The following is a 267949-nucleotide window of genomic DNA, read 5'->3' on the forward strand; positions in this document are numbered from 1 at the left end:
AGCATATCAAATCAAACAATGTATAAAAAGTTGGTTAAACATTCTAAAATCAACTAATATAATCCATCACATCAACAAGCTAAGGAAGAAAAAACATATGATCATATCAATACATGCAGAAAAAGCATTTGACAAAACCAACACCCATACATGATTTAAAAAATCTCAGGAAACTAGATATAGAGGGGAGCTTCCTCAACTTAATAAGGATTATCTGCCATAATGTAAATCAATGCTACCTCAATTTTAAAAATTCAATAAAAAAGAATATCTACCAAAAATCTACAGTTAACATCATACCTGATGGTGAGAAACTAGTTGCTGTCTCCCCATGACCAGGAACAAGGCAAGGATGTGCCCTCTCAACACTCCTTTCAACATTGTATTGGAAGTTCTAGCTAATGTAATAAAGCAAAAAAGAAAAGAAAAAGAAATAATAGGTATGCAAATTGGGAAGGAAGAAATCAAACCATCTTTGTTTGCAGATGACATGAACGTCTCTGTAGAAAATCCCGAAGAATCAACAACAACAAAAAACTCCTGAAGCTAATAAATGACTATAGCAAGCTTGCAGGATACAAAATTAACTGCTTTCTTATATACCAGCCAATGAATAACTTGGGTTTAAAACAGAAAACATAACACCATTTACATTAGCAGCTCCCAAAATAGAAATACTTAGTGATAAATCTAACAAAATTTTTATAAGTTCCATATGAGGAAAACTACAAAACACTGATGATCGAAGTCAAAGAAGAACTAAATAAACGAAGAGATATTCCATGTTTCTGAATAGAAAGACCCAAATATGGAGAAGTGTCAGTTCTTCCCAGCTTGACCTATAGGTTCGATGCAGTTGAAATCAAAATCCCAGCAAGTTACTTGTGGATATCAACAAACGATTCTAAAGTTACTACTAAAAAGACTGAGAATAACTGACAGAGTACTGAAGAAGAAAAAAGTTGGAGAACTGACACTACCTGATTTTAAGACTTATTATAGAGTTACAGTACTCAAGACAGTGTGGTATTGGTGAAAGAATAAACAAATAGAACAATGGAATGAAATAGAGAGTCCAGTTAGAGACCCACACAAATATAGTCAACTGATAATCGAAAAAAGAGCAAAAAAATTCAGTGGGGAAAGGATAATCTTTTGAACAAATGGTGCTGGACCAACTGGACATCCATATATGAAACAATGAATCTAGACATAGACTTTATGTCTTTCACAAAAGTTAACTCAAAATGGACCATAGACTTTACATTTGTAAAACACAAAACTATGAACCTTCTAGAAGATAACATAGAAGAAAATCTAAGTGATCTTGCATTTGACAATAGCTTTATATATACAACACCAAAGACACAATCCATGAAATGAAAAACTGATAAGTTGGACTTCATTAAAATTTTTAAAACTGCTCTGCAAAAGACACTATTAAGGGAATGAAAAGATGGGCACAGACTGGGAGAAAATCTCAGCAAAACACATATCTGATAAAGGACTGTTAACAAAATACACAAAGAGCTCTTAAAACTTAATAGACAACAACCTACTTTTAAAGTGGCCTAAAATTCTAAACAGACAGCTTGTCAGCGAAGACATACAGATGGCACATAAACATATGAAAAAATGTTCAACATTATATGTGGTTAGAGAATTGCAAATTAAAACAAGATACTACTACAGACCTATTAGAGTGGCTTAAATCCAAAGCAATGGCAACAGCAGATGCTTGCAAGAATATGGTACAACAGAAACTCTCATTCATTGCTGATGGGAATGCAAAATGGTACAGCCATTTTAGAAGACAATTTGGCAGTTTCTTTCAAAGCTAAACATAAGCTTGCCATATGATCCAGCAATCATCATGCTCCCAGATATTTATCCAAATGAGTTGAAAACTTATGTCCACACAAGACCTGCACAAGAATATTTGTAGCAGCTTTAAACTTGGAAGCAACCAAGATGTCCTTCAATAGGTAAACTAAGTGTGGCTTATCCATACAATGGAATATAGCTCAGCCATAAAAGAAATGCGTTATTGAGCCATGAAATTCTATGGAGGAAACATAAGTGCTAAGTGATAGAAACCAATCTGAAAAGGTCACATACTGAATGCTTCCAATTTTATGGCATTGTCACCACCATCATCATCATCATCATCATCATGTGTGCAGTTGCATGTCAAGTTCAGGAAGCACCTTCATACCAGTGATCTGATCTGGCCCTCACGCACAAGGATCCCACAGAGCAGGTGGGGCAGAGGTCTTGATCACAGTTTATAGATGGGGAAGATGTGCTTGGTAGATTGCCTTGCCTGAGGTCACACAGCCGGAAGCAATATCGCATCTCCCCATTCTAGATCTTACACCTCTGTGCCTCCAGTCCAGCCTCCTGGGCCTCAGATCACGGTGGTGGGGAGCATGAGGTACATAATCACAGGACGTGATGTGTTGTCATGGAAAGGAGTGAAGAAGAGGGCATCTAACAAGTGGATTCATTGGCTCCTGTTCTCTCTGAGCCCTGGACAAGCTCCATCCTCCCTCGATCCCTCCCCACATCTCTCCCCATTGCAGGCATTGACACTCACAGCATGCAGACTTGGCAGCAGGATGCTTATTATTTATTCATTGGGAGCACATCAGCCCGTTCCTCCTTCATTTGCCTGGAGGAGGCAGGTCAAGAGGGAACAATTTATGCCCTATCAGTCCTGGGGCCTGAATTCACTGGCCACAGAGATACACACTTGCAGAAAGCAGAAAGAGGATTTTCTTTAGAAGAGTGCCACTGAGATATCCATAAATGAATGCAATGGAGATTTGCTGAGGAAATGTACAGAGGGGTGGGAAATGGGAAAGAGGTGAGAGAATCTCTTTAGCCTCTGGTCACCATGGCAACGATGGCATCTTAAAAGAAGCATAGCTGATCATTGTAAGTCAGAAGATTTTCTGTTTATTTGGGTTTTTTTTTTTTTTTTTTTTTTTTGGTTTTTGGTTTGTTTTGTTTTCTTAACATCTTCCATAACTCTGGAATAAATTAATGGAAGGGTGAGTCTGCACCTCAGCTCAACATCTAGGCATAGAGCCTTTGGGACAAATGTGGATCTGAGCCTGGAAGCCCCTAATTTAGTCACCCTGACTCACAGCATGCCTTTGAAATTAGTTGAGCATGTTGGTGGGAACCGAAAGAGCCCATCCAGAGAGTGAGTATGGGGGGGTGGCCTTTCCAGAAGAACCAGGGGGGCTCACCCATCAGCAAGGATTGTGAGTGGTCCTCACACTAATGAACAAGGATACAGCAGCTGTGAGAGACCTGCAGTAGGCTGAATGATGGCCCCCTAAGCATGCCCATGTCCTAATCCCTGGAATTTCTGAATATGTTACCTCAGCAAAAGGCATTTTGCAAGTGTAAGTTAAGTATCTTAACATAGGAGAGATTATCATTGATCATCCTGGTGGCCCAGTATCATCAAAGGATCCTTTTAAGAGGAGTGTAGGAGGATCAGAGTTAGAGAAGATGATGTGACAATGGAAGTGGATGAGAATTATGACATTGGAAGCAGGGACCATGAGCCAAAGAATGCAGGTAACCTCTAGAAGCTGGAAAAGGCAAGAAAACATTCTCCCCTAGAGTCTCCAGGAGGAATGCAGCTCTGTCAACACCTTCATTTTAGGCTTCTAGCCTCTAGAACTATAAGAGGATAAACATGTGATGATTTAAGCCACTAAGTTTGTGGACATTTGTGACAGCAGCATTAGGAGACTTATGAAGGACTGATCAATAATGGCACCCATCATTATCGTAAAAGCAAAAGGGCCAGAAAACAAGGGCCCATCAGCGAATGATCAGATTCTCTAAACCTCTGTGTGCCTGGCATCTGAAAGCAGGACAGGTCACTTGGAACCGGTAAGGCTGCATTGGATCTATCTAGGGGTAAAAGGCAGTGTTCAGAAGCCCTGCAGCCCAGGGCCCACCCCTCTTTTCCACAGAATGGTGGCAGGGAGGGGAGATGAACTTCAGGTTTTTGATAACATCAGACATGTTATCAGCCTGTGGCTCTCAGGCTCTAGAGCGCAGGCTCAGAAGTTGTAGCACTTGGGCTTAGCTGCTCCTTGGCATGTGGGATCTTCCCAGACCAGAGATCGAACCCGTGTCCCCTGCATGGTCAGGAGTGTCAAGTAGATTTCCTAGCTCATGCAAACAGTTGGAGAAGGAACATAGAATAAGGTAGGGTGGTAACTGTGGTCAATATTCATCAACAAATCGGACCAATGTTCTAGTTTGGAAATTCAGTTATATTCTTATATTTTAAAGTAATTAGAACCCATTTATTATACACATGCACATATATGTATCTACCTCATATCTCTGGAATCTGTTTTTCCCCCAAACGCATGGGTCTCTCCTGGTTCAGGCCACCTTCATCTGCTACCTGGATTAAGGTAACAACTGCAACTGGTCCTCCTGCCTCCACGCTTGCTGCCCTCAACTCCATCCTCTATGTGCTTTCTAAAATGCTAATCTTACACTGTCATCTCCCGGATAAAGGCTTTATATGGCTTCCCATCCCCCTTAATATAGAAGCCCAAATCCTTCACTTCTCAAGATAGAAGCTCAAGGGCAGTGCTATTAGTGGGTTCAGGTAGGACTTGCCAGCACGGGAACAGGGCATGGCGCCTGGTAGACACATAATGTGTATCAATGGGGTGCCTTATAAGAACCTCTGTGACTCACATTTTGTGATTTCTGCTTTCAGACTGCTCCAGCCATACTAAGTATCTCTTGATTCCTTAAGAGAGATCTGTTTCTCCTCCAGGTCTTTGTACCCCCTCTCTCCCATTTCCTGGGTCTCCCATCCCCGCTCCCTTGCATTGCAAATTCTCACTCATCCTAGGGGATTTATTTTTTTATATTTTTATTATTTTTTTAAATAAATTTATTTGTTGGCTGCATTGGGTCTTCGTTGCTGCGCAGTCTTCTTCTAGCTGTGGAGAGCGGGGGCTACTCTTCGCTGTGGTGCACAGGCTTCCCATTGCAGTGGCTTCTATTGTTGCAGTGCACTGGGTCCAGGCGAGTGAGCTTCAGTAGTTGCAGCACGTGGGCTCAGTAGTTGTGGCTCACAGGCTCTAGAGCGCAGGCTCAGAAGTTGTAGTACATGGGCTTAGTTGCTCCTCGGCACGTGGGATCTTCCCAGACCAGGGATCCAACATGTGTCCCCTGCATTGGCTGGCAGATTCTTAACCACTGCGCCATCAGGGAAGTCCCCATCCTTGAGGACTTAGTTTAAACATACCCTGTTCTCAGAGATCTGCTCTACTCTCTAGATTATGTCCTCATAGTATAGGTTCGTACAGTATCTTGAACTTCCTCTACCATGACACTAATTATACTTTAAATACTTGTTTAATTATCATAGACTCTATGCTTAATGGCAGGTCTTCTCAGCCTCAGCACTGCTGACATTTTGGGCCAGATAATCCTTTGTTGTAGGGGCTCTCCTGTGCATTGTACGATGTTGACGGCATCCCTGTGGCAACCCCCTCACAAATCATGATAACCAAAAATGTCTGCAGACATCGCCAAATGTCCCATGGTGTGTATGTGTGTGTGGGGTGTGTGTGTGTGCAGAATTGCCCCATATTGAAAATCTCTTCTCCATGAAAGCAGAGTCTATGACTGTCTTATTTATCTTGGCATTTCTGATGTCTAGCAAAGCACTAATAATGAATTGAATTATTAAAACTTATGGTTTCCCAGGCCTTTGTAGCCACGAAACACTGCTCTACCTTGTCTTCCAGGCTGGCGCACTTATTCACAGCCCCTTCCCCTCCAGGTTTGTCCTTGGAAGTCTTGAAAAAGGCTTTCCCTGGGGTGCTAGGTAAACCTCTGAGCCCCGATGAGGATCCTAGGCATTCTGCAGCATTTAAATATCCACCTCCTCTCAGCATCACACTCTCGTGGACAGATGGCTGTTAAGGTAAACTCTGTGCCCTCTACATTAGAGATTCAACACGTTAAAAAGCTGTTTAGCATAATGGGAAAAGCAGTGGTCTGGGACTCAGTTCTACCATAAAAAGCTCTGTGACCCTGGGAAATTCACTCTACCTCTCTGGGCCTCAGTTACGTTAGCTGTAAAATAAGGAGTTTGGACCTAGAGATCAGTGCCTTTTTTTAAACATCTAGAATGCTATGCTTTAGAAAAATGACATCATAAAAACTGCAAGGGAATAACAGGACACTTAAAGAAAAAAATCTTAGAAAAAGAAACAGCCCATCAAGTCCAGTATCCCTCCTATGATGCTCTGTTGCCCCTCTCTCGGGACACGTGTTGCTCTGACCTTGTGTTTATACTGTTTACACAGTGTCAGCCCTGCAGCTGGACTGCCAGCCCATGAGGGCAGGGCCACGGCATTGTGCTTCTCTGTGTCATGAGCAATAGGCAGGCAGAGCTATGCGTACTGAAATACTAACTCATTAAGTCCTCATACCGGTTCACAAGGTACAATCTATTATTTATCTCCTTTTTACAGATGTGGAAACTGAGGCACAAAGAGTTTAAGGAACTTAACCAGATTTGCAAAGTTAGTAAGTCGACCAGCCAGGACTCCAGCCCAGACAGACGAGCTCCAGGGTCCACCTGCACACTTTGCTGGGCTGCACCCCACGTGCCTGCGAGACATGTAGTTGCTCAGCCTCAAGACTGAAGAAAGAGCTAGAGACAGCAACAGAGCCATCAATGGGTTATTGGGCCAGGGATCTTACACATCCAAAGCCAAAGGGTCCTGGGGGGACACACCACCGTGGGTGGCAAACAGCAGGCAGGACGTGACAGCAATCTTTGCACCTTGGGGGAGAAGGAGGCTCCCACGTACAGAGGGAATTGACGTCAGGTTGGCTTGGCAGCTGCCAGGGAAACCAGTGGCTGGGGCAGGGGGCAAGCATGGAGGCAGTTACTGATTACACCCTACCATTGAGAGGATTAGACAGTCATGTGAATGAAGCAGAGACTGGCCAAGCAGGGGGTGTACAGGGAGCAAGTGAACAGCCATCTTGAAAGGTCTGACTGTACATGCCTCAAGTAGGTATTCAGTCAGTATTAACTGAGCCAACGAATGGATCTGTTCAGAGAGGCCCATAGTCCTCAGGACAGGCCCCAAACTCTGCACAGAGCCAGGAACACACACTGCAGGGAAAGCGCCCTGGTAAAGGGCTAGCCACCCCCAAGATGTATATTTTTAGATAGTGAAAAACAAGACACCCATAATCCACAGTGTCCCGCACCCACACCTGGTACCAACACCCACCAAGATTACGTAACAGCCCAGCGCACACACACACACACACACACACACACACACACACACACCCCTAGGCCTCAGTGAAATTGGCTGTGCCCTGGCCCCCAAACCCATCTCTTTCATGGCTTCATTCATGCTCAGATTAAGGGAAAATGACCAGCTTTTCATCTCTGAGATTTAAAGGAAACAAATAATAAGAGAGCCCGCTTGGCTGGCTACATATTTGCACATCCAGGGACTTTCTCTCCAGATGGCACACATGTAGATGACAGGCACCTGTTATTCACCAAGTGCAGAGGGAGGAGCCCTAGAGGCAAGACAGGGGTTTGTGTCCCAGCTCCTCCATTTGCCTGCTGTGGAGTTTGTTTTCTGAGCCTCAGGGTATGCGGCTGTCATACCTCCTAAAGTCTTGGGAGGACCAGCTATATGTGAAAGTCATGAGACAGGACTTGTTCAGGATTGTCTGCCCCTATCCTGGCCCTGGAATGGTGACTCCAGCTGTTGGTTGGTGTCTCCAGCTATAGGTCCGTCCTTCCAGAAACGTTTCCTGAATCCTACCTGAAAGGGCTCTTTTAATTCAGGATATCATCAGAACTGTGAAAGGATGGATGGAGCAGAAACAAACACAGGTCAGGGAGTCAGAGTGGCCGGGTTTATTAAGTCTGGGCCGGTGGTTGCACGGGGGTGGGGGTGGGGATGCATCAGAGCACCATCTGAGAGTCAGGGAGTTCTGGGCTGACCATCCGCTCTATCGCATCTTCTTAGGTGACTTACTTACCTAGGCTGCAGTTTCCTGTCCTCTAAAATGGGAATAATAAGAGTAAGCACTGCATAGGGTAGCTTACTATGTGAAGATTGAGGGTGACAGTGTTTGTGCAGTTCTTAGTAGGGTCACCATTACCCATCATTGTTGGAATGTACACAGCACACCAGCAGCATGCCGAACACCATGCCTTAGGAACAAGGCTTCCCTGTGATTGGTGAGGCAAGTGCCTAGGATGTGTGTGTCCAGGTCTGTACTCTCCTCCTCCATGGCCCTATCTCTGGATCTCCCTCAGCATCCAGATTCCATTCTGGTTCATATCAGGACGCAGCAGGGATGATTTCCTTGAGACATGGTGGATCTACTGCTGTAGACAGTTTTAGCCTCGGAACACTCAAAGACTCGCTGTCTTAGCTATGCCAATGCTTTCAGCTGCGCAGAATTAATTGTTCTGGCTCTTTCTCTTCCTCTTTGAAACTGCACAGAGTCATGAATTAAAAGGGAATGTTGGAGGGGCACAGTGGTTAAGAATCCGTCTGCCAATGCAGGGGACGTGGGTTCAATCCCTGATCCGGGAAGATCCCACGTGCCTCGGAGCAACTAAGCCCATGCGCCACAACTACTGAGCCTGTGCTCTAGTGCCTTTGAGCCACAACTACTGTGCGCACATGCCGCAACTATTGAAGCCCACGCACCTAGAGCCTGTGCGCCCCAACAAGAGAAGTCACCACGATGAGAAGCCTGCGCACCACAATGGAGAGTAGCCCCCGCTCCTTGCATCTAGAGAAAAGCCCGCGTGCAGCAATGAAGACCCTAAATAAATAAATAAATAAATAAATAAATAAATTTATTTTTTTTTAAAAAAGGGGACTGTTGGGGATGCCTTAACCATCCTAGTGCCTTGCCCAATGCCTGTATCAAAATAGGTGCTCCATAAATATTTATGGAATGAGTGCTTCTAAAAACTGCCTCCTACAAAATGCTTACGAATATGCTCATCCAAAGCGAGCAGCTACAGTGGAAGAAGTTTCCACTGCCCCATTTCCCAGGAGTTTTTTTCTTTCCTGGGCATCAAATGTTCTTAATGCAGCAGCTGGAGCTAAAAAAAAAAAACTTGTTCCCTTTCAAGAAAGTGCAGCTTTGTCCCCACTTTTCAGTTTAACTCTTTCATCTTCACTGCATGGGGATTTCAAATATAATTTGAAAACTGGGAAGACCCATAAAAGCATAATTGCTACTGTTTCATGTGAGGTAACAAGTTACTTAAGGTTTAAAGCAAAAGGAGTCTGAGTGGCTCTCTAGTCCTAATTTTCCATAGTTATAACTATTTTTAAATGGGTGCAGTGTAGCAAAATTGCATTTAAGGAGGGGATGAATTGGGAGATTGGGATTGACATGTATACACTAATATGTATAGAATAGATAACTAATAAACTTAAAAAAATTGCATTTGAAAGAAACAAAGAAAGAGAAACATAAGATCAAGAATTCTTTCCAGTGACACACTAAACAGTCGTTTGATTTCTAGGAGTCTCTTATTCCTGTAGGCAGCAGACCTCAGTTATATCAGGGAAACAGTAAGGCAGAAAGAAGCGTTCATACTTTAGGCTACTTTTTTGCTGTGGCTGAATGTCATCAGTATTTAGAATTTTTAAAAAAGCACACCTGGCCCATCTCTCTGACTCTAATCATCCGTGATACAATGGCCACAGGGGTCCTTCTAAACCACAGTGGCTCCTGGGACACCACTCTCTTCTGGTTTTCCTTCTACCATTTTGGTTTCCCCTTCCCTGTCTCCACTGGAGGCTGACCTTTCTCATTCGATTCCTCCCATGAAGTTCCTCAAGGCTTCAGCCCAAGCCCTCTCAGTACCAACTCCATGTAATCTCCCCTAACAATCTCAAACATATTTATAGGTTTAATTCCCATCTACGGACAAATAACCAACATATTTACTTCTCTAGCCCAGATATCTCCTCTGACCTCTAGATACATTCACTCAACTGCTTCCTTGATGTCTCTACTTAAACATTTCAGTGGCATTTCAAACTCAGTTCAAAATGAACTCATGATCCTTTATTTTTTTGCAGTGTCACTTGTCTTAGTCAATGGCCCTGCCAAGTGTCCAGCTGCACAAGCCAGATTCAACTGTCATCTCCAACACAGTGCTCTTCCTCTAGCTCAATGTCTATCACCAAGTTTTCTCTCTATCTCCATCACTGCTACTCTGGAACAAGTGACCACAATATGCCACCTGGACTGTTACAACAGCCTTTCAGCAGATTTCCATGGGCCCTTTGGTTCTTCCAAGTAATTTTTGTCCCCTGAATTGCAGATCTGGTTAGGTCACCCCTCCCAACAACTTAAAAAGTCAATGCCTTTTCCTGGGATTCCCTAACTCTCTTGAAGATAAAAATCACCTTTTAAAATAGTTACCAGGGGCCCAATACGGATCTACTGAATTAGAATTTCCAGAAGAGATGTCTAGTCATCTGTTTACTAAATAACCACCCCAGTGATTCTTACTGTTGGGAAAGTTCTAAAATCATCCACATGACCTTCAGTGTGTCCCCTTTACAACTCTCTCCCTTCCCTTCTTTAATGCCACCTTCCACACCTACCTGCAGGCCTTCAGAGCTGGACATGTTTATTCCTGCTGGGGGTGGGGGTGGGAGGAGAAGCCAGCGCCCTGGGTTATAACTGAACCAGATTTCCCCAGGTTTCCAGAACTCTCCAGAGAACCTGTCCTCCTGCCCTGTACTCTCCTCTAATCAACCCTAGGCAGGAAAACCAGCTGAAATGCAAAGATTACCAAAGCAGAGATGACCTTCCCACCAACTAGGGCAGTATCTTCTCCCCCACTGCTACCCACCAGCCCCATCACCCTTTCTTATTGGCTCAGAGAGTTCAGTTCAGATGCCTCTCTCTTTATCTTCCTGGTCAGCTGCACCTCACAGGGGGCCAGAGTGACTGTTAAGAGAGCTCTGTAGAGCTTCCTTCCCTGCTGGGCACTGACTGGGTGAGGAAATACCTCAAGAGACCACCCGTTTGTTGGGATGGGGCTTCCCCCAGGTGAAGTAAAAATGACTAGACAGGACTAGTCCTGGGAGCGGAAGGATTTACGCAAGAAGAAGACAACCTGTACTGGATATAAGAGTTGGTGAGATTCTGGCATCTTTGTACCTTCCCTGTGTTCGCTCCTTCTAATGTCCAGCACAGTGTATAATGTGGGATGAAGCCTGGGATTCAGACCACCTGGGTTTGAATCCCAGCTCTGCCACGTACTAGCAGGGCGATGTTACACAAGTCCCTCAACTCTTCTATACCTCCATTTCCTTGTCTGTAAAATGGGGATCTGGTGCATACACCACACAGAGTTGTTTTAAGGATTAATTGTGTTACATCCAGAACACGTGAAAGAGGGACCAGCCCAGAGGAAGCGCTAAGTGCTCGTTGATTGTCATTGCACCCTGCTTTCCCATGATGAGTGATAATTATCAAGGGCATCAGGAGAGGAGACACGGGGGTCCACTGAGACGTCACCGTGTCCACCTTGTCTTGGAGCAAAGAGTGTGAGGAGCAGAGCAGGTGGCCAGAGGACTAAAGGAGGAAGGTGAGACCTTGGAATGCCCAAGAGGAAGAGGAGGGCCAGGCTCAGCAGACGTCCTGAATGTGGATGGAGGTCTATGAGATAAAGGGGTTCAGAGCATGGGCCTTAGAATCTGTCAGAGCTGGAGGTGGGCTAACGAAGCAGTGCCTCCCATGTGATTGGTTAGGGAGCACGTCTGCCTTTCTCTGGTTGGTCCAGAGTTGGAAGTACAGGCAAAAATTAGGGAAGCTGTCAGTTATTAAGTTCTAACTATTTGGGGCTACTCGCTACTGTGGTTGTGTTTTGGCCTCTGGGGCTGGTTGTTGCAGGTTGTGGGTCAGAGTTCTATTTTTATTGTGTATAGGGTCAAGCTAGTGTACATTTGTTTACAGGTCTCTTAGTATTATTAACTTATAATAGGAATTAAGATATGTTTATAATTATCAATGACAAGTTCAATTAATATGAGTAAAGCACTTAGCAGAATGTTTGGCACATTAATGTTTAATAAATCTTGGAAAGAGAAAAACATGGTGAAACGAGTGCTTGAGAACACAACTGTGAACTGCATAAATCAAACATTATGAAATCGAGCTGAGTATGTTTCATGTTGGAGCGTGGGATGGGCTGGGCAAGATGGTTTTCTAGCCTTAAGATTCAAGGATGCCAAAGGGAACATGTATGTGTCTCATTGCACGAGCATTTATTTGATCATTAGCATTTCTCAGTGGGGAGAAGCCCATTCACATCTGTACTCACCCCCTCCAATAGCACGCAGCTCCTAGCTCAGGGAGCATCACCTCCATGCTTGTGCCCTTGACCAGCATGGGCTATGCTCCGCCCCATGCTTTCACTTGAGGAAGGAAGCCTGGTCCTTCTAATTACAACTCAAGTGACACTGGACACATCATTGCTCCACTTGAGTTTCCTTCTATAACGTGGGGATAACGATTCCTGCTCACTTGACTTCACTGGGTTTGTAATGAAGATGAAGTACATGAAGTTACCTTGCATGAAAGCACTTTGTCAACGGCCAGCAGGGGCTGGATTATTAACGTGTATTGCTTACACTTTTCTGTGCTCTCTTAGACTAAATTCCCAGCAGGAGATGAGACTTCGGGCCAGAGAGGGCCAATGCTAAGAATGACATGAAAGATATAAATGAGGTTGAGGTCATGGTTATGATTGGCTCTGGTGTCAGTTAACTCCCCCAGGAACAGGACTTCAGCCATGGACCAACGTGGTAGAAATCCAGGAGACTTAGAGATGGGCAGGGCCTTACTTTCAAGTCCTCCAGGCCAGCCCCCACCCAGGGCAGAGTCACTTCTCCAGGCATTCCATAGACAGGTGGCCTCAGACTGACCTGAGAGCACCTTTCGTGATGGAGAGCCACTTCTCTTTTGGGGGTGCTCTGGTTTTCCAAAAACCTCCTCCTTAGGGTGTAGCCAAATATATTTCTCTGTTAGGCCATCCTTGGGCCCCCAGACTCCCCTCTGGAGTAGCCCACTGTAAGTAGACATTCTTCACTGCATGGCAGTCCTTCAAATGTTTCTGCATAACAGTTATCCCCAGGTAGTCACATCAGCTGGAGAGGAATGATTATATGGTACTAGCCTTGAGCTGCTGCAGACAGGAAGGATGCTTGACAAAGCTGCACCAGGGCCAAGGCATGGCCAGGTTCCCCACAGAGGGAATCCATTTTAAACTCAAAACTTACATCTGGTCTAGAGCCATTACACTTCCTGACCCAAAGCAAGGGAAACAGTCACAGGTTGAAGGGGAGCCATTATCTTGCAATGAGCAGAAATCAGGAGTTTTATGCAGAGGATGTAGAAAGAAGCAAATCTCCTTAGCAACACAGATCATATTTGCTATGAAAAATGAACCCTGATCAATAACAAATGCAAAACTTTTCAATACTTAGTATCAAGGACTCTGTTACAGGGAAACAGCTGCTCAGAGCACGCTAGTGGGGCAAGAATAAGGCAGAACAGGCACATGAAAAGGTGATTGACACTGCTAGTTATTAGAGAAATGCAAATCAGAACTACAATGAAGTATCACCTCACACTGGTCAGAATGGCCATCATCAAAAATCTACGTGGGACTTCCTGATGGTCCAGAGGTTAAGACTCCATGTTTCCATTGCAGGGGGCATGGGTTCGAGCCTTGGTCAGAGAACTAAGATCCCATGTGCTGCACAATACAGCAAAAAAAAAAAAAAAAAGTCTACAAAAGATACATGCTGGAGAAGGTGCAGAGAAAAGGGAACCGTTCTAAACTACTGGTGGGAATGTAAACGGGTACAGTCACTATAGAGAACAGTATGGAGGTTCCTTAAAAAACTGAAAATAGAGCTACCATACGATCCAGCAATCCCACTCCTGGGCATATATCCAGAGAAAACCATAATTTGAAAAGACACATGGACCCCAATGTTCATTATAGCACAATTTACAATAGCAACCTAAATGTCCATTGACAGAGGAATGCATAAAGAAGATGTGGTATGCATATATATATTATATATATATATATATATATATATACACACAATGAAATATTACTCAACCATAAAAAAGAATGAAATAATGCCATTTGCAGCAACATGGATGGACCTAGAGATTATCATACTAAGTGAAGTAAGTCAGACAAAGACAAATATCACATGATATCACTTATATGTGGAATCTAAAAAAAAAATGATGCAAACGAACTTATTTACAAAACAAAAAAAGACTCACAGACATAGAAAACAAACTTGTGGTTACCAAAGGGGAAAGGGGTGGAGAGGGACAAGTTAGGAGATTGGGGTTAACAAATACACACTACTATATATAAAACAGAGAAAAAACAGGGACCTACTGTATAGCACAGGGAACTATATTCAATATCTTGTAATAATTTCTAATGAAAAAGAATCTGAAAAAGAATTATATATATGTATACATATGTATACATGTATATAGGTGTGTGTATATACAGTATATGTGTGTTAAATGTATAACTCAATATATATATACACACATATCTAACTGAATCACTTTGCTGTATATCTGAAACATTGTAAATCAACTATACTTTAATTTAGAAAAAGAATAGGGCAGAACTTCAAGGAAAGAAAGCATCCACAGAAATGTCCAAGAAATCAACTGGAACTGAGTTGGAAATCAACATCAGAATGTTTGTGGTATTCATAGTTGTTTTGGGTCTTAGTTTGGTGATCAGTTGTTTGCCACACAAACATGTTGCTGCTTTAATTTTCTCTAATCTCTGCCTTTACCTGTGCCCTATGGAATCTCTTCCCCTTCTGTTACCAGCATGCTGGGCAGGTCACACGGTGTGCCTGTGAATTTGAGGAATTAAAATTCAGTCCAGCCTAGTCCTGTTCAAAGCTCCATGTTATTAGAGTCAAAACTTTCTTCATTCGTGATTTAGAGAAGATACAGAGGACCGTGTTGAATACACGCTATAGGGATACAATCAGCAAAATCCAGACTCTGAAGAAATGAAATCAAACAAATGACTCAGTTTCTTCAAAAAATAAATTGTGGGAGTGGGGGTGGTTTGTGGGTGGAGGGGAGGAGTGATGGGAGAGAAACATATAGGTTAAAAGGGACTTAAAAATATATCAACCAAATACAGCTAGTGGACTTTGCTTGGGTCCTGATTTAAACCAAGTATAAAAAATTAACATCTATTACATTTCAAGACAAGTAAAAGTTTGATATTCCATTTGATATCAAGAAACCATGAATTTCCTTAGATGGTATTAGTATTGTGTTTTTATTTTTTATTCTTTTTTATTTTTAATTTTATTAAAGTATAGTTGATTTACAATGTTACATTAATTTTTGCTGTGAGCAAGAAATACATATGTATCAGTTATACATATATAAATTCTTTTTCATTTTCTTTTCCACTATGATTTATCATAGGATATTGAATATAGTTTCCTGTGCCACACAGTAGGACCTTGTTGTCTATCCATCCTATATATACTAGTTTGCATCTGCTCATCCCAAACTCCCAATCCTTTCCTCCCCCACTCCCTCTTGGCAACCACAAGTCTGTTTCTCTATATCTGTGAGTCTGTTTATGTTTTGTAGATATGTTCACTTGTGTTGTATTTTAGATTCCACATATAAGTGACATCACATGATATTCATCTTTATCTGACTTCACTTTGTATGATCAACTCTAGGTCCATCCATGTTGCTGCAAATGGCATTATTTCATTCTTTTTCATGACTGAGTAGTATTCCATTGTATATATGTACCACATCTTTATCCATTCCTCTGTCAATGGACATTTAGTTTGTTTCCATGTCTTGGATATTGTTAAGTAGTGCTGCTATGAACATTGGGGTGCATGAATCTTCTCTACTTATAGATTTGTCTGGGTAAGTGCCCAGGAGTAGGATTGCTAGATCATATGGCAATTCTATTTTTAGTTTTTTAAGGAACTTCCATACTGTTTTCTATTTTTTAAAAAATATCCTTATCTTTTAGGGGTATATCTTGAAATATTTACAAATTAAATATTATCTGGTATTTGCTTCTAAATGATATGAGAAAGAAGAAATTGATGAGGATCTAGAGGAGTAAGATGGTCTGTGGGTGGAGGAATGTGGAGTTTGACCTCTCCCAAGAGTGCAATGGCGGAAGCTGCTAGGTCTTCCTAAGGCTCAAAAGGCCTCTGCCTCCTCCCTTAGAGGGAGCCATGGGCCAGTCCACACTTCCACATGGAGCTAAGCCTCCTTCTCAGGAGGCACCCTTCAATGGGAGCATTCCCCGGAGACCCACTCTCTATCACCGGGGATTCCTGCCTCCATCCCTCTGAGCCCCTGCACTCCACCCCCCATCCTCATCTCCCAACCTACCATCCAGAGTCGAGGCCACGGTGGACTCACCTGTAAGTGCATCTTCACAGCCCTTAGGGTGAAGTCCAGACCCCATGCATGTGGCCCACGAGGCCCCTTCCCAGTTTTCCAATCTCATGTCTGCACACTGCCCTCTCACACCTCACCCAAGCTCAGCCTGTTTCAGTCCCTCTGAACCTGTGTGGTTCCTCCAAGCTTCCACACAGGCTAGTCCCTCTACCTGTTCCCACTCCCCACCCAGCCCGCATTTGTAACTGGTGTTTGTCCTTCACATCTTGGTTTAAATGTCATCTATTTTAGGAATTCTCCCTCTGAGATAGACATGATGCTAGAAGACCCAGATCCCCCTCAGAGAAGCTCTTGCTGCCCTGTAGTGAGGAATGCATGAGGAGGCAGCATCGGCTGCTGGCCACACAGCCTCCACATCCAGCCGCTGCGCAAGGTGGAGGAGGGGCGGGCCCAGCACTGTCAGCCCCACTGGGGACCTTGTGACAGGCAATCTTCTCTCCAGAGCCCCACACCCGGTCAACCGAGGCTTGTTGCGACTGCGTTGCAGCTCAGTTGCTTCCTTGGCCCCATCCTGCCTCCTTCACCTTCCTTTTCCAGGAGTTGACCCCACGAAACATCTCATACCCCAAACTCCATCTCAGCATCTTCTTCTCAAGAACACGCCACGCCACCCTGCCCTATCCCACACGTCTTTCTGCCCCCACTCTGGGTTAGTGTCTCTTCTAGTTAATTAGACAACACCCACTCTCATCCCATTCTTTCATGTCACCCACCCCCACCCCCTGCATCATAATTGTCTATGTAAGGAGGCTGTAGCCCCCACTGGAGCAGAAACTCCAGCTGGCAGGCTCATCTTGGTGTGTTCAGGACCCAGCACAATTCCCAGTATGTAATTGACATTCAGTCCATTAACAGAAATCCCGGAGAGCAGGGAATTAGAAATCAGTATTAGAATCCCACTGTTTCTAGTATGCATAAATGAATCCCCTTTTTTGAGAGTTTCCAACATTTAGCCTAGGAAACCATCGTTAATGAAATGAAAGCATCAACATTTCAGAGCCATAAGAATCTGAGAGAAGAAGCACGATTTTTAAAAATAGGTGGATCATGAAGAGAACCATGCTAAGATGAGGTACGCAATGGATGTAACCATTCTTTGCATCTATTAATAAAGAACTTCGTCACCCGGACAAACATTTGAAGACACCATCCTGCAGATACGTTCAAAGGAACGTTTTAAAAATACTCATAAAAGCTGAACGTTGAATGGGAACTGGCATCCCCTGGGGTGTGGAGGGCCTCAGGAGGAGCATATATATAGCAAGCCTTCCAGCCTTTACTTCCTTTAACAGCCACGGGCCTCTCTAGGGCCATTTTAGGCCCATTTCCCATAAGGAATCTGCATCCAGAAAGAGGCTGCCTGGATTCTCTTCCTGAGTAGCTGCAGGACCACCAGAGCGCAGAGAGAAAAAAAAACCTCCTCTCTCTTTCCTACGCACTACAAGCAGATCTGCCAAGTCCCTATGAAGCAAAGTGAGTAATAAGAATACCTGGCATTTGCTGACTGCTCCCTGTGTGCCAGGCCTGGGCTGGGAACTCAACGTGGGTTATCTGCCTAAACAGGTGGCAGGTTGCCAGCAGCAACCCAGGGAGACAAATGTTATCTCCAAACAGGTGCAGAAGCTGAAACTCGAAGCTGCCCAAAGTTTGTAGGAACATCAAAATCGAGGTTTGAATCCAGGTCTCTTTGACCCCATAGGCCATCGTCTGAGCCACAAAATGACATCACCTCACAAAGACTATACCTGCCATAGGGACCGACTACGACTGCTCTCAGGGCAAGAGGAAGACACTGGGAGCAGTGAGGCAGGCTCTTCCCTGGGCTTCTGCTCTGCTGTGTCAGCAAAGACCCAGTTTATAAAGGTCCAGAGCCTGCATTCTATGACTTTCTGAAATATGCTAAATGCATTAAAAGTTCTGGGACCAATTCCAACATGGAGGGAGTGGAGGGATGGCAGTGGGGAGTGGTTCCTACACACCACCAAGCAATTCTCCAAACACCAGCTGGATGTCCTACAGTTTAACTCAATTCTGACACTTTCAGATTCCAGTCTGAAGGCTCAGTCCTACAAGATGCCCTCCACCACCCACCCACTTAAGACATCAGTGGCAAGCCCCGAGCAACTGGCTAGAGATTGGAAGTTTCAAGACTTCCTCCTAGGGTTTGTTTAATCTGCTAGAGTGGACTCCAAACACCAGCCACAAGTCCAGATTGTTACCTGTGATTCTGATCAGCTGGCCATAAATTCGAAGTTGCCACAACCCCTTCTTTGGGTTCAGTTAATTTGCTCAAAGCAGCTCATAGAACTCAAGAATCCCGTTTACTTACAAGATTACCAACTTATCTTAAAGGGTAGTAAAGGATACAAATCAACAGCCAGATGAAGAGATACATGGGGGGAGCTCCTGAACAAAGGAGCTTCTGTCCTCATGGAGTTGGGAGTCTGGCATGGTGGCACTGGGAATTGTTCTGGTTCCACAGCCTGGACCTCCTCCTTTGGGTTTTTATGGATGCTTCCTTACATAGGCATGATTGATTAAATCATTGACCATTGGTGATTGAGTTAACCTCTAGTCCCCCTCCCCTCCCTGGAGTATGAGGAGTGGGACTGAAAGTTCAAACTCTGTCTTCAGGGTTGGTTCCCATGGAAACTAGCCCTCATCCTTACCGGCTTTCCAAAAGTAATCTCATTAACCTAAACCCAGTTATGGTGGAAAATGGCTTGTTATAAATAACAAGACACCCATTTTGCCTTTATGGCTCTGATTTTAGGAACTGAGGACAAGAGACCATAAATGTAAGGGTTTATTACTAGGCTTTTAATTTCATTCCATTGATCCATACGTCTAAATTTATGTCAGTACCACACTGTCTTGATAATGTAGCTTTGTAGTAGGTTTTGAAATTGAGAAGTGTGAGTCCTCCAACTTTGTTCTTTTTTAAGACTTTTTGATATATTCTGGGTCTCTTGCATTTCTATATGGATTTTATGATTGACCTGTTGATTTCTGCAAAAAAGGCAGCTGGGATTTTGATAAGGATTATATTGGATCTGTAAATAATTTGGGGGACTATTGCCATCTTAATAATATTGTCTTCTGCTCCATGAACATGTATGTTTTTCCATAGGTTTACTTAATTTCTTTTGAGTGCTTTACAGTTTTCAGTGTACAAATTTTATAATAATCTTGTTATATTTATTCCTAAATATTTTAATCTTTTTGATGTTATTGTAAATGGAATTGTATTATTAATTTCATTTTCAGGTTATTCATTGTTAGTGTATAGAAATACAATTGATTTTTAAAAATAAATTTATTTATTTATTTATTGGCTGCATTGGGTGTTCATTGCTGCGAGTGGGTTTTCTCTAGTTGTGCACACAAAGCGGGGCTGCTCTTCATTGCCGTGTGTGGGCCTCTCATTGAGGTGGCTTCTTTTGTTGTGGCACACAGGCTCAACTGTTGTGGCTTGAGAGCTCTAGAGCGCAGGCTCAGTAGTTGTGGTGCATGGGCTTAGTTGCTCCACGTCATGTGGGATCTTCCTGGACCAGGGATCGAACCTGTGTCCCCTGCATTGACAGGCGGACTCTGAACCACTGCACCACCAGGGAAGTCCTTACAATTGATTTTTGTATATTTATCTTGTATCCTGTACCTTGGTAAATTTACTTATTAGTCCTAATTTTTTTTCTTATTCCTGCTGTTGCTGTGAATTCTTTAGGATGTTCGATATAACTGATCATGTCCTCTGTGAATAGAAATAGTTTTACTTTTTTCTTTCCAATCTAGATGCTTTTTATTTCTTTTTCTTGTCTGATTACCCTGGCTAGAATTTTCAATACATTATTGAATAGAAGTGATGTGGGCAGACATCCCTATTTTTTTCTTGAACTTGGGGGAAAAGCATTTAGTCTCTCACCATTAAGTGTGATGTTAGCTGTGGGCTTTTGCTAATTACCCTTATCAGACTGAGGGAAGTTGCCCTTCTCTTCCTATTTTATGGCATGTTTTTATCATGAAAGAATGTTGCGCTTTGTCAAATGCTTTTTTTGCATCTATTAAGATGATCATGCTATTTTTGTCTTTTAGTCTATTAATATGGTTTATTACAGTAATTGCTTTTGAAAATTGAACAAACCTTACATCCTGGGATAGATTAATTATGGTATATAATCCTTTTTATATGTTGCTGTGTTTAGTTTTGACTAATTTTGTTGAGGATTTTAGCTCTATATTCAAAAAGATATTAGTCTGTCATTTTCTTTTTTTGTAATATATCTTCTGGTTTTGGTATCAGTGTAATACTAACCTCGTGGAATGAGTTGGAAAGTGTTCCCTCCTGTTCTATTTTTTGGGGGTGGGGGGTGGGAAGAGTTTGTGAAGGACTGGTATTAATTGCTTTTTTAAGCTTTTGAGAAAATTCATCAGAGAAGCCAGGTTTTCAATATATTCACAGAGTTGTGCAACCATCCCTGCAGTCTAATTTTAGAGCATTTCTATCACCCCAAAGGGAAACCTTATGCCCATTAGCAGTAAACCTTCCTTTCTCTGAGCCTTAGGCAACCAGTGCCCTACTTTTTGTCTTTATAGATTTGCCTATTCTGGATATTTTACGTAAGTGAAATCATGTAATATGGGGTATTTTATGACTGATTTACTTCACTTAGCGGATTGCTTTCAAGGTTCACCATTGTTGTATTAATACTTCATTCCTTTTAGTTGCTGAATAACATTCTATCACATAGATATACCAAATTTTGTTCACCATCAAATGAGAGACATGTGGGTTGTTTCTGCTTTGGGCTATTATGAATAACGCTGCTATAAACATTTGTGTACAAGTTTTTGTGTGGATCAGTAATGTTTTTAAAAATACGATTTTAAAATTTTATCCAGCCTTTTAGCTGTTTTCATCAACCTAACTGCTAGAAACAAGTCAAATTGTGCCTTTCCCACTTGTGCCTCCCTTTTATTTTTTATTTTTATTTTTATTTTATTTATTTATTTTTATTGGCTGCATTGGGTCTTCATTGCTGTGTGCGGGCTTTCTCTAGTTGCAGTGAGCGGGGGCTGCTCTTCATTGCGGTGCACAGGCTTCTCATTGCAGTGGCTTCTCTTGTTGTGGAGCGCGGGCGCTGGGCACGTGGGCTTCAGTAGTTGCAGAGTTGTGGCTTCGTGGGCTCTAGAGCCGGCTCAGTAGTTGTGGGGCATGGGCTTAGTTGCTCCACGGCATGTGGGATCTTCCCCAACCAGGGATTGAACCCGTGTCCCCTGCATTGGCAGGTGGATTCTTAACCACTGCACCACCAGGGAAGCCCTGTGCCTCCCTTTTAGGGCAAGGGTTGTGGCCAAAAGATTTGGTGGCTCAGCATAAAGAGAATCTCTACTAGTTCCATAACTAATGGCTTTATGCAGGGGAATATAGGACCCCAGAATGAAGGAAAAAAGAAATCCACCCATCTATAAATATCACCTGTTAATTCATAGTTTTGGGGCATCTACTATGTATGGGCCAGGCCCTGTATGGGAGGCTGAAGATGCAAGAGTGTATAAGACAGACCTGGTCCCTGACTCAGAGATCTTACATTTTAACAGAGAACAATCAAACAGGCAAGCTGCAGTGCAATGTGATAAGTGCAATGAAAAAGGAAGAACAGGGGAATATGGGAGTGAGTAGGAGGGCTCACAGCCTAGTGTGGAGAGGGCAAGAAAGTCTTCCCGGAGGCAACAGGAGCCACTTCAATTGTGTGTTTGTGAGATAGGAGGGAGGAGGTTAGCATTCGAGTGAAATTTCTTTGCACGGCTCATACTCTATTATCCAGAGACCCTGATGCAGAAACACACTTCAACAACCCAGGCCCTCCTCCTGGTAAAACAGTGAGCTTAGCACAGTTGCTTGGTAGATGCATAGCAGATTCTTAATCTCTGTTCCCGCCCCCCCTGCCCCCTGGCGACCCCCCCCACCACGTGTGTGTGTGTGTGTGTGTGTGTGTGTGTGTGTGTGTGTGTATTTATATGGGACACACACACACACACAGACAATGAATGGATCCATGCCAAGTTGAGTTGTACCCCTCAGGTGATTGTGATCCAGGTGTCTTCCTAGACTTACAAACTGCTGCATGAGAGCTTTCTTCTTCAAGGGCAGAACAAAATTGGGGAATGTAAACTTGTTCTTTAATTCTCTAGGCTGCAGGGCTGTCCAACAGAAATTTCTGTGATAATAGAAATGTTCTAGATCTGTGCTCTGTAATATGGGAGCCACTAGCCACACGTGGCTACTGAGCACTTGAAACGTGGCCAGTGTGACTGAAGCATTGAAGTTTTATTTTTATTTAACTTTAATCGGTTTAAATTTAAATAGTCACATGTGGCTAGCAGCTCTTCTATTAGACAGCATACAAGAGCCATCATGACATTAATGGATGCAGTTTTCAAAGAGCTTTCACCTCCCTTGTTCCTTACTGCCTCTTTTGATCCTCACAACAGTTTAGTGAGAGACAGACACCAGGCATCATTCATCTCATTTTACAGATAAGGAAACTGAGGTTCAGAGGTGCCCCAGCTACAGACTAAGCTTGACCTAGGACCAGAGCTCCTGAACAATCAGAAGGAATGAGGTTCTACCCTCTAGACATCAGAAAATGACCAAGAAACCCAAATAATGTCTCACTTCATTGCTATGACTGTTTAAAGAGTTGGGAAGCGGCTGGGAGCCAGCATTGGACTAACAGAACTTCCAAGTCCAGATCCTAGAGTGAGCAGGGTAGCCATTCCCATGACAGACCACTAGAGGGGGCCACTATCAGAGCATCAAGCTCTGACACCAGGTCATCTCCTTCAGGCTTTTCAAAGGTGGAGCAGATGGTCATCTTCTTGGTGATATTTCCATGTCATATGCAGGAACTGGCTCCCAGATATCTTTCCCTGAGCTCCAAATGCACGGATTAGATTCAAGGGTTTTTTTGACCTAAAGTTATTTAGAGGCAACTTTCCAAAGAATCATTAAGACCAACCATTTTTTGAAAGTAAGCTTGAATAGGAGAAAGAAAGAACAGGAAAGTAATGGGAAGAGGAGCAGGGTGGGAAAGGGGTAGGATTTGTGGAAGGAATAGGTCATTTAAAAGGTAGGAGCAGAGGAAGCATAAGACAAACCCTCAATTACTAGCCCAGTTCCTCTCCCACTGTGGCAAGAAAACACATAAGGACTTAAAAGGATTCCCATTATCCCCGCTATGGCTGGATGGGGAGGCAGGGAGGGTTGCATGTGCTTCTGGGACAAGGCTTCAGTCTCTGATTTTTAATATTTCCATCTTATCCCGAGGAGAAAAGCTCTCTCCCAGGTCTTAAGCAACAGCTCTTTCCCATTTCTCCATTCAAACCTGTGAACAAGTTAGACAAGGGGGCAATACTGCCTCCATTCTATCAGAAACTGAGCTTCAGTGAGCCCAGTGACCTGCCCAAGATCACTCAGCTGGTACATGACAGAACCAGTGTAGAACTGGGTCTCTGTGACTCAGCCTGACCAGTATGGTTGCAGAGGTTGGGCACTAGCCAATCGCAGGAGGTGACATAAACTTAGGCATCTACCTGAATACATATGTTCATAATCATAGTTTTCCAGCAAGTAGTAATCAAGTGTCTTGAGGGAGAGTACCTTTTTCTACTTAGCTAAGGATGCCATTTGAGTTCTCAGTAGCCCTGGCGTGGCTGTAGACACTCTATCTATGAGGAAGTGGAGCCGTGATGGGTGGTTCCAGAGGCCCAGAGATCAGCCTTGAGGGCTGCTCCTGCTCAGTTGACCTCTTCACGTGTGATACACTTGCTTAGCCTAATTCCAAAGTCTATGAGAACCTGCTGAATCTCAGTGAGGCCTTTGGGTAGGGATAGAGACTGGGGGTCAGAGGAAGATGCCCTTCAGTAAAGAAGAATTTGCTAATAATAATAAAAACAATAAATAAGAAGAAGAAAGAAAGAAAGAAAGAAAGAAAGAAAGAAAGAAAGAAAGAAAGAAAGAAAAAGAAAGAAAGAAGAAAGAAAAAGGGAGAGAGAAAAGGAAGAAAGGAAGGAAGGAAGAAGGAAACAAGGAAAGAAAGAAGGAAGGAAGGAAAGAAAGGGAGGAAAGAAAGAAAGAAAAAGAATAAGCCCATTCCTTCTTGACCAGGAAAGCAGTATCTCCAGTGGGGAAATAACTAGCATGGATTGTGGGGGTAGCCAGACTGTGGGCCAAAACAGGCCTCTATCACTTACTAGCTGGCTGATAGGCAGTGAATTCCTTAGCTTCTCTGAGCCTTGGTTTCATCACCTGTCAATGGCGGGTAGGGAGGAGTCACATTTCTTCAAAGGTTGTTGTGAGTATTAAGCAAAATAACACACACAGAGGGCTTTGGCACAGTGCCAGGCACAGTCTGGGCTCCACAGTATTTGGTCGCCATCATTGCTACTGGGTATCTGGTCAGCAGTCAGAGCCGTGGACCCAAAGGGCTGGGCTGGGAATGTGGAAACCAAGGACCGAGAGCCAAGAAAGCCTCTGCCATCCTGGTTGCAGCCTGAGGAGGCTGGGCAGCTGGCGAAATCCCATCCCAAATTCGTAACAGGAAAGTTGTTGAGAGGAATGATCTATCCTGGGTCTGCCAAGAACATAAGGCCATGACTGTTCTTTTTTTTTTTTTTTAATTTAATTTAATTAATTTATTTATTTTTGGTTGCATTGGGTCTTCGTTGCTGTGCGTGGGCTTTTTCTAGCAGCAGCGAGCAGGGGCTACTATTTGTTGTGGTGCACGGGCTTCTCATTGCAGTGGCTTCTCTTGTCGTGGAGCATGGGCTCTAGGCACACAGGCTTCAGTAGTTGTAGCACATGGGCTCAGTAGTTGTGGCTCACAGGCTTAGTTGCTCTGCGGCATGCAGGATCTTCCTGGACCAGGGATCAAACCCATATCCCCTGCATTGACAGGTGGAGCCTTAACCACTGTGCCACAAGGGAAGCCCCAGGCCTGACTGTTCCTTACCCAGATGGTTCTCAGGGTTGTATTTGCAGCAAGCATTCCTTGAGGAATGGGGTAATGTCTCCCTCTGGACAAAGAGGAGGCCTGCTTACCGCGTTCTATAAAAGCGGTGGCTGCCTCAACCTCAGTGATCTCCAGCTTTGATGCAAACCCACTGCGTGGACAGCATCCACCTTGGCTCCTCTGCATGGCCCTGTGTGACGTGGGGGCATGGAAAACAGATGCCAACATGATGCTCATGCTGCTTTCTGTGCCGTGGATGACAGAGTCCTTTGTCTGACTCAGGAGTGTCATGTCTTCTGCCAGCCTCCATGGAACAGTAACAGGCTAGTTTATTACCTGAGAAGTGGGGCAAAATCCCAGACCCAGACAGGATGCTTTGGGAGCTTCCTGCTTGGGAGGAGGGACTATGGAGATTTGGCACCTAGAAATTCTTCTAGTTTTAATTTTTTTATTGAATTATAGTTGATTTACAATACTGTGTTAGTTTCAGGTGTATAGCAAAGTAATATATATACATGTACATATATACAAATATCCTTTTTTCATATAGTTTCCCATTATAGATTATTGATATTGTATATAGTTCCCTGTGCTATACAGTAAGTCCTTATTGTTTATCTATTTTGTATACAATGGTGTGTATCCATTAATCCCAAACCCCTAATTTATCCTGCACCCAAGCCTTTCCCCTTTAGTAACCATAAATTTGTTTTCTATGTCTGTGAGCCTGTTTCTGTTTTGTAAATAAATTCATTTGTATTATTTTTTAAATTCCACATATAAGTGATATATTATGATATTTTACTTCACTCAGTATGATAATCTCTAGGTCCATCCATGTTACTACAAATGGTATTATTTTATTTCTTTTGATGGCTGAGTAATATTCCATTTTGTGTGTGTGGGTGGTGTACCACATCTTCTTGATCCATTCATCTGTCAATGGAGCATATGGTAATTCTTTAGTTTTTTAAGAAACCTCTGTACTGTTTTCTTTTTTTTTTTAAGATCTTTATTGGAATATAATTCCTTTACACTGTTGTGCCAGTTTTTGCTGTACAACAAAGTGAATCAGCTGTATTTATACATATATCCCCGTATCCCCTCCCTCCTGTAATTGCCTCCCACCCTTCCTATCCCAGCCCTCTAAGTCATCACCCATTGAGTGATCTTCCTGTGCTATGCAGCAACTTCCCACTAGCTATCGGTTTTACAGTTGGTAGTGTATACATGTCAGTGCTACTCTCTCACTTGGTCCTAGCTTCCCCTTTGCCCCTCCCCCCCCATGTCCTCAATTCCGTTCTCTGCATCTGAATCTTTATTCTTGCCCTGTCACTGGGTTCATTAGTACCATTTTTTTAGATTCCATATACAGGAGTTAGCATACGGTATTTGTTTTTCTGGCTTACTTCGCTCTGTATGACAGACTCTAGGTCCATCCACCTCACTACAAATAACTCAGTTTCATTCCTTTTTATGGTTGAGTAATACTCCATTGTATATATGTGCCACATCTTCTTTATCCATTCATACTGTTTATCCATACTGTTTTCTACAATGGTTGCACCAATTTACATTCCCACCACACCCCCTCCAGCATTTACAGAAATTCTTGTAGCTGCATCTGACTATCAAACACAGTAGGGGCAGGAGAACGCATTGAAATGTATTGACACTCCTGCCCCTCCCCACAAACATCCCCTTTGGCAACAGCACAGCCTTGAATGTGGCCTCAGGAGGCAGGCAGGCAGGTGAGTTGCATCAGGAGGCCTGCCAGCCTGGCCTGCTGCTGGCTGTGTCCTAGGTGGCGCTGCTGGCCTTGGGGAGGGAGTGGGCTGAGCCTCCAGTGCTTTATTGACTCTGGAGTGTGCCGACTGTGCGGCCTCCTGGGAAAGGTCTGGGGGCCAAGTGGCTCGACTTTCAAGAGATTTCAAAATTCTCTTACGTCACCAGCATTATTAAAGAAGAGATGAAACTGGGAATTTGAAATCACAAACATCAAGGGTCTCCTGTTTTTGTTTTATTAACCATTCTGTGTGTGTGTGTACTTCGCTGTTAGCCGCCTGGAATCCTTGTGGGAAAGATGAAAGATAAAAACAAGCAAGCAAACAAATGTCAGAAAGGCAGAAAGTCCACACTCAGCTCTCCTGCGAGAGATGCTGGCCAAGTTCAAAGGAGGTGAGAAAAGGCAGGGATGGAGATTTTCAGAACACGAAATTGACACGCTCTTTGAAAGCTGTGTATAAACAGAAGTTTTGTAAAACTCCCACATGAAATGCAGGGCGGGGCAGACGGGATCATTCCTCGTCTCGCGACTCTCGGGAGGCCCATGGCTGCCGTCAAGAAGGTGGAAACTTAAGGCATGTCTATAGTCTTTAGTGTTGATTCTTGTTTTTCAAAAAGGAAAGGAAAGGAACAAGGGCGGATTTAGCTCACAAGGAAGACTGCAGAGTTGATACTACAGAAAGAAGGATGTTCTCACATTTGGAACCATCAGAGACCTGACGATGGGGGTCTACGTTGACGACACACCACGGTCTGGTTTTGAGGTTTTGGAAGGAGGCCATGCTATGGATTCTCTATCCTCACTGTGGGCGTGGAAGGCAAGCTACCTGGGCTGAACCAGGAGCCTGCCTGTGCTCACCTTACTTGGGACTCTGAGTGATGGCTGACCAGAGGGACCCAAGTTGCCAGCTTGGGCAAGAGGAGAGGTGTTTTGGCACCTAACCAAATCACCAGAAGGGCAAGAGTGCCCTGAGGCTGGGACGACAGGAATCAAGGGCAGGAACCCAGCCGGGAGACTCCCAGTCGCTCCTCTCCGCTCTGTTCTCTCTCAACCCTGCTTCCAAAATGCTGCACGCCTGTCCACCAGACCCCAGCTCTACCACCAGAGAAGGATTACAGCCTGGCTCAAGCTGGAAATGTCAGCATTCAGGGGGATGCAGAGTGCCAGGGAGGACTTGTACCGCCCTGTGTACAACCACAGAGCTCTCTTCTTTCTCCTTAAGAGCAAAAGTAGGTTTGCCTAAGAAAGGAACTCACAGGTGGTAAGATGCTGACAATTACAGGTGGCTCCTGCTTCCTTGCCCATAGCTCCTTTTTTAACCCAAAGCACAAGAGCCTAAATCCAGGGCCTCCTGCCCTCACGGGACACAGCTGTGTGGGCCTTGACTCAGTGCATCAGTTACACCCCTGGCTTTGGGATCAGCTCTCTGCATTTTCCAGCAGCCATGAAGCTGCATGGTGTCTGTGAGCTCCTCCCTCCCCACCCCTACCTCATCTCATGGATTGGCTTATCCCTTGTGTCTGCCTGGACATATTGACCCCCACCTCCACCGCAACAAGGCCAGTAAAACAAGTTGCTTCCTGGCCCTCTGCAGAAAACAATGCATGTCCCTGAACCAGAAGAACTCACTGTTTACAAGTCAATCCCAAGGAAACCTTGGCACCAGCCTCCACACTAAGAACAATAGCTGACATCCATCGAGTGCTTTGTCCAGGCCAAGTTCTGCAATGGGTACTGTCCAGGCATGTCTTATACACCTGACAGGAATCTCTATAAGAAAGAGACTGTATCCTCATGTTATAAATGAGACCGCTGAGGCACTGAGAGTGTAAGTGACTGGCCCAGGCTCACACAGCTAGTAAATAGTGGAGCTGGTTTCCAGTTGACCAGTCTGACTCCAGGGAGGAGACCTCTTAACCACACCATGGCTGGTGGGTCCCCTCAGAGGGGAGAACATTGGTTCATTTATTCATGTCATCTTGTTGCTGGATGGGGAAGGGAACCATGGCAGAGAGGTGGGAGGCCCTTGGGGGTGATGCCCTCTTTATGCAACATTAATTAATGCCTTTAAACCTCACAACAACCACAATAATAATACCTCTCCCATAAAGTTATTGTAAATATTAAATTAGTTAATGCACAGATAGTACTTAGCACAGAGCCTGGCACTGGGTAAGTGGCAACTGTCAGCTCTGCCTCCTTGGTAGTTGCACTGACGACCACAGGAAATGCTTGTCATCTGGCATCTATGATGCAGACACAACACGAATTCAATTGGTCTGCAGATCCATTGATTCAGTTTCCTATACAGCTCATAAGTCACCTGCCCTTCTTAGTGGTGACAACATTCCAGAGCAGAACAAGGACTTTGCATCCGTGCTTTCTCTCCCATGCCTGAAGCTGCAGCAGAGGGCGGGCAAGAGGCCTTGGGGTCATTAGACTTGCACACAGAATCCAGCTCCATCACTTCTTGGTGTGTGATTGCAGGCAGACCTCTTAACATCTTCAAGCCTCAATTTCTTGATATATAAAATGGGCAGGATAATACCTACCTCATAGGTAGAAGGGAGAGTAAAATGAGAAAAGGTATGTAAAACTTGGGATACTGGGTCTGGCATATAACCTAGTGTGACAGACTTTATTTTCCAAAATGGTCACAGCAGTAGGAAATATCTCTTGTCCCTTGTGCTCTTCTAGAGCCTCACCATTTCAAACACTTAAAGAGATAAAGTCTATCCTGCTTGCTTCCCCCCGCCCTTGAACCCTGGCAGGTCCTTGTGAATGCCTTGAATAGACGCGGCAGAGTGATGCTGTGTGACAGTATGTTTTCCGCCTGGCTCTCTCTCTCTCTCTCACTCGCTCTCTCTCTCCATATGCTTTTGATACCCTGAGCTACCACGTAAGAGGTCCAACCACCCAGAGGCTGCCACGCTGGAGAGCTCCTGCGAGACCACAGAGGGAGATGCCCCGGGACTCCCCACCCTTGTAGCTTCCATGCTTTTGAGCCACCCCAGCTGAGCCAAGCAGAGATGAATTATCACCACCCCCACCCCAAGCCCTGCCCAAATTGCAAAGTTTTGAGCAAATTAAGTGGTTGTTTCATAACGCTACGTTTGGGAATAATAGTGACATGGTCACAGAAACAGAAATAGCCAGTGTCATTGTTGTCCCTTCCTCACAGTGTGGACTCGGGGCAGCCTTTGGTTATCTTTCTATAAAATAGCATGGATCAGATCACAGTCCTGATTAAATATACTTTTGCCAGCTCCCAACATCTATGGCCACAGGAGAAGGGCCAGAATCTCTGGGACAGCAGCTGGTGGACCTAGAGGACCACCCAGCCTCATCCCCACCGGCCCCTGCAGACCAGAGCAGTGGTGTCCTGCACACCAGAGCCGTGGTGTCCTGCACATGCCCTGCATCTGTGCCTGCTGCCCCTCTGCCCTCCAACCTCAGCACTGTCTCCTTTTCTCACTCATCCACGCTCAACTCACACAACACCTGCCTTTCTATTTCCCCTGTACAGAACAAACTGTACAACCCATGAATTTGACATTTACTATACATGGTATTGTGGTCCCCTCTGGTCTTTTCATCCAGACTATAAGCTTGGGGGTGTGGGGCATGGAGGACAAGTACAGCCTCTTATTTATCTTTGCATCCTTCATCTAACACAATAAGGGTATGCTGAACTAATGTGTGTGCATTCCATTTAGTGTGTTTCTCAGTGTGAATCACGAGTTATTTGTGATGCTTCGTACATTCTCCACACAGTGAGAATCCCGAAGAATAAACTACTACGTGTTCTGCACCAGACTGTGATGAGAGGTATCTTTCCAACCCTGTATGTCAAATGCAAAGGGGCCCTGCGTCTGCCAGCAGCTGTTATCCCTGGGAGAGGCCCCCTTTGTCTGTTTCTATCTGCCCTCTCGCTGCCACGGCCATTCTCATCTCAGCCCTGCTGTAAGGTCGTAGGTGTAATTTTTGTTTGTTTAATTTTTTTATTTATTTAATTTTTTGGCTGCATTGGGTCTTTGTTGCTGCGCACAGGCTTTCTCTACTTGCAGTGAGTGGGGGCTACTCTTCGTTGCAGTGCCCGGGCTTCTCATTTCGGTGGCTTCTCTTGCTGCGGAGCACGGGCTCTAGGCATGAGGGCTTTCAGTAGTTGTGGCATGGGGGCTCAGTAGTTGTGGCTTGCGGGCTAGAGCGCAGGCTCAGTGGTGGTGGTGCCCGGGCTTAGCTGCTCCACATGGACTTAGCTCCTCCATGGCATGTGCAATCTTCCCAGACCAGGGATCAAACCCGTGTCCCTGTATTGGCAGGCGGATTCTTAACCACTGCGCCACCAGGGAAGCCCAAGGTTGTAGGTTTTGAGGCTGTCAAAGGAAAAGTCCTCAAGCATTGTCTGCTGTGATTTCACAATCCTTGTCCCCACCCTCCTGGCTCTGACACTGGGAGAAATCCCAACCTCTGCATCTGGAATGATGCCTTTATGAAACCTCTTGGCTCTTTAGACACACGAGTCAGACATGAAGCTCTTCTCAGCTTCAGCCTGATGATTCACATCACACCTACCACTTCTCTGTTTACTGATCCCCAGGCAGGAAAGGGTGTAGGGCTCTGAAAAGACCCGATGCCCACACAGCATCAGAATAGATGGCCCGCTCTGCCCAAAAAGCACTAAAAAGGCTGCAGGAGGGCCCAGCTCTAATCTGGCTCTGCTGGCATTTCACCATGACCTTGGGAAGTTGCCCCAGTCCTCTGTTCTTGTTCCCCCAGCTGTGTAACAAGGAATCACATAACCAACCCTAGGCAGCACTGATAGCATATAACTAGACAGCAGTAAAAGACATATTAGTTGGCCAGAAAGTTCGTTCGGGTTTGAACAAATTTTCTGGCCAACCAACACTTAGGTTCTTTAGAAGAAATGCATCTTGCACAGGGTGGGGACTTTACTAGTAGAGATTTCACATTTATCAGCCACTTGTTGGATGCCCGGTGTTACCCTAAAAAAAAAAAAAAAAAAAAACCAGCTGTGGGTGGAGTTTGTTTGTTACAAGAAGCCCTAATGTAATGGGCTCCCCTCCAGGTCACTGTGATGGTCTTGACTGAGAGGCACAGACGACTAGAGCAGTGGCTGGCTCTGTCTTTTCCACTGATTACATCTGCTTATGACTGATGTGTGACATCAGTTGCATGTGCCTGGACAGCTGTGCCATGTGCCTGAGCCTGAGTTTGTGAATTCAGTGGGAAAGGGGAGCAGTGATGTGACAGCAGGAAGAAGCGGGAACGAGATTTTTTATTTTCCAAGGTATAAACTATTGACATCTAATTTTAAATTATTATTATTATTATTATCATTTTTTTGGCTGTACTGCATCATTTGTGGGCTTTTAGTTCCCTGACCGAGGATTGAACCCAGACCCTTGGCAATGAAAGCGCAGAGTCGCAACCACTGGACCACCAGGGAATTCCCAAAAATTAAAAAATAAATAAATAAAGATACTACTTATGGTTATTGCCTCCAACTACCTCCCTTCCAGGTGAAACAGGATTGAGAAATTAATACACCAGCGAGAGAGGAGGACAGGGAATAGCACTGGCTCCTTTGAGGATCCCCTCTCCATGGCTCTTCTGGAAAGGCTGGGACAGGACAGCCAATGGGCCCTGCTGGTGGCGGTGTAGCTCTTAGAGATGGCAGAAGGGGGAAAAGAAAGAGGATCTGAAGAGGAATATATATATGTATATGTATAACTGAATTACTTAGCTGTACACCTGAAACTAACACAACACTGTAAATCAACTATACTCCAACACAAAATAAATATTAAGTTAAAAAAATTTAACCTGGACTTCCCTGGTGGCACAGCGGTTGAGAATCCGCCTGCCAATGCAGGGGACATGGGTTCAATACCTGGTCTGGGAAGATCTCACTTGCCTCGGAGCAGCTAAGCCCAAGAGCCACAACTACTGAGCCCACGTGCTGCAACTGCTGAAGCCCATATGCCTAGAGCCTGTGCTCCGCAGCAAGAGAAGCCACCACAATGGGAAGCCCACACATCACAATGAAGAGTAGCCCCTGCTTGCCGCAACTAGAGAAAGCCTGTGCGCAGCAACGAAGACCCAACACAGCTAAATAAATAAATAATAAATAAATAAATAAAATTTACGCCCCACACCCCCGCCCTAAGGAAAAGAAGAGGGAAAAGATTCCGTCCAGGTTCTCTTGCTGGGTCCTGACTGTGAGACTGCCACGTGCAAACGTTGGCAGAACCTCTGCTCCTCCCACCGGCCCCCCTCCCACCCCCCGACTGGGGATGTCAGCACTTGGCTAAGCACCATCAGCCAAACGCTTGCTTCCCAATTGCTGAGGGTGGTGGGGTCTTAACAGACCTGTCCAGGGACCTGGTGTACCCGCCCCAACAAAGATGAGCAAGGAGAATTTGTTCCCTGCACCCGGGACCTCAGTTAGACTTAAATGAAGAGGCTGCGTGATACCATGGGAAAATCTTGACCTTTAGGAACCCAAGCCTAGTCGCAAAGGCCGCCCCACCAGGGTACGAGTGGACCTTGGGTCATTTGCTGAACCTCTCCAAATCTCCCTGTACTTGCTGTCATGAGGACCCGATGCAGTGATTGATGTAAAATGCTTGGCCCAGAGTAGGTGGCCAGTTCACCTCAGTCACCCCTCCCCTTCCATCAGGGCAGGAATTGCCAGAGAAATCTGTACCCCCGGGCGTCCCCCCAGGATCTAACATGTGCTGGGCACATAATTTTCAGTAATAACCTGATACATGAATCATTAATTGGGCTTCTGCTTACAGGCGATTCCTGAAGCTAAATATTTGTAAAAATCTTATAGACACTCTGCAAAATGAAAGTGCTGGGGACAAGACAGGAATCGATGTCGTCAACATCACTGGACAAAGTCAGGCTGGGCTCGCATTGAGCTGGATTACGCCAGGAAAATGGGTTCTTCTCTGGGCCAAAGGCTAGGACATTGGATGGAAAATGAGCCTGTCAGAGCTGGCAGGTTTTCTGGATAGAAACAGGGCAGGCCAGGCCAGGCTGGGCCTGAGCCACCAGCTGGGGCCACGGCACTGTCAAGCCCTTCGGATCCCAAGGTCATCGTGACACGAATCACCAATTGGTGCTTGGACAGGCCAATGGAAATGTTACGATGCCCTGGAAGAACTCAGGGACAGCGTTTAGCCAAGCCCGACACTAATTGCAAGCTTTGGCCTCTTTCTTAGCTGTTGGCTCTCCCTTAACTGCTGGGGAAACGCTGTAGGGAAGCTCGGGGTAGGGGGAGGCAGCAACGGAGCATGGACTTCAATCAACTCCCCTCTTCCGTACAAGAGGAACACTATGCAGCCACCAAAGATAAGAAGATAGACCGATATATGCTGGTAGAGAAATCTGCCTGCGATACTATTATTGAGTGAAAAAACCACGTTGTGTGAAATAGCATGGTCTCATTTTTAAAATTAATATTCATTCACACATATCTGTATACCTACCTGTTTGGTTGCATACAACTGTTCGCAGTGGTGACTTACAGGGATTTAGAGGGGGGAGTGGCTTCTATTTTGTACACTTTCATCTCATGGGATCGTTTTTATAACAAACATGCATTACTTGCATCGTTTTTAAATTTGATTTTACTCTAGTTTCTTCTGCCGGTTTCCCTGAAAACAGTTGCTAAACACATGCAAGCGGCAGCTTTGGGGGACTTCACATTCAGCTCAAATTTTAATGAACATCTACTCTGGGTACAGGACAGGGTTCCTACCCCAGATAGAAGAGCTGATGACAGACACTCTGGTACAAGGCTCACTGTAATAGGAGACAGCCTGAGGCTGGGAGAGATGCCATGATGCTCAGAGCTGTCCTGTGGGGAGGGACTTCTGTGTGCAAGCACATTCCAACCCTTCTCCCATGAAATCCTCAGGGTTGACTCATTCCATCAATATGTGCTCAAGCCTCGATGGAGTGTCATGAAATACACTAGCGCCCGATTCACATTAGTGGAGAAACAGTCACAGTACAACCCCCATGTCATCTTACAGGTGAGACGTTCCGAGAAGTTCAGCAACTTTCTCGAGGTGGCTCAGCTAATAACGGAAGAGTGCTGATGTATTTTGACCCTTGTGGTCTGGAGCTCCTCCCTGAGGGAAGAGACATTGGAGCTCTACTTTAAAGTTCGAATAGGACTTGGACAGACACAGAGAGTGACTCCGAGCCAAAGGCTGGGATGGAAGTGCACAGGGCAGATTTCAGGCACAAGAGGGGGTTGCAGGGTGACTTGAGGGCAGGGGTGGGAGGGAAGTGGCGGGAAACCAGCCTAGGGCCTGGGCCGAGGTGGGGTTATGGAGCATAAATGCTTTATCAGCAATTTGAACATTATTCTGAAGGCTACTGGGAACTAATAATTTTGTGGTTGTTCCCCTAGAAGGGGTGATGTGATCAAACTTTAGACAGCTTGAAGGGAACAGTGTAGACTTCAGACTCCAGGCCTGGAGTCTCTAGAGCCAGTCTGCCAGGGTTTGGATCCCAGCCCTGCCACTCACAAGCTCTAGGATTTTGGGCAAGAGACAAGTTCTCTGACTCTTAGTTTCTCCTCCAGTAAAATGGGGATCTAATAACAGTGCCAGCCTCAGAGTGACCATAAGAATTCAATGTCCTAAGGTAGGAGTGGTTCACAGGAGCGTGGGTTACATCGTGATAATAAATAAATGTCAGTTACTACCCATTTCTCTGGTGTCCGTGTCAAGGATGGAGTAGGATGAAGTGGGATGCGGGAGGCTCCTGAAATTGTCCAAGTGAGAGATGAGGTCTTGAGCTTAGGCTGTGAGGATGGAGAGGATGAAAGGAGAGAAACAACATGGGAAGGTGGAGTGAGTAGCCAGGAACAGCAGGAGGGAGGAGCCCAGATGACTTGGGTTCCCAGCAGAGGTGATGGAGAGGATGGGACAGCCAGCAGAGCAAGGAAGGTGGAAGGGAAGGCACCAGGTCTGGACCAGGTCTGGGGACACCCACACAGAGATGTCCATCAGGGACAACCCAGGACTGCACTTGACCGAAAAACAAAGGCACTTCTGTTTTACACTCAGCATCTCTGGACCACAAATTCTGGGGGCACAGGATGTGCCTGAGGGAAAACAAGAATAGGACCCCAGCCCGAGAGCAGGCCCTGCGACCACGTCTACCTTGGGGCCCTTCTCCCTCGTGCTGCCCCCCAAGGTATATCTGCATCAATACACAGTCCAGCTGCTCTACATTAAGTCCTTATCTTACAAAGAGACCAGAGTCTTGGATTCAGCCTGTCTGTCCACACAGGCTTTCTGCTGGAAATACATTCCCGAAAAGAGCCTCAGAAATGGTTTTTTCAACTAGCCAGCTGCCTATCAATTGTCTCTAGAACTATCAAAAACACGCCAACAAATCATTAAAAATGAAATCCACTACAGTCAAAGGCCATGATGCAGTGCAGGAGAGAAGGACGGGCAGTTAAATGAGCAGCCTGGGCTGAACACGCAACCCGGCACGCAGTGCACTTCTCGTGAGCCTGTTTCCTCATCTGAAACTCAGGGGTGAAGATGCACTCGCCTACCTCGGAGACTGTTAGGGAGAAGCAATGTTCCAAAGCCAACTCAGTGAATGTCAGGTCCCCCCTCTCTCAAAGAGTCAGAGGGCTGAAACCAATCAGGATGTAAAGTTCTGCAGTATGTTTCCAAGACTAGCACTAAGATTCACATTATTTTACTCCAAATTACCCAGTTACAGAGTCTGGGAGCCTTGTACTCTGCTTTCACATCAGGAACTTGGTAGAAATCCACACCACACGGAAAGGATCTCCTTCTGGGCTCCATAAGGGGAGAGTTTTGAGGGAGACAGACTGACTAAGAGAAGATGTCTGCCTGCCAGGAACAGGGCAGGTAAAGGAAGCACATGGGCGACACGGCCGTGCCTGATAAAAGGGCGACAGAAACAAGAAAACGGCAACATTCTTTAAAGACAGAAAGCTCCTTTTATTTCATCACCGAACTTTGTATATTTTAAGAAAGTAATTTCAGAGCTCTTGATTTATGTCTCATTTGGGACCTGATTCCTGATTACGTTGAGTCCAAGCAATCTAAAAGGCATCGCTACTATTCCCTGCAGTGCAGAGGCCCCAGCCTGGGATCCAGGCCAGAGGCCAGAGCTCGGGGGCACCTCACACGAGCAGCAAGCACCGGGTCAGGGCAGGGAGATGGCAGAGGTAGATGCCAGCTCGGAAGGGTCCTCATCTGAGCCCTAAGGCATGCGGGTCCTCCAGCTGTCTTCCCGTAGTCCCGGGACCTGGAGGCTGGGGAGCTGCCGAGTGTGCCCTCACAAGTCACACCTGCACGCGTGCAGGGATCTGGGGGCCCTGCAGAGAAGAATTCCTTTGGGTAGAAGGCAGTACAGGTCAGAATTCAAGCTCCCAGCCCCTACCCACCTTTCACTGCAAGTGCACGGGCTCCTGGTCAGGTAGATCTGGGTTCAAATCCTGCCATCTTTTGCAAGTTATTCGCCCAAGGTTGTTCGAGCCTCAGTTTCCTTGTCTTTAAATTGGGGATGAGCAGGTTGCTATGAGGACTGAAGGTGGTGATGCACGCAGACCACACCGGCCATCACTGGGGGACGAGAGGGACATCCCGCACTCTTCCCATGCTCACCTTTGGGAAACTCTTCCCATGCTTGGGCCAGGGGTGGGCAAGAGAGGCTTCTGCTCAGAGGCACAACTAGAGAACAAACAGAGAGCACCTTGTCCTCCCCAGCGGTCTTCCCAGCTCACCATTCCCTTGGGAGGGCCCTTTACTCAAGGACTCTCATGGAATGTATCCCGTTGTCCTGCTTCAGCCACTGAGGCTCCCACCTGAATTTCACCACTTTACCGTGTGACTTCTTTCTACCGAAGCCCCCCATTTCCTGTGACCCCAAGACACTAACAAGGCAGTGACATCTGCCACGTCCACCATGGGGCGCAGAGACACGTCTGACTCCAGCCCAAACTCAGGGCCCAGGCTACTTGGGTTATTTCCTGAGTGACAGTGGTCACTGGCAGGCCCCGAACCCAGGAATGCCCAAAGAGGACACTCAGATGTGATCAAAGTGGCCACTCTTTCCCAGCCGCACGTCCCTGCGTTTCCTCTTTCCATATTTGTCTGGAGGGGCGGGTTGTGAGTGGCTGGCAAGCTCCAGTGGTCTGGATGACTCATTTCCTCCTCGGCACCAAAAGCAGGAGGCCCACAAGGGCCGGGGGCGGGGCGGGGGGGGGGGCGGGGAGAGACAGGATGGATGCCTCTGGAAGCAAAACAGCAAGTCAGGCTGCCTCCAGCAGTAAAATGAAATGAAATTCAATCAACTTTTATTGAGCACCTGGGTATATAAGTTCCTTGGGAAAGAAAAGAGCAAGCGTGAGGGAAAGAGCTGTTTTATCCATTTATTATATACAATATTAAGGCACAAGTTTAAGCAGCGAAGAATAGGAAAATCTTTGGCTCACCAACAGTATCAATATCTGCTGTGGGCGACACGCTGTCTTCTTGGATTTCCCCACTCTATACAGATCCCTTCGGCCGTGCAGCTCTGTACCCCTCACCCCCCCTTCAATACAGACCAGCAATACGAAGATGCCAGAATGTTACATCAGAGTCTGCTGGAGAGAACACAGCACACGCCGCCAGGCAGGGCGACGGCACACACAGCAGGCGGGGGGGTGTGGTGGCACCCGGGCCGTCGGAGCTTTGGCTAAGGTGGGTGCACGGCCTGCCCTGCCGCACAGAATGTCCCAGATTCCGCACGCGCCTCGAGGAGGAGGCTCCCCTCCCCCTCCACAAAAGGGGAAAACACCTTAATTCAAAGAAAACCACTGTGGATCAATTTGCTTACACTCCGTTTTGTAATAAATACTTACAAGTGTCTCTATGTGAACAGAATTCTAGGCAAACCACATGTAAACACACCACTGGGCACCAAAATGTCGGGAGCTGATACAAGAAAATGCTGTATATGTACTTCATTATATTGAAAACAATATTTTAATTCTGTGAAGAAGCAAAGTTTCATGACAAAGAGACACCTCAGTTTTGGCCTAACATGACAATAACATGCACTTAAGTCTAACAAGGTTTTACAGAATTCCTACTGGAGGTTGATACCAATGAGGGTGAGCTCCCACCCGTGTACGCAGAGACGTGAACACACACACGGCACAGCAAGAGTGCAGGTTTTTAAAAATGAACCCACTGGAAGTTACACGTACTACGATTACAGTCCTCCTTTGAAGTGGTTGCTCTGAAAGGATCTGAGGGTCCAAAGACTCATCCCCAGGAACATCTTAGGGATTTAAAAAAAAAAAAAAAGAAACTAAAAGGATGTGACTTACCTTAATCACCCATCTTTATTTATCCAACTGAGTAAATGACTTGGGATTATTTCCAACTTAAACCCGTCCTCAAAGGATGATGATTTTGCATCTCTCAGGATCACCAGAGGAACGTGCCAGGCCCCCAAATCCATTCTAACAGAAGCGTTTACACAATGTTTCTACTTGGACAGCATGGCACCAATCTGCACAGAGTCTCGCAAAGGGTCACCTTTCCAGCATCGTGGGGTGAGACGAAACACTTGGATCTTCTGGATGTTAAGAAAAGAAACTCGACACACAACCTTCCAGTCACACCTCATACGTATGCACTGACATACACACGTCTTTATACAGCATTAAATGACCAACGAGAGAAGGGGACACTACTTAAATGGGAGAGAAAAACATTGATTATTATTGATAGTTCAGGAAGAAATCCATGTACGGGAATGCTGACCTTTCCATGCTCCCAGCTGATCAGCTGCTGGTAAGTTCTTAGTTACCCTGCCCGTCTCCCACGGAGCCACACATCAGCGGCAAACCCATTAAATAATCCTCATGCTGAATGAAGACACTGTAAACCCACTGATTAATTAGCAAGAAAAAAGAAGAGAAAACCAACATAAAGCGTACGCCGTGGCTGTCAGGCTTGGGGATGAGAAGTAGGCAACTGTGGGCTGGACATGCTCTGTCCAGCTGCCTCATACGACAGCCAAGGTCCTCCCGGGCTTAGGAGGAGTGTGAGGTTACTGGGGGCACAGAGGCGCATGCCCTACTGCAACCAGTGCACACACGCAGTGGGACTTTGTTCTGGAAAAGACACCTCTTTTTGCTCAGCAGCCAGCAGCCTAAGCGTAAGCTCCCTGCCTCAAAACCTTGCAACCCCCCATGTATTCTCCACTACCTCCTGGAACCCTGCCTCACCTGACATCTGTGTTTACATCACTCTCTGGGACTCAGGCTGCTAGAGGGAGGATTTCTCTTGCCATTAGCTAAGGACAAGGAAGCAGGAGCCACCTGTAATGGTAAGCACTCAGCATCACGAGGACACAGGTGGCTGAGGACAAACCTGGGAGAGAGGAGCAGCGATGGCTGGCTTCTCCGCAAGGGGCATCCCAACGGCTCCCCTCCGAGCAACAGAACCAATGAACTCTCTCTTCCAAGTTCACAACCCACTGGGAGCAACAGTCTCGATATTCAACCCAAGTCCTATGTAGTCAAATGCACATGTAGGTTCCAAAGAGCAAGGTCTGCAAAATGAAGACGAGAGAAGTGCCCCCATTCTCTGCCCTCCAACCCAAGCCGGGAGGGATGCAGCAGCCCTGTCCTGCACGCCTGCTCCAGTGGACTGAGTGCGACACTGTGGCTGGCTTCCAACCTCTGGGAAGCAGAAGAAAAGCTAAGAAGAAAATGCGAAGGAAAGGTTCTGCACACACTCTGAAATTAGTGCCAGAAGGCAGCAACACCTCTTGCTCCATACAATACCCCGGACAGCACGCAGAAACTGCCAGATGACACACCAAAGCAGAGTCACACAAGGCCAAGGCCTTCTCCCTTCCCCCTGAGACAGGGCCTGTGAGTTCAGAGTCAGACAGCACTGGGAAGCTCCGGAGAAGGCCCAGCCTCTGGACCAGACGTCGTGGCCCTGCTTATAACAGAACACACAGCCTCCCCCATACCTGTGTTTATGGGCACTTGCAGCAGTTCTGGTCTTTACTCCAATTTCTTAGCTCCTGGGGCAGTGGGGAGCTCTCTCACTCTGTGTGTGTGTGCACGCGTGTGCCTACGAGTGCACACATCACCTGCAGGGGACAGGGAGGGTCAAGATGTGGCACTGAAAGATGCTTATTATCATCCCCAAGTTAGAGGCAGTCCAGCCTGTCGAAGGCACGGCTCCTCAGAGCCTCGGTTCAGACCCCAGCCTCTCCTGGGAAGGGACTTGACCTCCCTGAGCCCCAGTTTCCTCCTCTGTGAAATAAGGATGATAAACTCACCCTTGCTCCCACTGGGTCTGAGGACTCATTAAAAGGGACTTACCCCAGTGCCTGCATACAGTTCTCACTAAAAAAATGGAGCTGGGATTATTTTCTGAAAATCCAATGAGATCACATATTGTCAACTGCCAGAACTCACAATGGGAGGTCAGTATCTGCATTTCTCCTAAATGCAAGCAAGGGTTTGAGAAAGCTATGAAGATGAAGAGTGTCGGGGCCCATAAAAGAAGGTATTTCAAGACTGTAGGTCTCTTTTCTTATGGAGGAGCCTTAGCAGGTTAGAAGAAAAAAAAGATTCAGAGACTACAGCACAACTGAAAAATGGTGACGTCTGTGCTTGCATTCTCACAATTAACACGCCTGGCAACTCGGGGGACCAAGGAAAGCGAATGAGCCTCGTGCCTGAGCTGCCAACAAGATGTGTCGGGGCACAGAGATGAAACTTTGCAGGCAACTGGGCTGTGGCTGTCACTCTCACCCATTTCTCGGGGACACAGCCCACATTTGGGGTAGCCCAGACACGGATGGTGGGGGCTGGCAGAGGTAATGGGCCCTCTTATTTCTAGATGTTTTCTTTCCATCCCCCACATTAATCAGGGGTCAAAAGGTCCTTACGAGAGTCAGCTGCCATCAACTGAGCCTCATCACCTGTAAAAAGTGATGGGGAATTGAGATGGGGATTCCTCTGCCCCATCCCCGCCCCATGTCCTACTCGCCCTGCCCCCACACCAGCCACGAGGCCTCGCTGCTCCCTCCTCACACCCAGGGCTGCTCGGCCCCTCAGAGCTGCTCTGGTTTCCCAGGCTGCACCGTCCTCACTGATGCTTAATGTGGACTGCAGGAGGCAACAGGCGTGCCGCACAGTGCCCCCCACAGAGCAGGGCTTGAGTAGCATCGGTTCTGCTTACTCTGACCACTAGGTAGCTCCGAAGCCCCCCTCCTTCCCCACCTCTTCCTCTCCAGCCCACACCTCTGTCATCCTTCCACACCTCGATCTGGGGAGGCTTCCCCCAGATTACAGTCCAAAGACCAACCCTAAAATGAGCTACCTAAGCAAAATTTCCTAAGTGATGCTGTCTTCAGGGCTTCATTTGGGTGGGACGTGAAAAAGCCTCAGAGTTTGGGCTTTTTTCTTTTCTTCCCTTAAGTAAAGGGAAGAAAAGAGGAAAGGGACCTGGGAGAACACAGTTCCAGCTGCCCTGGAGGGAGAAAACTATCAACACCCTGCAAGAGCATCTGATGGCCTGACTACCTTCTCTCTTCTGATTCAGCACTTTCTAGATTTGTAAAGAAAGCCGACATCTGAGGAGTCAGGTGGGAAAACTTAAGGCACAGGGATGAGGCCCATGACTTCATTCACTCCTGGCTCTTTGACCTGGTGTTTCCATCTTACTTCGGACGAGTTGCTCCCAGCTGAAACCTTGAAAAACCTGGCTACACTGTATTGATACTGGCCTGTTAGGTTACAAAGCAAATTCCCTGTGGGGCAGAACGGACATGCTGACACACACACGCTGACAGTCACGGAGTCGGCTTGCTCACCAACAACGCCCAGAGGGATGCGAGGGGAGGGCAGAGCAGTGGCCACAGACAGTAGAGAGCGGAACAAGGTGCCTGGGGAGATTCTGGATGCCACCAAGTCAAGTGTCACTCGTTTCCTGGAGTGCTGTCCTGAAAGTCCTACCTCAACAGAGCAATGAGGTGGAGATATGAAACTCCACGCAAGAGCTGACATGAGAGAGAGAAAAACCGGGGCTGTGAGCTTACTGCAGGACGTCACAGTGCTCATGGATCTTCCACCTCGTCACAGCTTACCTAGTTCACGGTCAGAATGAGGTCAACCGCTGCAGCCCAACTCCTCAAAGGTGGAGGAAACAGCCAAGAAGCCACCATACGGCTTTGTCCCACTGGTCACTATGAATGATGACCGCTCCGTTACTGCTCTGATAAACCCCAGACCGAAGGCGTTCTGCCATGGCTTGTTACAAAAGGAAAAAAATGAAGGAAAAAAGGGCAAAATGAAAGAGTATGAAGCAGACATAAAGATGAACTCAGAGAATTGAGGGAGGGTGAGCACCAGGACCAGAAATCTCCCATCCTATTTAGAAAATACTGCTCAATCCAGGGAAGCTAAGAAGTCCTGCAACCTCCTGAAAATACAAACTCAGCAGATAATGTGGTGAAGATGGCCTTTTAAATTCCCCATCACCCTGGACATTTCTGCTCCCTGCCACACCCACATGCATTCACAGGACACCCCACGGAGGGCACAGGTGATGTCACATTCTGTCAAGACAAAACTCTCCGAGGTTTCTAGGAGGTTCTTCTTAAACAAAACAAGCTAAGAGGCAAGGAGAATGGGCATATTCCAAGGAAGATCCATGCTCAGGTTTATCTGTTTATAACCAGAGAATAGGTGTACACAGACTCCCCAAGAGATACATTTTCTGTACAATGAAAAAATTCCATCTCCTATTTCTTCTTTGTTTCCAAACCTACATGCATCTTCTCTTTCCCACCATATGCAGTAAAAATCCACGGCATCCTCTTCCTCTTCAGTCATGTAGGTCTCCCGTTTTTTGTTTTCTGTTTTTGTTTTTTTAACATTTACAAAAAGCATTCTCATTAGTCTGAAATCTTTGTCAGCTCAAATCATTCCTGATTTCCCATCCACAACCTTTCTTTCTCTTTGCCACGTTCCTTGTTTGTCAGTGTTCTGTTGTGAAATTCAACAGGGATGCCGGTGTTAGATGAGAACTTCCATCATCTCCCCGTCAGGGAACTCGGGCTTGTGGAGCAAGCCGCTGACGCGACCTTTGTGGTCAGGTGACTTCCCGTGGCCAGGAGAATTCTCTGCCAAACAGAAGGGACACATCAGCAGCCCGTTCCACAGGAGGAGCATGGGCCTTCCCAGCTCTCTCTAAAATGGGACCATCTCAAGTACCACCCCTCACCACTGGTGCATGCAGGTAAGGCCACAGAGCCCAGGCCACGGTGGACCAAAGCTAAATGACTGGCCCTGGGACACAAAGAACAGAACCAGGACGTGACAGGAGAGGTCTGAGTGGATGCAGGGGGCATCAGGACTTTCTGCGGAGCCCTCACCCCCACTCTCCTCCTCTCCTCTAAACTATCAAGTGCACACCACGAGCCAGTTCCTTCTCACATGTTCCCTGCCCTCCCTGCAAAAGGGCATCCCAAGAATTAAATCTCCAAAAATTGATAACATTGTGTTTACTAGTCTATTCTGGAGGATGAACACGGGGAACCCCCTTGGAGGAGACAATTCATTTATGCTGCAGTAGCCCCCACCTCCTCCAACGAATTCCTGAGAGAGACCCTCACCCCACAACTATCAACAGTCCAAAGCCAAGTCTATTCTTTCCGTGGACACTTCTGGACTCATCGCAAAACTCCTCCCAAGTTGTCTTCTCTTAAATATTTGAAAGCAACGCCTTAGAACTGGCCTGAGTACTGGGCCAGTTCACTTCCTTTCAATCTACCTTCTGCTTCAATCAGGACATGCTTCTGACCCCGAATCCTTGACGAGTAAACACCGTGAAGGCAAAGTCTTTGTACCTGATGCTCTTGATGGACCTGGTGCCTGGAACCAGCTCCCAAACGTACGGGGGGGGGGGGCGGGGGGAACTAATTCCCTAACACCCCCTGGAGGGTCTGTTTTGCACACCTTCTGGGGAAGGGCTGGGTACAAAGCATACACCAAAAGGACAACCGATGCAAGTTGCGGACTCCTTTAAATGGTAGTACGTCAGGAGTCTCTACACACATTTTAATTCCAGAATAATAAAGGGCATGCAGAGCCTCAGTGCATTCGTGTAACCGTAACCATAAAGTATGAATATAACCTATAAAGTGAGAGCTGACTGGCAGCCCTGCTCCCTCCCCAGCTCAACGAAAGCCTTCCCCGCTCAGGCCAGGGAGCCCTGAGGATCCCCAGCGTCAGAGGAGGAGGGACCCTCGTACCCAGTTTCTCTGCCGTCCCCTTGGCCGCTGGGTGCTTCAGGACGGGGCTGTTGGACGGGGTCCCGCTCAGCCGGCCGCGCGTGGGCAGGGAGGCCACGCTGGGCCAGAAGAGCTCGGCGCTCTTGTCCGTCTGCGTGCTGCTGTCCTTGCTGCCCGTCTTCGCGTGGGCGCTGCTGGCCGGGGTGGCAGGGCCCGCGGGGGACAGCGCCGCGGCAAGGGGCGTAGGCAGCACGGGGGTGGACGCGTGCTCGTGATGCTCCTTCCCCAGGAGCAACCCTGAGGGCAGAAGAACAGCTTTCCTCAAGGCCATTCTTTAAGAACAAAACCAAAAAACCAAGTCTGGGGTCGGGGAGGCGTTGTCAAGTCAACTGGTTATATCGATAATATAACATGACAGATGACAGGATACTATTATTCTCAGGGTGCCATGGAAGAATGGAGAAGAGGTACCTTCCGTGCAGAGTGTCGAGGGGTGGGGGCATTCCTGCAAGGTCTTCCAGAGATGATGCTTGCTTTACCTAATTCAGCCCAGGAGGGCTAGTCCTGAGCAGTGGCTGTGCGCTTAAGAAAACCTGAAGGCTTCCCTGCTCCTAGACACAGTCCCATCGGCTGCTGCTCTGTCTAACAGCCCCCAGCTCCATCCCAATCTTGGTAACAGATGGTCTCCCACAGGCCTCAGGTCAAAACAAACATGCTTCCTGGTCTGGGCAACACGGAGTTGTGTTCAATATTCCCCAAAGAGATCCTTGCAGTGGAGAGCCATGCCCTCCAAGAAGCAGGAAGCCAGCTGGGCTCCTGGGGAGGACCACTCAGCCCTCTTCTCCCTCCCCGCCTGCCCCAAGAGCAGAGAGGCTGGGGCAGGAAGAGGGCGGGCTGGCTGGGGAAAAGGAAGGCATGATGTGCTGTGGTGTCCCTTTTCCTCAGTGTCTTCCTGCAAAGCTGGACAGGATAACCACTGTTCTAATAGTGAAATACGGCCCACGTTCAGAAAAGTGCCAGGACTGCAGAACACTAGCCTGTAGAAAATGCAGTAAGCACACTCAAGTGTCTGTTCACTTATTTAATGAGCCAACAATTCATAAAGTCTCCTTGCCAAGGCTGTTCAAGGTGCCCATTCATAACAGAATGCAACTCAATCCAGTTTGTCTACAGCAATGCTTCTCAAAATGTAATGTGCATATCAATTACTTGGATACATTGCTAAAATGAAGATTCAAGTTAGTGGGTGTGGCCTGAGAGTCTGCTTCTCTAACAAGCTCCCAGGTGATGCTGCTGGTCCACGGACCACACCTTGAGTAGCAAGGGGCTCTGGCCAGGTGCTTCACACACATCATCTCACTTCATATGAGGCAGGGCCTGTTGTTATCCTTTGTCTTACAGAAAAGGACCTGGAAGCTTTGAGAAATTAGTATCTCACAGCTAAGAAGTATCAATGGCAGAAATGGGATTCAAACCCAGCTGTGCCCGCCTTTAAGTCCACCCTGTGTCCTTCCCACCTCATCGCCCTGCTGAAAAGCCACCGTCTGGCAAGGATGTTCTGTGGAACTAAGTCACCGGCCCGTCATCTCACCTGGGAGCCCCGAGCCATCAGAAAGGTGTATGTCGTCACCTCTACCTCCTTCCAGAGCCCCACAGGTGAAAGACTGTGGAAACACTTCAGGGACTGTGTGGTGTACCTTTGGGAATTGACTGTGTGCCTCTGCCTGGAACCTCAGAGGGCCCCGTTCTGTTTATGTGATGCGTGGACACCAACCACAAATAACGAGGAGGAACTCCAGTGCAGAGACCGTAGCAACTCTTCCTGCAGCCGGGGCCTCTGGCCCCCAAGCCTGGCTGAGGCACATCAAATGCTAGGGGTACAGGCACAGACCCCAGGGAAATGCCTGCCTGGCCGGATGTCACAGACTGGCCTCTGTCAGGGAGGTTTCTAGGGAGCTGAGCACACTCAGACCTCCCCACCAGGCCCATCAGAGCACCACTTCTGAGGCTCTCTAACTGGGGTGGGGAGCTAAGGGTCCTTGGGAGAGTCTTTGAAGATCCCAGCTGCTATCCACACACAGCCTCTCTGAAGTGCATTTCCTTGGAGGGCAGGGGCTGCAGAAGTAACCCGCGGGGGTACTTCAAACAGAGATTCTGGCTGGGCGCCTTTGATCCCCCCAGGTCTGCCAGGTTCATACTGGAACGAAGCAGCCAGGCTCCTCTGGGGTTCTGTGCGGAGGAAAACAGGCTCTCTGCTCCTCAGATAAACAAAACACACTCTGACCCAGGGAAATGCATCAAAGGAGGGCCAGGCCCCTGGGGGGGCAGAGTGCTGGGGACAAGAGCGGAGGACGTGTGTCTGGGAGCACTGCCTGCATGCTGGGCGGCCCTGCCTCTTCCTCTGCAGACTCAGCCAGCCCCACCCACCAGTCCCTCACCCCAGGAAACCCACTGGTGGCTAAGACCATGTTCGCAGAACTCTCCTCAACATTCTGCTCGTGCAACAACAATCCAACAAAACCACCACCAGCAGCCCCTTGCGCTCGAGAGCACTGCTTCCAAAGTGCTCTCTCTCCATTATCTCATTTTGCCCTTGCCACGACCCTGTGGGTCACAGCAGGGCAGACACCTCTGGATACCACCCTGCTTTTCTAGACACAGAAGCAGAGGTGGAGCAGTCGTACCACTGGTCTGGGGCAAAGCCAAATTCAGAGGCCTGAGGTCTCTGGGTTTTCCCATTAGAACATTTTATATTAAGGGTCACCACCACTTTCAACAATAATAATTTTGATGTGAATCAACAGGGACTCTGGTGGGGTGGCCTCTGCTTCCACCACCAAAGTGTGGTTGATCATCCTTCCCCCCGTCACATAAAATGAGACTTGGAAATCCTCAATATTTCTACTTCCACAAGGGTGTCTGAACTCCTTTGGCCAGATGAGGTGCCTCTCAATGTCTGTATGGCTCCTGCTCTTCAGAACCTCACCTGAGGAAGGTGGGGGGGAACTCCTGGGGAGGAAAGAGGCTCACCTGAGGGGGTGTGGCTTGCCTGGGGAGGGGAGAGACTTGCCTGAGGGGGCAGGGCTCTCCTGAGGAGGGGAGGGGCTCACCTGTGGGGGCAGGGCTTGCCTGGGGAGGGGAGGGACTTGCCTGAGGGGGCAGGGCTCTCCTGAGGAGGGCAGGGGCTCACCTGAGGGGCGGGGCTTGTCTGGGGAGGGGAGGGACTTGCCTGAGGGGGCGGGGCTTGCCTGGGGAGGGCTGGGGCTTGTCTGAGGGGATGGGGCTCACCTATGCTCCCCTTCCAGGTCTTCTCCTCCTTCCTCTCCTCCGCCAACTGGCTGCTGGTGAGCGAGGTCTGGCGGGAGTGCGTCCCCGTGGCTGCGGCAATGGACGGCACGGAGCGGGCAGGCCGCAGGCTGGAGGAGTCCGTCTTCCCGGCGTCTTTACGGGATCGCTGCTGGAGGACCTTGATCATGGCATCCTTCTCTATGATTTTGGCATGGAGATTTTTAATACTGTGTAAGAAAACAAAACAGTCATGATCAAAAGCCATTTGGCTAGAATAACAGACACATTTCTCTCAGGATGCCCAGGGACTTTAATTATGATAAAAGGTCAGACAGTTAAGTGCAATTTAAGTCTTCAGTTACAATCTCCAAATTGTAGAAGATGGATCTTTTGAGGTAGCTGAAAAGGGTGCACCTTCTCTGGCCCTCAGGAGACTCTGGGATGTCCTGGGACCCGGAGGACACACAGTGTGAGTGACCGTGGCCACCCAGCGGGGACCTCCTGGACCGAAGTGTGTCTAGGCCCTGGCAGTGGGCTGGGGTGGGGAGGAGGAGTAGGGAAGCCCACACACTCAAGCCTCACACAGGGAGGGCTGCTGACAAGTGTCAATTTCCCTATTTTCTGAGGAAAAAAAAAAATAGATGGACAGGTTTTCTGTGAGAAGATGATGTTTTCCTCCCTGAAGGTCAAAGATGAGAATGAGAAAACACGTGTGTTCTTTTCACAACCCAAATAGTGACTTGCTGAGCTTACCAACGACTGAGCCACTCAGTCCTATCTTCACACCTGCAGAATGAGAAGCTCAGCTTCCCAGGGCTCCGCGGGGAGGGCAGGGGGTGGCTGGCAGGCTAGCTCTATTATGTCTCAGAGCCTGCTGGACGTCTTGTTTAGTCCATGAGAAGAATGCATTAGCTACATAAGTTCTTTATGTCTGGCTGGAATATAAAAATCCTAGCTCAAAAACTCTGAGACTCTGTACTATGACGTTTCCCTGTCCAGCTGGTAAAGTCTAAAATGTTGTAGAAACAGACACCCAGAAAACACGGGGGCACCTAAATTCTTGTTATCAGCCCCCACCTTAAAACCTGCATCTCACATGAAATGAGCCCCTAGAGACCGCAGGCTCCAGGCCCGCTGTTGCGTGGACTCTTTCCCTTCTCTCTGGGGCAGGGAGTGGGGCTGCGGAGCTGCTGGAGAACTCAAGCTTGAAGGGGTTTAGAGCAGGAAAGGGCTGGCGTGTGAGCACAAACATCAGGCTGGCGGCCCCACCGGGATCTTGAGGTGAGCGGCCGGAGGGGAGCCTATGGCCGCGCACAGCGGTCCCTTACGTGTACTCCATGTCCTGACATCTCCTGGTGGCCTGCACCACCTCCTCCTCCTCCTGCCAGATGTGGGCCTCCAGCGAGCTCTCGCCGTAGCTGCCGTTCCTTGAGTGGTTGACGATCGTGGTGTCCCTGGCAACACAGGACGCGCACAGAAAATGATGCCCGTCCTCACGGGGAGGGGTCCGAGGGTGCCACGCTGAAAACATCTCTCCACAAACCCCTTCACCCCTTTCCCGCTCCTACATTCTGGCCAATCCTCTCCCTACATTGACAGAACTAAGACAATATCTAAGGAAAACAAAATAAAACCCCCCAATCCAAATTCCCTGTCGCTTCTACTAATGACATTGAATTCTAAGCTACGTGGTGTGCTCTGAATATGGACACTGCACATCTACAGGTTTAATCTACTGACTTGTGGATACTGATATTATCATATTGGTCAGTATTTCTATGCTTGTACTCTTTCATACTCACTTCTTTCTCATTTTCTCAATCAGAGTTAAAGTTTTATTTCTTTTTTTTTTAAAGCTCTTTATTGGAATATAATTGCTTTACAGTGTTGTGCCAGTTTTTGTGGCACAACAAAGTGAATCAGCTGTAGTTATACATATATCCCCATATCCCCTCCCTCCCGTGACTCCTTCCCACACTCCCTATCCCAGCCCTCTAAGTCATCACCCATCATCGAGTTGATCTCCCTGTGTTATGCGGCAGCTTCCCACTAGCTATCTATTTTACATTTGGTAGTGTATATATGTCAATGCTACTCTCACTTCGTCCCAGCTTCCCCTTCACCACCCCCCACCCTGTGTCCTCAAGTGCATTCTCTACATCTGCATCTTTATTCTTGCCCTGTCACTGGGTTCACCAGTACCATTTTTTTAGATTCCATATATAGCAGTTAGCTTACGGTATTTGTTTTCCTCTTTCTGGCTTACTTCGCTCTGCATGACAGTCTCCAGGTCCACCCACCTCACTACAAATATAAAGTTTTATTTCTATTTTTCACCCATATAGCAGCTATCTCAGTATTTTACAGTAAATGGGGACTCAGTAAATCCTTGAAATGGAGACTGGCCCTCCTGGGCAGCGAGGCTCAGGCTGAAGTCCCCTTGGTGTCTGCGTTCAAGCTCACCTCTTTTATGAGCGCCTGCCTAGGATTCAGGTCCCTTCAGTGTGACAGCCATGCTGGGCAGCAGGGCAGACGGTGAAGACACACACCCTGTCCTTGGCAAGTCCAGCCGAGGGGGTGGAGTGAGGGGAGGGACAGACAGAGGGAGGCTGCCAAGCAGTGTAGCCGGCAGCAGATGCCTGACTGAAAACCACTGCTCACAGGTACCTGGTCCTCCTGCCACTGGTTCTGTCAATTTAATTTCTTCTAATTAATGACGGCTGGTAACAATAAGACACTTGTGCCATCTAAGTGATCTAAGTATGTCTTAGGCTGAAAGGCCCACTAACATCTCTGATCAGTGAATCTTAAACGAGTAAGAAATGATTCAGCCAAATGTTTCACATCCCTTTAACTTCATGTTCCAATGTTACAATCATATTTAAAATCTTACAGCTCTTTTCTAGAACATCCAAAAACAGCAAGAAAAAAAAAAAAAGGGAGGGGTGACCCTTCTTTTATGTCTTTTAACGACAGCTGTCCATGAAGAAGTGTTTCCTTCACGCCTGGGCCTGGGTGAAGCACGTTACCTGTGATATCTCATTTAGTTCTCTCAGGAGCTTGTGCAGTAGACGTCACTATCCTCATCTTACAGGTGAACAAATGGGTGACTTTGCAAGAACACCCAGTCAGTGAAGGTGCAAAGGGATTCAAATCCAGATATCTCTGACTCCAAAGTCCAGGCCCTTAACCATCACTAAGTTCCTGAAGTTTCCTGTGTCCTCATGGAGAAGGCCTCAGCAAAGGCACATGAATGATAAAAGAAACCAGTGAGGAGGGCACGTGTGAGAATGCGGCTAAGTGCAAACTGACCGGCAACAGATCAGAAAGCCCCATAACGCAGAAAACCAGCAGAGTGTTTTAAATATACTGACAAAATTATAAATTCACTGCATGGTGCACAGAAATCATCAGTATAGGAATTTGTGGCCAGAAACATTTTCAACTGATTTACTTTTGGAGAATTTATGTAGAAATTCATGTTTATACTGCCAAGGACAGCAGGTACAATTAGATGAAAACAACTTCGCAGGTAAATACACGCCAACTTTCGACAAAATATTACATTGCTTGGAAGTGTTTAAAAAGTTTCTAAAGCTTCCCAACCCACCCAAAATAGGCCCAGCCGCTCAAACTTCTGATCAGTGGTGCCAAAATGCACCAAGATGGCAAAATCAGTTGGTATGCAAATATCACACTGCCTGTAAACATGAAGCATGTAGCAGTGGCTGAAAAGTCACAAAACTAATGGCTGGAAATAGTTATTGTTACCAATTCTTATGTAGCCATTTAGCATCTAAGCAATAAGAGCTCAGAATTTTGACTTTTCTCAAAAATTGTTTAATTTTCTTTTCTCCCTTTTTGTCAACAGAAGAGCACTGCTAAATTACACAGGTTTTCTTTGACAAGAACATTAAGACTGGCGCTGAAAACATGATCTCCTCTGAACTGATTTTTCCTGAGTCTGTGGGAAGCAGTGGTCAGCACAGGGGAGGGTAGTGTCCCATGGAATTGTTAGATGCTCAGTAAATACATGTGGAAGCAAAGAAGGGGGGAAGGGAGGGATGGTGGAAAGGGTCCCCGCCCATCCGTCCGTCTGTCCGTCCATCCATCCATCCATCCGTCCATCAAACAGGGCAGAGGAAGAGAGCAACAGGGCTGGGTAAATCCCACAGGATTATTCTCTGAGGGCAAGAGGTGTTTCCCCTGCCCTCAGGATGACGGCCAAGGCTGGGCCTAGCCTACCATGAGTGGGGCTGACTGTGTGTAGGCTCTGGCTGGTTCTACTCACAACATCCCCCCGCCCCCATCCTGTGCCCACCCAGGGGTCTTATGCCTCAGACCTGTTCGTTCCCCCACTTCTGATCTTACATTCCAGTCCCATTCATCCTCCTCGGGACCCCAAACATGCATCTAATCCGATAAATCAATGAGCTGAGACCATGATGACCCATAAGGCCCTGGGCCATGCGTCCAAGGTAACGCATTTACACGGCTACTGGGGCTTCAGTGTCCTCAGCCAGGGGAATTCGGTCTGCTTCCCTGTATAACCAGTCAACAATTACAATTTCCGTTTCAGAAATTAGGTAATTTCTGAATAAAGTAAGTGCCACTCAGAAAAGCTTGTGCAGAGTCACACACCTACAGTCTGAGACAGACTGAGAAGCCCTGAATGTGGACGTCCCGCCTCCCTATGTTCTTTCCATCAAAAATCACACATAAAGACAATTTCCAGGGCAACCACTGACAACCAGGCATTAGACTAAGCTGGCAAGCAAGGCCACATCCCTCCATGTAACTTTCTGATGCCTCAGGGTAGAGAAGTGATTTAGTTATCACCTTAGAAAACAAGAAGCTGAAGAAAAAACATTTCAATTATGTAAAAATCAAGAAATGTTTCCAAGGGCTTCGGCACTCTCATCCACACATTTCAAGGACTGACCTGGAGGCTGCAACTTCCTCCCCCATTGGAGCCACGACGCCCCAGGTGATACGTAGGCATCCCAAATGCCTATTTCCATGCCCGAAGGCTCACTCAGAGGGGACGCTGTGGGTCATTTTCCCTCACAGCACAGATAAACATAAACAACACGTGAGCACTAGAAAAGGATCCCCAGACGGTCACTTTCCACTTGGGTCTGCAGGTCAGCGGAGGCATCCGTGTCCACAGGGGTCGTGCTGGTCTCTCTCTGAGCTCCTGGAAAGGACATCTGGGCATTTGGCTAACGATTCTTCTCTACTTGGGTAACGAACGTGAGAGCCCACGCACCGTATCTCCCCTGCACCCCATCAGGCCTTCCCTTCGTCATGAAAGAATAAATCACGCAGCCCGAGCAAGTGGGGGGCTGACTAAAGGACAAGGCTGTGTCCACAGTGTTCTCTCCTCCTGCCTGGTTCATCCCCAAAACAGTACAACAGCCCTTATTACGTCCAGTTTTATGGGTGCTCCTTTGAAATGTGACAATCTCCTCCAAATATACTGACTTGAAATTTTGGTAAATTCCAAACAACTTTGAATTCAATGCTCAATATAGTGAATAACTTATGGGTGAAAAGCAGGGCGGTGAGAGCCCTGACGGGTAGAACGCAGAGCCACGCAAGTCAGGCGAGGTCCAGCAGTCAAGGAAAACTACCTGCTCATTCACACCGGGTAGAGCTTAACAGAATTATTCTGTGAATTATTGAGCATTTCGAGCTAACTTTGAAAGAAAGAATAAGGCTGTGCACTGGCAACAAAGGAAATAAAGCAACAAAGGCAATAACTGACAGCAGCAGAAAACCATTTCAAACCAAGCGAAATCAGGCTCTGAGTCAGACAAATTTCAATTTGACGGGTGGCCCCACACCTTACTACCAGTGTGATCTGGAATAAACTGCTGCATCTTTCTAAGCCTCATTTCTCCATCTGCAAAATGAGGATAATAATAGTTTGCACTCTCGGGGCTGTTATGAGCACTGCATATTCTTGTCTGGTCCATGAAACATACCCACTGTTTAAAAGAGCATAAAGTACACTTTCCCAGCATCATTCGTAAAGACCACACAGTACTCTGCTGTGTGGATGGACTTTAAATTATTAAATGAATCCCTCTTATTGGGCTCTAGGCTACTTTAAATGTATCGATGTTTTCAACCACACCGGAATGAATGTCCTTGGACATAAGTGTCCAGGCACTTATATAATGATTTCCTTGAGATAAGTGTCAAGAACCAGAATTCTGGAATCAAAGGAGAGGTACATCCTGCCAAAATCATGCTCAGAAATGTTACACCACTTTGCTCTCCAACTAGCACCACAGCCACTGGAAAGTTATTTTTGACGGCACTCACTCCCTGGGATGCATCCCTGAACCCCTCTGGACACTCTCTGTTTTTTTCCGAGCAGCACAGCTCGGCGGGCCTCACCTCTCGGCTGCGGCCGTGGCTGCGGCGTTCATGGCAAAGTGCCGGATGGCGCTCTCCTCCACGTACTTCTGCTCCCACTTGGTCATGTCGGCCTCCAGAGCCAGGATCCGCTCCTCCTTCTCCCTCACGAGCTCCATGAGGGCTGGGGCATTGTATTCCGGCAGGCTGGCTGGCGGGCCGTTTCCATGTTTCTGGAGAAGAGAAAGAAAGAACATCTTAACGCTGAATCAGGGCTACAAAGTAGACCCTGGGTTGGCAGAGTTACCCACGTGGAGCACGCACGGTTCACCCAGACCCTCAGCACATTCATACCCTTGCTTCCTTCTCCAGCGCTGATGACCGGAACAGGGAGAATCCCCACACCATCAACCTCTACCCCCAGTTCCTCTATCTCAGTTAATTCTCCTGTAACTCTACAATAAACAGAGAGTATTATCCTAATTTTACAGATGGGCAAACTAGGCTGCTGAGAGACTGAATGAACTATTCCAGGTCTCTAAGCCGATGAGCAGCAGGGTCAGGATTCAAACCCATGTCTGTCTGACTCTACCCAGCTCTGCGTGACAGGAAGTGGCCTGTCCAATGTCTTGCAGTGAATTTATACCCAGCACCAGCAGTAGAACGAAGTTTGGCCTCCTGGTCTAGGGCACTTTCTCCAGAGTTCAAGGATGGGATTCAGCTGCTTGCTTTCCCTGAGGCTGGGAGACAGACTGTGAAGGCACAGGAAGTGGGGGTGCGATGCCTTAAGGGCATGCTTGCCCAGCCTCTCTCATCTGGGAAACAGAACTTAACAACTGCCCCACATGGAAGCCCAGCAATCATATAGGATGACAAATATGAAAGCACGTGATACACTTTAAAGGGCTAACCAAAGTACAGCGCTACCAGAAAAACCTCTGATGCAAATCAAGCTCATTTTCCAGCCCTTTCTCTCCATCTATGTCCGTAAAAGAGGAAGTAAAGCAGTTGTGTTACCTGAATAGCTCATGAGCTGAGGATATTCACTTTTCAGATTTTCTCCCTTCTAACTCAGGGATACTATTTCCTCTAAACAGATGAATTAGAGGATGAGTGGGTTTTGAGGAGGTTTAACTTCCAGCCAGTGGTGGAGATGGGTCACCTTGGGGACTCAGGGTTCAGAGACCAGTTGGGCCTGAGCTACTCAAAGGGAGCAGGATTTCATCCCAGCTCTTCTATATCCTGGGACACACAATGCCCTCCTGTTTCCCAGTGATCACAAACTTCAAATGCAGAGTTGTTTGCAAGGTGAGAGGTAGCTTTCACCCTGAAGCACATAAATTACCCAGAGCAACAGCTAGGCACTTGAGCTGCACTGCTGGAACCTAATCCCACCAGACAGAAGAGAACGAACAGGCCTACGGGCTTTTTGTAAGCCATATGCTTCTATTTGATTCTAGAAAGCTACAAATACAAATTATTCTAGGATCCAGTGGTAGCTTGCCAACGGCTGGCACTTAAGTCAGAATGGAGTGGAAGGCACCTACCTGTCCTCACCAGCCTGCACAGGAAGTCACTGACCCCATCAAGCCAGGCACCTGGCCTCAGGGCAAGAGGACAAACAAACCAGTCTATCGAGATGAGAAACTACCCTGTTTTTAGAAACTTTCCAAGAAAAAAATCCCACAGCCTCACTTAGTTGCCATCTATGTCAGTTTCTATCCAAATCCTTTGTGTTGCCATCTCAGCTGGTGACCTGCTTAGGTCCTTAAGGGCTATTTAAATAAAAGCAAGAATTTCAGCACTCAAGTGTTCAAAGATAGCACAGTTTAATGGGTGTACGTACACTGGCTAGAAAAACAGATTAAGGGTCAGGCAGGGCAGCTTCTGCTGCCTGTTCAGCTAGTCACCAAATATTTACTAAGCCTGCACCCTGTGCAGAGGATACTGTAGTGAACAGTACAGATGAAATCTTTGCCCTCAATGCCCTAATTTGCTATATGACCTTGGGCTGGTCTTTTAGCTGCCCTGGGCCTCATTTTGCTCTTCAAGAACATCCCCTGCTTCTTTCTTCTACCTCCTAAGACCACTGTGGGAGTAAGATGCGAAAATTACTTTCAGCTCTTTTCAAGAAAAGATTGTGAGTTCTTAAAACTGTTCATTTCCTTCTTCCTCTTTTACCATTATTTCTATTTCACTTCCCCCCCAACTTCTAATGATGCTGAAGCACTCCACTTTGCCTCCCAAAGTAGAGGGAGATTACTTCTAACAACAGAACCTGCATGCTGAGAGCTGCTCTTTCCTGCTGGTCCTGTTGTCCTGACCTATTTTCCCTCTCCCCGCTTCTCAGTCCAGCCACACGTGTCACTTTTGTTTTCAGTGGGATTGGTAAAGTTGGAGTAATCTGGGCACCAAAGATGACCTAAGCCATCAAGTGACTCTGAAGGTAACGATGAGAAGAACAGCGATGACAGTTATTCTTCCTTCATCAATCGCTAAGTGTCAGGCACTGTGGTAAGGACTTTGCGTGGATTTTCTTATTTGTAGTTACAAGCATATGGTAAGTATAATTTACGTGCTCCATTTTAGAAACAAGGAAGTGAAGGCTCAGAAAGATCTCTTTTTTAGTAGGAAGAGAAGGCAGGATTCAACCCTGGTCAGCCTAACCCCAGAGCCCATGCTCTGAATCGATTCATGATTCCATGCGACTCTGCTCACCTCCCGTCTACCCACCCTTCTGGAAGGTTCCGGAAGGAATAACGTGCAGGCATGACTGGAGCTCACTTGGGGGCTCTGCGTTGTTAGGGGGCTGGGTGGAGCGGCTCAGCTGTGTCCCAGTGTGGGTCTAGGGCAGAGCCCTTGTGTAGGGTATTGACTCAAAAGTGCTCTAAGCTGTTCTCGCGACAGTCCCTTCACAGTGATTCTCTACGGGGAGAGGTGGGCAGTGCGGTCTCACTGCTTTGTTCAGGGCAGACATGACCAGGGGCTTTATTTACTTTGTGTGACCTCAGGATGCCTTCTAACGGGGTCAGACCCCGGGGTGAAGGAGCACGGGGCGGCGCGGGCTGCCCACATCTGGGGTGGGCACACGCGGGCGCTCCTCAGAGCGAATGAGGAGCAAGCAGGTTAGAGCGGCCGAGCTTCTCAGGTGACCCCACACGCCAGCGCGGATGCTGGGCATCCCTGCTGGGGGCCAGCAGGACTGTGATGGCCACACTTGTCCACACATTCCACGCAGGAGGCGGACCACACTACAGCATCTGCCACGTGGAACTGTTAAAACCTCAAGGTGTTTTGGTGGACTTCTTGGTAATTACATTTTTGCCTTTTCTGGTTATAGGATCATGTAAGCTCACTGGTAAAATGAGAAAATGAAGTATTAAAGGAAAAAATAGAAAATAACACTCATCTTTTTAATGAGTAGGCAAAAGCAGGGAAAAGTAGGGAAATCCCGAAGTGCCCTTCATAACAGAGGAGACAGATTAACACTCTCATTAAAAAAAACTGTAATAATATTTTAAAGAGTTGCTGGGCAGCAAAGTTCTGTTTAAAGATTGTCTCTGCTCTCTCTGGTCTCATGTCAGCCATACACAGCTGGGGATCTGCTATCAGCTCCCGAAGTCCAAAATGCAAGCCATGTAATTTCCCAGGAGAGCCCCAATTCTGAAACTTCTGTCCTCCACAGGTGGCCTAAATATGACAGCATCCTTTACACACAGCAGGAAAGTTGTGCTTTCTACTCTGAGGAAAAAATGGCCATGAGTGTGTGGGGGTCTGATTGTGCTTACAGGAATGGTCCTCTGTGGCAAGAGAGAAATTTTTCAAATAATGCTACCTTTACATTTTTTCTTGATACACAACAAGGATAATAGAGCTGTCTTTTTTTTTTTTTTTTTTAAAGAAAAAGACATCTTGCAAAAGTAAATGTTGTTGATAATGTACAGGAAGACATTCTTATATATTTTGGATAAATTGGTACATTTACTTTGCAGAGTGATTTAGCATATGTTTAGCATATGTATTCGTTATCCAGAAATCCCATTTTTAGGTATATCCTCTTGGGAAACTCTCACACTCTTTTGCAAGGAGACATGTAAAAAGGCAGCTCATTAGAGTACTGTCTATAACAGCAATACCACTGGCACAAATCCCAGGAGCAAGCAGTGGGGCAGATGTATTTAGAATACATATAGTAGCTGAAATGAATGAAGAGTCTGGTTTCATCGCACTAAAATAGAAGATCCAGGGACAAGTAATTTAACTGTAGGGTGTGGATGGCACGTTAACTGGAAAAGAACATTCTTTTTTGCTCTAAGTACTGAGATGTGCCCATTCTGTCAGCCAAAGCCTCATAAATACCCGCCGGGTGCCAGCACAGTACCAGGCACCAGAGAGCCTGCCCTCCAGTTGGGAAGCTTAAGATCTCGATAACTGAGCAACAGAGAACAGCTGAAGGGTGGCCCTGAAACGCCAGGGAAGGTGGCACAGGTTAGAAGGATAAGAAGTCCAAAGACAGAGTCACTTTTCCCCGTGAGCTATCAACCAAGCCAAGCTGGTGGGGGCCTGGGTGGGCCCCTTAATTTTCTGGGCAATCTCGCTACCACCTCCATCTCCAGCCAAGTACACACGCCCAGAGGTAATTGTGTGCGCTGCCATGAGAAAGGGCTGAGCTGGCCTGAGCGTATGCTTTCAAGTGTTTTCAAGTGTTTCAACCATAACCACTATGCCCTATCCACTAGACAGGAGTCCTGTCTCGCGTTTCCCTGGTTCCAAACTTAGAGCACACCCTTCACCAGCTGCATAGAGGGCTTTGCCCACCACACTGGCTGACGACACGCCAGGAGCCCTTGACCAGCCTTTAACGGAGCCTGGCCCAGCTCTAGGACTCCTCCCCTTGCCAAGGCCCACATGGACCCTGGACTGGGGTGTTTCACTGTGAGCTTCTTTGTAGCTGAACTGCATGAACAGCTGTTACCAGGAGAAACAGGGAGAGGCAGAAGGACAGGAGCTCATGGCCAATATTATTTTCTAGGGATCGTCCTTCCTGTCCTTTACCTCTGAAAACTCACTGATGATCATGTCCTCCTAATTTCACCCTGTGCGTTCCCACTGTCACTGCACCCTAGAGGACACTAACAGCCTTTAGGCTGGCCTCCCTGACTTCAACATCTGTCCCTCCAGCCCCTCCTCTGACACCACCAGAGGGCTCCTCCCCTGATCCCACAGGAAAAAAAATCCAGTCGCTCAACCTGAGCAAACACCCTCCGCAAACTGGCCATTGCCTCCTTGGGCATGCTCCCCCAGCTGGCTGCCCCCAGCTGTCCTGGACTCGCCATGTGTCTCACGCTGTCCCCAGAATGGCCAACAAACCCATCTTTCCAAGTCCGACTCAAACATCCTCCTCTATGAAGCCGTCTACACCCGCATTCCCTCATGCCCAGCCGCCAAGGGTCACCACTTTCTCCCTGTAAAGACGTTTGTCCCTCTAGTAAGCGGACTGCCTGGCTCCTCCACTGACCAATGTGCTGGACCACTGAGGACAGAAAGCTCTCATCTGCCCTGAATCCTCACGGGAGCGCGCAAAGCCTGCGCCGCAGCAGGTGCTCTGCACCACAGTGTTAGGTGAACGCATGCGCCAGATTCCGCTGGCCCCGCCCCGCCCCGCCCCTCACCTGCTGGGTCCTCAGGGCGTCCAGCTCCCTCTCCAGCCAGGTGCGCAGTCTCCGCTCCATTTGCTCGCGCTTCTCACACGCTGACTGCAGCTGCGTCAGGGCCTGCTGCAGCTTCTCAACCTTCTCCACGTATGCCTGCTTCTCTCGGAGCTGAACGGAGGAGGAGAGTAAAAAGGAGCACGAAATTTAGAGAGCCATCCTCAAAGCTGGGATGGAGGTGGGGGGGGTGCAATCAGAGTACGTGGAGATGCTATGTAAACTACACGTGCATGTACCTTTCCCCCTCCTGTCCCTCAAGTGTGCTGGGACAGAAAAGATTTATACGGAGACCACCAGTTACACCTAAGATGGCTGGGATGCTAGGAATTGCAGACCCTACCAAGGACATCCGCTTTCAGTCATCTATACAGCTCTCTGCTCAATCCTTGGTTAGTGCTTAGTGTTATAGCACCTGCAGGCATAGGAAATGAGATTAATAAAGAATTTTTAAATGTTACAAGGAAATACCTATTCTATAATGTTAATTGAAAAATCCAGAATCAAAAATTATATACAACCTTAGCACAACTATGTCTGTCTGTCTATCTATCTATTTATATATCTATGTATCTAATATCTATTTAATATCTATCTATTTATATATCTATGTATCTATTTAATATCTATCTATCTAATATCTATCTATGTATCTATGTATCTATCTATCTATGTATCTATCTATCTATCTAATCTATGTATGAAAAAAGACTGACAGGAAATAAAAGCATTAACTGTATCTCCATGGCGGAATAATAATCGCTCATATTCTTTACTCTCTTCTGTATTTTTCAGATTTTCTATAACTACCAATTACTATTAGAAACCTTGGGTCTGTATGTATATATGCATGTGTATCCATTTGTGTATGTGTGAATAAGTACGACAATTTCTCATCATAGATATTTGTGGGGGAATTTTCTCCTAAAGACTTCAGAGCCCTTTATGGATGAGTAGTTGACAGCCCTGGTGAGACAGGGGGGGCCTAATGAACATGCAAAGAACACAGTAACTGAGGAGAGGCAATTTACGGTAAAAATTGATTTATGTAAATGTCACGTCAGGTATGGATTTAGAATCATTGATCCACAACTTCAAATTCTTACCCTGAGAACTTGTTTTCTTCCAGTTAGGAGTTTGGCCCATGTTCATAAATCCCAGGCACATTTCTAACCTTCTGGGGAGTGGCTGGTGCCAAAAATCAGACTGAGGCATTACTTGTTCTGGTCCTGGGTGAGAAGACACCAGATGTGACTTCCTGTCACTCGCACCTGGGCGTGCATATGCCTTGCAGGTGATTCAGATCCTGAGTTCGACCCATGACTGCACTGGCAAGCTGGTACATGCTGGTGATTTAAGTGCTCGCTGCAAAGGTGGTTTCTGACTTAGCGGGCAGCCCTGCCATGAGCAGTGCCTGTGTCCTAGCCAAAGCCACTGCGATAAAAAAGGAGGTGCTTCTGACCTTCTGCGGGGGGTAAGGACAGCAACTTACAGCCTTTTCTACACCTGCTCTTGGGATTAGTTTTTATCTGGCCCTTTCATTCACTGTGTCTTTGATTGCTTCAGGACCTACTAACTGCAGTTTCCTGTGCTAGAAAAGCCTCATCTGATAAAATATTTTGTGAGTATTGTGTATACACCACTTATCCCATCCTACACCATATACCATTCTCTGAGTGTGTAGCCCCTACAGTATAAGTGCCAAGTGTCTGCTTGGGGCACAGTGTACAGTATGTCCCCAAGGTCTGGAACAGTACCTGGCATCTAGTTGGTACTCAATAAGTATTTGCAAATGAATTAATATTATCCCTAACCAACTGCAAGATTCTTGAAGGCATAGGTCTCTCTCATTCAGCCTTGGATCAGCCTTAAGTCTAGCAAGGCGTATACAGTGATGAGGATGATTAGTAATAACAGTAATTAATCAGCCCACACTTTGGAAGCGCTACCATGCCAAGCTTTGTACTTTATATGCAGTATCTCGTTTAATCCTGCCAATAATAGTAGAAGGTAAACTCTTTTATTATCTCCATGTAACAGATGAGAAAACCGAGGATCGAATAGGGTAGTGACTGACTCAGGGTCAAAAAGCTGATACACCACCCATCCTGGGGTCAAGATTCTAACTCACATGGTCTGTCTCTAGGGACCAAGCCCTTAACCATCGTGGGAAGTTATGGCAAGCACTCAATGTGAACCATCTGAACTGAGTTAAGACACTTTAAAAGACCCTTCAAAAAGACAAGGAGGGAGACTGGAAGTCAGACACGAGACATTTTGGAGAAGTTACGTATAATCCATCAAACACAGATCCTATATACATATAACAACAAGAAAAGATCCATAATGCTGATTATTAAGAACCTGTCTTCAAGGAGTTCACAACAGTTGCTTTAATAGAGATATTAAAATAAAGATATTTCAAAATTATCACTTCCTTTCACTCCATGCATGGAAACAGAGCCTTGATAAGTGCCCTCAGTTATACCGATAATGAGTCCCAAGCCTCCCTTCCTCAAAGCAGACCTCCTGTCCTTCAGGGGTTAAGGTCACTTTCTGTAGCAAATGTTTTCCTATTTAATGAGCTGCTTGCTGGTGACAAGGAAGAGACTTTGGGGCTGTTCCCTGGGATCCTCATGCTAGCATTCAAACTGTTCATAGGACTTGTGGGGTTTAATAGGACAGGTCGAATGCACAAGACCCTATTGACTCAAAGATCTTGCCCTTTAGCTGCTTTAGCCTTGAAGTTGAAATTTGCTGAGACACCCGAGTCCTGGTGCCGGGAGATGTTTCCTGAAGGAAAAGCTTTTTATTTTCAACAACAATAACAACAGTTGGCTTAATAACAATACTGTTTCCTGCGTGCCAAGCACCAACTCAGTCCTGGCGGAGAATACGTCGGTCACGCCCCTCCGTGACTTTGAGTTTCTACTCTCCACGGTGGGTCTGCTGGGCTCGGCCCCACCACACACAGGGGGTGCAGGAGGCTCCCCTGTGCTGCTGTTCTATAGCCCGGATCCCCAGCTGGGCTCTCAGGAGTGGTCATTCCACGTCCCTAGTCAGGCTTAAAGGAAAAATCTACTTCTCCAAACTTCATCGGAAGTCTTGATTTCATCCAAAACCACTAAACCCATAATGCTTGAGCGGTATCAATGTTTCCTGGATTGGGGGGTCATTACTTGGCCAAGCCAACTTCTGAAAATTGGAGACAGGTTTGCTGAACCCCACCCCAACCCCACCCTGTCAGAAGACTTGGCCTTTTTTATGCAATCAAGAGCCCAAAGACACAGCACCTGAACTGCTTTCTCAATTGAGTCTCTTTTCTCCACAGGCACCAGTGGTTCCCAGTCTTTCCATTTATTTCCAGCCCTGGACACCTGCCAGCCGGTGGGTGGCAGGCTGGGTTTATGGCTGAGACTGAACTCTTTGCGGATGGTATTCACGTCTGCCTTTCATCCTCTGCCTGGCTCTGGGGTGGATAAAATGTTTTAATTCATTTTTATTTGGGAGGTCACCTATATTGCTCCCCTGACTCAACTCCCTTGGAGTTGGCTCTGGTTAAAGTTGCTGGATTAGGAAACGGAAAAGGAGGCCCTTGGGGCTCTATGCACTCCCCCCCCACCCCCACCCCCACAGGCTCACCTCTTCTTCCAGCTTGATGACCCTGGCCTGGGCGTTGCTCAGAGCCTGGTCCAGGATCTCAATGTGTCTCCGGTGGTCCTCGCTCGCGGTCCGCACTGCTGCTAACTCCATTTCTAACTTCTCCTTTTCCTTCAAGAATTCCTTGTCTAGAAGGCAGACGGGAACAAAACGACCTCTATCAGAAAGCACTCACCCTCTGGGCTCACTGCCAGTCTACATCTGGCAAGGATTAAAAGTAAAAAAAGCATGCAAAAAGTAGAGGGTTGAATGACTGCTTTTGCTCCCTCTTCTTGACGGTGTGTGTAAAGGAAGGATTTTCTCAAAAGCCACTGTTAACTCTAGATATGGTCGAGGTCACATAGTCTTTGTGTGCCAGAGATGAAAGGCACACAAACAACTAGTGACCCCATGTTCTCAGGGTCTCACTTCTGTACAACATTTACTTTAAGGCTTCAAATTAACCTTGGACCTATGATTTCCTTTTAGGCTCACAAGCTCTCCTGCTTCTATGTTCCAAACCAGTGACAGAAAGGCAGACAATACTAACGATAATACTAACACCCTCATTCACAGAAAAATAAACCAGGGTCCAGAAGGTTAAGCTTTTGCTCTGAGGCCAGGCAGCAGAGGTGAGCTTTAACCCAGGCCTCCAATCTCTGGCTGGGTCCTCTTCCATATAAGCTGGCCTCACCTTTTCTCTTAGGTTCTGTTGGAGAGAGGAAAGGCAAAGTGCTCTGGATGTGGGAAAATAGCTTTCCTCTTATTTGGTGACACTGTAACTGACGGAGATCACTGTCTCTCTGCACACAGAGAGGAAAGTCTGTCTTGCACTCAGTCGCTTCCACACGTCTCTCCTATAGACTCATCCCCCATTATTCTTAAGCAGGCAGGACCCATGGTGTCCTGAGATCAGTACTATTTACTGAAAACATTCTCCTATTACAAAAGCAATGCAGACATACCTCAGAGATACTGAGGCTCTGTTTTGGACCACTGTAGTAAAGCAAGTCACATACATTTTTTTGGTTTCCCAGTGCATGTAAAAGCTATGTTTACACTATACTATTAAGTGTGTAATAATAGCACTGTGTCTAAAATACAATGTATATACCTCAATTTAAAAATACTTTACTGCTAAAAAATGCCAAAACAATTAAAACAGTAACATCAAAGATCATTGATCACATATCACCATGACAATTATAATAAAACGAAAAAGTCTGCGATATTGTGAGAATTACCAAGACATAACATAGACACATGGAGTAGATGCTGCTGGAAAAACGGTGCCAACAGACTTGCTCAATGTAGGGTAACTACAAACCTTTAATTTGTAAAAAATGCAACCAAAGCACAATAAAATAAGGTATGCCTATATTTTTATATTTAAAGTAACTTAGAATATTTAGATATGTTGATTATAATATGGAAAAACTTGAATGGACTTAATGTGTATGATTAAGGGATTGGTGAAATAAACTGCAGTAAACCCTACAACAGAATAGGATGCAGCCATTAAAACTAAATAAGAGAATATTAGTGAGGAGGAAAAAAAATCTTCACTGTTGAAAAAACGTGGTTACAAAACCCTATGCACATTCTTTCATATTTGTTGAAAACAGGGCATATAACTATAACAGCAACAGCAACAACAATTAGAAATTGATTTCTCTGTGCCCACACCACTCAAATGCCTCATACTGGTTATCTAGTCCTCCTAGCAAACCAAATTGAAACATCAAGAACCAAAGTCTGGAAGCTATGCAAGCATGTGGTTTCATTCATTCATGATTTCCTTGTACAGCCATTCATTCACTTAGCAAAGAGTTATTAAACATTAAGGATCAGCCCTATGGGCATTGAAACAATAGAAAGAACACTGTCCGTAAGGAGCAGGAAAAATGTGGTTTTGAATACCAGGCAAAGACACTTTAAGGCTGCCAATACTCAATAAACAATTCGCAATTTTAAAGCCGGAAGGGATCATAGGAAACACTGCTATCCAGTTACGCCCCTTTGTTTTAAGGGTAAGGAAAGGAAGGCCCGGGAGCAAAGGCACTCGTCCAAGGTGCCCTGCCAGCTGGGGCAGAGCCAGGGTCCGAGTCCGGGTCTCCTGATGGCCACTACAATGTCCTTCCCGCGTGACTGCACTGCCCTTGCGTTGTCAGAGGGAACAGGGTGCAATGGAACAGCTCTGGAACAAACAGAATGAATGAGCAGACTTGCAAAGCAAGCGTTGGCTGTGATGCCTAGAAACAATGGTGACTCTCAGAAACGAAATGAGGCCACCAAGATCCTCACCCAGAAGAGAGCATTACTTTTGGGCTCTTATACCCCACTGCAACTGACCGACTATCCTCTCCCCTCCTCCCTTTCAGTGGCACGAAATGCTGCCTCTGAAACGTCCTTCCCAATGCATGGAGAATGGGCACGCAAAAAGGCGTAAATAAATGGGCCCTGAGCAGCCCTACCATACACAGCTGCGGGCAGACCAGAGCATTTCACGCATTCTGTGCAAAATTACTGATATTTGAGCGCTAGCTCCCTGGGTTTGGACAACATCTGAACAGGCATGGTGCCCACTGTACTTTTCTCGGCTCTGGAGGGCACCCAGGAATTAGTTACTAAGAGGGCAGGCCTGGGAACGAACCACCGATGTCAGAACTTCTACCTGGTTATCAACCTAAGCTGAACAGTTCTTGTCTTTGTTGAGGGCAGTCAAGGACGCATCAGTTTTGACCAGTGGCAAAGTCTAGAGGCCGCAACCAGAGCTTCTTGCCGTTTGCAAATCGATGATCATAATTATTGCTTTGTCACAATGACAAACATGTGGATTTCTGAATTAATGAATACCCCTACCCTCCAACACACACACACACCCCCAACATTTGCTAGTCCCTTGATAGGCAGTATCATACTGTGGATGGAGAATGGACTTCAGCATCAGAAAGAGCTGGGTTCAGATCCTAGGTTCACCACTTTCCAGCTCAGAGGCCTTGGATGCAGTATAACCTCTTTGAGTTTCAGCTCCCTTATCTATCAAATGGGGGAGATAACATTTACATCATGGTGTTATTGTGATGACTCTGTTGACAGAGATGATGCATATAAAGTATAAAAGGACCTAAATATCTAGGACTTAACTTATTTAGGTCATTATTGATTCCTTGAGCCTAGAACATTATCTGACTCAATAAATATTGCTGAATGAATGAATGACTCTCTACTGTGTGCCAAGTTCATTGCCAATGGTATAAAAAATGGCAGCTCTTATTAGCAGTTTAGCATTTGGTATCCTCGGGATCTCCTGACAACCTTTGTTGTACAGTGGTCCACTCCACCCCTGAAGCCACCACTCGTCACATGGCTGGTAATGACCTTGGGTTCTCTGGTTCCCTTCTCTGCCCAGGCTCCCTGAACCTCACAGAGTGCACATCAGGGCAAAGCTGTGGGTACTGGACGGAGATTCCCTTAGCTCTGGAATGCTTTCCAGGCCTCTGGAATTCATGGGTCCAAACATCGTTGTCCTACGTTTGGTGACCTTAGACTTCAGGCTGAAGCAATATCATTATCACTCGCACTGGCTCAGAACTCCTCGTCCATCGACAGAAAGCAGCGTTCTTGACGATCAAGTTTTAAAAACCGACATTCATGACAAATGTGATAATAACGACAAAACCTGCTCATGTTTGTTGAACGGGTACTGCGTTCCAGGAATATATATAATTACTCCATTTATATTATTTCCTTTAAGTTTACTCTATGAGGTAGGCACTATTATCACTTCCGTTTTCCAGGGAAGGAAACTGACATGAAGAAAGGATAAGTAACGTGTCCACAGAAGTGATGCGCGACAGCGGGAGAGCCAGAACCGGCGGCACGGGCATCTCTCCAGCGCGTGTTCAGAGGCGCGGCGCTATCCTGCCGCCCCTGTGCGGGCCTGTGGGGATGGAGACCCGCAGAGTGACAGACGCAGGAGGCGGGGGAGAGCACCACCGTAACACTGCTCATTGAGGCACAAATTTAAGTATGTCACAGGTCATATCACATATCTCAAATGCAGCAATTAATCCACAGGCGTATCCCTTTGCAAATATTAATGAATTAAGAATCTGCTGTGTGGAGGCATCACGGAGTACTAGATAAAAGCATGGATCTAGATCAAGCCTCCTAGGTCCATATCCAGTTCTACCACCTACGGTTTTGTGACTTGAAGTAAATGAACATCTTTGTGCTTCAGTTTTCTTAAGTGAGGATCACAACAGTATCTACTTCAAAATGTATACGGGAAGTACCCAGTAAATGTCAACTATAATGCTATAGCTATTGTTGTTGTTGAAAAGTGCGATACATTCTTGGGCTACATGGTGAGTAGGACGGAGCATTCTTCTCTCAGTCGGGTGGGAAGAGAGGCAGGGACACAGCAAAGGCAATGTGACCAGTTGCTCCAACAGGCACTGTGTTAACAGGTAGCCAGTTGTGCGGGTACTATGACAACACAGGGAGGACCCCTAGCTCAGGCCAGGGTGCAAGAAGGAGGGGGCGTCAAGGCAGTGAGCCTATGTGGTGGGGTAACTGTGCCCCTTAACCCCCTGGAGACATGGGGAACCAGGTGTGTCGGAACCACTGGAAAAACTTCTCTCTCGGGAGATGCCAAGGGCGAGTCCCCTAAGTGAAACCACCTCACAGGAAGGTCCCTTCCGTTTGTTTACGAGCTAAGACCCTTGGGATGGATCTCAAGAAAGCCCAGCCTCACACTGGACTTTTGGTTGTGCTCCAGTGTATATACTGAGAATTCCTAGAACAGGCAAGTTGACATAAGGGAACTCTTGCCCAGAATGGTCTGTTTACTCAGTGGATATGAATTACCCTCAACTGTGTGGAGCAGGGCGTTGTTTAGCCTGATGGCTCCAGGCCCATTTACACAGAGGATGTCTGCTCGCACACTGTTTACTCTGGGAACCACAGCGATGGCACAGGCGTTGCAGCCAGGCTGACCTGGTGCGATTCTGGCACCTTCACATAGTGGTTCAGCCTGGACACGTGACCTCCCCTCTCCAGACTCCATCTCCTCCAGTGGAACAAACAAGACTGATTTTGCAGCACTGCTGTGAGGATCAAAATGATGCCCTATAAAACACCTACTGTCAGGCTTGGCACATAACAGATCCTCAATAAACAACAAGAGCTGACACACGCAACACTGGGGGCTTCCCCTGTGCCAGGCACTGTGCCTTCAGCTTTACAACAGACCCTCATTTCGTGAATACGCGCCATCAGCTCCATCTGACAACTGAAAAACCTGAAGCAGGATGAGCTATGATACTTGCAACAGGTCCAACGGTCGCTGCTTTTGTGCCTCTACCCATAGCTTCGTCTCTTTGCTTGAAAAAGAGCAGAAGCGGATGGAAACGAGAACTGGGCCCAAAATTCAAAGATGCCCCCCTTCCGTCTTACCCTTCTCCTTTGCCAGCTCTGGGTAAGGTTTGATGTGGACAGCCTGGTGCAAGTGTTTCTGCAATTACTATCTGAGCGCTCAGCTTAAGTGCTGGCTGAGCCATGGGGTGGTGGAGCCCAGCAACCTCGGTTGAGAAGCAGCGAGCGGGGAGCACGGGCACGGGGCCTGGCAGTGGGGGCGTCAGAGCGCTGTGTGCTGCACGGCCGGTTTTTAATGCAGTGCTCCAACTTATAGCTGGAGTTCATGAGGCGAGCAGAGCTGTAACCTGGCCCTTCTCAAGCAGGAATTCATTTTCTAGGCCTTTCCTGATATAATGGGTTTTTGATGAGTTTTTCCCTAAGCCCAATATAGCTGGAGGGATAAAAGGAGTCTGGCTGCCACCAGCTTGACCAACGGGTGACTAATTCACTAGGATGCTTGGAAGGTAAAAGAGAGGTCTTCCTCCAAATATCATATGATATTACTTACATGTAGAATCTAAAAAAAATGATACAAATGGACTTATTTACAAAACAAATAGACTCACGGAAACAAACTTGTGGTTTCCAACGGGGATGGGAGTGGGAGATAAATTAGGAGTTTGGGATGAACAGATACACACTAACATATATAAAATAGATAAACAACGAGGATCTACTGTATAGCACAGGGAACTCTACTCAATATTTTGTAATAACCTATAATGGAAAAGAATCTGAAAAGGAATATATATATATATAATATACATGCTATATATATAAAACTGAACCACTTTGCTGTACAATGGAAACTAACACAAAAGTGTAAATTAGCTATCCTTGAATTTAAAAACAAAGCGGCAAGCGTGTCCTCAACTACAGTAGACAGCTTTCACAGTGGCGGCTCAGACAGCACTCCACTCGGAAGAATATCTGCTACGGTCCTCCCTTCACAGGGCTGCGTTCTCAGCCGCCCTGTCTGCATTATAGAGCCCTCTCATCCTCCCCTAGCCAGCACTCCCTACTTGACAGGATGGAACCTAAAGGGCCCCGTGACCTGAGCCAGGTCAAGCTGAGTCTCTGGTCTGGGACCGCGTGAGGGGGAGCCTGGGCGAGAGGGGGACGCTGACACGGACAGGCAGCCTAGCTCTGAGGCTAGCGACCACGTCCCGCGTGTGCGCTAGAGAAGCAGAGCGAGCACACGGTAGACAGTGACGCATCGAGCAGACGGACGTGCAGAGATACATGAGAGTGCACGGTGAGAAGGAGAGAGGGAAACAGGGCCACACGGAGAAACGCAGAGCCCCTGAAACCATCTGCGCCTTGATTCTCACGGACAGGCCAGCCCTGGCCCCTGGCCCCTGAGAGGCTTGCCCACACGTCCTGTCTGGGGCCTCCTTCACACACAAAGACATTTAAAACAAACAAACAAACAAACCAGTTCTCTTATCTGGGCCTAAGCTAAACCGATTGGGTTTTTCTTTTTGTAACCAAAAGACCACTAAGACACTCTGTTCTTTCTTTACACTCCTTTTCCCTTCTCCACCAAGAAAGGACTTGGCAGTAATGCCTTAGGACAAGGCTGACCAACACTAATGGCGCTGATTCTGGTAACCAGACACTCCGCCATGCTGAAAAAATGGACTCCCTCTTCTGAAAAGATGTCTGGATAACCATTTGCCCTATTATCTCTCCCCAGAACGTCTCCTCCTGCTTCCTCTTCCTCGGGAGCCTCCGGCCCTGAGCTCCCCATCCTGGCACCACATCTTGTGATTCTGAGCAGCTGCTGGGGAGGTGCCTATTCCAAGGCTCAGCTACGATTTATGGGGTAACTGAAGTCAGATCCTCTTGGAAGTCCTTCCTTCAGAGGTTGTGGGAGTGCAACGACAACAGGAAGGTATTCCAACTACGTCACAATCCGCAAAGCTATTTAGGTTCATTCTGCCTCAAAGGCATTCTACCCTCGGAAGCTCATTCTAATATCTGCGCTTGCCCTCACCCCAGTTTGAGAGTCAAACTGACAAACCCAGAAAGAGATCCCCAACATATAATCCAAACAGAGCACTGTTCACATCATGTATGAGAGATCTGTTCACATGAGGTTTATTTGATGCAAAACAACACGGCTTTAAAAGCCGGATTCATTCATTCAGAAACGAAAAACTGATAGAAGACAAAGCTGATGCCATAGGCTCCTGGTTTGGCTTTTTGTTGTCTTTTTAAAATTTGCTGATAACGTTTCTCAGGTAAGGAAGCTCGTTATTTCAGAAAAGGGTGTCGGGATCTCTGCCACCCCTGTACGCATGTGCAGACTGCCTTGGCTCCTGGCTGCGGGAGACGTGGGTTGTGAGTGGGCGGCTACGTAGGTCTGTTAACAAACACAGGAACGCTCCAGCCAGGGCTTGTTTTAAATGGCTGAGGATGAACCGTTTTAAAGTGAATTCTGTAATAAAGAAAATTAAGATAGGAGTTCAACCAAACTCTGTTCTGCAAGAGCCTCAGGAGAGGGAAGGATGGGTGGGGGAGAGAAGGGATGCCAGGGCCAAGCAGCAAGGAGGGAGCTTCTGACAAAATGTACCCCTGTCTCAACCAGAAATCTTTTCAGGTTTCCTGCGTTTTACATACTGGGCTTCCAGATAAGCTTTCTTTTCAAACAAGGGCTCTGAGTTTTAAAGCCAGTGGTTCAGACATTACAAGAGAAACACAGATGCGCAGAAATGGCTGCTGTTAAAATGTAGGGAAGACATGTTTTAGAGAAATGAATCAATATAAGAAAGTGAGGCAAAGCACGAAGTGTGAAGGGTTTATTCAATCTTCGTTGCCCAAAGTTAAAAGGAAAATAGAAGTTTTCCCTTTTACACAGTATTATGGCAGCTAAATTACTCTAACATACAAATTAGTTTCCTAGACCCACCCCTAAAGGCTCCACACTACATGAAGCTTTTCTGATTCCTTCCATAAAACAGACCTCTCCTGTACAGGGGAACCTGCACACATACACTTTGCTGGGGGAAGTAGTTCTCTCACGATATTACCATATTCTGCGTGTACTCCAGGTACAGTGGCTGATGTCTGTCTGATTTATCCTTCCTACTGGGCTTACTTCATAATGTGTCTAAACCCCTCTATCTTTGTAGGACTTTAGGAATCTAAGATAGCGGGAGTGTTTCCTATGTGAAGAAATATGACACGTTTAGGCAACAGTCACTGAATAAGAGGATCCTACTGAGACACGATCAAATTCTAACTCAGTCTTTAAAATAAAATTCAAAAATGATGCTTTTCAGGCGCTTATCACTGGAAAGTAACAAAGCCTAACCACAAAATCTTCTGCTGATCTAATGAAGGAAAACAACACGTTTGGTCTTAACGTAATTTATCTATTGCTTTTTAATATCCAGGAAGTGAATTTAATACCCCCAAAGTGCTACTTTTTTGTAGCATCAAACATAAAATATCCCAGATGTGATTTGGCATTTATTTGAATACCCGTAAAAGCTCTCTTAATATAACTTTCTCTAATCTGCTCATTCTTCATATTGCATGTTTATTTTAGAAGCTATACTTATACATCCAGGTGTGAGTCATAGGTATTTTTTTACCTGCCTACATTTATACATATGTAGGCTGCAAGCTCGCTTGACTGAATAAACACCCATTCATCCAGCTCAGCTTCCACACATACTGTTCAATCTTCCACTTTCTCTTTTTTTAACCTGAAGTAAAAATGTACTGCTGCTTCTACGTCACTGAGGATAGCATAATAACAAATTAAGCAATGAATTTAAAATGCCACATAAATACAGGATGCATAGGGCATGATTTTGACTATACACTGATGCATGAACTGATTATCAGCTAAACCTGATGACTTACACTTTCTAGAACCTCCACAAAAGTCCTTTTTTGCCTTCTCTTTCCTTAATACAAAGATAAATCACAGACATGTCTATTTCCAGGTGTCACAAAGTAAGACCCTACCAGACAATCTGACTCCCCCTGCAGAAAACCACCATGAAGCCTGGACATAATGCAGACAGCAATGACTTGAAGGCGGTGAAAAGTGTGGCAGGCACACAGATGGCGTGGGAAGCCGCTCACTGCAGAGGACAGAGCTGCACACACTTGACACGTGCTGGGGCTGGACTTTAGCGGCTGTCACATTTCATGGCACTATACACTTAAAATGTATATACTTTATTGTATGTACATATAGGTATATATTCTATACCTATATTTGGTTTAGTTAAGGCATTATTACAACATGTATAACAAAACCATGTTTTCTAAATGGGCCCTTTGAATGTCAGATAAGGCTTAATGCCAAAACTTGGCTGAAAGAAGTTGATGCTGGGGAAATTGTTATATCTGGGACAGAAGTGACTCAATCTAGGACTGATCAGGGAGAAAGAAATGCATCATCTGCAATGCGTCCCTTCCTTTAACTTCTGCGACCCCTCCCATTGTCATTTTTATAACTTTGAGCAGATCCTTTTATTCTTCTTCTTTTCACCAAACCACAGTCATTGTCAGCAAGAAGAAAATTAGTAGCAGATGCAAACTTATTTTTAATGGTCCAAGACCAAATTTTCTGGACTTAAAACAAACACTTCGTCCCCTCAAAGTTCTTGGATTCCATTAAGATACAACTCTATGTTCTCCCTCCAATTCATGAAACAAAAATAATTTCAAAAACTAATTGTAAGAAACTACACCATGGGGTTACTCGTATTCTGCTTATTTTTTATTCTTATCATCCAGACAACAAAGAGTTTGATTTCATAGACATTTTGAGAAAACTTCTAAGACTCTAAACTCTATGCTGGTCTCAACAATTTTTTTGTTTTTGTATCTGAAGAGATATAGTGGATTATCCAGCAAGGTCTTTTATTATAATTGGCTTTGGTTCAAAGATAGATGTAGAAGTCAGAAACACAGACTGTTCATTCTAGTAGTTAGAGCTCACTTGAGATGACTTGAATAGATTACTATTAAGTCACTGTACTGGGCTAAATAATTTGTAGTAAGACTTCGAGCACAAGAATTATTTATGTTCGCTTACGAGGCTGGATCCTTCTCCGGGTAAAAACGTGAAATCTTTCATCACCCCCAGAGGCAACACAGGTGCCCTTTGGAGAAGGGGAAGGAAAAAAATAAGAAAAAGGAGGCCCCTGTTCTAGTCATGATCTTGCATTCAGCACCGAAGGGGCCTTGGACAAACCTTCTGATCATCCTTGGTCACAGTTTCTTCTTCAATGAAGCACAGAGGCCACACTAAATGAGCTCTAAAATCATGGTGAGTCCAGCCCTACCACCTCTTTCCACCTCCCCAGTACACAAGAAGTGGCTCTCCAGAGTTCAGTGCCCTGGGTTCAAAACCTATCTGCTCTACTTACTTGCCTGTGTGACCATGAACCAGTTACTTACCCTTTCTGTGCCCTAGTTTCCTCATCCATTAAATACCTGTAATACCTACCTCACAGGGCTGCCTGGAGGATGAACAGAGACAATGTCCCTACAGACGTTAGCACAGTGCCTGGCTCACAGTAAGTGCTCGGTTGGCAGTGGCAGCTGTTACTGCTGTTGGATGACCTGAACCAGGACCTGAAGGCTAGATTACAAGGGAGTACACCTGCAACTCCACCTGAAGATAAACTAAACCATCAGATCAACGGCCTTTGGTAACACTGTCACTCACAATGGCCATCAGATGGCCTTCTAACGAGCTCTGGTTCAGAGGACACACGCACTGGTAACCAGACTTGTGACCTTAAAGGTCCTCTCCCACCCTGATATACAAGATGTGCAGACCTCATCTCACAGCAGGATGCTTACGGGAGGATTCATGGCCCTGCTGAGAGAGGCACCCCTGAGACCTCACAACCCAGGCAGTTACCAGCCATGGCTAATCACAGGGCTTTCCTGCCCAGCCCTGTCTCCACCAGTTAGCTAACTGTGGATCCCCACTGGGCTAATAGCTAAGGTTTGTGACTGCATTTGTATGTTTCAGTTTATCTAATGTGAAATAATCATGCTTACCCAATTAGGAATTAAGTAAAAGATGACTGTGAAACTCTTCCAGGAAAGAAAATAACAATTATATCCTGATTTATAAATTAGGACAACTAACAAAATAAGCCCTAAGAGATACTTCTGAAGTTCTTTATTTTCTATCCTCCTTTCGCTAAGGTTTCTTCTTTCCCTTCCTCTTCCATGACCACTACCTGCAGCAGAGGTCCACAGACTACAGCCTGCAGGCCAAATCCAGCCCACAACCAGGCCACTTGTCCACGGCTCGTCTGTGGAGGCTTTGGGGCCACAGGGACAGAGTTTAGTTATGGCCCCCAAGCCTAGAGTTATTTATGTTCTGGCCCTTTACAGAAAGAGTTTGCTGACCCATGGCCTAGAACACAGCTCATTCACAGCAGGTAGCCAATAACTGCTTTTGAATAAACGAGAACGATCGTCATTTCTTTCGACATCCAACAAATATTTATTAAATGCTTCTAAGCACCAGGCACTGTGCCAGCTTCTGGAAACACAATGACCTGGGACTATGATGGTGAGGGTGACAGTCAGGGTCCATGCCCTCACGATGCAGACAGTTCAGCAAGGGAAGAGAGAAAACGGTCACCCAAACATTTCCTTCTTTACAACTCTGCTTAAGTGTTTACAAAGGGAACAGGGTACTGGGGGACTACATAAAAGGAAGATCGGATCCTATCTCAGGAAGCCTTCTCTGAGTAACTACCATTTAATTTGAGCTGAGACCTGAACGTGGATTTCTTGGCTCTGAACTGTCAGCAAAAACGAGGGGTCTTTGATGCCACATGCAATGCAAATGGGTTTCAGTCTGTTTTTCAGTCAGTGCTTCCTCCACCCATCCATCTAGCTATGAGTGCAAGGAACACAGATTGTAATGAAGTGTAAGGCACTTGATTTTTCAATCCCCAAACAGGAATGCTAAGCAAATGAATAATTTAAAAACCAACAACGTGAAAATCATAAGCCATGCTCACTTGTTAGAGACTGGACATCAACATGTGACCAAGAGAGAGTTCTGCCATCAGCTCTGGTTCTTCAAGCACAGAAAATCAGCCTAAATTGAGTAACATTAATTTTTACACTTGGGGAAAAGGTTTGATGGAACATAAACAGATGCCCTGCAGCCTGGGTGCACTGCTGGTTGTCACGGAGGTTTGAAGTTTCTCAGAGCTGCCTGTCAAGGTTGATCAAGTGGCCTAAGCACTCACACACTCTGCTTTCCAAACCCGGGAAGGCTCGGCAGCCACAAAGGCATTCTTTGGGAACACGGCCCATTCCCCCACCCTGAACCCTGGCAGGTTCTTCCAGAGAAGGTAAGTGCTCAAAGAGGTGAAGGAAGGATGCAAAGGAGCAGGAAGAAATGTTGCAGAGTAAATGCATGGTATCGAGTCTTCTTTGCATTTCCTATCAGCGACTAGCCCGCAGAGCTTTGTTGGCTGAATTGGGAGATTTAGTCTTCTATTTCTTTAGAGGAAATGTAGGTACAGGGAGACTAAGCCTCTAACTTCAGGTCACTGCGTATGTTAGTGAGAGCCCAGGAACTGGAAGTTGCGGTAACTGATGCAAGATTAGTCACTTGAGCCTGTGCCTATAAAACCTTTGCTTTTTAGAATCACACAGTCCTACTAAATGAAGATGTCATCTAAAGGTCATCTCCTTAAAAGGAGAATCAGTTAATTTAGGGCAAGAAAATTTTCTTGGTTTAAGAGATGCATCTTGGCAGACTTCGTGGACGATTCCTTCCCCTTTACCCAGGAGCTGATCTGCGGCGCCTGGCACGGTCTCTGGACTGGTCAGTGTGAGAACATGGCTGGCTGCTACAAAAACTTTTACATACCATAGTTAGCACTCATCTCCAACATAAGCACAGCAGGGTAAAAGCGAAGGAGTCAGGGAACCAGAAGTCAACTATATTTTAGTATATAGTAGTCATTTTCATGAAAAATACTACTGTTCCTCAGCAGATTTCCCTTACCTGGATTTCTTCCTACTTGAAAAAAACAAGGAAGGAGGGAAGGGGGGAAGGTGGAAAGGAAAAAAAAAAATCAAGCATTTTTAAGTTGCTTCTATTCTGAAGGCAGTTCGTTAATGATTTCGCCTAATATCTTGAAATAACTGAGCATAGCCAGAGGCAGCTCCTGACATGACTGAGAGACGCTGAGCTAAAAAGAACGTTCTGACACTAATGCGCCAGGATGAGAATTTCAAGCCTGTTGTTACAGGGTTTTCCCACTTTCCCTCAATAAACATTTATTGAGTGCCAGGTACATAAAGGTCCAAAGGGTTTTAACGAGGGCTGGGGATGGATGTTGGTAAAGAATGCCTATAGTTCTCTCATCTAGTGGAGCAGACCCATGCAAAGAAATGGCGCCCACGGAGAATGTAGGCAGAGCATGCGCTGTAGTAGGGGCTGCGCACTGCGTCAGGAGCTACAAGTACCACCAGGCCCGCAGCAGAGGAGGGAACACAGTGTGCCCACATGTGACAACATCTAACCTCTCCTTCCTAATGAAGACTGATAGAAACCCACAATGTGATGTAATGAAACCCAATGAGGATTCAGAATAAGCTCCTTATACTCTATGTGGGTCAAAAGAATTAAAGTTTATGTCATTGTAGTTTCTGCTTTGTGTTTCACACAAGCCCTTAGAGGAAATACAAAAACCAGAGGGATTTTCTTTTAGCAAATTATTTTTGTCTTTTACGTTCTATAAGAGAAAGAAAATCAAAGTACCTAAGATAAAATTCAAGGGTAAAATGATGATTATAAGACACATAGAAAATGGCAAATAACTATTGTTTTTACAAGAGTGGTCCCACACATTTTTTTTGTTCATTTTTAAACCATGGGGATTATAAGGAAAATCAAATCCTATGAATTAGTCTTAACTTATTTATACCCATTACTTATTAAGTTAAACAAATAAATGAATGTCCAAAAAATCTTTTTTTTTTTTTTTTTTAGACAGGAACATTTAATGACCAGAATCTAACCTACAGAGACTTCAGTTTAACCAAATGTGCTGAATCAATGGGGCCTAAAGAATCCCACGGCGGGTGGGGAGATAAATGTGCAGCCATCCTGTAACATGACTGGGTTTTATCCTGGAATAGGACAAGCGTGCCAGAGCCAATCAGCTCCCCAAAAATATAATACGAGCATCTTTGCCAGTCTAGTTTCCCCACATCTAATATTTTATTCTTGGCTTTCTGACCTACTAGTCATGGAAATTCTGCAGACTTACCAATTTTCAGAAAGAAATGGTTAAAACGTTTCACTTACTGAGAAGACAGAGCTAAGAATGATGACAGACATTCCTACGCCTGCTGCGTGTGTGTGTGCGCACACGTGTACACACGCACGAATACATGTGACAAATAAGTGAATGGGAAAACTAGGAATCTCAGTAAGTTAAAAAAGCTAAAGGACCAAGAAGCCCCAGTTTTACTCAGCCAGATCAAAAAAGAAGTTGGCTAGATGCCCTGTTTTTAAGGAGCACTTTGGCTGCAAACATATTTGGAAAAACAAATAAGTAAAACCAGAAAACAAACACACGAATTTTTGAATTCCTCCAAAGAACATAATGCAACCCCATGAGGTGACAGGGAAAAACACTCCTCAGGGTCATCAAACTCCTAAGCACTTCAATCAGAGAGATTTTTAATGCAGACAAATCTCACGTCCGAGAAGAGCACAATTACCGCCCTGTTGAATGCTGAGCGTTCATTTCAGCTTGCAGAGCTAAGTGGTAACGACCAAGGCAGTCCTTCCAGGCCTTCATCAGGCTCCAGCTAAAGAGCAGAGTCCTGTCTTTAAAGAAAAACTACGCTGGACAGCAGGGAAATTTAGAAATCAGGCCAGGAAGGACGTTCTCCTTCCGTCAGCTGAGCCTTTACAGGAGTCCTCCCGACCGCTCATGCTGCAAGAGTACCTTGGATGTTCTTGGACCTGGACTCCAAGCTACAACTTGAACACCAAGCAAAAAAGTCCAACATGTTATTCCCTCTCTCTCTAACGTCTCCACTGGCCAAGGTGGTTGTCAGGGGCTTCCCACCTCAGCCTTAGCCGCTGGTAGGCATGACCCAGAGAAGTCACTACTATTTGTGATGCAGTCAGACTTGCCTTTCTCTCAGCCAAGCGTTAGAATCTCAAAAGACTCATTTGAAAAGGATGGCTCCTCTTGACTGCACAGTGTTTATAATTATGATTACTAGGCATTGAAAAGTACCCTTACAAGAGAGCTTTTTTTTTAAATTTTTTTTTTATAATTTTATTTATTTATTTTATTTATTTATTGGCTGCTTGGGTCTTCGTTGCTGCACGTGGGCTTTCTCTAGTTGCTGCGAGCGGGGGCTACTTTCATTGCGGTGCGCAGGCTCCTCATTGTAGTGGCTTCTCTTGTTGTGGAGCACGGGCCCTAGGCGCGTGGCCTTCAATAGTTGCGGCACCATGGGCTCAGTAGTTGTGGCTCACGGGCTCTAGAGCACAGGCTCAATAGTTGTGGCGCACGGGCTTCGTTGCTCCGTGGCATGTGGAATCTTCCCAGGGCAGGGCTCGAACCCGTGTCCCCTGCATTGGCAGGCGGATTCTTTACCACTGCGCCACCTAGGAAGTCCTATAAGAGAGCTTCTAAGAGACTATACAGATAACAGAACACATTCATAACTGAAGAGAGATAGTAATTTGTGCCTGCCATCCTGTGCCCACGTGCTCAAAGGAAAGCCTGACAGAGAGCACCGCCCATCCCCAGCCTCCGGGGTACGTCTGCACCTTTGCTATTATACCTGCTCACTCAGCCACGGGCTGCAGCATGAGATGACTCAACATGCTCAAACCTTCACGCGTTACCTAATCCCAACTCCTCATGCTTTTTATTGTTAAAGGATGACCATACATCTAGTGGCGCTAGTTACACTCCTTTCTCTCTCTCTCTCACTGTCATTATTCAACTGCAAGTCCTAATAATTTGTCACCTGCTTATCTGCCTCCTACCCTCCACTACTAGTTCTTAGTTCAGGACCTCTACCTCTCTTGCCCAGATACTAAAATATCTGTTAACTAGTTTCCTTGCCTCCAGGTTAGTTCTTCATGAATTTCTCTTCTTCTGTGCCTTCCTAATTAGCTTCTAAAATATAGGCCTTGCAAACAATGAAATCATAAACACACCTGAAGAAAACACAGGTGAATATGTTAATTTTGGAGTGGAAAAAACATTTCTAAGTATGACATAAAGCCTAGAAGGCATAAAATAGTCACTTGAAAAATCTTCTGTAAGATAAAGGACATTATATTCAAAGATAAAAAAAAAACAATTGGGGAAAATATCTGCACTATATTTGGCAGGGGACAGGCTTATTTCCTTCATGTACAAAGAGTTCTCCAACGCAGTACGAAAAAAAACCTATCTGTAAATTTGAAATAACATCTCAAGTCCGTCTCTTGGCCACACCAGTCGAGCAGAAGCTAATGCAAATAATTATAAAGCTGTGGGGAAGGCACAAAGTGTCCTGAAAAGACCACGTACTGAAAACTTGGTTAGATATCACTGTTAGCAAACCTGCTTCAAAAGCCCTGCCGAGACGCAATTAATTACATCACATGTCAACACTGAGGCACATTTCAGCAGTTGAAAAATGCCCCTGGACTCTCCTGTTTATGCCTTTGGAACACAGTGGAACATGTCTGCACAGAACAAATCATTCCCTGTAAGGCTGGAAGGGCCTCTTTGCCTACATTATTGATGTCTTAGCTTTGAGCCAGAAGGCTAAGGTCTTCGGGAACATTTCTGAACTCACGTGGCACCAAAACCTATTAGTCCATCAGCACAGCCTAGGCTGGGAGGTTAGAGCAAATGGCTATCAGATGAAACTCACTGACTTTTCCATTTTGACCTGAACTAAGTGACAAAATAATATCCCCTGACAAGAAGGCAGAGTATCAGCAGAATGACATCGCTGACATAACTGCCACAAAGATACTTACTCGACCTAGGCATACGATCACCCAAAATTAAGGTGTCAAAATCCTAAGTGCAAATAGTACGGATGACTCATTTTTTAAATGAAACCTCCGATGAAATGGGAAATCAACTGCACCCATGAGAGGAAATAACTTTTGTTAGGAAAGTGAATAATGCAAGATGCTTATATATACAGCTTTGATTGTGAGTCTGCAGCACGGGCCAATATACCACTGCAAGACTGCAAAGGCATTTGATGCAAAAGCCCAAGACCATATTAGTGTCTATCTGCCAAAGTAGAATTTAAAAAATGAAGCTGAGACTCAAATTGGAGTGCAACCATGAGTAAATCTGGGAAAAACAAAGAAGCTTAACCCCAATGAACAGTATTAGAAATTAGAAAGTTTAACCAATTATTTCCCAGCCTTGAAAACGCAGAGCTGTGTTGAGGGACCCAAGCATGAGAATGCCACCCTCATACAACGGATGGCCAGCATCTGAACATGTGACTTCTCGTCATTCGAACTGTCTTTAGTTTGTGACCACTCAGCTCACAATGTTGTTGAGAATTAAGACAGAGAAATGAATTTAATTTTCTAAACAGTTTCCCCAAAAAGACAGTTGGATTTTTACATTTCTGACTTGGACAAAGAATGTGCCGAAACCTGAACCTTAAACGAGGTTTCTCAAAACCCATTTGCTTCTATCATTTGCCTCTTGAGAAATTAATAGAATATTCTCCAACAAATCTAGAGGCAGAGGAAGCCATTTTATTCCTGGCTGAAATGGGCTCAATGGTTTTGCAAGCGAGCATCACCTGTGAAGACAGGTGCTGGGATCGTTTAGGTGGCTTCGTGCTGCCGGGGGCAGCCAGTACAGAACTGCTCAACCTAGGCCGGCACAAAACATGACAAAAGTGCAAATCCCACCACAGGCCTCCTTCCCTTTCCATGGAGAAACAGAACAGTGCCTTACTCCAAGTGGTCAGTGCCAGGAAATACGGCAACACTGCTATTCCTTGGAGGGTATTATAGAGAAACAGAAAGTATAGGTCAGGAGGTCAGAATAAACATTACTGAAATAATACACATCCACCTTGACTTTGTCTCTGGCAGACCTAGGAGGGCCTCATCTTTGGCCCAACAGCGTATACGCTAAATTAACAAACAAAAAGCAAGCAGCACAAAATTTACTTAAATCTAACAGGGTTCTTTCTTCAGGTCCCCAGTTTTTAAAAGTACCCAATTGGGATAGGTAAGTGTGGAGACTCACTCTGGGAAGCGTAAAGCCCCTCGGCCGCTCTCTCTTCGTGCCCGTCATACTCCCTGCTGGACAGTTGCCTGTTGGCAGTCTCCAGTCGATCTGTGTACAGAGAGGAAATGATTACAAAGAAATGCACGTGGATCCAAGTCATCCTCCAACCGAGAAGTGACCTGGGTGCTGAGAGCTGGGTAGGGAGAGATGCCCAGGCAGGAGCCCCAAACTGAACAACTCTCGGGGAGGAACAAGACATTCCAAAACATCAAAAGAAAAGTCTTCAGACGTCACGCTGTGCCTTTATGCAATCTAATGCCAAGATGTGCACAGCGGCAGGCAGCCAAGAACAGGTTCCTGTAAGGCCAGCAAAGTCCCTGGAAAGGGGTTGAGTCCCCTTGGCCTTAAACCCAGCCCTTGTCTAACCTTGACCATCAGCCCTCTGTAGCTGGGGAGCAAAAGATTAAAAATAACAATTAAATAAATACCAGGAAAAAGTCAAGATGACCTAATGGATGAAGATTCTACTCAGTGAGTTCTAGGTTTGCTCATGCCATTTGGTCAATCTTCATTTATTCAATTAAATAATTCAGCCTAACAAGTCTTTATTGAGCGTACATGATACCTAAGACTAAAGGGTTTGCAGTAATAGGAAAGGTAGGTTCCAGCTACAGACTCCCAGTACACTGAGTCTTATGATATGAGGGAACTGAAAAATGGCTTGGCTGACTGAAAGTGAAGTACAATTTCATGGGTCAAATCATTCCACACATTGGAGGTTGTCAAGACCCTGCAATAGGGGGCCCCCAAGCTTTCAGGAAGTTAATATATATCTACTCCTTCCACAACTGGAGGCTTTTTTTTCTCTCAAAGAGGGACATGTGTCTAGCTCTGTCTTCTACACTATATACCAAGCAAGTGTTAAGTGCTGGCTTTCAAAGGATGCACCCAAATGCCTCAGCTTGATGTGGCAAGGGTTGTGCACGCAACACTGGTCTTTTCAGACATTCCCATTCACAACACGAGTCATGTTAAGTACTTTTAAAGCACGAACGAGCTGCACACACACTCCCTCCCTGTCAAGGACTCGTGCACAGAGGCTGTCACTTCTCAGGCTCAATGCTGCAACCTACAACCCACATGGTGAAAAGAACACTGCTGCTCTTTGGAGCCCCTTTCCCAGGGGGTTGGGATTTACAAGGTTATGTAACACAACTTGGACCTGAAGTCAGGCTGTCAGCAACACGGGGCATTTAGGGTAGAGAAAACATGAGTGAACTTGACGTGCCTCGGAGGTCTCTGTTGAAATCATGGAGCCTTCGAATCTCGCCTTCCAGTTTGTTTCTCATCGCCTTGTCCAGCGACTCTCGCTTGGTGGTAGACTTGACCAGGCTCTCATAGGCTTCCGAGATTCTCTGAAGTTCTTTTTCAAACTGAAAGAAAGAAGCGACACAGAGTGAGACTTCTGACATTCTCACCCATGCTTTAGCTGTACTGATTCTTGGACGTTCCAAGTGTGAAAGCCGTATCGTCAATGCAGGCTCTCTGCATCTGAAGTTTGTCTACCAAATCCTGCAACCGACTTCACTCCCCCGTCTGTCCCCCAAGGCCACATTACGATCCTGTGAATTACAGGCTCACAAGTCTGGTGGGACCATCTGAGGTCACCGGGTAATAGTATCTCGGTACAAATATCAGGAAGGGGTGAGTTTAAACATAACTCAAACCGCTTATATTTTGTATGGCAACTTATAACTATTATTATTTTTCCTAGTTAACATAAGGAAAATATGAAAGTACAGGAAAACTAAAGGATTACAACTAGAACCCAATTTTCCTGACTTCAAGTACAGTGCTCTTCCTAAGACCCTCTTACCCATCCCCAAAGGAACATAAAATCCACATGAAGAGAGGCTTCCTCGCTTTAGTCTTATTACCCTTTGTCTATGAAATTATCTATATAAAGGACTAGTGGGTTTGTAACCAATTGTAAACCGATACACCACAGAAAACCTCTTTATATGTGGGAGTTGAAAGACATGGGATAAAAGCCAATTTTTTTTGGTATTTCACTAAATCGAGAGCTACAACTGGGAGAGCCTTTCATCTACCGCATATGTAAACCTATAACACGTAGCTGTAACTGTTATAACAGGAGTCTAACATAACAGTATGTTTTAAAGTAGATATTAATAAGCCCCATTTTATTGCTGTATAACATAAATGCAGGAGAAGGGGTAAAGAGTACCTGCAAACCTGGCTACCAAAAGCTGGAGTCAAGGGCAACGCAGCAGGGTTGAGAATCCCAGCGCCCGTCCCTGGGCACCAAGAGACCTGCTCTGTGTTTTGGTACCTCCCACAGGAGAGCTATGTCACCATAAGCTAGGCACCTCAACAACCTGAATTCCAACTGCTCAGATCAGACAGTCCCTGCTGAGACTCTCAGAAATAATACGTATCCTACCAGACACCTATTGCACACTCACTGTGTGTCTGGGTGCCGAGGAAACAGAAATAAGACAATTTCTGACCTGTAGGACCTCACGGCCTAAAGCTGGCCTGTATGCAAACACACATGCTTCTACAGCGCAATGCGACAAGAGGTGTGGTGATTTAAGGCTATGGTAGCCTGGACACAAAGTCATTAATTTTGTAGGGATGAGAAGGGGTTTCTTTAAGAACGATTTCAGAGAACACGCCACTTACAATGAGTCCTGAGGGATGAACAGGAATTTGCCAAGCAGAAAAGAAAAGGCCAAAGGGCTTTGGCATTCTAGGCAAGAGACAGGGCAGGAGCCAAGACAGAGCCACGAAGGAAAGTGCGTGTCTCTGACACGACAGGTCATCTGGGGATGAGAACGAGGGGCAAGTGGCAGGAGCGAGAGCCCAAAGGAAGGACACTATGGGCAAAGGGAGTCACGGGGCTGGGAGAGCTCGGGGAGCGGAGAGCCGCATAAAGCACACCTGCGCTTTCACGAGCAGCAAACTAAAGGATGGGGGCGGGCAGGGTGCGCGTAGGGAGAGAAGGCAGGAGAAAGGGGTCCAGCTAAGAAGCTAATGTAAATAGTTTAATGCCATGACAGGGGCGTGAACCCAGACAACTAAAAGGACACATTCCAAAGACACTGAAGAGTGGAATCAACAGGTCTCCGTGACTGGTCTGCACGGTAAGGGAGAAAGAAATCAGACGTTCATAGCTCAGAACACAGAGTAACAAGACTTAGCCAAAATAAATGGTGATGAGAGAAACAGGTTTACCAAAGAAAGAAAACCAGTCTGGTCCTGGAGATACCATGTCCAAAGTGCCTGCAGAACCGTTAGCAGGAAAGAATCAGGTCTGAAAGTCGGGAGAACAGTTATGCTGCTGTGTACAGATGACAGATGACGTCACAGAGTGGAGACCACTTAGGGAGATGAACAGAAGCTCAGAGGGCCAAGGATGGCAGCGCTGACACTGCAAGAGAAGACAGGACAGGAGAACCCGGGAGAGAGACCGACGCCAGGGATGCCATAAGCAGCTGGGAAGCCAAAAACTTAAAGAAGGAGACAGAATGTGCTCAATGCCCCGTAGTTACAACAGAGCCAAGACACATCTGAGAAGAGGTGGGTGAAGAGGCTGGAGGGGCATCAGGCCTTCTCGGTGGCCTCCAGCCAGGACAGGGCCCAATACCAAGGCTCCCTTCAGCACCATGGGATGTTCCCAAAGGCCTCCTAATACCAGAGTTGGTTCCTTCACACTCCCCTCATTTCAACAAGGCCTTTCTATCTCTTCCAAAGATATCATGAATTATTGGTCATGTGGCAACAGAAAGAACAGCGTGTCCTAAAACCTGTTCACAGTCTTACCGCAAATTATGTTCCTTCCTTTTAATTTTGTTTTCAAAAGAGATGGCTCCAAAACATACCACCGTTTCTATGCTAATGTCATCCGTAAAAGGCGGCCTTTGTTTTCGCACAGATGGGCAATGCTGCAGGGACAGTCCCCATCAAGACCCAAGGCATCACCTGGTCTCAAGGAAGCTGAGGGCACCATAAACCCTGAGGTGTCCGCCGTGAGATGGTGCCCATGCCTCAAGCCCACGGCAACTAGGACGCCTTCCTCGGCTAGGCCACCCAGAGGAACTTCCCTCCCCGTGATGTCACGGTACTTTTCATCTGTTGTATTCGTCTGACCGGAATTCTGAGGCATTCTCTGTCTCTGATTTGACTGCCAACTCCTTGAGGGCAGAAATAGCCCCTACAGCCCTAGACCTATGCTCTGCTCATGACAAAAATATGGACTGATTAATCCATCTAAATTTACCACCTGTAAAGACAGACTTGGGTACTGATAAACTACCCGGTCGTGGATTCTTTCCTTTCACTAAAAGAAGGTCCAACTGCACACTGTAAAGGGAAACTGCAGCGTCCCCGTGACAGCATCTCAGATACTCAGACAGACGAGGACTGGGAAAGGCTCGTGTGCGTGTAGCTACCAGGAGGGAAAGGGCAAATGTCACCGTTCAGGCAAGGGATCTGCTGTGAGAAGGAGCACCTGTCACGGTGGAGACAGGTGAGTCTCCTTCAGTGTGCCCCCAGAGGACAGAGCTACGAGTAAACACAGGAAGTTAACAAGATGAGTCTATGATTCAACATAAGGAAGAACTTCCTAACTACCTTTTCCAGAAGTCTACCCAGAGCAAGCTTCTCTTCCCTGGAAGCATTCAAGTAAAAAATGAATGACTTCTTTTCAGAGACATTAAGCAAGGGTTTCTAAGGGGTGGGAAGTTGGACTAGAATCACTTTAAGAATTTTAAGTCTAAAGCTCTAAGGTTTGTGACTGCACACTGCTTCAGAACGTGAACCACACCATCTTCTTCACGTCCCCAGGTCCAGAACATCTTAAGTCCGCCTTGATGTGTGTCAGAGGTGAAGGGAGCTGGACAGGCTGGCTTGGATATACAAACATCTAGGCCAGTTCAGAGTCTGAGGATGATCGTATGAAGAGGACACGGGGTTTGCCTCCACAGCTCCCATCCTCCCTTCCAGCCTAGATGACAGGAAGCTCTTAGGCCAGGCTGCAGGAGCCCTTGACGTCACACAGAGACGCACTCCCTGGCCCAGAAACAGAACTACGAGCAGAGTGGAAAGCCTCGCACAGCCTCTGCTGTCACTGTCACCACAAAGCAAAAGTGGGGTGAGGGGGGCCCTGAGAAAATTCCAGCCCTTCCCAGCTCTAGAAACTGGCTTGTTCCCTGAGCACTTTCACACGCACAGCTCGGGGACCCACAGGATTGAAGACAGGCCTGCCACCCACGCCACGGACTGCCCAATCACAGCCACTGCTGTTTCACTGACCAAAGAAGAGAGTCTTCCCTAAAGCAAGCCCAGGGGAGCCGTGCACGTGTGGCCCTTTCCCTTCCAACGTCCATCTACGCCCTGGTGGCTTCTAAGGGCAACCCGCTCAACAGCCCCCAGTCGGGTCCTGCTGGAAATTCCATCCATGAGGGAAAAGAAGCAACATGAGTAGCCAAAAGGAAATAATGAAGAACCACTGCTCTTTCTGGGGGCCCCCAGCCATCACTCCAGCACTAACAGGGGTAATCACCCCCTGGCACCTCTCTGGAAACAGCGTCTCCGTTTCTAGGTGGAGCTCTGGCAGCCTCTGAGTTCAGGCGTTGTGTGCTGCTGTGTTCCTGGCTCAGTGCACGCAGGCTAAGCCCTGCAATTAAAAATTCATCTATTTTCGGTTCTGCTCTGACGATGAATCTCTGTGAGTCCTCCCGCAGCTGTGAGGAAGGATTCTAGAATAGACGTTCCGGCCGGCATGGGGTGGCCACATCCTACGACGCAGCACTGCGGTTCCACCCAAAGTGGGGGTCGTCATCCCCCAGGAGGAAAGTCACCTCATTGGACAGGCCTCTCTCCAGACCTGAGGCTTAGATAAGCAGCTGCTGAGACACAACGGAGCAGTGAGGCCTAGACCAGGACGGCCTCGGGAACACAAGCCTTGAACTGTCAAGTCACGGATTTCATACCCTCTTCTGTCTCTTGGCCCTCGTTGCTAAGAAGAGCTAGGGAACGAGTGACGAATGTGGCAAGAATCCATCAAAATCTGAGTTTTCAAGTTGACAATTCCAGTTCGACATGGGACAGATTAATGAAATATAATATTTATAGAACCATTCATAACATTCAAGGGACTAAAGGAGTTTGGGATTCCAGAAGGGGCACAGCTTTTGATTTTTCTTTTTCAGAAATCATCAAAATTCTCTTGACCACAAAGTTTAGGAATCATCCCCTGTGCAAGGAAAATGAGTCACTGGGAGGCTGATTTTGGTTTTCAAAATAGAAATGGCATCAACATCAAGAAATAGATGTATGGGGGACTTCCCTGGTAGTCCAGTGGTTAGGATGCCACACTTTCAACACAGGGGGCACAGGTTCGAACCCTGGTCAGGGAACGAAGATCCCACATGCCGAGCAGCCAAAAAAAAAAAACCCCAAAACAGATGTATGTTATAGGCCAATAAAAAGCATATCTTAATAAAGACGTCAATGAAGAATAACAAGACCTCCCAATTCATGCATCCTTCCTGCAACTGTTCAAAAATATCCACGGAAAAGACAGAGAACCACACTCTGCCCTCAGGTGAGCCTTTGTGGCTCCTGGATGCATCTGCCATAGGGCTTCAACAGGGAGAACAAAAAACAACTGATTTCCGAGGAAATGCTGAGTTGGCCCTTTCCAATTTTCAGGCTGTACCGGGAAAGAAGCCGCCCTGGGAGGCATCAGAGGCAAGCCTGGGCCTGAGCAGTGACTTCCAGTCAAGGCCAGGAGCCAGCACGTGTTTCCCAACTTCCAAGGGTACGACTGGGGCCGGGAGTGAGGGTGCCATCCTGAGACAGCCCGCTGGTTCCCAGCCCTCATTTGTTCCCCTCCAATAAGGCAGTCAGACCTCTCCGGGCCAAGCCTGGTCTTGACTCCAGGGAGCTCCAGACCCTCTTGGTGGACACTCCACACAAATGTGCCGGGACAAGTCCTGTCTGTGAACGTTTGCATCATGCCACCCACCGCTCCCAGCCACCTGCTGTCAGCCCTCAGGGAATCACGGCCTGACGGTTCTGACACCCGGACTAAAAGAAAGGCCAGCCTTTACTGAGAGGTGAGTGCTGAACAGTGAACACCATGGGCCAGCCAGGAGCATGTCCTATTATACAGAACCAAATGGCAATGGTTCTGTAGTCAGGTGGGTTTACATTCTCACTCTTTCTCTTTACAAAAGTCCGTGACTGCTCAGGACAGAGCAGGCACCCGGACTTTTATGAGATGCCTCCTACCACACACACGCCTCCTTGCCTCCAGAGAGGAAACTCGAGTGCCCTGTGGCTCTGCTGCCTGAAAAGATGCCATGACTTTTGCCCCCTCACCTCTTCCTTTCTACCTGCAGCATTTCAGCTGCTGGCATGTGGGGCATCATGGCATCACTGCCCATGACTTCACTCTTGCTGGATGTCTTCCTGTTGCCTCTGGCTTTCAGCATAAAGCCCTAAGAATGAAGGCTGCCGTACGTCCTAATATTCCCATGACAGGGACCCAGGCTGGAATTACGCAGCATCTCCCCACCTGCTAAGTCACAAGCACGAGGAGAGCATGCAGTAACTCGCACTCTGCCCTCAGTGCCGAGACATCACTGCTTTGTGCAGGGACCAGCTAATGAAATCAACATGACAATCACAAGGGTCCTGTCTGAGATCCCAGATTTAAAGGAAAAACCTGTCTCTCTCAACTCACTGCTCTGTATTCCTCTTGGTGTCCCCTCTTTCACACTGTCCATCTGGGCAAGTGCTACTTACTTAGCCTCTGAGTCTACATCCGGGGGCACCTTTGCTGCGCCTCCTGTAGCCCTTTGACATTCTACTGCAGGTTTAGCTTAGCTAATTCTCCCCCTTTTGGACTCAGCTTCCCCAAGGCAGACACTGTGACATATTTATTTTTGTCTCCCTAACGCCTTGCACGGTGCCTGGCATAAAAAGGGGTCTATTAAATGTTGGCCAGTGAGTCAGTGAATTAACCCCCCACGAGCAGGTAAGGAACTGTGTCCCTTCCAGAGAACGTTCTCCCTCCCCTCCCCTGGGGACATCCCGTACCTTGTGGAGCTTTTCGGCATTGTCGTAGTAACCCTGAAGTTCCTGGTGCAGCACCCGGTTCTCCTCCGTTAGGATCTCCACCATCTGCTGGGCCCGCTCCACGATCGCAAACGCATCTGGACCGAGGTGCTGGCTGGGGGAGGCAGCGGGCGGGGGCTGCGGGGCTGCCAGGGTCATCGGAGGCGGAAGTGGCAGGGACACTGAGTGCAGAGGTCCACTGACAGAGGAGTTCTGGGAGGACATCGGGCTGTGCTGCTGCGCCGCTGATGGGAAAGGAAGCTGGCATGGGCGGCTGCAACGGAACAGAAGACCAGCAGTCAGACCCCAGGGCCACAGGGGTGGGGAGGAAGGAAGCCCAGCAACACGGGCACTGGGGGTGGTTTCCACTGCCAGGGGTCATCGCTGATGCACAGTGCAAGCTGGGCTGAGTGATGCAGCTTCAACCTTCCATCCCACAGGTATTTAACGTGCTCTCCCTCTGCATCAGCTCTGCTCTGGTCGCCGGGGAACAGTGGACAAGACAGACAAGGTCCCTGCTCTCACGGAGCTTACGGTCTCGGGGAGAGAGAGACGGGCACACCATCAAACGGGAAACACACAAAGTCCGGTATTGAAAAGTAATGAGTCCTCTCCAAAGAATTACAGGGACAGGGAATGACTGAGTGGCTAGTTCATACTAAGTTCATAATAAGAGGTCAGGGAAAGGGTCTCTGAGAAGCAGATGCTTCAGTTGAAGTCTGTTGACAGACAAGGAGGAAAAAGTGGTTGGGGGCATGGGGTAGAAAAGTGGGAGAAGTATTCCAGGCAGAGAATTGGTGGCAAGTGAGGCCTGAGGCAAAACTTACAGGAAAAGTTCAAAACCACAGCAAAAGCAGCACAAGATAAGGCCAACAGGGCCTGGTCAAGTGTCTTTGTGAGCCAAGGCCAGATCTTGCCTTAGAGTGTGAAGGGAGGCCAGGAGGGGAGCTGCCTCAACGCTGAGTGACGTGTAGATGGGATGTATATTGGCAAGGATGGACCAAACGTGCCCAGTGAGGAGACCCGGGTGTGGTCTAGGTGCGACCGGACGAAGGCTCAGAGGGTAGCAGCAGAAGAGAAATAGTACGTGGGTCTGGGGTATCTTTTATTTATATCATGGATGGGGAGAGAGAAAATGAGAAAAAATTTAAAATTGCTCCTAGATTTCAGGCTCTACACAAATGGACAGGGGTACCATTTCATGAAATGGGAAAGTCTTAGGGAAGTAACAAACTTTGTGTGTTCTGATTTGCTGGGGTGGGGAGGTCTGGGGATCAAAAGTCTTTTAGCCACGTTAAAAAGAACACATAGAGGTGTCCCCTGATGGTTCAAATTCTGGGTACTCGCTCCTTTATTTGAACCCACGAATTTCCACCTCCTGTCGCCCCTCTCTAATCATCCCCTCTTCAGGATTCTGTTAACCTATTTCATAAGAATCACTGATTTTCTTTCCGCCTAAGCCAAGGGCTCCTGGCAACAACTTCTATAGGTGCAAACAGCAAAGACAGTCTTGGCCTCTAGTTCTCCAACCACAGCTGTCGCTCTTCTGCAGAGGCTGGGGAAAACGGCTTTCTTGTTGACCCCGTCAACCTTTAGGTCTCAGTCTGGGAACTGGGGTGCTAAGAATTACCAGCAATCACCAAATCATCGACTTTCTACATCAAAGAGTTGAGATCGTTCTACTCGGTAACAGTTTCCTGTGTCACCTCCTGCAGCTGCTACTTGTGGCCATCCGTGGCCACAGCCTCAGAGCTACCCCCCTTTTCTCGGGAGCTCATCTGAGCTTATATCTCCTTTTAAGTATATTTGCTGGAATGTTTGTGGACCCTGTCATCCTCCATATCTCTCATTTTGTAAGTATATCTTAGAGCATTTTAAGCATCCTCCAAATTTTGACTCCTGGCGCCTAAATGTCAAAGTCTAGAAGAAAATTTGACAAGGGTCACCTTAGCCCTCCCTACATGGAGATGCAGTTACTCCTAAAGATGACCTCGTAAGAAACCCAGCAGATCACACCATATGACTCACCACAGGCCCTGCTCTGGTAACCAACGTCAGAGGACTCCATGGGCTCAGGGGATATTTCCCAATGAGATTTCCTCACACCTTCGATCTAGGCACCCATCCGCTTCATGTTAAAATAGCCAAGATCTAAGCTCCCCGAGTCCAGGCAGAGAACCATGGAACTCAATGTGGTTCTTTATTTCTTAAGTGCCTCAGATTTCAGAAAGAAGTGCTGTGGATGAGGAGGTGTAAACCCTCCCCCCTCCCTCCCTCTCCACACCTACTACGTAACTATCTGGCCATTATGAAATAAAACACTTCTGCATTTTGATGAATGTTTGCCCCTTTCACACTGAAGTGCATATGAATATGTCACCCCGTGTGTATGAGGTCTGTGTGCACAAGGCCCAACACCACAGCGACAGTGAGATGCCCTTGCCTGCCATTCACAGTGCCCAACTTTCACCCCAGATCACAGGAACTCCTATCAGTCCTGGACCCAAAAAAACACAGATCCTTAGTGAGTACATGCATTCCTGCAGGCTGGCTAAATCCTACGGTGCATTTTTCATGGAAAGAGGTCACACTGGCAAAAGACAAAATACCACAAATTACCTTGCCTCGATTCAAAGGCAGACACCCATCCCTACCTCCTCAGTTCTCCCCCTCACTTCATCCAACGCAAATGAAAAGCACGGTGTGTCTCCTTGGACCTGAGGTCACAGATGAGGCATCCAGGCTAGCCTCTGACCCAAGCAGCTTTGGGCTGGAGCTTCTACCTTTTAACATTTATTGGGCTCTGGGATTTGGAACTCACACTCAATGATGGGCGTATTTTCTCAGTCATCTTTTTCCATCACATAACAAAAAGGAAGATTTTTCATAATGCCAGCCTAAGTCATCCACGACAACGATGAGTTACCTGCGTGGCAATGCAGGAAAAGGGTGTTTGCCAAGCTTGGGGATAGAAAGAATTGGTTTTTCAAAATGGGAAGTCTTCTATTAAACAGAGAACACTGGCCTCACAAAATAACTCGGTTACATGTTCAAGAAGCACTGCATTACAATGGACGGTGTGCAGCCAGGAGAGCAAACCTCTGTTCCTTGGCTTTGCTGGGGCTGGTAGGCTCAAAGGTCTCTTCAAGGCAGATCTGGCTGAGGGCAAATGAGGGGGAAAGAACGGTGGGGGAGGACAGGAAAATGTCACCCAACATCACACCAGTGCTATGAAACAAGCTATCCCCAGCTTCCAAAGATAACACTAATTGGCCACCCTTCCTCATAACGGGGACACAGAGAAAAGGGGAAAAAAAGGGGATGGGAACCAACATTTATTGAGAAACTACCTTGAATAGAATTCTATGCTACAATCGTCTATTGGTGAGCCTACTTCCCCTGTTAGAAAGTGAAGGCAGAGGGCTTCCTAGGTGCCACAGTGGTTAAGAATCCGCCTGTCAATGCAGGAGACACAGGTTCGATCCCTGCTCCAGGAAGATCCCGCATGTCCCACAGCAACTAAGCCCATGCGCCACAACTATTGAGCCTGTGCTTTAGAGCCCATGAGCCACAACTATTGAGCCCATGTGCTGCAACTACTGAAGCCCACGTGCCTAGAGCCCGTGCTCTGCAACAAGAGAAGCCACGGCAATGAGGAGCCCATGCACCACAACGAAGAGTAGCCCCCGCTCGCCACAACTAGAGAAAGTCTGCATACAGCAAAAAAAAAAAAAAAAAAGAAAGTGAAGGCAGAGAGCTAGGTCACTTGACATCATGTGTCTTGGTTTCCTGGGACCATACACCACTTGGCTTATTGTTAAAGGACCTAAGGAGTTAATGTGTATAAAGCCAGGCACAAATTAAGCACTGGACAAATGTTAGCCATTATCACCATTATTATAATTACTATCAGCTGTATCCCAGAGCCTAGCCCTGAGTGTGGGTTTCATGAGCAGTCCAATAATTTTTTTTCTGTTAGGGCTCACATTTATTGGGCACTCTTTACATTCCAGCCACTGTGGTATGCACTGCTACATGCATCATCTCATTCGGACCTTTATAATTGCCTTGTAAAACAGGCATCATTGTCACATCTCTGCCTTTAGATGAGAACAAGGCACAGGATGGTAAGTAACCTGCAAAATGGAACAGCGATAATAGAAACATACAGGAAATCCAAGCTCAGGCTTTTCAGAGAATTCCAGAGCCCCTGCAGTTCACTCTTTCCCTGAACAGTCCGGGTGAAAGCAGGGAGGGAAGGCTGCCACCCTTTGTCCTCTGCTCCTGGGTTCCTGTGGCTCGGTCTGAGCCCCCACCATGTCTATGATTTACAGGCTAACAAAAGCATCAGCGCTTGAGCCACCTCGGGGGAAGAATGAAGGCTAGGAATCTGCCCCGGAGTTGTTTCCCTTGACTGTTACTGAGTGTCAACATTACTATCTTTCACAGGTTAATGTCTCTTCTACAGAGAGCATTCAACTAACATTTATTGAGGGTCTATGCCATCCACCAGGCAGCACATTTCATCACCTCGCTTAATCCTCACACAAACCAAGGCAGGACCACCAACAGGTCCTGCTCCTTTCTCAAGGAACCGAATGAGCCTCGGGACACTGCAGAAAGTGATCTTTTCCCACCTGCCACCGTCCTGACCAGTTATTTAAATACATCTGAGCAGGGCTGAATAAGCCTCTTCACCCCAAGTCCACAGTGATGTATTAGAAACAAAAGCCAAGAAGCATGTAAAGAGCCACATCTAAGAGACAAAATAGGGCTCATACAGGGAAGCCATGCAGGCTGGTCCTCCACCGTCAGTGACTCAGACCATGCCGCACATAACCCGACCCCAGAATCTGCACCCACTTCTTGCTTCCAAACTTACAATCCCACCTGAATCACACTCCTGACAACCTACCACCACTGGCCTATGTCATGTATTTTCTTCTCTTTAATTTGTATTTAAATATAATATTATTTAATTTCTCATGCTTGTATTATTCTCCCTAATTATTAGCATGCATTTTTTTAAACATTTATTTGTTTATTTATTTATTTAATTTTGGTTGCGTTGGGTCTTTGTTGCTGCGTGCAGGCTTTCTCTAGTTGTGGCGAGCAAGGGCTACTCTTTGTTGCAGTGTGTGAGCTTCTCATTGCGTTGGCTTCTCTTATTGCACAGCATGGGCTCTACGTGCATGGGCTACAGTAGCTGTGGCGCACGGGCTTACCTGCTCTGCGGCATGTGGGATCTTCCCAGACCAAGGATTGAACCCATGTCCCCTGCATTGGCAGGCAGATTCTTCACCACTGCTCCACCAGGGAAGTCCCAGCATGCATGTTTTTCGAGGTTAGAAATTTATGACATACTAAGTTGATACCCTCAAAATTTAATTCACTCAATTGTCAATTGATTTGGTCCCTGAATCCAAGACTGAGTTAGGATATACGTCTGATGCATTTTCAAAGACTGACTCAACCTTCAACATTGTTTTATTAAGGAAGAGACATCTGGTATTTAGATTTGTTCTGGATAACATAGGCAGAATCTTCAATCATGACGTTGCCCATATAACAACACAGCTCCACGTCACTGCCCTTCTCATGTACTGAGGGATCACAAAATGCAGCTCAAAACTGGAGTGACAATGTTATTGGATTGGGGAAACAAGGTCATTAGTGACAGCTAATCAACAGTCCATTTGCTTCTCTTTGCATACAAGCTTTCATAAATAAGCTTGTTTAAACATATGTATTTATATTATAGCTGTACTAAATGTTCCATGAATAGCACTTTATATCCACTGTCATTTCATTCTCACAAGCTTGGGCATTCCCTGCTCTCACACCATATATTATTATTCTGTTTTTAAAGTATGCAAACTCAGGCTCAGAGGATTCACAAACCAGAGATCTCAGTCCTTACAAAGCAAAACAATGGGCTATGAACTGGGGGTTGGAAATCACATACTTCCACCACCTCAGGGCTTTCACTTCATGTTAGTACAGGAGAGCACCGCTCCTTAATATAGGGTCTCTCTTCTCTGCTTCTGCTTCTTTATAGCCATGTAACCGTGGGCAAGTTTTTAACTTCCTCTTCCCCTTTCAATGGTGATAATGATAGCTACCTCATGAGTGGTTATGAGAATTAAATGAGATAATGCATATAAAGCACTGCACAGAGTGTCTGTTGTTAGGAAAGTACTCAATGACTTAGCCTCTGTTAGTATCACACACTGCTAACAGGTGTTAGGAGACAGGTAAGGGACAATGCACCCTTGGGTGTCCCTTCTTCTTCAAACACTATGTGTTGAGAATCCCAGTGCCTGATACTGAAGCTTCAATGAGGAATCAAAGCAAACGCTAGCACCATAGAATCTTCCATTTCTGAAGAGTTTTCTTGCAATGCAATGCAGAACAAGAGTATAGTGTCAAGGTGATGCCTGTACACGTCAGGACATTCTCTCTTGGACGCAAATCCTCACTTTCTTCTACACCTGTGCTGTCCAAAACAGTAGCCACAAACCACACGTGGTTACGGAACACCTGAAATCTGGCTCATCTGAACTGAGATGGGCAAGAAGTATAAAAGGCACATCAAAATCTGAAGACAGTACAAAAAAATGTAAAATATCTCATTAATAGTTTCTTATGTTGATTACCTGTTGAAATGATAATATTTTAGATATAATGGGTTAACTAAAACATATATCTAAAAATATGTTTTTAAATGGATTAACTAGCAGTATGAAGGTTCCTTAAAATACTGAAAATAGAGTTTCTATACGATCCAGCAATCCTACTCCTGGGCACATATCTGGAAAAGATGAAAACTCTAATTTGAAAAGACACATGCACCCCAATGTTCACAGCAGCACTATTTACAATAGCCAAGAAAGGGAAGCAACCTAAGTGCCCACTGACAGACGAATGGATAAAGAAGATGTGGTATATATACACAATGGAATATTACTCAGCCATAAAAAAGAAATAATGCCATTTGCAGCAACATGGATAGACCTAGAGATTACCATACTAAGTGAAGGAAGTCAGACAAAGACAAATATCATATGATATCACTTATACCTGGAATCTTAAAAAAATGAGACAAATGAACTTATTAATACAACAGAAACAGACTCAGACACAGAAAACAAACTTATAGCTACCAAAGGAGAAAGGGGGGAGGGATAAATTAGGAGTTTGGAATCAGCAGATACAAACTACTATATACAAAATAGATGAACAATAAGGTCCTACTGTATAGCACAGGGAATTACATTCAATATCCTGTGATAAATTATAATGGAAAAAATTTTAAAAAACAATGTATATATATATGCCTAACTGAATCACTTTGCTGTACAATAGAAACTAACACAACATTGTAAATGGACTATACTTCAACTTTAAAAAATGGGTTAACTAAAACATGTTTTTAAATTAATTTCACCTGTTTCTTTTAACTTTTTAAAAATGTGGCTGAGAGAAAAATTTTAATTAGATATGTGACCCATATTTCTTTTTTTTTAAAGGATGTCAATGTCTTTATTTTTTTTAATTTAGCCATTTAAATCTTTTTTAATTTTTATTGGAATATAGTTGATTTACAATGTCATGTCACTTTCTGCTGTACAGCAAAATGAATCAGTTATACATATATACACATATCCACTCTTTTTTAGATTCTTTTTCCTTATAGGTCATTACAGAGTATTGAGTAGAGTTCCCTGTGCTACACAGTAGGTCCTTATTAGTTATCTATTTTATATATAGTAATGTGTGTACGTCAACCCAGATCTCCCAGTCATCCCTCCCTCCCTCCCCCCATCCCCACATTATATTTCTATTGTTTAGCACTGCATGTACACCAAAAGGCCTCATTTTGGAGGCAATTCCAGAATTCAGTAAGCAACAGAGAAATTCATGCAAACAGACCAGCAGTCCCCACTCTACTGTCCCAGATCCCCAAGCATCAATGGTGATCAGCAAGCTATGAGTATATTCAATACATTAAACTATGTTTCCCTACAATTAGGTCATCATGCTAATGTTTAATAAATATGGCTTGTGTGACTGATAAAAACTGTCCAAAACACAACAGGAAAAGAAACATCAATGGATAAACAGATGAAGGATGTGATCAAGTAATTCAAAAGAGAAAATGCAAACAGCTAAATACAATTCCCAAAGCAAACTTATTAATAGAGAAGTAAAATCAGAACAACTTTTTTCAATTTATCAACATTAACAATTCAGTTCAATGAGTGTTTACTGAGCCTCTAGGCAAAGATTCTTTAAAATCCTCAAGATATGACACATGTTAGGATTTCACCTAAGTAAAAAATAATATATAGAAAAATGACTAGAAGAAACTATGACAAAAGGTCAGAATGATTATCTCTAGGTAATGAAATCACGGATTTCTTTTCACTCTTCATATTTTTCTGAACATGGATGGCTATTCAAAAAAGCTCAAAAAAATTTCACTAAGTAATATATGTTATAAAAAAATTAGAAAATATAGAAAAATTAGAAAATAAAGTTAAGCCAAAAAATTAGAAAAATTAGAATATAAAGATAGGCCAAAAAATCAGCACTGTTATTTTAATAATCAGAGAAGATAAAGTAAAATAAAAGTTTTACATGAGCTGAAAATAAATTTTGGCTGTGAAGAGATTCAAATTTTAAGACTTCTTACTCAGTAAAAATACCTCTTATTCCTTAGAGATTTCCAACTTAGAGTATTTTCTTATAATTTTCTAACCCTCAAAGCAACAATGAATAGAGTATTTAACAAATGGTTATGGCTGGATAATGGGAAATTACAAGTAATTTCTATTTTCCTTATTTTTCCTTTTTTAGGGAATGAAGTGGGAGTTACCTATATGTCTAGATTTTCTACAATGAACATGATTCATTTACCTAAGGAAGAAAATCAGTTAGTTTTAGGAAAAATCAGCTGTTAACAAGTTGCAGAGAAGGAAACTGAGGCTCTGAGAACCTATGCAATTTGCTACAAAGTGGGACAGCCAGGACTCAAAACTCCTCATATCTTCTTTTCCCAAACCCACAGTCTTCCCACCTGGACCCCTTTGCTGGTGAAGACACAAGAGTCGTAAATGTTCACATTGAGACTAGACTCTTGGGTAAACCAAGATCAAAATTATTGCTATGCAGGATGCATATGGATAATCCTCTTGTTTGGAGAAACCACTCATTTAATGCATTGCAGCTGGAATTGTGTTAGATTTCCTGAGAAAGTAACCTGAACTTGACCCCAGCCTTTTGAAATTCCCACACTGCAGAGTCGCTTCTCACAATAAACAGGGCATTTTATTTGGCTCTTCCATCCATAATTCAGCTTAAAAATTGTACAAACTCGTGAGTTTTAATGCTGGTATTCAAAACACATGTTTAGCTGGCGTAATTTAAACAACACTCCCTGGCCTCTTTTTTGATGAGAACAACGCAGAGTTGTTCATCCAATAGCCTTAGACCTGGCTCACCTTTTGATGCCACAGAGCAATTCATTTTCATAACTGTCTAAACTGCGAATCGGTGCTTTGGAAACACACTTACTCAGAAAATCCTCCTTCCCCCTAGAGCCATTTCCAACTCAAAGTAAGATGGGACCACCAAACATTGTTTCTTGCACTACAGCGCATTCCAGACCTCACGCCCACCCAGAGCGTAAGACCTGCTCTTTAGCCGTATATTTACGCCCGTTCATGGTGTAAACTGCACTCTGGCTGCACTGTTGGACCGATGTGGGTTCTTGGGGAGAGGCGTTCTCTCTCTAATTTGCCACATGTGCTCCAGGGCTGTGTTCTCTTTGCTCCCGCCCTCCTCTGTGCACTGTCTTTTGGCATGCTTCCAGACAGTGGATGACTCTATGCTAAATAAAACCAAACCAGGAGGTTTTTCTAGGGGAAAATGCACAGTGCATTGTTTTAAGGAAAACATGAGCAATTTGGGAGACTGGTCACACCACAGGGTCCCTCCATTAATGCAGGAAAAGTTGAGCCCCGCTCGCCCCCCCACACACACACACAATGATAGGAAGGACGGTGGAGGTGATGGCTGGCCCGTGAAGAGAAGGAGCAAGCGTGCCCTGTGGAAGGGGATCCACGGCACCTCTGGCTCTGACGTCATCTTGTAAGAAGATGCTTGTATCAGCCCAGGACAGAAAGGTTGAGTCAAATGCCACCACTCCATTATAAAGTATCTATCTTTTATAAAGTATCTATCTTTTATAAAGTATCTATCTACAACAGGAATACATTCATAGATGAATAAACTATCAATAAACAGTCACCACTCTTCCCTCCGCTTCTGGGAAGCTAGTAAATCAAACCTCTATGCTGAAAAGCAAGATTCAGCCTCGATAAAGGGCAAAAAAGGCAATAGACAGACAGAAAGGGAGTGCTCCTTTCACTGACAGGAGTCATTTTTAGTCTTTTTCCCAAGCTGATACTGCCTGAAACATAAAAACGCATAAAAATCCCTAGAAGAGTACTTATCATCTTCCATAACTGAAACATTCTGCTAAACACAGGCCAAAGCAGGCCAGCAACTCCGCCCCAGTCCCCAACCTCCAAATGAAAGCAAACCAAAGGCAGACCAAAGCTCACAACCTACAGCTGTCAGTAAGGTTCAGTGTGCTCCTAAGTCTTCCAAGGTATCTGGAGAGAAAGGGCAACCGGGTCCTCCTGAAAAAAAACAGGGGGGCAGAACACTGGCTGGACATCAGGTGTGACATATAAATCTGAATAGAAATTCACTGGCTAAGGGACACCAACTAAACCCAGAAAACTTTCGCAGTGGTTGAGTGTTTACACTCATGGGAGAGGCACGTGTGGCAGAGAGGTCCAGGCTTGCACCCCGGCTCCTGCACTTCCAAGTCGCGTGCCCGTGACTAAGTTACTTTAACCTCTCTCTCTGCGCCTAAGTTTTTATCATATCATAAAGCCTCATTTCATAAAAGGGGAATAGTCATAGTATCCATCCCTGAGAACTGTTGTGAAGATGAAAGAGGATGAGCCCCACAATGCTGGACACACAGCAGGCACTCGAAGGCTTAGTTCTATGCTACCACCACCACCTCTGCTCCATCATTACCTGCAAAGGGTGGAGATGCAGTTCTAGAAACTGGAAAATCAGAGCAAGTGTTTGTCAGGGAAGGCGGGTTTTAGATTATTCTGAAGCCATGATCATATGAACAAAAAACACCAAGCCAATTTTCAAAATCAAATCAATCTAACTAGTCAAATACACCCCCCCAAAATTAACTGCATTAATAACTGCAAATGAAAATCAAAAATTAACACAATTTGCCTGTTACATTAGCAAAGCTTTTGTAATTATAATGGCTAATGTTAGTTAAAGGGCAGTGAAACAGGCACTATAATGTTTTTATAAAGTTATCTGGTCTCAGAAGTCATTAAATGTTCACTAAAATTTACCTGCTAATTTCATTTCTAAATAATCATGCCTAAAGAAGTAAACCAAAATATGGAAAATGCGATATGCATGATGATGGCCTCTACACTATTTATAGAGGAAACAATGTAAATGATATACTTTGTGAAATATTACGCAGCAACAGAAAGGATGGTTGTGAAAACAAACTGTAGGAAAAAGCTTGTAATACAGTACTATTTAAAAAAAGCTGAGATACTAAATTGAATATAATCTATGATTATAATGTGTAAAAAAATTAATGTGTACAGGAAAAATGTTAACAGTGGTTGTATTACGAAAGTAGGATACTTTAAGTAATTTTTTAACACCTTAACACTTTTGGAAATATGGACAGATTTCTTTGGAAAACAAACATGCATCTGACAAATGTGCTCCAAACTACTTTGATAAAAATCAGATCATCCACCAGTACTCATTCGTGCATTCACTTCCATTAACGGTGCAGACTGCATAAGCCAAGTCACGATTTCTGGAAGTGCTCTGTTTCCACGAAATGTGTCGGAGTTAATATCCAAATTCTTCCTTTTATTTTTTTTTTTAAAGTCTAATTCTCTGTAGAACAACCCGTCCAGTTCTCACCTTGTCCTCATTTATATCCATTTCCACTTTCAGGATGAAGGAAAAGGAAGATGGGGCAGGAACAAAACCAGAGCCTCTAGCCATGGCTGCTCACGGTCCCTGGAGGTCCCCACCAGCCACCTCAGTAGGGCCAGGTGGCCCTAATCCCTCCATCTCCCCCGCCTCAGTAGTGCCCTCATGAAAAAGGCCAAGATGTGCAAGTCAAGCAGGCCGTGACTGGTGGCCTCTCCACGGGGTTTCCCACAAATGGAAACCAGAACCCGCCACTTATGGCCCATCGTTAGCAGATCAGAGCAGGTGAGAGAATTTGTGAGCTACGGTGAGTCAGTATTGAAGGCAAGAACTGCAAGTTCTTACTCCTCTTAAGCTCTATGCTCTTTAGACCTTTCCATCTCTAAGCAAAGAGTAGTGAAGTCTTGATAGCGTGACGGGTGGGATCAGAGCACTGAATATTCACACCATACTGAGCCCATTTTTGCAGCACAAAGCCAGGACATGGACCCAGTGATCTCAGTCAGAGGCCTCTCTGAATCAGAGGAGTCTATGATGTATTGACTTAACAACCTGCAACTTCCCAAACCATCACTATTAATGACATTTAATAGTTTGTCTTTAATAGTGCTTAACTGATAACCCATTAAGCACAAGCGAAAGTGTCAGTGAAATTAAAAGGAGCCCTGCTCTTCTCGTGGGTCAAAGACAACTTGAACATCACATACTGCTGAACTTCAGATTCAACCCGTGGAGCTCAGGCCACACTGAAGGTGTCTGAAGCAAGGCCGGTGTGGATGCAACTTTGTTTACCCTGCCGGCCAAAGGCTGCACTGCTGGAGCCATGCTGGCTAGCCACGGCCGGGCTCACAAAGGCACCTTGTAGCTCTGTGGCCCGGCCTCAATGGCCTGTCTGTTACGTCTTCTGGATATTTTGATGTGTCATGTGGACCCAGCTGCCAAGCCTGGCAATCAGCTCAAATCCTTCATACATTTCTTCTTTTTGATGTCATAACTTTGAGACAAATGACGCCACCCACCAATAACTAGGTAGCCCTCCAGGAAGAGCTTCCTTCCTCCCCTTACCGTGTCTCCCACTCATAGCACACCTACTGCCAAATGATCCACTTTACGCACTGCGGTTTAACAAAGAATAAAGCCAAGCAGGAGGAAGGAGACTTCATCTGGGGATACTTTCACTTTCTCCCAGGCTCTAGAGGCTGAGTTAAATGATTAGGAAAAAACGGGAACTATGACAAACCAAACTCTGATATGATTCTGGGGTAAACATCATGGATTATTTAATTGTGGCAAATCAATGCGCTAGACTTGAAGCCTGATTTTTCCTCTTCAAACCTGATAGTTTTCAAGTTTAAATTTCTCCTCGGCTTAAGGAACCATAAAAGGGTAAGAATAAGAGCCTTCCCAGGCCCCATCTTGATTCTGTAGTGGGGTCAGACTGTGCCCACAGAGTTCTGCTGGCTGTCAGGGACCTAAAGGTTGGTACACTGCATCAGAGCTGCCATCCTCCACCTAATGCAGGGAAATGTGTCAGCAGCTGGGAAGGAAGTGGCGGGCCGATCGGCCAGCTCCCTCTCTCTGCCAAGGCCCAGTCACTCCCTTTTCGGAAGATGTACAGCCAAATTATGCCCTGCACACAGCCACTAGGGTTGCACGGGGAAATCTCAGCTCATTTGATTTTGAAACAGATAAATAAAGCCTTTGGTGAGAATGAAGACACATCCATCATAGGCAGTGACCACTTGTCTCCTCTTCCCATGCTCCACACTCTCCCTGTGTTTCTCCCTCAGAAACATCTAAATGCTGGAGATTCCCAAATGTGGATCTCCAGACTGATTTCTCTCCTGAGGGCTTGTTTTCCAACTGCCTTATTTCCAACTGCCCTATTATTCCTTAATGTCCACATCTAATCAGTCGTTAAATGATGTCAATTCTATTTCTCTTAGCACATAAGGCTCCCCTATACCAACAGCCTCAAACCTAGGCGACCCTCACCAAGTCTTATCTGGACCATTGACCCAGTCCCTGAGGCCCTCTTGGCCTCCAGTCTCCCCTTCCTCTAACTCATCCTTCACTGCCATTAAAGTCAGCCTAGTAAACATCAACATAGTCTACTTAAAAACACTGGTTCTCCTAACTGTTTATGGATAAATTCTAAACTCTTTAGTATGACTCAAAGATCTTCACCAACTGGTCTCAACTTCTCTGTCCAAACACATCTTCTGCAACTTCTTACCCCACCAGCACTCTGCGCTGTTGCAGCTCATGCCAGACAAAACCTCCAAAGCTGGACTTCCCTGGTGGCACAGTGGTTAATAAGCCACCTGCCAAAGCACGGGACAGGGGTTCAATGCCTGGTCCGGGAAGACCTCACATGCCGTAGAGCAACTAAGCCCATGCGCCACAACTACTGAAGCCCATGCACCTAGAGCCCATGCTCTGCAACAAGAAGAAGCCACTGCAATGAGAAGCCCGTGCACCGCAACGAGTAGCCCCCGCTTGCCGCAACTAGAGAAAGCCTGCACGCAGCAACGAAGACCCAACACAGCCAAAAAATAAATTAAAAACAAACATACAAACAAACAAAACCCTCCAAAGCTTTTCATCTGAAGAAGTGGCATCTCCCCTGCATAGTACCTCCTACTACTTCACCTCTACCCCACAACTCTTATTTATTCTTCAAGACCCAACTCAAATGTCACCTCCTCTGTGAAGCTCTCTCCCCAGCCCTACAGCTGTGAGTCATACTACCCTCCGTGGTCCCCTAATGCTCTCCGCATATTTCTATCCTAAAACAGCACACTGCACCGCGAGGATCTGTGAAGATGCTGGTTTCCTCCAAGACGATGCTGGAAGGACCTTGAGGGTAGGAAGCATATCTTTATCTCTGAAGCAAGTACAGGGCTGCACAGAGTACACATTTGGTAAGGGCTGTTGAATCCATCAGTCAGCTGCAGGAGGAATTAGGGCAATGGAGGGAAAAGGTTTTGAAAGTCAGGATACTTGAGTCTCGCTCCAGTCGCCTCAGAGTCATGGACCGTGGGAATTTAGTTTCTCACCAGTTGACTGAGGGGGTGGGACTATATGATTTCTATGGTCCCTGTAATTTCCCTGTTCTAGAATTCAGACTGCATTTTCCTTTAAAATCTGCAATGAAAAAAACTCTGTAAAACCCCCTGGTAATAATACGCTCCAGGAGTCTGGACACTCTCCACAAAGCCAGCCGGGAAAAGTGCGGCTCCGCCAAGGCCACTGGGCTGAGCCCCCCAGGACGGCAAGCAGCGGGGGCTCCTCCCCCACGCTCATAAAGCCCCAACGGCCTTCTCTCACCTTTGGACAAAATACCCAATTGCCTTCTTTTCCGTTTCACTCTACATATTTTGGCCAAAATGCTGCTTATTAGACATTATGCACAAGAAAATAACAATGACAAAAACCTAACACACCTTGAATATAACGAGCACTAAAAACATGAGTGAAACCACGAGGCTCACTGTGGAAAACAGTACGGAGGTTTCTCAAAAACGTAAAAACAGAACTACCATATGACCCAGCAATTCCACTCCTTGGTCTCTATCTGAAAAACACAAAAACACTAATTTGAAAAGATACACGCACCCCAATGTTCATAGCAGCATCATTCACAATTGCCAAGATCTGGAAGCAACAAAAGTGTCCATCAACTGATCAATGGATAGAGGTGGGGTATGTATATACAATGGAATATTACTCAGCCATAAAAAAAGGATGAAATCATGCCATGTGCAGCAACACGGATGGATCTGGAGATGATCATACTACGTGAAGTAAGTCAGACAGAGAAAGACAAATACTGCACATTATCACATGTAGAATCTGATAAATACAACAAACTAGTGAATACAACAAAAAAGAAGCAGACTCACAGATACAGAGAACAAACTAGTGGTTACCAGCAGGGAGAGGGAAGGAGGGAGGGGCCATGTAGGGGCAGGGGATTAAGAGGTACCAACTGTTAGGTATAAAATAAGCTACAAAAGGTACAACATGGGGAATATAGCCAACATTTTATAACAACTATAAATGAAGTATAACCTTTAAAAATGGTGAATCACTATATTATATCCCTGCAACATTTACTATACATCAACTACACTTCAATAAAAAAATAAATTTAAAAAGTTTAAAGAAAAAACTTCTAGGCTTGATAATCACCTCGTTACCCCATACTCTGGGGGCGGCTGGTACCTCAGGACGGCCACTTCTGTCCTCGCAGGCTGGGGAGCAGGGTAAGGCTTGACCATCTCGTGGAGCATCCCCGGGTGCTGGTCGCTGTAGAAAAGTCCATGCTCCTGGGTCTTGCCAACCGGGGACATCATCTGCTTGGTCTTGAAGGGGTACTCGGGTGGAGGACCTCGAGGGTCCAGCACTTTAGATGCAGGCTGGGCTGGGGAGGGTCCCCCTCCCGCCTTGAAGCCCTTGCCACTCCCTGGGCCGGGGAGGTGCTGCTTGGCACCGTTCCTCTCCAACGACAGCTGCATGATCCTCTCGCTGAGAGAGCGGACGTGGCCCTGCTTGAGTTCCTTCAGCGCCTCGTCCTTGTGCGCCTGTCCGCTGTTGGCGCGGTTCACTGTGGGCCTGCCCTCAGTCCGCGCCTTCTGACTGGCGCCCCCGGCCATGTAGTAGCCGTGACCCACAGCCCCCTGCTGCGGCGGCGGTGGCGGCGGCTGCTGCCCCCGGAAGAACTGGGACTGCGCTTTGGCCTCCTCGTATGTGGGCAGTTCCTCGTTGTTCTGCTGAGGCTGTGTGGACCGCACCTGTTTCTCCATCACCGTGTTGTCCACCTGGTGTTCCTGACCCTGCGGCTCCTGGCGTGCCGACTGGTAGACCATTTGTGGGTCTTCTTGAGTGAGGTTTTCCGTGGAAGAAAAGCTGTTTGTGGGGTGGGCTGGTCCTGCACTCCCTGTGGCCTGGTGCTGAATGGCCAGCAAGTTCATGTTCTCAGTCGGGGTGCCATAGCGCAACTGCTCCTGGATCAGCCGCTGTAACACTGTTCCAGCTGCCGCATCCTCGGAACCTCTCATTTCCACCTCTGAGATCCTCGGGAAGTTCGGGGGGTGGAAGTTACAAAGAGGATCCTCAACTAGAAGGTAAACGTGGAAAAAAGATGTCAGACTGTTCCATGCACATATAGGTCTGGACGTACATGGTGAATAATGAACTTTCCGATGACAGAGGCATTTAAAGATTTCCAATACATCATCGCCCACATTTACCCTACAGTTTCTCAGGGAAGCGTCTCTCCAATTCAAAGTGTGTCTACTACTCTCCCCTCCCTTGCCTACTGCTTTCTGCTAGATCTGGCTCAGGCCTTCAAGCCCTCCCTTTCCTTTAAGCTCCCCACCGACCCCTTCTCCTCATCATATAAACAGGTCAAGCCTTTCCCATCATTAAAAAAAAAAAAAAAAGGAAAAACCAGAACCAAACAAAAAGAAACCAGCTTTTCACGGCTCTACATAATCCTCTAAGTGCCACCCCGCATCTCTCCTCCCCTTCTCTTCTAGCTGTCCTCAGAAAGTCATCGATACTTGCCATCTCCACTTCCCGAATGTTCCATCCACTGCCCTCCCTACCGCTCTGATCCGTAATCCCTCCCAGTGAGACCTTTCTGGCCTAAGCTTTCTGAAGCATCTGGCATGTTGGTCACCCACTTCTTGAAGTGCTCTCCTCACTGGGCACCCAGGTTGCCCCCCTCATAGTTCTGAATCTTGCTTCCTCTCCATACACTTCATCTTTGGCTCCCCTTTCTCCACCTGTCCGTTAAATACTGGTGTTTCCCACAGCTCTGCCCTGAGCACTCAGACCTCACTCGACAGACCCTCATCTCATCCACCACTCATCTGCACCTACTGACCCATGGCCTACCCACCTACAAACACCAGCCAATGGCCCACAGGTCCTCCAAACTCAACATGTCTTCCTCACCCCCCAACACCCACCCATCCAACCAACCCCTGTATCCCTGCCTCGTCTACTCTTTGCCAAGACAGAAAACTGACAGTTTTCCAAAATTCCTTCCTTACCCCCAACATCCAGTCAGAGCCTGCCTGTCAATTCCACCTCCGAAATGAAACATCTCTCCCAACTCTCCCCTCTAGTCCCCTGCCAGTCTCCAAGTTCAGCAACCACAATACAACCACAGGAGCCATTTTTAAGGAGCATATGATACACCAGGCATTGTACTAAACTCTCTAGTTTAGTCCACATGTAATCGCATGAGGAGGGCATTAAATCCCCCATCTTACAGATGAGGAGAGAGGTTTAGAGAAGGTAAATCACCGAGGTCGCAGAGGTAGGAAGAGGCAGATCCAGGATCAGACTCATCCCACAACGAAATCTCTGTTCGTTTCACATGATAAGCCCTTGGAGCCTTATACCCAAACCATCTCAACGGTCGCGTCGTCTATTTCTCTGACATTGGACTCTTTCCCACGTTCAAACCCACCCCCTCAGACTCCAACCTATCTTCCCCACTGCCCTAAAAGACTGTTCAAACAGGAAAATGTAATCATATCACTCCTCTGCACAAAATTCCTCAACAATTAATTACAGGATGAAACTGACATTCCATCATAGGGTGTAGCAGGCACTGCTTTATCCATCCAGCAACATTTCATGCCATCGCTGGCCCCCTCACGGGCAACCCCTTGGAGTTCAAGTTCCAGCAATACCCTAAGAACGTATAGTTCCCAGACATGCTGGCTCTCTCTGGCTTCCAGGACTTTGATCCCATTCGTCCCTCTCCCTAGAAAGATGCATCTTACCACATCTTTCTCGGGAAAGTCCTAGATGTGCTTTGAGTGATGGCTCTAAAGCTACCTTCTAATTAAAATCCTTCTTGCTGACCAGGGATCAACCCCAGGCCCCCAGCATTGAATGCTCAAAGTCTTAGCTGCTGGACCACCAGGCAAGTCCCTCACACTTTCTTTAATTTAGCAGAAATGCATGTCTCCTTTTATCTCCTACTCATGTGTTCTGTTTATCCTATTCAAATGTATGAATAAAAATAAATTTTTTCTCTCATAAAAAAAAAAAAAAAATCCTTCTTGCTGCAACCCAGCAGGCTTGAGCCCTCCTTCTCCAATGTCCAGGCTCCACTGCTATACCTCCTTTAGAGCAAGCATCACAGTAGATGGCAATTATTTATGTACGCAAGACTCTAAACTCCTTAAAAGCAAAGATCATGCCTCCTCATCTAGGTCTCCCTAGCACACAACCCAGTGCCTGCATGTAACGGGGGTCAAACATTTAACCAGTATAAGAATATCTGAGTACCATGAAATACATGATTTACTCCACTTCACAACAGTTCTCAGAGGATATTTATAGTGTTAGGATAGTAAAAATCCTACTACTTACTACTGGCAAGACTTCGAGCAAATCACTCACTCTCTTTGAGCTCAACATCCTCACCTGTAAATGGAGGGAGCTGAGCCAGCCCATCTCTAAACAGCCTTCGGTCCTACAATTCCATAAAAAGACACTTCGGTGTTTTTACATATACAGAAAACACATCATTTCCCCCCAAACCGTCTTTCTTCCACAAGGTTACCATTTTTCCCCCTATAAATGGCATCCTCATCATAAGAGTCATCCAGATAGAAATTTCAGATTCAATTTTGGCCCTTTTGTCTCCTTTGCTCCCTACATTTAATCAAGTGCCAAGCTAATTTTTCAGTTCACGATGAAATTAGGAAAAAAATGAAGGTGGTGTTATATGCTTACAAGATATATAAACACACACATACATGTGTATATACCTAGACACATGTCATTGGGTTTACTGTCTTCTTTTGGCAAGGGCTGCTGTCAAGGATTACATCCCTTTTACACTTTTTGGTATTAAAACATGAGAAAAGGTGACAGCCGCTGACATTTTGAGTATCTTTGTAACAGCAAAGACTACAGCCCCAGCTTCCATGCCCTCAGCCACTCCCTGGGTTCCAGTCCCCTAACCAGCTGCCCAAATGTCCTGAGCAGCATATCTCTTGCCTCTGGCCTCTTCTCCTTTCATTCAATACTGTACGTATCCTCTGTTTTACTCTACTAGAATTCAAGCACCAGAGAACAGAGAGTTTTATCTGCTTTATGTACATGTTGTATCCCCAGTGCCTAGAACACTACTACGCTGATACACAGAAAGCATTCAGGAAAGAATTGTGGGGTGGGGGGGATAAATTAGGAGTCTGGGATTAACATATATACACTACGGTACATGAAACAGATAAACAGCTAGGAGCTGCTGTATAGCACAGGGAACAATATTCAATATCTGGTAATAACCTATAATGGAAAAGAACCTGAAAAAGAAGAGATATACATAGATATATAGACATACATATAATTAAATCACTTTTCTGTACACCTGAAACTAACACAGCATTGTAAATTAACTATACTTCAATTTTTAAAAAATGGTTTAAAAAAAAGAGAATGAAGTAATTGCTGAGTAAAGAACTTTACAGACTGGTTCCTGAAGTTCAACTCTGATCAACCCCAAAATCACACCTCTGTGACCTCAGTCAAACTACTTGGCTTCTCTGAACCTCTCTCCTCTGTACAATGGTCAGGCTTCATATCTGCCTCACAAGACAGCATGTGGAGTAAATTCAAACCTATGCCTCACTTTCAGAGAATGTGTATAGTAACAGAGATATAAACCAGAAGTTCAACAACAAAAATTTTTAAACAACAAAAACAGATCACTGAAAATCCACATAAGAGAATTGCCAGATAATTGTAATAAGTGATGAACAAGCCTAGGAAAGCGATTAACAGTGTGGGTTGAGTTGGGCCATCACTCACTCTACAAATACCAGCTGCCAAACTGTTATATTCAGGCATTCTGACAAGTGCTGGGGTTAGGAGAGGAAAAAGGACAGAGCTTACCCTCAGGGCTTAATGAACAAGCAAATTCAAATAAAAATCAACATTTTAAAATAAAACAAATAAAAATTCAAATAAAATATATTTCCAAAGGAAAGTGATTTTTTTCGGATGAATAATAAAAGGAATGGAGTCTCATTAAGCATGAAAACTACTAAATTTCCTTTTCATAAGCACATTTGGCAAGAACCCTGAGATCCTCCTTTAAAGTGGTTTTTAAGATTCCTTCATGGTTTAACCAATCTCATAAACCCTCAAAAACAGGCAGGAAGTTTTTACAAAGGAAGAGGTTCCTTCCCGACTATAGTTTTGAATTTCTCTGAATTTCTGAATCATTTGCAAGAGGTAAAAATGAAAGCAGAGAAGAAAAAAAGAAATGAAAGATTCTGGGAAAGAGTACAAAAGAATATTTAGGAATTAGAGGAAAATTAGGGAATAAATTATATAATTATATAAGTTCCTGCATATTTAGGAACTCTCTCTGTTGAGAGAGTCACATATTACAGTAAAATAGTCTATTAACACCTTGTTAATGTTTAACAAACATTAAAAATAAGGGACCTACCAATAAAGAGACAATCAATAACCCAATATGCTGATTTTTAAAACAAGGATAGAAAAACTCATGCTAAAGAGCGAAAAATGAGAAACAAGTTCGTTCTGCTGTTCCAACACAAATGCCAGTAAAAGAACTTACCAACTTTTTCCCTGATGCTACTGTTTGCCTCCACCGTCAAAGATGCTTCATGCCTCCCAGAATAGAGCTGAAAGTCTGGGAAAAAGTAGTTGGGGTCTTCCAGAATCTGGACGGCACTACTGGGGCTGTAACAGGCAGGAGGGGGACCTGGGGGCAGAAAGCAAAGTGCACGTTAGTGCCCACGAAGTCCTCTTCTCCCTCCTCGCCGTGTGACTCACGCTAGCTGTTCTCCCACACACACTTCCACCGGCAGTGGCAACTCTGTCTTTTTGATTCATAAAATTCCAGAGTTACTATTCAGAATTATCACAAGTCTAGCCACCCACCAAAATGACCCATGAGGTCAAAATAACAATTTTCAAGACATGCTAAGCAAAGGCAGGGACCCTTTCACACAACCCACTTCCAAGGGCAGCAGCAGGAACACCGACAGAGATCAAGTCCCCTGCGGAACTGGACAAGTCACCAAGTTCAGAAAGGTCAAGGCAGGGGACAGAAAGGAGGGAGGCGGGGAGGCCAGAAAAGGAAAACTAAAAGGGGAAGGGCAGCTGTCTCTCGGAATACGTGAAAGACACAGGGAGGGGTGGTCATTGTGCCAGACCGCGTGTTAGCAAGGGCCCGTCCCAGCCCGGGACAGGGCGCTCAGCCCCACTCTGAGGGTTCTGGAGCCTCGTGTGGCAGTGTGAGCCCGGGTCAGGCGTTCTGGCCCTCTGCCAGGTACTGGCCTTTCAGCTCCCGTGTATCTGCTTCACACGAAAAGCAGGATGTGCGTCCTGTTTCAAGTACACGTGACGCTGTGTTCAATCCTACGGTCACCGAACAGGAGCTACCACGACGGCGACACTGACTGGGCATCTGCAACATCGTGGGAGCACTCAGCAGGATGGGTCTGGGCGGTCCTTCCTCTCTGTACTCATGTCTCTGCGTGGGCACCAACTGAAGGCTCTTTTTGGCAAACGCAACTTAGGTTACTCTGGGGAAAGAGTCATGCTATATTTTTTTTTTAATTAAAATCCCTGCCCCAAAGATAATTCCATTAGAAGAAAAATCAGGTTTTTAAGCCATCACTTCAAACAGGTCATTTGAAATTTCTTGCTAGGACTGTTACCTACCCATTTCCCATAAGGCCAAAGCTAGTAACAGGCAACTAATTATTCTGAGGGGCCGTAAGATGCAAGTTTCCTCATCGTCTTCCTGAGTTTCTCTACCTCAACCCATGACATAACATTTGCACGTGTGCTCACATGTATCATAAGCATGTTTAGACTGGAGAGAAAAAGAGAAAAAAGACTGACAACTAGAATGTTCATCTTACACTGTTACAATAAATAATGTAGTCGTGACTTAGATCTTAAGGACGAAGATAAACCGAGTATGGATGACATACTACATAAAGGTCAGCTTCAAATGACAGTTGGAGCGCCCGCGACAGTATCTGTCAGCGTTCTCTGTTCGGCCAACCTGCAAGGACTACCTTGGAGAGAAACTCAGCCCTTTCTGGGCCTCATCTTCTACATCTATAAATCTAAAAGTCAAGGCTAAAATTAGGAATCATCGATGGCCTGGATCCAAAGGCAAATCCTGGCCTGGCTTCTACTTCAGGCAGGTGGAAAACATCGGTGGAAAGTTGGAGAGACGCTCGGAGCAACCGCGGCTGCCTGTTAGGATCACCTGGGAACTCTGCCAAGGCCAGAGCCTCCGTCTCACCCAGACCTAGTCAATCAGCATCCCTGGGACAGGACGCGGGCACCTGCATTTTGGAAAGCACTTCCTATGATTCCCATGTGCAGTCACCGCTGAGGGGCCCTAAGCTAGAGAGAGACCAGTGCACACAGGCAAAGAAACAAAAAAACACAAACACACCTTCTGCACCCTCGGCCCCTCCCCCAGCAAATCAGAGTCAGGGAGGAGCTGAGGACCCACACACTTGAAGACTGTAGATAAACACAGATAAACAACAAGGACCTACTGTATAGCACAGGGAACTCTATTCAATATCTTACAATATATTACAACAGAAAAGAATCTGAAAAAAGAATATATACACACATATATACGTATATATATATATTACTGAACCACTTTACTGTACACCTGAAACTATACAACATTGTAAATCAACTCTACTTCAATTTTTTAAAAAATGTGTGGTGCTCTCTCACCCTGATCTGGGTCAGAAAGGCACATGCCAGCAGATTACACCTCTTTGGGCCCTACCATCTAGTTGTGTGACTAAAAATTTTAAATGATAACAGAAAGTAAACTGCCAATAAAACTGAGGCCTGCCTAAGAACATATATGTGTATACGTATGGGCGTATAAAGGAGTGTGTAGGGAATGTGTGTATGTATAGACACATGCTCTCAACATGGAGCCCAGGTAAGAACTCTGCACTAAGCCAATCCTCTTACCATGACACTGGTATAAATTGCTTTTCCACACCTTATCCAACAGCCTGCCAAGAGAGAGTAGGCTCCAGGACTCCAGGCCACAGGGTGCTATAGAGAGAGCAGGGCTTGAATGGGGGCCTGAGCACAGAGGGCACCAAAGAAGTGCTGCCTGTCGCCACTGCTTCTGCAGGCCTCAGTGCTAAGAAAGAGCTAATGCTCTTTGCGCATGCGCCCACGCACACAAGCGCACACACGTGCCCCTATGCAGACTGAAGGACAAGATGCCCAACTCCACACCGACAGTCACCTAAGACTCAGTGGCCCACACACTGACAGAGGGCTCCGTTCCCACTCTGCCTCCTCTCCTCGGAGGTGCAAAGAGAAGGTCCGCTGAGCAGATGATCCGGACAGACCCCATGGACAGACAGGTCCAGGAATCATCACTCCATTGGGCCAAGAGACAACCAAGTAAGCAATCCCAGCACTGCCACGCCCGAAAGGACTCATTTCACTTCCAGCTCCCTCACTTGTAAGACAAAGTAAAATGACAATAACGTGTATCACAGGGCCTGTGTGAGATTCCTGGGCTAAACAGCAAAAATGTAAGAGAGACACCATCCCCACTCCCACGGGCACATAGTCTTTCCCTTCCTATTCTAGTTCAGGATCTTCACTAGGAATTCCAGTAGCATAATTTGCATCTGTTTTCTTATGTAAAAGCACAGGGTACATATCTAACCAACAGGGTCAAGAGTCTCTGAAATCAGAAGCTGGACGTCAATCCCTGTCATGAGCAGAAACGCGGTTTTCGTTGTTAGCGGGTCTCCATCCCCAGGAATTAAGAGCTGTGAGAAACCACAGGAGACACCCGGATACCACCCCTACCCGGTGAGCACTGCAAGGCCTGGCTGGGGCCCAGGGCCTAAGTGACAGTGCAAGTTTTAGGGGAGTCCATAGCTGACCAAGGATTATGTTTCTGTGTAATCTGCAACATGAAGTTGCTTCTCGGGGCTTCAAAAAGATGATTTCCACACAAGGTTCTCTTGACTTAGTAACTTGCAATCACCTACTTTCAAACCAGACCTTCCTCTAAGGACCACGGCTCACACAGCTTTAGTCTGCATGGGGAAAGTGGCAGAAGTGAAAGAAAATCAGCCCAGGGTCCCCCTCTGGGCAGGGGGCCTGCAGTCCCTTGGGCTCCTACCTGAAGGATAACATTTGTTTGTGAAATTCTGCAATTCCAGTTTTAGGGTTCAATGTTTCTGCTTTATATTAATGATGACCCATTTCACCAAGAACAGTTCCTTTTTCTTTGCAAAAATGGCATGTCATATGTCAACAAAAAGAATCCTTTGCTTCTCTCTCTACGAGCATGACTGCTTTTGAATGGCTTCTAAAGCACTGAAAACTTCCTTCCCATTATGGTTTTATGCTCTTACTTTCTTTGTAACTGTCCAGAGGCCTTTAGGTAATGTGACCCTGAACAAGACTTTTTTTCCCTCACTCCATAGTAGCAATAACAAAGGCCTCATTGTTGAAGGAAAAATGAATCAAGGTAAAAGTGAAGTGAGTTTCCGGGGAGAGGTGAGAGGCACAAGAACCCTGGTCCCCTGCTCATCTGTTTCACCACCACAACAGGTTTGTTCTCTAAGATCGCATCCAGAATCCATAAACAGACCAACATAAGAGGCTGGGGAGTCTCCTTCAGGTATAAACACTGGAGGACATTCAAACTGTCACCCCACTATCGTCCCACACTCACACAGCTGGGAATCACCTGTCCTTGATTAGACTGCACTGCCAGCATGCCACTCCCTTGCACATAGCTATTTTGGCTATAGCTTCAAGTTCAAATTCTGTTTGGTTTTCAAGGCCATCTGTCTACACTCGGACCCCTCCTTTAGCTGTCAACAGCCCCACTGGTCCCCTCGGCATCCCAGCATCCCGTGAACATGTCACCCTCATACTCCAAGGTCCTGCTGGGAATGCCATCCTCTAGCTTCACACTCCATTCCCCAAGTCCTGCAGAGTTCACCCCAATACATTTACCTCTTCAGGCTACCTCTTCCTACACTGGCCCGCCTTCCACAACCACAGTGATTGTGATCGGAAGTGCACAACTGAGCACTTCAACATCAACTGTCTAGTAGCTTGCAGTAGTCATTTAATATAAGCTAGTGCATCCAGCAATCCCACTCCTGGGCATATACCCAGATAAAACTATAATTCAAAAAGATACATGTACCCCAATGCCCACAGCAGCACTATTCACAATAGCCAAGACATGGAAACAAACTAAATTTCCAGCAACAGGTGAACGGATAAAGAAGATGGGGTACATATATACAGTAGACTATTACTCAACCATTAAGCAGATGAACATATCTACAAAACAAAAACAGACTCACAGAGAGAACAGACTTGTAGTTGCCAAGGGGGAGGGGTGATGGGAGACGGAAGGACTGGAAATTTGGGATTAGCAGATGCAAATTATTATATATAGGATGAATAAACAAGGTCCTGTTGTATAGCATAGGGAACTATATTTAATATCCTATGATAAATCATAATGGAAAAGACATGAAAAAGAATACATATATGTATAACTGAGTCACTTTGCTATACAGCAGAAATTAAACACAACATTGTAAATCAACTATACTTCAATAAAATTTAAAAAAAAATATATATATATATATATATGCTGGTGTCACTGCCCTGGTGAAGCCTTAAGACGAGGCACTATACGTGTACTTGCTACTTTCTGTATAAGGTACATACATGTTCTCTTACTACTTGCTGACTGATGGAGAACTCGGCATATCCTCTGAGATCGTGTCACTGTGAAGTTGAAAGAGGTCCCTGCAAAGCCAGTTTCTGAGAGTTCCTGATGATTCCCTGGCCCTCTCAGTCCCCTAAGATGAGGAAGCACTTGCTCTTGCCTCTGCAGCTGGCAATGATGCTCTGGAACCGGGAGGCCAGACGCCTGTCCCCCAAAGCCTCCACTCGCTGCAAAAAAACTCCCAGGTGTCACTGCGCCAAAGTGCAAGACTTCCTGCCAGCTCCACGTAAGCCAAAACCACCTAATGCCTTGAAAAACAACTTCACTGTCAAGATTAGAATAACCTCCTCTAACTTTATGACAGAGACTTCAACCACAAGCAACAAAACAATTCTGTGGCTTCTACCTTCCTTTTCAAAGAGCTAAGAAATTTGCTGAGTGAGCCAGTGGCCTCAAAGTTACATGTAAGCAACCAAGCCTTCTGATTCTGCAGGAATGGAGGTTTCTCTGGGGAGTAGAATACCCTGCTAAGGGAGACGGATGCCCTAGAAACAATGTTTAGAGGGAACGTGGAGACCCCACGACCAGTACCTGAAAAATAAGGGCAGGTCTGTTCACAAACCCTCATGTGAAGCCAAGCTCCCTCCCTGGGGTAGCCAAGTCAACACTCTTGAACCTGAGGCCTGAAGGAAGCAGACAGGTCCCAGCACCCCCCTCTATGAACACCTGCACGCAGCACACAGTTTAAAAGGAAACAGGAATCTCCAACACCAAACTGAAGGCACACACCTGAATACGCCTTCTCACTCACTTTCCCCCAGGGAACCATTACCTGAAACCCAAGAAGTGGGTGGGAGGGGAAAGGAGTGGGGAAGGTTTCTAGAATTCCCAGGCTCTACAGGGTACTGGTCTTCCTGGGCATCGAACTTGAATTCGAATTCCTGGACCAATCCATCCATTGCAGAAAACAAGTAAAATATACCTATTTAATTTAGACTCTTTCAAAGTGGAATTTGTGATGAAAAACTTTATCTAAAGTTGTGTGAAGTTTAACTTTGTAATGCTTATTTAAAAATATCTCTGAGGTATTATCAGTGTGAACCAAAATGCAGAATGTATGCTTAACCTTTAAAGTAACAATTGAGTTCAACAGGGCAGCTGTGCTGGGAGCTATAAATAACAAAGAAAGGAGTAGGATGGTCCTTGGCTTTAGGATATTATGATTCCGTACTGGAGACCATGTGCACACAACTACCCAAATTTCACTGCAGAGTAAGTGCTCTATTAAAGGGACACAAAGCTTTGGAGGCTCAGGAGTAATTCCTTACTACCTGTTGACTGAATGAGGTGATTCGGAGCTGAAATGACAAAGAGAAAGAGACTCCTGAGCTGAACTGCAAAAAAGGAGGAGGATGTTAATCCACTTCAGGGTGAGGAGAGGATGCTAGTGAGAAAAGATGAGCCCGACAAGGGAAAGGCAATGCACAGGGACTGAGTCATCAAAGTGTTTGGTCTCTAAGTGATGGAGAATTCATTGGCGCTTAGCTATCGGTAAGGAGCAGGATAAAGCTGTATCTACAAACCCAGAATCCAATATTCAAAGGAGCTTTTTAAAAGCCTATAGAGTTATCATATGATTCAGCAATCCCATTCCTGGGCATATAGCTGGAGAAAACTCTGATTTGAAAAGAGAAAACCCCAGTCCAGAGAAAACCCCAATTTTCACAGCAGCATGACTTACGATAGCCAAAACACGGAAGCAACCTAAATATCCATCAACAGACAAATGGATAAAGAAGATGTGGTACATATATACAATGGAATATTACTCACCATAAAAAAGAATGAAATAATGCCATTGCAGTAATATGGATGGACCTAGAGATCAGCATACTAAATAAGTCAGAAAGAGAAAGACAAATACCATATGACACCACTTATATGTGGAATCTAAAAAATGAAACAAATGAACAGAAACAGACTCACAGACATAGAAAACAAACTTATGGTTATCAAAGGTGAAGAGGGTGGGGAAGTGATAAATTAAGAGTTTGGGATTAGCAGATACACACTACTATATATAAAGTGGATAAATAACAAGGTCCTACTGTACAGTACAGGGAGCTATATTCAATATCCTGTAATAGACCATAACGGAAAAGGATATATGTGTGTGTGTGTATGTGTGTGTGTGTGTGTGTGTGTGTATATATATATATATATGAATCACTTTGCTGTACACCAGAAACTAACACAACATTGTAAATCAACTATACTTAAATAAAAATAAATAAAAGCACTAGTACATTATTTTCATAACAGCACAGAAATGGAAAATAATTTAGAATTAGGTGGTTCAACTTTCAACTACTACCTATCATATTCCTGATAGGCAATTACCTCTCACTAAATACTAATAGTGTTGTAGAACCCTGAACTCACTGTGTAAGCCTTGGGGGCTGGGTCTACCTCCCATTACAGAAGCCAAAAGGTCCCCTCCCTGTTCTGGCAATTAGGAGGACCTCGGCCCAGTCAGCTGATGTTCCAGCCAAAGACTTTGAATCTTGAGGAAATGACACAAAAACAAAAAGGTGCTGATAAAGTATCTATGGTGACAGTATCCCCAGGAGTCCAGGAGCAGCGGCGGTGTCCATGGTGGCCGCCATCATAACAAGACAAGTAGCCTAGCCCTGCCTGGGTTCCCAGCATATCTTCACCTAGGTTCCTGCTCATTGTCTGAGGCTTCCCATTAATATGTGAGCTGCCGAATGTACTTCCAATGAACTCTCCTTTTGCTTAAGTTAGCCAAAGTTACTTTGCGCTGCATACAGTCAAGAACTTCTGATAGACGTATATACCATATACCGCTTACATGTGGAATCTAAAAAAATTATACAAATGAACTTATTTACAAAACAGAAATAGACTCACAGACATGGAAAACAAACTTACAGTTACCAGAGGGGAGCGGGGAGAGGGATAAATTAGGAGTTTGGGATTAAAATATACACACTACTATATATAAAACAGATAAACAACAAGGACCTACTGTATAGCACAGGGAACTATACTCAGTATCTTGCAATAATCTATAATGGAAAAGAATGTAAAAAAATAATATATATATTTATACATATATGTATACCAATCACTTTGCTGTATACCTGCAACTAACACAACACTGTAAATCAACTATATTTCTTCTTTTTTTTTTTATGAGCTGGGCCTTGCTACTTTGTTATTAGGCAACACTCACTGTTATTTTTTGAATGTTTATTTATTTATTTATTTGGCTGTGCTGTGTCCTAGCTGCGGCACGTGGGATCTTCCTTGCGGCATGCGAACTCTTTTAGTTGCGGTATGCGGGCTCTTAGTTGCAGCATGCATGTGGGATCTAGTTCCCTGACCAGGGATGGAATCCAGGCCTCCTGCATTGGGAGCACAGAGTCTTAGCCACTGGACCACCAGGGAAGTCCCTAAATCAACTTTATTTCAATAAAATTGTTTTTAAAAAGAACTTCTGATAGGTACAGAGACTTGCTTTACAAAAGAAATTGCTCTGACCTCTGTTCTAAGAACACAACGCTGTTTGTATCTTAAGTACTACATGACTTAGCACAATCTGCCTTGAACTACAGCAACTCATGTCTACTGTCCCAAATATCCTTTGCACAAAACCTAGAGAGATACTTGTAGTTCCCCCAAGTACTTCTCTAGGTTTTGTGCAAAGGATATTGGAGGGCCTTTCTCCCTATATGAGTCAAGGAAACTCTTACTGTGGTGCACACTAAATGCTAAAATATATACCCTGACTATCCAGATGTCTTTGGAAGCCCTCCTCTAGTGCCACTTCCTCTAAGAAATCATCTGTGTCTCCTCCCCCAATTATTTATATGCCATTCACCTGTATTCCCATCACATTTCATGCATATTTATGCCACAATATATTAAATTGCCTGTGTATTTAATTTTTTTTAGTTTTTTCTCCCACCATTAACTTATAAGTTGATTAACAGCAGGGACCGTGTCTCATTCACCTCTGTATCTCCAGTTTCTAGCAGGAATAAGATCAAAGTAGGTGCTCAATACATACTTACTGAACCCATGACTCATGCATACGTTCACGGTACCTAGCAATTTCTAGCACATAATGGGTTCTCAGTAAATATATATTAATGGAATTAAGATACATCTTTAAATAACCAATTACAAACATATTCCTAATTCTACAGAGCTTAACTCAAAGGCGAGCTGTCTCTTTCAAACTACTCAGGAGACCAAGGCTTGGTAAAAGCTAGTGGGGAAAAAAAGAAAGAAAGAAAAAAAAAAAAAAAGCCATCTAGTGCTAAAACAGGTTAATTACAAGCATGCTATGATCCAAATCCTGCAGGGGATTTGCACACGTTAGAGGTAACAACATCATAGGGATTTTGTAGCTTGAACACAAATTCACATTTAGAGAAAGGGGCTCTTTCGTCCCATTCAACCCCCGCAGCAGGCCCAGAGCCCTGGGACTGTGCCCTAAATGCAGCCCTTGGCTTCTGCTTCCTCACAGGTCTGCAAGCTGGTGCAGAGTCAGGAGACCTCTAAGGGTATCCACTGATGCACCATTAAAAAAAAAAAACAAAAAAAGGAATCATCCCAGTCCTACCACCCAGAGTCACAGGCAGTATACAATAGAGTGTCCACAATAAAAGGAAAATCATCTTTTAAATTTGCATTTTAATATCAAATCCAAAGGCTACATAAAGTATCTTGACTCACATTGCACATAATATCATAATTCAGATTCCATGCTGATGTATTTGTTTAACTTATCTAAAACTAGAAGTACCTGGACTTCTAGTTTTAGATAAGTTTTTTTAAACCACTTTATTAAGGTATGATTAACACATAAGAAGCTGTACATATTTAATGTATACAACTCGATGAGTTTGGGAATAAGATACACCGTAAAACCATCGCCACCATCAAGGTCAGAGACATATCCATCACCTCCCAAAGTTTTCTCCAAACCCCTCTATTATCTGCGTGTGTGTGTGTGTGTGTGTGTGTGTGTGTGAGGATGTATATATATATATACACTACATCTTCTTTATCCACTCATCTGTTGATGGACACTGAGGTTGCTTCCATATCTTGGCAATTGTAAATAATGCTGCTATGAACACTGGTGTGCATATATCTTTTTGAATTAGTATTTTTTTTTTCAGATATATACCCAGGAGTGGGATTGCAATGCATAGTAAATTCTAAGTCCTCTTTTCCTAATTTCTTATATTAATATTAGAGGAGTTTTAATGAAATGCCCTTGCTTGTGGATAATGGGGAAAGGCTCTGGGAAAGTTTCCTTCCCTCCATATATGCCTGCATAAATGCCAATATATATGAGGCAGATTTGTGTTATTTCTTATAAAAGCTTAGAGTAATAAGAGCACACTGCCTGCCAATCACCAGAACAGCAAGGCAGTTGATGAAGCCACCTTTCCCATCCTTCCATTTGGCCACATGTTATTTTCATGTTGGTGTCTCCAGTTTCACAATGAATTAAACCTGTGGTGTGTCAGTTACCCAACGAACATCTTAAAAATGTCACCTCCGAGCCCCCATGTCAGACCTATAACATCGAGATCGCCACAAGTGTGGACCAGAAATGAATTTTTTGGCCACACTTCACAGCTGATTTGAATGCAGAGTCAGGTTTGGGACACTTGTACTTCTCTGCCATCTAAGATCTTATACAACACATGAACTGAAAAGTTGTGGTAAACTGCAACTTTGTAAATCGATCACATTTTAAGCCAAAACATGTTAGGTTTGATGAATCCAAACAACGATGAACAATGAAAGGAGACAACGTTTCCTAAAACCAGCCAACCAATCTGCACGGACTCCTCTAAAGAATCCTTTGCATAAATTTGCTACTTCTTAATAAATTCAGATTTGAAGTCAATAGTTTTATTGCCCTGTATTTCATAACTGCTAACCTGAATGACTGGTAAGAGAATATGACTATTTCAGCTACATCTAAAATAATGATACAATAAGAGAGTGATTTACAAAAAAAAAAAAAAAATACATCTAATTCAACATGATGAGGAAAAGCCTGGGAAACTACCTTGCATATTATATGATAAAAACTTCTAAATCTGAAACTCAGACATCACATGGCCAACTATGCCACTAAGTCATGCAGAACAAGCAGCTATCTAATTATAGGGAAGGAAGGCATAGAAAGTAACATTATTGAGCACAACATGATACAAATATTATCGCAGATAATCCTCACATCTCTGAGAATTAGGTTTCATTATCTCCTTTTTACCTAAACAAAAACAAATGGCATGCCCTGGGTCACACAACTCAAAGCCTTACGGCTGAGATGCAAACTCAATTTGAACTGTTCCAGAGCACGCCACAGAATTTAAATGATATTTTAAAACACTTAGATATCTGTGATAGTATCTGGGTTCTTTACAACCCCTGTGAGTTACAAAGGGTCACGGGTCTGTGAATTCGATTCGCGGCAGAATGCACTATCACCCATTAACTCACATATCTACTCATTTATTCATGCCACAAAGATCTGTGACACTGAGCATCTGTCGGGGCAAGACAGCGCCTGGTATGAGGATGAAATCTGACAGGCTTGTGAGGGAGAGAGACGAATAAAGCAGAGGAATGTCCAATGGTGCAGACATGCAGTGACACAGGCAGGTAGATGGCGGCATGCAGCAATAAGCAGAGATGTAGAGTCCACGCCCATCTCAGAGCACACACGCTGGATCTACTAAGCTACACCTGCCTCCGTCCTCTCTTTCACCTGCTTGTGTGCGATCATGCACACCCCTTCAAAAGAATCTGTCGCGAGCTAGAGAGCTAGGTCTAGAAGAACGCACACACACTAAATTCATGAAGTTCACTATAACCCCCCCACCTCGCCCGAAGGAACTCCCAGTTTACAATAAAATAGAGGGAAATATGCTGCAAAATACCATTTCTTGGAGGCAAATCAACTAAGTACCTTGGAAAGAGGGCAGTGGAAGTAACCAAACACTGCTGAGAATTTCCTATGGGAAGAGCACTGTAACTCACGTTAACTCATTTCATCCTCCTAGCAGCTCTATGAGGATTACCTTCATTTCTCAAATGAGGAAACCAAGGCACTGAGAATAACTTGCCTGACAGTCACACAATTAGCAAATGGCACAACCAGGACTCAAGCCCAGCTGGTCTGGCTCCAGAGTCTATTGTCTCCGCCACTAAAAAAAAAAAAAAAGTGCTCCAACTTTTTGGTTTCAGGGCCCCTTTACACTTTCAAAAATGACTGAGGACCTAATAAGCTTTTGCTTCTGTGGATCATATCTATCCATATGTACTGTACCAGAAATTAAAGCTGAGAAACATTAAAATATATGTTAATCATTTAAAAACAATAAACCCATTATAAGTTACATAAAATATTTTTAGGAACACTCATTTCTAAAACAAAAAAACAGTGAGAAGAATGGTACTGTTTTATAATTTTGCCAATTTCTTTCATGTTTGTCTTAATAGAGGACAGCTGGATTCTCACATCTGCTTCTGCTGTCCATCTATCGGTACACGATTTTTAGTTGAAGTAAAAGACGAAAATCTGGCCTCGTTCAAATATGCAGTTGGAAGAAGGAGGAGTATTTTAACACCCTTTTCATACATTTGTGACTATTCTTTGAAACTATACCAAAACTCAACAAGTGATAATGCCTTAAAAGTAGCTGCAATGTGAACTATAAAACCATATCATAGACATCTCTCCAAAAGGCACATGAAAAGATGCTCAACATCGCTAATTATCAGAGAAATGCAAATCAAAACTACAATGAAGTATCACCTCACACCAGTCAGAATGGCCATCATCAAAAAGTCTACAAATAAAAAATGCTACAGAGGGTGTGGAGAAAAGGGAACCTTCCTGCACTGTTGGTAGGAATGTAAATTGGTACAGCCACTATGGAGAACAGTATGGAGGTTCCTTAAAAAACTAAAAATAGAGCTACCATATGATCTAGCAATCCCACTCCTGGGCATACATATGGAGAAAACCATAATTCGAAAAGATACGTGCACCCAGTGTTCATTGCAGCACTATTTACAACAGCCAACACATGGAAGCAACCTAAATGTTCATCAACAGATGAATGGATAAATAAGACATGGTGTGTGTATATATAGATATATATGATGGAATACTACTCAGCCATAAAAAAGAATGAAATAATGCCATTTGCAGCAACACGGATGGACTTAGAGATTATTATACTAAGTGAAGTAAGTCAGACAGAGAAAGACAATATCATATGCTATCATTTATATGCGGAATGTAAAAAAAGATGATACAAATGAATTTATTTACAAAACAGAAACAGACTCACAGATGTAGAAAACAAACTTATGGCTGCCAAAGGGGAAAGGTGGAGGGGAGAGATAAATTAGGAGACTGGGAGTAACATAAACACACTACTATATATAAAATAGGTAAACAACAAGGATCTAGTGTATAGCACAGGGAACTATATTCAATTTTTGTGATAACCTATACGGGGAAAGAATCTGAAAAAGAATATATATATATATATATATATATATATATATATATATATATATATAAAATATATAACTGAATCACTTTGCTATACACCTGAAACTAACACATTATAAATCAACTATACTTCAATAAAAATAAATTAATTAAAAAAACATATCAGATGACCTTTTCTTGGATATTCCTCTATATTCTATTATGTTAAAATCTTTTGGTCCCTCTTTTACTTTGAAGGGACTTTTCTTACCAGTGCGGGATCTCCTAACATCATATGCTGGTCACTGAGAAAATAATGATTCACTGAACTATGCAGAATCTTACACACATGGAAATACTTCAAGTAAGCAATAACAACAAAACTACATTTGTTAATACAACACAGATCACAATCACCAGAAAAGTCTTTCATGTATCAGGAAGCTGTCAAGCTCACGGTGATAAATGCAAGTTTTCCAAGATTCTAATTTTCACTTGAAGGCTTGAGTTTTATCATCGGCAACAAATACTGTCCACTGATTTTCCTGACGTGACAGTGAACCTTTATTCACTTTTGAGAAAACAGCTACCAAACACCTAACTCAGAATAAGCATAGTTTGTCATTTGTTCTTTCTACTGAAACTGAGAAAAGCTGCCAGTTAAGCTCACAATACAAGTGCTTGTCACACAAGGGCTCCTGCTCAGTTTGCAGCAGAAGCACGTTATGTGTACTTCCCACTTCGTCACACAAGACACTAAATAGATGTACTTGAGACTGACGATTTAATAGAACTGATCATTTGTACCACTTCAACAAGAACATTCTTAAGTGAAACAGACTTCTTATATTGTGTGAGAAGAAGCCTGACTTCTAGTATAGTCAGGGGCCACTGCCTTGATTCACGTGGACCCACCTGCAGTCTTCTTACCCACCATCAGGATAAACATCAATACAGTGAAAAAGGTACATGTCTTAGTATTATTACAAAGATAGTTTTTAGGTCTCGGAAACCCCCCAGGGTTCCACAAGCCATACCTTGAGAAACACTGCTCTATGTTCCTCTTCCAGCAAAAGATGTGAAAGTTAAGGAGAATTTTAGGATGAAAATGGTTGCAAACCAGTCATAACTGAAAATGAGTTACCTCCCTGCCCAGCCAAAGGAAGATGCTCACAGCCCCCAGAAGCTGGTGAAACATACAGAGAAGACGTACAGAGGCCCTTTGATGCAAAGCGCTGCTTGAACTCTGTCAGATGAGCAAGTCCTGTTGATTAAAGAAAATGCATCTGAAGAGAGAGAGCAGCCCCTCTAGAAAACACCTGCACAAGAATGCATCTCTTGCCCTGGAGGAATTCTTATAAAAGGAAATAAAAATCAACAATGATATTTGATTGGCCAAAAGGCTCCATGAGATTACTATTAGGAGGTGGGGAGAAAAGAAACTGTAATAACTTCCCCAGCAGGAAGTCAGGCAATCTTTGGACAAAGGGAAGGATGTTAAGACATGATGACTGAAGAGAAAAGAGATTGCTGCTGTCAAGCCAAAAGACCAGAGTATTAGAAAGATTTAAAGAATAAAAGCGACATAGGAGAAAACAGCCACTAAATGGAAAGGAAGGATATGCCATGCTTTTTGTTCTGTTTTGGCAAATCTGCTTCTTAAACAATGTAAGAATCCAGGCTCTACCACTGATTAGCTATGTGAACTGGAGCAAATAAGTTAACTTCTTGGTGCCCATTACCTTATCAGGAAATGGGGATAATAGGATCTACTACATAGGACTGTTACAAAGCTTAACTGAGACAAGGGCAAGGGCTCTGAGCAGTGTTTCAGCACACAGTAAGTGCTCAATACATTTTAGCTTCTTTTTATGAGAACGGGGAAGTGGAACAAGAATCATGGCTGTTGGATGGACCTAGAGATTATCATACTAAGTGAAGTAAATCAGAAAGAGAAAAACAAACACCACCTGATATCACTTATATGTGGAATTAAAATATGACACAAATGAACTTATTTACGAAACAGAAACAGACTCACGGACATAGAGAACAGACTTGTGGTTGCCACGGAGAGAGGGGATGGGGGAGGGACGGGTTCAGGGGAGAGGCAGATTTGTCCTTTGCACTGAGAATTACAAATTAAAAAAAAAAAAAAACACTCTCCTTTCCTTGGCACCTGTGTTCAATAACTTCTCTTTCAATCCACTGGTGGTATACCAGGATGGAGGTCAAGGTGTGAACTCCAAATCTCTTCTCTGCACCTTCTCTCTACCTGATGCAGTGAGTCCATCCCTTTCACTGTCAATAGAGGAAAAAACTGGCCTTTTACTACCTATCATCCTGAAAGCCTAGTCCTTCAGGATCATAATGTAGGTGGCAACTAAAAGCCTGTTTTCATCCCCAACAGTGAGTCTTATAACTGGCCAATAAGATGAAAAATCAAAGAATAAAAGTGGCTGACCTCACTTCAAGATGTACAATGTATCAGCTGACTAAAAAGACCCACTAGAACATTTTCTCTAATATCCAGTGCAACAGATAACTAATTCCTCCAAGTCAAGGGTTTCAAAACTGATTTATGATAATTTCTCTGAAAAAAAAAAAATGCCTGAATCAATGTGACCAGAACATAATGTAACATTTCTGGAGATCTGAATCTCAGTTCTGAATCAACACAACGGTCATCAATGTGAGTAGACTTCAGGCTTTATTGATGAGAATGGAAGTCAATGGAGATTTCTAGGTGACAAACAGAATTAAGAGTCTGAGGCGTTTTTTTTTTTAACTTCTTAAATGGATGAGCAAACAACAGATCATAGATCCCTAAGTCCTTCTTCTACATGATGAAATAAGGCAGGTTTTGCAAACAATGATGCCTGACTAGCACTAATTTTCCACTGGTCTTCCCAGATTAAACAATTCACCCAAATCTTTCAGATGAATGTAGACATAACCCGTGCTGTCACCACAGAACATGTCTCATATGACTCCCTGACACACGCTTCACCTGGTGGTTTTCCAAGGGCTCCTCTCCCTCATCTAGGAGAAACTACTGAATCTGATCTGGTCCTTGTCAGTCACGATTCCAGCCACCTGAGCTTCCTGACTGTCCTCCAGGGCTCCATGTTCCTTTTCAACAAATGGCATTCTTCAGATCTAAGACCTGCGCTGTTCCCATCCACTTCTAGTTCTCAGACTGGCTGTCACTTTCTCCAGGGAGACCAAAAATGACAGCGCATCACAAACCAAGGATTATGATTTTTAAATTATGACATAAAATATGATTATGATTTTTTAAAGGGGGAGGGCAGGAAAAAGGAAAAGAAAATTTTGAAAAGCAAAAAAAAAAAAAGAGCAGGACAATACTGATTTAGCCAACCCTATCAGACTCACAAAACTCAGCTGACTTATGTGACAGCTCTGAGCTGTCTTTGGATGATTCCTCTAACAGCAGTTCCTAGTGGAAAAGAGCCATGGAGGTCTTTAAGGCTGCAAGTTAAAGGACATTAGAAGGCTAGATACAGCCAATAAAAAGAAGTCTTCCGATTCCAACACTCTTTTAAACAAGAGGACTTTTTCAGAACTCAATCCAGAGCATATTCTATCACTGAACTGCTCAGATGACTCTGGTCTGTTCTGTGGATGCTGATCAACTTCCATCTGGCAAATGTCCAGGGCTCTCATAGTCCAAATCTTTAAGAAATGGGAAACGTCATCAGCGTAGGGCTTTCAAGTGTATCACCCAGTACCTCTTGCACACAGAACACAGAAGTGAATTTTTACGCTAACGCTATCATCATTTTGTACCTTCCGTTACTACCTATTTTGTTACTATCTTATTTCAACTATGGATAGAAAAGCATCCTCTTAGAAGATAACTGTGGTGCTTATATTTAAAAAATGACAGTCACTGTCAGGAAATATTTGTATTATCTATATACCCCTCTCCCCCCCACCCTCAATTCAAACAACACATCACATTAATTGATGTTTATAATGATGATCCCGAACCATCAAGAAAAAGGTACACAAGAGGTGAGGGAGTGGAGGGGCGGAGTCAGGGTGGGGATCAATCTTGCAGAAAAACTGCCATCAAAAATATTTACCTTTAATTACACAGAAAATTCACATCTTCAGAACAATGCATTCTGTAGGTAGTCCAAATGCTGAGGATTTACTGTATGCTCAACTCTTAATACTTTATCTTAATATTGATGGCATGATTATCATGATGACTTAAGCAGTTTAATCCACGTCTGCAAATTCCTTGACACTCCTGTAGAAAGGTGAGCTCCCCCTCCCTTGGATTTAGGCAAGCCTTTAAGTCCAATGACCAATAAAGAATGACAGAAGTGAGTCTAGGTGACTTCCAAGATCAGATCATAAAAGGCAGAGCAGTTTCTATCTTGTTTTCTGGGATACTCACATCTGGAGCCCTGAGCCACTACATAAGAATTCTCAGTAGCCTGATGCCATGAGGAAAGGCCCCTTGCAGGAGCTCCAGTCTGCAGACCTAGCCTTCAAGAGCATCCCAGCCCTAGCGCCAGACATGTGAATGAAGGAGCCTCCAGATGATCCAATCCCAAACCATCCAGTCACCCCCAGCCTCTTCCCAGCACAGTGGAGCAGAAACAAACCGTCTCCACTAGGCCCTGCCTGAAGTCCAGACCCACAGAATCTGGAAGCAGAATAAATGAGTGTTTGAAGCCAGTAGGATTTGAGGCAATTTGTTACACAGCAATGGAACATGGGTGATAACTAACACAAAGCTCGTTTCATGTGTCGGATATTGTTCCTAGCACTTTACATATTTTAACTCACATAATATATGTAAATTCTTACAATGATCTTTTGAGGTAGGTGTTACTATTATCCCTATTTAACATAAGAGGAAACTGCTTCACAGAGAGGTTAAGTAATTTGCCCAAGATGACAAAGCCAGTGAGTGGCACCGGTGGGAACTGACTCCAGGTTTCCAGCTCTGGAGTCTTAACCATTTAAGCTCCATAGATGAACACATCACAACTGGCCCATCAGACTCAGCTCCCGTCATCAGGACCACACTAAGTCACACTTACACATCTAATAATTCCCTGGTTGCAGCTACGTCCTCCACATCCTCCCAAGCTCCCTGACAACTCCCAAGGCTTCCATGAGTCTAGAAGTCATGATATCTGTCATTTCAACCCATTACTTCTTACACAGTGCACAGGGAAGACAGAATACTTGAAAGGCAGTTATCACTCATTCCGTGGCCTTCTCTTCTCAGAGTGGAATAAACCAGTTCCTTTGCCTTCTGTTTTCTAACATTACATTCCTTTTAGAAGATAAATTCCATGGGCACAAAGGACATACACCCCACACCGAGTTCAGTTCCAAGCACATGACAGACCCTCAAGTGTCAAATGGAGGAACTATATCCTCTTACTCTATCCTCACCAAATTCTCCACCTCAGTATTGACTTGCACAGTCCAGAGTTAGTAAATCAACAGATTTGTATTGAGCAGTGATAGCTTCAGTATCCAAACTTTTGCCTAATTTATATTCTGTCCCTAAATAAGAAAGGTTATGCTCCCAAATGTACCTTCCTTAAGAGAAGTTGGAACTAATTCGGAGTAAATTCAACTAGAATATTTGTGATTGCTGCCTAACTACTAAATTTAATCCTACAAAATCTGTTCCCTTCATGAGCAAGCTGAAATACACATAGCCCATTTTATGTTCCTAAACTAACAGTGTGATCTTGGTCACTTAACAAATGCCATTAAAATATAAATATTCGTATTTCTTTCCATTTTTTCCACTCCATATTCCTGGAATTTATTCTGGAGAAAGTTGAAGGTAAGTAAGTTCAGAATTTTTGTAAATTTTAGCTCTAAAATTAGGACTAAGATAATCCCTATCTCGGAGTAGAACCTTTTAGACACACTCTTCCTTTTTTTGCGTGGATATTTTACAGGAGCAAATCTAAAAGTTAGCTAAAGTGAATTTATTCACTTTTCATGCTGCCACTCATCTTGGACCTACCAGGCCAGTCACTACCACGGGAAGGGTGAGTCTCACAAGATTCTGTTCTTTAACAAATCTCCAGCTTCTTACATCACAACCCCCTTATCGTCAACATTTGTGTAAATGGTTTTGTGCTGCTGGTTACGGTACTTTCCCAGGTGCCTTCATTTAAGCCTACTGTGATTTCAGAAGACATTTTCTTTTACTCTTCTAGATTAAGGAACATTAGACCATTTCTCTTTTCAGAAACTAGAGTGGAGTCACGTGTGTTCTGCAGTGAGCTTAACGCTGTGCAGAATGTCCACTGCATCCACGAGATTCCACAAATCTGAAAAAGCACATTTCCTAGTCTTTCTATTCTTCCTCCTCTTTGCCCCATTCCTCAAAAAAGATCCCAGACACGCCCTCTTGTCCGCCTTCACATCTTTTGTTTTTTTGACAATTAATGTATAAGGACATCTTATAAATCAATAAGCAAAAGTTTAACATATATAGAAAGTTCTCAGGAAAACAGATACACATAGTTTATAAACGTGTAAAACGATGCTAAGTATCACTCATGATAAATAAATAAAAATTAAAAATACAAGTCCTTTGTCTATCAGATGGTAAAATTTTAACAAAATTGAATTGGGGAGAATTTATGGGAAAAAATAGACTCTCTGGAAGGCAAATTGGCAATATTTATTAAAATTCAAAATGTACTTATACTATGGTTATCATTCTATGAATTTATAGTAGATATATATTAGTACATTTGCAAAGAAGTATGTACAAGGCTATTTATTAAAGTACTGCCTGTAATATTAAATACTGAAAACAAACCTAACATCCCTAAAATGCGGATTGATTATAAATGACAGAGTTCTTATGAATGAACAAATTGTGCTCACATCTTTCAACCTTTTCCCACATCACCAGGATGAGCAACCTAGTTGCAGTGATTTTAGGGACCTGCCCCTCAGGAAACAGGGCCTTACTAGAGAATTCTACATTCTCTCCTTTCCCCAGACTTGCCAGATAGAAAGCCTCACTCACAAGAAAGCTGGTTCTCAGAGCCCTGCAGAGCACAGCTCACGTCAGGAAGGGAAAGGCCTGCCTCACACCTGCTCCAGGAATGGGGGGTTCCATTCCTGGGCCATACCACCCCGAACAGCCCTTCCAGTTGAGAAGCAGCGGCTGGAAGGGAGATGCCTCCTTCCTCCCCAGCCCAGGGCCACGGGGTGTGTGCGGGGCCCCACCTCACACTGAGGAAGCAGGGTGAACCTGGAAGACAGAACATCTGTCATCCTTGTCTTGCTGGGCCTGTCCTGAGAGGGGTGGAGGGAGGGAGGGAGGGAGGACAGAGTTCATCAGAAGAGGTGTAAGACAGCAAAGTGGGGACACCTGTCACGTGGCTCCCACAAGGCGAGGTAACCAGGAGACCAGCCGGTTGGGTTGTGGAGACGCGTGAAGGAAGGGGCCGTATGCAAGAAGCGGCCTGAGGGTCAACCGGGAGGAGCTGGTGACCGACTGGACGGATGCGGGTGAGTAAGGAAAGGAACCGACACTTTACAGAACACCTTCAAAGGAGGCCAGCAGTGAGGATGACGCAGTGCAGGATGGCATCCGAGCAAGTCCAAACTGGCGCCACAAACCAGATGAGCGAGCCCCCTGCCTCCCCCTGACGAAGGCTGGCTCAACAGTGCAGCCAACCCCGGGTGGAGGAGTCCAGTCCGGCTCTAGATCCTCCCCAGGAGAAGGGCGTCTCAGCGCTAAATCCAGCCTAACATTTCCATTTGTTTCTCTCAAGGACCAGATTCCTGGGAGAATCCCACGAACTGAAACAAAGCCTCGAATATCCCTAGGAAAGTAGACCCCGCCCCCCAACTCGGTAAGCTCCAGGATGGTAAGCCCAGATGCCTTGCTGACCCACCTTCCAAATGAAATAAGCCTCCAAAACGCCAGGTGGCAACGTGAGGTTCAAGCTGACAGGGAAGCATCTCTGTCATATTTTCTTCCCATCAGTTCACACCAGACTTCCAAGGGATGAGTGGTACATCTCACACAAAAATGTGCCCCAGTACCACGATATGAAGCCCCATGATGCTACCTTCAGACAAACAGGGCTCGTATCCCTCTAGACTAGCAGTGGCCAGTGGAACTTGCTGTGATGATGAAAATGACTGTTAGGTACTTGAATCGTGGCCAGTATGACTGAGGACCTGAATGTTTAGTTTCATTTAGTTTTCAATAATTTACATGGCCACAGGTGGCTAGTGGTTACCACGGATGGCGTAGATTTAGAACTTAAAAAAAAAATAGAAAAAAAAAAAATCTGGGGGCCATATTAAGCTGCAAAGAAAAAAAATCACGGAATTCTAATTCTCCACTGAGAAGAAGTGGACTCTTTTAACAGTGTGACATCTGCTCAAGCTTTTTTCCAGCCTTGAGCTCTTCTCTGGTCATTACAACTATATATCAATGTGCCTCCAAAACATGGCACCTTGGAAGGCCCTCAGAGACCCTAGCCCAATTGCCGGTCCACTGCAGGAAACATCTCCAAAACGTCCCTGCAGATTTCTTTTCTTTTCTTTTTTTAATTATTTATTTATTTATTTGGTTGCGCCTGGTCTTAGTTGCAGCCGGCAGGCTCCTTAGTTGCGTCTCACCAGCTCCTTATTGTGGCTCACCTGATCCTTAGGTGTAGCATGCAAACTCTTAGTTGCGGCATGCATGTGGGATCTAGTTCCCTGACCAGGGATTGAACCCCGGACCCCTGCATTGGGAGCGGGGAGTCTTAATTGCTGTGCCACCTGGGCAGTCCCTGCAGATTTCTAAGCAATCTTTACCAAGTAACCCCAGCAGCAGTGGAACTCGGCATCAGGAGAGGCAGTCCACCCCAAATCCAAGGATACTCTTCCAAAGGGAAATCAAGGACGCTCAAAATAATAAAAAACGAGTTTTGCACCATGCTTTACCTCTTTTGCAACCCTTTCACATGCATCATCTCATGTAAGCTTCACCATAACCTTAGGCTATAAACATCAGTAAGCAGATTTTATAGAAGTTAAGTGAATTAGCCAAGGCAATATGGCTGGTATATGGTCACCATGTACCCTAACCTGGCATGTCTTCCAAGGAGTGAGAGGTCAAAACACATCCGAGAAAAGGAAAAATCAGAATGGGGAAGGGGGAAGGCATGGAATAGGGATTAGAGGAAAGGATACAGTCATGTACATCAACTAGGAACCTCAGAAATCAAATCTATATCAATAGCAACCATTAAACACCAACAGACTCAGTTCCAAAGAGTAAAGTACCTCAGTCAGGTCTAATTTACAGGGGCCTATGCTCTAAAATAGTAATTCTCAAAGTGTGGTCCCCGAACCAGCAGCTACTGTATCACCTGGAAACTCATGAGAAATGCAAATTCTGGGACTTTCCTGGGAGCGCAGTGGTTAAGAATCCATCCAGGAAGATCCCATATGCCGTGGAGCAACTAAGCCAGTGCACCACAACGACTGAGCCTGCGCTCTAGGGCCCGTGTGCCGCAACTACTGAGCCAGAGTCCTGCAACTACTGAAGCTGGAGGGCCTAGAGCCCATGCTCCACAACAAGAGAAGCCACCGCACTGGGAAGCTTGCGCACCACAATGAAGAGCAGCCCCTGCTCGCTGCAACTAGAGAAAGCCTGCACACAGCAACGAAGACCCAACGCAGACAAAAATAATAATAATTTTTAAAAAAAAGGAATGCAAATTCTTAGGCCCCATCCAAGACCTGCTGAAACAGAAAGTCTGGGGGTGGGACCCGGCAGTCTGGCTTTAAAGCCCTCTTGATTCTGGTGGCCACCCACGTTTGAGAACCACTCTCTACAACTGTACATCTAAGGGCCAGTCCATTTCCTCTGAAAAATAAACAACGTGGTCATCAAGGGAGAGGAAGGAGAGCTGCTGGTAGTGAAGTTTGGGACATGTCCTGGTGACATCAGCCCTGGCTTACCGTACCTCGGGTAATAAGGACCATAAACTCTGAACTAGCTCAGGACAGCATACACCTCCTACCACCTCCTGTGGTCAGGGCAGAGAGGAAATTGTTCTTTACTCAGAAAATCTTGTCTAATAGGGAAAAGGCATACTCTATAGGGAGCACCAGATTGTGAATAGAGTAGCCTAGCTTCTAACCTTCCAATCAATAAATAATATTTGTAAACAACAAGGTCCTACTATGTAGCACAGGGAACTATAGTCAATATCCTGTAAAAAACCATAGTGGAAAAGGATATGAAAAAGAATATATATATATGTATAACTGAATCACTCTGCTGTACAGTAGAAATTAACACAGCATTGTAAATCAACTACAAGGAAATAAAATTTTAAATAAATTAATAGTATTTGGTATACAACATAGTTTTCCCAAGTGTGAAAAAGTAAGCTTCTATAAGTAAGAACTGGGATTCCAGTTTCCCAGAGAAAAAGATATATGGGAATACACATAACATTATAAAACCATTATCTCTCTGCTACTTTAATAATAATAATAATAATAATAATAATAGGCATTTACTGAATGCTTTGAATGTGCCCAGCACTGAGCTAAGTATTATATATGCATCATTTCATCTCACCTGCACGCAGCTCCACCAGGTAAGATCTATTACTGTCTCCACCGTCTCCATGAGGTTGCACAGGTCATGCTCCCTGAGATCACACAGCAAGGAGGTGCCAGGGCCAGGAAGCAAACTAGGTCTAGCTGACCCTAAACAATCCAAAATACCACTGCCTTTTTCATTCTGACACATATTCTAACCTTAAATCTATTCATGCTTACTCATACTCTATCTTATTCAGTTTTAAGTACTGCATTTTCTTTTTTTTTTAATCTATTATGCCACGTGCTATTCAAAAAAGTCCTCAAGCACTCAGTTTACCCAAAGTCCTTCAGCCTGTGCTCAAGAAACAGGGTAACCCACACTGAAGAATTCACACCAGTAAAATATCCAAAAACTAGATCAAAGGCAAGAACCCATTTTCTTCCCACCATGCTTGGGCAACATGCCCAGGGAAGCCTTCCCTGACCACCTGATCAGAGCAAAAACTCCCTGTTGCTGTTTCTTCTCTGTGCTCCCACATACATCACGCTCTGCCCTATTATAATATTAACACCTGAGAATGTCTACACACCATCCCACCAATAGGGAGCTCTGGAGAGTGGGAACTATCCCTGATTCACCCATGTGCTTCCAGAGCACTAAATACATAATCAACACCCAAGAGATGGTTTATAAGATGGAGAGCAAGACATACACATTCTTTTTTTGTTTGTTTTTGCTTTTTATATTTATTTATTTATTATTTATTTGGCTGTGGCGGGTCTTAGTTGCGGAACATGGGATCTTTCGTTGAGGTGCTGGGCTTCTCTCCAGCTGTGGTGTGTGGGCGTAGTTGCTCTGATCTTAGTTCCCTGACCCGGGATCAAACCCACATTCCCTGCATTGGAAGGCAGATTCTATTCTTAACCACTGGACCACCAGGGAAGTCCCCATACACATTCTCAAGAGGATAAAAGTGACCTACAGTTTGAATATAAAATGTAAATCTATGAAACTTTAAAAAAAATAGAAAATCTTTGGGAGAATTACGAGGCAAAATGTTCTTAGATGTGACACCAAAAGCACAATCCATAAACGGAAAAAAATATCAATAAATTGGACATTTGCAAAATTAAAATTTTTTTCCTGCAAATGAAAAGACAGGTTACATACTGGAAAAAAATATGCAGGTCAAATAACTGACAAAGGACTCATATCTGGAATACACAAAGAATTCTCAAAGCTCAAAGACAAAAAAAAAAAATAATAATCCAGTTAGAGCATGGCAAGACAGGAGCAGACATTTCACCACAGAGGATATACAGATGGCAAATAAGCACATGAAAAGATGTCCAACATCATTAGCCACTAGGAAATGCAAATTAAAACCATGATGAGACTAGAACATTTATTGGGACAGCTAAAATAATAAACAAACGCTGGTGAAGATGCAGAGAAACTGCATCTCTCACCCATTGCCGGTGGGAATGTAAAATGGTACAACCGCTCTGGAAAAGTTTGACAATTTCTTAAAAAACTAAACATACACTTACCATACAAAACCCAGCAATCATAACCCTAGGCATTTGTTCCAGAGTAACACTGTCCTCACCAAAACCTGTACATGAATGTTCATAGCAACTTTAAGAGCCAAAAACTGAAAACAACCCAGGTGTCTTTCAGTGGATAAATGCTTAAACAAATTGTGGTATATCCACACCAGGGAAGACTATTCAGCAATGAAAAGCAACAAACTAGTGATAATGCAACAGTTTGGGTGGATCTCAAGGGTATTATGCTGAGTGGGAAAACCTGATCTCAGAAGATCACATACTACCTAATGGTATGTATGTAACATTCTCAAAGTTAGAGATGGAGAACTGATGAGCGGTTACCAGGGTTAAGAGATAGGGTGTGGCTAAGTGAGGTGTGACTACGAAGGGGTGACACAAAGGAGAGCTCTGAGGTGACAGAATAGCTCTGTATCTTGACTGTGGTGGTAGCTACAGGAATCCACACGTGAAAAAAACAGCACAGGAGGATACACATGCAAACCCAAGTGTCTGCACGTAAAACTGGTGAAATCTGAATACGGTCTGAATTCTACGAACGTCCATTTCCTGTTTCTGCTGTTGTACTCTGGTTATGAGAGATGTTACCAATGGGGGAAACTGGGGAAAGAGTACTTGGGACCTCTCTACTATTTTTGCAACTTCCCATAAAGCTATAATCATTTCAAAACTCAAAGTTAAACAAACAAGTGAACTACAGGCATTTTACTTAAAAACAAAACAATCAAAAAAAGAGGTACACACAGCTGCACTACTGGCCAGTGAAGTCCCAGACACAGATTTAAATATACACAGTAGGACCATGTGACTTTATTTCTTTTTAAGGTTAAACTCAATTCTCCAGAGGCTTAACAGGGATACATTTCCTAACACATTAGAGCCACGCCCTGATCTCCTCAATAAAGGGATGAAAAATGCCTGATGCGTGAGCCACTTTGGCAGTCCCAGAGTCTGGTCCTAAGAGCCTGGAATGAATAAACCCTAAGATTTCACAAGGATGGAGGCCAAGGGCCTCACAAGTTAGAGAAGAACTCAGAGTGGTGCCAACACACAAGCCCAGGCGTGGCTCCCTTCCAGAAAATGTAGTGTACAGATCTACCCACAATGGCCAAGATGTAAAATTTGCCTTCCCTGCAAGACAAAACAAACCAACAAAATAAAAAAATTTTTTTTAAAATTGCTAAGCAAACAAATAAAAACCTCAACAACCTCAGACTATTTCCAAAAAACCTTATAATTAAATGTCCTCTTACTTGACCTCCAAGTTACCCCTTGCTTTTCAAGTATTCTATTGCCTAGTGAATTCTGGGACATAAGAATATACCAAAATTAATGAAAGAATAGGAGAAGAAAAATTATTCAAAACACTAGAGAATTTCCTGATCTAAGCTTCCATATGCATTTAAAATGCAGACAGCTACTTGGAAGAGGAAAGGATGCTATTCTGGGGGAATTCTGCTTATCAGGACTACTAATGGGTCTTACAAAGTTACTGCCTTTTTAATTTATTGGCCTGGAAAATCAGATTTTTTACAATTTTCACTAGCAATTCCCTTGTTTCCTAAGTCATTCGTTACTTTTTTTTTTCTTTAAAAAGCTTTATGTTATACAGTTCTTTATCATTTTCAAAGCACTTTCACAAACTACTATGAAGAAATACAGCACTGGTACCTAGGGGCTGTGCTTTTCAACAGAACTCTCACCAGCAAGACTGCCATCTAATTTCAGTTAGTTCAGCTATCGTTCCCCCAGGCCCTGGGTCTACACTTCTCCACGGGGTAGACATCAAAAAAAAAAAAAAAAAAAAAGCAGAGCTCTATCCACAGAAGCCTCCAGATGAACTGGCCAACTGGCCAAGGGCAGACACTCTCAAGTCTAATCAGCAGAGTGCCTTCCCATAAAATCACTCACATTTCTGCATTTCTGTGTTTTTCTTAAGGACAGCACTTTAAAATCTCATTTAAACTGAAAGTCCTCCATTTGCTTCCATGAAAAGATGTATTTTTAAATGCTTTGATCTCCACATGCCCTTCCATACATTAGTATTCTTCACCCTCCACCATCTGCGCAGAACCAAAAGACCAAGAAGTGAGTGCATTTTAAAAACAAGAGAGGGGATTTCCCTCATGGTCCAGTGGTTAAGACACTGGGTCCCCCAAACACCAGGCCCAGGTTCAATCCCTGGTCAGGGCACTAGATCCCTTAGGGAGCAACTAAAAGATTTCCCCCATGCAGCAACTAAAAAATCCTGCAGGCTGCAGCTAAATAAATTTTAAAAAAATTTTCTTAATTTAAAAAATAAAAATAAAAAGAAGGTAGACGGTAGTGGATTTAAGAGCACCTTCTCTCCTCCTGTCCACTTGCACAGTTCAAAAGGGTTTCCTCATTTATCTTGAAAAATGTATCTCACAAAAGCAAAGTATACCCATCCAGAAACTAAACATCCCCACACACCCCACCAGGGAGAGTAGAGGTAGGCAGCTGTAAAGCCTGCTACTCTATGCCCTACTGCTTTTTATTCTGGTCAAATCAGTGGTTTCCAACCCTTTGCTCCTCTGCAGAACGGTTCAAAGTGTATTACGTATTGTGCCCACACTGCTTCCATAAAAAGCATTACTGTAGATGCACTACGATGATCAGAGCACCGTCCTGGGAGACAAATGTCACACTGGTCTAGATGCTTCAAGAACTTGCAATCTAGAAAGACCCCAATCCTTAACCTCGGTGGGACGTCCACGGAGAACTGCCGGGACCAGGAGTGGTGGGCCGCCAGGGGAAATCTTAGTCAGTTTGGCAGGGACACACTGGCCAATTTTGGAAGCAGAGAGAGAAATGACTGTTCAACATTTCAAGCCCAGGCTTTTCACTTCCCGAAAAGGAAGGAAATTTTTTGGAATAGTAGCTATTAATAATCCCTCTATTCTGGTTGTATTTGCTTATAGCAAGTAACATTATTGTTTGGGGTAGTCCAAAGCATCTTCCGAAATCATAAATGGCTCTCATAACCCACTACTTCCTGCACCACCAAGGACTTTATAAACCGTGCAAAAACTCGATTCTCCTAACTAACATGCTTCAGAAGAGGAAAACCGGCAACCAAGTCCACACTGTATCAGGACAGGGCAAAGGAACTGAGGGACTGAGGGCGAAAATGTTCGGTCCCAGCTGCAAAGGCTTCAAGACCCATTATCAGGGCCACGTTTACTGAAGCCCCAGTTCAGGTGATCCACACACTAGCCGGCCACTTTCCAAAGCATGTGCCACTCGGGGACAGTAAGCCAACGCCGAAGCCAAAGAAGCAAAAACCCTTCGAACAAAAATGGAAAGGGAGGGTCTCTCGAGCCAGCAATCAAGACACTAGAGAGTAGGGCGTGGTGAGGCGCGGGAGCTGCGGGCGGGCAGCCGGATTCTCAGCCTGGGCTCTAGCTCAGGGGAAAATTTGGAAAGGTCGCCGCGGCGGAGGCCCTGGAGGTGGGTGCGCGCCAGCGCTTGTCGGTTCCGGCGCCCGGTCCTCCAGCCCGGCTGCCCATGGGGCACGTCCGGCCCCTGCCCCAACGCGGGGTCCCGCTTTGCCCAGCTGTCATCGACCGAGGTGCCCACCTCCCTCCTGCCACTAAAGTCCCATTCCAAGAAAAGCCAGTTCCACTTGGAAAGTTTAATGTTTTTTCCCCTGAAACCAGTTTCTTTGGAAGCAACGCTAACAGCAAGGGAGAGCTGGATCTAACTCCCCAGTTTCTGTCAAAGAATTCCGTCCGGGGAGAACAAAGAAGGAACCATCAGAGGACGCGATCCGAGGCTGGGAGTCCACAAGCGCGACCCCTTCGCCGCCCCCCACCGCCAGGGCCGAGACTCCGGGGCGGCAGGAAGGGTCCGGCCCGTCGGCGCACCAGCGTGCGAGCCTTTGTCTCGCGCGCAGGGAAGCGGCCACCCGCCACCCCTTCCGCCGCCTCCCCCGGCCGCCGGGGACCCGCGCGCGGGCGCGTCGCAGGAGTGTGGCCATATGGCAGCGCCCCCGCCCCCCGGAAAGGCCAGCGCCGCGGCGGGGCCGCGCCTGCACCCCCGGTCCCGGGCCGCGACGGCCAAACGACTCCCGGTATTCGAGGGGGCGCGGGGCGGCGCGGCGCCACGACCCGGCCCGCCGGCTCCGGGGCCTGCAGAGTGGCGCGGGAACGGAGTTCTGATTTTTTTTTTTTTTTTTAACAATCTGTGTAAGGGCGATCAAGATTCCGGTGGCGGGCACTCCTGGCCCCGGGCGCCGAAAAGGCTGCCCAAGTAGCTCCGGAGCCGGGCCGATCTCAGCCCCGGGCCCCCAGAGACGAGCCCCCGGCCCGGAGCGCCAGGGGGCAGGGAGCGTCGATCGGCCGGGTCCTCGGCGCCGGGAGACTCGGAGGCGCCCTCCCTGCACCCCAGGCGGGGACTGGTTACCTTTCACAGCAGACTCACAAGTTCCCCGGCGCAACTTTGCCCTCCACATGAGGCGATCATGGCTCGTTCAGTGCCGCGGCTGGGGAAGGCGGCCGCCGGGCAGCGCGCTGGGCATGGCGTGCGGCAGCCTGGGCAAGCGGCGCCCGACAGTCAGCCCCATTCACACGGGAAGCGGAGACACGCCGGGGCTTCCCCTCCAGCGCCAAACCCGCCCGCGGCCTCTGGGTCCTAGAGCGTCCCGCGCGCTCCCGCCGCCGCCCGCGCTCCCCGCGCTCCCTGCGCCCCGCGCGCGGCCCGGGGAGGGTGGTCCGGGCTCGTCGCTGTAACCCTACACTCCACCCCCGCCCGGCGCCCGGCCGCTGGGCCCTAGAGCCCGTCTCCAGCCTCCCGCCGCCCCTCCCGGGGCCCGGGAGATCGGCGGCTGAAACTGCCCCGAGCTCCAGCCGACGTGTCTCCCCGAGAGTTAGGAGGGCGACAGCCTCCCTTGTTTTGGTCCCTGCCACGGTTTAATTCACGTCAGACTCACCATTTCTCCTTCCCTGGACTTTCTCTTCCTTCCCACTAGGCCAACTCCGGCCGAAATCGGTGTCCCGACCCGCCCTCAAAGTCCAGATGAGGTCTGTGTAGGACTTTCGTTCTTCTCAGGCGGAATTTCCAGATGACAAGTGGCCAGACTTTTCCCTTTGCGTTCTCTTGGCCCCAGTGCCTCTACCACGCACTGGGATTGGGCGGCAAGCTGCTGCTATGGGCTCGTGGGCAAGCAGAAGGGCCAGAACAGATTGTACAGCCTCAGATGTGACAGCCAGTGGTCACAAACTGCTAGGTTGTTACCTGCCCGAGTGGAGGTGAAGAAAGTAATTCTGGAAAAATGTTGCCGATTCTGCCCCACCTCTTCAGTCAAGCTGCGCTGAGTAACAGTCCTCACTCACCCCAGTATACTCAATTACAGACCTCTGGAGCCTTGCTCTGGAGACCCCAAACCCACCCACACCACCCACCACTCCCTAGCTTCCAGGAGCTGGCTCTGCTGCTTAGAGGAGGAGAGGCCAGGTAATAATATTGCAGTTGCTGAGGAAGATGTTAATAGGAGAGTCAGGACATACCACACCTCTTACCTTGTGCTCCCCTCCTCTCTGCCTTCTCTCTAGACCAGGATTCCTTCAGGCATTCCTGCCTGGATTGTGGCAATTAGCTAACTAGTCTGCCAGCAGTGTTACCCCTCCACTCAGTCCTGGTGGGTTGTGTGCCCTTCTGATTCCAGTCTATTCTTCTGATACATCCCTGATGGTTCAGTAACCTCTGCTCTCAAGATAAAACCCAAATGCAATAATTTAACAATTATTTACCAAATACCTACCCCATTTAAAGTCCAGTACCCTAGTACTTGATAACACGTAAAAGAAACAAAAGAAACATCAGCTAACCAGCCCTTCAAGAATTTATTTATTTAAGATAACAAAATATGCAACCACAGAGCGGGAAAGCACTGGAGAGGCTTGGAAAAAGTGGAGAGGACTGACTGCATGAAGGAGAAAGAGCCTTGAAGGGTGGCAGAGCTCAGAGCCATTGGCATTGTATGAATTTAGCATAAGCTGGGGGAGAGGTGATGGATAGAAAAAGGAGGGGAAGGAATCTAACATTTATTCATTGCTCCCTATTAGATCCCACACTATATCCTGAGAAGCAGCAGATTTTAACAGTTATGAGCATCCACTGGAACAAAACAGAAATAGATTGTTGAGTCACAGCTCATCCACTCTACCTGTGGGTACTTGGGCAAGTCACCTAATTTCTCGGAACCTCAGTTTCTTCATTTGTAAGATGAGGGAAAGAGCACCAAACCTCCCAGGGTGGTTGTAGAGACTGAATAAAGCAACAAATATAAAATAGTTAGCATGATGCTTATTAAGAGCTCAACACATTTGCTATTATTGTGAGCAGCCCTCCGATAGCCCGGGAGATAGGGAGCCCATGTGGGAAATAGCTGCAGGAAGCAATGACACATGAGGTTGGACAAAGGAGATAGAAAGGAAGAGAGAGATACCATGTAGATACCAAATCTTTGAAGATGCCAAATACAGGGAAGATATCAAATCTCTGAAGCAAGATTTTACTCTTTTCATTGACTAGACAACTATCCTGGGAGAAAGAACAAAAAAAGTAATCAAATTAACTCAGATTTTGCGCCTGGGTCTCTGGAAGAATGGGTCCTTCTTGGAAGATTTATAAACCAGTTGGTCCAACGGACGGACCAAAGATGGAAGAAGCAGAGTTGGGGGAGTAGGGGGACTGGTTTGAGAAAGATGTTGACAGGCTTCCTGTCCTCTGAGCAAGAGGAAATAAGGACCAAGAGCCTGGGTGAGAAGTCAAGAACAGAATTATAGAGAAAAAAAGAGATGAAGCTGTGAAGATCAGTTTACGAGAATGCCCATGACAGAAAATTCAGGGAAGGAGACAGAAGAGGCAGAGGCTGGGGAAGTAGAAGAGCTAGGAAGGTTTAAAGGCATGGAAGCCATAGGAAGTTTTAAGAAGATGACCGCCCTGTCAAATGCTACAGACTCCTAGACTTCTGAGGAAGTGACAGGCACAGCTTGTGGGCTCAAGAATCTGCTGATTCAGTCAGGTGGACCTAGCCTAGACTTTTCAAATTGATACCGAGTGATAATTTGGTAGGCCAGTTTTCCTCCTGCACACACTTTAATGTCCTCAACCATTAATAATCACTACATCAAATACAGAAAATGAATAATCTTCTACATCAAATATGTCTGACTCTATTGTTCAGGAAGTAAGGCCTGAGAAGAAGATTTTGGATTTGACCAGCAAGAGGTCATCGATAACATTTTATAGTATATTTGGTTGCAGATTCTGACTAAGGTTGCGGCCAAATAGAAACAAGGTATGTTTATGATAAAAACTGAATGCAGCTTTGCTAGCAGTAAGGTAGTAAATGAGTCAGCATCTGTGGTTTTGGATCTACATATTCACTCTACAGGTCAGCATCCTTTCTAAAGTGACCCAAGTTGTCTTTTACTCATCCCTAGGAAAGTTAAGAAGGTGACAGAGCAATTTTGGTACTTTTAGGGACAGCTCAAGGAACAGTCTTTAACTCAAAATAGAGCAGGTACCAGGATGTTCCAGACAAGCACAGAGGCTGGAAGAAGGGTGACGTAACAGAGGCATCCAGGTAGAGGAGGATGAACATGGTCTTTAGAGTCAGTCTTGAGTTCTAATCCTGGTCCACCTATTTCTAGCTATGAAGAGTAACATATCATAAGCCTCAGCTGTCTCATTGGCTTATTGTGAGGATTAAATTAGACCATATATGTCAAGTGCTGGGCATATATTAGGAATTCAGTAAAAGAAACCCTTCCCTTCTTCAGTGATTTGAAATACCAGGGAATTTAATTCTCTATTAAAATGTGAATCCTCTTCCCCCCTCACTCTTCTTCTCTGTACCCACCAAACACACACTTAAAAGTCTTTGTCAGCTAGTCTTTGACCAGGATGGACCCTAAGAATGGGCCTGAGCTTGCCAGGAGGCAAATGGCAAACAGCAAAAGGAGAGTGGACAGGCATGTCCACAAAAGGGACAGCTACTGCCCAGCATCCCCTAGGACAGATCACACTACAATTAGTGATTCTCAACAAATGCCTGTGAAGAGAACAAACCAATGAGTGAATGCAGCCAGGCTGTATTGTTTCTGGAACACATAAGCCCAAGTTCCGTAGTGCTTCCCAAAGTGTGATTTATAAACCAAAGCACGTAAAATTTTAAATTCCTGATGTCCCATCGCCAAATTCTAGAGATTCAGAACCTCTAAGAGTGGAGTTGTGGTTGTACTAAGTGATTCCTAGGACGTGAAAGTCTGAGGGCCACAGTCTAAGGTCTCCCACTGGTTTACTGGGGTCAACGTGCTCTTGTATTTCTCTTTTAGCAACATTTACTATATCAGAGATTGACATGATAAAGGTAAAGGATGGTGGATGACACATCAGAATGTTAAAAAACAAAGCATTGTGGGAGCAAGGAGGAGGGATTGGCTTTCTACAGGAAGGGAAAAGAGCAGGTTCCAAGAAATCCAAGTGCTGAGGGAAGGAGGTCATTACCAGCAAAGGCAGGGACATAGGAAAAGAGAGCGCATACTGCCCCACTTCACAACGCTTTTTCTTTGAACCTCTTCTTTTCCAAAACATAAAATGGTCACACCAACCCCAGATTTGCTAAATCCCTGTATGATTGCCAGGCAAGACGATTTCTTCCAAGCTTTTCTTTAAGTTCCTCATTTTACAAAGACAATAGTTGTATTTTTTCCCACTTGTTTCCAAATATAAAACTACATTCTCAAATAAGCTTTTTCTTATGGCATACCTCCCCTGGAGATTCTGACACATGTCCTGCCCCCGTCTTGCAACCTGTTGACAGGAGCAAAATGCAGGGAGCCCTGGGAGTGCTCAAAGCAGAGAATGCCTGGAGAGCACTGCTGTGAGGGAGCAGGAGCTAGGGATGAGCCTTTGCCAGGCCAGATGGACTGAGCACGGACAGTGAAAAACAAAGAGAAAGATGTCCAAGGCAAGGGGAAGATGCACAGGTGAGACCGCTCTGCTGTTCCGGAAATACCGGGTGCCTTAGAGGTGGGGAAACGGCTCCTAGCAGGAGTTAAATGGTGTATAATAGAATGGGTCATTTGGAAACTCTGCTCCATTTGAAGCTTACCCAAGGACTCTGCTGATTATGAAAAAATTACCCAACAAATATGTATGAAGTGCCTACTAAGGGCCAGGTTCTGTGCTGTCATCCTCCATAGGCGTTTGGCTCATTTAGTGAGTTATGGATCTAAGGCCTGTTTGTCTGGATGTTTTCAGCTTCACACCCATGGTGACACACCAGTCTCTTCTTGCCCCATGGCTTTCTCCTCTGAGCGTATTACCTAATATGCTTTACACACATAATCTGATCTATATAAAACACAGGAAGCAGAGGGTGGATACCACTATGTCCAGGGAAAACGCACCTACACCAAAAAGCCAAGGAGGAAGAGTGGCGACACTTGCCCCAGACAAACCTGAGGTCGGATCCTGACTGAGACACTCAGTAGCTATGACTATAAAGAGCCTGGTATGTCACAGGTATTTAATAATGACAATCATTCTAATTTTATTTGCTACTCTCACTACAGAAACCTTGGGCATATTGAAAGCACATACATTTCGGCCGATTGGTTATTTCAGGGTTTCTCAACCTTGGCACTCTTGACATTCGGGGCTGAGAATCCTTTGTGGTGAGGACTGCCCTCTGCATTGTTGGATGTTCAGCAGCATTCTTGGCCTCTACCCACTCGATGCCAGTAGCAAACCCCCAACCACTCCAAGTTGTGTCAACTAATAATGTCTCCAAACATTGCCAAATGTCTCCTGTGGGCAAAACTGCCCCCAGTTGAGAACCACTGGATAGCTGAGTAGTTAATGTTGCCCAGTTTACAGGCTCCCAAGCTTCTAACCATATCGATCATTCTGTGGAGTTGTTGGGTGAATCCAACTGCATACGAATAGCAGACAGCCTCAGTTTTGTTCATCCTACTGTGTGTATCATGCTATGTCAATTTCTTCCTATTTTTCTCTTCATGAACAAAAAACCAATTAGGTTTTATTCTATTTCCAACGATGGTATAGATACGTGAGTTTTTTTTTTTTTTTCTAAAAACTGGAATCATACTGAGTTTCTACAACAGCAATATACAATCACTTAAAAACAAGGACTGTCACAATAACTGGAGATAACTTTGATCGTAATGTTCATACTTAATCAAGATCCCTTGTAGTCGCCATTCTGAAAAGGAGGCTGGTATGTTTTATTTTAAAAACATGTCCTCTCTGTTCATAGCTAGAGAGAACAGTGAGAAGAATGGCCCCTCCACAGCCTATACAGCAGTTCCACTTCTTCATTCTTCTAGAATATGCACTAAAGACCAGCATGTCTTCCAGCATGTCTTGTACTTTACATGCAAAAGACATAGAAGTGGGGACGTTCTCGCCATCCCCAAGGGCTCTGGCCACTCTGGATGGTTCGATTCAAGAGAAAAATTTGTTTTACAGTTCACAGCTTATATGATAAGTGATCCATCTAGAAATCAGGAATTATTTATTGTGTGTCAGCGATAGAGTCAGTATCATGCTAAGTAGAAGAGAGTCTTCAGAAAAGTCCAAGGTCGGGAGGGGAATAACTAGAAATAACTAGAAAAAATTCAGTCCTAAACAGAAGGACTAACTGAAAGGATTAACTGAAAGCACAACAGAGTTTGAAAGAAGGCAGAACCACGTGAGAGTTGCAGTGGTTCATTCATTCATTCAAAAAATATTATCAGTTACATTGAATAAGCCACAGACTCCACTAGGTGTGCAAATACCCTACCAAGGGCTCCGCTTACTAAAATGTATATAAATAAATCCATAATTACAATCTGGTCTATGTGTGATGAAGAAAAGGAGCAGGGTGCAATAGCAAAGACTAACAGTGAAGAAGGTGGGTACTTAGAGGGGGTGGAAAGGGAAGGCTTCTCCAAGGTGATGAAGAAGAGGGAGAAGAGCGGTCCAGCTGAGCTAACAGCCTGTGCCGAGATCTTGAAGTCAGGAGGAACTTAAAGGGAGGAGGGCCTGCAGCATCCAGGGATGAGTTCCTTCGGAATGTTACCAGCCTCCTTTACCCAGCATCTGGGATCAATCCCTTTCTAGTCATCCTTTAGGACCTAAGGTATACACAATATGACTTTCAAATTATGTGGAAGAGAGAAAAGGAACATCAGAAAATGACCAAGTTGAGATGAATCATAATAGAAGGATTAAGTGGAAACAATCTGAAAGTGAACTCCACATTGGTCACCATATCCACATGAAAGATGCAGTCTCTCTAGAGCCTTCCACTGAGTCCTGTTGAAAACAGGGGAAGACCCAGGAAGTCAGTGCCAGTAAGGCAGTGGTTCTTAAACTTCAGCTGCATCAAAGTCACCAGAAAAGCTGGCTAAAACAGACTCCTGGGTCACACCCCCAGAGTTTCTGATTCAGCAGGTCAGGGCAGGGCTCAAGGATTGCATTTCTAACAAGTTCCAAGATGATGCTATTGTTGCTGGTACACGGACCATGCTTTAAGAACCACTGGTTTAGGATATTTGAGGACCTACGTTTCTATGCACTCAGAATCCCAACCTAAATGAGGGAGCAGACAAAAGATATTGTAGGAGGAAAATGATCAAAACCCAGTTTTCTGTCTCAAGCGAGCAAGTACAAAATAGTGTTTCCTCTGTACCAGGTGATTTCATACGTTACATCATTTCATCAGTATATAACACCCTGCATTATTATCCATATTTTACACATGAGGAGAGGAAGCTGGCTTCAGGTTATGGGACTCTCCCGAGATCACATGGCTCAAAAGTGACAGGGCCAGGATTCAAACCTATTCTTCAGAGCAGAGCCCTTGATTCTTGAGGCTACACGACTTTGCCCGCCAAGCACACAGCTCCCCCTCCGCGCTCACCTGGACAGGAGAGGTGCTCCCCTGGCCCCAGACCCACCGGGTCACTGCAGCGCAACCTGAGGCCTGACCCTGTGCAGTCAGTGATGGGTGCTGACAGTTTGCCCAGGCTCCTGGGGGCTGCTTGGGACCTGAACTTGTCACTAAGTTCTTCCGTTTCTTTAGGGAAGAGAGCAAGCACTATGAAGCCCCCACAAAAGCACTGCCCTGAGTATGTTACATGCATTAGCTCTTTCAAAACTGCCAGCGGTGGGTATCAGTCTATGGGATGCAGTTAAGTATTTCAAAACACAGGCTGAGGAGTAAGATGGGCCTGGGCTCAACTTCCCCTCTGTCATTTATTTGTGATATGACTGGAGAAATTACTTGAATTGACTACAGCTCAGTTTTTCTTCTTTTGAGAAGTAGTAGTTACTACAGTATCTGCCTCAAAGGGTTGTGAGAAACTCATGAATCACTCACATGTAAAGCTCTCAGCTCTTAACATGGAGCACATACTCCATAATTATTAGCTACGGTCACTAACCTGTTATCCATTTTCTTTCAAAATATGGCCATTTTAGAGGAGCTTTAATTATTGCTGTGCTAGACGGTGCCAGACACACAGCTTCTTCTGTTGACATTTCTTGAGTTTGGGAATATTTAATTGGTAGATCTAGGAACTATGAATGACGGGCATCTTGATTTGAGCCCCTCCCACACCCCAATTAGGAAAAATATCTCCAGAGACTGTTATAGACAAAGGGGGCGGGGAATGGATGATTTTTTTATTAGGTTTTTTAGGTAAATTAAAAATAAATAACCACACCCGATGGGTATTGATTAATGGAGTGATATTAACTTGGGTGGAAGTTTAAGGTCAAGGGGTCTGATGATCCCACCCTGCCAAGTATTGGTCAAGTTATATGTGAGGTCAGGCTCAGTTCTCAGCACCAGGTTAAAACAAAACTTTCCTCTTAGAAAACACTCAGTAGGGACTTCCCTGGCAGTCCAGTGGTTAAGACTTCACCTTCCAATGCAGGGGGTGCAAGTTTGATCTCTAGTCAGGGCGCTAAGATCCCACATGCCTCCTGGCCAAAAAACCAAAACATAAAACAGAAGCAATGTTGTAACAAATTTAATAAACACTTTAAAAATGGTCCACATTAAAACAAACAAACAAATGAACAAAATCCTTAAAAAATGAAAGCACTCAGCAGAAGATGAGCAGGATGGGACTGGATGGAGAAATCAGAGCATATTAAGAAAGAGACCTACAGCCACTGTGGAGGACAGTATGAAGGTTCCTTAAAAAACTAAAAACAGAGCTACCATATGATCCAGCAATCCCACTCCTGGGCACCTATCCGGAGAAAACTGTAATTCAAAAGTTACATGCACCCCAATGGTAATAGCAGCACTGTTTACAACAGCCAAGACATGGAAGCAACCTAAGTGTCCATAAACAGATGAACAGATAAAGAAGATGTGGTATACATATACAATGGAATATTACTCAACCATAAAAAAAAATGAAATAATGCCATTTGCAGCCACATGGATGGACCGAGAAATTATCATACCAAGTGGAGTAAGTCAGATAAAGACAAATATTATATAAATCATTTAAATGTGGAATCTACAAAATAATACAAATGAATCTATATACAGAACAGAAAAGACTCATAGGCATAGAAACAAACCATGGTTACCAGAGGGGAAGGTGGAAAGGATCAACTGGGAGTACAAGATTAACAGATGCACATTACCATATATAAAATAACAACAAGGATTCATTGCATAGCACAAGGAACTATATTCAATATCTTGTAATAAACTATAATGGAAAAGAATAGAAAAAAGAATATATATATATACATATATATGTATAACTGAATCACTTTGCTGTACCTGAACTAATACTATATTGTAAATCAATTATACTTCACTTTAAGAAAGAGAGAGACATAGCAGGGAGAAGAAAAGATAAAGATACAATTTGACAGCCATCTGCAAGTATTTCAGAAAGAAATAAGAGAGCTTTCAGAAAGAAAAGAGGAACAGATTTACTCTATGTTTGCTATAAACACTCTAGAGCACTGTTTTTCAAACAGTAGTAGGCAACCCATTAGTGGAAATCAACTGGACAGGTTAATCAGCATTTTAAATAAAATAGAACAAAACGGAAAATATCAGATGAGGCAATTTAATAAGGGGTAATTGCTATTCCATGAAACTTCTGTTTTATTTACATTTATATGCAAATTTGTGTCTGTCTAAATGTAAAATGTATCCTTATGTTGGGTCACAGTAAAAAAAAATGGTTGAAAGCTCTAGAAAGTAAAAGATGAACAACTGGGTGCAAGAAACAGGAAATCAGGTTTCAGCTCCTTCAAAAAAACTGTTAAAATAAGGATCACTGCATAACAATAGACCAGGTTTTCTTAGGAGTCAGGATTCCCCTCCCCCATATATATAACAGTCCCCCCTCCCACCCCGCATCCTGGCCCATGATGATCTAGCCAGGCTGAGGTACCTGTGCATTAAGAAAGCAGGGCACTGGGTGTTCCCTCCAATGAGGACACTAAGATGTTCTGACTCTCCAAAACAGAGTAGATCAGACCTGAGCTTCTGTTACAAGAGAAAATGGAGAAAACCAAAACCTCAGTATCCAGACTCTATAAGTCACACAGCCCATGCAGAAGCAGGCATTGTCCTATGTTTATATATTATGCATCAAATCCCTGAAGTTGTTCAGGATTTCTGCTGTAGGAAGGGTTAATTTCCAAAAACCATTTTCTAATTGATATAATAACACTCCTATCAGCAATCAGTTCTCAATAACATAAACACCTAAGTGGAGGCCAGTGGGGACTAAATAAATACCCAATGATAGGAACTGAGCCATATATTACCACACTTTCTAACAGAGCAAGCTAAAATCTGATGCAAAAAGCAGAGCACTCCCAGATACTTCTCCCACACCAAGAGCGGCCAGATAAAACACATGACACCAGCTGGATAAGAATATCAGATAAGTAACAAAATTTTTTAGTATATTATGTCCCAAATATTGCAAGGGATATTGCAATATTGCATTATTGCAACCCTACCTATGTATACCACTAAAAAAAATCATTTGCTGTTTATCTGAAAGTTAACTTGGGTGTCCTCTATTTTTGGATACCCAGTTTGGATTTTGCTAATTCTGACAATTACCTGCCTACATGGGTGATCTCTCTGTACTTGCTTTAGAGGATTCCTCAGTCTCTCATCTGGCAAACAGTGTGGAATGTCAAGCTGACAGGAGTAAAAAGCAATAATGAGGATAATAATGGAAATGGGAGTGAAATTCAGATGAACACAGTGTAACAGCTTTGTCCTGCAGAGCCCCACCTACCATGCCAAATTTAAAGACCATTTAAGAGTGAGACAAACAGACCCCATGAGGCATCAGGATGTGCACAGCATTTGAGGAAGGAGTTAATGAGGTTACAGTCCCACTTTGTAAAGTTTCCATGCTCAGTGTGGGCTTGTAGGAGGGAGAAGATTCCGCTTCATTCACCTTCACTCCAGTATTCAGAACTCAGTTTCGGGGACCCCAGAGGAGGAGCTGACTTGGCTGCCACCAGCTGTCCTAACACAGACATAACCTGTTCATGCCCTGTACCTTTCCTCTTGCAGCACATGCTGCGAAGCCTGCCTGGCTTCCCCCTGACCTCCATGACCAAGTCAGGTTCCTCTTCTCACAGGTCCCACACCCCCTTGAATACTTCCCTGAGAGTACTCACCATAATAGAAATAACTGCAACCACTCATGGAGTGCGAACTATGTGCTAAGCACTTTGCAGATATTATCTCATTTGGTCCCTCCCAATTACCTTATGAAGTAGCTATTTGCATTCCCATATCACAGAAAGGTAAACTGAGGCCTGGAAAGCTTAGATAACCTGCACAAGGTCACACAGTCAGTAAGGGCCGACTGGCCTGGAGGAGCCAGAGCTCCACATTGTAAATTTTTCTGTTAATTGGTCTTTCTCTCTCAGTTAGGTTATCAGTTCTTTGAGGGAAGGAGTGTGTCTCATCCATCCTTGTGATGGGTAACATTTAGTAAATGCTGGTCACTTGTCAGGTACTGTTCTAAGTGCTTTAGATGTGCTAACTCACTGGATCCTTCTTCCACTCCTACACGACAAGGGGAAGCACCGGAGGTGGAGGCAGCAGGTGAGCATGTGAGGTTAACCCACACAAGGGTCCGACAGGGATGGAAACTGCCTGCCACGCTCCTCCGTCTACAGCAAATGTTCAGAATCTGCAATCTCTTTTTAGAGTCTGTGGTGGAAATGGCTTTTAGAGCCAAAAGGGAAATATTTTTTTAAAGGAGATAGCCTGAGTTCTCTGGCTGGCCAACCGCAAGGACTTTCATTTTTGGTCAACAGCCAGTAAACAGCAAGTCTTTGGGAGACAGAAGCAAAGGACCCCTGGAAAGTTACAAGTCCCAGCAGGAGAACTTCAACCATGAACTTTCCATAGGGTTCATTTCAGACCTGGTTCTGCACCCACAAGTTCCTTCTCTATTTTCTTAAGAATCTGAAGTTTCCATAATATATTTACTGTTAAACAGTGACCTGAAAACAGCTCCAGTGTCCACTCTTCCTGGTAGTCTTAAAACAAAAAACCCTCTGAGGGTGTGAAGAAAAGGGAACCCTCTTACACTGTTGGTGGGAATGTAAATTGGTGCAAACAGTATGGAGGTACCTTAAAAAAACAAAAATAAAGTTACCATATGATCCAGCAATCCCACTCCTGGGCCTATATCAAGAGAAAACTATAATTAGAAAAGACCCACACACCCCAATGTTCACTGAAGCATAATTTACAATAATCAAGACATGGAAGCAACATGTGCCCATCAACTGATCAACGGATAAAGATGTGGTATGTACACACAATGGAATATTAGTCAGCCATAAAAAAGGATGAAATAATGCCATTTGCAGCAACATGGATGGATCTAGAGATTATCATACTAAGTGAAGTAAATCAGACAAAGACAAATATCATATGATATTGCTTATATGTATAATCTAAAAATGATACAAATGAACTTATTTACAAAAGAGAAATAGACTCACAGACATGTAAAACAAACTTGGGGTTACCAAAGAGGAAAGTGGAAGGAGGGGTAAATTAGAGGAGTTTGGGATTAACATATACACATTACTATATATAAAACATGAGGCTGAGTCAAAAATTATCCACACTCTGGCTGTAGAATTTACAGAAGTTTTAATATAACCATAGTGCGGATAATTTTTGAGTCACCTTCATAGATAACCAATGAGGACTTACTGTATAGCACAGAGAATTCAATATCTTATAATGAACTATATGGGAAAAGAATCTGAAAAAGAATGAATATATGTATATGTATAACTCAATCACTTTGCTGTACACCTGAAACTAACACAACATTGTAAATCAACTATATTTCAATAACTTCAAAAAAATAAAATAAAATAAAATTTTCTAGCAAAAAAAAAAAAAAACAGCCTCTGAGAAGAGGCTGAAAATAAATCTTGCTACCAGGTGGTCAGTAACCTTGCCAACTCTGGGTTTGGGGCTACAGAGGTCACCAGCAGAGAATTCAGCAGAGACAGACTTATAGCTACAGATCTGGTGTTAAAGCAGCCACGTGTGCCATGAGGCCGAATGTGCACGTCTAGCTACCCTGTAAGGTGCGCGGTTCAGCAGGCAGCAGACAGCCCGAGACAGCAAAGCCACCCCTGAACATCTGTTTCCCCATTTTGCCAGAGTATTCTTTTTTAATCCTTTTTTATAATTTGACCTGTTCCATTTTTCTGGCAGAGGGCCCCAGCAAGGCAAGCACTGCCTCTTCTGTCAGTATTCCAACTTACGATGGGAACTGGAAGGAGGCAGCGGGAGGGGAAAGGGGGAGGAGACAGACTGAGGGGAACTGAGGCGGAGATGGGGCAGGGGGAGATAGGGAGCCAGAAGAGGGGAGAGAGGAGAAAAGGGGAAGGGGTAACTCAGGAGAGAGAGAGAGAGCTGACAAGTGCCAGCAAGACTTCTTAATGCGCCCACCCTGGGCACAACTGATTTGAGAGGAACCAAAACCAACAGGACATATTCCAGACAGATCATTCAGCAAGAATGTGACCCAGAAACCATAATCATAGCATCCTTGAACAGATCAAGCTGGTTATCCTACACTCTTTAGACTCCAGAAGTCCTTAACAATTGATGAAATAGCATCGTTTCTGGGTGGTTTGTATTTAAATTCAGGAATGACTGGACATAGCCCTACATTTTTCTAGTAAAACATCTCTGTGGCAAGAAAAATGCCCTTTCCATTTTCCTGTGTGTGTGTGTGTGCGTGTGTGTGTGTTTATCCCACTATTCCACACCTACTTCCTTGCTCTTTTAACCAAGGTAGATAACCATTTATCCCCCAGAACTGATTCTCATTTTCCCCTTCCTACTCCATTCTCTTCTCCAAGGAGAACACCTTGAAATAAAATCTCACCTCCTGGGCAATGAGTAGTATCACTTTGCAAACAAACATTGGGGGTTTGGGACAAGTTTTACACCCAGACCCCACCTGCCCTCAGGAATGTTTTCAGATTCCCCTCCAGGCTGCCACTGCCCTGCCCCAAACTGTGCTGCTGTCAAGGTCTAGTTTCCTTTAGAAACGGCATCTGCACCATCAGGAAACCATGAGAGGTTTCCTGTCCCAGGGACTCTGCACCGTGATACAAGCAGGAAGAGCGGAAACTGAATGAAGGAAGCTAGGAAGAGTTTTTCTGGTTGTTGCTTCAGATCCTGTTATGGAAAATTCCTTTGGAGCATATTAATCATTATTTGGTGGTCTAAAGAAAAAAATGTATATATATGGCTTTGAGCACCTACTATTCATTCATTTATCCAACAAGACATACTGAACAGCCAGATACTGTGCTACCAGGCCCTATACTAGCCCCTTTTACATCATTTACAGCATTTAGCCCACAACCAAATCGGCCTGGGAGGAGGGCAACTTGTATATTTCTCTCTCCACGAAACTGAGATTGGCTCTGGAGCCAGAGATTATATATTGAATGGAAGTTTTGCCTCTAACTAGCTGTGTGACATTGGGCAGATAATTTAACCCCTCTGAGCCTCTGTTTCCTCCTCCATGAGGTTAAAATAATAATAAAATAAATTCCTTCTGCTTCACCGAGTTGTTCTGAGGATGATATGAGCTGATAAACTCACAAGATCAATCGTGGAAGAGACTGAGCACCCAGGTTTAGGGAACTATAACAATGTGAGCCATTCTGTGATTGTTTTGTTGGAGTGGGGAGGCCAGACCACACCCCTGCGGTAGGGTGAGGTTTCCTGTGAAGGGAATTGAATTTTCCACTGTCAATTATCCTGAGAAAAGTTACACTGGAGAGAAAACTCCCTCCCTTTCAGAAGCTATGCTGGGGCTGGGGGAGGAGGAAGGCAGGACAGATAGGCTTCTAAGGGTAGAGAGATCTGGGGTGGATCCAGGTGTGGGATGAATGGCCCTGGCCCTTTAGAGACCGGCTCAGAGCTGGGAAGGTAGCCAACCTGACCCCAGACCTTCAGTGCATGTGGGCTTGTGTAGTGATTGGGCGCACTCTGTAGCCAGCACAGGGCAGGCCATTGGGAAACCATTCAGGCTCCCAGCAGGCGAACGCCAAGCCTCCAGGTTCTGGTGTGAGCAGGGCCGCAGCAGCGATGGCCATGTCATGTGGTCACCGGTTTCTGAAGAAAGAGGACTTGCAGCAGTTACCAAGGTGTCCACTGGCTTCAATAAGGTGTATCTGGATACCAGCTCCTTTAGCAAAAGGCGAGAGCAGGGCTTCCTAGGTGGCGCAGTGGTTAAGAATCCGCCTGCCAATGCAGGGGACACAGGTTCGATCCCTGCTCCAGGAAGATCCCACATGCCATGGAGCAACTAAGCCCGTGTACCAAAAAAAAAAAAAAAAAAGGCGAGAGCAGCCTGAAATGAATCTGTAGATGCAAACAAGCACCCCTGAGAATTCATGCGCCTAAAGTTAGAGGGTAGCCTTCGAGAAAGACTTGATTTGCTAGTAATATGGGCAGGGAAATCCTTGGAAATCGTTATTTTGGGGGTTATCAATGTGAGTGACATGATTTAAGCCCCAAGCTGGGAAGTGGGTAGACTGTTTACACCTGTCAAGTGCCCAGCATAGAATAGGTGAATAATAAGAAAGGCCTGGGATCTTCCTCCTTATTCATCCCCACATGATGGGAGGGAAGAAATTTTAGATGCAGGAGGAGACTTGTTCACTACTCTTGAGTCTTGGTGCATCCTCCCAAAACAGGGTGGGCAAGAGGAGATGAGTGGCCATATTATTTAATTTATATGTCAAAAATCAGGTCTTTCAGAAGGTTTGACCGTGCCTGAAGGGATCGGCGCATTCGCCTAGGGACATGAAACATAGTAAACATTTAACGATGGTTAGGACACTCATGGGTTCCTTCTAAAAGCCATTTGCCCTCACCACCATGGTCTGAGGCTGGTGCTGTTATTATCCCCATTATATCAGCTCCAGTCCTAACAGGAAATGGATGGTATGCTCCAAAAAAGTGACTGAAGAAAGTCTGATGAAGGGACTGCTGATCCAAGTGTGATGGGCAGGGTTAAGGGAAAACAGGTGACGGAGGAGCAGCTGGGGTGAGCCACGTGGGGAGCTGCTACCACCCCTCAGTCAGGAGGGGAGATTCCAGAACCCAGCATGATCTGATGCTGTAGGAGAGGAAGCAGCGGCCTAGACTAATCCAGCCGTATTGTCCCACAGCCTGAGGGATGGGACTAAGTACCTTGACATCTCTCGGTTTCCACCCTCCCATATCCTGCCAGTACCTCTCACTGGCCAAACTGGAAGCTACAGGCCACATTCCAAAAAGTAAATTTTCCAGAGCACAGAGCAGGGCGGTAAAGGATGGTGAGTGGGTCTGGAAGAGCATCAGAAAAGAGCCGCCACGTGATTTTACAGATTAGGAAACAGAAATATAGATGAGGTAACTCGCCCAAGGTCATAGAGCAAATAGAGGTGGGACAAAATTCAAACCCACACACTATGACTCCAAGTCCATGCACTTAACCACTAACGCTTGCTTCCTAGAACTGGTTGAAAAGATTACTTGTTATCCAGCACCTCTTTCTCCCTGCATCCTACTCAACCATCCTTCTGGGAACAGACTCCACCTTATTCCCACCCAGATTTCCCAGCCTTCTTGGAGCTAGGTATGGCCATCGGACTAAAGTTCAGGACAAAGCAATGTAAGTGAAATAATGCATGCAGTTTTTAGGTTATGTCCTCCACTTTCCTTCTCTCTTTCCTATAGACTGGAATGTGGATGTAACGGTGGGATCTGAAGCAGCCACCTTAGCCCACTGCATGGAATCTCCATTTGAGGCAGGATATCAGAGAAAGACGAAGCCACCATATCAGCAGTGGACTGCTTATGCTCCAAGTGAAAGAGAATTTAACTTGTTTTCTTGTTTCAGTCACTGTCATTTTAGCCTTGGTTGTAACAGCCAAACCAGTATTCTAAACCATACAAAGACCGGGATGTAGTTCAGTCATTGTGGTTAGAGCAACAAGAGACATGTGACTAGTAGAGACAGCTAGTGATCACCAACGTAAGTGCACTCCTCTTCTTCCTGGCACATTACTAGACTGTGTTTCCCAGTCTCCTTCCCTCTGGGTGAGGTTATGGGACTAGCTTCCACCTCTGGAATATGAGGGAAGATCAGTGTGTTACCTCCACGCTGAGATAACCATCAGTGAGCACACCTCTCTCTTGCTCACCTTATACACTTGTCTGCCAAATGGATGCAAAGGAACCAGTGAAGGAATTTGATGCTGTAGGGTAGGATGGAGCCAAGGCAGGGAAAGAGCCTGGGGCTCTCCATGACCATGTGGAGCAGAGCCCTCTGACAGCTCAACACTAGACTACAACAAAAGCAAGAGACACCACCTTTATGGTGTTAAGCCACTGACATTTGGGCTTGTTTGTTACAGCAGTTAGCCTGTTTATCCTGACTAATTTTACACTTACCAGCTGCTGTGCTCTGACAGACATAAGCACTGTTATCCAGCAACGCAACCTCACCTCCTATTTTAGGAGGGCTAGGGTGTGGGATGACAAACATTTAAGTCATTATTTTAAAGAAGTTACACAACTGTTATCATTTATTCTAATAAAGCCCCTACATCCTGCGTGAACAAGGAAGGCAAGAATAGCACAAGAAAATCCTTTCTCACAGTGGCCTTGGTAGCATTGGCCCTGGTCTCTCCCAAGAATGCTATACTCATGAGCACTCCTTTCGGGACTCAGCAAAGTTCACAGGGTCTGAACAAAAGAGAGCATCAACTGAGCTCACTGAGGTGTGCCAGTGAGCCAAGCAACGCCAAAGGGCAGCAAATTAGGAAAAGTTAAGGAAACAAGGACCCATCTGTGTGCTTTTGGATGGTGAGGGAGTGAAATTTTCCCCTATTCTTTCTAATGTTCAAATTTTCTAAAGTAAGCATATGCTACTTTTATACTAAAAAGTGGCTTTAGGATTTCAATTTTTTTTTTTTTAGGATTTCAATTTTTAAGAAAGAAAATAAACTGGTTAAACCTAAGGAATGAATAAAGGAGAGAGACATAGGTCAAAGATCAAAGGATTCAAGTACCCCAAGGCACTGTTATGACAAGCAGAGAGGCCACGTAAAGCATCTCAGCGGTGACCCTTGCTCACACATTCAACAAACATTTACTGAAGACTCACATGTGCCTGGCACTGGGCTGGCTGCTAGATTTGCAAACAACAGTGTGGTGACCACAACCTAGTATGGTAGCTAACAACCTTGGCTACACACTGGAATCACTGAGATCCAATTTTTAAAGCACACACTGATGAAACACTGAGGCTTGGGTCCACACTCCAGGGATTCTGATGTAATTGGTCAGGGTTAGAACTTGGTCTTGGGACTTTTAATAGCTCCCCTGATTCCAACGTGCAAGGTTGAGAACCACTAGAAGCACACGACACATGGACTTAGTGTTGAAGGAGGGGTAGGAGCCAGCCAGGAGAGGAAGAGAGAAGGGGGGAGGAAGGGCAGGCGGGCAAGGACAGTCCCATAGTTCAATGTAATTAGAAAGTCATGGTGGGTGGGGGTGATGCAAATCCTGGGGGTCCTCCCATGGCTAACCAAATGTCTATCCTCCAGGTAGTGGGAAGTTGCTAGAAGTTACCAGGCAGGGGCAGACATGATCACATGTGTGTTCATCCCAACTCTCCATGCCTTCTTTCTTACCTCCTCAGATGCCCATCACTTCTACCTGTGGGTGGAACTATGGAAAGACTATGGAGAGGTGTAGCCTTTGCCTCTAGAAAATGGTACCATCGCAGGAGAGAAGGCATATTTCTGGACTCTTCATCAGAGGACAGCTTCAGTACAGCATTCATCTAGAGATAGGCTCCTTTTCAAAAACCCATTTTTGGTTACTTAATTTCATTACATGATCTTGCTGCAACACTGAGAATAAATCCCCTAAAGAGCTAGTCATAGTTCATTTGGAGGCTTATATGAAAATTTGAAGGTGAAACAGACTACCTATGATGCCACAAGAAGGCAGTAGGATTGTCACCGAAGACCCCAGATGGACACCATTCCACATGCTGCTCCAAGAACAAATCACTAAATAATTCAGTCGATCTGATCACCATTCCTAAGCATCTGTGTTTGGAGACTAGGTAAGTTGCAGAGAAATTTCTAGAAATAAAAATGGTTTTAGTTAATAGGTTGGGACAATTGATGAGAGATATTCCATCATGTACGGGAAATAAGTATCTTTCAAATGAATAATAATAATAATAAAATAACAGCAATAAGCACTTCCTGAATACCTGCACATACTACACATGGGGCTAGGACTTTACATACACCACTGACCACAGCCACACAAGGTCCCCAATTAGGCTGAGAGATAACTGAGACTCAGAGCAGTTTAGTCACCTGCCCAAGGTCGCAGGTAAGTGCAGTGACAGAATTCAAACTAAGTGTTTTTGACCTCCCTCCACCTCTTCTCCAGGTCCCTTAGATCCTGACCAGGGGCAAATCTGTGCTCTTCTATGCTCCAGAAAGAATGTCTGCTTGACAAGCTCATCAACTGCTGTAGGAGGCATCTTTCCCGCTGAGTGTCTAAGGAAAGCACCAAAAAGTATCACAACTCTTTCCAAGGGAGAAATGCCAGCTTCCTCTTTGACCTGAATAACATGGAAACAATGCTGTGTCTCATCCAATGAGCTGCTCTGTCGGGAAGAGAATAACCCTTTGGAGACACCATGTACCCAAACAGCATGGCACCTCAACATCAATAATAAATACCCAATAGCTATGGGCCTCCTTTGACTTAAGGTGTCAGGAGGCTGGAACTGGATAATGCCTTAGAAGTCAGTTGGCACAACGGCAGCTTTTCAAAGATGAGAAAACAGACTGGTTAACACATCTACTAAGGAAGGCAAAGCAGCCAGAACCCTGGTCTCAGACTCTGACTAGTGATTTTTATTCTCAATCATCCTGCCATTCCAGGGCCCAGGAAGGAACCCCAGGAATCCTATAACACTCTCACCTCTTCTTGAGTAACAGGGCTTTTACCGCAGAGGAGCTGAAGAGAAAAAAGGTTGTTTTCTGAGTTTCTACTGCTAATCTGAAGGGCTCCCCCTACTGATCAGCGGCTTAGCTGGGCAGTCCAGTTTGTTAGTCCCAAGGGTAGAGAGGGAAACAAAAGACGGTCAATCACCTGGGCCTTTCTGGTATATAAATCATTCTGTGAATGCAAACAATTAGGTGGTTATACAGGTGGTTTCTCAGACCAAGGAATGCTCATTCTGCCATGGCTTACGCTCATCTACGATTTAAGAGGACCAAACAGCTTCTGTCACACTGGGGAGTGCCATTGCTGGTGTCATTAATACCCAACTAAACACGTGTGGAGCAGATCACCAAGAATCTGCCCTCTTAATAAATCGCTTCATGCAAAGCTACAGTTTAGACGTCATTTTCATTTCATACAAAGACTCACCATAGTGTACCTTTAAAAGCTGGTTTCGCTCATGCATTTATGATTCCATTTCCAGAGATGCAATTGCCTCACAACTTGTCAGAAACACATCTTCTGAATAAAACAAGGTCCTCTTCCCTGCCTCAGAAAGCCTTCCTTGATCCAGACCTATTTTGGGTACCTGGCTCCTAGAAACGGATGAAAGTCCTTGCTGCGGTGGAATTTTACTTTGGGTGGTATGGGACTTGCTGAGGACATACAGCCCAGAAGGAGAAGCTGACCAGACACACAGTACCCAAGGCTGAGAGCCTTAGTGTGGATAAATATTTTTAAACAGCTGTCATTTCATGGAAGGAAGGCAAGATGTTCAAGCTGGTGATAAAAGAACAGCAAGGACAGACTTGACAGCCCAGATCATTAGGGGCTTAACTAACCTCGAGAATGAGGGGGAAAAAAAATGAAAATCATCAACCACTAAGCCACCAAGTGAGACTGGGTGACAGGAATACTTAGAGGGATCCCAACAATGCAAATTTCCTTGTCTTCACAGGAGGAAGCCTGTCTCTGACAAGTGTCGCCATTCACCCACCACAAATCTACACTCTGAACGACAGGCATAGGAAGATGAAATGCCCTATTCCCAGACACTTGAAGGAGAAACAGAAATCAGCGAGGAACGCAGCTCCCAGGTCTTGAAATTTAATTACCACAACGTTTTTGGCCCTGGACTTCACTAAATTCAGGTTAGGGACTAACCACACCATGTCCTTCTTGTGACAGGTACTGGCTAGACTGAGTCAGCCCCCACCGCATCCTTGCAGGCAGGATGAGTCCGGCTGCTTGCAGAGGCCCACAGATCAGGAAGTTTGCTGTGCGGCGCTCCTGGGAGCAGCACCACGGACCTGGAGACACACACGCACGCGCGCGCACACACACACACACACACACACACACACACACGGCACAGCTGACACTTTCCCCGCCACCCCCAAAGCACACACGCCAGGAAAAGGCCAGTTCTCATTGCGAAGGGAACACGCAGCCGGGCAAGTGTCCCCCGGCCCTTTCCCTCCGCCCCTCGGGCTGATTGGACCCGGGCGGCCCCCAAATTCGCGATTCTCATGCTGGATTCCGAGAAGAAAAGGCAAAAGGGGCAGACTTACCTAACTCCTCCGGGCTGTAGAGCGTGGGTGAGGCTTCCACAAACTCACTGTCTGGAGGAAGAAGAAAAGCAGAAAACAGAAATAGAATCGCAACCATTCAGGGCGAATCGATTAACCCTCAGTTATAGCGTAGGTCCCTTAGAAAAGCGCGCGTTTCTCTCTCCCAGCGACCAGAATCCGTGAACCCGGGGCCACGCGGGGTTCCAGATGCCCGATCCACTGCGGGTAAGAAATTTTCAAAGAAACTTGGCAGGGAAGCAATTCGGCCCAGGGACCAAGCGTCTTCCAGGCGCGGGGCAGGTGCGCGCCAACTTTCCGCGGGTGCGACCCTGCGGATCCCCCGGCCCGGCGCGCCAGGCCGCGACCTCATCCTCTGCCCTCAGCCCGCGGGGCGCATCGCGGCGTCCGCTGGGTCTAGCGTCGACTCCCCGGCGCCCAGGAGCCCCAAAGTTTCCTGGCGGGTCCCAGACGCCCGAGAGCGCGCAGCAGCGGCGGCGGCGGCGAGCTCCCCGCGCCCACCGGATGGAGCGCCCCGCGCGCATCCCCGCCGCCCGTTGCTAGGCGACCGCGGCCGTCACGCTCCGCAGCGGCGCGCTCGCTGCCTCCCAACTCCCGGTTGGAGGGTGTCTTCCCCACCCCCACCCCTTTGATCATTTATTACAAATTAGAGCATAAACAGTTATAAAACGATCCCTGCTTTTCTGTATTATGTCTGTCCTACTCTGATGCTTGGGAAGTCGTTTTTCTGTGCTTCTCATGGGGAGAGGAAGGATTTTCAGAGCTTGAATATTTCTTGCAGCAAGGAAGGAAGAGCTTCCAATACCCCCTTCCAATACCCTCTCCTTCTTTATGAACCTGAATTCTAACTCCACTCCAAACAATAATTCCTGCTGTTAAGAGACCACATGGTTCGAGCAGGGAAAGCAATATGTCTCCATATCACAGGTAGGGAAACTGGGGCTTGGAAGTTAAGTAACTTATGGATGACAGCACAGCACTGTGATGGGTGTGTGTGTGTTGGTGTGTAGTGTGTGTGGTGTGTGTGTGTGGTGGTGGTGTGTCTGGGGAGAGCAGAGCGGTGCTTCTTCTGTTATAAAGAGTTGAGCAATTTCAAATACAGAATGTAGAAACAGAAGTTAGGGTCTGAAAGTCCGAGTTGTAGCTCCTAAAGAAATCATGCCAGATTGCAGGAATCTCCCTCTCTGGGTCAGTGGCCTGAATAACTTATGCAGATGCATTATGTATTTTCCACCAGGACTGACAGACTGCTTGCCTGGGAGGGCCCTGGGCTATGGGGATGTGCTCTAGAGAGATGCTGGGAGGAGGCCAGAGGAAAGAAGGAGCAAACATGGAAAATGGTTGTCTCTTCTCCATCCCTGTCCATGGACACTGATATTTGGGGAGTCAACAGTCTGGGCAATGTCCTGGGGGCCTTGTATAGTCTCAGACTGATCAGATCACCAGCACCAAGGTGCTGTCATTCTGTAAACGCGCAGTCATCTCTGGGTTTTCCACTGTCAGTTTACTAATTACCATGGAGGACAGAAGGAAGTCACGTTGGCGGAATGCTCACAGAGGAATGGCGGGGCACCAGGTTGAGACTCTCCTTCCCCTCCTCCTCCTCCTCCCTCTCCTCTCCCTCCTCCCCCTCCTCCCCCTCCTCCCCCTCCTCCTCCTTCTTGTGTTTTTTGGTTTTTTTTTTGGCTGCACCACATGTGGCTTGTGGGATATCTCAGTTCCCCAACTCCAGGGATTGAACCAGGGCCACAGCAGTGAAAGCCTGGAATCCTAACCACTAGGCACCAGGGAACTCCGCAAAGTAACCATTCTTGAGCTGTACATGCTTCCAGGATGGTGCTAGGCAATGCAGGTACACAAGTAATCCGAACAGATTCCTGCCCTCACATGGCTCACCTTCCGCTAGATTCAGAGGACCTTACTAAACCTCAGGCAATGTCCAAAGTGCCTACCCACACTTGACTTTTATAGGCCTCTTATAAGGAAATGATTCTGCTGGAGGGTCACTGAGTTATAAAGGACGGTGCACAATCTTATAGGTTGGAATCTCAGTGCTGTCAAATTATTAGGGGAGAAATCACAGGGATGTTACTAGATCTCTCAGAGCCTCAGTTTCCCGACAATAACACTTATCTCACAGTATTGTCGGGAGAAGCCAAACAGGTAAAGTGTAAGACAGACGAAGCATAGTGCCTGGCACACAGTGGATGCTTCCGGAGAAATGTTCCTTTCTCTCCCACACAGAAGGCTGGGGCATACTGGAGTCCCCTCTTTTGACTGTCCTAGGAAGAGAGTGGGCTTCCTGCTGCCATGGCCACTGAGGACAGGGAAGGAGTCTCTGATCCTATTTCCAGGGCAGCATTTATTAGAAAATGGGACAGGTAGGGAGAAAGCAGCAAGAAGGAAATATTTCTGAGACTCAGGATGAACTATTTCTGGGACTCAGGTTTTCCATAGACGCAGAATACACAAGGGGCTGATATCTAATATCCACTCTTACTGTTACCCACTACATCATGAGTTGCACAGACTTTTGGGAGCTAGCCTGGGAACCCAACCCCTAGCTTTAATATTTCTTCATATATATAAAGTTAGTAATATATTATTCATCAATATTAATAATCATATATAATATATTTGATATTATATATAATTCTAAATGTTTTCAATTAATTTTATTATGTAAGCAAATAATATATATTCAAGGTGAAGGAAGAAACATGTAGTACCCATGGTATAAACTGAAAAGTAAAAGTCCTCTTTCCTGTCTTATCACAATCTCCATCCCCACACTGAAACACCACCCACAGTTCTTGTGTGCGCTGGTAGAGATGGTTTCTTAGGCATATTCAAACATGTTTATGAATTGTTGAAACAAGTTGGATACCATATTATGGCTTCTAAATGAAAGACAATGCATTTCTAAATGAGATTTTGGTGCAATCCCAATCATAAACTGAGGTGTGACTATTTCTGTTTAGTTTAGGGCAAGAAAGTATATAAAAAAATCATAGGAAAAAAGTTTTATCAACTATTATAAAGCAGTAAAATCCTGAACAGAATTTAGGCATTTAAAAGGTTATACTTCAGTTATGTGGAAAACTCACTTAATCAGAACCCTGGTTCCTCTGTCAATGCAGTATGTTCACATAGCAACATTGAGCGTTAGCATCAAAGGAATTCTTGGATTCATTTCTAGGGCTAAAAGCACACTCCAAATGCTTTTCAGGTGGCTAGAAAAGGCGTTTCTAGCAAAACGGCCATCGCTAATATCCTGCGTAGTGTGCAGGACTGCAGCTGTGGACCAGGACCATGCCCCTCAGGAGTCCAGGCACGCTTCAACTGCAGGTTCTGCTTGGAGGACAGGCCACAGAGAGGGCCGGCCTATATGGGCTGCTTTGACTCTGGAGGCCAGCAGGGACTACATAGCCCCTTGGTCAGTAGAGAAAAGGAGGAGATGGGGTTTCATACAGATGTGGCTTCTTCCCCCAAGAGATGAGTGAGGACGAAATGCCACATGGGGAGAAGTTTTTTCAGCCAAGGGATGTTATCAATTCCATTTGTAAGAAAAAGCTGCACAGATGCCATAACAACAAGTTAGAATGGTAGCCAGAGGCCACTCAGGCCACTCTGTGCATAGCCTTCTCAACCCCTACCCCGGGAGGTCGCCAATCGCAGGCCTGAAAGGTTGGAAGAAACAAGCTAAACCTTCACTCTGCCTCCCTCTCCTCCCTGGCATCGCCCTTTGCTCACCTTCTCTGCAGGTAGCCTTCTGCCTCCCGGAGGCTCTCTGCTAGTTAACAGCAGAACGGAGTGGAGAAGCAAAGCTCATCCCTCCTCCCCTCCTCACCCTGGGGAGTGTGGGCAGGACTGATTTAGGGGGGAAGTGTGTCTGCCTAAGCTAAACATGACTCTCTCCTGTTATCCTGTCTCTTATCTGCATCCTCTTAGGACAAGCGAGCAGAGGACAGCGGGAAGATATATGCACCCACCCATACGGTTTCATCAAAGAGAATTTTTTTTAAGCTCTTTATTGGAATATAATTGCTTTACACTCTTGTACCAGCTTTGGAGGTAAACCAAAGTGAATCAGCTGTATTTATACATATATCCCCATATCCTATCTCTCCCACGACTCCCTCCCACTCTCCCTGTCCTGGCCCTCTAAGGCATCACCCATCATCAGGTTGATCTCCCTTTGTTATACAGCAACTTCCCACTAGCTATCTGTTTTACACTTGGTAGTGTATATATGTCTATGCTACTCTCTCACTTCATCCCAGCTTCCCCTTCGCCCCCCCACCCCCCCAACCCCGTGTCCTCCAGTCCATTCTCTGCATCTGCATCCTTATTCTTGCCCTGTCACTGGTTTCATCAGTACCATTTTTTTTTTTTTTTTTTTTTTTTTTAGATTCTGTATATATGAGTTAGCACGCAGTATTTGTTTTTCTCTTTCTGGCTTACTTCACTCTGTATGACAGACTCTAGGTCTCTCCACCTCATTACATATAGCTCCATTTCATTCCTTTTAATGGCTGAGTAATATTCCATTGTATATATGTGCCACATCTTCTTTATCCATTCATCTGTTGATGAGCATTTAGGTTGCTTCCATGTCCTGCCTATTGTAAATAGTGCTGCAATGAACATTATGGTACATGTTTCTTTTTGGATTATGGTTTTCTCTGGGTATATGCCCAGTAGTGGGATTACTGGATCATATGGTAGTTCTATTTTTAGTTTTTTAAGGAACCTCCAAACTGTTTTCCACAGTGGCTGTACCAACTTACATTCCTACCAACAGTGCAGGAGAGTTCCCCATCAAAGAGAATTTTGCATTTAATTGGCCTCAGTATTAGCTCCAGGGCTGAATTGGCCCATAGGACATCTCTCCTTCTCCTAGGGTTTAATATTCTTTTCTTTTAGCACAACTCCACTTTTTTTTCATAATTCTTTATGAAAGGGAGAAAGAAAACATAGTTGCTTTGTTTCCCTTAAATGAAAATAAAGTCTCAGATAATTGCTTTAAGTGTTTGATAATGTCCAGAAGAAAGAAATGGGCTCTATAGGAAAAATAGTTTGCTATATCTCACCTGAAAAAAAAAAAATCATTACTCTTAGCAGAAACAATACAAGCCAAGAGGTGATATGGTATTAAGTGTGACAGGAAGCCAAGGATTCATTTTGGTAAAAATGCTAAATATGTTCTCTGAAAACTTTAAATACCAATGAAGTAGATGCTATTAACAAAATCAAGGTGTTTTATGAAATGTATAAACAACTCGGTTCCATCTACCACCACCCACCCCGGATTCCTGTTACCAACTATGGAATAGAGGTGAAGATTTAACGGATGACTCTTCACTCAACATCATATCAAAGGAAATAAACTCTGCCCGAGCCAAGAGCGACTAGAAGGTAATATGTGGCCATGAATTAGAATAAATCATTCCAAAAATACAAAAAGAGAAAGGTCCCTGCAGAGGAAAATCATACACTCCCAGCTCACACTCAGTTGGATCTATTGAGTGAAATCAGACAAAATACCCTGCGTTAAGATTAAGGGTAAAAGCATTTGCTGCCGTTGAAATCTATGACTAAACCATTACCAGAGAAATCCATAGGATGGATTTGAGTTTCTGCTGAGATGCAGAGACCATCCTGATCTCCCATTTTCCAGCCCAGTATCCTGGACAGAGGCCTCAGAGGGAATCGCTTCTTTCAGACCCTGCAAATAGAGTCTACCTGGTGAGCAAGAGTCTCTCTTTTTTTCACATTAAAACGGTTTTTCCAAGAAGCAATGGCTTTAGCAGTCAGCATAGCATAGGTGCTAGAAGGAGAAGCAGAGGCCTGAGTTCTAGCCTTAGTTTCGCCACTAATCTTTGACAAGTCTCCAAACCTGTCTAGCCTGTATCTCCTCTGTAAAAAGAAATGACCTTATGAAGCTTGTTAAAACAAATGCCAATAGGAGACCGTGGATAACAAGATTCCATTTTTACCATCCTGTATGCAAGAGAAATAGACACAAAGCTCAACTATACCCCAATATAAAATAAAAAAAATTTGAAAAAGAAATAGATACAAAGGATCAAGCTTCACAGAAAGGTAGATCTGCCCTTTGAAACTAACAGAGAAGTCAAATGATCAGAGCAGAGCTGTGGAGAATGAAGACCCAGGTGTGAATGTGAGCTCTGCTGGTGTTTGCTATATGAGCTTGGCTTAGATATCGTGCCTCCCCAAGCCTCAGTTTCCTCGTCTGCAAAATGGGGATAATAATAACTCCTTGAAGAGATTTCAATGAGGGTTTGAATAAAATGAAATAATGCCCACAGCAGTGCTCGGCACCTAGACCACACTCAGAAAGATTTCCTTCCTTCCTTCCCGACATGTTAAAACTCTCCCTGAGCTTGAGAGGGACCAAGAGGGAAATCGGCTCCTTCCTGTTTTTATAACCAGAATGGGAACAGCAGCACGGAATTTCTAGACACACCTGGCCCCTGCTGCCAGGTTATGTCTCCCACACTTCCTGCCTCTTCCCTAATGAGGAGCTTAAGCAGGTTGGGTCCCCTGGGAAGAGTGAATGGCAGCAGGATTCCCAAACTGCTGAGTGAGCGCCTCTGTAACAGGAAGAAGTGTTTTGTAGATTCGCCGAGAAGGACAGCGGAGGCCTCCCCTCCTGTGCCAAATCCCCACACGTCTGAGGCGGCAGCTGGCAAATCAGAGGAGCGGTCAGAGGAGCTTTCACGGCGCCAGTCAGAAACGGGGCTCTGGCCCCCTTCTGTTTTGTGTCAGGCACTGCATATGATTTCATTTGGAAAATGTGTTCCAGGCCTATAAAGTAAGTTCGCATAACCACTGGCCCACATCCTTGAGGGTATTTTAAGAGTGTAGGAAGCGGGAGTGGCCGAGGGACTTTCCTACAGAAATTCTGTATCACCCTCAGACATCCTGGGTTCTCCCCAGCCAGCTTGCTGGAGGCCGACCCACCCTCACTGCAGCCCGAGATGCTCTGAGGATAACACAAAGGCAGATGTTGCGTCGATCTGGCCCTGCCTCAAGGCCCATGACTGACTCATCAGGATGACTGAGCCTCTCTGGCAGCTAACGCGGTTCTCGGAGGACTCCATGAAGCCAAGAATAAAACCTCAAGGCCTGCACACTTGCAGGACTTTCCCTGTACCTCACTAGAAATGTAAACCCCATTAGCCCACAGTAGGCCTCAGAGATGGAGCAGCTGGGACTGGACAGTGTTGGCAGAGGGGGGACGTGGGGAAGGAGGTGGAGGGAAGATGCTCTGAAGCAGGCTGCTCAAGGCCTCGGCAATGCATTAGCTGAGGCGGCTGTCGAGGGTCTTGGGTGATACCCCACTCTCCGTGGCAGCACTCTTGATTTTCTGGCCCAGTTCAGAGCGAGTGCTCTTCCCTACCATGGCAATGAAATAAGCAGCAATAAAAACCTGTCACTGGGCCACCAGAGCTTTTAACTGAGCAGGCAGAGTAGGGAGTGTTGGAGGATGACTTGTGGGGCAATAACTTGGCATGGTTTGGTGCTAGGCAGACCTTGGTTCAAATTCCCGCTCTGCCGGTGACCTTGAGCAGGGTTCCCAGCCTCTTCAGGCTCAGTTGTTTCATTCATAAAAGGAGAGTAAGGCTGTTCTGAGACCATGTCGGCAGTCTATATCTATACAACTAAGGCATTTGGGGATTGACATATACACACTACTATTTTTAAAATAGATAACCAACAAAGTCCTACTGTATAACATGGGAGCTCTGCTATACAGTCTGTAATAACCTAAATGGGAAAAGAATTTGGAAAAGAATAGATATACATATAACTGAATCACTTTGCTATACACCTGAAACTAACACAACATTGTAAATCAGCTATAGTCCAATATAAAATTTTAAAAAAAATTTTTAAAAAGGATATCTCTCAAAAATAAAGGTGAAAAATGTTACCATACATATTTAGGTAGAATTCAGAGTTTTATCATTATTTTTTTACAAATAAAAATAAATAGACATTTTAACAAAAAATAATTTAAAATTTTTTTTAAATGAGGGGAAAAAGGGGTGCAGCATAATGTCCGGTGTAATATATCTACCTCATAAATGATTACAAATATTTTTTTGTAATTCGTCCAATTCTGACTTAGGTCTGGCACAGCGGAGCTCCCACGTTGTTTCTGAGTGAAAGTTTCCTCATCTCATTTCAACATTTCACCACGTTTCCGTTTTGCCACCCTACCTAGTCCTCTTAGGACCTACACCCTTTCCCTGAACCCCAGCCTAGGCCTCTGAGAACCACCCTAATCCAGCTGCTCACAAGGGCTTTCACATTTCAGCCACATTGATTCCTGTGACAGTGCTTCACCCACATACAGCAACACAGCTGTACTCTGTCTTGGACACCTTCATCATCATAGACTGATTGTCCAAACTGGGGTCAGATATCATGGTATCTATTGCCCACCCGAGCTGAGCTTTTCCACCAGCCCCAGAAGCTCATCACTTACCCAAGAGTAGTGCCTCCCCATTAGACAGATCTAGACACAGGTCTGGTTCACCTTTCTATAAGCCAGCCATACCCTGAAAGACTGTAGATACATGATGTGGTAAACTCAAGGAGATGTGTGCTTGGAGTTGGTCACAATAGAATTTCTAGCCACTCCTTTGTCACAGTGACCCCTAAGGCTTCTTTCTGTTCTAAAATTCTATGATGGATGATTCTATTGCCTAGGTTGCAAAAGCACCAACAGACAAGCCATACCTACTTAATTCTCTCCTCTGCCATTCACCTTTGGTGAACAGGACTGGGGGGTCACTTAATGAAACCTAGGTGTGCTATAAGTAAAGTGAAGTGATGTAGTGGTGCCAGAAGCGGTTATGCAACCAGTTGGGTTGTCACAGTCAAAAAAGATTCTCAATGAAAGCAGAAATATATAGAGGATGTGTTCCTAGCCATCATTCATTGATCCATCCATTCCTTCGTCAAGCTAGCCAGCCAACCAGCCAGCCAGCCAGCCAGCCAGCTACCAAATACACATCAAGTACTTGCCAGGCTACTTGTGAAAGGGATGCAAAGGTGAATAAAACATGACATCTCTCCCCAAGAAGCTCACGTACTGTTTAGGATATAGACAAAGACAATACAGTTTGGCAACTCTGTCACACAGGAATCTTCAAGTTCTGTGGCAGCACTGAGGATGTACTGCTCATTCAGATCAGGATGGGGGTGGGTAGGTGTCAGTGGCAAGAGATCCCAGAACAGATGACTTAAGCTGGAGCTTCAAAGATGAGCAGGAGCTGGCCCAGTAGAAGGCACACAGTAAGGACAGCCTTCGTAAAGGTGTGTGAGAGCATGATGTATTCAAGGACCAGGGGAAGGTCGATACAGTGATGAAGAAAGGGTTTGTTTTGAGTGAGGAGCAGCACAAGATGAGTCTAGAGAGGCAGGCAGAGGTCAGATCAGGAAAGGAAGGCTGTGTGCTGAGCTGAGAAGGTTCAGCTTTATTCCATGGGCTATGAGGAGACACTGGCTTAAGAACCTCTTAAAAAGTGGCTAGGGTGGCAGTGTGACAGGGCACAGGAGCAAGCAGCTATTGGATTTTGTCTGGACTGCATCCAAGTTTCCTCTCTTAGAGTATCAATCTTCCCTTGGGGGACTCTCCAATTGTGTACAGTCATATTGGTTGGAAGATGGATCCTGATGCAGGGCAGGAGCTCAGTAAATGTTCATTGCTGTCTGTTACCCCATTTTAGAGATGGAATATAGTAGAGTGTAGTCTGGTGATTTCCGTGTCTATCTCACTCTCTTTCTTGTATTCCCTGTGCTTGGCACATAGTAGATGCTCAATACTTACTGAGTGAATGAATAAACAACAACAAATGGGAGGCATATCCTTTCTAAAAATATCATATGACTGTGATAACTTCAGTGGCCTTTGTTCTCCCATCCATAGACTGGCTCCTACCACCAAAGTGGATCTCCATTAGAACTGGGGGATGCGCAACAAGGCAGACTCTTAGACCTGACAGAGGACAACTGCTCTGTGTCAGGGCTGTGATTCTTACACTTGGATGCTCCATGCCAGGATGGTAAACAACATCTGCATCAGTTAGTGCTGAGTTGCATTAATCAGATGCTAGAACATAGAAACAGAAGGAAGGTGAGTTGACCTAGTCTGTTTGTACCGGTTGCATTATCCTCAACCTTAGTCTTCGCAGGCCTGTGGAGAGGAGAGGAGAGGAGAGGAGAGGGGAAGAGATGCGAGACAGGTAAGAAAATAGTGCCTAACACATGTTAGGTGTTCAAAGATATGTGACTAATTTTCCACCCAGCTAGGGTAAGGGCTCAGTCAGTGACAGCTTACATTACTCATTGGTGCTTATCACAACCCTACAGGTAGGCATTCTTACTCTCATGTTAGAGCTGAGGAAACAATAGATTTTCCTAAGGCCACATAGCTTATAAGAAGGAAATTCCAGGTCTGTCTTACTCCAAAGTCCATGCCCTCTCTTCTCCACCTGGCTGCTTTTGAAAAAACAAACAGCACTGGGCACGTACTGAGTACAGCTAGGTTGACACAACGGGTGCAGGAATTGAAGAGGACCGCGTGTATCAGGGACAGCAAAAGCAGTCATACCCCCTCTGGTGTTGGCAAAGTGATGAATTCCAGCATGAGACAGCCAGGTTCCTTCCTCCAAAGGCCATTTTTCACTGAGGTCCATGCTTGCAGCAAATCTCTTGTATGTGCAACTCTCTGATCAAAGGGAATCTCCTGAAATAAATAACGAGCACAAAAAAATGGAGATAAATGACTATTGATGCTTTCCTAGGAAGGTGACAATTTTTTGAAGGAAAGCAGTCCATTTCTAGTTTATTATGTTTCTTTAGCATGTGAAGACTCTTGTCAAGATTCTGGCGTTTACAATAACCAAGATGTGGAAACAACTTTTACCCATCGGCACATGAATGGATAAAGAAGAGGTGGTACATATATACAATGGAATACTACTCAGCCATAAAAAAGAAGGAAACAATGCCTTTTGCAGCAACATGCATGCAACTGGAGATGATCATACTAAGTGAAGTAAGTAAGAAAGAGAAAGACAAATACCATATGATATCCCATATATGTGGAATCTAAAATATGACACAAATGAACATATCTACAAAGCAGAAACAGACAAACATAGAGAAGCGACTTGTGGTTGCCAATGGGGAGGGACATGGAGGAGGGATGAACTGGGAGTTTGGGGTTAGTAGATGCAAACTATTACATATGGAATATAAAATAGATAAACAACAAGGTCCTACTGTATAGCACCGGGAACTATATTCAATGTCCTGGGATAAACCATAATAGAAAAGAATATTAAAAAGAATGTGTATGTATGTATACATACATATATATATAACTGAGTCATTTTGCTGTATAGCAGCAATTAACAGAACATTATAAATCAACTATACTTTAGTAAAAAATAAAAATAAAGAAAGATTCAGGCATGGTCTGAGTGTGAGATATTCCAATAAGGCTATTCAAGTCTACAAATCATGGCTCCCCTCTTCATTCAGTTAACAAATGTTTATAGAGCAACTATCACAGGCTAGGCTTTGAGCAAGGAACTTACTGTGTTTAGTTCTGCATGTTTTGTAGAGTCCTAGAATTTCCGGGTAGATAGCAATTTCATACAAAAATAAATAGCTATATATTTCTATATAGGCCTAAAAAGCAGACTGGAAAAATTGAACTAAAATTTGGAGGTAGTTCCCATCATACTGGAAATATGAGTTCTTTTAATTTTCTTTGTAATTTTCTGCATTTTCCATCATAAACATGCATTGCTTTTATAATCTAAAAACAGTATACAATAAATATTGTTTTAAAGGAAAATCCCAGGGCTGAGAAGGACCACGAAGACCAATTTTCCACTTCCTCTTGAAAACCATGATAGAAAGTCCATGGTACAAGGGTTCTTGTGTCCATACAAAGAATGCCTCACTGGCTGCCTCCAAGAAGTCCAGCCTGGGACTCTCTACCCGTAAACTGTATCTGGGAAGATTGACTCATGGCCAATCTTCTGCCTATGTTACAGAGACTTCATAACGCTCTGTGTAGCAAGTCCTGCACAGGATGTGGCGGAATAATTGAACATGACTGATTAACCTAATCTGTGAATGCGGTCAGTGGGACATCCAACAGGGCAGAAATCCTGTCAGCCTAATTAGGATGGGCACTGGTTATCATTGGTTGTAATCAGAGCAGCTGGCTTGATTTGGTCTCGAGAATGCTGTTCAAAGTTGCCCTGCAGTTTCCTGCACTGCCCGTCTGACTTACAGACAAGGCAGACTGATGTGATGGGTTTTAGCTGTCTGCCTGAAGAAGGATGGTACTCTTGGGAGTTGCAACAAACAACAAAAAATCTCTAGTAAAGTGTACTGCACTTTATTGGGTCCTGGCACTCTAGGGATTTGTGTTCAATGCAAGCACCCAAAATTTTTAGAAGGGAGTTCCAGACCAGAATGGGTATAACATAATGCCACAGGGAAAACACTGAACTTATCAACAAATCCAGATTTTAGCCCTGACTCTGGCATTAACTGGGTGACTTTGGGCAAACCCATTTATGTTCTCCGGGCTTAATTTCCTCAACTTCAAATGAAGGAATTAGGACTAGATGATGTCAAAGATCTGTGCAGTCTTCCAAGACCTACAGTCTATAATAATATGCTTTTGCAGACAAAGGTGACCTATCCAACCACATTAGTAGGCCGAGAAAGCTATGTTATTTGTTCATTAGCAAATTGAGACATCAGCCTCAGCATGTGAGAGGTGGCTGATTGAGGCTAGAGGTAGTCTGCCATTGGAACAAGACATGTTCTCTGACAAAATTAAAAACATTTCTGGAATAGAAATCCAATCCTGGTATCATTCAATCAAATGAACTAAATAGTCAACATCTTATATCTTTACCAATTATGAAATAGCATTAACAATAATACTACACCTTTAAAAGCAACATTTACCATACACCGGTCATTCAAAACCATTTTATTAATCCTTGCAGTATCCTTGAGAAGTGGGTTGGAGGAAATTCCCTGGTGGCACAGTGGTTAAGTATCTGCCTAACAATGCAGGGGACACAGGTTTGACCCCTGGTCTGGGAAGATCCCACGTGCCTCAGAGCAACTAAACCTGTGCGCCACAACTACTGAAGCCCACTTGCCTAGAGCCTGTGAGCCACAACTATTGAGCCCAAGTGCCACAACTACTGAAGCCCACTTGCCTAGAGCCTGTGCTCTGCAACAAGAGAAGCCACTGCAATGAGAAGCCTGCACGCTGCAACAAAGAGTAGCCCCTGCTCTCAGCAACTACAGAAAGCCCATGCACAGCAACTTAGACCCAACACAGCCAATAAATAAATAAATAAAATAATTTTAAAAAAAGAAGTGAGTTGGAGATTCTAATAACTTTGACAAAAATAGAGCATTACTGAATCATTGGAGAGGAGAGTGGTTTTCAAAGTAGATTCTCCATCCCTCTTGGCCCAGTGGCCTAGACATCCACTGGCCCTCAGGAAACCGATTCTCAAGATGATATCTTCTAGATGTGTGAGATTAGGCTCTCACACCCATACATTTTATTTTATTAAGCTGAACTACATAGGTTCATGTTGAGTATTTCAATAACTTCAACTTGAAAAGCCTGCTGGTTGAATTTCACACCTCAGCTTGGGAAAGCCAAGCACAAAATGTGAAATGAAATTGCATCAAACACAAATATTGCAAGGAAGGCTGATCAATCACATCTGTTACTGAAACTCTAACACCATCACATCAGTCACAGGAAGCCCCAGAGTCGCTCACGAAACTCTGGAGGCTAGAAAATGTTTTCCAGGCTTCTGGCCATATTAAACAACTTATTCACATTCTATAAAATGTTTAACCTCTATCCAAGTCAAAATTCTATCAAAGACTAAGTCCATGAAAAAGAAACTAACAGGCAGAAAAAAATTAATGCAACCATAGGAATAAGAAGTGAGGAAAGAGTTTTCTCTAAAATAGCACTTGGCAATTCAAACAATAATATATATGATAAGGTGGGGTGGACGGCATGAGTGGGAAAGTCTATTGAAAACTTATAGTTGTAATTCTGACTTTGAGAAGCACTTTTTCAAAGAGATATCTGACTCCATGTTTATTGATGCATTATTCACAATAGCCAAGATATGGGAACAACCTAAGTGTCTTGTCAATGGATGAATAGATAAAGATGTGAACTATATATACAATGGAATATTATTCAGCCATGAGAAAGAAAGATATCCTGCCACTCACAACAACATGGATGAACCTGGAGGGCATTCTGCTAAGTGAAATAAGCCAGACAGAGAAAGACAAATACTGCATGGTGTCATGTACCTGTGAAATCTAAAAAGAAAAAAAAAAGTAGAACTCATAGAAATAGAGAGTAGAAGAGTGGTTACCAGGGGCAGGGTGGTGGGGGAAATGGAGAAAGATTAGTATAAGAGTAGAAAGTTTCAACTGTAAGATGAACAAGGTTTAGATCTAATATATAACACAGTGACTATCATTGATAACAATGTTGTACAATTAAAATTTTTTAAAAGAGTAGAATTTGAATGCTCTCACCAAAAGAAAAAAAAAGATAAATATGTGAGACAAAGGATGTATTAACCAGATGGGAGAATCATTTCATAACGTATATATCAAATCATTATGATGTACACTTTAAATATCCTACAATGTTATCTGTCAATTACACATCAATAAAGTTGAAAAAAATAAAACAAATAAATAGCCAAAAAAAAAAAGGTGGAGTGGGGAGAGAGAGAAAGAAGACCTAAGCCACCTGCAGAGTGAGACAGTGGGATCTATGGAATACTGGAATAATGTGAACACATAATTGATATTTAATAAATATTGGTTGAATGAAGGAATGAATGAATGATAATGGCCAGTGTGGGTAAGGACCCTAGTCAGATATTACATCCCATTAAGTTCCCAAAGGAGACCTGTCTACCTTAAGAGAGGGTATGAGGCCAAATGGATCTTTGGACGTAAGGTTAGCCTTTGGGCTCCCCGACCACCAGAACTCTTTTTAGAGCCACCTTTAGAGCTGTCCTGGCAGTGAAAGTGCCAAGTTCTAACCACTGTACCACCAGGGAATTCCCTGGTCTTCCTTGATTAACTGATTACATCTCACATCCAATCAATCACCAAGCTTTGTCCACTCTAACTTTCAAATGTCTCAAGAACGCAACTCCCCTCTGCTTTCATTGCTTCAGCCTTATTTCAGCCACCATCCACTCTCACTGAGATACTGCAACGACTTCAGTGGGCCCCTGGTCTGTCTGTCCTCCAATCCTTTCTCCACACTATGTTGTAATATTTTTAAAACACAAATTTGATCACGTCAAATACTCTAATGATTCATTATTCCCGGGAGAAACTCTGGACCACTTAACATGGCGTGTAAGGCCTAACTCTTGCAAAGTATTTGCAATCCCTGAATTAGCTCCCCTCTTGGTCTTTGGGATATTCAACCATTCCCAGAGCTGCAGCAAGAGTGTTCTTCCTGCCTCACCTTGCAAACTACAGCTTATCCTTCACATCTCATCTCAGATTTTCTTACGTGTCCCCCAAGACTGCCCTGTGCTTTCTTCATTACAGAATGTATCACCCTGCACTGTAATTATCCGTTATACGTCTATAGAATTTAGTTTGTAGTTTATGTACATAAGAGCAGAGATTCCATTTATTCGTATCCCTAGCATTGGTACAGGGGCTTCACAAGGTAAGCACCCAATATGTGTTTGCTGAATGAATGAATATACGACTGAATGGTGGTGTTTGGCACAAATATCGCTCAGTTTAACATATCCCTTTGGAAAGTCTCCTCTGTGCAACCTCACCCACCTCCTCTGCTTCTTTGGCAATTTCTCCACCTAAAAACCACACCCTATCTGCCTCTGCTTCCTGGCCTTATTCTGACCTTATTGTCCAGTCTAACTGGCTGGGATTATCCCACTTATGCTCCCACTTCAGTGTGCATACCTGCTTCTCTGCCCAGAATGCCCCTGGAGCCCCTGTCCCTCAAACACCTGCCTCCCTCCCCAAGACTGGGATGAAACTACATTTCTGATTATCCACAGGGGACACCTGCCCACTTAATATAGCCAAGTCACACCTGGACCTTTACCCAATATCTCCAGGGTCATTTCTGGTGGGGAGGGGGCTTAATCTGGAAATACAATTCAGAAAAACCCTATCCATACTTTGATTCCACCTTAACCATCACAATATAGCTCTGTTTATAGAGAATAGGTTAATTAACTAGAAGTGCTGTGCTTGGGGAATAGGATGGCATATTCCATCATTCAGGCATTCAAGCAGCCATGGGTTCTAAAGAATATGAACACCCTCATAGCAAGCAAGTCCATTTGCTGATAACTTATACTATAAATCAAGATACACATGAAAGTATGTATAGATAGAGATATAAATATAGAAAATGAATTCATTCATTCATTTGATAAACATTTACTTGGTGTCTCGTATGTACTAGTCACTGTGCTAAGTGCTTGGGATAGAAAAGGATAAATATTGCCCTTCCTTCAGAGAGTTTTCAATCTTATGAGGGAGACAGATATCTGGACATATTATTACAGAACAGTGTACTAAGTGCAAGCCAAGAGGCATGCACAAGGTAAACCAAGGATCTGCAAATAACAGAATCTGAAAGTCAGGTGGAATCTTAGGACTTTAGTCTAACCCTTGCCTTATGCATGACTCTCCAGTATATGTCTACGCAGCCTGTACTTCAACACCCAGTGAGAAGGAGCTCACTTTCTCCCCAGGCAGCCCACTGTATTTGTGAACTCTTCTGGCAAGCAATTTATTTTTAAATTTTCAACAAAATACTGATATTCACCAACAGCCCTCAGTGCTGCTGAGCTGTTCTAGACCTCCTGCCCCTTGTTCTGTTCTTCAAAGGCTGTTTGAAGGTGTGATATTCTTCCAGGAATATCAAGATTTTACCCCAGTTCTAATACTCTTCAAGTTTTGCAGATCTAGACCTTATTCTTCAGTGAGCCAGGAATCAGAAGGAACATTCCATCTTGGTTATGAGTAGGGGGTATAAATCTATCTGGTCACAGAAACACCAAACAACTAAATTGAAGCACAAGAGGGAAGAGGTCACATGATGGGATCTTCCTTCTTAACTAGGAATTTCAAGCTAAGATCTCCATTATCTAGGATCTAGATGTCTCAGTCAAGATAGGGTGCTGTGACAAAGTACCACAGACTAGGTGGCTTATAAACAACAGAAATGTATTTCTCACAGTTCTTGAGGCTGGAAGTCTGGGATTAAGGTATGAGCATGGTCAGGTTCTGGAGGGACTCTATTCCCTTGCAGATTACTAACTTCTCATTGTATCCTCACATGGCAGAAGGTGAGCTAGAGAGCTCTCTGCAGGGTGGGAAGGGAGTCCTTCTTACAAGGCACTAATCCCATTCATGAGGGCTCCATCCTTATGACCTAATTTCTTACCAAAAACTCCACCTCCGAAGACAATCACATTGGGGGTTAGGACTTCAACATATAGATTTTGAGGGAACACAAACTTTCAGCCTTTGCACTGGGTCTAGCCTGGTATCAGCTATCAGAAAAAACCAACCATTGGCAACCTTGTAGACCACAGCAAAATAGAGGGCACTCTCCTCTTGGGCTGCCCCAAGGGTTTGGCTCTGATGAGTTTCAATTCTAAACTAAGAAAGATATTTTCCTTTCAGCTCCAAATAAACCAAATACATCAGAGTATACATCTGGGCTCTTAATATTCAAATGATAAAATTCAACAGCACTTAAAATACAAGACTTTTAAGCTTGGTTGGAAGAAAAGAGAGAGTAGAACACTGTAAATATCCACTGTGAAAGATTACATCTCTTTACATGGATTAAAGCACATGAAATGCTAGAGGCACTTCCTCTGTCTGAAATGGCTGTTGTTTAGAGAGTTGGCATGATTCTTCTGGGCTTCGTATTTGTTTCCACATATTCTTATCAGCTTTGTAAAATTGGAAAGTTTGAGTAACTTAAAAACCATTCTTTCAGATTGGCATATCCAACTGGGCAGTGTATTTGTGAAGTTTCTGTGGAATTTATTGATGTTAATATTTTAACTACTCCAATAAATAATTTATGCTACTGCTCTCTAAGGAGCTGTGGCAACAAGCGTATTTTTAGGAAACCTAATGAAGTTATAAGATGATGATGTCCTTTGCAGAACTCTCAGTGACTCAGGCTTTTCATCTCTAAAGTCAGTCCATTGAGACCAAATTCAGAAGTTCGCTCCACCATGCAACTTTCCTAGGCAGAGTTATTTCATTCTCTCTTTGCACTTCTCAGAACTTTTTACATTCCATTAAGACCACACTTTACCCTTGCATGATAATACTCTCTTTATAAGATGATTGTCCTCCTCATTAGAAGGTAGTCTTCTTAGGACAAAGTCATATCTTATCCACCCTTCCATGCCCACTGTTAACACAATGGCTGGCCAGACGTGGGGTCAGGCAATGTTTACTGAATGAATGAAACTGACACACTTACAGCTGAGAAACTCAAATGAGTCTGTGCTTGCAAACTCTTCACGTAACTCATGTTGAGTCAGCAATCATAATGCATGATTTGCCACCATATTCTGCCATCCAGGCACCATAATGCCTAAGTACATCCTGATGAGGAAAGAAAAAGGAGAATAAATATTTTTAGGAAACTGGGTTCTCGCCTGGCTTGGGATTTTTACTCAACTTAGTAACCCCAGATGAATCACTTCATCTTATTGGAGCTCAGTTTTTCCAGTGTGTAAAATAGGGCTCAGAACGTCCATTAATCCTTCTTTATCAGAGTTTTGTGAAAGTTGTATGTCAGCTGGAAACTCATCAAAACAGTACACAAATGCACAGCACTGTTATCATTCAGCAAATTTGCTTATAGATATCACTTGACATGCAGCATCAAATTCCAACTTGGAGTTGCCCAACCTGGGAAGTGACAGAGCATGTGGGAGGCAGTGTTAAAGGTCATGGGTAAGAGCAAGGACTTTGGGGACATATCTGGATTTAAATCTCAGGTCCTCCATTTCCTAGCAAGATCTGTAAGCAAAACATATAATATCATTGAACCTAATTTTTTCCATTTGTCATAGGGGATCATACTTTGTGGGGTAGTTGTCAGGGAGATATATCTATAATGGCCACAGATCCTGGCCAGTAGTAAAACTCAATAAATGAAAATAGTGGTTGTTTTTATTAAAATCATTATTAGCTCTCAAAGTAGATATACTTCTAGAAGTGACGTAGTCCCATCCACAAATTTCATTCCTTGGGGAACCAGGATAAATTGTGACAAAGCATTAGGAAGCAGTTGTTTGTCCCCAAAGGAAGGCTGCTAGGTAGAACCCCTTCTGGAAAAAGGACATTTGTAAAAAGTAGGCAAGAACACAGATGCAAAAGATTTGCTGTGTGCCAGTCCTGGAAAGGAAGGGAGAAAACGAGGCAGGAAAGAATAACAGAGGCCAAGAGGCAGAGCAAAGTCCTGTAAGGACTTGCTGAGGCAGAGTCACAAAGAATGCTGCATGGGTGTGGGATGTTGGGAAACCGCAGGAGAGGATTCAGTGGTCCTATTTGAGCAAAGGAATCGGCTGCAGTCTATGAGGCAAAGAGAGAGAGAACCAGAGTAAGATGAACTGCTACAGCTCTGATTATGAACCACGAATAATATACTGACATGGGCCTCACAGCAAAAAGCTGTCTTTCATGCACAGACCTTTACAGCCAGACCTGCGCAGGGGAAGAAGGCAGAGTCACTGTTTAACCCAGCTGTCCATGAGAAAGATAATGTGAGCCACAGGTGTAATTTTAAATTTTCTAATAGCCACTTTTTAAAAAAAGTAATACAGGTGACATTAATTTTAATGACATATTTTCTTTATCCTACTATGTCCAAAATAGTATTTCAACATGTATTCAATATAAAAAATTATTGGGCTGGCCAAAAAATTCATTTGAGTTTTCCGTAAGATGTTACGGAAAAACCCGAACGAAATTTTTGGCCAACACAATACTAACGAGAATGTCAGATTTCTTTTTCTCACATCAAGGCTTCAAAATCCAATCAAGTACAGCACATGTCAATTTGTACCAGCCACACCTCAAGTGCTCAATAGCCACATGTGGCCCAGAGCTAATCCCAAGGGGAAATGAATTCCATTCTCCTGACCTAGGCTGCTGTTAAGACCTTTTAAAAGCCCAGGTTCATACAGCAAGGAAAGACCTTTGGAGAGGTATAGTGTGCAAAGGCCATCCATCTATTCATTCCTGACCATTTTTCTTCAACATCTTTGCTTGAATTTAAACAGTTTCACACCCTATTGAAAACCTCCTCCAATTCGACACTCACCGATGACCAACTTTATACTTGGCCTGGGCAGGTTAATTATGGTGGATATTCTGTCCACTCTCCTGTTCTAAGGGAAACTGCCTTACTCACACTTTCCCCCTGCAATCCCAAGACAGCTTTATGTACCCACTTGTTCTCCCCAGCCCCTCTCTGGCTCAGGTGACCAAGGATGAATAGGCATATGACTCGTGAACAGTTAGATCCATCTCTGCAGTCACCTGGTGTGGAAAAGCTTGTCCAACCAGAGACAGACCACTGTGGACTAGTTGGGCCAATCAGCTCCTCTGTTAGGGTTATAGTGGCAGAATCAGACAGATAGTCAATAGGGAGAAGCATCAGAAGAGGACCACACACACAAGAAGTGAAAGAGCTACAATAATGTGGGGTTTCCAGTCAATTCTAAGGCTTCTTCAGGCTTCTCTTTGATCTGGTTTCCCAATCAGGCTTCCAAAGGGCATTTCACTGTAACAAAGCAATTCTCCAGATGAAAGAATTTTGAAAGCCTCCTATGGGAGGGTCTCCAAATAACCCTGGTTCCTGGAGCTCTGTTGGAACCTTCCAGTAACAGACACACTCTGGGCTCCTGAGGCACAGCTGTTTTGCTATTTCTGGTTTTCCATGAGATTCCTGTATCATTTATGGTCATGATTAGTTTATAAGAATCTCTTATGTGTGCAGGAAGCCTGAATGAGTCTGTATCTTTCAATGAAAAGAGATGGATACTTCCACACACATTCAAGCAAAGCTCTTTACATCATTTCCCTCTGGACTTGTTTGTACTCTGTCTCATGCTTACATTTAGCCTGACCTAGAAGTGATGGATTACTTTGGGTTGCATTCCCAGATAATTATATTCTGAAAAGACCTCATTGCGGTGGCCTTCTGGGGACCCTTTTAAGCCTCACATCATCTACAATAGTGGTTCACAACTGTAACTGCACATCACAACCACTTGGGGTATTTTAAAATACACTGATGCCCATGGCCTCTCTCAGACCTGTGAAATCAGAATCTCTGGGCATCTGTATTTCTTAAAAGCCAAGTAATTCTAATGTGCAGCCACACTGAGAAACACTGATATATAGGATATGCCCTTGTACGGGCTTGGGTTTCTGGCAGAGAAAATCATATACTGTTTTTATTTTTTTTAATAAATTTATTTATTTATTTATTGGCTATGTTGAGTCTTTGTTGCTGCACACAGGCTTTCCCTAGTTGCAGCAAGGTGGGGGTGGGGCACACTTCATTGTGGTGCGTGGGCTCTTCATTGCAATGGCTTCTCTGGTAGTAGAGCTCTGGTTCTAGGTGCACGGGCTCCAGTAGTTGATGCACACAGGCTCAATAGTTGTGGCTCATGGGCTCTAGAGCTCAGGCTCAGTAGTTGTGGCGCACAGGCTTTGTTGCTCCACAGCATGTGGGATTTTCCTGGAGCAGGGATCGAACCTGTGTCCCCTGCATTGGCAGGTGGATTCTTAACCACTGTGACACCTAGGAATTCCCATACACTGTTTTTAATTATAAGAGCAATGCATATTTGTTTTTTAAAGAATACATAAAAAGTGGAGAATTGTCCAAAGTGGAAAAAAGTAAGTCTCACTCATCAATAGAATCCCCAATGGTCTCACTACCTGGAAGTAACTATTTTAGATTCATGTGTGCCCTTTCAAAAATTTTCTATGCCTGTGCAAATATATATGTACATATATGTATACATGCATATGTATTTATACATACAAATATATGTATATGTAGAGAGGGACACACACATGAATAGTATACAAACACACCCACACATACATTTTTTTGCTGTGGCTGGCTTTTTTTCATACTAGTATATTTTGGTTATTAGCCTAGAAATTTTTGATTTAAAAAATAACAGCAGGGTTCGAGAGGGTATTTACTTTCTCAGATAATACAACAAATTATAAAGCTAAAGTAATTAAAACATGTAAGCTTATTCCTAAAATAAATTATTTGTTTGAATAGAATTAAAAGTTTAAAAAATAATCAATGAAACTGATTTGGTATATGAAAAAAACTGGCATTTCAAGTCAGTAGGGAAAAACTGGACTAAATAAATTGTATTGGGATAATTGGCTACTTTTTAAAAAGTGACTCTTTCCAAGTGGTAGTCATTATCCCAATGCTACTAGATTGAAATGCTACGTTGCTATGTTTTTTGGATCTATTTCTGAACTCTTTGTGCTCTTCCATGATCTCTCTAGTGTTGCACCAATATTGTAATTATTGTATGTTGTGACATGCTTTAATATCTAGTATGGCTAGACTTCCTTCCTGACATTACTTTTCCCCCCAGGAATTGCCTGGCTAGGGACTCATCACCTGCTCCATACCCATCAAGCAGCCCAGGAGGCACTTACAGTAGTAAAACAAGGGCCCAAATAACACCAGGAGAACAAGGTAGCCTATATGAGTATTGCAAGAGCTCTGAAAACAAATTGTCATTGCAACTATGGCTCACAAAAATTGGCCAGAACCTACACTTTAAGTCTAAATATGGTGACTGCTACTAAAATAAAATATTTAAGTAAGATCAAGAGTCTCCTAACATGTTATCCAAATGTCCAAAATATAATTGGAAATCACTCATCATACCAAGAACCAAGAAAAATACAACTTGAATGAGAACAGGCAATCAACCAATGTCAACACTGAGGTGAATCAGATGTTGGAAATATCTGACAAGGATTTTAAAGTAGTTGTCAAAAAAGATGCTTCAACAAATAATTACAGATTCTCTTGAAACAAATGAAAAAATATAAAATCTTAGCAAAGAAATTGAAGTTATAAAAAAGACCAAATGCAAAACATAGAGTTTAAATATACAATAGCAGAAATAAGAAACCAGATAGGAAGGAAATAATAAAGATCATATCAAAAATAAGTTAAATTGAAAACAGAAACACAATAGAGAAAATCAGTAAAACAAATAGTTGGTTGTTATGAGAAAAAAAAAATCAATAAGATCACTAAACCTTTAGCTAGACTGATAAATATAAAAAGAAAAAAGATACAAATTACCAACATTAGGAATGACGTAGGAGATATTTCTACAGATCCTGTAGCCATTAAAAGGATATATGGACAGCTTGACACTTTTAAATTCAACAACTTCAAAGAAATGTACTAATGCCTTGAAAATTGTAAACAATGAAAACTCAACTCAAGATGAAATAATCTGAATAGTTCTACAATTATTATAAAAATTGAATTTATAATTAAAAAACTCCTGAAAAAGAAATCTCTAGATCCAAAGTATTTCACTGAAGAATTTTATCAAGCATTTAAAGAAGAATTAATGCCAATTTTACATAATCATGTCCAAAAAATAGAGAGAGGAATCACTTTGTAACTCATTTTATGAGACCGGTATTACTTTGATACCAAAACCAAACAAAGGCAGTACAAAAAAAGGAAAAACTACAAATCAATAACTCTCATGAGCTAAGATGCAAAAATTCTCACCAAAATATCAGTAAGTTGAATCCAGCAGTTCTTTATAAAAAAGAATAATACACATAACCAAGTGGGGTTTATTTCAGTTATGCAAAGGTTGCTCAAATTTAAAACTTACTCTAATGTAATCCACTCTATCAACAGGCTAAAGATTAAGAAACATATGATCATATCAATTGATGCAAAAGAAGTGTTTTAAAATATTCAACTCTCATTCATGATAAAAATGTTCAACAAACTAAGAACAGAGGAAAACTTTCCCAGCTTGATCAAGAACAGCTAAAAAAAATCTACAATTAGCATCGTTCTTAATGGTAAAAGAAAGACTGAAGGCTTTTCCTCTAAGATTGGGAATAAGATAAGATTGTCTGTCTCACTACTCTTACCGAACATAGTACTAAATGTTCTAGCCAGTGCAATAAGGCAAGAAAAATCAATAAAAGTCATATAGATTGGAAAGGGAAAATTAAAACGATCTCTATTTGCAGATGATAATATGATCTATATGGAAAATCCCAAAGAATCTACCAAAAAAAAAAAAAAAAAAACCTGAAAACAGAACTAAAGAGTTCAGCATGATTGCAGGATTCAATATCAACACACAAAAATTAATTGTATTTTGGGGAGATATTGATCAAAGGATTTAAACATTCAGTTATAAGATGAATAAATTCTGGAGACATATTGTATAGCATGATTACAATAATTTAATAATGTATACTTAAAATTTGCTAAGAGAGTAAGATCTTGAATAATCTTCTCAAATGTTCTCACAACACACACACACACACAAATAGTAACTATGTAAGTTGATTGATATGTTAATTAACTTTATTATAATCATTTCAGAATGTATATGTATATCAAACTAGCACACAGTTTATCTTAAAGATATACAATTCTTACTTGTCAATCATACCTCAATAAAGCTGGGGGTGGGGGGAAGAGAAGAAAACTAGTAATTGCATTTCTATACACTAAATGCATACATGAAAAATGAAATTTAACAATGCAATACCATTTTCAATTGTTCCAAAGAAAATGAAATAGTTATAAATCTAACGAAATATGCACAGAATCCACAAGCTGAAAATTGCAAAGTACTGATGAAAGAATCCGTGGGAGACCTAAATAACACAGAAATTTTCCATGGTCAAGAACTGGAAGACTCAACATAGTTAAAATGTCTTCTCTTCAAATTAAACTACATGTTTACCAGGATTCCTATCAAAATTCCAGCATGGTTTTTGTAGACTTAGACAAGCATTTTATAAAACTTATATGGAAAGTGAAAGACCTGAGGATAACCAAAGCAATTCAGAAAGAGAACACTAACATGGGAGAAATAGCTCTACCTGGTGTGTGGTTTCCTATACAGCTTTTGATTTAGTCCCCTAGATGGTGTGGTACTGTCAGATGGGCACATGGATCAATGGAATACAATGGAAAACCCAGAAATGGAATCATACAAATACACTCATTTGATTTTTGACAGAGGTTCAAAACCAACTGAATGAAGGACAGATAGTCTTTTAAATAAATGGTGCTGGAGCAGCTAAACATACATAACCAAAAAAATTAACTTCGACCTACACCTGACATCTTATACAAAAACTATCTCAAAATGGCTTATAGACTTAAATGTAAAATTATAAGGCTTTTAGAAAAAAAATAGGACAAAATTTTTGAGAACTAGGACTAGGCAAAAAGAACAATCTAAATTGTAATTGTTCTAAAAGAACAATCTACAAAAGGAAATATTGACAAATTAGACTTCATCAAAATTTAAAATTTTTGCTCTGTGAAAGATCTTATTTAGAGCAGGGGTCCCCAACCCCCGGGCCGCAGACCAGTACTGATCCACTGCCGGTTAGGAACCAGGCCACACAGCGGGAGGTGAGCGGCCAGCTAGGAAGAAAATCTTCATCTGCCACTCCCCATCGCTCACATTGCTACCTGAACCATTCCCTCCCCCCCACCCCCCCACCTCCACCCCTGTTCATGGAAAAATTGTCTTCCCGGAAACCAGTGGTCCCTGGTGCCAAAAGGTTGGGGATTTAGAAGATGAAGTACAAATTTGCAGAGTGGGAGAAAATATTTGCAAACTACACATTTGAAAAAGAATGTTTATCTAGACTATATAAAGAACTCATGAAACAACAGTAAAAAAAACAAAGGATCCATAAATAAATGTATGTGAGACCAAAAGGCTACATTTCAAAAAAAAAACAAAAAAACAAAGGATCCAATTAGAAAACGGGCAAAAGTTATTAACTTGACATTTAACTGAAGAAGATATATATACAGCAAATAAGCACAAGAAAAAATGTTCAACACCTGTAGACATTAGGGAAATGCAAATTAAAATCACGAGACATTACTACCCACCTATCAGATGGCTAAAATAAAAAATAGTGATAACATCAAATGCTGACAAGAATGCAGAGAAACTCCATTATTTATATGTTGCTAATGGTAATGAAAAAAGTTATGGCCTCTCCGGAAAAAAACTTTTCCATTCACCTTAAAACTAGAAATGGACTTACCATAGACCCAGATATTGTACTCTCAGCCATTTACCCCAGAGAAATGACAATTTATGTTCATGCAGAAACTTGCACACAAATGCTTATGGCAGCTTTATTTGTAGTAGCCCCAAACGGGAAACTACCCAGATAGCCTCCAATGGGTAAATGGGTGAATGATTAAACAAACTGTGCTACAACCATGCTGTAAAATACTATTCAGCAGTAAAAAAAGAACCAACTATTGATACATGCAACCTCTTGGACAGATCTTAAGAAAATTGTGCTGAGTGGAAAAAGTCAATCTCATGCATATAAATACTGCATGATTCCATTTATATAACACTCCTTAAATAAAATTATACAGATGGACAGCAGATTAACGGTTTCAAAGGGTGAGGGATGAGGGGGGTGCACGCAAAGGGATAGTGCAAGAGAGCCATGTGGTGATGACAGTTTTGTATCTTGATTGTGGTGATATTTACATGACATTAACATGATAAAATTACCTACAATTATACACATATACACAAGATGAGTACAGGTATAACTGATAAAATCTGAATAAGGTCTGTGGATTGTACCAATGTCAATTACTTAGTTTTGATATTGTACTATAGTTATGCAAAATATTGACATTGGGGAGGCTGGGTGAAGTGGGCACACACTTGTAAATCAATAAATATTTCATTATAAAAGTTTTTTAGAAGTACACAAATCAGCTTTTCTTTAACAGTCTGAATGTTTGCATTATTCTTTGTTCAAAAAGTCCACATGACTAGACCAATCATAAATTTAATGGGACAAGTCTGCGTAATGTCAATTCATAGATTAAAGTTTTAGTAACTCTTATTCACAAAGTATAAATAAAGCAGGAGAACTTAACACTCACACTTTTCTGTCAAGAATCATGTTATCTTTCACCTTGATTGTCCTACCAAAGTGATGGCATCTGCAAAATGGTAAACTTGACATTTCTGGAGCACCCTGGGCTCAGGATTCTTGCAAAAGTCACCCAATTTCAATTTCTTCTTAAATAGAATGTTTAAAATAATAATAGTTAAAATGTGTTGATCACTGAACTACTCAACTACCTGCTACACAGTAGAAGGTAAGAAGAGGATTCACAAGAAATAAGAAAATATGGTTTTAGTTCATATTGCTTAAGATACAGGAGAAATAACACAGTCATGCTTTTAAATCCTTTGGAAATATATTTGGGGAACAATAAGAGAAAAAAATTGGCAGTAGACTAAACATTCAGAATATAGATATTCAGTCTGACTTAAGTACTTATTGAACACTTATCTTGGGCACTTGTAGTGTGACTGACTGACTGAGTCTGTAGGCTTGCAAGGAGCCTGTGGCTTTAGGACTTGTGACAAGAGTGAACCAGTATCACTCCAACACTATCAATACTACTAAGGTTGATTGCTATTTATTCAGAACTATGTATTAAGCATCATCTCAGTTAAACTTCATGAGAACTTCATGAGATGGCATTATTATCCAGATTTTAAAAATGAAAAAATTTAGAAGACAGCCCTAATAAAGAATGAAATGATACCATTTGCAGCAACATAGATGGACCTAGAGATGATCACACTAAGTGAAGTAAGTCAGACAGAAAGATAAATATCATATGGTATCATATGTGGAATCTAAAATGTAACACAGATTTATTTACAAAACATAAATAGACTCACAGAGACTTCTCTGGTGGTGCAGTGGTTAAGAATTTGCCTGCCAATGCAGGGGACATGTGTTTGATCCCTGCCCCAGGAAGATCCCCCATGCCGCGGAGCAAATAAGTCTCTGCACCACAACTACTGAGTCTGTGTTGTAGAGCCCGCAAGTCACAACTATTGCGCCTGCATGCCACAACTACTGAAGCCCACACGCCTAGAGCCTGTGCTCCGCAACAAGAGAAGCCACGGCAATGAGAAACCCGCACACCACAACAAAAAGTAGCCCCCACTCTCCGCAACTAGAGAAAGCCCATGTGCAGCAGCAAAGACTCAACGCAGCCAATAAATAAATAAATAAATAAATAAATTGATAGACTCACAGACATAGAAAAAAACTTATAGTTACCAAAGGGTAGAAGGGAATGGGGGAAGGATAAATTAGGAGTATGAGATTAACAGATACACAGTACTATATATAAAAATAAACAGCAAGGATCTTCTGTTTAGCACAGGGAACTATACTCAATATCTTGTAATAACCTAAATGGAAAAGAATCTGAAAAAGAATATATATAACTGAATCACTTTGCTGTACACTTGAAACTAACGCAACACTGTTAATAAACTACTATACTTCAATTTAAAAAGAAAAAAGAAACTGAGAAGCGAGATGTCTAGATATTTTCCAGGGTCAACCAAGTAGAAAATGTCAGGATCCAGATTGGAATCCAGGTCATCTGATTTCAAAACTCATGCTTTGACCACAAATGCCTGTGTCTACACTAGAGCCTGTTTTAAAATCCTCCTCTTGGCTGCTCTTTTCTAGGGGTCTCAGTTGATTTCCCCCAGGGCTCTGGACTCTGGGCACTACCTTGACATCATGTTTTTCCTGTCTGCCTGCTTCTCCCAGCAAATTCCACATGGAGGATAGAGCAGAGCCCAAAGAACAGGTGAGGGAGACCTTCCAGCAGAGCTTTGTGTGGGTTGAATTAAATGGGGAAGTGGTGGGGCAGATGAGGAGCTGGGGGCTGGGGTGGTGGGGGGTTGGGGAGAAAGAGACAGAGCGATTTCTTTCACTGATTTAGTTATAAGGGTAAAACTAGTTAGCAAAGGAATTGAGTTTCTTTCTCAGGCCTTTTTATTTAGTTAGTTCATTATTTAGGCTGCGTTGGGTCTTCTTTGCTGCGTGGGCTTTCTCTATTGTGACAAGCAGGGCCTACTCTTCATTGCAGTGCATAGGCTTCTCATTGCAGTGGCTTCTCTTGTTGTGGAGCACAAGCTCTAGGCAGGCAGGCTTCAGTAGTTGTGGTACACAGGCTTAGTACTTGTGGCTTGTGGGCTCTAGAGTGCAGGCTCAGTAGTTGTGACACAGGGGCTTAGTTGCTCCATGGCATGTGGGATCTTCCAGGACCAGGGATTGAACCCGTGTCCCCTGCATTGGCAGGCGGATTCTTAACCACTGTGCAACCAGGGAAGTCCCAGGCCTTTTTTAAATGAAACGCTTTATTCCTTAGTGGTCTGAGGCCTGAAAATATGCATGGACAAAGAATTCTCTGGATAGGTCCCTCCACCCCTCCACAGCCTTGGAGGCTTAATCTGGGCTGCCTTCTGTGTAAACAAGAATACCACCTTGTTCCAGTCATTTTTGCTGTGTAACAAACAACCTCTAAACCTAGAGAATATGAATTGTCACATCTCAGGATGCTGTGGGGGTGACTGGACTGAGCTGACAAGCTCTCCCTCAAGGTCTCCTATACAGCGGAAGTCAGATAGTGGCTGAGTCTTGAGTCATCTGAAGGCTTCTTTCCTGTAGCCTAAATCTGAATGGCTGGAAAATCTGGGGGCGGTTGGGCTTTTCTCCATGGAGCCTTTCCAGCTAGTTAGCTTGGGCGTTCTCACAGGATGATGGTCTCAAGGGTAACAGGCAGTTATGCACTGGGGTTGGCTTGTGCAAACTTGTAATTACTGATTCTGTGTATTTCCTTCCAACCCTGCATTCAGTGCTGTCACTTTGGTTGCTTGAAATCAGCCATGGTGGGAGGGAGTATTTATATAATAAAAACTGGTAAACATGGCAAATCAGGGGGATCCCCCCACCCCAGAGAGCCAGGTTACCAGCACATGACTTTATATGGTGGTTGGCTTCCCCCAGAGTGAGTGGGCCACGAAAACCAGGGGGAAGCTACAAACTTCCGAGAACCTAGCCATGGATGTCCCCAAAGGTCACTTTCTTTTTATCCTATTGATCACCAAGTCCTTAGGCTACCCCTGATTCAAGAAGAGGAGAATTATCCATGTCCCATGGAAGAGTAGCAAAGAAATATATAATAGGGGACCCGGCACAGAGTAGGCATTCAATAAGTGTTTGATGAATAAATGAATGACTAAAGTCACTTAAACTCTAATCTGCATGTCCTTAAATCACTCCAAAAGTGTAAAGCCTTGTGGAAAGTTTTATTTCAACATCAGAGAGGCCAATGACTTTTAAGTCCCCAAAGAGCCTAAATCTAAAATTGTTTGATATAGGTCTATTTACACTCTGTCTGCAGGTATTCACAGAGCTGTTTACTCAAGCTCTTCCTGTTTATGTACTCAACTGGGACTGTACGCGTGACAATGGCAGAATGCTTGTTTTATAGATGTCTTTATACTATTTGTTTGCTTTACCTCTCTAAATAAATTGCAAATTCCTTGAGAGAGTTCTTGTGTATTTCTTTGCCACTCCTCCTCCCCACCTTGCCAGAACTAAATAATCATACATGCACATACACATGGTTACTTACAAGATACATGATAGAGATTATAAGCCTTCAAAGAGAAGGAAAGAAGGAAAGGAACTAAAACCTCTTAATGGCTGTGTTTCGTAAATGTTCTCATTGAATTCATATTCACCCAGAGAAGCAGGCATTATTATTTCCATTTCATAGTTGAGGAAAATGAGTCTTAAGAAAACTTACCAATTTGGGCAAAGCCACAATAGGAAGTAGAGAACTAGGATTCCAATTCAGCCCTGCATGGTTCCAGCTTTATTCATTCTTCAAGCTGTCTTCCCACTGCAATAAACATCTCCCATCTCCTGCCTTCCCCACCCCCATTCTCTCTGCCTTCCTCCTTGAAGTATCCACAAGAGTCATAGAAATGCTAATGCTCCTAAACCCCAGATAGGGTAATAAGTGTTTCAAGTTCTGCTCTTTTAAGAAATGTACTTAAAAAGCTTGGGAAGACAAGAAGCTTAAAGTGTCTTATACTAGGAAGGGAGTGAGCCTGGTAGCAGGAAGCTATTGCAATAACTGAGGCAAAAAGTATTGGTGGGATGGAGCATGGTAGGGTAGTGGGATGGGGAGACGTGAAATTTTCGAGGACTATTACGAAGACAGATCAACAGATGGGTGATGGATTCGATCGTGCAGGTGCCGATCAGTCATTGTAGAAACATCACTCTGGCTGCCCAGGGAAGATGAGGCTGGAGAGAGGAAGCCGGGGTGGGAGATTTCCATATTCCTGGAGAAGATGATAAGGGCTTAAGTAGCTATGGAAGTGGGAGAGTGGATGGATCTGAGAGATAACATGGAGACAGAATCTGCAGGACGTGATGCCAAACTAGATGTGGGAATGTGAGGGGGAAGGAAGGGTCAAGGGTGAAACCCAGAAATCTGTTGTGGACAACCAGGTGCTTTTCAAAGAGCTGGGGGACAAGGGGTGGCAGGAGGGGAAGCAGATTTCAGGTAGGATGAATTCTGGATGTGCCAAGTTTGAGGTGAACGTGTAAGCAGGCTCCAGCAGCCAGTATGCAATTGCATTTAAAACAAAGCAAGCATCTCTTATCTCAATGAGAGTCTCTGTCCCCTTCAGAGGTTATAGATGAAAGCACTGAATCCCGTGCGGGGCAGAGTACTGCATCAGGTCATAAAGCGACTCTGCAATTAATGTTTTCACTTTACTGTGGTTCAACTCTCTCTCAAAAGCCATTTATCAACCTTTAGGCACCTCCATCTTCACCAAGATGTCTTTTTGAGATTTCCAAAGCTCATAAAATCTGTATGATTCAGTCCATGGCAGTGACTCACATAACTCATAGAAAGTGTGGCAGGCAGATGTCATCAGCCTCTAGAACCACAGGTCGGCCATATACACACACATGCACACACACGCACCAAAACTTAGAAGTCGCATGGACAGGCTCTGAGATGTGTTTGCATGCTTCTGCCCCACAGGAGGGCACAGCCATTGTTTATACGAGGTCCCTGCATGCCAGGTCAGGGAGCCTGGGCCTTTGTCCTTGCTACACTCCGAGGAAGAAGGGAAGCATTCAAGCTGGTGAATGAGCAAATGAAGGAGAGCTGCTACTTTTCTGTATGTCAGCTTTCATCATAAGACCCTCTAACACAAAGCCAGTTGTTAGGAAGGCAAAGTGTAGGACAGCCCCAGCCTAAGGAGACCACTTGTAGTTGCTTCACCAATGTGCTCACTGTTCCACTGTTAGAACAGGCATTGGAAGCCAAGCCCGGGTTAAATTTCCATGCCCACTGCAGCTCAAGCTGAGTGGTCACCCAGCTCAGGGGCTGCCAGCCCACCAGGTGGGGACCAGCTGCCTGGGGATCCACAGTCCTCCTCACCCAGAATGTCCCTTGACCCAACTCCAACTTTACCCAGAGATGCCCTAAAAAGTACCCCCACCCCCTCAAATCAAGCTTTCCTGCCTGGAAACCCACTAAAGAGGAGCTCCCTTACCTGAGAGAAGGTCCTGGTGCCCAGCTGTGGAAAAAAACACCAAGTTACAGCAGACGTGACAGGGACTCACAGGGCAGATCTGTTGCTTTTAAAAGAAGAAAGGTGACTTCATCTCTGGTGCCGTGGAGTTTACTCTTCTAAGAGCAACGAGCGCTTCCTGGCTGAGCCAACTCGGCCTCGCCAGTGATGACTCCATCCAAATTATGCAGCCGCTGCCCAGACACGCTCAGCCTTCAGAAGGTGAAGCGCTGGAATCTGACTTGCCCTGTTGTTTTCAAAAAGCTTCAGAAAGTCCGGAAGCACCAACCACCTTCACCAGCACTAGGGGTAGGGAAACCACGCACTTATTTCCCCAAGTCGTATCATTATCTCCCAAGAAGCCAACATTCTAGCGAAGCAAAACAGGTATTTAAACTTCTGAGGGGAAGGAGGGGAGAGAGAAGAAGCAAAGATTTTTCAGACAGGAGGAGAGGCAGTAAGAAGCTGGAAAGAATCGCCGTGCTAAGAGGCTTGAAGAGCTGGTGGATTTGTAAGCCTACAAAGGTGACAAATAGGTGATGGTCTGGACTTGGCAGAGGGGAAAGTATTAAGCTTAGCAAAGGGGATGAATGAATCACTGTATGAAAGGAAAGATGACAGTCTTTAATGAAGCAACCTACTTTTATATTCTTTTTATTGTCTATGGTACCACTCAACCCATTTGGGGTCATTTGTAACATTAACGTATTAGCGCATAACGTGCCCACATTTCACCAAGAAGACTTGGGAAAAGAGACATTTAAGTCAGGACTTTTCTATTTTGTATGTTAAAGGTGAGGCTGGAGCAATAGGATTTGTAGCAAGGGATTCAAGGTCATGTCAAGCTACCCAGGAAGCCAGGCACCTCTCCTGATACCACATCCTTGGGCTAAATTTTGGGCAGACCTTCTGGCTGTGGTGCCAGGACAAGGCATGGTAATGGCTGTGACCTCCGTTGGAAGTAGGGCAGAGGGGTGAGCTTAGCAGCTGACTGCCCTTCCTCTCACATCTCTCCTTCTGGACAGTATACGGTGACTTGGGGTCACTAAACATGTGTCCAATTTCTTGCTGAACTCTTCTGAGGCTTTGGGGATCTTCCTGTGTCAAGTTTCACCCCAGAGAGGGTAAAACAAGAAAAAAATCTCTTTTTGTTGAGATAGAAATATTTAGTTCCAACATTAGAAAGGGCCTTTTGAATTCAGAGACTTAAGAAGTGTCAACATGCCTTGTAGGAGGATTTGCAAGTCTTCTAGTCAGGGTGTAAATAATGAGAAAAGTAGAAGAGGAGCAGAGTTTCATCAAGTTAAGATCAAAAAAGGGCAGGAGTCATTTTTATTCGGTTTATCATAGACTCCTCAGAGCCTTGCACAGAGAGTAGCTCACAGTAGGCGCTCAGTAGATAGGGAATAAATGGTGTCCGACAGCCCCTTCTATTCCAGATCTCTAGAACAGATATGTTGAGAACTTTTTTTAAATTGAAGTATAATTGACATACAATATTATAGTAGTTTTATATGTGTTCATTATAATGTACATCATAGTGATTTATATACATTGAGAATTATTAAAGTCACCATCTGGTAAGCAAAGCAATTGCAGAGAGCATCGGTCAGTGGGTCTTATGGTCCTTTGCTTTGCCTTAGCCCCCAGGTTCATTGCCACAGTTAGAAAAGAGCAAAGAAAGCCAGTTTCTGGACCCACGAGTCCCCTTTGCCTACCCTGTTCCCAGGTACATCAGCTAGACTCTGGTGTCTTTCCCCAGGGCCCGGACTCCACCTCATAGGCAATCTGCCAATTCTCTTCAGTTATCTTTTGTTCTCAACATTCCATTATAGAATGTTCAAACTTAGAGATATGCTGAAAGAATTTTACAGGGAACACTCATATGCATACCACATAGTTTCTTCAACTGACACAGTTTCTGCAACTGCATTTGCTTTCTCATTCTTTATCATTCTCTATCCATTCCTCTATCCCTCATCTTATTTAATTATTTTTGCTATTACCATTCCCAAGTAAGTTGCAGACATTAATACATTACCCCAAATACTTCAATGTTATTAACCAGAGTTCAAAATTTGTTTACAATTCCTTTATTTCTTTTCAGATGAAAATCATGTACAGTGCAATGAAAAAATTGTGAATGTATCATTTGATGAGTTCCTATAAATGCACATACCTGTGCATCCTAGACCCTATCAAGGGACAGAATATTAACCATCTCCCTAGAAAGTTTCCCATGTCCTTTCCCAGCAAACTCTGCCTTAACACTCCTGGAGAGATCCAATCTTCTCATTTTTTCACTGTAGATCAGTTTTGTCTATACTAGTACTTTATATAAATAAAATCATATAATTTGTATTCTTTTATGGAATTTTTGTTCACTCAGCATGTTTTGGAGACTCATCCATCCATGTTGGTGGTTTTTTTTTCATTGATGAATAGTATTTTACTGTATGAATATGCCATAGTTTATTCAGTCTCCTATTGATGGACACCTGGGCCTCTAGTCTGGGGTTATTATGAATAAAGCTAATATGAACATTTTTGGACACACTTTTGGTGGACAAGTGTTTTCATATCCCTTCAGTAAATACCTAGGAGTAGAATTGCTGGGTTTTAGAATGGATATGTATTTAATGTATACGATACTGGAAGATCTTTCCCATTGTTTTCAACCATTTTCCCCTCCTACCAACCATATACAAGAGTTCTAGTTGCTTTACATTCTCTGACAACATTTGGTGCTGCCAGTCTAATTTTAGGCATGCTGGCGAATGTGGAATGGTACCTCATAGTGGTTCAATTTGCATGTCTTTGATGACTAAAGACTTTGAATGTTTTTTCATGTGCTTAAGTGGCCATTTATTTACCACCTTTTGTGAAGTGTCTGTTCAAATCTTTTGACCATTTTCATTTATTTATTTATTTACTTATTTATTTATCTATTTGGCTGCATTGGGTCTTCATTGCTGTGCACAGGCTTTCTCTAGTTGTAGCAAGTGCGGGCTACTCTTTGTTGTGGTGCATGGGCTTCTCAAAGCGGTGGCTTCTCTTGTTGCAGAGCACGGCCTCTTCAGTAGTTGCAGCATGTGGGCTCAGTAGTTGTGGCTCAGGAGCTTAGTTGCTCCATGGCATGTGGGATCTTCCAGGACCAGGGATTGAACCCGTGTCCCCTGCATTGTCAGGTGGATTCTTAACCACTGTGCCACCAGGGAAGTCCCTGACCATTTTTTAAATTGGGTTGTTTGTCATTTTATTATTGAGTTTTAGGAGTACTTAAGATATTCAGAACACCAATTCTTTGTCAGACATGTTTTGCAGATATCTTCTCCTGCCCTGTGGCTTGCCTATACATTTTATTAATGATGTTTCTTCTAATGAACAGAGACTTAATTTTGATGAAGTGTAATTTTTTTTTTTTTTGGCTTTTGTCTTCCCTCAAGTCATGAAGATAATCTCCTATGTTTTCTTCTAGAAGTTTTACAGCTCTGGCTCATATGTTTAGGTCTATGGTCCATCACAAATTGATTTTCGTGGATAGTATGGTTTAGGGCAAGATTAATTTGTTTCCATATAAATATGTAATTATTTCAACACCATTTTTTTCCTTTCCCAATAGGGTTGGGTTTTTTGTTTGTTTGGTTTTGGGGTTTTTTTGGCTGCAGTGGGTCTTCATTGCTGCACTTGGGCTTTCTCTAGTTGTGGCAAGCAGGGGCTACTCTTCGTTGCAGTGAGCAGGATTCTCATTGCAATGGCTTCTCTCCTTGCAGAGCATGGGCTCTAGGCATGCAGGCTTCAGTAGTTGTAGTGTGTGGGCTCGGTAGTTGTGGCTCACAGTGTTGTGGCTCTAGAGTGCAGGCTCAGTATCTGTGGCACAGGGGCTTAGTTGCTCTGCGGCATGTGGGATCTTCCCAGACCAGGGCTCAAACCTGTGTCCCCTGAACTGGCAGGCGGTTTCTCAATCACTGCGCCACCAGGGAAGCCCAATAGGGTTGCTTTAACACCTTTGTCAAAAATAAAATAAATGGGACTGAGCAGAGCCCAATGACAGGATGCTTCCCACATTAACTATGTACTTCAATCCATATCTGAAGGGATCCCCCTCTAAAGGTGAAGATTGTTCTATCTCTAGTTGGTGTTGGTATTAGGAGACCTGCACATCCCACACCGGTGCAACAGTTTGCCAGCTAAATTCAAAAAACCGCTGGTGCCAGGAAAGATTCAGCACATTCTCTGCACTGGAAATCTTTGCACCAAAGAGAGTTATGACTATCTCAAGACTCTGGCTGGTGATGTTCATATTGTGAGAGGAGACTTCGATGAGAATCGGAATTATCCAGAACTGAAAGTTGTGACTGTTGGGCAGTTCAAAATTGTTTTGATCAATGGACATCAAGGTATTCCATGGGGAGATAGGGCCAGCTTAGCCCTGTTACAGAGACAGTTTGATGTGGACATCCTTATTTCAGGACACACACATAAATTTGAAGCATTTGTGCATGAAAATAAATTCTACATTAATCCACGTTCTGCCACTGGAGCATATAATGCCTTGGAAACAAACCTCATTCCTTCATTTGTGTTGATGGCTATCCAGGCTTCTACAGTTGTCATTTATGTGTATCAGCTAATTGGAGATGATGTGAAAGTAGAACGAATTGAATACAAAAAATTTTGAATCGAGGCCTATCCTGATGATTTTTCTGTTGTCCTTTTTTTTTTTTCCATTCCCCTGTTCAACTCAAGTAAACACTTAAGAGCCACTAAAATAAAATAAAATATAAAATAAAATAAAAGTATGGGTCTATTTCTGGGCTCTTTATTCTGTCATATCCATCTGTTTGTTGATCCTTGTGCCAGCATCTCACTGTCTTGATTATTGTATTAGCTTTAGGGGTAAGTGTTGAAGTCAAGTAGTGTAAGTCTACACCTTTGACTTCTTTTTTCAAAACTCCTTTGAATATTCTAAATTCCTTACTTTCTACAGAAATTTTAGAATTAGCTTGTCAATTTTGACTAAAAAGCATACTAGGATTATGATTAGGATTGTATAGAATCCATAGATCAATTTGGTAATTGCTGTCTTAACAAAACCAAATCTTTCAATTCATTGACAGTGTATCTCTCTGTTTATTTACATCTTCAATTTCTCTTGGCATTGTTTTGTTGATTTTCTCCTTGTCACTGATTTTCAGCCATTTGACTGATATGCTTGAATGTTTTTATCTTTGTTTTGTGTTTGTTTTTGATATTAATCTTTCTTGGCATTTATTGAGGTTTTAGAGTCTGTAAATATTTGCCTTTTTCCAAATTTATAAACTTCTTACCCATTATTTATTCAAATACTTTTCTGTGTTGTTCTTTCTCGCTTCTCCTTCTGGGACTCCAATTATATGTATATAAGACATTTTGATATTGTTGCAAAGATCAACGAGTCTCTGCACATTTATTATATCTTTGTTCCTCAGTTTAAATCATTTCTGATGATCTATAGATGATCTTCTAGCTCATTGACTTTTTCTTTTCATTTCCCTTGTGCTTTTAAGCACACATTGAATCTTTATTTCAGATATTTATTTTTCAGTTCTTATGTTTTCATTTGGTTCTTTTAAAATAATTTCTATTGTCTGCTAAGATTTTCTATATTTTCATTCATTATGGACATATTTTCCTTTACATATTTAAGCATAGTTACAATAACATCATTAAAATTCTTGTCTGCTAATTTCATCATCTAAATCATCTTAGAGTTTGTCTCTGTTGATTGGGTTTTCTTTTTAAAATCTGGTTTTTTGTATGTTGAATAATTTTGGAGTGTATCTTGGTCATTATGAATGATATATTGTAAGGTCTAGATTCTATTATGCTATTATTCTATTATGAGTATTGACTTTTCTTTATTCAAGCCTTTAGAGTGGCTGAACTCAAATTACAAAACCCTATCTCCCCTGTAGCAGCTGGAATTTCAGTTCAGCTCTTTTAGCTGTAGCTGGGACTCTTAAAGTCTGCCTCTTTCTTGTGTGGTTCAGGGTCAGCCATAGATCCGGGCAAAGTTTATTCATAGAGTGCAGGGCTTCCCTTCTGCCCTGCATATCACATACAGTGTCCTATTCTTAGCCTAAAAGTTGTAAATCAGGGGACTTATCCCATGCCATTCTCTTCTTCCAATCATTCAGTCTCCTCTGGTTTTTGGCTGGTTTTTTTTCTCTCCAGTACCTTCAACTAGCCGTTCTTATACTTTGTCCAGAGTTTATATCTGTTATCCATAAGACGTATGGTTCAAAAGGAGCTATTTGGTCATACCAGAAGGTTTCAATTACCTTTTGAGTCATCTAGTTTACTTTCAACAAGATAATTCATAGCTCTTTCCTGGGATAATATTTATGTTTTATTTCAAGCGCCACCGAAGATTGATCGGTTATGTTGAAATGGATACTGAGCTTTAGCAGAAAATGATGAGATAATCAATAAGCAATGTCTGCCTTGGACGAAAGAGGGGAAGTGTAAGCCAGACATTTGCAATTTCTGTTATGATTATTTACAAAACAATGTAATACTCAGCTGTTTGTACCTACCAGAACATCTTTTTGAAGTCTGTATTTGATTCTTTGATGGTTAATCTTCCCCATGAGATGTAGACTTCATGAGAGCAGGGATCGTGCTTGTAAAATTTACGCTTACTACATTCAGTGTCTATCAGGTAGAATACAGCAGCCTCACAATAAATATTTGCTGAGTGAGTAAGAATAGTGTCTGATCAGGACACATTCCAACTCGGTACAACTTATCATCAGTGATCTATCTCTGAAAAAATTAGACAATTTTAGGAATACCTAATCCAATTTCATTTTTGTTTTAATCTTGCTTTTAAAATTGTATAAACTATGTGGAGAAATACAGAACACAGATTAGCAAAAATAAAATAAATCAAATAACCCCATTTTTCCCCTCACAGACATACCATTTTTATAACTTTTTTTTCACATAGCTTTTTATTATCCTTCAATTTTGTTTCTCAAGCCTTGGGTGCATATTCTAGTTATCTGGGCCTCTTTGAAAAGTCATGAGTTTCATGCCACATCACCGACAAATTAAATCACATTCTCAAGGATTGGGACCCAGGCATTAGTATTGTTTTTAATTTCCAAGAAGATGCCAATATGCAATCAAGAGGACACAAAGATGTGCCAACCGGGACTATCAGAGGTTTTTCAGATGTTATTTTCTGTCTCTTACATGATAAAGTCCTTGCCTTCCAGGAGACGTCAAAGAAGATAAGACTTGAAGTAATTAAATATGAAACAACTAGAAATCAAAAGGGCACCAAAGATACATAATCAAGTGCTAACTGCATAGAAGCTGGGAGTTAAATGTGCCAGAACAGATATTCCCGAGTGAGATGGGAAGTGGACTCACCTGTACATCTTACTCCTTGGTGGGGAGCCTCACCAGGTACATTGAGGGAGTCTCCTCCCTCCATAAAGATTTGGTGAACTGGGCACAGTGACATGTTAGAATGACAGATGATGCTGATTCTACTCCTCCTGTCTTTGAAATTTCTGCCTTATAAAATCTTAAGTCCCCAAGTTCCTGGCCTCCACCCTCTCTTTGTGGGAATGCATTTTAATTCCTTACCTGACTTCAGAATTTGAGAAGACCAACCCACAACCAGAGAATCTTCTGTGGAAAATGCCATTGCTGGCCAAGTAGCCAGCCTATCTAGAGTTGAACCCAGGTAAGGGTGGGCATAAACATCTATCCCCACCCTATTTCTCCAGCTTGCCCCAGGGGAACTGATCAGCAACCAAGCATAAAGCTTCATTCTTGACCCAGGTGGCATAAGAGAGTCTCCTGGGAGATTGTAAAATATGTATTCTTAGGCCCTGCCCCAGAGCAATTACACAGAACCTCTGGGTGATGGTACCCAGACATTGATACTTTTGTCAAGGCTCCCCAGGAAATTAGGATGTGACCTGGGGTGAGAAATATTGGTGAGGCAACTCAGTGGTTCATTCTCATGGGTTGTGGGTGGACTTGAAATTTCCCTTCCTGCTACTTCTAGAGGCAGCCAAGCCTTATGTTAAACAGGCTAGGGTTTGAATCCCTCCCTTGCCAGGTATTTGTTGTGTGATATTGGCTAACTTACTGAACAGCTTTGACATTCCATTTAGTCAAAGGTAAAAGAGGCAAAGTAATAGTTCCTACCAATGAGATTCCACAAGACACCACATATAAAGCATCTGGCACACACTGTACCTAATAAACATCCACTTCCTTCCTTCCACTCCCACCCTACCTTAGCATTACAATAAGAACCACAGGCAGCTCTGGCTTGATTTTTTGCTATTTCTCCTTGATTTGACCGTGACCACTGCATCAGTCTGGATTTGCAGCCCTTGTCCCTGGATCTGGCATTCTGATCCGGCTCCTGAACTTGATCCGGATCTTCTTTTCTGCCTCGCAGGTTCCAGGCCCAGTTTCCAGCACCTGTTTCTGTTGCTCAGCCCTAAGCCCCAAAGCGATGGTTTCTAAAAGTAACTGGCCCCATGTTGCTCTTGCTGAGTTTTAGCACTGGGAGGGGGTGGGGCTAATTTTAGACTTGTCCTAGACTAACATCTGAGAAAAAGCAAGGCGGGGCAAGTCCAACCTACCCCCTAGCCCCCCACCCATAATATCTGGGTTGGAGTTTACAAAGAAAGGTTGGGGAGATGTTGCCACAGGGTTTGTGTGTCTGCATCCTACCAGGTACCTTATATGGAAATACAATACATGAAACCATTTGCCTCAAAATCTATTTGGATTTGAGCCTCAGGGGTTGTGCTGAGTGGGAGTAACCACAATGTAAACCAGAGTTTTTGATATGCTAATCCTTGTTTTGAGCTGGGATGAATTGTTTTCTGCCACCCTGGGGACAGGACCAGGCAGGTATGAACAGAGCCCTGGACCTGAGAGCCTGCAGGAAACAGGCTAATGAAGAGAAAAGATAGAAACAGTTATTGATTTATTTGTGTCTTAGAGAAACTGGGAAGGAAATAAGATGAAGCAATGCAGTGACAGAAAGCTCTCATTGAGAGAAGCAGGGATGGCTTGGCAGCTCCTAGAACAAGCCTGGCCCAGAGGAGGCTTTTAATGACCATCTGCTGCATGAGTGTGGAGTGAAAGGCTTCTAAGGTGAAGAAGAGATGCTTTGGGGATGCCCAGTGAGTATGTTGTGCTCTGGAAGGAAGGGCAACCAGCTCAGAGCAAACTGGGTGTCAAAGGACTGTCCAGGGACCCACAGCATGAGAAGCAATTTGTGGCCGCTGGGTCAAGGAGAAATGAGAGGGGAAATTAACTCTTACAGGGTCAGGCCCATAGACTAACAACAAAGAAGTGTTGAGGTCCCCCAGGGTTAAGAGACAAAGACAGAAAAGATTAGTGAAATGAGTAGGGCCTTTAGAGTGAACCAAACTATTGATACTTTCCTTGCTCCATCACTTAATGCTGTGTGATGTTATACAAATTACTTAGCTACTCTGAGCCATAGTTTCTCCATATAGTTATTAAACATTCACCAACAGATATTTATTGAACATTCACCAACAATTTATTGAGCATCTATTACATGAGCCAGACAGTTGGATACTGTGGTGAACAGATCCATTTCTTGCCCAGATGCATCTAACAATCTGGTAGGGAAGGCAGACTAGAGAATAAGACAAAACAAAGGCACAGATGCTGCTAAGTGCTGAGAAGAAAGTAAACAGCATAAAGGATGGAGGGTCATTTGGAGAGGGATAAGGAAAGCCTCTGTGAGGAAGGGTCTTCTAACAGAGCTCTGAATGGTGGGAGGAGCCAAGCCGGCCCTGCAGAAGATGTTCTAGGCAGAGGGAAGAGCTGGTGCAAAGCCCCCAAATAGCAGAGAGATTGACAGGTCTGCAGAACAGCAAGGAGGCCAGTGTGGATGGGGGAAGTGAGCCAAGAGGAGGTGGACTGAAGTCAGGTGAGAGAGGCAGGAAGGCACAGGGCCTCGAGAAAGAGTCTGAATTTTGTAAGAGGAGAATAACTCCCATCTCCAGGAGCTGAGGACAGGCAGGGCTGGAGCTGTTCCAGTGGAGGACACAGTGCAGGACAGACTCTGAGAGCAGAGGCAGTGAAGAAGTGTGTGCGAAAGAGGTGCCATTGAGAAACGAAATCCTTAGAATGCCTCCTGGTTGTCAGTGGGAGCCGCATAGGTTAGAAGCCCTGTCAGAGGGCGAAAAAAAAAACACTTGAACTCTGGTCTAGGGCAGAACCTTTTTGGATTAATGTAATTCAAAATCTACTTCTGGAAAGAAATGGAAGTTCCTGATAAAATGCTTAACTAATCAATTTTTTGATCAACGTTAATGAAATTAAGCTTCGTTCTGGGAATCTAATCACCCAACCTCTTACCTGCTAACTATCAGTCAATGGTCTTAACATTTAGTGAATTGTTTAACCAAATCAGGCTTTCTTTTCTTTTTGTGTCATGGTCTAGTAATGATGTAACCATTCTCTTTTCCTAAAAAATAGCCCTACCAGAGTGAATCTTTGAATTGGTTGACTGGAGGCCTTTTCACTTGCCACAAGATTGTAATAAAACACTGACCTGCACTTTCAATGGAATTTTCTGAAAAGTTGTCTGTAATACCCTGGTGTGATGCCCAGCAGACATGCGAAGACTTCAAATTTTCTGTGAGCCTGTGGCCCCTTTGCCCCGTGCGCTCTTGCCTGGCTCCTGTGCTGTCTCTGGCTGTACATGGCCTTAGCTGTGGGAGTTCTGTTAAAATCCAGCTCCTGTGAGCACTGGTTGTTTGGTGAGGAGTGAGAGGAAGGCTATTATGCATTGAATTGTGTCCCCGCAAAAAGATGCTGAGGTCCTAACCCCAGTACCTCATCAATGCGATCTCATTTAGAGGTAAATTCTTTACAGAGGTCATCAAGTTCAAATGAAGTCATTAAGGTGGGTCCTAATCTAATCTGACTAGTGTCCTTATAAAAATGGGAAATTTGGAGGCAGACTTATAACCCAGGAAGAACACGGTGTGAAGATGAAGGCAGAGATCAGGGTGATGCTTCTACAAGCTAGGGAACACCAAAGATTTCCAACAAATCACTAGAAGCTAGGGGAGAAGCGTGAAGCAGCTCACAGCCCCTTGAAGGAACCAACCCTGCTGATACGTTGGTCTTGAACTTCTAGCCTCCAGAGTGAGATGTGCTAGAGTGAGAAATGTTGTGAGACAATGCATTTCTGTTTAAGCCACACAGTTTGTGCTACTTTGTTATGGCAGTACTAGCAAACTAATAAGAGAACTTTAAAGGGAACATTATAAAACACAATTCTCAAAGCCTCCTTTAGTATTCCCAGCATGGATTAGCACAGAATCTTCAACCTACCTTGTCCCAGCCTCTCTCTTCCTTTCTGGCTCTTCCTCCATCTCCCTTACACCCCATTTCCTCCCAACTCCATGCCTTCTCCCTCTTTCTTCTCTCATTTCCTCAGAAAAAAAGAGAATTTCTTTTCTTATATCATGCATAAGGGTCTGGCTCCCATCCGAAATAGCTTATCAAATTTTTTTTTTGTCTCTCTTTTTTTTAATCTTTATTGGAGTATAATTGCTCCACAATATCATGTCAGTTTCTGCTGTACAACAAAGCAAAACAGCCACACGTATACATATATCTCCATATCCCCTCCCTCCTGAGCCTACCCCCCAACCTCCTCATCCCACCCCTCCAAGTCCTCACAAAGCATCAAGCTGTTCTCCCTGTGCTCTGTAGTAGCTTCCCACTAGCCATCTATTTTACATTTGGTAGTGTGTATACGTCGATGCTCCTCTCTCACTATGTCCCAACTTCCCCTCCCCCCGGTGTCCTCAAGTCCATTCTCTACGTCTGCATTTCTATTCCTACCCTGCCACTAGGTTCATCAGTAGCATTTTTCTAGATTCCGTAAGTATGTGTTAGCATATGGTATTTGTTTTTCTCTTTCTGGCTTACTTTGCTCTGTATGACAGACTCTAGGTCCATCCACCTCACTATGAATAGCTCAATTTCATCCCCTTTTATGGCTGAGTAATATTCCATTGTATATATATGCCACATCTTCTTTATCCATTCATCTGTTGATGGGCATTTAGGTTGCTTCCATGTCCTGACTCTTGTAAATAATGCTGCAATGAACATTGTGGTACATGTATGTTTTTGAATTATGGTTTTCTCTGGGTATATGCCCAGGAGTGGGGTTGCTGGGTCGTATGGTAGTTCTATTTTTAGTTTTTTAAGGAACCTCCAAACTGTTTTCCATAGTGGCTGTACCAACTTACATTCCCACCAACAGTGCAGGAGGGTTCCCTTTTCTCCACACTCTCTCCAGCATTTATTGTTTCTAGATTTTTTGATGATGGCCATTCTGACTGGTGTGAGGTGATACCTCATTGTGGTTTTGATTTGCATTTCTCTAATGATTAGTGACATTGAGCATCTTTTCATGTGTCTGTTGGCCATCTGTATGTCTTCCTCAGAGAAATGTTTACTTAGGTCTTCTACCCATTTTTGGATTGGGTTGTTTGTTGTTTTGATATTGAGCTGCATGAGCTGCTTGTGTATTTTGGAGATTAATCCTTTGTCAGTTGCTTCATTTACAAATATTTTCTCCCATTTTGAGGGTTGTCGTTTTGTCTTGTTTATGATTTCCTTTGCTGTGCAAACGTTTTTAAGTTTCTTTGGGTCCCATTTGTTTATTTTTGTTTTTATTTCCATTATTCTGGGAGGTGGGTCAAGAAGGATCTTACTATGATTTATGTCATAGAGTGTTCTGCCTATATGTTCCTCTAAGAGTTTTATAGTGTCAGGCCTTACATTTAGGTCTTTAATCTATTTTGAGTTTATTTTTGTGTATGGTGTTAGGTAGTGTTAAAAAGTACGTTTTTATAGAATTATAATAGATGTCCACAATTCTTTAGGTAAAGCTTGACGAAGACCAGCTTCCTGCTGAGGCTTCCCTCCTCCCCCATCCACACCCCCATGGTGGGTCCTAGACACTCAGTACACTGTCTGTGCCCTTCAGAGCTGCCACTTCCCAATCCTTGAGGTTCTCCATTCATCCAGAGAGGCCCTTTTCATTTTAATCCCCCAAGGAAAACATGCTGAAGATATTTTTTTAAATGTGGGAACTGCCAAAGATTAAGGTATCTTTCCATTGCGTTTTTTCAGCTCCTGACTTCATGTTGACATGGGAACATCAAGTGTCTCTGGATTTTTGTCCTCTCCTCTTCTTCCTGAGAGTGGTTCCCACCTTGCAAACTTCTAGAAGGGCATGATGACCCTTCTCCATACTCAGCACTGGTTCTGTGAGGTAATTAGAGCAGAAAAATGGGTGCCCCATGGGTTGAGTTAAATTTGACACAGAGCTAGACCTTGAGAGTTAGCATACAAGGTGAAAATTGCATAGAATTCAAAATAGCATAGAAAATGCCTTATAAAGCTATCATTCTGGAGAACTGAAATGCTATTTTTCAATAAGCCCAACATGACAGTTGCATCTTATACAGAAGTAAACTGCCATTCCTTCAGATGAGGTAGCTCCCTTTTAGACAGACAAATGTTGTATTGTCTCTTTTTATCTAGAATCACATTCAGGATGGCAAGTATCTCCAACTGAAGCTGACTAAGGGAGCCTGAGACTCATGTCTCCATCTTACATTCCTTCTGGAGCCCATTTATTGCATAGACTGGGTTATGAAGCAGAATTGCCCATGGTATTTAAATGGTTGTTCTGTCTCTTGAACCCCAAGTTCATAGGGTTTGGGTTGCTTCATAATGAGCCTTCACCATATAATAACGCAGATGAATTGTTATCATCTTAAAAACCTATTCAGAATTTGTCTTTAGGTGAAAACCACCTTTAAGTGGAATTTCGTTTAAAAAAAAAGAGGAAAAACTGACTTTACTTTCAATGGTATCAGCTTCAAGAGACTGATTTGCAAGAGACCAAATCTCCCACTGACAGACAAAGAATCAAACAAACCACAGAAAGGCTATACTTTACAAACGGCTGAAGGATTTAGGGGGTTACCATGGAAGCCAGGACTTGAGGGGCCAAATCTCTGAGTGAAGAGGAAAGTCTGGTTGAGGTGAGCCTGATAGCCTACCCTTTCCTCAAGGGATTTGCAGCTCATAATCCTTAGGATGAGAGGTTGAGGAGCCAAGCTGAAAGCAAGGTGGTTGTTAAGCAGAGCTTTGGGCAAGGATTGAAGTTCAGGACCACCAAGGGAGCCAGGAATAGAGGCATCAAGAGAGAAAGGAGCACAGAGAAGTGATGTCGACAAGCTGAAATGCTTTGGGCCTCAAAGCATTCATCTATGCACAGGTTGCATGGCGTCATGCTGATTAGCCAAGCAGAAAGCATCAGGTAAGAGGCTGAGACCTTAGGCAGACTTCAGCCATCTCAGCAGGGTAAGGAGAGGGAACCTGGGAATCTTAGGCATCCATTTGTCATGTTGAGAGCTGTGCCCCAGAAATAAGGGCAAATATGAAAGGGACTTGGTGTTACAAAGATTGGAATGCAGCTTGAAATCAGTTCAGTCCCCGTTTGGACTGCCTTGGAAAAGTAATTTGGGCTGTAAATTTATAGCAGGTGACTGTTGCCCACTGACCTCTGGTTACAAAAATAAGCAGAGGCTCTACAGCAGCCCTTTGCAGGAATTCTAGAAGAATGGTCGCGCTTCTTCCCAAGTTCAACAGCACCTGTTCCTGTTTAGGCACCACTCAGAGTGTGATATGCAAAGAGGTTTTCAGATGTATCTTTGTCCTCAAGGCATTTACCAACTACAGGGGTGGAGTAGTGGGGGTGGGGAGGGGAGGAGACCAACCAAGGAGCAGGAGTGCTATGAAAGAATGAATTAAAAAATATGTCCTGGGGGACTTCCCTGATGGTCCAGTGGGTGGGACTCCACGTTGTCAATGCAGGGGGCTGGGTTTGACCCCTGGTCAGGGAAATAGATCCTGCATGCATGCCACAACTAAGAAGCCTGCATGCCACCACTAAAAAGCCTGCATGCTACAACTGAAGATCCCGCACACCACAATGAAGATCCCACGTGCCACAACTAAGACCCAGCACAGCCAAAATTTAAAAAAAAAAAAAAAGATGTCCCAGGAGCTTAGGGGACAGGACACCTAATCTACTCTTGAAGTGTGTGTGTTGGGGGCAGGAGGAGAAAGTCTTCCCAAAGAAAGTGACACCTCAGCTGAGTCCAAAGGACCAGTAGGATTTTCCCAGATGAAGAAGGTGAAGGGTATTAAAAGCAGGGGGAATGGCATGTGCAAAGAAAACGAGAACATGACTTGTCCAGCAAACAGCAGATAATTCCGTTTAATAAACTTGCACAGCACCACGAGGGGAGAATCAAGAGAGAGATCTGGTGAGAGAGGCAGGAGCCAGATGATGAAATGAAGTTCAGAGCCTCAAGCCACACTCAGCAATTTCAACAGTCTACTTGAAATGGTACACTTACGTAGGGCAGTGCTGCCCAGGACCACATAATTTTGTTCCTTCTGGAAGCACTAATTACCTCATATGATGAGCTCTAATTGCCAAGTGCACACTTCTTTGATGAATAAACTGATCAATAAAGAAGCTAATATTGGAGTATAGGTGACATGTCTTCATGACTTGAATTGGTGAGCAGCCTTGTAAAGGGAACAGATATGAAAGATATTTGGGAGCTGGACCTGGCTGATTGGCCTTGGTGAGTGAGGGCGAGGGAGGAGTTAAGGATGACACTTAGGTTTCTAGCGTGGGCAACTGGACTAATTTTCTTATGACAAATAATTTTAGTTGGTGCCTTGTTTTTCTGCCTTGTAGAGTGAAAGCATCTTAGATCAAGAAATCCAAAACCACAAAGATATACTGAATACTGGCTACTTGTCAGGCACCTCCATCATCCTATTTATTCCTTACAACAACCCAAAGAGGTTCGTACCATTATCTTTTACCATTTGACAGATAAGAAAACTGCTCTAGATCCCTCAAATTGTAAGTGGATGACTTAGAATTTGAGTCCAGGTGTATTTTACCCTAGAACCTGAACTCTTGAGTGTTTTTAGGTCATCTTACTTGGATTTGAACATTAGGCTGCTTTGAGTTTGTTCTTGAATCCACCCAATTTGGTATGACTCATAGAGCTGGCCCTACAAGCGATGGAATCAGTTGGTGTTTTTAGATCCTCTTACACTGGGAGCCTTGGATGCTGTGTAGATGGAAACTGTGCCAGTGGTTAAGTGGACCAAACCCAAGGAATGGAAACCAGTGGGCCTGGGGGCTGGTTGTTAGCTTCCTCCCACCTGTGGGTCCCACCCTGGGAGGCTTAGAAACAGAAGCTGTGCCCAGCCATTTAGTGCTTCTGCTGAGCAGCCACACTTGCCATGAGAACCAATTAGTGTCAGCTGGGCGTGCAGGTGCTGCTCCCGGGACTGTGACCATGAACAGCACTGAGCATCACGGGCAGGGAATGCATTACACTGGCGCTTCCATTCCATCCCTCCTCCTCCAGAAAGGGGACCTAGAAACGTTCTATTGCATCCCTCTCTGAAGGGACAGCAGCCCCTTCTCTCTAGCCCTCCCGCGGCAAGCAGGCACATTTTAATCAGCACATCCCCACAACCCCCAGACTGTCTTCGGACTCCACCTGGATTCATTGGCTGGGTGTCCAGATCCAAACCCGGCAGTGACCGTCATGATCCGGATAATCATCATCCCCATAATTACAGCTTAGAATTTGCAAACCCCTTTCACTTGGATGAGCTCCTGTCATCTTCACCGCAGGGCAGGGTGGGTATTATCATTGCCCCTTGCTCTACAGCGGAGGAAACCAGGACAGAGCCGTGAGATGAAGCTGGTCAGCGGCCACTCCAGGGCAAGCACTGCTCTCCGACATCTCCTGAGAACCCCGCATCACTGAAGGCAGGGCACCCTAGCCACGGGGACCAGCCGGGGCGGGGCGGGGGTGGGGAGGGGATTCTCAAGGGCTGTGTGCTGTAGGTGAGTCCTTAGAAAAGGAGAACTTCTGAGCTGCTCCCCTTTGGTGCCCAAGGCTCATTTGAGGCATTGCCTGGGCTCAGCCCAAGTCTGTCTGCACAAGGCTACCCCCGTCTCTTCTGCAGGTTAGAGGGCCAGGAATCTTCACCTATAGCTGTTGGGACAGGTCTAGACCTCTCCTAGTTCACCCCAAAGAAGAATGTCAGCCATCCCTGGTGCCACGTTGACAGGCTGCTCTTCAAAACAGCCTCAAGAGAGAGGCCTGGAAGTGGTACCTGTCATCTTTCTCACCACTGGGAGCTTTTTGCATCAAATTTGAATGGAGTCTAATGCAGGGCGGGCAAACTGAAGCACGTTTTTCTGTAGAGGTGATGACTGCTCCCCTCCCTGTGTGCTGTTATTTGGACAAGGCTTACACGTCCATTTGAAAGATGCACGTGTCTGTCTGCAGGCACAGCGGGGTGCCAGCTCCCTGCCCTGGGCCCCCAGTGCTCTTTGTGAGGTCTGTGTCTCTGTCAAAGACAGCTCTCATCCCCTTGGATTCAGTTCCCTGCCCCTGAGCCAGTCTCTTTATACCCCCAGCATTCTAAGAAGTGAAAGGAAGGCAGGAAGGAAGGGAAGGAATAAAGGGGCGAGGGCCCCACATCAATTCCATTACTTTGGTCTACAGGGGCAGCAATACAGCTTTAGGTTCAAGAAACCTGGTGTTCAATCCTTGTCCTGCCACCTAGTTCTGTGTTCATGGACAAGTTTTTCCACATTCTGGAGTTTGGATTCCTTAGCTATGCAATGGGGATATTAACACCTGCTCTGACTCAGAAAGATGTTGCGAGGATTGTGTACCATAAAACAAGGCAAAGTGTTTTAGTGTAAGTCTGGGACAGCCTCATTGCTAGGACTTGTCTTCTCGGCAGTTCTGACGGGGAGGGCTACATACCAAGCCCAGTTTGGGCATGGAGATTAGGGAAAGCAGAAAAGAAGCAGCAAATCAGGAAGACAGGCAGGCTTGGGGCATCAGGATAGAGGAAAGCCTTGTCCACAATTTCAGCTTTTCTCTGGGCCTTAAACTTTTACACAAATGTCTGTCTGCCACGATTATGATCTTACTGAGCCTCATGCGGTGCTGGAAGGGGAAACCTTTAAGTGACAGTTCCACGCTAGTTAAGGGACAGGGCTGGGACCAAGTTCTATGCCTCCTGAGGTTTATGCCTGTATTCTCTCCCCATATCAGCCACCCTGATGGGGAGGGACATTTTGATTTGGGGATAGAGCAAGGAAAGGTGAAACTATTTTGGAGAATGGGCCACCTCAGGGAGATTAGGCCTGGGCTAAGAGGAACTATAGCGAGACTTGTCTAAGAACCGTGGCGTAGGATGAGGGCCTTGGGAACCTGAACAGGAAGTAGGGGAGAAAGTACAGAAATGTATTCATTCACTCATTTGTTCACCCATTCACTCATCCTGACAGCCCCTCCAGACAAGTGGGAGCTGGAATGATCAGATCCAGTCTGGTAACTTGGGGGTAGGAGCAGCTCACAGAGTGGGATGGGGATGAGAGGAGGGATGGGGATGCTGTTGGACCAGCCCACAGGGGTTGTCAGAGGCATCAGGATGAGTCTGAAATAGTAAGCAAAGCAGGCAGATGTGTAACCAGTTCACCAACCCAAAGGGACTAGTCAGAGAAAGATCTAGTTCTAAGGGCTCAGGGCTGAAACAAAGGACTCCAGAGCAGAATGAAAAAGTCTTAAGGCTGAAGTTGGGCAGGGAGAAGGTAGCCTGGGGGAGCTCCTTGAGTGCAGGGGTTGAAGGGTGAGAAAGAGCTGGAGAGGTGAGAAGCCAGATGAAAAGGACACCAACTTAAGGCTTTAGATTTATTCCTGGGACATTGGGAACCACAGGACGGTTTCCACAAGGGAAGGGGGATGATTGGGTTTGCATTCTAGAAAGACCGCTCTGGCTGCAGCAGGAGTCACTGGTGGAGGACCGGTAATTAGAAGGCTGCTGAGGGTCTGAACTAATTCCGTGATGATGGCGGGAGAGAAACGAGAGGAGTGGAGAGGCAGAATCCACCGGATTTAGGAATACTTTGAATATAGGATGACGTGTGAAGCAGAGGGTGATGTCCAGAATGACCTCCAGATATACTGACCTGGAGACCAGAGAACTTGGTTCAGCCCCCACTTGGCCATTATTTTCAGACCTTCACACCACAGGTCACTGTCCCCTTGTCACCCTCGATTTCTACTTCCCAGAACAGGAAAGTTGATCTGGAGTAGTGGTTTTCTAATGATAGTCTCCAGCGCCATCCAGCTGGGTGTGGCTAGAGTCAGAAGATCTGGCTCACGTCCTGCGACATTAGGCAGGACACAGTATTTCTGAACGTGGGTCTCCACTTGCATAAATGGAGATAATTATCCATTTATTCAAGAAATAAACACAGCAGGCTAACGATGAAAAGACTGAAACTTGGTTTGTGCCTCAGGGAACTCACCGCCCAGGAAGAGAAGTAGACATATAAACAAATTATTACAAGGGAGCTTGGCAAGTGTCACGATGATGTTAAATATATACAAGAGAGAGGTGGCCCAAAGAAGGGAGGGACCAGCGAGTGCAGGAGTGGCATCTAGAGATAGGACGAGAGCAGCCAGGTAGATGACTCGAGAGCAAGCTCTGCCTTGGAAGAATCAGACTGAACCTTCCCTCCCCTCCCCCAACCCTTTTTCGCCCTTCCTTGACTCTTACCTCTCCCTTCTGCCATCTAAATAGCAATCCTCTTCCTCACCTGCAGGTGAGGCCCTGAGGGATTCTTAGAAAGCAAGACTTTAAGTCCTTATTAACACCCAGCATTGCGAGGTGCACGCACCAATGGTGGACGTCCAGGCATCAGAGGCTCCGCCTCCGGTAAGCTGATATCCACACGTGGAGACTAGGTTGTCTAGGTTCAGGAGGGCTGGCGCTGCGTTTAGTTCACAGTTGTATCCCCAGTGCCTCACGCCGTGCCTGGGACATGGTAGGTGACCAACACTTGTGTGTCAAATAAATAACGCGCCACAGAATCTTTCAATTTCAAAGGGTCATCGCCTCATTTATTTCCCAGCCTCCAGGCGGAACTGCATCTCCACCACCACACCTGGACCATTCAGGCTCTTTAGCAAATTTAATGGCACCCACCCAAGAAACAGGCAGAGATGTAGCACATCTCATATTTTTTTTTCAGGTCTTAAAAAGTTGAAATATAGTTAATTTGCAATGTTGTGTTAGTTTCAAGTGTACAGCTACATGATTCAGTAATATATATATATAACATATATAATATATAAATATAATAGATAAATATATACAATATTTATATATATACTGTTTTTCAGATTCTTTTCAATTATAGGTTATTACAAGATATTGAGTGTAGTTCCCTGTGCTACACAGAAGGTCCTTGTTTTTTTTATCTGTTTTGTATATAGTAATGTGTGTACGTTAATTCCAAACTCCTAATTTATCTCTCTCCCACAGCCTGTTATCCCCTCTGGTAACCATAAGTTTGCTTTCTATGTCTGTGAGTCTATTTCTGTTTTGTAAATAAGTTCATTTGTATCATTTTTTTAGATTCCACGTATAAGTGATATCATATGATATTTGTCTTTCTCTGTCTGACTTACTTCACTTAGTATGATAATCTCTAGGTCCATCCATGTTGCTGCAAATGGCATTATTTCCTTCTTTTTTATGGCTGAGTAATATCCCATTGTACCACATCTCATATTTCCAAACTTTATTTTATTTGATGAGTGTACATTGAGCACTTCCTCTGTGCCAGCCTCTGGACACAGAGATGAATGTGACCTCAAGAATGTCACAGCCTACTTGGGGGATAGATGCTGTATTCATAGTTGCCGTACCGTGGAGCCCCAAGGAGGAAGGGATTGGCAGTCTAGGTGGGAGATGCTTGAGCTGCGTCTTGAAAAATGAGTAGGTTGTTCAACAGGTGGCTAGGCTGGCAGGGCCAGGGGAGAGAATATGGTAGCTAGGACAAGGGCATTTAAGATGAGAACTACCCATGGGTATAATGTTTACAGCAGTGCTACTCAAAGGGCTAAGGAACTTGCCCTAGCACTGCTTCCTCAACAAGGAAATCTGATGATAAACAAACTGCTGGGCTGCATCCTGCAGGCCTGTAAGGCCTGTACTTGCCCAGCTTCAAGACCAAAGAGCCCAGGGCCAGCAACAGAGACATCAGTGATTTAATGGGTAGACAGAGCATACACATCTGAAGCAAGGTCCTGGAGTGACACCCCACCGTGAGTAGCGGATAGTGGGCAGGACGTGGCGGCAGTCTTCACTCCCGGGGCTGGGGTGGGGGGAGCAGATTGTCAGCTACAGGGGCGTTGACATCCGGTTGGCTCATCCGTTACTAGGGAAACCAGCAGAGGGGCACGCCCCTCACTGCCCCTTTGATAAGAACAGTCACTAACTGGGGCCTGGGGCAAGTATACAGGAAGGTCAGTCTTGTGAGTAGGGTGTAGATGAAGCAGGCACTGGTCGGGCAGGGGATGTACAGAGAGTGAGAGAACAGCCATCTTGAATGGCCTGACCATACGCCAACCCTCCTCTGAACTAAACTGTGTGTGTAGTGACCACTGATTTACGTTCTGGCACGAGCTCCTCTATGGAATCAGTAACCAAAGGTTTGTAGACAGGGGTTTTGCCCCCAGAAAAATCCTGTGAGGTTGGCAGGGTAGGTATCCATGTATTCATTCTACAAGATGGAAGGTGAACCTCAGAGAGATTAAGATTCAAGTCACACAGCAGCTCAGCAGTGAGGCTGGAATTTAGAGTCAAGAGGCCCCTCCTAGCCCTCCACTTTCCCAGGCTGTGTGGGAAAGCCCCGCTGACTGGTAAGAGACCTTCATGGCCAGCACATCCCTAGAAACAAATGTCAGAAAGGGAATCTGGTATAGGTGGTCATGTGTGTGACCTCATACGGCCTTTCTCATGTTCCTCTGTCTCATGTTCCTGTTGTATCATAAATAGAGGCAGGATGACTCTTCCTTTCCATCTGCCCACCCTGGAGCCACCCCCACCTGCCATCACAGGAGGGCCTCCTCCAGCTCAACCCTCTGCTTGAATACTTGACATTTCACTACCTGGAAGGGCTTGGCATTGGCCCCATGGGAGAGATTATCTCATAGATACAGCAGTCATCTCAAAATAGGCTTCACTTTTCCACAGATGCCATTCTGGATGTGTTGTTCTTATCCTGGCCAGGTGGGCCATGGTACTATGATAGGATAGGTAAGCTATCCTGTCTATTCCTGTAGAACACAGCTCCCTAGGCAGGGCTTTTTTTTTTTTTTTTTTTTTCCCCAGGTGAAGAAGCCAAGAGGAAGTGGAGACAGCTATGGAGAAGTCACACAGGCCAGGAGAGAAGGGACCTTCCAGCCCTCAGGAACCATAAATCTGCAGTTATGCTCTGGCCATTCCTCTAAGCAGCAAGCCAGTGGGGAAAGCTCCAGGTCCAGGTCTGTGGTTTCCACAGACCTCTGACTATGGGACATTTCATGAAACTGGAGTGAGCTGCGAGGGTCAAAGGCTCTAATGCCTAGCCTCCTGGAACACAGCCATGCATCCTGTCCTGGAGGAGTTCCTGCCTGGAAAGGGGCTCAGACACAACTCCTCCCAGACTTTTAGAAGCTGAGTCCGGGATGTCAGGAGGATAAAAAAGTAAACTATTAGACATTTTTTTTCTCCAAAGAAGATAGACAGATGGTCAAAAAGCACATGAAAAAATACTCAACATCACTAATTATTAGAGAAATGCAAATCAAAATTACAATGAGGTGTCACCTCACACTGGTCAGAATGGCCATCATCAAAATATCTACAAACAATAAATGCTGGAGAAGATCTGAATAAAAGGGAACCCTTCCACACTGTTGGTGGGAATGTAAATTGGTACAACCATTATGGATAACAGTATGAGGTTCCTTAAAAAACTAAATATAGAACTACCATATGATCCAGCAATCCCACTCCTGGGTCTATATCTGGAGAAAACCATAATTCAAAAAGATACATGCAACCCAGTGTTCATCATAGCACTATTTACAATAGCCAAGCCATGGAACAACCTAAATTTTATCTATCAACAGAGGAATGGATAAAGAAGATGTGGCACATATATACACTGGAATATTACTCAGCCATAAAAAAGAATGAAATGATACCACTTGCAGCAACATGGATAGACCTAGAGATTATCATGCTAAGTGAAGTATGTCAGACAGAGAAAGACAAATATCATATGATATCACTTATATGTGGAATCCAATAAAAATTGAGACAGAAGAACTTATTTACAGAACAGAAACAGACTCACAGATCTCAAAATCAAACCTATGTTTACCCAAGGGGAAAATGGGAGGAGGTGATAAATTAGGAGATTGGAATTAACATATACACACTACTATATATAAAAGAGATAACTAACAAGGGCCTACCATATAGCACAGGGAACTACATTCAATATTCTGCAATAACCTATATGGGAAAAGAATCTGAAAAAGAATGGATATATATATATATATGTATATGCATATATATATACTTTTGTTGTGTATATACATATATATATCAACTGATTCACTTTGCTGTACACCTGAAAGTAACACAACATTGTAAATCAACTATACTCCAATAACATTTTTTTAAATAATAGCATTTAATTAAAAATTTTTAAAATATAATAGCATTTAAAATATTAGAGTCTTACTATATGGTATATCTTCACCTTGGCCTGGAGTCCCAAATTCTGAAATAGTATAGTAGAGAAGGAAAAAGAATACTAGATGGCAGTTAGGAAACTGTCCTGATCTGAACACCAATTCTGCTTTGACCAATCAGGGCAAATCCCTTAACCTCTCTGAGCCTCTGCTTTCTGCTGTATAAAATGGGAATGCTGTTAACAGTTACAGCTGCCTGAGGAATGGGAGAAGATCCCAACCAATGCTGAGGGCTATGGGGAGGTATCAGGCTCCAACTGGCCATTCCCCCGGCCACAGTGCCTGCCATATTATTTATCTCTCTATTCTATTTACCGAGATCTACTGGCCCCATATACTATGATTCTTCCTTTCCCTCTTTTCTTTAAAACAACCTTACAAGATTTTACCATACTGAGAAATTTTGTTACTGAACCAAACTTGAGTCTGCTTGCCTGTGCATAGTAAAGCCAATCTACTGACACCAGGTTGTGGTGAAGGAAAGCACAGTGTGTATTCAGGGTACCAAGCAAGGAGTCTGAGGAAGCTAGCGCTCAAAACGCTGGAACTCCCTGATGGGCTTTAGGGAAGCATTTGTAAAGGCCAGATGAGGGAGGGGAGTCCCAGGGTATGTGATCAGCTTGTGCACAATTCTCTGATTCGTTGATGGTGAGGTAACAGGGCCGTGTCATAGGGGTTAACATTGTCAATCCTTAGGTGCTGATAGGTCTAGGGGCTACATGCTCATGGTCATCAAGTAGTTAATCTCTTCCATTTTGTGGTGGTTTTAGCATCTGTAAAACAACTCAGGTTATGTGCACCAGACACTGTTATCTAGGTACTTCAGATAAGAACTAAAGCAGAGGACCTGGGGGAGGAATCTGTCCTGGGAAGGCCGTATAGGGTCCTGCTTGGTTACAATTTCTCTCTTCATTCAGCTGTGACCATCTTGATGTCAGGGTCCTCACCTTGTTTGTAATCACAGGACCTAGCAGAGCGCCTACCTGATCCAATAAGTGTCTTGCTGAGTGGATGAAATTTTCTCCCAAAAGAATCCCCTTGACTCCAAAGTATTGATTTTATATTTAACATGCACTTGTCTTAGGCTCACTATACCAGGCATTGTTCAGAGCATTAAACATGTATTAGCTCATTTATCAAGCATTATTGTTGGACCCATTTTGTGTATGTTTGATGATTCCAAAAGTTGGATCTCTCATTGGTCTATTTCTGTTGTCAATTTTTCTCTTGGTTTTGATCCTTTTTGTTCTTGATTCCTAGTATGTCTAATGATTTAGGATTGAATGCTAGTAATTATGCACAGAAAATGGTAGAGATAGTTCAAGGCTCTGGAGATGTTATATTATTCCAGAGAGGACTTAGTTCTGCTTCTGAAGGCAGTTAGGACAGGAGCAGATCAGGTTCATAGTTTCTGAAATTAAGCTGATTCAAATCTGTGCTTCAGTCTGTGATGACTGGTGTTTCCAATTCATCTTTGTTCCTAGGGTGTTTCCTTTCAGTATGTTTATTAGGGTGTCTCTATGCTGGGGACAGTTTTTTTTTTTTTTTTTTTTTAAATTTAATTTAATTTTATTTTTTTGGGGGGTACACCAGGTTCAATCATCTGTTTTTATACACATATCCCCTATGCTGGGGACAGTTAATTCCATTTTTTAACTTCCCAAACCTGAGTGACTTTTGAAACCCTGCTCAGCTTCTCAGCTCCTTAGCTGTCATTTCCTGCTCTTGGCCTCTTGGCTGCTGCTAGAAACCAGCAAATACTTTGGGGAAAAAACTGGTTCCAAATGTTGGTCAAACTTCCCTTTATCCTCCTCTTTAGGATTTTGACCCTTGGAGTCCTAACTTTCTTTTTCCATCCAATACCCTTTAAAATTGTATTTTATCTATATACAATATAATTTTAAAAATTATATATTTATGTAAGGGTATATGTATATACACACATATGCTCTTAGATATATTTAATATAACTAAAATATATTTAGTTATGCTTTTCTAGTCTTTCTTAGCAAGAGAGTTATTCTGACACAAACTAGGTCTGCCAGAGTTGGAAAAAGAAGTACTTATCCTTATTTTATACATGAGGAAACTGAAACATAGGAATGTTCAGTAACTTTCCAGATTACTATGTTTAAGTGAAACATTTACTCATTTATTTTTTCTAAAAAATATGTTTACTAAGCATCTACCACGTATTAGACACTGTCTTGGGCAATGAGGATACAAAATCAATAAGCCAAGACCTTGTGTTCCAAGATCTCGGTGTTGAGTGGATGTCACTTATAATTCAATGCAGCCGGTACAATAACTGAAGGTACAGGTGCTCCTGGGGCTCAGGTAAGGGTTTATCATGCTGACCTGTAATTCTTCCTCTACAGAAATTTCCTCCCTAGTTTACAGTGAACTTCTTATGATTAGAGTCTGTGACTCTCACTTCTCAACCTCAGTGCCCCACACATTGCCTGGGACAAGGCAGGTGCTCCATTAACACCCCTTGAATTGAGTTGAATTAATTCTCAGACAGGGAAGAAGAAAACTAGGATAGCATGAAGGCCTTAAGATAATGGAGATTATCTTAGCCTGACAGTCAGGAATCTCCGTCCACCAACTCGGTCAGTAACTCTGTGTGAATGTGGCAAGTCACTTCCCCTGTGTGGGCCTGTTTCCTCATCTGCAGATTGAAGAGTTTGGACTATATAACATCTTAAGGTCTCTTCTAGCCATACGTCCCTGTAGCTGAGTGTGACCCAGAGAGGGTGAATGACCACAGTTCACCCCATTGTGTTCCCATGTGCCGTATTTAGGCTGTAGTACTGGGCCAGATGGTCTGTCAGACAAAACCAGGTGGCTGTTCCTACGTCAGTCTCCCCTGCTTTCTCCTATGGAAAAATGTAGAGTGAAAAGTTTTTCCCGAGTTCACCTGGCAAAGGCCAGAAGTTTTCTTATGCAAGATAAGCCTGCCGGAGACAAGAGTAGCGCAGGACAATATTTTCTAGGTCCTCTTCCCCTGGGCCTGGCTCCAGCCAGCCTCCTGTCCAAGCACAGAGTTTACTTTCCCATTTGAGAAAATAGTGCTGCCTCTGTGGCAGGCACAGTGCTCATCCGGGCTCAAGTATGGGAAGGAAGCCAATTCCCTGGCCTCGTTTGGCTGAGGGAGGCCCCTCTTTCCAGACACCCGTCTCTCCATCTCCCTGGGATCTGGACATTCTCACAAGGGCATCCAGAGGAACAAGTGGACACAGATTCACCCTCAGCTGATTAGTGAGAAAGATCTGTACCTTTGAGACAGCACCTGCCCCCAAAAGGCTCTGTCAAAGCGCAGAAGCTTTGGCACAAAAGCAACAAGGGATGGTATAGAGATGCAGCCAGCTCACCTCCTTTTAAGGATGAAAGACTGAGCCCAGAGAATGCTGGTGGCTCTCCTGAGGCCACATCGTTGATTTGCAGGGTGGGGCAGAGAGTTTAAGGTCACAATGAGACAAGACAGCTCAGCTGGACCCTGGGCTGAGAGCATGGCTTAACTTCACTATTGAATCACACAACCAATTTCCAGGTCCTTTTCTCATCACAGGTCCTGAGGGCAGCAGAGCCCACCAGCCATCCAGCATTCCTGGGCTGGGTTCTCACCCAAACACTGAAGTCAGCCAGGGGCAGCATTTGGGCCCAATTATGTATTTCCAAACATCCAACTCTGGAGTGGGAGGAGAGCGACAGGCAGCCAGGGCTGTTTTTGTGGATTATGCAGTTACTGACCTAAATTTCATATTGGTGGAAGAGTTAAAAAAAAAAAAAGAAGAAGAATTGCCGCAGGTAACACTGACATGTTGGAGAAAGCACTGAGATGAAATGCCCGACTGAGGTCTTTGAAAGTGTTGTCTGTTTTAATTGGATGTGTCTCTTCAGAACCAGCTGCTGGCAGGCCCATCATGGGCTGCTTTTAATCAGTGGAATTCACATTTTCCCACTGCATTTTCACACAGAAGAAAGAGTGACAGGGCAGGGGCCGGGGGGGAGGATGTGATTCCAATTTGAAATATGATAATTTAGGAGAAAGATTTTATTTAAAACGAAATTACCAGGCTCCTTCTGCTTTATGCCTTTGTGAGTAGATTTTTCTACGGAGGAAGAAACTGCTCTTTTCTTGGAGCAAGAGCCCAGAGTGATCTTCTGGCCCATTTTCTTCTTTTTTTTCCCCCAGAATATACGTGTGTGTGGGTGTCCTTCCTTTCCAAAGTTCCCAGCAGCAGAGTTCACTGTTCCCAGCCCAAGGGGTAGTGTAGAGATGTGACAGAGAGGCGCCGGAGGCTCAAGGTGGAAGGTGGGAGATGCAGGAAGGGCCAGGCCTTGTCACTGCAGGGGCCAGGCAGCAGTGGAGCAGCCATTGGCCTGAGACTCAGACCCTGGGACTCACAGCCAGGCCTGTGCCTTCCTCCTTTAACCTCAGGATAGAGAATCTCTGACCAAATGGGGACCAGGATTGCCCCTACATTCATTCAGTCACTTGGCAAATATTGATTGGATAGAGCTACTCATGGCTACGCACTGGAGGTCTCACCTTATAGCCTTAAGGACCCCATTTCTGGCCTTAGTCAGAGGTCTATGTCCTAAGTTCATCTTGGGACCACCCTCGAGCAGATCCAAACATTTGGGAAGATCTCAGGACCGACAGTGGTACCTGGAGCTTATGAGCACCCGGCCATGGAGCACCCTGGGGACCACATCCTGAGGGCAGCCTCAGGACCATTTGAGGTTGAGAGACAATAGTAGGCAGAGGCAAGAAGGGAGAGATGTGGGGTGGAGAAAGGGCATGCTGTCAGCTACAGGGTCCAGCCAAGTGGCAGAGAGACTCTCAGACCTGTTCCTTAAGCTTCACCTGTAAGCAGTGGGGAAGGCGGTGAAACATACCTACCTCTGGATTTCCCATTTCTAATGTAAGGATACTCAAGCCTGATTCATTTGATAATTACTTAATAAGCACCCATGAGGACCTCCCTGGTGGCGCAGTAGTTAAGAATCTACCTGCCAATGCAGGGGACACGGGTTCGAGCCCTGGTGTCAGAAGATCCCACATGCTGCAGAGCAACTAAGCCCATGTACCACGACTACTGAGCCCACGCTCTAGAGCCCATGAGCTACAACTACTGAGCTCACGTGCCACAACTACTGAAGCCTGCGCACCTAGAGCCATGCTCTGCAACAAGAGAAGCCACTACAATGAGAAGCCTGCATACCGCAACTAGGAGTAGCCTCCACTCACCACAACTAGAGAAAGCCTGTGCTCAGCAACAAGGACCCAATGCAGCCAAAAAATTGTTTAATTAATAAATAAAAGATAAGCACCCATGGTGTGTCATGGACTGCACCAGACTTGGTGGGACCTGTCCTTAAGGGGCTCACAATGTAGTCAAGGGAACAGTTAGTCCTTGTGCCAACATTTTATTTTTTTATTTTTTGGGGGGTACACCAGGTTCAATCATCTGTTTTTATACACATATCCCCGTATTCCCTCCCTTCCTTGACTCCCCCTCCCCGAGTCCCCCCCACCCTCCCCGCCCCAATCCTCTAAGGCGTCTTCTGTCCTCGAGTTGGACTCCCTTTGTTATACAACAACTTCCCACTGACTATTTTACAGTTGGTAGTATATATATGTCTGTGCTACTCTCTCGCTTCGTCTCAGTTTATTTTTATCGAGTGCTCTCTTTGATCCAGGTCTGTGCTGGGTAATGGGAATATATCAGTACATAAACAGACTTTCTACCTTGAATTAAAGGTCTCTATATCTTTTTTTAATTGAAGTATAGTTGATTTACAATGTGTTAGTTTCAGGTGTACAACAAGGTGATTCAGATATAGATAGATATAGATAGATAGATGATAGATAGATAGATAGATGATAGATAGATAGATAGATAGATAGATGATAGATAGATAGATAGATGATAGATTCTTTTTCGGATTCTTTTCACTATAGGTTTTACAAAATATCTAGTGTAATTCTCTGTGCTATACAGTAGATCCTTGTTGGCTATCTATTTTATCTATAGTCATGTGTATACATTAATCCCCAAACTCCTAGTTTATCCCTCCCCCAGAAGGTCTCTACATTCTGTTGTGGGAGGAGGAAGCTCACAGTAAACATGTAAATAAATAAATAACACATAACAAGAAATAAGAGAATTTCAGGTAGGTATGTGCTAAGAAAAAAAAGTATATGTTCGAGAGAGCAACTGGGGTGGGGTCTGTGTTAGATAAGAAGGTGGAGGAGGGCCACTACTGGGAGGTGACAACACAGCTGAGAGATGGGAAGGAGCTGGCAGGAGGGTACCGGTGGGATTAGGCATGTGGAAGAGCCAGGACAAAGGCCAAAAAACAGCGCATTCAGCATGTTTGGGGGCAGCAAGATGGAGAGTGTGGCTGGAGCAAAGTGAAAAAGGGGGAGCATGCAGAGGTGATGGAATAGCAGGGGACAGTGGTCAGCTCATGGAAAGCGTGGATTTTATTCCATGTACGATCCCATCAAGAAGTCAGTGGTCTATGTCTCTCCCCCTTGAATCTGTGGCTGCCTGACCAATAGAATTCAGGAGATGTGCTGTGCCAGGTCTTAAGAGACTGGGAGCTTCCGCTTCCTGTCACTTACAAACTTACTCTTGGAACCCAGGCTGCAAGGATATCCAAACAGCAACTTGGAGAGGCCCACACAGAGAGTAACAGAAGTTCTAGAACAAGAGCTCCAGCGGAAGTCTCACACAATAGGATGTATCAAATTGTGAGCTGTGGGAGTGGCCATTCAAGAAGTGGACCCTTCTCAGTCTCCCAAGGCAATAGAAATAAAAGCAAAACTAAACAAATGGGACCTCATCAAACTTACAAGCTTTTGTACAGCAAAGGAAACCATAAACAAAAGGAAACAACCTACAGAATAGAAGAAAATGTTTGCAAATTATGCAACCAAAAAGGCCTTAATTTCCAAAATATATAAACAGCTCATACAACTCAATAACAAAAAACAAACAACCCAAATGGGCAGAAGATCTAATACATTTCACCAAAGAAGACATACAGATGGCCAATAGGCACATGAAAAGATGCTCACCATCACTAATTACTAGAGAAACGTAAATCAAAACTACAATGAGGTAATGACCATCATTAAAAAGTCTACAAATAACGAATGCTAAACAGTATGGAAAAGAAAGGAGCCCTCCTACACTGTTGGTGGAGAATAGTGTGGAGGTTCCTTATTAAGCTAAAAGTAGAGTTGCCATATGATCTAGCAATCCCACTCCTGGGCACATATCCAGATAAAGCTATAATTCAAAAAGATACATGCACCCCTCTATTCATAGCAGCACTATTCACAATAGCCAAGACATGAAAACAACTTAAATGTCCATCTACAGATGAATGGATAAAGAAGATGTGGTACATACACACAATGGAATATTACTCAGCCATAAAAAAGAATGAAATAATGCCATTTGCAGCAACACGGATGGACTTAGAGATTAACATGCTGAGTGAAGTATTTAAGTCAGACAGAGAAAGACAAATATCATACTTATATGTGGAATCTAAAATATGACACAAATGAATTTATCTATGAACCAGAAACAGACTCACAGACACAAAGAACAGACTTGTGGTTGCCAAGGGTGAGGAGAAGTAGGGGAAGGAAGGATTGGGAGTTTGAGGTTAGCAGATGCAAACTATTATATACAGAATGGATAAACAATGAGGTCCTACTGCATAGACAGGGAACTATATTCAATATCCTAGGATAAACCATAATGGAAAAGAATATGAGAAAAATGTATATATATGTATAACTGAATCACTTTGCTGTAATTAACAGAACATTGATTTACTTGAAAAAGAAGTGGACCCTTCACCCCAGTCAGGTGCCCAGCTGACCCCACGTGGAGCAGAGAAGCATCATTTTTCCTATGAGCCATGCACTAATTGCACATTCATGAGAAAAAGTAATGATTGCTATTGTTCAATCTGCTAAGTTTTGGGGTAGCTTGTTATGTAACAATAGATAACCTAAACAGATGGGAAACCCATAGAGCAGGAGTTTTTCAGCAAAGTTTTTCTATAAAGGGCTAGATGGTAAATATTGGGGGCTCAGCAGATCAAAGGGTCTCTGTGGCAACTACTCAGCTCTGCTGTTGCCATGCAAAAGCAGTCATTGACAATACATAAATAAATGATCATGGCTGTGTTTCAATAAAACTTTATTTACAAAAACATGTGCAGGGCCACTCAGCCAACCAGTTGTAATTTGCCAGCTTCTGCAATAGAGGGTTTTAAGCAGCAGAGCGATATGTTCTCATTTAGACCTAGAAATCTGTTTCTGACTGCCACATGGAGGACAGACTATAAGGGGGGAAAAGCAGAAGCAAAGCTGTCACCAGGTGAGAGAGGATGAAGGCTTAGCTAGTAATAAAGAAGAATCTCTGTTGGAGGTGGCACTGAGAACGACCAAGACAAGTAATAGCCAATTGATCATTGCTTTGAGAGAAGAGTGCAAAAGGAAGGTATGGGAACTCAGAGAAGGAGCACCCACTCTGAGGATCAGGGCAGGCTGCCTGGAAGAAGAAACTGCTGATTAGGGACTAGTGAAGGGAAGAATTATCTTCCACACAAGCAGAGCTGAGTAGCAGTTCATGATGGCTAAACTTCAGGGAGTTGAGAGTTTCAGAAAAAAGAGATAATAGGGGATAAAGACTCTGGAGAGTGGGCAAGGGCCAGATCTCCAGAGATCAGGAGACCGTTACCTGCAAGATCAAAGATGGACCAGTCTGCTGAGAGCCACATATGCTTTTCTAGGGCTTCTTCCTAACTGTTTCTCCCAATGGTTCCCAAGGCCATCTTCCTGCTGTGAGTTTTGAGGCTCTCCCCTACAATGGGAGCTCAGATTTGTCATCAGGAGCTTTGGCTGTATGTGGAGGCCAGTTTCTGTCTGTGGCAACTGACATGTAAGGGTCAGATCTCAGGTCTGAGCCTCAATTTCTTCCTTAGTAAAATGGGGATGATGATGACCTCACAGAGTGGTTATGAGGACCAAATGGGAAAAGCATATGAAAATGCTTTGCAAATGCCACAGAAAATCGGGGTTTGTCAGGGTGACATTGCTGATTACTAGAACTCAGCATCCAGCCTCTCCTACAGGTTTCTTTTGTTGCTTTTCTCCTCTCATCACCCTTGCAACACTTCCTCCTAATGGTTTTTCTGAGTTTGGAGGAGAGCTCTTTGTTTCTTTCTCTGAAGTTCTATAGAAATATGGCCATCCCTTTCCTGCTGAGAAGAAAGCCCTGTCAGCTTTGTTTACTTCCCTGAGATGCCCAGGAACCAGCTTGGATGTTTCTCAGGCAGACTTGAAGGCAGCTGCTGCAAGCTGCCTGGCCCAAGGAGGCTTTCTCCTCCTGAGGCCATCTTATCATGTCCCCCTGCTTTGTGCTCAGAAAAAGCACTTTACTCTGAGATGAGTAAACATGGCCTTTGACTTGCTGTGCAGAGCTCACTGTCCAGCTCTCCTCCTCTTGTTGCATTTTACTGGCAGCATTTCAAAGCATTTTGAAAGGTCAGCATGAGTGTGGTGTTTCAGTCCCATGGCTAAGTGGGCCATGGGGCTTGGCCATCCACCTAAGGTGATTTAGCTCTCTGTCACTCCACAAACTGCAGATGTTCTGATTCAGTTCAGGGCCACAGACCTGGGTTCAGTGCAGGCTCCAGTCTTTGTCACTGCACAGAGTCTGGGATAGCAGTTTATGTGGGCTGTAATGTGAATGACACCTCCTGAGGTTGACAGTGTACAACCTGTGTAGCTGTCCATGATGCCTGCTTACTCATTCTTTTTTTTTTTTTTATAAATTTATTTATTTATTTTACTGGCTGTGTTGGGTCTTCTTTGCTGTGCACAGGCTTTCTTTTTTTAGTTGCAGTGAGTGGGGCTACTCTTTGCTGCCGTACGCAGGCTCCTCCTTGTCACGGCTTCTCTTGTTGCGGAGCATGGGCTCTAGGCGTGTGGGCTTCAGTAGTTGCAGCACATGGGCTCAATAGTTGTGGCTCACGGGCTCTAAAGTGCAGGCTCAATAGTTGTGGCGCACAGGCTTAGTTGCTCGGCGGCACGTGGGATCTTCCTGGAGCAGGGATCGAACCCGTGTCCCCTGCATTGGCAGGTGGACTCTCAACCACTGCGCCACCTAGGAAGCCCTGCTTACTCATTCTTAATGTGCTTTATGGTAACCAGCAGAGCTCAGAATTTCACTTTATGGAATCGTTGTGCGAATGAACATTTTACAAACAAATCACATTTTACAAATAAAGAAAGGATACAGAGATGGAGGTTCGATTTGAACCCAGGCATTGACACTGATTAGCATATGATAGGCACTCAATAAATGCTAGATTAATTGAGGAATCACACTAACAGCAAACCTTCAGGTGGTGATTCAGTGGGAATTTTATCTCTGTAGTTCTTAATGCTTTCCAAATTTCCAACCATGAGTGTGAGTTAGTTTTTTAATTTAAAAAAACAATAAACATTAGCCAATAAGTGTAAGCAAGAGGGCAAGGGAACTTAATAATGATCAGAGATGAATTTGGCCATAAGAATTATATGCAAATTAGTTAACTGCAAGTATTGTTGGGTTCTCCTTTGTTGAACTTCGGAACAAGTTCTTAAGATTTTCCACCTGGCTATTTCCTATCTCCTCAAAGGAGCTTACTCTCTAGTGGAAAGAAAGCCCTATAAATAAAAATGTGACAAGGATAAAATATCTAGGAATAAATCTAACTAAGGAGGTAAAAAACCTGTACTCAGAAAACTATAAGACACTAATGAAAGAAGTTGAAGATGACACAAACAGAAAGATATACCATGTTCATGGATTGGAAGAATTAATATTTATTAATTAATTATTGAAATGACCATACTGCCCAAAGCAGTCTACAGATTCAATGCAATCCCTATCAAAATACCAATGGCATTTCTAAGCACTAGAACAAAGAATTCTAAAATTTGTGTGGAAATATGAAAGACCCTGAATAGCCAAGACAACCTTGAGAAAGAAGAACAGAGCTGGAAGTATCATGCTCCCTGACTTCAGACTATACTACAAAGTTATAGTCATCAAAATTATACAGTACTAGCACAAAAAAACAGACACAGTAGTCACAGAGAGAGCCCAGAAATAAACCCATGCACTTATGGTCAATTAGTTTATAGCAAAGGAGCCAAGAATATGCAATGGAGAAAAGACAGTCTCTTCAATAAGTAGTGCTGGGAAAACTAGACAGCTACATGTAAAAGAATGAAATTAGAACATTCTTTTTTGGTCACACTGTGTAGCTTATGGGATCTTAGCTCCCCAACCAGGGAATAAACATGGGCCCTCAGCAGTGAAAGCACAGAATTCTAACCACTGGACTGCCAGGGAATTCCTGAAATTAGAACATTCTTGAACACTATATACAAAAATAAACTGAAGATGGATTAAAGACCTAAATGTGAGCCCAGAAACCATAACACTCCTAGAAGAAAACAGAGGCAGAACACTCTTTGACATGAATCATAGCAATATTCTTTTGGATCTGTCTCCTAGGGCAAAGGAAACAAAAGCAAAAATAAACAAATGGTACCAAATTAAATGTAAAAGTGTTTTGCACAGCAAAGGAAAGCAATTGCAAAGTGAAAAGACAACTTGAATGGGAGAAAATACTTGCAAATGATATGACCGATAAGGGTTTCATATCCAATGTATAAAAATAGCTCTTACAAATCAATGTCAAAGAAAACAAAGAACCTGATTTAAAAAATGGACTGAAGACCTGAATAGACTTTTTTTCCAAAGAAGACACACAAATGCCAACAGGCACATGAAAAGATGTTCAACATCGCTAACCATCAGAGAAATGCAAATCAAAACCAAAAGGAGATACTACCTCACACCTGCCAGAATGGCTATCATCAAAAAGACCACAAATAACAAATGTTGACAGTATGTGGAGAAAAAGGAACCCTCATACACTGTTGGTGGGAATGTAAATTGGTGTGGCCACTATGGAAAACAGTATGGAGGTTTCTCAAAAACTAAAAATAGAACTATCGTGTGACTCAGCAATTCCACTCCTGGGTATGTATCCAAGAAACCAAAGCAGTAATTTGAAAAGATACATGCATCCCAATGTTCATAGCAGCATTGTTTACAATTGCCAAGATATGGAAGCAATCTAAGTGTCCATCAGCAGATGAATGGATAAAGAAGATGTGGTACATATATACAATGGAATACTATTTGGCCATAAAAATGAATGAAATTTTGCCATTTGCAACAACATGAATGGACTTGGAGGGTATTACGCTAAGTAAAATAAGTCAGACAGAGAAAGACAAACACTGTATGTTATCACTTATATGTGGAGTCTAAAAATAAAACAAACAAAGAATATAACAAAACAGAAACAGACTCACAGATACAGAGAACAACTAGCGGTTACCAATGGGGAGAGGGAAGGGGTGCATCAAAGTAAAGGTAAAGGATTAATAGATACAAGCAACTGTGTATAAAATAAGCTACAAGGATATATTGTACAACACAGGGAATATAGCCAATGTTTATAATAACTTTAAATGGAGTATATTCTATAAAACTTTTGAATCACTATGTAGTACACCTGAAACATATTATAAATCAACTACACTGAAATGTTTTAAAAAAGAATAGAAACAAAGTGTTTGACAAGGGCAGTGATTATGAAAGGTAAGGGGACAGAAGAGAGGCCCTGACCTGGCCTAAGTAGCTAAGGATTGATGGGCCAGAAAAGGCCCCAAGAGCAATCAACACTTGAGCTAAGCCTTGATGAGTGACTGGAAATTATCCAGATGGAGAAGGAGGAACAGGATGCTCTGGGGATGCAGTGGCAGGACGCTTGGCTTTTTGTCACTAAACTCGCTTGATCTCAACATTTCTGTGAAATGAGACATAGGACCAGCTCTCTGGGTCTGAATCCTGGTTACAGGTACAAATTGCCTGGGACACTTAAAATAGTGCCAAAGTCCAAGCCCCATCTCGAATCAGTTAATTCAGAATCAATAGGGGTAGAACTCAAGTGACAATATTTTGAAAGCACCTCAGGTAATTATGAAGTACAGCCAGAGTTGTGGACCACTGGAGCAGAAGGTCACTAAATTGTTTTCTGAGTTTTTCTCTTTCAGGTTGAAATAAGCCTGATACAACTTTCCTTTTCATTTTTTTTTTCAGTAATAAAAATTTAACATTATAAGATATTGTAAAAGGAATATACATGCATTTCAAAGAGCTAAATAAATCTTGGGATGGCCTCAAAGACAAGTCAAAATAGAGAATTTCTAACAACACATTTGTATGCTCCCCAGAGACATTTGAAAAATAAAAAGTATGCATCTACCTTACCCTAGAGTGTTGAAATAAAGCAGCTTTTCCTAAGTTCAAAAAAAATTTTTAATGTTATAAAACAAATAAAAAACTGCCAAATTGCTTTTTTTTTTTTATGAGAGTGGTGGGAGAAAAAATCAACAAGAAGGGTGTTGTTTTCATACTAGTAGTTCATCCATGAGCAGGCTTACATGCTCTGTTATATGACAGAGGATGTAAGCCTGCTCATTCGGGAACAAAAATGGATGGGACCTTCACTCCAGACCATTTATTTCAAGGTTACATTGGTCTCTTACTTGACTTGGCAGGTCATTTAGCAAACCTAGAGCAATAAGCCAAGGTGCCCACCACAGTGACCAGGCCCACCTCACGTGGGCCAGTGGGAGAACCAGCTGTGTTTAGTTTGCTAGGGCTGCCAAATACAAATACCACAACTGAGTGACTTAAAACAATAGAAATTTACTCTCTCACAGCTCTGGGGGTTAGAAGTCCCAAACCAAAGTGTCAACAAGCCCATGCTCTCTCTGAAGTCTCTAAAAGACAATCTCTTCCATGCCTTTCTCTTGGCTTCTGTTGTTGGGACAGTCCCTGGCTTTTGCACACATCACCCCAATCTTCATCATCACTTAGAGTGTGTGTGTCATACATTGTTTTCCCTCTGTGTGTCAGTTTCTGTCTCTCTTTCTCGTATAAAGACAGTTATTGGGTTAGGGCTCACCCAATGACCTTGATTACATCTACAAAGACCCTATTTCTAAGAAAAGTCACACTTACAGGCACTGAGAGTTAGACTTCAGCCCATTTTTTTTTGGGGGGGGTGGGGGGACACAATTCAACCCATAAATGTGGCCAACGCGTGCAATTTGGTGGAAGCCTGGGGAAGTTCAGAAAATCATCAGTCTAAGCAGAGGCTGGTTCTTTGCAGAAACTAATTGAGCCAAATAATGAACTGACGACGCAATTTCAGTTTTCACAACAGAAATGGTGATTAAAAAATAAAAATGCAAAAACAACAATAAAAACCTGACCCAGGTTGGTAAGTAAAGACCAAAACTTACAAGATAGATATATCATGGGAGGATTATGGGAGGAGCATTTTGATTTATGAAAATGTTTTACTACTTAGTCATAGACCAACATTTAGACATCACTTTATGCTTTACAAATTACTTTCATCTATACTGACAATCTCAGAAAATCTCAACAACCCTAGTGACTTAGATACTATTAACCCATTTTACTGAGAGATCGAGAGGCTCCCCTGAAAGTGGGAGACCCAGGGCTCCTTGTACCCCCTAAATCCCTACCCAGGGTCCTGTTAAGAGTAAGCACCCTTTCTTTCACAAAATTGAATTCATGGAATGTTGATTTGCAGCTTGTTGGGAACATGTCTACTGTGTAAAATAAAACTTTTCCCTGCTGTGTTTACACTAAAACTCTGTAAAGAAGAATCAGATTCTTTAGAGGGGAAAAAAAAAGAACCTAAAAAATTTCACTCAGAGCTTGGTGAATTTAGCCCATTCTCTGTCAACAGTCTTGGTGAGAAATAGGCCATATCTGTCCTCACCACTGCATAACCCGGGTCCCTTGGGTGCCCAGGCAATTGCCGACTCCTGGTAAAGCAGCAGAGAGGTGATTTTCTACTGACATTTGATCATAAAATTGGCATTGGCCTGCTTTGTTTGCTCTGGTTAATTTAGAAAGTGGTCTTATTCGAAATAGGATTTCATTAAGAATTAAGTTTCCATTTGGAAAACCGGTATCACAAACAAGCACCTGTCAGTTATACTGCTCTTAATTTATTCCCCATATTAACTAGCATCTTACTCCCTGCCATGAGGGCATCCACCACCCATGTGATAGACACCCAGAATCACATCACTCTCTAAGGACTGGCCTTCAACAAGATCCCACTGCAACATTAGGCAAATACTTTTTTAGTACCTAGTATCTCCTAGTGTTGCCTAGGTAGGAGATTTGTAATAAGTAGTAATAAATAAAACAGAGCAAAATCCCTGGTCTCTGATGGAGGGGAAAGGAGATGATAAGCCTAGTAAGTAAAGAAGTAGTGTATGGTATGTCAGTAAGCAATGGTGTCAGGAGAGAGCGATAAGTCAATGTAAGGACTTTGGCTATTACTCTGAGAAATACAGGTTTTCGAACAAAGGAGGCCTTAAGAGATATTTTTTAACAAAGGGACATCATCTGATTTACGTTTTAATAGCATCCTCTGACTGCTGTTTTGAGGACAGACTGTGGAGGTTGGGAGTGGGTAGCAAGAGTAGAAGAAAGGAATTGATTCCGTACAATCTAAGAGAGAAGTATGGTGGTCTGGGCCAGGTGGTAGCAATAGGGATGGTGAGAAGTAGCCAAGTCCTGGGTCTATGTTGAAGTTCAAGCTGACAGAAGTCTCCTGATTGATTGCATGTGAGGTATAAGAAAGAAAGGTATCGATGATGACTTAAGGTTTTTGTCCGAAGCAACTAGAAGGATATTGTCATCAACAACTGTGTGAAAGACTGAAAATGGAGCAGGTTTGCAGGAGAAGATAAACATTCGGAGGCATTTCATGTTTGAGGTGTCTACCAGGCATCCACGGGGACATATCTGGCAGGCATTAGACTATGACTGTCTGGAGTTCAAGGGAAGTTGTCAGCATGTAGGGGAGATGTAAAACCAGGAGACTAGAAAGGATCATCAAGAAGGATGTAAATACAAAGGAGAATAGACTCAAGGCCCCCAGGCACTCTGGCGATCAGAGGCTGGAGGGATGAGGCGGAACCAGCAAAGGAGGCTGAGAAGGAGTAGCTAGTGAGGAGGGATGAGAACCAGGTGAGCTTGGTGTCCCAGAAGCCAGGCAAAGAAAGCACTCCCAGGAAGAAATGTGATTGACTGTGCCCAATGCTATAGAAATCTGTGGGTTGACTCTTGGATTTAGCAACATGGAGGCCATGGAAGCCCAGACCCTTAACATTAAGTGCTATTACTAAAGATCTGCATCCAGAAACTTTGTGAGGAGACCCTCAAGAATCCTCAAATTGGCAAATTCTTCTCTAACATAAGTTTCCCCACTGTTTCATTTTCTCAAAATCTTTTCTAAAGAATTCCATTCTTAAATTTCTTCAGAGTCTTTGTCCTTTTTCACCAACTTCAGAAATCACTAGTTCTAGTTGTATGTTCTCTGTTCCATTCTATTGTTTTGAACCTGGGTTTGATTCCTGACTTCACTTGCTGGCTGTTTAAATGTGGGGAAAATACGTAAGTCTCAATTTCCTTACCTGAAAATGGTAATTCTAAAAAGAACTCATGGGAGTTTCATTAAGAATTACATGAAAAGATGTTTGTAGAAGGCTGAATAGGTAATATTGTGGGTAGGGGTCAACAAAGTTTTTCATCCCTCTGTGAGATTACTGCCTATGTGACCATAAACAGGGAGGACATGTCTCTTTGAGAGGCAAATGCTGGGTGGTTTACCGGATTCTCTCACTAGCTATGAACCACCTTCTAGAAACCTGTCTCCCAGCATATATAACACAAACTAGCACCTCAGCAAAAATTAGCAAGTTCTTACATGTCATGGATATTCCAATTACTTGATAGCACTCAAACTCATGGAATTTAAATCTGAATTTTCTAATAAGGGTCAACTACACTGGATACAGTGGGTGCACGAAGCAACAGGTAGAGAGAGGGGCATAATAACTAGTTCTCCTTGAGTGGGTCTTGCTAGAAGACTCTTGCGTGTAGTCTTGATGACTTTAAAGAAAAGATATGCCAGACCAAAGGAGCAGCGTGTGCATGCGTACAGTCTTTAAAGAGCATGGCGTTTGCAGGTAAATAGTTCAGTAGGAACAGAGCAAAGGGTAAAAGGTCGGGGTGGGGGTGGAGCAATGGGTAATAAGCAAAGAGTTGAGGCTGGAGAAGAAGCCAGGGCCATATCAGTGAGAGCGCCGGGTTATGCTAAGTGTGTGAACTTTCCCGAATGGAGATGACTAGAGCCATTGAATTGCTTTATGTAGGAAGTAACATGGCCAGATTTGTATTTTAGGGCTATCAACTTGGATAGCAGAGTGTAAGACAGTCTAGAAAGAAGAGGACAGTGGGACCAAAGCCTGCTGACATCATTTCCAGTTCCTGCTGTGTGACATATTCCATTCATCTTCAATCGCCATAAACATCATGCAAACTTTCTTCTATTATATACCTGAAAAACTATCCCAGTTTCAAATGTCATCACTCTATTGTCTTCCAACTGTGTTATTCTTGTTCTTTCAGGACACCCCTGAGACCACTGAAATTATCCTGAAGGATTTCCTTGACCCCATTCATTAGTATTCCAATGATTTTCCCCAAAGTCCTGAATAATGGTGGCAGTTTCTCCAAAGTCAGTGAAGCCATCTGGGGTAATGGATGCCTTCTCCCTAGCAACCCCCATGTCCTAAGCATGATGTACCTTTCACTAGGGACCTTTGGGTGAGGACCAAAGACTCCCAAAGGACTCTTCTTGCGCTTCGAAGAGTATAATCATCTTGAGATAACTCCTCCCAGAATGAGGTTTTATGGGATACAAAAAACAGCAGACTTGGAGTCAAGTGTGTGTCTGCTCAGAAGCCCTGCCCCTCTATATGTGCACACTGGTACCTTCTCTTAGTTCACAGAGAGACAAAGCTGCTTCCCCCTGCTTGCTCCTGCTGCCCTCCTTAGCATGCCACTGCTGAAAGCAAAGATGCACTGTCCTTGCCTTATAAGTAGCTTTAGATCCTCTGGACCTTCTATTGAAGGTTAGTTCCCTTCATTCTTGCCCCCACCCTCTTCCCACTAAATCTCTGACTATATTCTGACTACATCCTAAAGTATATTCTGACTCTTTCATAATTAGAAAAATGCAGGGCCATCTCCAGGGACACCTGAAGCCAGCCTACAGTCCCTTCTCTGAGATCCTCTCTGAAGCTGGCAACATTGCCAACAGCCACTTTGCAGACATGGTCAAGCTTGCTTAGAGTTGGGGTTTCCCAAGGTTCTTATCTCCCAAGAACTTTAATATTTTATTTCTACTGAAGATTTCATGGAAGTGCTATTTTGATGACACGTTGTCCTATTCCCAGAACCTTCTAAATTATATGGAGGGATACAATTGCCAGGTTGACTTCTAAAGGTCCTTCTGTCCTCTCTGCCTCTGGGCAGGAGAGTAATGGAACAAGGTATTTTGCCAAGAACAATAGCACACAATACCTGGCAAGTCACAAAACGTGTATTTGCATGGCTAGGAGAATGGCTTGGGAACTCACATAAGCAATTACAGAGACAGGCAGGTGCTCTCCTCTGAGGATCTGGGTCTGAGCCACAGGAGGAATGGAACACAGTTTGTGCATTTCCAGGTAAGTTTAATTAGAAAAAAAAAGGAAAAAATCTTTTCTTTGATTTTCTCAGAATGCTGTATCTGCAAAGAAGAAACAGACTATAGGTAAAGACCAAATTCTGGCTAATGTTAAGATTAAATGACTGGACTTCCTAGGTGGCGCCATGGTTAAGAATCCACCTGCCAATGCAGGGGACACGGGTTTGATCCCTGCTCCAGGAAGATACCACATGCCGCGGAGCAACTAAGCCTGTGAGCCACATCTATTGAGCCCATGTGCCACAACTACTGAAGCCCACACACCTAGAGCCCGTGCTCTGCAACAAGAGAGGCCACGGCCATGAGGAGCCTGTGCACCATAACAAAGAGTAGCCCCCACTTGCCGCAACTAGAGAATGCCTGTGTGCAGCAATGAAGACCCAACACAGCCAATAAAATAACTAAATAAATAAATATAAAAAAATGAAAAACTATTTTAAAAAAAGATTAAATGACACATCTCGATATTTGCTAGAGGGTCTTACTCATGTATCCAAGAAAAAGAAAATGTAATTGACAACAAATACAGCAAAGTCAGCATCATTAAAAGCCAGCATATTTATAAGTTTTAAAATATGTAAGTAAGTGAGGGAAGGTTTTGAAGCCAATAGGAGTGGGGGGAGGGGCTTAACATAATCAAGCTTTCTAGTTGAGGTTCAGACATTCTTATTCTTTAAATATCTTAAACCTTCTCCTGATACATCACATGGACTCATATGCGCTCAAATATAAATGAGAAGCTACAGCTTAAAATGTGTCCATTTTTTAACAGGCATCAAAATTTGAAGCTAAAAGTAGACACACTGAATAACGGTGAGAAGGTATTTGGAGCAGAGTTGGCTCAATGCTGATGAATCAGAAAGCATGAGAGGTTGGCCATGGCTTTGTTCTCCTGGGAGCTGGGAGAGGTGAGGCTTGTTTGGAGTTCCCAACTGCGTTTATTTCCTGAACACCATGCATCAGACCTCCCCGTTTCCTCATCCTTCTGTTGAATCCTACTGTTCTCTCTCCAGACCCAGCTTGGATATCCCCCGCTGCCCCCAACATCACCCCCTGCTCCGTGTGATCTCTGAACCTAGAGTGCGTCTCTACTGCTGGACTCTGCATGCTGTTTCATAATTTATTTATTGACATGCCTGTCCCCGCCTCCACTAGCCCATGAGATCTTCATCAGAGCATTGTACCCACCGGACTGCCACAGAGAAGATGTTCGGAACATACTTGTGACTTTGAATTGCATTGAAAATTGATTGGAGTCCTCAGATCTCTCACGATGGGGTCTGTTCAAGCTTAGTTTCTCTGGCAGGTATTTCTAAAGCAGAATATTTTTTATTGTTGGAAACTCAGGTATACCTTTTAGATATAGGTCAAATGACTCTGGCTTTATGGGCAAATGTCAGAGCAGTAATCTCACACATCCTGAAGCTGACATATTTTGTTCCAACCCATTCCAAAACAACTCGTAATTGCTTGGGGAAAATGTTCTTCCTTTTTTTTTTTCCTGAACTAGCAGTTAGGAGTTGCATTCAGACATGGGGAAAGTGGGGCTACCCACTCACCTGTACTTTGTCTTATGGCTCTTTGGCCCTCTCACATCACCTTGCAAAATGATGAGCACATAGTAGATACTCAGTAAATATTTGTTGATTGTTTTGAAAATCAATCTTTTGTTTTATGAGCCCTCACTTTCAAATCGAAATGATCTTTTTTATCATTGCTAGAGAGAGTGAAGAATTTTCCATTCACTACCAAGAGCCAAAAGCTTTTTTTCCTTTAAGCATAAGCATGACAACATTGCTGCTAACACTTATTGAATGTTTACTCTGTGCCAGTAACTATTTTTTCATTGAAATACAGTTGCTGTACAATATAAGTTACAGGTGTACCATATAGTGGCTTACACTTTTTAAAGCTTGTACTCCACTTATAGCTATTATAAGGTATTGGCTACGTTCTCCGTATTGTAAAATACATCCTTGTAGCTTATTTTATACCTATACTGGTTTTGAATGTGTTGTCTTACTTTTCATAATAACCTGAGACTAGAGGTTGTACCAGTTTTTATCGCAGTTTGTGATACGAAAAGGGTGACATTTATTCAACATCATGCAGCTAAGAAATGGAAGAAGCAGAATGTGAACCAAGCTCAGATTCCAAAGCACATCACCCTTTAATAGACATGAATTGAATGCCCCCCAATTCCTTCCTTTCCAACTTGTCCTTCTCAATGGTGCCCTGACTTTTCTTACTTACAGATTGCTCCCTCCAGCCTAGAATTTTGAGTAGAAAACATAAGGACAAATTTCTTTCTAATTCTAAATAATTATCTTAACATTGCCAACACCAGCAGCCTTGGTCTTCAGAAACTGTGCTAAGGCTAATGGGTTAACATCAATATAGTATTGAGAACACGTTATGTAACATGACACTTACCCATGTATGTTTTATAACAAGTTATTTATTTTTTCCTGTCTGGGGAGAAGTTCAATGTCTCTTTCAAAGAGTTGCATCAAACAGCAGAGCATCAAGTGGGGACATTGTGCTTCCCAATATTGTGGGAATTCCTGACGATGGGATATTTGGAGAGTTTTTGTGAGACGAAGTTGAACCCTGGCTGGGTTGCCTTTGTGTTCCAGCTGTTGTGTGGAAGGGCCTGGTTTTGTCTTTGTTCTGTAAGAAAGGAAACAGATACAAGCCTAGCCTGGGAGAGAACACTGTGGAGAGAGGGAACTCTCTGATGGCGTTTCTCCCTCATCACCGGGCATATCCAATCACAGAGCCCGTCTGCTTCCCTGCATCCCTGTTGCCATCGTTCTCAGCATAGCCTTAGCCTGGACTGGGGCAGTAGCTCCTCATTTGTCTCCCTACCATTTGTCTTCCTCTCCTGCTATCCTCTACCTTCAGCCAGTTTCTCACACGGCAGTCAGAGCAGTATTTTAAAACAGAAATCTGTATGTGTAACCCTTCTGGTTAAACACCATCAAAGTTTCCCATTGCTTTTTTTAATTAATTTTTTAATTGGACTATAGTTGATTTACAATGCTGTGTTAGTTTCTGCCATAGAGCAAAGTCAGCCATACATATATGTATATCCACTCTCTTCTAGACTCCATTCCCATGTAGGTCATTACAGAGCACTGGATAGAGTTCCCTTTGCTCTACAGTAGGTTCTCATTAGTTATCTTTTATATATGCTTCCCATCGCTTTTTGAATCATGGCAAAAACCTTTAATTAGAACTTTTAGGCACTTTGTGGTCTGGCCCCTCCCCAGCCTCATCTTGCCCCACTCTTCCTAATGTCTGCCCTGCAGCCATATTAACATAATTTACTCTTCCGTGAAGATGTCAGACTATTCTCTCTGTCCGGAATTCTATCCCCACTGCCAGTCTTCTCCCAGTTAACAAATTTTGGCTCTCAGATCTCAGCTTAAATGTTATTACCTCTGAAGAAACTTTCCCAACCCTGCAAACTAAGCTAGGGAGCCCTCTAATAAACTCTCATAGAACCCTGTACATCGCCTTCAGGATCACATGTTAACTAATGATTCCCGTGGCTGTTTATTCGATGGCTCGGGACCACACCTGCTCTGTTCATGGCTACATCCCTGGGCACTGCATGGTGCCTGGCATCTGGAAGACCCGTGGCCCCTCTTTGTGGGAGGAATAAATGAGCCAGGGCTTTCTGTGAAGGACTTGCCACTCACTGAGCTGTGTGATCTTGGGCAGGTCATTTAACTTCTCTGGGCCCCAATGTCCTCATGCGTAAAACAGGGGTGATGACAACTGATTTGCTTCCAGGGCAATAGAAAAAACCTAATAATAAATCCAGCTTAAAGTACTTGAGAAGCCATAAAACTATGTGGAGGTCCTATATTATTACTCTTTTACGATTGGCTTGGTTCCTGGAGGATTCAACAGCCCCAACACCCAAATCTCAAGCCTCTTAGGCTTCATGCTATCCAGAAAAGTTCTGAATGGCCAGGGGCCCACTGGTGCCCATAACTTCTGGACGCTGGCCAGTGGGGGAGTGAGATGGATTAAGAGGTGGGCAATGAGCTAGGGTTCATCCTGACAAAGCAGAATCTCTGCCTAATTTCCTCAGAGAACCCTATGTCTACGAGGAAATGAGGAAAGTCCCATCAGTAAGCTTCATGCCTATGTTTTGTAACAAGGCCAGAACAATTTCCTGTGGGTTTTGTCTTGGGGACCAGGCATTCCTAAAAATCTTCTCCCACTGTCTTCTCACCGCTGCCAGTCACAGAGCTATTCTTTACAACAAGCCACCAATTCCATGACAGTTAGAGCTGAATAATGATCTTCAGAAGATTTTGTTGAAGTAAAAGCCTGAATGATGAAAAGGTAAGAACTGGGAATATAGCTAATCTGGTCTCTTAGGGTCCACCTAGACAATTACAGATCAGATGTGAAAGACAGTGCTGGTTGTTATTTAAAGGAGAAAGGGGGAAAGAAGGAGACAAAAAAAAAATAACCTTTCATTCATCTTCTGTATTAGTTTTCATTTCTGTATAACAAATCATCACAAACCTAACAGCTTAAAACTTAAAACAGTTTCCCTAGAGCAGAAGTCTATGCATGGTGTAACTGGGTACTCTGCTCAGGGTCTCACAAGCCTGGGGTCTCAGCCAGGCCTGGGGTCTCATCTGAGGCTTGTGGTCCTCTTCCAAGCTCACATGGTTGCTGGTTGTGTCAGGGAGGAAGAGATTTTCTACACTTTTTTGGCTGGTCTAAGAATAAAATTGACATAAGAATTAACAGAAGAAAATCACACAAGAGTTTAATAACATGTATACATGGGAGAGCCCCAGGAAGACTGAGTCACTCACCAAAATGGCTGAAACCCTCACCTTAAATACTATTTTCAGCTAAAGACCAAAGAGGATGTTGAGGGTAGTGGTTTAGGACTTCAAAAGGGAGGAAGGCAATTCACGTGAAGATGGAAAAGCAAATGTTTGGTAAAAAAATGTTTGCTGGGCCCTGCAGAGACAGTGGGACACAGAGTCGACTCTGAGCCCTAGGCCCTGCCTAGAGTTTCCCCACCACCCCTAACCCGTATTTTTTGCAGGTGTCTCTGGTGATGCTCTATTACAGGAACAGGCCCTCTATCTAAATTCTCTAGGCAGCTAAAGCAGAGTGTCACAGTTTATTCCTGAGTCTTCTGGACCTTGATTGTTTTCAGCTCAAAATAATCCATATGCCAAGAGATATTTTGGGGTAGCAAATTTTGTTCCCATTCAGTAGAATTCAGTTTTTTTATAGTCATAGAACTCATTCTTTTTTTTTTAAGGCCAGCAGGAAAGAATGAGTCTCCAACTTACAGATCCTCTTTCAAGGATCCACCTGATTAGGTCAGACCTACCCAGAATAAGCTCTTATTTGATTAACTTAAAATCAACTGATCAGGCACTGCAAAATTCCCTCGTTTTACTATAGTTTATGGGTTAGAAGCAAGTTACAGTTCCCTCCACAACTCAAGGCGAGGGAAACACACAGAAGCATGGATATCAGGGATAGAAATCTATGGAGGTCATCTTAAAATCCTACCAATCACACTTTTTATTTGCTGAGCTCCTATGGGGTGTGTGTGTGTGTGTGTGTGTGTGTGTGTGGGTGGGTGAGTGTGTATGTGTAAGCAGAAATCAATTTGCTCCAATTCACTTCAACAAACTCAGGGAAATTTGTTTTAAGGAAATAAGGATGTCTTGTGGACCAAAGGTGATAATGCAGCTTGGCCAAGGAAAGAATGGGGATTAGGCTGTGGAATGCTGTAGGGGAAGCTGTGTCTCTGCGTGCCTTTGCTTCATCATTTTCTGTCTCTGTGGACTGACTTAATCTGAACTTCACTTGTGCTCTACAGTTCCAACACATGCTGTCTCGAGTAGAACCCCCACCTCTGCCCTTTAGTCCTAAATTGTCAGAGAAGGAATCTTGCACCAAGGGCTCACCTCTAGAGCAGTCATCTCTGGTCACAGTGGGGACACACACTACCATCATAGCTGCCACCCATGGTGACCATGCATGGGAGGAAGTTGGGAGTTTGTTCTCAGAGAAGGAGGCCAAGGTTCCCAAAAGACGTCCACTGCATGGTGTAAGGAGTTGTCAGTGACCAGTTTATACATATTCCACGTCATCCTGTGCACGACTTAGCATCAAGGCCCTTCAGGTAGCAGTGGAGAGAGGACAGACTCTGTTTAATGGTAAATGAGTTTAAAATGATGCTCCCATAACCACAGCACTTAGAGGAAAAGTTATCCCACTGAAAGAACGCAGTGGCTGTAGAAAATGTAGGTCCAGGCAAGGAGGGCCCAATTTAGAGACAGAGACACAGCGCATCTGACTAAACCTTTCCTAGAAATGGCTGAGAAAGTGCATGCTTTGAGTAAGTGCAGAAAGCAAAAAAGATCCTAGCACAGACATATATATACTACCAACTGTAAAATAGATAGCCAGTGGGAAGTTGCTGTATAACAAAGGGAGTTCAACTCGAGGATGGATGATGCCTTAGAGGACTGGGACGGGGAGGGTGGGGGGGAGTCGAGGGAGGGCGGGAATACGGGGATATGTGTATAAAAACAGATGATTGAAGTTGGTGTACCCCCAAAAAAATAATAAATTAATTAAAAAAAAAAAAAGATCCTAATAACAAAAGCCCTTGAAGGAGGAAGGGAATGTTCCAGCACAGACTGAACGGCTCAAATTCTGATAAGAACAAAGTGAGACAGAGAGAGGATAATCCAGACGGGGTCAGTCATTTAAACCCAGCTGTGCTGCTGAAGTCTCTTATCAACTCTTATGAGGAATTGGTATCAGAATCCCTTGTGTGCCTTATAGTTGGCTTATATAAATGTACATAGTGATGTGTAAACTGAGTGTGGTTCTTACCCTTGGGCATGGGTGCATTACCATCAAATCCTCTGTGATCTTCCTATAGTTGCAAGTTAAAGAATCATTCCCAATAGTGTCATATTTATATAAATGTGCACTGATGATCACAATTGATGATCATAGTCAAGATTCTGAGGCTCAGAGCAGCCTAAGTAAATACTCCCCAGTCCCGTGCTGTTAAAGACCTTAGTTTCAGTGAGGTTTATTTATATCCGGGTGTTCTATATGTTACAAAAACATTCTCAAAAGGGGGGATTTGACCTGGCTAGTGTTAAAGTTCTATTAGGTTGTGGGCCTCTTGGTGACAGAGGCCAAGGCCAAATGATCTCTGTTTTGTGGTGCCAGCTCATACCACATCCTCAAGAAATGTTGGGTTTTTAAAAAAAATGTTATTGAAGTATAGTTGATTTACAATGTTGCATTAATTTCTCCTGTAGAGCAAAGTGACTCAGTTGTACGTATATATATATATTCCTTTTCATATTCTTTCCACTACGGTTTATCACAGGATATTGAAGGTCGTCCCCTGTGCTATACAGTAGGACCTTTTTGTTTATCCATCCTGAATATAATAGTTTGCATCTGCTCATCCCAAACTCCCAATCCTTCCCCCTCCCACCCACCCTTCCTCTTGGCAAGAAATGTTTATTGAATGAAAAAAAAGATTATTTATGATTTCAATATCACATAATCACTGTAGTTATAACCTGCTGCTTGTCCTGGTAGACTGTGACTTTTTAGAACTGCACCATCCAATATAATCACCGTGAGCCACACATAGTTCTTTTTTTTTTTTCTTTAAGAACTTTTATTGAGATACAATTGACAGACAATAAACTGCATATATTTAAAGTATACAATTTAATTTTTTTTTCTTAGTAGTAATGTATATATGGCAATCCCAATCTCCCAATTCATTCCCCCCCAACCCCCCCACACTTTCCCCACTTGGTGTCCATATGTTTGTTCTCTACATCTGTGTCTCTATTTCTGCCTTGCAAACTGGTTGATTTGTACCATTTTTCTATATTCCACATATAACACACATAGCTTTTTAAATTTTGATTTAAATTAAAGTAAAATTTGAAAATTCAGTTTCTTCAGTGTAATAGCTACATTTCAAGGGCTTAATAAGCACATGTGGCAAGTGGTACCAAATAGAACTTTCCCATCAGCTCAATGTTTTATTGGCCTGCACTACTCTTGAGGGGGAGACTTCATCAGTATCCCTCACAGAATCTGTATCAGGATCACATACATTGTGTTCAACCACCATTGCTTGAACTAATAAGAGTTAGACTCTCCTGGTAAATCTCAGCCTAGTCTTCATTTCCACACGGAAGACCTCACTGAGTTCTGCTCTGTGCTCCCTCTGAGACTGAGGCGAATCCCTGTCTTGCCAGATTCTGACTCTTACACTGCACACAAAAATCAACTCAAAATGGATTAAAGACTTAAGCGCAAGACCTACAACTGTGAAACTACTAAAAGAAAACATTGGGGAAAATCTTTGTGCCATTGATATTGGCAATGATTTCATGGACATGACACCAAAAGCACAGGCAAAAAAACCAAAAATAAACAAGTAGGATTACATCAAACTAAAGCTTCTGCACAGCAAAGGAAACATTGACAGTGAAAAGACAACCTATGAAAAGGGAGAAAACACATACCTGGTTTGCAACTATATATAATCTGATAAGGGGTTAATCTCCAGAATATACAAGGAACTCTTACAACTCAATAGCAAAAAACAAAACAAACAAACAAACAAAAAACCCTTAATAACCCAATTTAAAAATAGGCTAAGGACTTGAATAGACATTTCTCCAAAGAAGACATGCAAATGCCCAAAAGGTTCATGAAAAAACGCTCAAAGCCACCATTTATCAGGGAAATGCAAATCAAAACCAAAATGAGGTATTACTTCACATTTGTCAGGATGTTATTATCAAGAAAACAAAAGATAACAAGCGCTGTCAAGGATGTGAAGAACTGGAACAATGCACACTATTTATGGGAATGCAAAATGGTGCACTGCTCTGAAAAACATTATGGAAGTCCCTCCAAAAAAATTAAAAATAGAAATACCATATGATCCAGTAATCCCACTTGTGGGTTTTTATCCAAAATAATTGAGATCCGTATTTGGAAGATGTATTAGCCTCCTATGTTCTTTTTTTTCTAATTTTAATTTATTTTATTAGGATATAATTGAACATTTTGAAAACTCAAAGTTAAAAAATATACTCCTTTTCATCCTTGTTCCAAACCACCCAATTTCCCCCTTTATAAGTAACTTTTGTTCAGAAACTATAAGCAATATATAGAAAGTACTGTTTCCTTAATTAAGTAGCACATTGAGAAAAAGTGTAGTATAGCCTCCTCTGACAGCCTTCTCCTATCATTGCAGCCCTGTTTACAACAGCCAAGATATGGAATCAACCTAAATGTCCATCAACAAGTGAATAAATACGATATATACATACAATAAATACTATTCAGCCTTTTTATTTTTTATTTTTTAGTATTTATCTTGTTTATTTATTTGGTTCTGCCAGGTCTTAGTTGCGGTAGGCAGGCTTCTTAGTTGTGGCATTCAAACTCTTAGTTTCAGCATGCATGTGGAATCTAGTTCCCTGATCAGAGATCAAGCACAGTTCCCCTGCATTGGGAGCTTGGAGTCTTAACCACTGGGCCACCAGGGAAGTCCTCATTCAGTCTTTTTAAAAACGAAAATTCTACCATATGTAACAACATAGAGGAAACTTGAGGACATTATGCTTATTGAAATAAGCCAGTCACAGAAAGACAAATATTACATGATTCCACTTACATGAGGTATCTAAAATAGTCACATTTATAGAATCAAAGAGTAGAATGGTGGTCATCAGGCTGGGGAAAGAGGGAAATGGGGAGTTACTAATCAATGGGCATCAAGTTTCAGTTAAGCAGGACTTCCCTGGTGGGCAGTGGTTAAGAATCCGCCTGCCAATTCGGGGGACATGGGTTCGAGCCCTGGTCCAGGAAGATTCCACATCCACAGAGCAACTAAGCCCGTGTGCCACAACTACTAAGCCTGTGCTCTAGAGCCCGGGAGCCACAACTACTGAGCCTGTGTGCCACAACAATTGAAGCCCATGCACACCTAGAGCCAGTGCTCTGCAATAAGAGAAGCCTGCACACTGCAACGAAGAGTAGCCCCCACTCACTACAACTGAGAAAGCCCTCATACAGCAACAAAAACTCAACAGAGCCAATAAATAAATTAAATATATTAAAACAAAAAATTTTCAGTTAAGCAAGGTGAATAAGCTCTAGAGATCTGCTGTACAACATTGTACCTGTTGTCAAAAATTATGGATCCTGCCCTTGAATACTTGTTGTGGGTACATCTCTTATTAAGTATTCTTACCACAATAAAATAATAAAATAAAATAAAACGTTTCTGCTTCCTATAAAAATGTCCCATCCTGTGAGGTGATGTCCTGCCTCCAGGCAGTAAAGCCCTTGGGAGCAGGGATGGCTCTGATGACTTTGCACCTCCAGCATCTGGCTCAGTGGTTGACAGAGAGGAGATGCTCAGTCAAGTTTATCGAACAAAATCAACTAGGGAGTGTAAATTGCTGGCTTAGATCAAAGTCTCTGTTACTTGTCAAGTTGATAGCAGGGGAGGGGTGAGTGCTCCAGGCTACATCTCTGCAGGGGGGCAGGAATCATGTATGGCCCATGGGAGAGGGGAAGTAGGGGGACCCGATGCACATAAAACACCAGTATGAAGGTCTTCATTTGCCTAATGTCTAGTTCCTCAAGGCATCGCAGGTTCTTGAGAAGTTTTCATAGATTTTGGCTTCTGCCTTCTCGACGCCTTACATCTCTAACACTTCTTCTCCTCCTTTTTTTTTTTTTTTTTGGTATAGTTTTTAAAATATAAAAATGCACAGAAATAGCAAACACCTTGTACCCTTGTAACAAGAAGGGTCCTGACAGGAAATATATAGCAAAGAAGTGAGCAAGGTGTAGGAAAACCACAAGAGAGAGTGCGGTACCCCAAAGATTCAGGGACACTTAGCATCTTAAAGGCACAAGGTGGGGAGCTGTCAGCAGAACCTGACAAGAGAGGGCCTCCTTGTCAGGAGCTTGCATTTCTGCAGAGAAGGAAGGAGTGGAGGAAAATATACCCTGACTCCCTCTCTTCTCTTCCTCCCATCTCTGCCCCTGTTCTCAGTGAGATGAACCCAGTGGGAGCCAGAAAGCTGAGAAGCCAAGCAGAGGACCAGCGTCCTGGGACATCACAGGTTGGAGAAGGGTGAAGTGTGGGTCTGGAGGGCAACAGGGAATAACTCCCAAAACCCTACATCTGGAATTAACAGCTGGGAACATTTTGTTATTTTTGCTTCTCATTAAAAAAATAAATAGAACTTCGCAAGATAGAGTTAAAAGTTTTATTTTTTCACCTCACTATTCCGTTCCCCCCTTTCATCAGCGATAACCAGTTTTATGAATTTGGTGTATGCCCTTTACATATATGTTTTTTTAAACTTTTATTACATTATATAAATAAGCACTGCATAGCATTATTTTGGCTTTTTAAGATTTTTATATAAATGTTTTCATGTGCACATAAATCTGTGTCTTGCTTTCTTTATTCCATGGTGTATGTGTTTTGGAGAGATTTGCACATTAGTATATATCAATATATTTCATTCATCTTAACTGTTGAATAGTATTCCACGATATTTATCTATTCTCTTACTGATGGATATTTACCTTGTTTCCAATATTCACTATTCAAACAGTACTGTATCCAGGCTCAGAGGGTCTGAACGTTCTCAAATTTACCAGAAATTGGCAAATTACTCTCCAGAATGGTTGTGCTAATTTATATTCTCACCAGCAACATATGAGGGTTCCTGTTCCCCTATATCCTCACCAACTCTCCGTATTTCAGATTTTAATTTTTGCCTGCATAATGGGTATGAGGTTGTATCCCATTGGTGCTTTAATTGGCATTTTCCTGATCACTAGTGCAGGTGAGCAGCTTTTTCAGATATTTATTGGCCACCTGGGTTTCCTCTTCTGGGCATTGCCTGGCTCTATCCTTTGCTTACATTTTACTGAATGGTTTCTCTTTTCCTTTGTGATTTATAAGCTTGTATGTCTACTCTGGATGTTAAATCTTTGTATAAAATGTGATTTGCCACCCAAGACACTTCTAATTAGCTCGGGATGAGGTTTTATAAAAATCCGAATCAAGGACTTAACAGGTACAAATATCCTCAAGGAAAGGAAAAGGCAAGGTGGTATTTGTTTACATTACTTCAGGAATTTTTTCCCAACATACTGGAGAGTAGCAAGTAAGTCTCTAAAATTCAAAGGGAATCACTGCATTAAATTAGGGCTTGATTATCTCTTCTCTGCGGAGTTGCTGTTCCCTGGTTCCCTGGCTCCAGACGCATGGCATCATGAGGGGAAGTTGTTGCTGTGTTTTCAGCGATGGCTGTTCTGACTTGACGATGTACTGCCTGATGAATTGATGTTGCTAAGGAGGCAGATACGTGCAGCGTTTTAAGCCACTAAAGTAAGTGAACTAAATCCCCAGTTCATCTCTCAGGAACAATTGCCTGAGGACAGGGCTCTCTCTGAAGACTGGTGACAAATCTAACTCAACAGACTCCTGCACCTTGTTTTAGAAAATGCTTCTATAGCCAGCAAAATAATTCACATCAGCACACATCAGGAGACACTTCTGTTTGGGGAGAGATGAGGGAGATTATATTCACCCATCATTTATTCACCTGTGCAAACTGTTTTGTGTTTCTACTGTGTGGGCCCATCGCTGAGCACACTGCACACATGTCAGTGAATTAGACACAGGACCTGCCCTTGAAGAATTCACAGAGTAACAGGGAAAAGGATGTGTAAACCTGTGGTTAACATACCGTGTTAGGTGCCACAGAGAGGAATGCGCAAAGGGTTATGGGACCGTAGATTGGGTGACTAACCCTCCAACTCCTTCCAGACTCAGCTCAGGAATCCTCCTACCCCCTTTCTGTACACCTCCCCCTCTCATTACTTCCCACATTGCGCTGGCATTGTCTGCTCACGGGTCCCTCTCTCCACAAAGCTTTAAGCCAGTGTTTCCCAACTTCAGTGCTGTTGACATTTTGGGCCAGATGAATGTTTGACTGGGGGAGCGTCTGTCCTGTACTTTGCAGAATGTTCATCAGCACCCCTGACCCCTATCCACTACATGCCAGTATCTCTCTCTCTCACACACACACACACACACACAGACACACGCACTCATGCATTATGATGAGCAAAAATGTTCCCTGGCAGCCAAATCACTCCAGTTGAGAACCTCCTGTAAGCTCTCGCAGGGAGTAACCACATTATTTTCATCTCTGATTCCTGGTGCCTTGGACATGCCTGGCACTGTGAACCAAATAGAACTTTGCTTGGAGGGATAAGGAAAAACCATGTGTTAGAGAAGTATCAGATTTGGATTTTGAGGGATAGAAAGGAATAATCTACAATAGCACTCTCCTGCAGAACTTTCTGTGATCATGGAAATATTCTATATACTTTCTAATACGGTAGGCACTACCACATGTGGCCTTTGAGCACCTGAAATGTGTGATCAAGAAACGGAGTTTTTAATTTCACTTAGTTTTAATTTCTTTAAATTTCCAAGGCCACATGTGGCTAGAGGCTGCCATATTGGGTAGCACAGCTCTAAGCACTGAGTAGCCTGCCCCACTGTAAGGGCTACTCACCAAATGTGAGTTTGGGTTTGGATACTTTCCCAGATATTCAGAAACATATTTACACTTCCAGCTTCTCTGACCATGATCCAAGCCTAAAGCAATAGAGTATGGCATAAAATGAATATTATCATGCTTTATTCTGTGGAGGTGATAAAAGAGGCTCCTCCTACCCACCACAAAGCAACCAGGGATAGCATTCTTGAGGGGCTTGAAGATGGATGCTGGTGGAATTCTCAGAATCATCCCATTTATTTAAAAGCAGCCCATCCATCTATCGATCCTTTCACACATTTATCCAAGGAACACATATTGAAAACGTACCATGTGCTCTCACTGAGATCACAAAAAATATGCAGAACAATCAGAGAGACAAATGTGTAAACAATTAGCTAGACTATATTACAAGAAGAGCAGTGATGGAGTTCTGTGTGTGAAATTCTAAGTGCTTGACACAGATAGAGAAAGCTTGACAGTGGAGCTGATGCTGAGCTAAGCCTTAGAGTTAGGGAGAGAATTAGTTGAGTCAGTTTTCTAAACTTATCTGAACTAAAAAAGAAAAGAAAGGAAAAGAAAAATCACCTGGAGGCTTGTTAAAAAATCAGTTCTCAGTCTTCTTGCTTCCTCTCTGGGAATTCCTGGTATAGAGCTTAGAGTTTCGCATGTTTAGCAAGCACACCTGGCAAATCTAGGAAAGAAGTGTTGGGAGGATGGGGCCAATAACTCCCATACATAGCTAGGAACAATGTCAGGTCTTGGTGATGCTCCTGATGCCTGATATATATCAATACATCATACCTGCTGTATAATAAATGGCATGAGTTTGGAAAATAGGCATTTTTTTAAGATATCAAAAGTAATTGGAAAAGTGGGAGATTAAGAAAAATAAAAGAATGAAAGAGAAAATGAAAGCCCATGCATAAGCCCACCATCCAGACCTAATCATTGTCTAATATTTTTGATAAATACTGTGTCTTTTTCTTTTTATACACACACACACACACACACACACACACACAATGGAATAATACTATACCTATTCTGCTTTTAAATAAAATTTTCCATTTTGCAATAACTTTAGATTTAAAGTTGAGAAGATGGTACAAAGAGTTCCTATACACCTCACACCCAGTTTTCCCAATTACTAATAGCTTACATCAGTACCATGCATTTGTCACAATTAATGAACTAATATTGATACATTATTGTTAACAAAAATCCATCCTTTATTCAGATTTCTTCAGTTATTTCCTAATGTCTTTGTGTTGTTCCAGGATCAGATCCAAGATACCACATCATACTTAGTTATCATGTCTCCTTAGGCTCCTCTTGACTCCTACAGTAGCTCAGGCTTTTCTTGTTTTTGATGACCTTGACAGTATGAGGAGTACTGGTCAGACATTTTGTGGCATGTCCTTCAACTGGGATTTATCTGATATTTTTCTCATTATTAGACTGAGGTCTAAACACTCACATATCCTCAACCCAGAATTGACATTTGTGACCATTTTGTGACATTTGATTCATTTTTAAGAAAACAATAGAATTGCACTTCCCTGGTGGCGCAGTGGTTAAGAATCCGCCTGCCAATGCAGGGGACGTGGGTTCGATCCCTGGGCCGGGAAGATCCCACATGCCTCAGAGCAACGAAGCCCATGTGTCACAACTACTGAGGCTGTGTTTTAGAGCCCGCGAGCCACAACTGTTGAGCCCGTGTGCTGCAACTACTGAAGCCTACGCACCTAGAGCCTGTGCTCCACAGCAAGAGAAGCCACCGCAATAAGAAGCCCAAGCACTGCAGTGAAGAGCAGGCCCCGCTCCCCACAACTAGAGAAAGCCTGAGCACAGCAACAAAGACTAAGCACAGCCAATAAATAAATAAATAAATAAATTTATTTATTTATTTATTTATTAAAAAATAGAATTGAAATTAGATTCCTTTCATTCAAATAATGCCATTTGCAGCAACATGGATGGACCTAGAGATTAGCATGCTAAGTGAAGTCAGACAGAAAGACAATACATATGCTATCACTTATATGTGGATTGTAAAAAAAAAAAGATACAAATGAACTTATTTACAAAACAGAAATAGACTCACAGACATAAAAAACTATGGTTACCAAAAGGGAAAGGAGTTAGGAGGGATAAATTAGGAGTTTGTGATGAAAATATATACATTACTATATATATAATAGATAACCAACAAGGACCTACTGTATAACACAGGGAATTATACTCATTGTCTTGTAATAATCTATAATAGAAAACAATCGGAAAAAGAATATATATGTGTGTGTGTGTGTGTGTGTGTGTGTGTGTATAACTGAATCACTTTGCTGTACACCTGAAATAAACACATTGTAAATCAATAAAATTTTTCAATAAAACTCTTTTAAAAAGATTCCCTTCATTTAGCATCTCTGTCTCATACCATCCCTGCCTCATAGATGCAACCACTATCTTCAATTTAGTGTGTAGTCTCCCATCTCTACTTTTTCCTTTTTTATGTGTGTACATTCGCCCCTATACAAGCAGGAAATACGTGGTATTTCACTGTGTTTTAAATTTTTTCCAGGACTGGTATCATATATACATCATTCTAGAACTTGATTTTTTTCACTCAACATTGTCTTTGAAAACAGATAAATATTTGAGGGGATGAATGTGATAATTGACTAGATGGTGAGACTCCTTTCACAACATATATACCTAACAAGCTACCTTGATATACACTTTAAATATCGTACAATTTTATTTGTAAATTACACACCTCAATAAAGCTGAAAACCCCCCCAACATTATTTTTGTAGGGTTTTTTTGCGCATTTTTTATCCTCATTGGTTATTTATTTTAAATACAGCAGTGTGTACATATCAATCCCAAACTCCTTAACTATCCCTCCCCCTCACCCATCCCCCATGGAAACCATAAGTTTGTTCTCTAAGTCTGTGAGTCTCCCAACACTATTTCTGAGAACCATTCATGTAGGTCTACATAGACCTAACTAACTCCTTTCTTTTATTTTTTAAGAGCTTTTATTGAGATATAATTGACATGCAATAAACTGCATGTATTTAAAGTGTACAATTTGATATTTTCTTCTTATTAGTAATGTATATACGGCAATCCCAATCTCCCAAATCATTCCTCCCCAGTTCCCCTCCTCCCCAACCCTGCTTTCCCCACTTGGTGTCCATATATTTGCTCTCTACATCTGTGTTTCTATTTCTGCATTGCAAACGGTTGATTTGTACCATTTTTCTAGATTCTGCATATTGTTACTATACAATATTTGATTTCCTCTTTCTGACTAACTTCACTCTGTATGACAGTGTCTAGGTCCATCCATGTCTCTACAAATGTTCCAATTTTGTTGCTTTTTATGGCTGAGTAATAGTCCATTATATATATGTACCACATCTTCTTTATCCATTCATCTGTTGATGGACATTTAGGTTGCTTCCTTGTCCTGGCTGTCGTAAATAGTGCTTCAATGAACATTGGAGGGCATGTGTCTTTTTGAATGATGGTGTTCTCTGGGTATATCCCCAGTAGTGGGATTGCTGGGTCATATGGTAGTTCTATTTTTACTTTTCCAAAGAACCTCCATACTGTTCTCCATCGTGGCTGTATCAATTCACATTCCCACCAACAGTGCAAGAGCGTTCCCTTTTCTCCACACCCTCTCCAGCATTTACTGCTTGTAGATTTTCTGATGACGCCCATTCTGACCGGTGTGAGGTGATACCTCATTGTTCACTCCTGTCTTTTGATTGCTGTATGGCATTCTGTAGTGTGACTGGTATATGTTCTTCATTCTCTTCCTTTACACACATACAAGAGACTCTGGAAGGTATATACCTCAAAGTAGAATTGCTGGTTTGTAGGGTGTAGGCCTTCCAATATGGTTGTATGACTTCACATTCCAGAAACCATGTTTAAGTTTGTGTCCTTACATTCTCAGCAACAATTAGTATCAGCAGACTTTTTAATTTTTTCCATCTTAGAAAAGTGAAATTAAATCTCATTAGTATTTTATTTTGAATTTTCCTGATTACTGGTGGACTTGAGCACCGTCTCATATATTCATTAGTCATTTGGTTTCTTTTACTGTGAATTGCTTGTTCATCTTTTTTTTTTTAATTAACTTGATAGCATTTTTTCCCAGATTTTTGAGGTAATAGTACTTTTCTTATTGTATATGTTACAAATATGTTGTTTTAGTCTGCTGTTTGTCTTTTAACATTACCACTATCTCATTTGTCATTCAGAAGCTTACATTTTGACATGGTCAAAGTTAACAGTTTTTTCAATTTATGCTTTTTTATATATGGCTTAAGAATATATAAAATACATTTCCCTACCCTAACATCTTTAAAATATTCCCTACATTTTCTTCTAATTGTTATATTTTTTTATTTTAATGGTTAGGTCTTTAATCCACATGAAATTTCTTTTTGTTTTTCAAGTAAGATGAGAATCTAATTTTCTTTGTGTAGGAAGCCCAGCTACCTGGTCCCTTTGATTGAGTCATTCACCCTTTCCATTCAGATCTGTAGTGCCAGCTCCGTTAAATAAGTTTCCATACATGTACTTGCTTTGGAATTTCTAATCTGTGCAACTGATCTTTTATCTATGGCTCAATCAAAGCCACCCTATTTTAATTTGCTTTAAAATAAACTCTGATACCGGGTGGAATAAACATTCCTTTCTTGTTATTCTTTTTCAGAATTATATTAGATATTTTGGGGCTTTTATTCTGTCACATGAATTTTGAGATAACTTACAAGTTTTATAAAAAACCATGTTAGGATTTTTGTTGGAACTGCATTAAAATTTTCGATTTATTTGGAAGAGAGTTACCATCTTCACCATATTGAAGCTTCCTATTCATGAGTACTGTTTATCTGTTTACTTTTTAAAATCTTTTTATATGTTTTTCAATACCATTTTTGAAATTTTCTCAGCAAAATATTTTTAAAAGTTTTTGTTTTGTTTACTCTCAGGCATCAAATTACTTTTATCGCTAAATTAGATTTTTTTCAATTTCTTTGTGTAATGCTAGCCTGTGGAAATGCTATTTGTTTTTGAAGGTAGTTTTATATGATCTATCCTGCTGAGTCATTTTATTAGTTCTGTAGAATTTCTTAGGTTTTCTAAATAGACAATCATACTATGAACAAATAATGATAATTTATATTAGATGTAATAATATTATAACAAATTATTATAACACAGTATTGATGATGTGGTAGTGGATATCTTTGTTTTGTTTTTGACTTTAATGGAAAGCTTCTAAGCACTTGTTTTATGTTATATGATAAAATTTATTATGCTATGATGTAGGTTTCCGTTAGGTGCCTTTTTTCAAGTCAACGATGTTCAAGTTTTTCTCTATCTACACTTTGTTAAGAATTGTCTTTTTAAATCACAGGTTAGTACTACATTTTCTTGAAAGCTTAGCCTGTACTTTTTCAGTGATCACGTGGACTGTCTCTTTTAACCAGTTAACATGGTGAATTACATTGACAGAGTTCCTTAAGTTAAAACTTCTGTGCATCCCTGGGATAAATTATGCTAGGTTATACTTTTTAAATGTATTCTTCCACTCAGCGAAACTGGATCTGTTAATATTTTACCTGGATTTTTTACATCTATGTTTATAAGTGAGGTTGGCATGTAGTTTTCTTTTTTATGCTGTCGTTGGTTTGGGAATCAAATTATATTGTGTCGTAAAATAAACTGAATGGCTTTGTCTGTCTACTCTCTGGAACAGTTTGTATAAGATAGGAATTATCTGTTCCTTGACTATAGTAAAACTCAGCTGTAAATCTTTCTGGCTCTGTTTCCTTTTTAGGGAGGACATTTTTGACTACTGATGCAATCTCTTGTTATTTTGTCACTACAATATTAGCAGTAGGCCAGGCCCTTGTTCTAATTTAAGCATTTCAACAATGAATATTTATTTAATCGACACAACAGTCTTATGACCTAGGTGTAGTTATTATTCCCATTTTACATATGAGGAAACTAAGGCAAAGAGAGGTTAGGTAGCTTGCTGAGGCTCACACAGTAACAGCAGAGCCAAAATCAAACCCAGGCAGTCTGGATGTAGGAGCTATACTCTTAACCACTACACATGGTAAATTTTTGTCTTAATTTACATAGTCCTAGAAAATTATACCTTTTTTCCAAATGTTCAAAATTATTGGCATAAAGCTGTTATAATACTCATGATATTTTAAAATCTCTACTGTGCATTTTTTATCCCTAATATTCTCTTTTTCTTCAGGAGTCTCGCTAAAACTGTTTCTATTAGTCTTTCCTCACAAGGAGCCAGATGTTAATTTTAAGATGTCTAGATTTTCTTTAAAATAGTTCAGTGAGTGTATATATATATATATATATATATATATATATATATAACCTACATGGAAAAAGAATATAATATATGCCTACATGGCAAAAGAATAATATAGAATATATTCTTTTGCCACGTAGGTTATTACAAAAAAAAGTATATATATATATATATATATATAAATATTCTGAAAAAGAATATATATATTCTTTTCCCATATAGGTTATTACAAAATATTGAGTATAGTTCCCTCTGCTATACGCTAGATCCTTATTGTTTATCTATTTTATATATAGTAGTGTGTATATGTTCCTCCCAAATTCCTATTTTATCCCTCCCTCATCCCCAGCCTTTTCCCTTTGGTAACCATAAGTTTGTTTTCTATGTCTGTGAGTCTGTGTCTGTTTTGTGAATAAGTTCATTTGTATCATTCTTTTCATTTCCACATATAAGCAATATCATATATTTGTCTTTCTCTGTCTGACTTACTTAACTTAGTATGATAATCTCTAGGTCCATCCATGTTGCTGCAAATAGCATTATTTGATTCTTTTTATGGCTTGGTAATATTCCATTGTATATACGTACCACATCTTCTTTATCCATTCATCAGTTGATGGACACTTAGGTTGTTTCTACGTCTTGGCTATTGTGAATAGTGCTGCTATAAACATAGGGGTGTATTTATCTTTTTGACTTATAGTTTTGTCTGGATGTGTGCACAAAAGTGAGATTGCTGAATCACACAGAAACTCTGCTTTTAGGTTTTTTTTTAAAATAAATTTATTTATTTACCTATTTATTTTATTGGCTGAGTTGGGTCTTCATTGCGGTGCACAGGCTTCTCATTGTGGTGGCTTCTCTTACTGTGGAGCACGGGCTCTAGGTGCAGGCTTCAGTAGTTGCAGCATGTGGGCTCAATAGTTGTGATTCACGGGCTTAGTTTCTTCAAGGCATGTGGGATCTTCCTTGACCAGGGCTTGAACCCGTTTCCCCTGCACGGGCAAGCAGATTCTTAACCACTGCGCCACCAGAGAAGTCCTGTTTTTAGTTTTTTAAGGAGCCTCCATGCTGTTTTCCATAGAGGCTGCACCAACTTACATTTCCACTAACATTGTAGGAGGGCTCCTTTTTTTCCCCCACTGTCTCCAGCATTTTTTATTTGTAGATTTTTTAATGATGGTCATTCTGACTCTTGTGTGGTGGTACCTCATTGCGGTTTTGATTTGCGTTTCTCTAATAGCAATGATAAACATCTTTTCATGTGCCTATTGGCCATCTGTACGTCTTGTTTGGAGAAGCGTTTATTTGGGTCTTCGCCCATTTTTCAATCTTGTTTGTTTGTTGTTGTTATTGAGTTCTATGAGCTTAAGTAACCAATATTAATTTAGATTTACAACATATTTTACTAATTTCTTTATTCATCTTTGCTTCGTTCAATGGGTTTATTTTCTGTCATGCTGAAGAACATTCTTTAGTAATTCTTTCAGCAAGTGTCTATAGGCAGTAAACGCTCATTGTATTTGAATTTTTAAATTTATCACTCATTCTTCAAAGATCATTCAGCTGCACATAGAGTTCTAGCTTCATTATTCTTTTCTCTCAAGACTTTAAAGATATTATTCAATTTTTTTCCTCATCTATTCTTACAGTGTGAAGCCTACAGGCAGTGTCATTGCTTCTCTGCAAGCAGTCTGCAAGTGTACACTTCTTCCCAGAAATCTTTTAAGATTTTCCCTTATGTTTGATGTTCTACAATTTCATCAAACTGTACTAGGTATGAAACTTTCTCATTTATTCTCCTTGTGATTTTTTTTTTCACTCTAAGAATATATGTTTCAATTTTGGAACATTTGAAGGCATTATCTCTTGAATATTGCCTCCACATTCTACCTTGTTCTTTGTATTTCCTGTTTCTGGAACTTCTACCAAATGTGTGGTGAGGTGTCTCATTTTGCACCCCATGTCTATCTTTTTGTACTGCATTCTAAATCTACGCATTTCCTCAAGTCTACTTTCTGATTTATTAATCCTCTGTTTGTCGGTTTTTAGTCTACCGTTAACAAATCTATTGAGATTTTTATTTCAATGATTTTATTTTTCATTTTTAGGATTTATATTTGGTTCTCTTTTAACCCATCGATTCTCTTCCAGATTTGGGAAAAATAGTTTAGATACAGTACTCACTTTACACTAAAATATAATCTAGATGGATTTACAGCATTATAGGAAAGGAAACTAAAACCAAAAAAAGGTCATATTTGTCAAATATCTAGATAGGGATAGATTTTCTAAGTTTCAAATCACACTCTGCTTTCATAATATTAAAAGAAACAGGGATAATTTGAATATATAAACTTTAAATTTCTGAAGCTGAAAAAGCAACAAAATTTAAAAGCACATAGTAAATTAGGGATATAACTATCAAAGTATGGCAAAGTATTAATATCTTTAAAATATAAATGCCTTATAGAAGTTAAGAAAAACACAAACTAAAAATATAAATGGCTAATAAACATTTTCAAATTGTTTTCCTTTACCAGGAATCAAACATATATAAATAAAAACAAACTATCTGACACCTACCACATTAACAAAGTATTTTGCTTCTAATGAGAATATGCAAAGCTTGTTAGCTATGAAAGCATAAGATACAACATCCTGGAAAAAAATTTTCAATATATACCAAGAACCTTAAAAGTATTCTAACTTTTTGATTTATTAATTTCACTTCTAAGAATCTAACCCAAGAAACCAACTCAAAATACTGTGAAGAAAAATTATGGCATCTTTTTATAGGAAAGACAAATTGGAAACAACCTAGAGCCACAATAAAGAAGGGAATATGTGGGGGGTGGAGGAGGGATGGGTTGGGAGTTTGGGATTAGTGGATGCAAACTATTAGTGTAGAATGGATAAACCACAAGGTCCTAACATGTAGCACAGGGAAAACTATATTCACTATCCTGAAAAGAATATGAAAAATAATATACACACATATATATATCACTTTGCTATATAGCAGAAATTAACACAACATTGTAAATCAACTATATTTCAAGAAAATAAATTTTTAAAAAGACAAGGGAGCAAGTAAATTGTTACACCTGTACAACAAAACATTATTCAATCACTAAAACTTATGCTTACCAAATTTTTAACAAAATAGGAAAAACGTTATAATCTTATGTGAAAAATGAAGTATATAAAACTACACATAGAGTATAGCTAAAGGACTAGATGAAAAGTACATATCAGAGTGTTGACAGTATATACTTCTGGGTAGTAGCTGTATTGGTGACTTTTTCCCCACCTCATTATATGTTTTTGTATCTTCCCAATATTCCATAATGAAAGTCTATTATTTTTATAAGTTTAAAATTAAGGAATTTTTTAAACTTTCTCAATAAATTGGAAGGAACTTGATTCCATCTTAAATTCTTCAGTCATCCTCACCTTCTCCCCCTTCAAAACGAGTGCTTCCTCATCTTTCCCGTCAAGACTGTTGTATTATCCTGGCTGGGGAGTAATGAATGGGTCAAACTGAAAGTGAAAAGTACAATTTAATCTGAGCAACAAAACTCAGGCATTTGACAGCACTTCTCCAAAACAGTTTACTTTTCATGTCTGAGATGTTGAAGTGTGTTGGGAAGATTTAAGAGTAAACTGTCCCATGGAAAGTTGCTAACTTGAAATCCAATATTTTTTAAATATGACATCTCAAGGTAGATAGCTTTCTTTCAAATTTCAGGTTATGGTCAACGGGGATTCCTAAGACTAAGAATCAGCTCATTTTTATTAAAAACTTAAAAATGACTTAATGGTTAAGGAAGTTGTGTCAGTTTGGGTCCCTCAAGAAAGACACCAAGGCAGAATTAGACATTTCAGAGATCTATTGAGAGAAAACCCTGTGAAGGACAAAGGTGAGAGGGAGTAGGTTAAGTAGGGAGGGCGTACAGACCAAGATGCCAATCTGACATCCATGAAAGGCGAGGGGGAAAGGAAGTGTGTTGGCAGGAAGAGCCCCAGACTGGAGGGCAGTTCTGAGAAAGCCTTGGTCAAGTCAAAGAGGACTGCCCAATAGTGGAGTCCCATGGTGGCAGAAATGGCTCAAATCTAGCACCTCTGCCATGCCCAGTCAGTGGCAAGGAGCAGCTTGGGGAGAGCCTGCCCTCAACATCACCACTGTGATGGACCTTGAGTGTAACATCTGGAAGTGTGATTAGTGCACTTCATGGCTGCCATGGAAGTGTAATTAAAGTATGCTCTCTTCCACAGTCTCCTTTCCACCCCTCAAATAAAAGCAAAACCAAAACATCTTCTCCCTAAAACAGCAACTGATAGACTGCTTATTTCTAGAGAAAACATTAAGCTTTCCTTTAAGCAGGATGGTAGAAGAATTCAGAACCTGACATAGTGCCTGGCACAATACATGGTACCGTTAATATTTATTGACTAAATTACGTCACTTGATCCTTTTCCTTTCATGAAGTATAATAACATGGCACTCTTTTTTTTTAAATTAATTTATTTATTTACTTATTATTTTTGGCTGCGTCAGGTCTTAGTTGCAGCATGTGAGAGCTTTTGTTGAGGCACACGGGCTTCTCTCTAGTTGTGGCCCATGGACTCCAGAGTGTGTAGGTTCTGTTGTTGTGGCATGTGGGCTCAGTAGTTGCAGTGAGTGGGCTTAGTTGCCCCGTGGCATGTGGGATCTTAGTTCCCCAACCAGGGATCGAATCTGAGTCCCCTGCATTGGAAAGGAGATTCTTAACCACTGGGCCACCAGGGAAGTCCCACATGGTAACCTTGATTAAATCCAGATACACTAGATTGGACATTTCTAATCCTTACAACAACCTTACAATGTGGACATTGTTAGAGGTCTTTACAGGTAGACACATTGAGGCTCAGAGAGGTTAAGTAACTTGCCGAAGATCATATAGCTAGTAAGTGGTGATTTGGGATTCAAACCCAGTGCTTCCCTAGACCAGTGGTCCTCAACCCTGGTTAACCATCAGGATCACCTGATGATCAGTCTTCACCTCAGACCAATAAAACCACTGTTTCTGGAAGTGGGCCCAGGTGCCAATGTGTTTTTTTTACAAAACTTTTAAATATAGGAAGTTCTAATGTTTCCAAGGTTGAGCACCACTGGTCTACTCCAACCCCTTCTCCTATTGCAGACTGGGTAACTGAGTCTTCAAGAGGCAAAGTCATCACATCTCAGAACTAGAAGAGTTGGAACCAGAGCTCAAATGAAGAGTTTCCTAATCCACGTTGCCCTCTGGCAGCTCACCTGAGGTTGGCTGCTCTTCCACAGTCTGTTGTACCACATGGACCCAGCAGGCAAAGGGCCTGGCTCATGTGACAGTCCTTGTGTGCCCCCTGGTGGGATAAAATGGTGAAGAGCCACTACCTTGGACAGTAATAGGTAAAAGGATGAAAAGCTCTCCAGGCCTTCGGATTGTCTCCTCAATATGTTGCATGTAGGTTTATGCAAGCTGGCTGTGAGCTGGTGGCGCTTTACATCATCCTTGTACTTGGAAGGAAGAAAACCACATCATCAACACAGAAACACAACCACTCTGGATTTATACAGTGCCTTGCCTCTAAAGACTTGCTATATACAATGCCAACTTTAAAGCATATAAGGCATTCCCTCATCTAAGAAATTTTTTTAAAAAATTTTCAGTACCTTTTATTAAGGCAGTAGAGTCTTGTGGTTCATCTCTCAGACTCTGGAGTCAAATACACCTGAGGACAAATTCTAGCTCCACAATTAATTATTAATTTTATAAACTTTGGTGAGCCACATGGCTCAGTTCTACTCTCTGTAAAATGGTCATTATAACGCCTAATTCATATAGTTGTTGTGAAGACTAAATGTATATGTACAGTGCTTGGCACTGTGCCTACAATGTATTAAGCCCCCCTCCACTCTCACACCCCACAAAAGGCTATGGTTACTATTACTGGAATGGGCCCATGGTGGGTGCATTTTTGCCCACCCTGGACAAAACTCTTAGATAGGAAAAGACTGTGTTTCGTGCCCTCTTATATGATCTCTGCGTTGGTGTCTGCTTCCCCTCATCCCTCAGAGAGAACCTTCTGTTCTCCGTTCCCTGCTTCACTGCAGACTTCCACCACACACTCTCTCCCCTGGAAGAAAAATTTGGAACTCTGATCTTTCCTGCATCAAAGTATTTTTGCATGTCACCATATTTTCATCCCTGGGGCATTCTCATCTGAAAAGGATAAACTGAGAATGAGTGATGGATACAGCAGGAGAGAAACCAGGTGAGTGGTTACCCTAGAGGCCACATGGAGTGTCTCAAGATGGAGGAAATGACTGACTGGGTCAAACACTGTAACAGGTCAGGGAAGATGAGGACTGAGAATTGACCATCAGATTTAATGAAACGGAGATCGCTGGCCACCTTGACAAAAGCAATTTTGCTGTCATGGTGGTGGTGAAATTCTGAGTGGAGTATGGAATTGGATACATCAAGCATAGCCTACTCTTCTGATAAGTTTTTCTGTAAAGAGGAACAAAGAAATGGGGTGGTAGCTGGAGGGCAAATGTTTCTTTTTTAATATGGAAGAAATAAGGGTATATTTACAAAGCTGATGGGAATAATCCAGTGTGAGAGGGAAAGTGATGATGCAGAAGGGAGAGGGAAGGATTGCTAGAGCAGTGTCCTTGATAGACCAGAGGGAACGGGATTTAGTGCACCAGTGGAGGGCCTTCCACAGGAGCTCAGACATGGTTTATTTATGATAATGAGGGGAGGGGCAGGGTCTGTGAGCACAGATGCCCTTAGGTGTGCAGATGGGATGGGAGCCTGTGCAAGTTCTCTTCTAATGGCATCTGTCTTTTCTGTGCAGTAGGAAGCAAGGTCATCAATCAGAGTAGTTGCTACTAAGTGAAATAAAATTCCCTAAGAGAACAAG

The 267949-nt window shown here is 43.7% G+C and overlaps 2 protein-coding genes across 13 annotated transcripts; one reads left to right on the plus strand and one right to left on the minus strand.

Moving 5' to 3' along the window:
- Positions 1-39463: 39463 nt before the first annotated feature.
- Positions 39464-198485, minus strand: AMOTL1 (angiomotin like 1). 12 transcript variants are annotated; one of them, XM_057747801.1, is made up of 16 exons: positions 198309-198433; positions 184037-184161; positions 176039-176173; positions 165373-165423; positions 113271-113417; positions 107843-108770; positions 91562-91853; positions 84720-84864; positions 83450-83539; positions 64758-64903; positions 61080-61229; positions 55450-55640; positions 50373-50498; positions 49045-49271; positions 45778-46053; positions 39464-44646 (listed from the first exon to the last, which is right to left on the minus strand). In XM_057747801.1, the coding sequence occupies exons 3-16, from the start codon at positions 176121-176123 to the stop codon at positions 44540-44542; spliced, it is 2961 nt and encodes a 986-aa protein (XP_057603784.1). In that variant the 5' UTR covers positions 176124-176173; positions 184037-184161; positions 198309-198433; the 3' UTR covers positions 39464-44539. The 12 variants fall into 12 exon arrangements, with proteins under 12 accessions (XP_057603784.1, XP_057603787.1, XP_057603785.1 ...); XM_057747804.1 differs by lacking the exon at positions 184037-184161 and having other exon boundaries at positions 198379-198485; XM_057747802.1 differs by lacking the exon at positions 184037-184161 and having other exon boundaries at positions 198309-198439.
- A 3289-nt stretch (positions 198486-201774) lies between these two features.
- LOC130860887 (vacuolar protein sorting-associated protein 29-like) lies at positions 201775-203007 on the plus strand. The gene is made up of 2 exons (XM_057749432.1): positions 201775-201792; positions 202462-203007. The coding sequence occupies exons 1-2, from the start codon at positions 201775-201777 to the stop codon at positions 203005-203007; spliced, it is 564 nt and encodes a 187-aa protein (XP_057605415.1).
- Positions 203008-267949: the final 64942 nt, after the last annotated feature.

This window comes from Hippopotamus amphibius, chromosome 9, assembly GCF_030028045.1.
Source record: "Hippopotamus amphibius kiboko isolate mHipAmp2 chromosome 9, mHipAmp2.hap2, whole genome shotgun sequence".
Lineage (NCBI taxonomy): Eukaryota > Metazoa > Chordata > Mammalia > Artiodactyla > Hippopotamidae > Hippopotamus > Hippopotamus amphibius.

Excerpts from the sequence above, each read along its gene's own strand:
- AMOTL1 (XM_057747812.1), bottom strand. The coding sequence starts at position 176,106 with ATGGCCTTTGGAGGAAGGAACCTGGCTGTCTCATGCTGGAATTCATCA. Across the intron at positions 61,230-64,757 it reads TCATCAAGCTGGAAGAAGAG|CTCCGAGAGAAGCAGGCATA; the intron begins GTGAGCCTGTGG and ends TCCTCCGTTCAG. Across the intron at positions 50,499-55,449 it reads GCCACGGCCGCAGCCGAGAG|GGACACCACGATCGTCAACC; the intron begins GTGAGGCCCGCC and ends CTGTGTTGCCAG.